Consider the following 229221-nt stretch of genomic DNA (forward strand, 5'->3'; position numbering starts at 1 on the left):
GCCCCCGTGACGTATTTCCGCGTCATCTGCCGCCGAGGCGTGCTCCCATTGGCTGTCGGCGAGGCGACGGGGGCGGGGCCGAGTGGGCGTGTGTGGAAGGCGCCGCGGCCCCGCGGGAGGGGCGAGGCCTCCCTGCTCCCCGCCCCTCCTCCGCCCTCCGCTCCCTCCCTGGGACGGCTGCGCCGAGCGAGCGGCTGGCGGCGCGGCGCCGGCGACGGCTGTACTTTCCGGGCTGCGGCTGTGCGGGGCGAGCCTGAGGGACCGGTGGACTGGGGGGCGGACGGAGGGAAGCCGGGCTGCGGGCTGCGAGCTGCGCCGGCGGGGGGAGCCCGTGGGTCCCCGCGCGCCGACCGAGCCCCCCCGCGAGTGGGGCGGGGGTCCCCCGGGACCGCCGGCGGCTCCTCGGCCCTGACGCCCCCCCCCCCCCCCCCCCCCGCGAAGGCAGCCCCGGGCCCTCGGCCCCTGCTCGGCCCTGCGCGGCGGGCGTGGGGCGGCGCGGACGGAGGAAGCGAGACACGGGCCGCTCTCCGCTCGGAGCCGGACGCGCCTTCCCGCGTCCAAAATGCCCAAGAAGAAGCCGACGCCCATCCAGCTGAACCCGGCCCCCGACGGCTCGGCGGTGAACGGGACCAGCTCGGCGGAGTAAGTGCGGCGCGGGCGGCGGGGCCGAGGCGGGGGTGCGCGGCGCGCGGGGCTCCGCTCGGGCTCGTCACGCACGAGTCGGGCCGGCAGGGGCGAGGGACTCCCGGCCGCCGAGGTGTCGGTGACTAAGCACGGATCGTGCTCCGGACTCAGACCAGTCGGCGGACCCAGCGAGTCCCCATGTAACCGCCCCCCGACCCTTGCAGTCATCCTTGGCCACTGGCCATTCACTTTCTTCCCGCCCAGGATGAAACCGGGTTCACCTCCCCCCCACCCCCGACCCCCGCCCCCCGCCCTCCCCGGCTGTTTTCTCCAGCTCGTCTCGGGGAGCCCGGCCTGTGAAGCGGAGAAGGGAGGCAAGCGTCCTGCAAAGAATGGAGGCCGGCCCGAAGTACGGAGTGTGGAGTTGGGACCAGCAAACAGCGTCCGCACCTTTGTGCTGGACACCTGTGGGCCAGGAGCGCCCCTGTTGCGGCCACCGGCGGGCTGGCTGGGGCTGGCGGGGGCGTGTGTGCACCTGGAGTCCCTCGGCCCTTCCCTTGCCGACGTCGGGGCGGGGGGGGGGCTCCAGGTCCTTGGCCTTCTTCCTGGAAAACTGTGTTGTCTCTAAGGGAGCCGCTTTCCCCTTTCTCCGTTGGACTCTTCATTCATTAACAAATCGCTCCTCACCAGCGACTCTCCTGGCTCTCCGTACTTGTATCAGGAGCCTTTAAACTCCTGACCTAATACACTGAACACCCCATAGCTGTGAAAACCACACGCGCAGGGTGCTCCATCTCTGCAGCTTCCAGTGTTGCTCGCAAACCAGCACTTTCTCTCATTAAACGGGCGACGAGGCTGTTTCCTAGGGAGGGTGTTTCTGAGCTCCCAGAACTCGGTTAGCATCTGGAGTAAGGGACAAGACTGTGAGGGAGAGAGACCCGGCTACCTGGAGAAGTAACCAGGAAATTTTTTTTTTTTTGAGATTTTATTTATTTATTCGTGAGAGACAGAGACACAGAGAGAGGCAGAGACCCAGGCAGAGGGAGAAGCAGGCTCCATGCAGGGAGCCAGACGTGGGACTTGATCCCAGGACCCCAGGATCATGCCCTGGGCCAAAGGCAGGCGCTAAACCACTGAGCCACCCAGAGATCCCTGAAAGATTTGGTTCTTTTTTTTTTTTTAATTTTTATTTATTTACTTATGATAGTCACAGAGAGAGAGAGAGAGAGAGGCAGAGACACAGGCAGAGGGAGAAGCAGGCTCCATGCATCGGGAGCCTGATATGGGATTCGATCCCGGGTCTCCAGGATCGTGCCCTGGGCCAAAGGCAGGCGCCAAACCGCTGCGCCACCCAGGGATCCCAAGATTTGGTTCTTAATCTTTATCTGCACACTTGGAGATGTAGGGAAGCTAGCTGATGAAACAAATGGAGTAGGTCTGAACCTTCTGCTCTTTGGTGATTTCTATCATCTTCCTTTCTCTTTAGATTTTAATAGCCTGGGGACCTGCTGGCTTGGTGACTCTGTCCATCCCTCTAATGATCACAAAGCCAGTGGTGGACCTGTGATGTGAACTCAGCTAGGTACCTCAAACCTGCTCCCAGCAAACGCCCTTCAATACTATAGTGTTTGTTTTGCACGGTATTGACTTGTACAGGTCAGATTCTGCGCAGTTCAGACTTTGCAGAATTTTACCCGTTGGAAACAAACTGATCCCCCCAGCACAGGGCAGAACATGTTTTGACCACAGTGGCTTTTTGAATGTTGTGGCCTGACCGTCCTGGTCCTATTTGATTTGGAGTTAGGTACTGGGTGGAAGTACCTGTGGTCATTCTCTTGTTAATTGTGGCATTACAGCTGTATTCTTGCAAATGGGAGGAATCTTGTTAAAAAAAAAAATGAGGAAGAAAAGAATAAACTACTCTGGAGTTGGTGGCAGAAAAATTTGGTGGCACTGGGAGATTCTCCACAGTGCTTAAGAAGTTGGACTCTGGAGTCAGGCTAAGTTTGAAGCCTGGTTCTGTTACTTTGTGGTTTTGTGACCTGGGATGTCTCTCTCTAAGGCTTAGATTTAGTTTTCTCGTCCGCAAAAATGGAGCTAATGATAGAACCTATGTAGGGTAGTCTTGAAGGTTAATTGAGCTAATACGTAGTAAATCTCCATAAATGTTAGCTTCTGGTGCCTTTGTTACTGGATAAATGTTTAGAAAACTGAAGGAAAGTGGAAGGTAATTTCCATTCGTGGTGGTGGGTATGTCTGTGAAGTTGCCTTTGCTTCTGGATAAGCGACTCCCTGCAGTCCCTTCGTTTTTTGTGCCATCTGCATCTACCTCCATGACTCATTACTGTGTTACAATGGGAGGCATCTTTGTGTAGGCTGCTTGAGACAAACATGGACTGTTCCCCTACATTTCATGGCACTAAAGGGAGGAAAGCTGTACACATCTTCATCTTTCACCTTCGAGAGTATTTCTCAAGCAAGGCTGCTATTCTCTTGATTTCTGTGATTAGACAGGGTACAGTTGTGAACATTGCCTGTCATGTAAACTGAAGAAAAAAGAAAAACCTCCATTGACATTAAGGATCTCTTGGTACTAAATTGGCAAGGTTGCTTCTCTGTGGCTCCTTGGCACTCTGGCTTTTACCTCTTAACTTAGCACTTAATGCATTTGAACGGAGCTGGGTTACATGGGACCTGAAGTTTATACAAGTTGCAGGGGTCCTTGAAGAAGAAGAGTGCAAAAATACCTCTTTTGCAAATTTTCAAAAACCTATGAGCATACTTCAAGGGTGCTAAGTGTTAGCATGAAATAAATTGGAAAAGAGATCATATCATTCTCCTGTTTAAAATGTTTTCATGGTTCCATTGGATTTAGAATAAAATCCAAACTCCTATTGGGCTATAAGACCCAGAGATATGCCCACCGTGAACCTCCACCCCCATCTCTTTCACCACATTTCCTGCCACCCCTTTCTTCCACTATACCAGTCCTTTTTTACTTCCTCCTTGGAATGGTCTCTACTCCCTCCAGGCCCTTGCACATGCTGTTTCCTTTGCCTAGGATGAATCATCCCTTCCTTTTCCCAAGCTAGGAAGGAAGCAATCATTATCTTTACCTAAATACCATTTTCCCTGAGGTGTTCACAGACCACCTAATTTCTAAAGGAGGTTACTTTCCCATGTCATCTGATTTTCTTTTCTTTTCTTTTCTTTTCTTTTCTTTTCTTTTCTTTTCTTTTCTTTTCTTCTCTTCTCTTCTCTTCTCTTCTCTTTTCTTTTCTTTTCTTTCTTTTCTTTTCTTTCTTTCTTTTCTTTTCTTCTCTTTTCTTTCTTTTCTTTCTTTTTTAAGGCAGGGCACTTAAGAGTGCCTGCCTTTTTTTTTTTTTTTTTTTTTAAATAGGCCCCACGCCCAATGTGGAGCAAACATATGACCCTGTGATCAAGAGAGTCTCATGCTTCACTGACTGAGCCAGCTAGGTGCCTATCACCTGAATTTTTTTTTTTTTTTTTTTTAATGACACTCATTCACTGTCTATAGTTTCTTACTAGGATATTTTAAATCTCTCTCTTTTCTGTACACCATAAATTGTAAGGTCAGAGCTGCCTTTTTCTGATTCATTGTTTTGTAAGTAGTCTCTGGAATATAGTAGCTGGCACATAGTAAGTGCAAAAATATTTTAGTAAATCAGTGAGTGACTTTCTATTTGCATGATGTATTTAACAAACCTTTTTATACTTTTTCATTTTTTCTTTTCTTTTCCCCCTTTGCTGTCATTTCCTCCTCTCGATTTCCTTTTCTTTCACAGGCACCCACTTTAGGGTATTTAATACATGGTCTTCTAGTTCCACCCATTTGTTGGGTATGTGTACCTTTGGGAGGTGGATGGTGTTCTGTGTGTTTCTGTGCATAGAGTGCTGAATGCGATTGTGCCCTTATTCTGCCTTGAGAAAGGAGATCCTACCATTTGTGGCAACATGAATGAACCTGGAAGACAATTATACTAAATGAAATAAGCCAGACACAGAAGAAAGAAAATACTACATGATCTCACTTATATGTGGAATCTAAAACAGAGGGGGGATAATAGAAGCAGAGACTAGAGAAGTGATTACCATGGGTGGGGAGGTGGGGGTGTTGGTCAGAGGGTACAGACTTGCAGTTAGCATAAGTCTAGAGATCTAGTGTACAACATGGTGACTATAGTTAATGATATAGTTAATGTATTGAATACTGGACGTTTGCTAAGATTATAGATTTCAGGTGCTCTCATACACACAAAAAAGGTAACTATGTAAGGAAATAGATACCTTTGTTAATCAGCTTGACTGTAGTAATCATTTCCCTACCTGTGTATCAAATCATCATGTTGTGCACCCTAAATATATTCAAATTTTATAAAGATTGCTCTTGTGTTTTTTTTTTTTTAAGATTTTATTTATTTATTCATGAGAGACACACAGAGAGAGAGGCAGAGAGAGAGAGAGAGAGAGAGAGAGAGAGAGGGAGAAGCAGGCTCCATGCAGGGAGCCCAGCATGGGACTCCATCCGGGTCTCCAGGATCACACCCTGGGCTGAAGGCAGTGCTAAACTGCTGAGCCACCCGGGCTGCCTTAAAGATTGCTCTTGTGCTGTAAATATGCCCCAGTTGGGATAGGTTAGGTTATATGGAGGTAACAACCAACCAAAAAAAAAAAAAATCTCAGTTGTTTAACACACTTGGAGGTCAGTGGGAGTCTCTGTTCATTGGATTCCATTAGGGATCAAGGTTCATGGAGGCACCATCTCAAATATGCTCATGTTAGAAGGGTGTCTTGTGAACTGCATTCTGGCTCCTAAAATTTTTGGCCAGAAGCGACACAGGTCACTTTTGCTCCTATTTCATTTGCTGAAGTAAATCACATGGCCATGCTGACCTTCAAAGGAGTGGGAGCGTCTTGGAAGGAGAACTAGGAATATTTAAACAGAATAGTTCCTTTTATTTTTTTAAACTAAATACCATGTTTCCGACCTCTATTCCTGATGCTGCATTATGCTATTCGTTATTTCTCTTGGTTGCAGAGTGGTCATGTGCATGTACCACATTTTATTTATTATCCTATGTCAATTCCCCCAGAATGAGACAACTCTGTTTTCAACTCTTCTTTTGCTACATCAGACAGTGCAGTCATGACCATCTTTGTGCACAGCTCTTTTTGTACCCTTGTGAGAGTTCCCTGTGGGATGTACTCAACTGGGATTGCTTGGGGTACCTTGTGTTTCCTTCCATGATGAGGCACATACTTAATCTTTCTTTGTTTCTGTCTAATCTATAACCCGGCACTCCCTGTCACTCTCTGCCCCTTTATCGTGCCCAGTTTTTCCTCATAGCACTTGCCACTAACAGTGCACTGTGTGTAAGTGTCAATCTGCTGCCCCGCTAATATGTGAGCTCCACGAAGGTGGGGCTTTGGCTTTGTTCCTTGCTCAGTGACTAGAACAGTGTCTGCTCTTCAGTAGACACCTGCTGATGAAATGAAGCATTCCTGCCTTGAAAGAGTACTGTGAAGATTAAACAAGGTACCTCATACAGAAGTGCTTTGAAGGCCATAAGGTGCTGAATAAATGGGAGGGTGTGTTGCTTGGCCTTGGTGGCATCCACATATTATGGCTTTTGAACCGTGTCACTGTAACCCAAAAACACTCAGAATTACCTCATGATTGCATTTGGAGCATAGTTCCTAGCGTCAGCACTTCTGCTAGGTTTGTAAGGGACACCTGTCTCTTAGAATGTGAAGGCCCTTCAGGAAGGGGACAGAAAAGTTAAGACAGTTTGATGTGCTTTTTGAGGGTCTCTCACGGCCTTTCCAGGCTGTGCTCCATGATATCTAGGAGCCCCCCCCCCTTTTTTTTTTAAATTTTATTTATATGTTCACGAGAGAGAGAGGCAGGCAGGCAGACAGAGGCAGAGGGCGAAACAGGCTCCTTGCAGGAGCCAGATGTGGGACTTGATCCTCAGGATCATGACCTGAGCCAAAGGGAGACACTCAATCCAACTGAAGCCCATGTTCCTGGGGAAGAATGCCCCTGCTCTTGTTGCAGCAGGTACAGAAAAGGCAAAAAGATTCCTAAAGATGACTCTGTCCATAGCAAGGAGATGTGTGGGGCCCTTGTTTGAATATAAACGCTTAGAATATTATTCTTTCACTTACTTATGTGTCTTTGAAACAAAGGGAGAATACTTTAGTAGAGTAGCTGCTACTGGTGCTGCCTTACCCATCTTGTTTGATGTTTCTCTCTCCTGGTTCATCTGTTGTGGTTTGCACTGACCCCTTTACTGTCCTCCTTTCACCCCAGCATGCTGCTTCCTACCTCTCTCTGGGCTTGCCCACGTGGTTTCTTTTGTCTGGAACGCCCTCCTCTGCTTTCCTATGTTATTGTATTTTTGTTTTGTATTTGCCATCACACTTTAGCTTCTGTGAGGGCAGGGACCATGACTGTCTTGTATACTGATCTTTACCTTGCATCTGGCAGTGTCTGGAATGAGTGAATGCTACCCATCTTTCAAGACCTAGCATAAATCTCATCTCCCATTTACATAATCTTGAGATTTTATAGCGTTTTCTGAGTAACTTCATGCTATTCTAGGACTTGGCTTCCAGACTTAGTTTTATTACTTCTTAATTGTTGATCTTGGCCGTGTAATTTGACTTCACCGAGCCTTGGTTTTCCTTATTAGTAAAGTAAGGATGATAATGTAACAAACCTGTGAGGGAAGCTGGGCAGATGAGCATCATCTGAAATAATCTATCAAAGCACTTGATAATTACCGGAATGTTATTCAAAGGGGAAGTGTTGTTAATCCACTTTTATTTCTTCCTTCTCAGAAAGCTATTATCTTTTGCTCTTAATACCAAATTAAAAGTGTTGATAAATCATGTTAATTTGGACATTTTATATGCTGCCTGTCTTTTAAAATCTAAGCCAGATCTGTGTCTAGAATCAAGCCTTGAGACCTAACTTCCTGTTTACAACAAATGCAGGGACAGAGGAACAAGTTAAATGACACCAGGAGGAAATCATTAGACAAATCCAGGATGTGGAACATTCTCTATAACAACTGACCCAGTCTCTTTAGAAAGTCAGTATCATGGGCAAAAGGGTGCTAGTGGTATGGTTCTAGAATAACGGACTAAGGAGACATGCCAACCAAATGTAATCCATAAACCTCAGGTGGATACTGAATCAAAAATGAAATAGTGATCAAATGTATTCTTGGGACAGTTTGGGAAATTTGAATAGAGAATTGCTAAGTTTTTAGATGTAATGTATCATGATTATGTAGGGGAATGTTATTCATAGATGATATATGAGACTCACTTTGAAATGGTTCAAGAAAAAAATCCACATACATAGTAGATAAAGCAAGTGTGGCAAAGTGTTCACAGTTGCTTAGTTGGTTAGTTTATGAGTTTCACTGTTTTATTCTTTCCATTTTTCTGTATGGAAAAATTCATAATAAAAAAATATATATTTTAAAGATTTTATTCATGGGACAAAGAAAGAGGGGTAGAGACATAGGCATAAGGAGAAGGAGAAGCAGGCTCCCTATGGGGGAGCCCAATGCAGGACTTGATGCCAGGATCCCAGGATCATGACCTGAACCCAAGGCAGACACCCAACCATTGAGGTGCCCCCATAATAAATATTTTAGAAGTACCCAAAGAACAAAATTCATCCTGAGTCTTATGCTCTTTTTAATGTTAACTCACATTTTCTAATTCCTCTTTTGTACTTGTGGTCTATATTGTGTAATGAACATCACATTAAATGCAGTATCATTTTATTTTTTTATTTTTATTTTGTTAAAAATTTTTATTTATTTATTCATGAGAGATGCACAGAGAAAGGCAGAGACATAGGCAGAGGGGGAAGCAAGTTCTCTGCAAAGAGCCTGATGTGGGACTTAATCCAGGACCCCAGGATCACAACCTGAGCTAAAGGCAGACACTCAACCACTCAGCCACCCAGGCGTCCTGCTTATATGTCTTTTTTTCCCTTAACTTGTTTTGGGGCCATACCTTTTTGGACCCCTGGGTCTATGACACTGTTGATACAGTTAATCATTATTGGTAGATTGGACAAAACCAAAAAAAAGTTTTTTTCTTTTTTTTTTTTTAAAGATTTATTTATTTATTTTAGAGGGTAGGATGGGGCAGAAGGAGTTTTAAGCACATTTCACGATGAGCACGGATACTGTCATGGGGCTGGATCCCGTGCCCCTGTGATCAAGACCCTGCTGAAACCAAGAGCTGTCAGATATCTGATTGTACCACCCAGACACCCCCAAAATCATGTTTAAACAAAGAGACTGAGTCACCTGGGTGACTCGGTTCAGTATTGGACTCTTGATTTTGGCTCAGGTCATGATCTCAGGGTCGTGGGATTGGGCCCCATGTGGGCAGAGCAAGGAGTCTGCTCGAGATTCTTGCCCCCTCCGTCTCCTGTTCCCTCTCCTCCTTCCCGCCCTCAAATAAATAAATAAAATCTTAACAAAACAAATCAAAGACACTGATAACAGCAAAAAAACCTTCTTGGTAGCTTTCCTGTGTATGAATTGTTAGTATTTGCACCACCTCCCCAGGAAGCACAGGTCAAGCAATGGTGAATGTTTTTGACATGCTGAGAAAACAAACCAAGAGAACCCACAGGATGGGGCAGAAAATGAGGTTGAGCCTGAGAAGAAAGTTTAAGGTCCCAATTTTGTTACTGTTTTCTTCTAGAAGCTGCCAATTTTCAAAAATGCTCTTACTGTCTTAATGCTGCTTGATTGTGTTTTTACTTCATGTCCTGTGTCCTGGTTCTGTTGCCCGAAAGCCCATGAGAGCTGTTTGGAGGCCCCTGTACCTGTTTGCTAAGTTAACTCCTCCCAGGATGAATGGTGTTTTGTTTTAAAGCAGCAGGTGTTCTCTGGGTCTTGGTTCTGGGCAGACTGTGAAAGAGCTGATCCTGCATCGGATTTCTCAGTGTATTCCCCAGGGGGGTCCTGCTTTGATGTCACCAAGGGAGTCAGATTAAGAAGAGGTTACATGGGGGTTAAGAAAAAGCGGAGAGGGGTAATGTGACCTCTTTTCCCCACCACACCCCTTCCTCGAATATTTGCCTGCTTAAGCACAACTCTTTAAAAAACTTGAATGTGTTAAACATCTAAAGAAGGAAACTACAGACATTCGAATTTCTAGTGTAACTTTTTGGACATTCCATTATTTACATGTGATCAGTTGGTGAGCACCCCCTCTTCCCTCCAACCCTTGCCTCCCCAATTTTGACACTTGGACATAATCCTCATGCTTGTCATTTATTTTGGCTGAAGAGTAGAATTGGACATGGCCTGGCTTTGTAAATGATACTTTGTTGATTATTTAGGTGGTATCCAGATTTTTGTTTTTTGAAGATTTTATTTGTGAGAGAGAACCCAGGGGCTTGTGGGGAGGGGGACGGGAAGGGCAGAGGGGAAGAGACTTAAGCAGACTTTCCATTGAGTGTGGAGCCTGCCACTCCATCTCATAACCCTGAGACTCGGAGATCACCCTGAGTGAAAACCAAGAGTCGGATACTTAACCAACTGTACCACCCAGGTGCCCCCAGATTTTTATTATGTACGGATAGTCTTGCAAATGTTTTGAATTAATTTGTTTTGTTCTGCTTTTAGATTAATTCATACACCAAATCAGAGGCAGTGAACCATGTTACCGCTGTTGTTACGTATTAACAGCATATGTTCCAAAAAAAGATGGAACCAATTATATTTCAACTGTTTCCTCAAGCTGCAGAAGGTTTTTTATTTTTAAGTGTAGTTTTTTTTTTTTAATAGTTTAATGGGTGAAAAGGGCTCCTTTGAAGGTCAATCTGCTTTACTTTAGGTGTTAGCCAGGCTGTATTTTTAAAATGAAGTTATTTTCTGTATTTTACCAATTCTGTTTAAACTAATATTTATTGAATGCTTAATGTAATTTGCTATGCTAGAAGCTGTAGGCAGTTGAATAAGATTGTCTTTGGATTTTGCGCCCAGGGATTTTGAAATCTTATAGGACAGGGAGAGGTTGCAGGGCCACAAGAAGAAGGAGACAGATGGCTGCAGGGTAAGAAAAGTGCCCTGATGTACAAAGAAAGTACTGTCGGAGCTCATTGAGAAGAGGAAGGCACGTCCAGGGGGGGAGATTAGGAGAGCCATCACGGAAGAGATGACATTTGAGCTGGGTCTTGAAGGATGGCTAGGATTTCCATGGGAATGGGGGGGGCGGGGGGGGGCAGGGGGGCAGGGCATGGCAGGAAGAGAGCACAGGATGAGCCACTTCACATAAGTGGGAAAGCCTGGGATGCCTGGAGGAGCCAACAAATAGTTGAGGGCTCTGGGTGCATAGGTGCAGGTTGTAGAAGATGAAGCCGGAGAGGTAGGTGGACTGGTTTTGTGGTACCTACTAGACATTTTGAAAAGTCACATGCAAACTTTTCTTCTCTGCTGATTTTTTAATAGATACGTCTAAATAGTTTTTATGTGCTTTGTATTTTTATTTGTTCATTCACATCTTTTGTTAATTTGTACATGATTACTTATGGGTTGTTGAGGTCAGTGTGCTTTGTATTTTAAGATTTTATCAATTATGTGGCTACTGCATTGTCCTGTCGGTGTTTTCCTTTCATGTTGTGTTAAGAAAAAAAAATCTTTATTTTTTTGTCTTTAAAAGCATGTCTTTTGTATGGGACAGTCTACTTCTCTTTAGTATTTAGACCTATCTCTTCACAACTTCGCAGGAGTATGTGGCTTCTTTTTCTTACAGTCTTTTCTCTCTTATATGGTTAATTCTGTCCCATCTGGAATTTATTAATGTGTTTAGTGTGAGAAACATGTCTAATTGTTCTTCACAATGAGTTCTAGTATCTTATAGGGGTTTATTAAATATAATTTATCTACCTATCTGTTGTATTTTCAGGTTTGCTTTTATTTGGTCTTTATTGTATTTTGATGTATTTCTAAAATTTCCTTTTAACTTATGTAGTTTTGATGATTTTTATTTGGTAGGGTTAGTGAAAACTTATTTAAAGATAGATTTTTTAAAGATTTTATTTTTTAGTGATCTCCACACCTGATGTGGGGCTTGAAGTTACAACCCTGAGATCAAGGGTGGCACACTCTACCAACTGAGCAGGCCAGGTGCCCCTAATGAAAACTTTAATAACTTCCGTGGTGTACCTTTCCATTTATTAATGTCTCCTCTCGCTCCTATAATAGTGTTATAGTTTCTTCTGAATAATTCTTCTGTGTCCTTAGTTAATATTTCTAAGACTTAACATTTTGGTGCCATTGTTTTGGTTTTTGTTTTGATGCCGTTGTGATTGAACATTTTTTAATTTGTATTTTCCATTCTGACCATGGTTTGGTTTGTATGAATTGTTTATATCCTACAGCTTTGTTAAATTCACTCATTATATCTAGTAAATATTTGGTAGAATTATATGCATTTTAGGTTTTGTATTGTCATCTTCAAACATAACTTATTTTTTCCTCTGAACACCTTTATATTTTTATAGCCATCTTACGGTTACTCTCAATAGCAGTTCTTGTGTCCCATAGGAACACTGTTAAGTATAATGATGCTTCCCAAGGACCTTCTAGGCAAGGAACATTTCTGCTTTTTCCAAAGAGCCTTGAAAATAAGAAGCAGCTGCCTAGCTTTATAGAAGCAGAGCCTGTTTGGGCTGAATGGGACCTTACAGATCCTTTAGCCCCCTGCCTGCATTTGTGAGATTAAACCAGACCCAGAGAGAAGGAACTTGCTGGGAGCTCACACAGCTGGAATGGAGGAGGTGGTTTTCAGACTTCAGTTTCTTTATGGTGTATATATTACATGTTTTCATTTGGGATACTTGGTTGGAAAACTTTCCAAGTTTACCCAACACCAAATTTTGAGAACTTTATCCAGTTATCCTAACAATTTTTAAAAAACTAATCTGAATTTGTTCAAGAAATAATCTGAATTTTTTCATGTAATAATCTGAAGGTCTTGTGGAGGCACTCCTCTCTATCACCATTCTCTTAGGTGTTTGAGTGAAAAGGGAATAAGGAAATGAGGGGAGGAAAGGGTATTTTAGTCTAGGATCCTTAGTAGGAGGGTCTATTTTTAAGCTTCATAATGTCAGTTTTAAAAGCAGTGGTTTTCAAAATAACCACAGACAAAAGTCCCCTTGAAATGAATGCCTTTCTGGAATTGACCTATTTTGAGTTTAACTGTTACCAAGAACGGTTCAGAATCTCGAATGCTCTTACGTGCATCTACTTTTCAGACTAAGTAGAACAGTAAGTTGAGTGAGTGATCTACATGGGTTCCAGATTCAGGTTAAATCTAGGAATATGGGAAGTTGTAAGAAGACATAACTAGCCAATCATATTGTCCTTACAGACTTGTCTGTATCCAGGATAATTATAGTCCCTTCTTTATTGAGTTGTAGGTTACATTTCCAGATTAGTTTTAAAAAATTAAGAGTTTCACCACATTTGAGAGTCCAGAGCTAAAGTTATTTGCCCAATTTGATTTCATACCATCATTCAGTAAACGGTCGGGGGAGGCCTCAGAGGTTAACAAAAATTCCAAGCCAACTGTAAACCTTTTGTCTGATGGTTTACTGGAATCTAGATTGAAATCCTACCAAAATGCCAGTCTATATTTTCAGCTTCTTCCCCCACTCCCAGCCCCCAATAGGAAGAAGACAGAGGCTTACCATTCCAATAATTATTAATATAAAATTTATCCTGCTTCTTTTAGGCATTCATCTATGTCCACTATAAACCTTGGTCATTGGCACCATGGCAAGGTTCCATTCACCAGAGGACAGGCCAGTGGAACGCTTGGACCAGGCTTTTAACACGTATTATTTAGGTAGAGACTGGGGGGCCTAGTTGGCTCAGTCAGTAGAGCATGCAACTCTTGATCTCAAGATTGTAGGTTTGAGGGCAGCCCAGATGGCTCAGCGGTTTAGCACCGTCTTCAGCCCAGGGTGTGATCCTGGAGACCCAGGATCGAGTCCCATGTCGGGCTCCCTGCATGGAGCCTGCTTCTCCCTCTGCCTGAGTCTGTCTCTGTTTCTCATGAATAAATAAATAAAATCTTAAAAAAAAAAGATTGTAGGTTTGAGCCTCATGTTGGGTGTAGAGCTTACTTAAAAATAAAATCTTTAAAAAAATTTAGATAGGGACTACAACATTTTTATTATTTTATTGGAACACTCCTAAAACATAGTCTCTTTTGCCTTGTTTTATTTTGGTAATGAAACTAAACTAATGCTGGGTTAGCTGTAAATGTAGCTTGTTGCATTTCTATTTCTGAGTATTCTGAATCACTGAGCAATTACAAAATGAAAGGTTATCCTAAAGCATTTCCAAATAAAGAAGCCATAAAATATTAGGGGAAGTTGGAGGGTGGGGGGAGTCGTAGGGAGAGTTAAGAAGGGAAAGACCAGAGCCACCAACAGGTGTTCTGGTTGCATTGAACAAAGTGTCAGCTTGGTATGCAGTCACGGGTAAGAGTTTTGTGAATTCCTGAATGCTGGTGTGAGGGTACGCAGGGTAAGCGGAAGTCAGCAGTTCCGGAGGTGCAGAGGACTTGACTCACTGGCTCATCCACAGCTGAGGACCTGAATCAATTCCTGAGCAAGTTGTATTCTTGAAAGACAAGGGCTGCATCTGTAGGAGCACAGCAGTTAATCTGTGGGGTAATAAGTCCTTCCTACATCAGGAAGGAAGAGTAGGATGAAGTCCAGAGACATGAAACTTGCATCCCTGAAGGACATCATTAATTGGAAAAATAACTTGACATTTATTGAGAGCCTGTCTATTCTCTTTACATGCATTATCTTTAATTTGCACAAAAATTCTGCCAGAAAGATTCTAATATTCTGTTGTACAAATAAGGAAAATGAAGTTCAGGGGAGTGAGGTAATTTGCAGAAGATCACATAGCTAGAAAGTGGTGGGACTAAGTTTAGAATCTAGGACTAGCCTACTCTAACCTCCACGTTTTTCCCACATGGCTGTCCAAAGATTATGTAAAATGATAGAGGTCTTGAAAAAAAATTTTTTAAGTAAGCTCTGTGCCCAGTGTGCGGCTTGAACTCATGACCCTGAGATCAAGAGTTGCACACTCTACAGACTGAACCAGCCAGGCGCCCCCTAGAGGTCTTTATAGAGTTGTACTCTCCAGAACTGGAGCCACTAGCCATTTGTAGCCAATCAAATGTATTTGTATGTACTTCAATGTATTAAAATTCAATGAAGTTTAAAAATCAGTACCTAAATTACACAAGCCACACTTCAAGGGACTAAGGCTGCATGTGACTAGTGGCTACTCTGTTAGCACAGATTAGAACATTCTGATCATTGCAGAAAATTACTGGCTAGACGTCATCCAACTTTACCCCTTTATTAATTTATTTTTGCCCCTTGTGAAGGAAAAAATGAGGGACGAAGGAAAGTAACGTGTTCAGTATTGAGTCTGGTTAATCTGGGCCTTTGGACTGATCAGCTCATGACTTTCCCATGGCTGACACTTTCCTTTGAAAACAACAGAAAGGTGTGCAAGAGGAGTGACTGTCCTACTCTCCCAGCCTTGCCTGGCCTGCAAACTAGATTTTTTTCTCCCAGAGTGCAGCCCTGTGTTTTCCTAAGTTCAAAGGGCATGTCCGGATTAGTTGCCTCTAGGAAAATGAGAGTTGTTTGTCGGAAAGGAATTCCATGTTTAATGTATGAAACAGCACTTTGATTCCCTCTAGTTCGTGCTCTGCCTTCCTACCCAGCCCTTTGTAACTGAACTTGCAGCTGCTAGCCATTTGTCTTCCAATCAAGGCCAACTTCAAAACAGTTCAGATGACAGAGGTATGTATACTTTGAATAGAAGCAGCTGCTTGTTGTTTGTTGTTGATTTGGATGGCTTTTGTGTGAGGGTCAAATAGATTTAGATTTTGACTAAAACTACAATAATAGGTTTTGAACTCGGTGTTAAGAAGATTCAAATGTATTAACATTCATTTAACTGATAGTTATTACATACCTAATATAGACCAGGCACTGAGCTGAGAAATGGATGAAATGGACTTTTGCTGAAGATGGAAAAAGATGCCAGTGTTCTGGGCGAAGTCTAATGCAGTTTAAATTCATTTATTGTCAGCATTTGCCATCCGTGTATTTACCTATTTGGTCCTGATATGTAATGGAAGCTCCAGTTTGGATCATTTTTTTTAAGTAAAGTGAGGAATCATGTGCAAGTGTCCTTAGTAGATTAAAGACATTTACATTATACATGCTAGGATCTAAATAACAGTCTAAAGTGTATGTGTGTATTTGGGGGATGGGCACGTAGGAGCAAAAGGGAGGCATTGTACAGGGGTAATATTTTTAGGAAGCCTTAAATGTGATATTTGATTTCAGTATAACACACTCTCTGGTTTAGAAAATTGTCTTTTAGGGATTCCTGGGTGGCTTAGTGGTTGACCACCTACCTGCCTTTGGCTCAAGTTGTGATCCCTGGTCCAGGATCGAGTCTCACATCCGGCTCCCTGCAGGGAGCCAACTTCTCCCTCTGCCTGTGTCTCTGCCTCCCTCTCTGTGTCTCTCATGAATAAATAAATAAATCTAAATTAAAAAAAAATTGTTTTTTAGAAACAAATTGAAGTTTCAGGTTTTTTTCTCCCTAAAGAAATGTTGATGTCACATGCATGAGTATGGTCAGAGATTAAAAACAGAAGTTGAAGTGATGGCAAGGTATCCAGGAAAGTGCCTGTCTTTTCTGAGACTACAAAAGGCAGAGGTGGAGAGGACATTAGAAATGTCTTAGAAGGGGTCCCAAGGAGCCTGATGTCTGGTCTTACTCTAATTCCCTGAGGTGGTGCGGCTGTGGCAGCAGTGGTGGTGGTATTGGGGGGAGGGTGTGGGCAGAGCACCCATCTGACTCCTTATATAGTTTGACAGAGTAGAGTCTCATTTCTAGAAGGTTGGGAATGGGCTTAGGAGAGTTTTGAAGTCCCCAGGTTCAAACATGAGATGGTCTGAGGAAGACCTACTTACTGTTCCCCTCTTGGAGTTTTGGATGCTGGCAGTGCAGCAAAGAGCGCAGCTTCCTGCTCAGGTTTTAAGTAATTGTTTCTGTCTCTCCAGGTGTTCCATTTGAATCCAGAAATTACCCCCTCTTCCAGAGGGCTCCAAAAGTCTGAGGCTTGAGAATTGTCAGGCTGAAAGGCTTTTGAATAACAGCCTTGTGTTAGAGGGAGAGTGAGATCTCAGCTCCTTCTCTGGGAGAGCTGTTAACTTGCCACGTGACCACCCTGTGTCTGCTTCTCTGCAAGGTGGGCTGATGGGAATGCCTTCCTACCTTTCAGGCTTTATATAATGAGTCCACATAATCCTATAGGTCACCACTGTGCACACTTTCAATCTCACAGTAGATATCAAGTAAATGAAGTTTTATTACCAAAAGGAATCTTGGAGGTCTCCCTTGGCAGTCCTCTTCTTTTGTCAGATAAAGAATTCAGGACTGCAAAGAAGGGCTAAAGAGAGTTGGCCACGTCACACAGTAGGTTCTACTGTGAGTGTGACTGTTGAGTAAGCATGGCCTGGGGACCGTGTGACACAGGGAAAAGGCTTTGGAGCTGGCGGACATCGGTTTGAGTTCTGGCTTGGCCTCTTCGTCTCTTGAGTGATCTTGTGCAAGTTCTTTCACATCCTCGAGTCTGTTTACACATCTGTAAGATGGGCATCGTGACACCTACCCAGCAGAAAGGATTCAGACATTCCATGTGTGTAGACTGGTTCTTATGATTAACAGGACGAGTGAGAAGGGCCAGGACTCGATTTCCTGCCAGGGTGCCTTATTCTCTATCATGTGAGGAGAGACAGTTCTCCCCTCCCAAGGTACCTCCAGTGATGGGACTCTTCAGCTGTTCTTGATCCAGACAGAATAGAGACAGTGCTGGGCACACTTGCAGTTTTGGGGGAGGAAGTGAAAGAATTACTTTCAGTGAAACGGGAGGCTGCAAAAGGTGCTCAGCGAACAGCTGCCACACAGTACATCTCAGTACAGACTCCTCGTAGCTTCTCCAGGACCACCATCTGCCTGACAAGAAGCTCTGCTTTCTTCTCCAAGAGTTTAAAGAAGTTCTCCTGTGGGGTGTGTGTGTAGGAATAGGAAGGGGTAGACGCTGATGTAAAGCGAAGGTAACACTCTTGTGCTAAGCCAGATGTTGGGGAGGTATGCTCTAGGTGGCTCTTGGGGTCTACTTTTTCATGGTTCATCCACATGTCTTTCCCAGTGGGTCCTGGCCTCTGCTCAGACTGTCTTCTGGAGATTCCCTTCTCCACCTTTCAGTCCATGTTGCAATCCTAATCTTGTGTCAGAGCTCAATTTGTAGGTTTTTTTTCTAAAGACTTATTTTAGGGAGAGAGCACTAGTTGGGGGAGGGGCTGAGGGAGAGAATCTCCATGTATACTTCCCGTTGAGCTCATTGCAGGGCTAGGTCCCACAACCCACAAGATTGAGCCAAAACCAAGATGCTTAACTGACTGAGCCACCCAGACGCGCCTGTAGGTTAGCTTTTGTGTAAATCTGTCACAGGTCTGTCCACCCCACTCCAGTGGTCACTTTTCCACCTTCCAGGGCACTCTGTACGTGTTCCATCACACTGCAGTTGTTTCTGGAACTCCTGTCCTGTTGGACTGATATTGGGGAAGCCTGGAACTATGTCTTGTTCCCAGTTCATGGCGTGTTCCCTGCCATCTGGTTTGGTGAAGTTTTGCTGAACGACTTAAGTCGTGACGTGACAGTAAAGAGGGCAGAAGGCACTCCTTTCCAAAGGTCAACGCTCTGTTAATCCCTGCAAAGTTTGACTTATTTTGATTATTTTCAGTTTAGTATTTTGGCACAAGAAGGTCACAGGTGGTAATCTTAGCTTTTATTCTGTGAGGCTTTGTATACTCTTCATTTTTTTTTTTTTTTTAAAGTTATCTCTGTGTCCAACATGGGGTTTGAACTCACAACCCCAAGATCAAGTGTCCCATGCTATAGTGACTGAGCCAGCCAGGTGCCCTTACTCCTCATCATTTTTACATCTCTTTTTTCCTCATTCAACCACATGAGACGTGTGGGGATATGTGTTATCTTTACTCAACAGATAGGAAGCCGATTCTGGTTAAGGGTCTTGTCCTTGTCATGCTGGCAGCTAAGAGTGCTTATAGTCCTCTATACTGCCTTTTCAGCCAACAGCCCCTTCCTTGCCCAGAGGGGAAACATTTGGGAAGCATATACTGGTGGTGACATCTTCCCTATTCTGTGGTGTTCTGCAACTCCCTGCCTGGTGCAGAGGAAGGCTCAGGGAATGTTTGGGGCCAATGCATCAGCGAGCCTCTTTTGCATGCTGAGCTGAACACTTATCCCCAGCAAATGTTGGGCTTCTTGATGGATATGTGACATTGGTGGCTGAATATACATGGCACCTGTGGCTTTTCACACTCTCCCCCCACGCCTCTCCAGGGACTGGGATAGGACAGATGGTCATGGACACAGGATTCTCAGCTCTGCATCCTCTCTGCAAATCACATTTGGAGAAAAGTTAAGTTTGTGCAATAATACAATTTCAGTAACACAGTTTTGTACTGCCGGTGAGTTGTTTAACACTCTGGATAAATCACACTTCAGCAGAACTCATTTGGGAACAGAGTTTAATTTCACTGTAGGTGGCTGTGATTCCCACCCACCAGCCCCCCCCCCCCCCCAATAAATCTAGACTGATAAGGTGAATGCAGCACTAAGCCAGGCTATTTCTGGACCCAGGGTAACATTACATTGTATTAATCATCCTTTTCACCACCAACACCTTTCATTCTTTCTCCCCTGAGGATTGCTACTTGTCTGTCCTTAAATGTTAGAGATGGAAAAGATCTTTATAGTTCATCCTCCTGGATGTATGATGAAGAGATGGAGGCCCAGAGAGGCCAGGTGGCTTATGGCTAGTGAGCAACAGCCTCAATGGAGATCCAGGACCCCTGACTTTTCTCTCGTGCAGGGCTCTTGTTTTTCTGCCCTGCCCACCCTTTGATTCTGTTTTATGGCCAGAGGAGAGAGTCTTTATGTTCAGTTAGAATGAATAAAGGTGACCAGTTCTCTCTTAAATGCCCCCAGCACAGAGTGAATTCATTTCCTGTTAACCCTCACAGCCTCTCTTGACCTGTCTTTGCTAAGGGTTGTTAAAGTCTTGACAGATTTCTATACAGGTTAACTGCATCCTAGGGGTGGCCCTGTATTGGTTTGATTGATAGGATTTAACTTTTAGGAAAAAAAAAAAAGAAAAGTAGGGATAATAAGAGTATGTGGAGAGAAAAAAATACTATTAAATTCTCTCTTAACAGTATGTCTTTGGGTTCTAAAAATCACTATATTTTGATGTTTTAAAAATGGCGGATAAGATATAGCACAAGAACTGCTGAAGACTGTTAAAACTTACAAAAGGTCCAATCCTGGATCATGAAAAAGTACTTCTCATTTGTCATAGAAGCTTCGTTGTTCTACCTTCTCCTGCTGATGGAGTTAGGGCATCCTGGGAGCTCAGCAACTGGTGTGCCATTCACTGTGCTGTGGTCCTCCCGTGTCATGGATGAGCATACTCTTTGTCTAAGTGGTAACTTTGGGAAGGACACAGGCCTGGCCAGCCAGGGGGTCCCAGTCGACCTGTACAGGGGTGATATATGTGGCAGGAAGCCAATTGTAGCACAGCAGAAGATAATTTTCCTCTGTACAGGATCTCACATGTAGTAGGTATTAGTGTTTATTGATTTCGGGATTTAAAGAAATACATATATTCCTTATCTTTCTTGACTACAAAGATCTCAAGTCTCTTAAAGGGGAAAAGAGTTTAATTATGCCCTGCTTCTCTTCTAATACTATGACCAGCTTTCCCACAGTTATAAACTCTATTCTGACACTTAGTGGGTGCTCTTGCTTTCTGTTGTAGGAGTAATCCCTAGAAGCAGATAGCTGAGGTTGGAGTCCTTCATCCCTAAATAATGATGTCAATTGGACTTTTTAAGGTCTGTCATCCCTAGCTTTCTCATTAGTAAATATGGGAGTGGTAATAATACCTGATTTGTAGGGTTGTTTTGAGGGTTAAGTGTAAAGTCTTTAGCATAACACCTAAACCATAATAAGCATTCAATAAAATGTTACCCATGACTTTATACATTTCCTTTTTTTTTTTTTTTTTTTTTATTTATTTATGATAGTCACAGAGAGAGAGAGAGAGGCAGAGACACAGGCAGAGGGAGAAGCAGGCTCCATGCACTGGGAGCCTGATGTGGGATTCGATCCCGGGTCTCCAGGATCACGCCCTGGGCCAAAGGCAGGCGCCAAACCGCTGCGCCACCCAGGGATCCCGACTTTATACATTTCCTTTGGGATTTTTCTGTCACGTTTATTGCCAACGTTTGGGAGTCTACCCTCTCGTTTAAGGTTGAAGTCCAGTATTATCTTGTCCATGAAACTTTGCCTGGTCTCCATTAGAAAACTTCCAGTGGGGCTGTCCATGAACTATGTGTGAGACAAACCACTTTGGGGGTGTTGTATGTGGATGTGTGATCTTTGTATATATCTGTTGCTTCATCATCTATGCTGTGAGCTTCTGGAGCCTCTTAATTTTGTCTGGATGCCCCATCTCTAGCCTAGGTCTGATGTGTAGTAAGTGGTCTATAAATATGTAATGAATGAATGTTGGTGTTAGCTTACAGAGCCCATGTGGGACAGGAGATTTGCTTCATTGGGTTTTCCCTGATACCAAATACAGTGTGCATTAAGTTTCTGGATAGCTTTCCTTGAATCATTCTCTTTAAAAAAAAAAAAAAAAAAAAAAAAGATAGGGATGCCTGGGTGGCTCAGTGGTTGAGTGCCCGCCTTCAGCCCAGGGCATGATCCTGGAGACCCTAGGTCCAGTTCCACATGGGGCTCCCTGCACGAAGCCTGCTTCTCTCTCTGCCTGTGCCTCTGCCTCTGCCTCTCTCTCTCTGTGTCTCTCATGAATAAATAAAAAAGATCTTTAGAAAAAAAAAAAAGATATTGGTGTAGAGCACACACATGCACTAGTGGGGGGAAGGGCAAGAGGGAGAGGAAGAGAGAGAATCCTCAAGCCAACTCTGCTGAGCATGGAGCCGATGCAGGGCTGTATCCCAGGACCCTGAGATCATGATTTGAGCTGAAATCAAGAGTTGGCAGATTAACTGAGCCACCCAGGGGCCCCAGTCATTTCTTCTTTTTGTCTTTTTTTTTGGCTGATTAAGCAAACCTGGACTAGTTGGAGCCCCCAGGTGGGACCAAGGGATGTGGCTCCTGCAGGACTGTGTTGTAGGTCAGATGCTTACTTCAGTGCGTAGCATGAAGAAGTCAGGAGTATTATCTGATCGTGTGGATTCTAGTTACTAGACTGTAAATGACTGTGGTGGGTGAGGCTGTCATAAATATAGTAGTGGTTTGGGGGGCCTGAAGGAGTTAAACCTCCTCTCAGAATAGCCGGAGCAGCTCCTGGGAAGTAGCTTCCGAGGCAGGATGTGGCAAACCAGTGTGTAAAATGAGTGCGTTCTCCTTTGGAAGAAAAGGAAGTGGGTGGGGAGTAGTGAAGAGGAAGAACTTGGTGGACAAATCTTTTTATCTGTTGCTGTAAGAACAAGTTTCTCTTTTGAATGCCAGTCAGAGCCTGCAGAATTTTAACGCTAAGCGACCAAGGTCCAGAGAATGCTTAATGATGCTGGTTTTGCAGTTTTCTTGTTTTTTTTCCTCCACCAGTACCTCTAATTTAATATGCAAAATATGCAATGGAGTGTTGTCTTAGTAGGTTTTGTTTACTGATTGTGATCATTGGTTATTATTTAATGCTGTTTGAGGATTCACAGTTAATGTGAAGTGTCATCACAACCACAGTCACCTAACTAAGAATCATTTATTTATTTGGCATTCATTTAAAAACATTTTTTTCCTCTACACCCAACATGGGGCTCAAACCCCCAACCCCGAGATCAAAGGTCACATGCTACAACCCACCGACTGAGCCAGTCAGGTGCTGCTAATCAAGAGTAATTTAGAAGAAAGTTTTTTGTTTTAGAAAAGTCTCTGATGTGTTTGCTTCTTTATCTGTTTTGGAACACATTCTCACCCACTGTCTGTGCAGGTGCTCATAATAGCCCCTTGTGATGCGGGACAAGAGTCTGCTTCCGTTTTAGGTTCAGGGTTAGATGGCCTGTTAACCGGCAGAGGAGGGCTCTAGACATCTTGACTTCAGGTTCAGTGCTATTTCCAGAATTTTGGTACCTTTTGCTAAAAGCATGTTTTATACCCTTGAAGGCAAATTATTGACAGTGCGATTGTGTGAGTAAAAATAGGTGTGAACTGAATTTGGTGAGCTTCAGGCATCACTGGAAAAGCAGCCACCACTTCTATGTGGATTGTATAGATGGCAGTAATGTGGATGAGTGTTAGATTTAGGAATTGGATCCAGGACTGTGGATTGGTGTGTGAGAAATACTGTCAGAGGATTTTTTGAGTCAGTCTTTGGACTAGGTAATAAGATTTTAGTTATCGGAAGAGAAGTCCCCTATGGGCTTCCTAAGATTTGGAAAGCTGAGCTCAGCAGCTTTCAGACTTCAGATTTCTACAGTCTCTGTCTCAAGGAAGCTAGTATGTCTCCTGAGATGTGCAGATCTTGACTCCATTTCTGTGAAGGTTCCAAACTAGAATTTTTACACTTATCTATGTATGTTTTAGACAAGCACATTATGGGTGATTTGACTCCCAAACCACATACTTAAATTGCATCCTGGTCAAATTGTGATGTTTTGCATGTATTTTAGATTTTTAAATATAAAAGTGCTCTTATGGCATTTTAAATTTTTTTAATTAAAGATATTAAAAAAAGGAACCTTATGGCATTTTTAGAAGCTAAGATGTCAGGCTGATCTTTGCCAAACCCTGAATATTCTGAGGCATTCTAGGCTGGTGTGCTGGGACTTTTTTTTTTTTTTTTAAAGATTAAATTTTTTTTTCTTGAGGTTCTAATTGATGTATATAAGGGTGCTGATTTGATACATTTATGTATTGTCATATGATCGCCACCATAACTTTAGCTAACATCTCTATCATGTCCCATAACTATCTCTTTTTTGTGGTAAGAGTATTTAAGATCCAATCCCGTAGCAGCTTTACTGTATATGATACAGTATTGTTGACTGTAATTACTGTGCTGTGCATCAGGCCTCCAGGACCTATTCATCTTCTACTGCAAGTTTGTACCCTTTGACTGACATCTCCCCAGTATCCCTTCCTTTTCTTTCTTTCTTTTTAAAAAGATTTTATTTATTCATTCATGAGAGACATAGAAAGAGAAGTAGAGACACAGGCAGAGGGAGAAGCAGGCTCCCTGCAGGGAGCCTGATGCAGAACTCCATCCCAGGATTCTGGGATCACGCCCTAAGCTGAAGGTAGACGCTCAACCACTGAGCCACCCAGGCGTCCCTCCCTTTAACTCAAACCTAATTCTTTAGCAGGATGTACTATGCCCTTCCTTGTCTAGCCCCAACCTACCCTCCAGATTTATCTGTAAGTTCTCCTGGATGGATGCACCTACTCTCTGGCCACTTGGAATGGCTTCTAACAGCACCTTTTTTTTTTTTTTTTCATGCTGATGCCCAAGCCTGGAGTTGGACATTACAGTTTCTGACCTTCTCTTCCCCTTCCTTATCTTAGATGAAATTGGGAGTCTTACCTCTGTTCTGATAGCCCCCACTGCGCACCTCACTTTCAGCATTATGATCTACTTTACCTTGTAGACATTTCTGTACTTGCTAAAAGCATGCTGTGTTTGGCTTGCACTGTGAAACCTGTTTCTTTCATCTCTACATCTTTATCTCTCTGTCTCTCTCTGTCTCTGTCTGTCTGTCTCTCTCACACACACACACACACACACACACACACACACACACACAGAGTGCCTGATGAGGGCAGGGACCTAGTCTGCTTCATTTGTACCTTCCAAGCCTCTAACGCAGATAGATAGTGCGTGGCGCACAGTGGGTGCTCCATGATAAATCTGCATTGCAATTTCACAGCTGTGGGCGTAAATGGGTAGAAACCAGATGTCGACTTAAACTTCCCCATCCTCTGCCCTCCTCTAGATTGGAGCAGCCCTACAGGTTTACATTCTATGATCACTTGTTTCTGTAGAACCCACGTTTCCCTTTCTGTGTTTTTTTTTTTTTTTTTCTCTTCTTTTTGCTTTGTGTTGAATCAGCTAGGAAGTTGGCCCTTTTTTCCTGGTTTCCACCAAACAACAATAAGAATGCAATACACACAAAGCTATTTTTGTGCACAGCAGATTGGACTGAAGGTCTGGGGTAAGGGGGATGTATTACATTATAGCAATAAAGACAACTTAGAATCTAGTGGTGTAACTATATTTGGTCTTAAATGACCTTTGCCCCCTTGCCATGATACCTCCTTTCTTCCTGTGCCACTTATAACCACTCCAAACAGTCTTCTCCCATCTTATTCTGTAGCCTAAATCATTTCTCTGGTTCCTCCCCCAACATGCTGTTCAGGCCTGCTTCTGCCTAAGCCACGGATGAGGATCAGGCCCTTATAAACTATGGGCGAACCTTCTGGTCCTCTGGTAGCCTCTGCTGTGAGGGGGTTTGGTAGCGCGCGCGCACGCGCACACACACACACACGCTTCTTTCAGAAGACAGAAGCCAACACGGTCACTTTTTGTTTTAATTGAGTTTTGTTCTCTCTGGTCTTATTGTTACTTCTGCCAGGTAGGTTTTGACCCTACCAGGCCAACTGCTATTAATTTGAGGGCCTAACTCATAGTTTTCGACAAGGCGAGCACTTATATAGACTTCTAGTCCTGGTCCTGAGATCAGGGTTCTGTGAGCATTGCCACACAGTGATGTAGGGAGGGGTTTTCCCCAGAGATGATGGGTGCTCAGAGACGAGGTTTGCTGACCCCTCTTGTGGGTACTTTGATTAAGGAGAAGGGCCAAGCTGTCATAAACATGTTTGTGTATTTAAGGAAGGAACAGGTCTGGAGAATTGGTGATTTCTCTCTGTGGACTAGAATTGGAGACACATTTTGAATCTGTTTCTTCCAACTGGATCTTCCTGTCTTAGCTGTGCCTCTGAGCATGACTGTCCTCATGGTTCTGGGTTATGAGGTTTAAGATGATGTTCACATTGGGTCCTATACCTTTTTCTTTAATTGAAAAGCAGCTTGCACTGCTGATTCACAGAGTGACATGGGCCATTACTACATACATAGGCAGTTTCTCCTTTCCTTTCCCTTTTCCTTTTCCTTTCCTTTTTCCTTTCCTTTTTTTTTTTTCAAGGAGGCTCCATGCCTAACATGAGGTTTGAACTCATGACCCTGAGATCAGGAGTCATACGCTCTACTGGCTGAGCCAGCCAGGCACCCCTACATAGGCAGTTTCTGAAAGGTCTTTCTATATGTCAGCTTCTCAAGAGCAGGGAATGGGTATGGTCAAATATATTATCTTTCTAAGGCCACAATCAACCAGCTTGTCTGTTCAGGAACACACTCATTTTGTGGCCACCACCAGACCCAGGTCTCCCTTTGTCTCTGATGTCGACCACATATTTATTGGATGTTCCACTTGGATTGTCCATGGTGTTTTCTCCCTCTCAATACTCCCTACTGCCTCCTCACCACCCTGCCTCCCTCAGTAGTCCCCTGGCCCTCTTATGGCCACCTGAATCTTTACTGCTGCTACCAGTGTGCTTCACTTGTGCAGGATCCTTTCTTTTCCCTTCCCATCCCATTCAAAATGTCTCAGTCTAGGATGTTCCTCTGAAAGGAATTCCTCTGTACATAGATTTAATTTGTTGCCTTTCCAGGAACCTTTTAGTAGAGTAGAGCACAGTTCTTTGCCTCAAAGGAATAGTAGCTAACAGGTAAATACCTGTGTTATGGCTCATTGAGTGGGGGATTTGTTTGAAGGACATGAGCTCTTCAGCTCATGGTGTGAAGGAAAGATAACTTTTAGAGTTCCAGCCCTACCTAGTCTTTACTGCTCCTGGCCTCCATTCCCATTTCTGTAAAATAGGAACAACATACATAATTTTTAAAATTGCAAGGATGAAGTGAGTTAATGGGAATAATATGGCTAGCATTTAAGAATCTCAAGTCTTTTTTTTTTTAAGATTTTATTTTATTTATTTATTCATGAGAGAGACACAGAGAGAGGCAGAGACATAGGTAGAGGGAGAAGCAGGCTCCCTGTTGGGAGCCTGATGCGGTACTCGATCCCAGGACCCCAGGATCACAACCTGAGCCAAAGGCAGCCGCTCAATCACTGAGCCACCCAGGTGTCCAAGAGTCTGGAGTCTTAATTGTATCTAAATTTCATTATCAGACAAGCATTATGTTCCTCTTTTTGTTCTCATCAAGGAAGGGCATTATTCCTTTTTGTCCTTCATCTTCTGATCTTTTTTATCCCCCCTCTGCCTCCAAATTTCGTCACAATTTTTTTTGATACTTTTCTGAAAGACTGATTCTTTAGTAATTAATTCATATATGGCTAATATGAAACAAATTTTGTCCACTGGAGTGGAAGACACCATAGTTAGTTCTTTAAAGCAACAATATGACACTCCCTCTCCAATTTAGGATGTTGTTCAATATTTAAGAAGAGTCTGTGTGAATGGGTGGTCCTGTCATTCCAGAGGTTCCTCTGTGTGGGCGTGTGCGTGTATTTTTCAGTGTGACTCTTCTGCAGAAACATGCCATGGGAAGGCAGTTTGTATCATTTCAGAAGTCTGATTCCAGAGGTTAAGTATTTTTGGTTTTTGTTTGCTTTTTTTTTTCTTTATTTTTTTTTAATTTTTATTTATTTATTTATTTATTTATTTATTTATTTATTTATTTATTTATTTATGATAGTCACACAGAGAGAGAGAGAGAGACAGAGACAGAGACACAGGCAGAGGGAGAAGCAGGCTCCATGCACCGGGAGCCCTACGTGGGATTCGATCCCGGGTCTCCAGGATCGCGCCCTGGGCCAAAGGCAGGCGCCAAACCACTGCGCCACCCAGGGATCCCTTTTTTTTTTTTAAATTAGGCTCCACACCCAATGTGGGGCTTGAACTCATGACTGTGAGATCAAGAGTTGCACACTCTACTGACTGAACCTGCCAGGTGCCCCTGTTTATCTTCTTAAAATTAAACCTGTTTTCTTGACTTTGAAAAACATTTGTTGATTTGCCTGGAAGCTACTTGATTTAAAGTGAAATTAAAGAGAAACACTTGTCTTGACTCTTGTTTTCTTTTTTCTTGTAAGTTATATTCTTCTGACACGTTTTGTTTATCACAGCCTTAATCCCCATTTTCTACAGGGGAGACCATGCTACAATGCCCTTTTTCCTTTTTGCTGTCTAAATTTTAGGTATCGTTGTAGACCAAATCAGGTCTCCTATGCCTGTAAAACTTAGACTGATTATGCCAGCATCTTCTGAACTACAAAGCTGTCCATGTCTCAGGCCTCTTGAGAAAATAGGGGAAACTGCAAGACAGTCTTTGCCCCACAGTCTTTTTGGATGTGGTGGTGAAACCAATGAAAGGCAATGAGAGTAGTTTTTTTTTTTTTTTTTTTAAGTAGGCTCCATGCTGGGCTCGAATCAGAACCATGAAGTCAAGAGTTAGAGTTGGATGCTCAACCGATTGAGCCACTCCAGTACCCCAAGCAGTATTTAACTACATTGTACATTTTTGTGAGATTATTACATGAAAACATGAAGATGCAGGAATTTCATCAGTAGAATGGGGCTGACTGGTGATCGCATCATGGTGTTGTTAAAGGGACACCTACCTTTTGCAGAATGCCTGATGCACACAATACTCAGTAAGTCAGTAGGGAGTACTACCAAATTGTTACCCCTACTAACCAACAATTACTAACCAATATTACCCTTACTAGTACTGTTAAATACTTGTTTAACACTTTAGAGGATTTCTACATTTTTTACATCTCTACAACAACTATTTTTCATTTTTATTTTTTTTTAAGTAAGCTCTTCACCCATTGTGGGGCTTAAGCTCATGACCCCAAGATCAAGAGTAGCATGCTCTACCGACTGAGCCAGCTGGGCACCCCATCCACAACAGCCTTTTATTTCTCATCACATCATTGGTTTAAAGTGCCCTTGGCTGTCTGTATTCCTCTCACTGCTTCACGAAGGGCCTTCTGGTGCCCAAATGCATGCATGCTCACAGAAGGCTATGTAGCCTCAAAGGAAAAGGCAGGGCAACCCTCTCAGGTCCCCTCCCTCCTTGGGAGCTTTGTAGTATCACTTCACTATTGCTCAATAGACATTGCTTTGCTTCCCACCAAAAACAAAAACAAAAAACAATCAAAGGAAAAGGCAGTGAGGGTGGGAAAACAGTCAGTGGGGTGTACGTGTGGATAAGAAGTAATGAATGACCAGGGCCTCAAACATGTACAGCAGACGAAGCCGGGCATTGTGTTCACAGAGATGTGTGGCCCTGGGACTTAGCTGCAAAGTTCTGTCCTTAGAAAACTGCAGGATGAATCCGGTAGTAGGATTAGAGAATTTTAGCATTGCAAAGGACTTTAAAGACCACCTAGTTTAGCTTTCCTATTTTACCTATGAGGATAATCAAGGGGAAGTAACGGGACAAGTCTTCTGACTTCCAAAGCCTTCACGCTTCTTAAGCAAGGAGTATATGGCAGCCACGTGGATTTTTTTTTTTTCTTTCTAGTTTTATGTCCCATTGTGAAAGACCAGCTCTGTGCTGACCCAGAAGCAGCAGATTTCCTGCATATGTCACTGGCCCTGGAAGTGGGTCTGGGGAATGCTTTCAAGAATGACTGTGAGACTTTGCTCACCTATGTCTATCAGCAAGCAGAAGAGAGTGGGCGGCCAAGATGCAATTTACATTAGCAAACAGCATCAAGGAAAGGGAAAAAATACTTGAGCTAAATTCAGTGAAGCACATCATGATACCAGGCAAGGGAATGGCTGTACTGAAGCATGTCTTCCCACAGCCGCTTGAGAGTCTAAACCCAAAGCTGGGTTCAACACCAACACAAAGCAGAGGTCTATTGCTGGAGGAGGAGTAGGAAACTTTCTCCTGCTCCAGAACTGCCACAGATACACATTTGTTTTGGTTGCCATGGAAAGGAAGGAAGTCCATGTTCACAGGGCCTGTTTAAGACTGAGGCTGGACCAGGATAGGAGAGAACTTCCCTATCGCTACCATGGGCACTGTGGCTTGCTTCCCATGCTTTCAGGTCCTGGTTGTTACTTCTTGTTGACACATATGCCCCACTGACCCTTCTCCCTCCCTCACTGCTTTTTCCTTTGAGACTATATTGACTGTTTTATCTTCCCAGGCCTTCTGTGAGCATGCATGCATTTGGGCACCAGAAGGCCCTTCATGAAGCAGTGAGAAGAATACAGACAGCTAAGGGCACTTTAGGCCAGTGTTGTGATGAGAAATAAAAGGTGGTCATTGAGATGATGTGAGAGCGTTATGTAAAAGTAATTGCCATCAACCCCCAGAGCAGGGGCAAAGGCATGGAGAAGGATCCCACTCTGTGGCCAGGCCACATGGGACACTTCAAACCTGAAGGAGAAGTAGGAACACTGAGAAAAAAAATATCTCTGCAGCTCTGGCTCCACTCTTTGCATAAGATAAAACCCATTGCTGGAGAAATTTGCAGCCTGAGGTACATGGAAATTATCAGGGTTCACCAGAAAACCCAAACCTAGCTCAACTCCCAACTAATACTAACAGCATGACAGCATAATGTGCCTATCTCTAAGCATGAAGATAATGTACCTCCGTCTTTATTCTTCTATTACAGTGTGCACCAGTTAGTGTACAAAAAGCACAACATCGAGAGAAGAAACAACCTACAAGAGATAAGGCCATCAATAGAACTAGACTCAGAGACGACTCAGATGATGGAATTAATGGACAGAGGCTTTAAAATAACCTATGATTATGGACAACATGCATGAACAGATGAATTTCAGAAGAGATAGAAACTAAAAATAGATTCAAGTGAAAGTGCTAGAAAATTTTGAAAACATGATCTCAGAGGTCAACAAGTCTGTCAGCAGACTGTAGGGAACTGAGGAAAGAATCAGTTACCCTGAAGATAGGTTAATAGAAATTATCTAAACTGGGGGGTGGTGGGTGGTATCCAAACTGAGACAGGAGAAAAGGAATAAAAAGAAATCAGATCACAGCATCCAAGTTATAGGTATATATAGAGAGGAAGAGATAGAGAGAGAGAGAGGAGAGAGAGAAGACACCCTACTAGAACTTTTTAAGTAATTGGCCTATGTGGTTATGGAAGCCTGGGAAATCCACAGTCTTAAGGGTAGCCCAGATTGCTGGAGACCTATGCAAGATTTGCAGTTGAAATCCGAAGGCAGGCTTCCTTCTTTGGGGAGGTCAGTCTTTGTGCTATTAAGGCCTTATACTGACTGGATGAGTCCCACTCCCATTATGGGGAGTAATCTCCTTTATTCAAATTCACCAATTTGAATGTTATTCTTATCACACCCCTTCCACAAACCTCACTTCCATGGAAACATTTTAAATAAAGTTTGACCAAATAACTTAGCATTGTGGCCCTGCCAAGCTGACACATAAAATTAACCATCATATGTCCCCTTCTAGTTACTGCCCCCACCCTAAAGCGTGTTCACTTTTCTACCTTATAACTGCAAAGATTAGTTTTACCTTTTTTTGAATTTGACATAGATGCAGAAGAACATATACTTTGTTGTTCCATCTGGCTTCTTATATAATCCTAGAATTTTATTGCCTAGTTAGTTGAGCAGCCCTTCCCAGAGTGGCCTGTGGGGCTGAGGGGTAAAGGTATAGAGCCCCTTCTCCACTTTGTTGTTTGGGGCTGGCCTAAACTGCACTCCCTTACACCGATGGGCTAACTTAGGATGGAGTCTGGAATTGGTTAGCTCTGTCTTCCTCTTTCAGGCCCATTCTTTCCTCTCCTCTTTGTTGTTTTGTTTTGTTTTTATTTTTTTAAAAGATTTTATTTGAGAGAGAGGGAGACACAGCGCACATATGCATGAGCAGGGGAGGGATAGAGGGAGAGGGAGAAGGAGACACCAGTAAGCTCGACGCAGGGCTCGATCCCAGGACCCCAAGATCATGACCTGAGTAGAAGGCAGACATTTAACTGAGCCATCCAGGTGCCGCCCTCTCTTATACTCTTTGTTACCCCCACACTCTGTGCCCTGTCCATGGTTTGACTCTGTAGAGAATCGTAAAGCCAATCTTCCCTCTTCTCATATTTTCCTTCTTTTGAAGATCTTCAGCTTTTCAACCCAAGCACACATTCTGTCTTACTCTGTACTTCCTCAGCTGGTTGTCACATTGACAGGCTTGGGTCTCAGAGACACTTAGACAACTCTCCCCTCCCTTCTCTCCTCCTCCCCATGTACTTTTTTCTTTTGGTAAAAATGGGTGTGGAAACTGAATACCAGAGAGGGTGGGAGCTTGCCTAGGATCTGACAGATGGGACTGGTATGGGGTGAGGATTGAGGGATTGCAATAAGTCCCATGCTCTTATTTGCCCTTAGTTTGGGTCCTTTACCTTCCCTCTTCCTTCTCTGCCCCAGTAGCCTTCCAACTGCCAAATGCCACAGGGGAGAGAGAACTTCCCAACTCCCTATACTCTCTGAGGATACCCGCCTGCCTGCACTGGAACCTTTTCTTTCCTCCAGCACAGTTACTGAATGTCATCCTGTACTCTTCCCTCTTTGTTCCTTCCTGGCAGGAAGGCTAGAGCAAGGCTTAGGTTGGTGACAGACCCCTGGCTGGTGTTTACATTACTGTGTCCCATTTCTGTTTGGTGTGTGGCTGTTTGAAGACTCCATTCCTTTGTCTAGACGTCACCTCCCTTCTCCTTAAATCATTCCTTTAGGTCAGCTTCCCATTTCAGGGTCCATCAGGGCTGGAGATGGCAGTGTACGGCCTTGAAGAGAGCTCTGTTCTAGGATTTAGGAAACCTTCTGCCAGTGAGCTTTGTGACTTTGTACTCTCTGGACTTCTGTGACCTTACCTGTAAAGTGAATTGGATCAGGTGGTTTTTAAGGTCCCTCCCATGCCACGTTTTATACTGCTTCCTGACTTAAACCACCGAGCCACAAATGCAAGATTCCAGCTGTCGTACTGCAGTTAGGCTTAGTGGATGGGTGGGATGAAGGAGAGGGAAGGAGATGTTCTTGCCCATAGGATCATCCTTTCTCCACCCACTACATTGTGCCTTCTTGGTGTGTTCAGAATACAAATGACAACCCTTGTTTTTCTCCACATTCCTTGCTCTTCTCTACATTCCTGTTTCAAACCTATAATCTTGTATCTCGATGAACTTGTGTTTACTGTAAGACAGCCACGGTGCAGAATTCATGTTGCCATGGGTTATTTTCTTTCTGCTGTGGTGCATGAGGGTGATGGGAGTCAGACTTTATAGCTGGTCCCTGGAGAGGGCTGTGTGTGTATGTCAGATATTTATTGTTCTGGGCTCTGGTGTCCTTTCTCGATCCATAGTCCTGATTTTGCTGATTTCAGTTAAAGCCAAAGACTGGGCAGGACACAGATTCTGGTTCTCTGAAATTTGGAGACTTGTGGTGTGGTTGAAGGAAGACAGGCCCCTCTCTTCCTCTTTCCTTTGTTGGAAGCATTTCAGCATGGGGTGGGGCAGGAATGAGCCTTGTTTTTTTTTTTTTTTAAGATTTTATTTATTTATTCATGAGAGACACAGAGAGAGAAGCAGAGGGAGAAGTAGGCTCCCTGCAAAGAGCCAATGCGGGACTCAATCCTGGGAATCTAGGCTCAAACCCTAAGCCAAAGGCAGATGCTCAACCGCTGAGCCACCCAGGCATCCCACGAATGAGCCTTGTTGAACTTGATTGACTCCCTGTCCCAGAGGAAGCAGTACTAAACACTGCTATGTTTATTGATTGATTTATTTTTATTTTGTTATTTATTTTAAGGATTTTATTTATTTATTCATGAGAGATACAGAGAGAGAGGCAGAGAGAGAGAAGCAGGCTCCACACAGGGAGCCTGACATGGGACTCAATCCCGGGTCTCCAGGATCACGCCCTGGGCCGAAGGCAAGAGCTAAACTGCTGAGCCATCTAGGGATTCCCGATTGATTTCTTTTTAATGAGTACTGAAAGCCATTTAGATGCTGGGATTTTCCTTTCACCTTCAGATAAAATCCTTTGTCTTTCATTCACTGAAGTAATTCTTAAGAAACTTTTCAAGGGTTTTAGGAATTGTTGAAGGAAAGACAGTAGCTTCTGGATGCCACTGTTGCTGCCTTGGCAGCTCCTCACCCACACTTGCCCTAACACTAGTGTGGAAGTGTATCCAAATTCCGTTGTTCCTTCCTATTAGTTTTCTGTTTTGGTCCTCCCCTGGTAGAGGAAGCACGGACTTGTGACTCTCTTTGACAGAAGAGAAAACACAGATGTGTCAAAGTTAATGAGTAGTCAGTCTGTGGCCGCCCAGCTAGTTGTTGACTATTTAAGGTAAGAAACTGGGATTCCCGATGACAAATGACTTGTTAGCATGGCAGTGCTGTTCCACCTGGAGTCATCAGGGAAGTCATGCCACCATAGCTTACAGTCTTTGCTGTGTCCTGTGGCACAGCCTTCTGAAAGCATACACCAGAAGCAAGTCAAGTCCCTTAGCCGGTGCTGTGTGCGGTGAGACTGGTGAGCATAGAAGGTCGAGGAGGGAGGAAGCCTAGATTTAGTTTTTCTTTCTGAAGGTAGGAGAATTACTTATCTTACAGAGAGTCAAGGAAAATGAGCAGAGTTAGAATTTCCTCTTTTTCTTTGCTAGATGGATGAGGTTTCTTGTGGCCAGCATTACTTGCAAGGCAGTGTTCAGCTTGATGTGCAGGGCAGGCAGGATTGCATCTGGCACAGAGGGCTCTATGTAGGTACACCATCTGTGTGTATGATGGAGCCCTGGTATGGAAAATGCCCCACACTGGGATCTTATGCATGTCTGCAAGTTGATTCTCGTGAAAGTATTGAACTTTTTGAAGAGATAGTAGAGATTAGAGATTCTCTCTGCCATGGTTTCAGTCTTTGCTCTGTTGCTTACTAGCTCTGTGACCTTGGACAAGTCACTTCACCTGTTTGTGCTTGAGTTTGCTCTCTGCTGTGGATTAAATGCATTAGCAAGTATGAAACGGCGCAGCCCAGGTGGCTCAGCGGTTCAGTGCCTGCCTTCGGCCCAGGGTGTGTTTCTGGAGACCCGGGATGAGTCCCACGTCGAGCTCCCTGCATGCAGCCTACTTCTCCCTCTGCCTGTGTCTCTGCCTCTCTCTGTGTGTGTCTCTCATGAATAAATAGATAAAATCCCTTTAAAAAAAAAAAAAAACAGCAAGTACGAAACAGTACACAGTGTTGTGAGGAGAGTGATTTCCTTCCATTCAGTCCTCCCCTCTCCCTCATACCTGCTCAGTGTGAGTGCAGGTTTGACCCAAGCCTTTGGGGGGTGTGTTTCTAGTTGGACGGCTGAGGCCTACAGGGCAGCTGTAACTTCATTGAAGTTTTAGCTGTGGAGTCTGCATTTGACAGGTGTCTCCAAACTTTGTCATTGATGAGTTCTTTGTGGAGTGACCTGAGAGTCAGGAAACCTGAAGGTGTGTGTTGTGGCCTCCCAGCCATGCTCATTCTGGGTCCCTACCTCTGAGAGACTGGGGCAGCTGTGAGACTTAGTTGAGCCTTTCAGCAGAATGAGAATATTACCAGCTGTCTTAGTCTGGGCTGCATAATGAAATGTCATAGACTGGTTGGCTTAAACAACAGAAATTTATTTTCCCGTGGTCCTGAGACTTGAAGACCAAGATGACAGTGCTGTCATGGTTGGGTTCTGGTGAGGCCTCTCTTCCTGGTCTGCAGACAGCTACCTTCTTTTGGTGTCCTCACATGGTTGCCTTTGGTGTGTGTCCAGAGGCAGCGGAGGCCACCTTTCTTCTTATGGCCTTCAGTCCTATCTGATTAGGACTCATATGACCTTAGTTAACCTTAATTACCTCCTCAAAGTTCTGTCTCTGAACATAGTTACATTTGGGGTCAGGGCTTCAACATATGAATTTTAGGGAGACATATTCGGTCCATAGCACCAACCTTCCTTCCCTGAGAGCTACCCAGTGAGGTCACTTGGTAAAAATAGCCTGGTGTCCTCTGTGGCCCCTGTACTGTTATTTGTAAGGTATGTTGGGTCTTTCCATAGACTGGGGAGGCAGTAGGTCTGGATCTCCTTGCCTTCTTGAGAGTTGGAATAGAGGGTAAATGAAAAGTGGAAGGTGATGCTTACTTCAAGCTCAGTAATGGGGTGTATGTTAAGGGGTGGGCACCAGCCTTCTGATGTGTAATGATGCCCTGTCTTGTCACCCATGTTGTTTGTTTAGACTAGGACTAAAATCACATGAAACACAGTGGAAGCTCTCTTTACCATTGTCCCCTTAACGAACTCCCAGGAATAACGAATGCTTTTCTGTTATGCGTTCTTTGTAAAACCTCAGTGCTGCCCACAAGCGTGCTAAATGCACAGCTTGCAGGCTGCTCTCTGCCCTGCCCACTCGCCTCAGCACCCACTGGCTGAATTATGTGCTTACCAAGAACTAGTTTGTTCCCAAAGTCATTTGTACAGATGTGACTGGTATTGTAATTAAGTCATGTACTTAAATATCAGGTAAACTGGTAAAATAAGCCTGCAAATGCAGTGGGTCACCCCCCCCACACACACACACACTTTGAACACTAATTAGAAGCCATGGAAAGATTCAATAAGTCCAGCTCACTAAAACATTACTGTCAAATTAGATGGGTGTTAAGATTGGGGGAAAACCTAAAACTCTTACAATTTTATTTTGATATTATTCTTTTGACTCCACTTTAATGAATTGGACATTGGAAATGATGGACAACAGATCATGTTCTGGTTCACGTAAGGAAGATGATGTGGGGCTCTTACCAATGGATCTTTACTCAAAGTGAGGTCTTCCCCTACCTACATTAGAAGGTGGATGAATGCACATTTATATATGTGATACAAAAGTAAAAATTTTAGGTATATATATTTTAGGATTCCTTGCTTTATTTTGATGAACCTATCCCCTGACCTGTTTACAGGTCAGAGGAGAGTGTCTGCTGTTGCCATTCAGCTTAGAGCCTGTTTTGATGGTTTGGCTTGATTTCAGTTAGTGGTTTTAGGGCATAGATTTGATTTTGTGTATGATGTTAACTTAATAAATCCAATACCAGTGGGGCTTTGGGAACTGGGATTTTAAGGCAAATGAAAGTGGCTTGTTCTGGATTTTAGCAGATTCTTTGGTTCCTTCTGTAGACTTTCAGAATAGTGAAGAGACCTAATTTCCTCATTTGACAAATAAGGAAACCGAGGCTTCGAGAGAAGGGTGTCAGAGGGGAGGGGTGTCTGGTGGTGTATTGAAGGGAGCAGAGGCAGGCCCACTGCACATGGAACTGTCCCCCAGAACCCCTGCATCCATTCTCCTATCCGGCCTGGGAGCTGGAACTCTCCACCATACAAGTGCTCCTCTAGGGGGGACCTCTCTGATGCCAGTTCTGACTCGTGCTCCCCCCTTTGGGACAGGACCAACCTGGAGGCCTTGCAGAAGAAGCTGGAGGAGCTGGAGCTTGATGAGCAGCAGCGGAAGCGCCTTGAGGCCTTTCTCACCCAGAAGCAGAAGGTCGGGGAACTGAAGGATGACGACTTCGAGAAGATCAGTGAGCTGGGTGCTGGCAACGGTGGCGTGGTGTTCAAGGTCTCCCACAAGCCGTCCGGCCTAGTCATGGCCAGAAAGGTGAGGCCACTCAAAAAAAAAAAGAAAAAAAAAAAGAAAAAAAAAAAGAAAAAAGAAAAAAAAAAGGGCTGAATGGGATTTGACTTGGTGAATAGGTAATTGGATTATCTCTTGGAAGATCTGGGGCCAGTGGAAGGAAGACTGACTTTTCATTCAGTACCTTTTTGTGCTATTGGAATTTTGAGCTCCTGTTATCTATCAGATTATAGGATAAACATACTGATGATGTGTTAGTGTATTTATCCCCACCCCCAGACTGGAAAATAACGGCAAGTGACCTTCCTTAGCTTTGTGCGTGCTCTAGAAAGAATGCAGGGGTGCCTATTTGCCATTATCCCGTGCAGGAGAAGCTGCTTTTATTTAGCTAGCTCCAGCAATGCACCGACTTATCAGGTTGTTTGCCCGAGGTCCAACCCTGTGGATGCTTCCTCTGCAGCTCCCTGCAGTGTAACATCTCAGCCCCCCGCTGTGGTCAGCAGTGTTGGAGCTGGACTTCCTGTGGAGCCATGGTCCTCCTCTTTCTGAAAACGGCCCCTGCTCTGGCAAGGCTGGGCTCTTCCATGTTTTCCAGCATACCATGTTTAATCCTGACTGCACATGTTTGCTTGGGCCACTCCTTCCATCCTCTTGAATAGTGCCCGTCCTTATGGCTCGCCTCCTGTCTGGCTCTCACTAGCAGCTTCAGCCCACACCAATAACCATGGCTTCCAGGTTCTCTGGCACTCCTTGTCTGTGACCCTTTCTAGCAGCTTTCTATTATTCAGTAACCATTTCATATGCCTGATGTGTCTGCCGCCTGTCTCTCTGGATGAAACCAGGGACAACATGAGGGGGACATAAGGTGGCACCTGAGGCCCTGGCTGACTCTTAACCACCTCGGGCTCCAGAGGTCAAGGGGAAATCTGGGCAGCCTAGGTCACATACTCAGTTCCTCATACCCTTCTACTCCCATAGCCCTCAGGTATCAGCCAGGTTCTCAAGGCTACTTTTCCCTCCTCTCTCAGCTTCACTGCTCCTTTTGGAGGAAACTCTCCATTCAGCTTTGTTCTCAGGAGGTGTGAGGCCCCCCCCCCCCCCCCCCCCCAGTCTTGGCTCCTAGGAGCAGAGGCATAGCCACTCTCCCCTCGTTACAGCTCCTTCAGAACCCATACTTGCCTTGGTTAGTTGGTACTGAGTGCTTTGGGCAAAAACTTGGTAGTTAAAACTTACCTGTTTTCTCTCTTCCTACCTTTAAGAGCGTAAGCATTTAAGAAAGCTTCTTTCCATCCATCCATATATTTTTAAAGCCTCTCTTCCTCCCACCTCTCTTTCCCCAGCTAATTCACCTGGAGATCAAACCTGCAATCCGGAACCAGATCATAAGGGAGCTACAGGTTCTACATGAGTGCAACTCCCCGTACATCGTGGGCTTCTATGGTGCATTCTACAGCGATGGCGAGATCAGTATCTGCATGGAGCACATGGTATGTGGCAACCTGTCAGCCTCTGCAGGAATGGCCTGGGAGTTGGATGATTCTGGTCTCATCTTTGGTTGGGGAAGCAACCAGCTGCCCACACTGTCCTCTCCCCAGCCCAGCTCCAGATCCACATCACTGTCTTGGGCCTCTGGGAAGACTGTCTATAGAACCTGGAATAACCAAAAGATAATAGGCCTCTTTCCTTGGTCCCCTCCTCTCTTCAAAGAGAGGTGGCAGCAACCATAGATCCCTGCAGGGTGTGCTGAGAGCCCATCTCTCAACTTTCTTGACCCCAAGGGTTTGATAAGAGTGAAATCTGGTTAATACAGTTTAAATCCATTTATTATGTGCACTGTTGTATGCTAGGTACCTGGTTCTGGAGATGATGGAGATGAGACATCCCTGTCCTCAGAGTCTATAATCTGATTTAGGGATAGTCTCTGCTTTGGGTGTGCAAAGATGTAATGCCACCTGATGCACATCAGAGAGGGCAAGTAAGGGGGCATTAATGGGCTAATTGTGTGGATGTGAGCCACCAGTCTTTGTACCACTAGCTGCCTGGAGCCCCTTCCTCCTCTTCCCAGTACCTGACAGTAATAGTAACCACGTCCACAACAATAATAATGCTTGCAGTACTAACACTGATTAATTTCTTGGGTGTATATCATATCATGTTCTGCCCAATGCAGATTAATATTCTATTGCATTTTCTCAACTACCTCATTGGATGGGTAGATAATCTGCATTTCACAAATGAGAAGGCCGAGGCTCAGAGAAATGACTTGCCCAAGGTCATGCAGCTACTAAGTGGAATTGGTAGGATTTACACGAAGACTGTCAGACCACAGTGCACGTCCTTTCTTGAATCCACTGGATAGTGACTGGGGCTCTGTTTCCATCCTTGGTGCAGAATTTCAGAGAGGCTGGCTTCGTGATCGTATTTTTTTTCCTGTCCCCATTAGGCAGCAGGGGACTTTTGAATCCGAGATGTTTATTCATATCTCCCTTCTCTACAAAAATCCAAGTAGACACTGTTTTGTTTGCCACTGTGTCTCCAAAGCCCAAAATAGCCCTGGCACACAGCAGGTGCTCAATAATGATTTGTTTACAGATTGTCTCTTTCTCATAAGTACCTGGGGCAAGTCTCTTTCTCTTTCTGATTCTGTTTCCTTGTTTGTAAGATGGCCATGACTAGACCTCCCTCATTGTAGATTAATCCTAGAGGATTAATGAAAATAACAGAGTAAGTCTCGGCGCACTGACTCCAGGCCTGTCTTCTGTGAATGGTAGTGCTTGCTTTGTTTCCACTAGAGTTGACAGCTCAGATACAAGGGCTGACATGACTGAGTTTGTGCCCTTACGGTGGCTGGGCTTTCTTCTTGGCCGGGTAGAGTGTCCTGCCTCAGCTCTACTTCCTTTCTGACCCTGGACCTGCCCTGATCTCTAGGGAGAGAGCCTCGGTGCCTGGTCTTAATGAACTCCGGGAGAACCTACCCCACGCAACCCCCCACATCAGGAGGTTTGTCCCTTGCTGGTGCCCCATGATTTTGAACTTCTCTCCATGTTAACATGGAAGTGAGGAAGTGCCGTACACACTGTTGCAGGCATCTGCTGGCTTGTGTGGTGTCAAATGGAATGTAGAATCTGAAATGTCTTCTGTGCTCCTGAAGGTTATTGAGAAAGCTCTTGTTCTTCTTGCTTAAATGGGAATGAAGCAGACTCTGGGAAGCACATGAACATTTCTGGTTTGGTCCTCACCCAGGCTCGGGGTGCTGATATGTTCCCCTTGGGTCTTCACCTCCCTTTGGTGGTGTGCAGTGCAGGGGGAGGGGGCTGCTTCTTACGCTTTGGGTTTCTTGGGCTCTTTGTACTATTGATGGTTGGTTTTTTAGCTCTAGCCCAGAGTTTTGGATGAAGATGAGTAACTGGTGGTAGAGGTCCTTGCAAAGTAGAAGGGAAAGAGGCTGGAGGTAATGATAAACCAGTGACAGGAAAGGCCAGAATAGTCTTTTTCCTCTTAGGTGTTGCAAATAATTGAAGGTGGGTGGTGGCATGGCTAGACATAATAGTAACTAGCTTTCCCATTTTCCACCTCTTGGTGAGTCATTTCCATGGTATAGAAGTTGACCACCCTCCCCAAGGTGGTGGATGGAGGGAGCAGGGCCTTGGGCTTTGTAACAAGTCTGAGTTACAGAACCAGTAAGTATCAGAACTCAGTTCTTTTTTTTTTTTTTTTTTTTTTTTTTTTTTTTTTTTTTTTTTTTTTTTAATTTTTTATTTATTTATGATAGGCACACAGTGAGAGAGAGAGAGAGGCAGAGACATAGGCAGAGGGAGAAGCAGGCTCCATGCACCGGAAGCCCGACGTGGGATTCGATCCCGGGTCTCCAGGATCGCGCCCTGGGCCAAAGGCAGGCGCCAAACCGCTGCGCCACCCAGGGATCCCCAGAACTCAGTTCTAACTAATGTCTCTAACCAGGTCTGCTTTCTTTAAATGTCATGCTCTCTTAGACTTTTCACATCCATGCAGAGATATGTTTGGACCAGATCTTCTCTAGGGGCCCCTCCCCCTGCTAAAACCCTGTGTCTTTGTGGTTTTTGGCACTTTTAACCAGTCAGGGTTTACATTAGTTAGCATGGGTTCACCTTCACAGACACTTATTTGTAGTGCTTGTTATGTGAAGGGTTCCACGTTAGCTGCTGGGGGATGGGGAGACACTGAGAGTGGCCTCTTTGTTCCTCAGAGGTGTTCACAGCTGGATGGCTGTGTCCTAGGGCCTTCTTAGATGAGGAGTGTCAGTTTGGTCAGAAGGGCTTTTGAGCATCACCTCTGTGTCATCCCCTGCCTGCTGGCTTCTGATCCATCAGAGACTCTTTCTGAATTACCTCCAAGTTCTTTGTCACTCAGCATTCTCCCCTTTGTGAGAGGAACCAGGATGCTATTTGTAGGATGTGCATGGTTGAACTCCAGGGTGCTTGCTTCAGAGGTTAGGGTTAGGCCCCAAACATTGATAGTCAGTGGTCTTTTCGTTTATTTAGAACTTGCTGGAAGCTATTTTGTTAGCCGTGTGTTGCCTCTTGCCATGTGGAGTTCAGTCTTTTTATTTGTCTTAAATGGACCTGAAGTGAGGCTTGCTCATTCTGGAATCCTTTATTTCCTTTGGATTCATAGAAACCATGTATAACCTTTGTGCCTCTTGCTCTGTCCTACCCACCCCACCTTTCCCTTCAGGAGGACGAGGTGACTCAGGACAGGACAAGGGTTGGTTTCCCATTCTCTCTGCCCATTTCTAGTATCTGCAGGTCAGTTTTCCTCCTGTGGATTTGGCTCTGTGGGCAGGGTAGGGTCCTCCCACTTTAGTCTCTGAAGGAGAAGAAACCTCTGGAGTTAGCCTGGGGATCCTGAGCCTAGAAAACTGGCTTTCAGAAGCTGGGAGGGTCAAAACCTATTGAGGACCAAGCACAGTGTCTGGTACCTGTTGGGTGATAGATATTGAGTGGCTGACTGAAGGAGGCCAAGATGCAGAGGGTGTGGTCAGGCCTGGGGCTCAGTAGGAGAGAGTTAGGCCTTGGAGTCAGCAATAGGATCTTGTGTTCCTAGGTATCCACAGGCCCTGAGAAGAGCTGGAATAGTCTGTTAGTACTAGTGGGAGGCTCAGAGCTACCAGAGGCAGGACCCTGTAGTGAAGCTGTTGTGGCCTAGAGTCCAAGTGGCTACGCTCCACAGTAGTTTTCTGCTGTAGCCCTAGACCCTCTCACCCCTTCTTGGTCTCTGAGTAGGCCTTTCCTGCAGGATTGCTCCTGTCCTGGCCTCCTCTGACAAGAAAACCCTCTGATTGCTGGTGGCCACTTCTCTTTTATGGAATTTCTGTTTTGTCTCAGCTTCCACATTTCAGAAGTGTTGTCATGTAGAGCTTTGTTCCTCAGCCACATCCCAACTTCATAGATTCTTTGGTTTTGCCTATGTCACAAGCTCTGTGTGTTCTTTGTCACTAACATTTCCCCCCAATACTTTACTAAGACAATTTCAAACACACAGCAAGGTGTGAAGGGATTGTGTAACATACCCTATAAACCTACCACCCAGATTCTGCAGTTATTGTTTTGCGATATGTGCTTTACCATGTATCACCCATTTATCCCTTGCTCACATCATTTCTTAGATGCATTTTAAAGGAATTTGTGTCACTGACATCCATTGGGCCCCATCTTCTAAAGGACTCAGCCAGGGGCTGACTTTTGCTAGAGATAAGCTGTGCTTGCTCTGCCCAGTCTGAATTTTTGAGACCCAAGGGGTAAACGGATGCCCCCTGATCAGAATAGGAATGCTCCTGCCTTGGGGGAAGTAGATTCCTGCTCAGGTGGTAGCTGAGCAACCAGAGAACTGAGGATTCAGAGTGGATGGTTCTCATGCAGGAGTAAAAGCTTTTGAGCTCTCTCTGTCTCTCTCTCTCTCTCTTTTTTTATAAGGTATTTGTCTCTTTTATAGAAAACCTTCACAAAAGCACCATTGACTTAATAATTGGCTTCTAAAAATAAGCACAATTTTAGCAGCTTTAGTCAAGAAAGGCAAGTCCTTGGCAACAGTGAAGTAGAATTAAAAGGTTGTAAGGTGAGTTGTAGGCAGCTCTGGGTAATTCTGACTGTGGTTCATGCTTCATAAATCTTGCTAATAATCCCATTGTTCACACTGTAACTCTGCTTATAGCTTGGAAGGAGGTGAAAGGAAAGAGAGCCAAGGTTTCTTCCCTTTTTTAATAGGAATATTTACCACAACCTCCAGGGAAAGAGTGAGCCAGACTGCATTCTGTCCTAAGCTGTGGAACCTGAGAACCAAGGGGTTAACATTTCAACCTCATTTTCACAGAGTTGCTTTGTTACCTAGTTTTAACTGCATAGTCCTCCCTGATAATTAGGCAAAGCAGATCAAACAAAGGATCTGAAACCACATCCAACTGGAAGCAAAAGAGAAATGGCTTGGAAACTTTCTGCACTGGAGTCCCTCTTCCCATTGGTAAAGGAAATTGAGAGGTGCTATCATGTTTCTGGAAGCCTGCTAACTTGGGTGTGGCTACCTGGACTCTGATGCCCTGATTTGGCCACCAGGGTCCTGCAGCATTGTGAAGGCCTCCAGGCTCACGGAGTGACTCAAACCTCAGCCTGGATCACAGCTTGGGTAGGGCTCCTCCAAGGACTCTGGGAAAATAAATGGGTCTATAGGGGATTTCTGTTTGGTTCTAGATGAATTATTCTACTCTCATGTCTGTGGGAATTCTGGCACATGGGAAATTTTAGATTGAATTTCAGAATCTTCCATCATGCACTGTGGATTCTGATTAGAAGACACACTATGTTCTGGGGTACTAGTGTACATTTGAGAATTCACACACAACCTGTACTACTTTGTTTTCCCTCAGCATCTGTGATCCAGAGTTGACTGTGACAGAAAGTGATTGGTTCAAGTGCTCCTTTTAATAAGCATAGGATTTTTAAGTGAATAATCTATTTTTAGCATTGTTTTAGGAGACATTTATTGAGGGATCTGTATCCTGAACGAATCTTATTTTCTCATCTCCTTTAGAAAGAAAGCAGTAGGGATCCCTGGGTGGCGCAGCGGTTTGGTGCCTGCCTTTGGCCCAGGGCGCGATCCTGGAGACCCGGGATCGAGTCCCACGTCGGGCTCTCGGTGCATGGGGCCTGCTTCTCCCTCTGCCTGTGTCTCTGCCTCTCTCTCTCTCTGTGACTATCATAAATAAATAAAAATTAAAAAAAAAAAAGAAAGAAAGAAAGAAAGCAGTATTATATATCTTAGAGTGCCTTTCACAGACTGGACACTTAGTAAGTACTATTAATTGATTTGTAGGTTTAATTCCCCACTCTCATAAAGGAGTTCAATAATTTAAAAAGGTAAAAATATTTATCATGTGGAAAACTTACAAACAATAGAAAAGCACAAAGAAACTACCATGCAACAGAAACCTCTCATCTTACAGCCTAGACTAGAAATAACTGTTGGTAACATTTTGGATGTTCTGGTTTTGTGTGTGAACACAAACATATTTTTATGTCTACCAAAGTGGGACTATGTTCTGTCATTTTGTTTATCATGCTGTGCCTTGTTCTGTGACCTTATGCTCCCTATGTCATTGAGGCTGGGTGGTTTTGGAGGCAGGGGGCTTACAGAGATGTCTCTCTGCTTGGCCACATCTTGCCACCTCAGACAGACAGTGTCCATGTCCCTCCTGCTGCCAGCTTTTCCCTTAGCCACTTTGTCCAGGAATCACTTCCTCCTCCTCTGAGTACCTGTAGTGATCTCTGTTCTCCTTATTCAGCTATTTCCTACCTTGTTTCAGAGGAGGATTTAAGGTGCCTGGCCTCACTGAATATTCTGTCTCCCTGAGCAGAGTGTTTTTGTTTTTGTTTTTTTAAGATTTTATTTATTTATTCATGAGAGACACAGAGAGGCAGACTCCCTGCAGGGAGCCCGATGTGGGACTTGATCTTAGGACCAAAGGCAGAGGCTCAACCACTGAGCCATCCAGGTGCCCTTTTTTCTGTATTTATAGTTTTTTCTATCCCTAGTTTCTCACACATTGTTATGCCTTTCATAGGGGTGATTAATAAATGATGGATAACATTGGTAAGTGCTCAGCATAGATGAGATAAGCAGTCTGATTCTCTCTCTCTCTCTCTTAAAATAAATAAGTAAATCTTTGAACAAAGAAACAGGGCACTTGAGTGGCATAGTCGGTTGAGCATCGACTCTTGATTTCAGCCCAGGTTGTGATCTGAGGGTCATGAGATGAAGCCCTGAGTCAGGATCTGCACTCAGCAGGGAGTCTGCTTAGGTTTCTCTCTCTATCTCCCTCTGCCTCTACCTCTTGTCCCACTTGCCCCCCTCACAAGTGTTTGCGTGCTCTCTCTCTTTCTCAAAATCAGTAAATCTAAAAATCAGTCTGAGTTTGCAGGAATTGTCTCTACTTCTGCGGGCGATTTTAAATTATGGCTGATAATTGGCAGCACTTGAAGCCATAGGGGTATGAACCTGGCCTGCTTCACTACATCAGGGTTCCCTGAGTGAAGCTTTTCTCCAAGATCTTAGGTTGCAGTGTAGAATCCATGAATGGGAAGGCCCTGGCATGTGAGCCCGAGAGACTGACTTCACACCCCATGTGTGTCATGTCTCTCATTCTCCCTTTCTACTGCCTCAGCCCAGGGTTGGCCTGTATCACCTCCTGCTGATCAGCTCCTTCACACTCTCCCTGCCCTTTCCTTCAGCTGCTGTGGTTTTCACTGAAAGCAGGCAGCCTGGATTCCTTGCCTTCTGTCTCCATCACAAAGGCAAGTCTTGATTCTTTGGTGGGGCACTGTGACTGGGCCGCAGGTGGTGGTTCTTGGCCTGACCCATCTCTGCATTTCTTCATGCACCCATGGTGAAGTAAAACACACGTCATCCCAGGAGGACTAAACAGTTTGATGCTTTTCTGCTTTTGATCTAATTGAAATACTTGTTCTTTCTTACTCTTTACCCCTGCCCTCCCGCCACCCCATGGTTCCCCCATTCCAGGTACAGAAATCATTCTTTGAATAAGACTGTAACTCAAATTCCATCTTTTTTTTTTTTTTTTAAGATTTTATTTATTGATGGGGGGAAGGGGCAAAGGAAGAGAATCTCAGGCAGACATCTTGTAAGTGTGGAGAGCAATGTGGGGCTTGATCTTATGACCTATGGGATCATGTGACCTGAGCCAAAAACAGGAATTGGACCCTTAACAGACTGAGCCACCCAGGTACCCCTCAAATGCCATTTTCTTCTCCTCCTCCTCCGTCTCCTCCTCCGTCTCCTCCTCCGTCTCCTTCTCCTCCTCCTTCTTCTTCTTCTAGATTTTATTTATTTATTCCAGAGAGGCAGAGACACACACAGGCAGAGGGAGAAGCAGGCTCCATGCAGGGAACCTGACGGGGGACTCGATCCTGGGTCTCCAGGATCATGCCCTGGGCTGAAGGCAGTGCTAAACCGCTGAGCCACCCAGGCTGCCCTCTTTTTTTTTTTTTCCTTAAAATTTTTAAAATTTAAATTCAATTTAATTAACATATAGCATATTACTAATTTCAGAGGTAAAGTTTAGATTCGTCAATTGCATATCACACCCAGTGCTCACTCCATCACTCAGGAACCCCATACTCACACCCCCAACCCCTCCAGCAGCCCTCTGTTTGTTCCCTGTAGTTAAGAGTCTCTCATGGTTTGTCTCCCTGTTTCGGTCTTGGTTTATTTTTCCTTCCCTTCTATGTTTATTTTTCCTTCCCTTCTATGTTTCTTAAATTTCACATGAATGAAATAATATTTTTGTTTTTCTCTGACTTATTTCACTTAGTATAATACCCTCTAGTTTTATCCACATCATTGCAAATGGCAAGATTTCATTATTTTTGATGGCTAAGTAATATTCCATTGTGTATATATAACATACACACCACATCTTCTTTATCCATTCATCTGTCAGTGGACATCTGGGCTCTTTCCATGTTTTGGCTATCGTGGACATTACTGCTATAAACATTGGGTGTAGGTGCCCCTTCCAATCACTTTGTTTGTGTCCTTTAGATAAATACCTTAGAGTACACTGACGGGTTCATAGGGTAACTCTATTTTTTTTTTTAACTTTTTGAGGAACCTCTGTACTGTTTTCCAGAGTGGCTACTCCAGTTTACATTCCCACCAGCAGTGTAAGGGGGTTCCCCTTTCTTCACATCCTCACCAACATCTGTTGTTTCCTGAATTGTTAATTTTAGCCAACAAATAGCATTTTCTAAAGTGAAGTCAGTATTACTTCTCTCTTCTGCGTGTGTAACAATTAAGAATTTATTCTGTTTTGTTATATTAGGAATTATATATTTACCCTACTTGTTTGTACTTTTTTTTTTTTTAGGGATTTTATTTATTTGAAAGAGAGTGAGAGCACAGGTTGGGGAGGGCAGAGGGAGAGGGAGAAACAGACTCTCTTTTGAGCAGGGAGTCCAACTCAAGGCCCAATCCCAGGACCCCAGGATCATGACCTGAGCCAAAGGCAGATGCTTATCCAATTGAGCCATCCAGGTGCCCCTGTACATTTATTGAGGATGGAAACTAGGTCTTTTTTTATATCTCTGTCCTCCATAGAAACTAACACAGTTCATGACACTTGGTAGGATTTGTGGAACAAATTATTGCTTTCTGTGACATTTTTCTTTTGATTTTACTATGATTTTTTTTTTTCGAATAATACCAAATACAAGTTGTGACTTATATGCTGGTGATAAAATGGCTAACATTTATCGAGCACTTAGTATGGGCTAGAGTTCTTCTGAGTGCTTTATATGTATTAGCTTATTTAATACTTATAATAGCCTATGATTATTATAGTAGCCTTAAAATATCACCATTTTACAAGTTGTAAGTAACATGGTCCCAGTTCCCTTGATAGTAAGCAGCAGAGTTGGTGCTATGCAAGTTTAGACAGTTTGCCTCTAGAACCTCTGGTCCTAACCATATACTGTTCTGTCAGTTCAGTGCAAACCTTTGCTTTTAACATTTTAAGTAATCTCTGCACCCAACGTGAGGCTCAAACACACAGCTCTGAGACCAAGAGTCACATTCCACCGGCTGAGCCAGCCAGAAGCCCCAACAGGCTTCTTTTGATCCCTGAATTGATAGTTCACTTAATGATTATCTGTACGATTTGAGTTTTTGGTTATTTGATCCCTTGCACAGTGTTTTGCATTTCTATCTTTTGAGGTCTGGAACAAATCAAAGGGTTCCCTTCCAGAGAGATTTGCCACATGGGGGATTCACTCCTCTGCTGAAGTTTAACACTTGAAAGAATAGTTTGAGATGCTGTCACTAAGTGGGATGGTATTATTTTTCTTAGGATGGGGGTTCCTTGGATCAAGTCCTGAAGAAAGCTGGAAGAATTCCTGAACAAATTCTAGGAAAAGTTAGCATCGCTGTGAGTATATTGTACAATTTTTCTTCCAAGTCTTCTCATTGAGAAGTTAATGAGTTGGCAGGATATGGACAAGGGAGGAAGATAGTAAGTCAATCAAGGGAAAGTTTGTAAGAAAAATAGGGTTTTCTCACTGGAATTTTCCCTGTCTATATTCTAGATATAATATTGTTTCTTTCTCTCTTGTCAGAACTAGGAAAGTGACTTTCTCTATATTAAAATCTGCATCTGCAGAAATAGGACAGGGTGTCCAAAGGAATTCCCATTTGTGGCATGAGAAAGCCTCTTTTTATATCACAGCTTTAGGAAAAAGCCCAAATTCAAGCACAGGGGTTTTTGAAGTTGTCTAAACTTGCAATAATCAATGCTGCTTAAAAATAACTATATGCCATGTGAAAAGATGGTTTCTTGATAATACAAGTTAAAAATAAGGGAAAAAGGCAAATTTGTGATGTTAGATGAAATATTTTCTAGATCATTTTAAAATACAGAGGCTGACTAACCACCACCACTTCAAGTTTCTCATTTTTTGACATTGTCTTTCCTCTAGGTAATAAAAGGTCTGACATACCTGAGAGAGAAGCACAAGATTATGCACAGAGGTGAGAAGTTTCTTGCTAGTTATATTGTGAATTGTAGCTGAAATCGAAAAATTGTTGTATCTTCTTTTGTGTTCTGTTTTGGTGTAAAAACCATTGAATAGTATTTTTAATTTTTATAACAAGTCTTTGACTAGTTAGTTGTTTAGCTTTGAAGTAAGCTTTATGTCCCACATGGGGCTTGAACTCATGATCCTGAGATGAAGAGTTGCATATTCTACTGACTGAACCAGCCAGGCTCTCCAAGTCTCTCACTATTTATTTAGTTTGATGGCTAGAGCAAGTCCCACTCTTGTTTTGGCCTGGCTTACACTTGTTATCTAAAGCTTTGACAGGCAGTCACCCAGTAAGCCCAAGTGGGAACTTAGTTACCTATCCACCAGTGTCACCATCTGCCTACTGGACTAGATAGTACATAGGCCCAAGGCCATGACTGACTGAATGTGAGTTTGAGTATAAAAGAAACTGATTTCTTTTAATAAAAGTACCTATACACTTACCATATGACCACTCTTAGATATTTACCCAAGATAAATGAAAAAATATGTCCATACAGACTCCTATACAGATATCTAAAGCATACATAGTAGAAAAAACCAAAGTGTTCTTCAACTGGCAAAGAGGTAAGCAAATTACGGTTTATCCATATAATAGAATATTATTCATCAACGAAAAGAAAAAGGCTACTGATGCTGAACCTCAAAAAACATTTATACTGGATGAGAACATCATGATACAAAACAGTACAAACTAGGGGTGCCTGGGTGGCTCAGTTGGTTAAGCATCTGACTTCAGCTCAGTTCATGATTCTCAGAGAATCTCAGGGTTGATTCTCTGGGATCAAGCCTCGCATTGAGCCTCCACATAGAGCTCTGTGCTCACAGCAAGGAGTCTGCTTGTCCCTCTGCCCCTCTCCCCACTCTTGCTCTCTCCCTTGTCTTGCTCTCAAATAAATAAAATCTTAAAAAGGTACAAACTGTTTCTATTTATATAAAATTATAGAGAAAGCAACAACAGATCCGTAGTGATAGAAAGTACATCAGTGGTTGCCTGAGGGTCTGAGGAGAAATTAACAGCAGCATGCAAGGGTACTTTGGGGGTGGTGGAAATGTTGTATCTTAATCGTGGTGGTAGATGCATGCATGAATTTATCAAACATCAAACCTTCTGCTAAAGTCTCTATATGTTATGGTATATAAATTACACCTCAGTAAAGTTTATTAGAAAAAAAAAAAAAAGGTAAGCCAGAAGACAGAAAAGAGGGAAACACAGTGCTGTGGACTATGTCTCTTCAGCTGTGGGGTGCTAATGGTGACAAGTGTAAGGAGGGAGAGCTGAGGAGGAGTGAGGAGGGCTGATGGAATCGGCTGGCCAGCTACTGTAGATTAGGTGATAAATTCTAAAATTGGAATTGGTTTTTCAAACACTATAAAATGTGCATAACATAAAATTTATCATTTTTAACCATTTTTTGGCATATGTTTCTGGCAGTAAATACATTCATGTTGTTATGCAACTACCACCGCTATCAGTGTTGCTGAGGTGTCAGTTTTGCTTTAATTGATCTGTAGATTGAAAGCCATCCTCTTGAACATCCCAGTAACCTTTATTGTAGAATTCATAAATTATATACAAAATGTATGTGGAAATGCAAAGGACCTAGAACTGCCAAAACGGCTTTGAAGAAGAAGAACAAAATTGGGGCACTTAGACTACCTGATTTCCAGATTTATTATAAAGCTGTGATAGTCAGTAGTGTTGTGTTGGTGTGAAGCTAAACATAACAGATCGAATAAAATGGAAGGATTCAGAAATAGACATGTATATATGTAGTCAGTTGAGTTTTGACAAAGACTCTGAGGTAGTTCGATAAAGGAACAATAATCTTGCCAGTAAATGTTGCTGGAACAGTTGTATATTCTTATGTACAAAAATGAACCCTCACACTTATCTCACATCATAAAGAAAAATGAACTCTCAGTGGATCATAGGTCTAACTGTATGAATTAAAACTATAAAACATCTGAAAGAAAACATAGACTATCTTAATGACCTCTGTTTTAGCAAAGTGTTTTTAAATGGGACACAAAAGGCATGGAGAAGTATAAAGGAAAAATCAATAAATTGAACTTTATCTAAATTAAAAACATTGCTTTTCAAAAGATACAGAAACAAAGAGGCAAGCCGCAGACTAAGAAAATATTGGCAAAACCTGTATCTGTCTAGTGGCATTGTCTAAATTATATAAAGACCTCTTAAAATTTAATAATAAAAAGATAAACAACCCAATTAGAGAAATGGGTAAAGCTTTGAACAGATGTCATACTAATGAAGATAACATGGATAGCATATAAGCACATGAAAAGATACTGAACAACATTTGTCATTATGGAGATGTAAATTTAGTTCGCAGTGAGATACCCCTTCACACCTACTGGAATGTCTAGAGACTACCCATGTGTTATTGAGGATACAGACCAACTGGAACTCTCAGACACTGTAGGCAGAAATGTGAAATGGTACAAGCATGCTGGAAAACAGCTCCTCTGTTTCTAAAATGTTAAGTATGTGCCTACTCTATGTTCAGTCATTTCACTCAGGATTTTCTTCAAAGAAATGAAAGCGTATGTCCATTCAGGCCCTGTACATGACTGGTCAGGGTAGTTTTATTTGTAATAACCCAAAACTAAAAATAACCCAAACATCTATCAGTAGTTGAATGGTTAAACAAATTGTGGTACATCCATACACTAGGATATTATTCAGCAATAAAAAGAATAAACCATTGATACATGAAAAATGTAACAGACAAAAAAAGAGCATATATCATGTGATTCCATTTATATAATTCTAGAAATTACAAACTGATCTGTAGTGATGAAATACAAACGAGTGGCTGCTTGGGGAATGAGGGAAGGAGGAGGGCAGGATTACAGAAGGGCACAAGGAGACTTTTGGGTATGATAATTTTGATTGTGGTGATGATAACATACATATGTTCATCAAATGATACACTTCAAGTATTTGGGGTTTATTATTTAAAAATCACATAACCAATAGGGGTGCCTCGGTCGGTAGCTCAGTTGGTTGAATGTCCGATTTTTGGTTTCAGCTCAGGTCATGATCTCTGGGTCATGAGTGGGATCAAGCCCCATCTCAAGCTCTGCACTCAGCAGGTAGTCTGCTTGAGGTTCCCTCTCTCTCCCTCTGCCCCTCGGGCTTGTTTTCTCTCTTTCTCTCCAATAAATAAATAAATCTTTAAAAAAAGAGAGAGAAAATGATATACTAATAAAACTGTAAAAAACAAAACAAACAAACAAACAAAAAAAACAAACCAAAAAGCAAACACCCTCCTCAAAAAGTGAAGTTGTCAAAAACAGTGATAAAGCAAGTTTCTTAAAAGCAACCAGGGAAAGGGACAAGCACTTTGAAAGAGAGTTTTGTAGTGTTTTTTAAAATTAAACCATACAACAAATCCCTTAGCCCCTTGTCTCTCTATTGACTTAAGAGAAATGAATACATTTGTCCACATAGAGACTTGTGCACAAATGTTCATAGCATCTTTATTCACAATAGCCCCAAACTAGGACCAACAAAATATTGGTCACTAGATTAGTGAATAAACAAATCTTGATAGATTTAAACAACAGAATGAAGCTCAACAATAAAAATGAGTGAACTATTGATACAATTTGGATGAATCTCAAAAACATGCAGAGTAAAAGAAACTCTACACAAAAGAACACATAGGGTAGGATTCCATGTATATGAATATCTAGGACAGATGTAATTAATCCACAGTAACATAGTAATAAAGTAGATTAGTGGTTGCCTGAGGGTGTCAGGGGGCTGGAGTGGGGATCTCCCTCAAAGGGATATGAGGGAACTTTCTGGAGTAATCAAAATATTAAATCCTGATTTTGGTGGTGGGTTTACCATTGTATGCTTTATTCAAAAACGCATCAAACTACACACTTAAAATGCAAAATCGTAGAAAGCTTTCTACTTTATAACTACACTAGCTACTATTTTGTCCTTTTTCTAGTGACAAGAAAAGTGTCAATAAGGAGGTACGGTATGACTGGTGTGGGGGAGCAGTTTTCTAGTAGTATATAGACCTTGATTTTTTTTTTTTTTTTTTAAAGACCTCTGAGTTCCTGGATAGAATATTTTATTGTACTTATTTCTAGGAAATAGGAATAGCTGAAAGAGGGGGGAGAGATGAACATTTCTTGAGCAAGGGGCTACGTTCGAGGGCTGCAAAGGACATAATTCTCACTCAGCAGAATCCATGAGGGACCGACCAGTCAGTGTTGTAGAAGGATTTGGTGGAGGAAAGCCAGTGTATCATCTATAAAATAGAATCCTCTTGCCTACTTCAAGGTTGCTGTGAGGATTGAGGACATTACATAAGGAAAGCAATTAGCAAAATGGTTTGCGTAAAGAGGGGCCTAACAAAGGTGAATTGCCTTCCTTCTGCCTTTATGTACGAAGAAATTGAGACCCAGTGAGGATGAATTTCTTTTATCAGCTGTACCTTTGTGTGCTGCTCCCTTTTGCTCTTATTACTGCCTTTCCTGGGAATGTTTACTTCCCAACCCTACCGCGTCCCTCATACTCCTACCTTTTCTAGGCTAAGTCTGCTCATCTTTTTAAGGTATAGCCCCAAGGCTTGGGAATCTGCCAGTTAAAGTTCAAATCTTAACTCTCTTACATACAGGGAATATAAACTCTTGAGTTATTTATTCATCCGTTAAATGAGGAGAGTTCATGCCAAAGGGCAGCAATTGCAAATTATATGCATATTTGGTATATTTGTGAGGATTTAAAGGGCTGCTTCCCATAAATCATTAATAAATAATGTTACTGTTTGGCTTAGTTATGTTGTTACTATAGTAATAATGTTACTGTTTAGTTCAGACGTCTCTTCCAAGAAGTGTTCCCATGAACCAGTCCCCTCCCAGAGCAAATTAAGTGCTTTGCGTCTGTATTCCTTTGGCACAGTGTCCATCCCTTTCTTACTGTAATAAATAATGAGTATTTATTGAGGGCCTGTTATGTACCAAGTACTGTATTATGTGCTTTAGCTACTTTTCTCATTTATTGGTCACAGCAACCTTGTGATAGGTTTGTTTTGCCTATTTTACAGATATCGAAACCCTAGCTGAGAGTTTGTTTTTCTTTCACCAGTTTGTGAGTTTCTTCAAGTCAGGGGACACATCACATTCATCTCTGTATCCCGACTCTAGTATAACAGAGAATAGCTTGCCCCTCAAAGAGTTGTTAAATGGGTGGATGTGTGATTAACAGGTGTCAGAACACACAGGAATCAACAGTGTCTCCTGCCTCTAACACAGTCATTGATCTAGGCCTGAGTTTTTCTCTCCCCACTGTACCGTGCTCTGGGTTTTTGATGGAGAGCTCTAACTTTATTTCTGTTCCAAAGAGAGGAAACTTGCAGCTCATTCCTGGAATAACCAACTTGCTTTTTCCTTCTGCCTGATGCTGCCCCCACTTTCTCAGGAATTTCTTTTCTGGCTCTGCAGTTACTGCTCTTTGGCAAGAAGAGCTGCTTTGTGAGCCAGATGGGTCTCTGGACAGTTATCTTTGGTGGAGAGTTCATTCTTTGCCCAGCCAAGAAGGGGAAGTCACTAGGACTTCTCCTCCAATGAGCAGTGTCTGCAGCAGGCAGCTTGGCCTAACTGCTCCACTTTTCAGACTCCTGCTGTCATGCATCTTCTCCAGAAGCCCTGAAAGAATTCACTGTGAGGCCTGGGCTGTGGAATGGTATTCTTGCACAACGCGATTCCTGAGCAAGAAGAACAATGAGTGGATGATTCCCAGAAACCTGGGTTAGGGTGATGATGGGATAGTGAGACTCCTTGCTGCCAGTAAGTTTTTCCTCTGGTCTAAATATATTCTTTCCTGATGAAATTTAAACTCTGTTTCTTCTCATTATGTCCTTGAGGTGAAATGGGGAAACCTGCGGGGGCTTTTTCTTGGCTGTACATTTTTCTTTTCTTTATTCCTACTTGCTGATAATTTTCTGGTTGAAAGCTTAGTGGTTATTTCAATGAGTTTTCACTGTGGAATGAATAAATCAGCCCAACCCTTAGTAGTTTAAAAACAGCAGTGTCGTGGGGTACCTGGGGGCTCAATCTGTTGAGCATCCAACTCTTGGTTTCAGTTCAGGTTATGATTTCATGGGTTGTAGGTTCAAGCCCCACATCAGGCCCCTGTGCTCAGAGTGGAATCCGCTTGAGATTCTCTCTCTCTCTGCCCCTCCACCTGCTCTCTCTCTCTCAAGTAAATATCTTATTAAGTAAAAATTAGAGAAAAAACCCCCGACAATAAACCAGCAGTGATTTACTCTCTGTAATTTTGTGGGCTGGTTGGACCTCTTTCCTCATGTTTTCACTCATCCTCTGAGACACAAACTCCCTGGCTTCTTCCCATGATGGTCTTGGGGTTTCAGTCATAAGAGAGGAGTAACCCTACTACTAAAGCACCATTTAAACCTCTGTTTCCATCAGGTTAATGTCCTGTTGGCTTTAAAAAAAAAAAAGTCATGTGATCCAGTCAGGACTAAAAATGTAGCGGGATAGGTTCTGTCTCTTTGGGAGCAGCTAGAAAATATTTCAGCCAGTTTTTGCACTCTGTCCTGGTGACAAAAGTTCAGGGTTTGAATTCTGACTGTGCTACTGAATGTGTAACCTTGGGCAAGTTATTTAACTTCTCCAAGCCTCAGGAGGAATAGTCTACCTCCAGGGCTGTGAGGATTGAGACAATGCCTACAAGCGCTTAAAATAGTGCTTGACCAACATCATGGACAATCTGTGTTACTGTTGCTTAACAGATCAATCAGTAGGTTTTTGTGATTGCCAGATGCTGGTTTAAGTATCTCAAAATGCCTAAGTGTTTTGAGATCCTGGAAAAGTTGAGAGAATTTTTTTAAAAGCTAGACTCCCACACTTGAGTAGGGCAGGAACCAGGGCCCCTCTGGTTGGGAGGTTGGGTTGTGTAAGCAGAAGAGCAGTTGTCCTCGTTCCTCAGCTAGCTACCCCTGGGGTGCTGCTGCTGGGGCAGTGAGGCCTTCTTAGCCTCATGGTGGGTGTGGGAATAATGTTGGTGATATAACACTAGGCACACCTGAACTCACAAATGACTTTCTGTAAGAGGAAGAGCCATAATGGTAGTTGGGGGGAGACCATTTCCAGGTGCCATTTAAGTACTGTTTTTTCCACCTACGTAATAGTCTCTTGAAAGTTTTCACTTATTTTTAGTCGACCAGGTAAGTTGAAGGACCGTTGGCCCTAGTGAGATACCCTGCTTTGGGCATACATATGGCTAGCTTTCATATATCTCTGATGTGTCTGTCCATGCTGGGTGCGAACCAGGTTCTCAGCCTCATTCCTGAAGGGATCTGTCTTTGCGGCTGTAGAGCAGGACTTTATGGGCCTGACTAGTACGGCTCATATTCCCACTGTCTGAGGTGATGGCCTGCTGTTCTGGACTTTGTTTGCAGGGAACCCATCTGCTGTGATCCTGTAGCGGGGAACAAGGGTGCAAGAGCACCTGGCTCCGGGGGTACCACATATATTAGGTTTGACCACTGGCCATGGACAATCCAAAGGCAGAGAGAAGACTGGTGGTGAAACAAGAAAGGAATTTGTTTCAGTGAAGCCAACACTGAGAAGGTAGCAGACTAGTGTCCCCAGAGGGCTGAAAACACTTGGAGATTTTGTTTTTTTTTTTTTTTCACTTGGAGGTTTTTAAGGAAAATGTGGGTCGATGGGGTACGTGCACGTGAACAGTCAAGGTCAGGTGGATCATTGTTTTGGGGGCCATCATGTGGGGGTCTTGTGGGGGTCTTGCTGGCCTCAGGGCAGTCCCTGTTGCCCGAAGGGATAGTTCCCATCACAGGATGCTTTGCCTTCCAGGTCTTTTGCCTGAGTTGGAAGATAAGCTGGAAAGAAGAACTTAATCAATTGGAAAGAACAGATGGAGGTCAAGGAGTAGTTGAAGTCCTCTGCGAGTCTGTCCTGCTTTTGTGTAGACATTATATTCTATTCCCCGAGTGTTCAAAGGGCAAAGCAGACTGTGTGGCTTAGCCTGGTGTATGTAGTTTGTGGGCCGCTGATCAGAGAGTCGGTATTAGTTTTGTCTGGAATCTCTGGGTAACGTTTTTTGGTATAATCATGGGTATGTACGTGCACATGTTCCTCCATGTTGATTTGCCCTTCTCCTCACTGTTGGCTTCCATGATGCAAAGAAAGTAGTATTTGTATAATATTCATAGAATACCTCTAAGTACAAGGTACTAAGTGAATCACTCCAGAGAGCATAAAGATGGCTCAGAAATGCATTGTGTCCTCCAGGAACTTGGAGTCTAACAGGGGAAAAACGTCTTGAAATACAGGGTGGTGGAACACAGCCAGTGTTATTTTTTATGCATGAATCGCTGCTATCCTGTCAACTTTCAAATAGAATTTGATGTGATATAATTAGGATTCTTTGGTTGTGTCAGAAATCCAATGCAAGATTACTTAATCAAAAGAATGGATTAGTGTGGGTCACCTGTTAGAAGGCAGGGATGAATATAGGGTTGAAAAGACAGCCTCAGGACCCTGTTACCTCTCAGCATTACTCGTGGTGTGGGCCTCCTTTACAGTCTGAGGCTTTTCATTGGGGGCAGCAGGGACCTCAGTCCTTAGTGTTCTGTTCCAGAGAAAGAGCTCTGCCCACTGTCCTGTAGGCCTGAATCACTGATTGGCTGTGCTGCTAGTGCCTGCCCGCTTTTGGGCCAGTCACTTGTTCCAGGGACTAGCGTGGTCTGGTTGTCCACCTGGGATTATAACCTACTCTGTGGCAGGATAGATGGGGCTTGTTGGTTGACACCCTAGCAGAAACACTTGTTGGGAGGAGCCTACCCCAAATGAAAAGAGGGGCTTTATTACCAGAAGGTGGAAAGGAGGAACAGAGGCTGAAAGCTAGCAAATTAGGAAGAAAAATTATATTTTGCTACTAATATGATCAAGCACTGGGTCAGGAAGACAAAAAGCTGTTAACAGATCGAAACAATAATTAAACATTTAAGCAGGGGTGGGCAGACTGGCGGCCCACAGGCCACATAGGTCTACTGTCTATTTTTGTAGGGCCTGCAAGCCAAGAATTGTTTTTTAGAATTTTGTGATATATGATAATTGTTTTAAATTCAAACTTCAGTGTCCATAATGAAGTTTTGTTGGAACATAGCATGCATATTTGTTTTTCATGACTGTTTTTGTGCTATAATGGCAAAGGTAAGTGGTTGCGTGTGAAAGAGACCATATGACCCTCAAAACCTAAAAATATTTGCTCTGTGGTCCTTTACAGAGAAAGCTTCCTGATTACTGGGTTTTAAGGAGAAGAAGAATTTCCCCCAACTAAGGAAACCTTAGAATTTAAGTGCAAGAGGAAGCCCTGGGGTTTTCAGCTTTGAGTTCTTGGTGAAAACCTGATGGATGGCGTAGGTAGGAGAGAGGGTTTTTCACTGATCCTGAAGCTCTGATGGGAATTAACCACAAAGGTTTCAAAGTGGTCCTTGCACTCCCTGTGGCAGGAGCTCCTAGGTCTGGTGTCTCTAAAGCAGACTCAGGTGGTTAGGCTCTGAGTTCCAGGGTGGGAGGTGGGGGTCCTAAGGATGCAGCTCTGCTTCACGCCACTTACAGTGGTGATTTGCATTGCCAGCCTGTCATTCTTCTTAGCCCATTCTGCTAATCAAGGTCTTACTTTGATCAAGACTCTGAAGAAACATTATGTAAGTTAAATTGGTAGAGCGTTTATACAGCTTAGCCCATAAATTGTTTCTGCCGTGGAATTGCTGGCTGATGATCAATAAATGCCAAGAATAGTTTTAAGCTATGCCTCAGCTCATTTTTCTTTTCCTTCTGTCAGCTGGGGTAGTGTGTAGCCTGCCTGATGCTTACGTGCCGTGTTGGATTAGTAGCCTGGGCCCACAGTGCCCTGGCACCACCAGCCTAGACTTCTGAGGGGATGCCCGGCCATGGCTCTCTTCAGAGCTCGAGTAGGTTGTGCAGGGCCGTCCTGCTAGGTGGGCACCCTGGGGAAGCTTCTTATTGCCCAGGGAGCTGTTGGGCCAGAATAATTGTTGAGGCTTCTGCTGAGACTCTGATTGTTTTTGGATCATGGCCCCGGGGACAGTTGGGGGTGTCTGGAGCACGTTGTGGGTGTGCTAGCAACAGCCTCTGAAGGAAACGTGCCCTCCGCCAGGGTCGCGGTTAGAACCCTGACATCTTCGTCTTGCTGTGGGCACCGACAGGCAAGATTGGAAGTGGCCCAAGTGTGTTTTTGTTTTGTTGTTTTACAAGCCGCGTGTAGCAGGCTCACATGTGATAAGTTTCTGAGTGGCTTCTTCTGTGGCCTTTGCCAGGCCCTGTCCTACCAGCCTGGCCTTTTCTGGTGTCCTGCCAGGCTTCCCTGAGCAGAAAGTCACAGTGGCCCCTGAGGCTGCACATGGGCCTCTGTCCTGACCACGGTCCTGCCTGGGTGGAAGGGGGTGTCCTTGTGCCACCATCTGTAGGCTGCCCAGAGCGTCCAGGGGGTGGCTGGGCTGCACTCCTGCTTCCTCTACATGCTAGTCTTATTCACCGGTCATGTGGTGACAGCCTTGGGGGCAGGGGCAGTGAATTTACAGGAAAACTGATTCCTTTGAACCCTGTCTAGACTGCTCCACCTTACAGATGGAGAGAAACAGAGAGTGGCTGGCTAATCAGTAGCTAGAATCCAGTGTGCTGGTCTCTTGGTGAGAAATGTGAGTCACGTTCTCTCTAGAATTACCTCAGCTGCTAGACCCACAGAGATGGATCAGGGCTCCAGATGAGTGTCTCTTCGCTCTTTAAGCGAGGCAGATGGGCCTTTGGAGGAGGGAGAGTGCTTCCTCAGTCCCTTTAGGGAAGCACTGTGGAGGGGGTGTAACTGGCCCTGAGCTGGAATCCCAGGTAGAGGGGAGCACATGAATCGTGGCAACAGAGGCAGAGAACGCAGATCAGTCCTCACAGGGAACAGCAAGCTGTTTGGGTTGTCTAGGTTCCTGATGGTGTGTGGTGGGAGTCGATAACGAACGCTTAAGGGACTCGAGGGGGTCTTCACTGCTCTGCTCATGGGCTGGATATCATCATAGGCAGAGGGGAACAGAGGAGGGCTCCTACGCAGGGAAGTAAGGTGAGTGATTCTTGGAAGAAGAGGGCCCCGGCTGCTGTGGCTAAGAGGAGCTCGAGGGGGAGAGAGGACAGTTAGGAGGCTGTTGTCATGGTCCAGTAAGAGATGATGTGGGTGGGTCTGAGTCAGGATAGTGGCTTGGTGGGCAGCTGGGGGGAGCGGTTGTTGGGGAGCAGGTGAAGAGAGGTGGTCAGGGTTTATTCTGGAAGCCTGAGGAGAGCAAAGGGCAGGTGCCTGTGCATTCAGATAGGGAGGAGAAGGCAGTTAGAAGACTTGCTCCCTGGCCCTTCTCAAGGCAGCTGTGGTGCAAAGGAGTGTGAGGCCCAAGCTTGTGTCTCGAGGCTCTAGCTGGTCCCTTGACGAAAGGCCTGGTGGCCCAGGCTGAGAGTAATCCTGGGAGATCTGTGTCCTGTTCTCTCTCACATCACAAAGCCTCACTTCTAAGGGAAACCTTGAGGCTGTGATGTCCACCCAGAGCTCTTGTTCGGTGAGAGGGAGGAGTGTGTCTCCCAAAGAAGAGTGTGTAGTTGGGGAGGGCTCTGCTCAGGAGGCTCCACAAGGACTGTCTCATCCATCTGGCTCACGTTTGTCTGTAAATTGGCACACACACTCTGCTAAGTGCCTTTTTTAGGGGTCTGTCCCAACCTAAGCCAGAAATGACGATGAGTGGCCTCTTGACATCCTGGAATTTCCAGGCTTCTCTGGTGCATGATGTGAACTTGTGACCCAGGTACATATGGTCATGCCTTACTTTGATGGAGCTTGGGCCGTCATAAATACAGTGATGCTACTAGAAATTCCCTCTCCTTGGCATTTAAAAATGAGATCTCCAGCTTTCTCTATCTTTCCTTTTTCCAATCTTTTACGCCCATCTTCTGCTGCTGGGGAAAATTACCCTTCAGCAGGTCAAACACATTTTTTTAAGCTAATTCCCCTCTCTTGAATTGTGGATGAGAAGTATCCACATTAGCCAGCATTGTTTTCCTGCCTTCAGGTGGGTGATTGGCTTCGTGATAGATGTGCTGTCCTCTGAATTAGCCCACAGCCAGCAAAGGGAAATGTGTGCTTGTGGCCGGTTTCTTTAGTGGAAAAGCTTTTCTGTGTGATCTTTGGCAAGGGACATCTGTCTCCTTAAGCCTTTATTTCTGTCTGTGTCTGTAAAATGGGGCTGCTCTGCCAAATATTATTAGGGAGTCATTGAAGATGAGAGACCAGGAATCCGGGACCCATAAGCTTTTCCTGTGATTGCCCCTTCTTTTCCTTTCACTGTCTCCACTACCACCATCCCTGCCCCCGCCTCTCTTTTTTGAGTGTAACCCATGATGTACTTTTTGTTGTGGCTTTTGTTGCATCCTCCTTTAAAAATTGACCATTTCTTGCAATGGCATATACTCATGGAAACCAAAATCTGAAAAAGAAAAATGGATTCTGAGCGCTGGCAATACTGTCTCGTTTAATTGCTGACATTTCATGTGCCTTATGGGTCAGGAGATTAACACCAAATTTGCAGAACGGGGCACACAGAGGTAGAAAATGAAAGCATTTCAAAACTGATGAGTCTTGGGAGGGAAGAAAAAAAATTAAATGGCACTCAGTGGCCTAGGTTGTAAGAAGTGCAGAGGTGAAAGTACCTGCTTGTTAGGACCAGGCTCCAGAAGTTCCGTGGTTGAACTCGGTTGTTAAAGTGGGAGGAGGTGGGAAGCAGCCTCTGGTTCCCTGTCTGCAAGTTTCTGAAGGTGGAACAGGGCGCCTATGCTGAGAAGGAAGCTCTCATCTCCCGGAGCAGAGAAGTCTTTTCTCTCATGAGTCTTAAATGATTTATCTGTCCTGTTCCCAGAAAAAGCCTGTTACATCTATAATGTGAGTGACCTTCTTCCCCTACCACAACTTAAAAAAAAAAATTGAGATATGATTGACATAACATTGTGTTGGTTTCGGGTATAAGGCATGCTGGTTTGATGGATGGATCACCACAGTAAGTATAGTTAATACCAGCATGCGATTGCATTTTTTTTTCTTATGATGAAAACTGTTAAGAACTTGCAGGAGCTTCTGGCTGCCTCAGTCAGTAGACAATGTGAGCCTTGATCTTGGGGTTGTGAGTTCAAGCCCCATGTTGGATGGAGGGATTTCTTAAAAAAAAAAAAAAAAAAAAGGCTTCCCCGGGTGGCTCAGGGGTTTAGCGCCACCTTCAGCCCAGGGCCTGATTCTGGAGGCCCGGGATTGAGTCCCACGTTGGGCTCCCTGTGAGGAGCCTGCTTCGCCCTCTGCCTGTGTCTCTCATGAATAAATAAATAAAATCTTAAAAAAAAAAAAAAAAAAAAAAAAAAAAGTACTCTCTTAGCAACTTACAAATGAACAATCCAGTATTGTTAACTATAGTCACTGTGTTGTTCGTTGCACCCCAGGAATATTTGTCTTACAACTGGAAGTTTGTACCATCTGACCACTGTCACCCGCAACTAAATAATGGCTTTTCTGAAACTTTGGAGTACAGCTCACCGTTTGCTCGGTCATCTAGAGCCCAGTTACCTCGGCTCTGGATAATCAAGAGTCTGAGTGCTACTGTAGCCTCTGCCATTAGCTCCCTGTGTAATCTTGACAGCCCTCTCCCTGACTCTGGGCCTCACTGTTTCTCATCTGTACACCAAGGGGTAGGGGGCTTGCTTCTCACCATTGTTGCGAGGATTAAAGAAGACTGTATTTAAAAGGCCTGGCATAGGAGGTCTTCGATGAACCAGAGCTGTTGTGGCGTCTTCCCAGGCCGGCTGGGCTTGCCTGTGCCATCCCCCCACCCCACCCCCTGGCAGCTGCATCCGTTCTCCTTCCCTGGGAGAAGGCATCGAGAGGAGAAAGCGGTGCTCTTGAGGAGGCTGGATGGGAGAGGAGGTTACAGTTCAGGGCTAATTGAAGGGTTTGGGATTTTCTCTGAATGTTAATTAGGTTGCTATTTAATTAGCTCCCTGAGGTCATGGGTAAGGTAACTGGAGGTGGCTCTGTGGAGAACATTATTTGACATACCAGGGTTGGCCACTTTTCCCTTCTGTTTCTTCACTTTTAGAGAAGGGTTATTAGGGACCTTCCAGGGTTGCTAAAAAGGGATCATTTGAGGCCTAAAGTCATCATTTAAAAATCTCATTTGCCTTCATTTCTGTAACCTTTAACTCACTTATCCAAAGTCATCTCACTTTTGGATTTAGCCTTTGTCACAGATGAGCCGGGGTCTGGCTTCCAGGCATCACTCAACTTGCTTCTTTCTCTGGGGCCCTCATTTCTTTTTTCTTCCTCCTATTTCTCTTGCGTTCCCCATCCCCTCTGCGGCTCCCCTGCCCTCTCTTTCTTCATGCCCTCTCTTCCATCGTGTGCACCCCCACCTCCATAGCAAATGCAACTTCCTATAATATTCTTCTCTGCCAAATGAAACGAGGTTACTCGATCATACCCTTTGGGGGGCTGACACTCGCTGCATCTGCCTGATGGGAGCTGCCCACTAGTCAGGCTGGCGTTGAGCCTGGCCGGGTGGAAGAATTCAGAGTATCAGTCCACAGTGCCCTCAGGCCCTCTCCCTTCGCCCTCACCATCGTACACATGTGTACGACGTTCTTGTTACTTTTCGTGTCCCGTCTCTCCTTGTGGATGGCCTTGAAGAACCGTGTCCTTTTATTCATAGCTCAGTTGTGTTTATAAAATAAGCACATGACCCACTGAATTATTTAATCCAAACCCTTTGTTTTACAGGGGTAGAAAATGCTCAGAAATTAAGTAAAAATTACGTGCTCTTGGGGGAAGGATCAGAAGGCTTTGCACAGTGGTTCTTTTCTGGGGCAGAAAATAGGAAAGAAGAAAATACTTTGTCCACTTTTTTCATAAAACCTCCTTGTTTGTTTCTGAGGAAGGAGGACTTACTCGTCCTCATTGTTGCAGGGCCTGAGCAGGATTGGGGCAACAAACCATGGCTCCTCAGAGGTTTCCCGGGGAAGCTTGTCAGCCTGGGGGCCTCATGGATTCTGGGCGCTCCCTTCAGAATGCAGCCCAGCCCGCCAGGTCCTGTGGCTCCTCTCAGTCTCGACCTCTTGATATTGGAGGGTGAGAAAGGGAACCCACGGCCTGGGGAAGGCTTTGGGAAGTAGAGGGGTCCTGGGCCTGTGATGTGAACAGTGGTTTGGGTTGCTGCTAGGACATTGTGGGAGGAAGCCCGATGAAACCTTGGAGGGCTCCAGGAACAGGGCAGGCTCCCAAATGAGGAAGGGGACCCTTGAATACTTGGACTTGGACCTGGAGGTGAGGGTGGGCTGGAAGGGTGCGTGTTTCACATGTGGGGGAGGGGGGAGGCATGGTTAGAGGGGCAGGCCTGAGCTGGGGCCCCACACAGCAGGAAGCTGGAGAGGGAGGGAGGGCTTTGGGCTCTGTGGCTAATGTGGAAAGGCAGGCCGAGAGGTGGGGACTTTCCCACTGCAGGAGCACCGATTTCTGTGCAGGACTGAGTGAGGAGGAGGATGTGGGGACAGGATGGAGGAACAAGGGCAGTGATGGTGGAGAGCAAAGGTGGGACGCTGCCAGTTGGAGGAAGCAGTCTCTCTGGACTTGTAGGACATGGACCTTTTATGCCCCCAGAGAAGAGCCTGATTTGGCTGGGGCTGCCAGAAGGAAGCGTGTCCCAGCCTCGTGGCTCAGCCACATGCTCTGTAGTTGAGGGCTTTGGAGGCCCAGGTCTGCAGGCAGCCTCTTGTCCGCCCTCCAGGTCACCAGGAGGGAGCATCCAGGTCACCAGGAGGGAGTGTGTGCAGTGGGAGTGGCTCCCAGGGTGTGGTCCAGGCAGGGAAATCTCAGGGTTTCCCTCTGCTCCTCTGACCCCATCCCCCATGGTTTCTGCAGCCTCCCAGGCAGTGTTGTTCCCTGGCAGTGGGGGAAGCGGGAACTGACAGTCAGCGATGGAGGAGAGTGGTGTTACATAAGTTTGGAGAAAAGGAGGCTTGCTTGCCATGTGAATAGAAATCAGATCCACGCAGTGACAGAGGCTGTGTAGCCACTCCTGAGCAGCAGCTGCAGCCTGGAGAGAAGCATCTGAACCAGCAGAAGAAGGAAAACCTGGGTGGGGGTGGGGGTGGAAGGGTGGGGGAGGCTCTCTGGGGGGGGAGGGAGGAAGCAGGTGTCTGGTGTGTGAACTGCTCCTCATGGAGGGTGGCCTGTGAAAGAATCCTTTTGTCTCTGTAACATTGTGTGCCATGTAAATGCCGACCCCGCATTAGGTTGGTCTTGGTCACCATTGGGTAAGGTCACAGGAGCTGTGATTGTTACCATCGCCTCACCCGCAGGCAGGCTGGTGCTGGAGAAGCAGAGGGCCTGGCTCAAGGCTGCCGGTGGAGCAGATGGCAGGGCGGGATTTGAATACAGGTGTCTTTAGCCAGGGCTGTTCTTTTGCTCGAAAACAGAGCCTAACCTGCCTTGGGCTCCTTTGGGAGGTGAGGAGGCACAGGGGTGAAGGGCCGTCCAGGTTGGAGTGCCTCCTGTGTGCTCTCCCTGCGGCGCCTCCTGTGAGCACCATCTCCCTGCCACTTGGCGTCACCTGCCACACACTGGACACTCTCCTCTGGGGTGAGGCGTGTGTCCTCCGTTGGAGAAGCGCCACGGTACTGTGCGGGTGAAGACCGTGGCTCCTCAGCTGGAAGTGTGTGTTGGGGCCTGCCCTCATTCTAGGTGTGGAGAAGAAACAGAAGACAGGTTCAGTCCCTGACATCCCGAAGGGATTCTGCGGGAGGCTGCATGACTCTATCTAGGTCGTTGCTAAGGGTCCTCCTCCCTGCTCAGAGGCACCCTCCCCCTCATGGTGTGTGGTCTTACCTGGTTTTCATGGCCCTTGAGACCACCTGACGCTGCCCATTTGTTTGTTGGTTTTTGTCTGTACGCACGCTAAAATGTAAGCTCCCTGACAGTAGGCACTCCCATCGGTTTGCTTGCCCTTGTCTTCTTGGTATCTGCACGGGCCCTGACGCATCCAGGTGCTCCATGAACAGGAAGTGGATGAGGGGAGCAGAGGTGGGTCATGTGGCCGCAGGGTGGGAGGGAACCAGATTCCTGCTAAGGTTACTTCTGATGCCTGCATTCTGGAAGACTTTATGGAGCAGACACAGGGAGGGTGACAGGGCCTTTGGAAAGGTCTCATGTCCTGTGACATGATGAGGGCTGGGTCTTGGGAAGACTGCACCAGTGGCTCTGAGTGCTTGTGTATGCACACCGTGAGTTCAGAGCCTTCCTTTCAGGAGGGCTTAGGAGCCCCTGCTGTGAGCGAGTTCCAGGCCTGTCTCTGGGAGCGCGTGAGGCACAGAGATGGAGATGCTGGAGCTGGCCGCGCATCTTGGGAATGAGGGGCGGAGGAGGGACGGGCAGGAGAAGGACTTTATTGGGATACAAGAGACTGGGTTTTTTTGTTTTCACTTTATCCTTGGAAAGATGCTTCTGTAGACTTGTTAGAATCTGTTCAAGGATAAATACAGGCATATATCATTTTATTGTGCTTTGCAGATACTGCATTTTTTTGAGATTGATGGTTTGTGTCAGTCCTGCATCGAGTGAGTCTACACTACACCATTTTTCCAGCAGCGTTTTTGCTCACTTCACGTCTCTGGGTCACATTTTGTTAATTCTTGAATTTTTCAAACTTTTCATTATTATGTTTGTTATGGTGATCTGTGATCAGTGGTTATGACTTGCCAAAACTCAGGTAATTGTTAACAGTTTTTAGCAGTAAAGTATTTTTGAATTCAGGTATGTACATCATTTTCTTAAACATAATGCTGCTGTATACTTCATAGACTATGGTCTAGTTTAAGCATAACTTAAAAAAAAAAGATTTATTTATTTATTTGCTTGAGAGAGTGAGTGAGCATGATCGAGGTGGGGGAAGCAAAGGGAGAGGGAGAAGCACATTCCCCACTGAGCAGGGAGCCTGACCTAGGACTTAATCCCATGACCCTGAGATCATGATTTCTGGGGGGAAGTCGGCTGTTTAATCTACTGTGAGCCGCCCAGGTGCCCCAACATAACTTTTATATGCACCAGGAAACGCAAGAAAACTCACTTGACTCTCTTTACTCTCTTTATATATATTCACTTTATATAATGCAGTGGTCTGGACCTTCAAGGGGTGTCTGTAAATGCATTCATCTGAGAGTACTGAAGAGAAAAATAATGAAATGGGAATAGTGGTTCAGATAGCTTTGGATTATGGGGATTTGGTTTTTTCCCTCGAATTCTCCAGATATTCTCTAGAGTATCCCTATTACTTCTATCAAAGATTGCCTGTCCAGTTTATGCTTTGCCCTCGGCTATGGCCTGCTTACTGGGGGGGTCTCATTGCTGAGGTCTGCCCACACAACCCTGGCTTGGGGACTTTTACCAAGTTCCAGCCTCGTTTCCCCACCTATAAATGAGAACACTTGACCCTGCTCTGCCCACTTTACAGAGCAGAGTTTGAATCAGGGGAGATGGTGGAAGTTCACCTCCCTCTGCAAAGGGAAGGGCCGGTGAGCTAGTAGTGATGGGGCAGCCAGGTGGGAAGAGGGGAGGGTCCGAGTGCATGGAAGGCTTTGGGGCCGGTTCTGGCGGCACTGCCTTGACTGACCCTGGTAGGGCAGCGGGGGGCTCCCCTGGGCTCATAGCTGCTGCGGCTGTGGAGACTGTTTGGGAGATGACCTCCGAGACGTCAGTCCTAAGGCAGCTGCCAGCCTCTGCCACGCATATTTGTAAAACCCCCATGCTCTGTGCGTGGTGTGAAGATCAAGAATAGGCATTCCTATCTGGTCTCCCCTGAGCCTTTGGTGTGTGGCCTCAGCTAGCATACAAGTCTTACTGTCTGTGCTGTTCTTCTGCCATATGATCCAACCATAGCTGTTCTGTCTTGCCAGTGAGGGTGACTGAAGCAACCAAGTCTGAAATCTTATTTATAACTGACTCCTTCCTGTGGGTCATGTGTTCAGGTCTGGATTCTCAAAGAGTGGAAATCCACTGACTTTCTGGCCTGCTTGTATAACAGGTTGCCATTTCCTCTCCTCACAGTCTTTTCTTGAACCCTGAACAAGACGGACTAAGGGATTGTGGTGTCCCGTGTTGGCAAGCCAAGAGCTGGCTGTGGGATGGCACTACATCCTGGGACTCGTGGTCAAGGCTGTTCTGTCTGGAGAGTGCTGACCCTTCTCGCCCCCAATCCACTTGTGTCAACTCCCTCCTTTTTCTGTGTTCTCTCCCCTGCAGATGTCAAGCCTTCCAACATCCTCGTGAACTCCCGTGGGGAGATCAAGCTCTGTGACTTTGGGGTCAGCGGGCAGCTCATTGACTCCATGGCCAACTCCTTCGTGGGCACAAGGTCCTACATGTCGGTATGAGCAGCGAGTTCCATTTCTCAGGCGTCTTGCCTGGTCAGGCATAGGAGCCAAGTGGGTGGTTTCCCCTGTGGGGCCAGAACGTGTCCTGGGTGATGGAGGTTGGGGAAAAAGAAATGGGGGAGGAGGCATCATGGTCCCTTCCTGAGGAGGCGGCAGCATCAGCATGTCCTCTTCCCACCATGCCATGAGCTCCCAGGAGTCAGGGATAGGACCATGGGCGTCTCTGGTCCCTAGGGTCTGGCTTGGGGCCTGGCATGTGATAGGTGCCCAGGCAGTGCTTGGTGAGTAGGCTAATGTTTGGTTGACTGACTGGGTGAGTAAATGGCTAGCGTGCTCCAGAGGATTTGGGAAGGGGGAGATGTCTCTGGGTGAGTGCTGGGGTAGAGGGGCACGAGGGTGAGTGGGGATCTCCATGGCAGGGACTGCAGCACGGATTAACCCGGGGGTGGTGGGGAGGCCCAGAGGCTGGGGCATCCCTGCACAGAGAGCGTTTCCCGAGCTGTCTTCCACATCCTTGAGGGATCGCATCTGGTCTATGTGGTTGTCCTGTGAAGTAGAGATTATCGCTCCCACTTTGGAGATGAAATCCAAATGCAGAGCCTGGATTGAAAGCCGGGTCTTCTTGCCGATTCGTCCCCTTTGCTCAGCACACCCTCACTTGCCTCTTGGATCCCACTCAGAGACAGCTGCTTCCGGCCTCTGTGTGTGGAAGTTCATGCCCACATCCTCATTCCTTCTTGCCCACCCCTTGCCCCTACCTTGACTCCAGCCACTGTCAGCGTGGCTCGCCCAGTGCCTACCCACACTTCCACCCCCTCCACTCCAGTGACACACGGTCTATAAGAAACATGAAACCTGTGGGCCCTTCAGCTTCTTCCCTGAGTATCTAAGAACTGAGTAGCTCACACTCTGGGCTGCTCACCTGCCAACTGCAAAGTTCAAAATCAATCAACAGGCCCTGGGACTTATTGATCCAGGGTTAGTGGTTTGGGTTTTGTGGTTATGTGATCAGTTCCAGAATAGTCTGATGTTTGAGTTAGTGAAAAATCCTATGGGAGATATTAATGATGTCTTAAAAATAGTACAATGGTCAGAATAAGGAGGGGTTTTTTTTGTGGTAGAGTTCTTAAAGTACATGTACTATTTCAATTAATGCTGTATAGCACTATATACTTTTTTTCCTGGATTCTTCTACAGTAACAACCCGTATTTGTGTAGTGTTTTGCAGCATCTAACATACATTTCCATTTGCTTTGACCTTCTGAGTAACCCCCGTAAGGAGAGCAGATATTTTGTGACGTCTGTATCGTCGTCCCCACCATCTTTATCGGCTCCACTTTATGGAGGAGGGGACTCAGGCTCAGGGTCATGTAGTTTACAGAAGTCACAGAGTTGGGACTTGAACTCAGGTCTCCTGACCCCAGATCCCATACCTTTTCTACTGTTCCATGTTGTCTGAGGACAGTCAATGAGTCCGTGGCGGAGCTGGTCTTAGAGTTCAACTTTCCCGACTCAAGGCCAGTGCTCTACCCACTGCACATTTCACTCATGACTCACATTCCAGAAGCCGCATGTTGCAGACCCAGGGGACAAGATGAGCCTCACAGGCCCGGCTTTAGACCAGCTATCCTGCACGTGCAAGACAGTGACGAGGCTGGGCAGAGCTGGAGCCACAGGGGAAGCGGCGGCCAGGGGCCAACCAGGCCTGTGCCTGTTAGTGGAGGGCCGTGAGGAGGCGTGGGTCAGAGCCACGGGAGCCAGCTCTAGGATTCAGTGAACACAGTAGTTGAGGGCAGGTCAGAAACCAAATTAAAGCAGTTAGTAGAGGTCCTAAAGAAGGAAAACTGCATCAGCAGATCCAGGGCCAGAGTCCGGACGGAACAGGGCAGCCCACTCCCTGCAGTGTGAACAAGCCTCAAAGGGGCAGGGAGTGCTGAGGCCTCCCTTGGAGCCTCTGGGGGACTCGCCTCTCCCTCTCCTGAGTGGGCCCGAGTTAGCTCACAAGTGATCATAATTGTGTGTCTTTCCTGCAGCCAGAAAGACTCCAGGGGACTCATTACTCCGTGCAGTCGGACATCTGGAGCATGGGGCTCTCTCTGGTGGAGATGGCAGTTGGGAGGTATCCCATCCCTCCTCCGGATGCCAAGGAGCTGGAGCTGATGTTTGGGTGCCAAGTGGAGGGAGACGTGGCTGAGACCCCACCCAGACCAAGGACCCCGGGAAGACCCCTTAGCTGTGAGTGGCCTGGTGTGGCCCCAGCTTGGACTGCAGTAGGGTGGGGGCAGGGTCCCTTATCCCTGTGGGTTACTTGAGGGCTGACTGAACATTCTCCCAAGACGGATTGCCTGTCTCCGGATGCCAGGGTGGGGGGCTCCAGGTGGGTGTTAAATGACTGTTACTCCCAACATCTTCTCACCCTTTGCGGAGTGCCTGCTATGTTCCTGGCATGGCATTTAGGACTTTTGTGCACTCTTGGATTTTTTAAAACCATGACTTTTTTTTTTTTTAGGTAGATATATATATATTTTAAATGGTTTTATTTATTCATGAGAGACACAGAGAGAGAGAGAGGCAGAGACACAGGCAGAGGGAGAAGCAGGCTTCCCGCAGGGAGCCGGATGTGGGACTCGACCCCAGGGCTCTAGGATCACACCCTGGGCCAAAGGCAGGCGCTAAACTGCTGAACCACCCAGGGATCCCTAGGTAGATATTTTTGAGATAAAATTCAGACAACATAAAATGCACATTTTAAAGTGTACATTTCAGTGGCTTTTAGTATATTTTTCCATGTTGTGTAGCCATCACCACTATAATTCCAGAACGTGTTCATCACCCTAAAAGAAACCTCACGTCCATAAGCACTCATTCCCAACTCCCTGCACCTCCAGCCCCTGGCGACCCCCCAACCTCCCTGTCTCCGTGGACTTGCCGAGGATTACCTAATTTTATTTTATTTTTATTTATTTATTTATTTTTGGATTACCTAATTTTAATAGCGATTGTGTGTGAGTAGTATTATAGTCCCCATGTTAGATACTTTTGAGAAAACTGAGGCACGCGGTGCCTGACTTGTCAGGACTGTATTCTCTAAGTGTCCAAGTCTGAGTTCTAGGTCCTGAGCACAGGGCAGCACCACCTGCCTCTCCGATCACGCATAGTGGGAATAGACCTGGTACTGGGACTGTCCTGGCTCAGCCACCGTCTTCTGATGTACTTCCTGCTGGGACGCTCCTGTATGGCCAGGAGGACCTGCCGTCTGCCCCGGGAAGGCCCTCACGGGAGGGCGATATGAAGGGAGAAACGGGGGGCAAGGAGAGCTGGTGCTGGTGGGTCACTGGAGGGGGCTGCGGCTGGGCCCCCGAGGCTGACCTCGGACTCTGGAGGACAGAAGGAAGAAACCCAAGTTCAGGGAGAATTAAGACAGTCCTTGAGTTCTTGGTTATTACCTCATTTACTCCTTGGGAAGAAGGGCAGACATGATGATTATCCGTGTCCACTTTATCAAAGTCTGTGGATTTGCCTGAGGTGGCCGTCCTTGGAGGGAATAGGGCCCAGACTCTGGCTGCTGACTAGCTCTGTGGCCTTGCTGGTTCCTTCTGTGGCCAGCCTTATCTGTGGCTCTGGTGTCGCTGCTTATCATCCACCACCCTATTCTGGTCCCGAGGACCCACGGTCCAGTCCCTAGTCTCACGTTGGCAGACAACTTCCTGTTTTTCTAAGTGTTTTCTTTTTTCTTGCTATAAAATCTGCAGCTTATGGAATGGACAGCCGACCGCCCATGGCAATTTTTGAGCTGTTGGATTACATAGTCAACGAGGTAAGTACCGTATGGCTTCCTTGACCGTGGTATTTGCTTCTATTAAGAGAAACAGTTAATTTGACTGGAATATCTGTGAGTTGTTTGCACAGTGGGGCTTCTTGGGTTCCTGTGGATTCTTATAGGGTGTCATGCTCTTGGAACTGAGTGGCTGGTTTAGAGGCTGCAGGTGTCCCTTTGGCAGGGAACATCTTTGGGTAGCTCTTTCTCTAGCTTTCTTAGAGCCCAGAGCCTCCAGCGTGCCCATTACATTCTTACTGCTTCATTCACCAGGCGTTTCTTGTGCACTTACATGGGTTGCATGTGCATTGTGGGGTGGTGGCAGGGATGCGGTGGGGGTCCACAGATGGAAAAACAGAAGTCTCTAGTCTTGAAGATCATTAGATTCACACAGGAAGCAAGGCAAAAATACATACCTACCTGTAGGATAGGGTTTTCTCTTGTGCCATTAAAAACCAGTGGTTGTAAAAAAAAAAAAAAAAAAAAAAGAGTGTAGAAATAGTATGGAAAATATTCACTAGAGATTGTATGAAAAACATTACAAAGTAGTACGTCTGCTGTGATCAATTCTTTAAAAAATCTCTATGGGAAAAAATCCGTGTACGCATGTAGGTTCATATAAAGTCTAGAAAAAGTAGTATGAAACGGTGGTTCTCTCTGGGTGATGGGAGTCTTTTGGCTTATTGCTGCTGGCTGACTTTAATGCAGAGAACACACATTATTTGTTCTATATGTAACTCATATACTGGTATGTTTAAATGAAGAGGACCAAGGAAGGAAGAGACCAACCAGCATTCATGAAATCCCGGTTAGAGGGGGTGGGAAGTGGTGGTGCAGAGGGTGGTGCAGGGCAGGAGGAGCAAGGTTGCTGGACAGGATCTTAGGTGGCGGGGCCAGCACGCCCAGCCTCAGGGCAGCAGGGGTAGCGGGTGAGAAGGGATTCAGCTGTCAGAGGTTGGGGAGGCAGCTGAGTACATGCTAAAAGGCATGGTCCTATGTTCTTTTTCAAGAGACTAGTGGAGTAACTTTTTATACTTTGTTACTGCTAAAACCAGACCGCAAAAGGCTCAGAGGGATCTGTTTTGTTCTTTATAAACTCAACGGGGAAAATCCTGCCTCACTCCAGCAGTTAGTAAATCACTAACCATGGAAGCTAATTTACCTTTCCTGTCATTTTATGCCCAGCACCACGGGACATGAAACAAGTTGGGATGTGACCATGGCTGCTTAAGGACTCCGGGCAGGCAGAGGGCCTTGCCCTTGTAGGGGTCAGGGAGGCCGCCCTCTACTGCTGGGACCTGAGTGGGGCGCTGCCGGGTGGGAACCAGGTTAAGGGTTGATTAAGCAGCAGCAGCCAGGCTCCTAGTGTGCTCCACTGCCTCTTGCACCCACTCCGCCCCCCGGCCTCATTACCCTTTCATGCAGGTGAGGATGCTCAGGCTCAAGATGAAGAGTAGCTCCACTTCTTCCTGCCCAGTGTTCATCCTTCTTTACCACCCACACCTCCTGGGTGCTGGGCTGCACGGCGGCCGGTGTGGGTGCTAACAGCTCCCGTCCTACTCCGACTGGCCTGGCCTCTGGAAGCCAAGCTGTCAGTCTCTCCCTTGAGCATTCCCTTTATCCGTCTCAGCACCAGCAGTGGTCTGCGGGGAGGGCCTGAGAGCTAGGTTTTAGTCCCTGACCTCCGATCAGGTTCATTCACCTGCTGTTCTGGTAAGGCCTTGGGGCAAGAGAGCAAGGCAGGGCTTTTTTTTTTTTTTTTTTTTAAGATTTTATTTATTTATTCACGAGAGACAGAGAGAGAAAGAGAGAGGCAGAGACACAGGCAGAGGGAGAAGCAGGCTCCATGCAGGGAGCCCGACGTGGGACTTGATCCCGGGTCTCCAGGATCAGGCCCTGGGCTGAAGGCGGCGCTAAACCACTGAGCCACCTGGGCTGCCCAAGGCAGGGCTTTTTATAGTGTCAGGGTCTGATTTTCAGTCTCAGACCACCTGTTGATCTGGGCGACACATTAAATAGTGACACCCCAGGCAGCATCTGGGAGTCCACTCATTAGGAAGCTACACAGAGACCCAGCACCGGTCGGTCACAAGAGGGTGGAGCACAGAAGCCAGGTGATCCAGGGCCCCGTCCTGTGTAACCTGCACAACTTCCACTGTGTATCCTGGGACGAGAGCTGTTGCCAGCGTCCTTGCACTAATACCTGCCAACAGCCACATGCCTTGGAGGGTGCGGGTGCAGGGAACAGTCTTCTAGACCCAGCCTTCTGTCAGCCTAGTGTTTTATTAACCTTTGTCTACCTCTTTGAGGCTCAGAAAAGGGATGTAGCTCTTATTACTATTTAGGCAGCCTTCTAGGCCGTACACAGGTGCTGTCCAGCCTAGGCCATGCCTGGGCACTCGTACAGCCCCTCCAACCACTGCTGCTTCTAACTGCTGGGTGTTTCCGTGCCACACTCTGTGGTTTACAGTTGGGAGTGTCAGCAGGCAGGCATCGCAGAGGTCAGGAGGCTCTTGTTTCATAGGATAAACTAAGGTTCACAGAGAAACAGTGACTTGTTTAGTCACCAGACAAGCGGGTGGTAGAACAGGAAGTCCGCCCTGGTTCTCACTGGTGGGCGGTTCCACCGAGCTGACCCCACAGGCAGCCACTGGCCGTCAGCCGCTGCCTTCCTGTGGCTGGAAAAGGGCAGCAGTGTCCAGGGGCCTGGGGGGTCTGGGGGGAATACGGTTGAGGGGGGACGCCAGGCCTTTACTTCTTGGTATATATTTGCAGCCCCCTCCAAAACTGCCCAGTGGAGTATTCAGTCTGGAATTTCAAGATTTTGTGAATAAATGGTAAGTCTGCCCCTTGCTCTCTGGAAGAGTATGCTGGTTTTGTCAGCCTCCCCACCCAGGCCTGGGGAGCAGAGCTCTGCTCTTTTCCCTGCACTTCCAGAGTGCTAGGACCTCGGGGACTGGTCTAACTACACCAGGGAGTAGAAGCTGCTGCTCTGGGCACCTGCTCTGTAGGGATTGGCCATACTGCCTTTTGAGCTTAGTTTAATTCACCAAGCACTTATTCACCTGCCGGCATGCCACTGTGCTAGAACAGGAAGGCCAAAGGCTCAGGCACTCCTTAGAACCTACAGGGTGTGCGGAGGGTAGCATAAAGCCTAAGCAATTGGAGTTGGAACCAGTGCCAGGTAAGGTCTCTCACATTATCTTTTTCTTTCAGCTTAATAAAAAACCCAGCAGAGAGAGCAGATCTGAAGCAACTCATGGTAAGTCCACTTATTTCCCATTTTTACTTGGCCCATTTATTACTTTGTTGTGTCATCTGCCCAGGACTCCCGTGCCCATTCCCTGCACCACCTTGACCAACCCTGGGGCTGCAGGATCCCAGACATCAGCCTCCGCCCCTCAGTGTAAAGGACAGGCTGAGGGAAGGAAGCCCATCTGTTCCTTCGTTTCTCCTAGCCGCCACCCAGAGGCCCCGAGGGTAGAGCTGCCACCCGCAGGTCACAGTGGAAGAGCGTACGTTCTTTTGGCAGGAGCTGGTCATTTTCATGGCCCCCTACAGCTACCCCAGGACAGGCTCCAGGAGCTCCTCCTGAGCGAAGCTCTAGACCCAGGACTCTTGAACTTTCCTTTTGGTTTTTTGACACTTAACTGTTTCCCTCACACAGGTTCATGCCTTCATCAAGAGATCTGACGGTGAAGAAGTGGATTTTGCAGGTTGGCTCTGCTCCACCATTGGCCTTAACCAGCCCAGCACGCCGACCCACGCAGCTGGCGTTTAAGTATTTGGGAAGCAGCAAAGAGCGAGTCCCCTGCCCAGTGGTGTGCCATGTTGCTTTCAGGCCTCCTTCCCATGCCTGTCTCTGTTCAGACGTGCATTTCACCTATGACAAAGGATGAAGAACACAGCATGTGCCAAAATTCTATTTGTGTCATTTTTAATATCGTCTTTATTCTTACTGTTCTCTCCCTAAGTGGATTGGCTTTGTGCTTGGGGCTACTCTTGTGTATGTCGATCCAAACACGCGCAACGTTGAATTACTTTGGTGACACTTTGGTGACCGTGGGTAGTCATTCTTACTCAAAATTGCACTGCTCTTCCCTCACCGTGACTGGCTAGCTGCCTGTATTTGTGGGATTCTTTGACACTTGGTGGTACTGCATTCTTGCCAGGCATACCTCCTGTTTGAGTAGGAAGGAGCCTTGTAAGATCCTTCACAGGCAGTGCATGTGAAGCATGCTTTGCTGCTATGAAAAAGAACATCAGAAAGTATATATCATGTTATTTTATATTTTTGCTTTTGGTGTAGAGTGAAGCAATTTCTATCAAAATCTAGCCAGAGCCCTTCACTGCCATGATAGCTGGGGCTTTACCAGTCTGTCTACTGTGATGATTTGTAGACTTCTGGTTTTATTTCTATATTTATTTTTAAATATATTATGTGGGATATTTAGTGGTTTATGTCTCTTTAAGTTTGAATTAGCGTTTCTAAAATGGTGGTTACTTTGAATGTTACAAATGGATCAAGGCATTAAAATGTATGAGATTTATCTTTCCCCAGAAACAAGTACTGATGCTATTGTAAAACAAGTGTGTATAGTGCCTAAAAATTGTAATGAAAATCCTTTTAACCATTTCAATCCAAATGTTTAACAAATCTAATCTCTTATTCTAATAAATATACTATCAAGTTAAAAGGATGAAAAAATGTCTACTTTCATGATAGAATTTTCATCAGTGTCTCCGGCACACAGGAAATCAAATAATTTAGCCAAGCCTTATCGTGAGGGCAAAGGTAGAGACCGGAAGGAGGCTGGAAGGCCACACTGAGGACAAACTCGGTGCTCTGGACTAACAAATCTTCTCCTGATTCCAAGTCTGGGACTTTGTCCAACTATTCTCACCACTTGTGTGTGAATCTTCCAGCCACCTTTCCTGTGTACCCTGAATAGATCCATGTCTTCCTGCCATTTCTACACGGGTAAACGTAGGAGGCAAGGGGGGCTGGGGCATCACTGGTGTGCTCCCAGGAGCACGGAGCACAATGCTCTTGGCCAGCCATGCCTGGCTGGTGCGGGAGCCTCCGCTCGGGATGCCCAGTCCCGTGTTGCTTTGCTCCCCTGAACAATGATTTCCCACTTTCACCAGTGACTTCATTCTGCTTCCCCGGAGAGGAAGAGACCTGGCACTGGCCTGGTCCTGCCTCTGAGGTAGCAGTGAAGTCACAGAAAACAAAGCCATATCCCGGATGTCCACTGATGCTTTTCCTGTGACCAAGTCACTTTTGGAACTCGAGGTCCCTGAGATGCCGTGTGGTCAGCACCTCTTCCCACATTTACTTGGACAGCGCAGGCTGTAGAAAACCAAAATAAACACCTCTTTAAAAACCAAAAGGCCTATTTTGTTCTCAACTAAAAACAGAACTTGGGTAGCTCTCCTGAGTAGGTAGCTCCACTCTGGGTCTACCAGAGCTTGGAGCACAGCCACAGGGTTTTAAATACAGCTTAGTGTCCATGTATCGTTCGTTGCCTCAGCCAGTCCATTTTTTCTTGCTGTGAGGCCAACATCTGTTCTAACAGTCTTATGTGTTTCCACAGCCATTCAGACCAAGGTTTAAGCCTCACACCCTGTGTCTTTTGCTAACGGAGAAGATACAAACAGAGAATGTCTCATGAAAATGTGCAAACTGTATCCTGGGAAGGCGTAACCTGGGGTCTAATACCTGGATCTGAAGGCTTTCATGTTCAGTGTCTTTTGACGGGTGTTTTAAATTCTCTATTTACATCAAGAAGTGTTACATTTCCAGAGTCAAAAAGGTTTCTTCCTACTACTGGTGTAGATCGATCTTGTTTTCAAGAATGACGTTCCCTGCCTCAGCCTTGCAGTTTTGAGTTCCCTTTGTCAAAATCCCTTCCTTAGACTTCCTCTTGCTGAGACACCAACAATAGCTGGATTTTTAAATGATGCCTTGTCAGCGCCCCACAGCCACCTGTGAAAGTGCTGGCAAAGGGAGGAATACTGTCGTTTTACACACAGGCAACCAGAGCTGCAAAGAGTTAAGGGGGCAAGTGACCAGTTAGTGGTAGAACTAGAATTCAGAGCCAACCTTTCTAGCTCTCAAAAACCCATGCTCCTATTTTAAATAAAACCCCCAAGTATACAAGCCTGAGTGCTTTTCGTGGCAAAACAATTTTTTTCACTTTTTCAAGAAACACACTCATTTAAACTTCTGGCTACTTCCTGTAAAATAACTTTAATGAAATGTTAATATACTTATGTTCTTTCCTGGAATAGCTACAGAAGTAGTTCTTGAGTAGGTTCTTTGTGTTTTTTTTTTTTTTTGACTCTTCCGTTGCTTGGGCAGGGCAAATTACTTTCATAAAATTAAGCAATAACTTAAGTGTATATTCACTCGAAAAGGGACAGTATGCAGAAGTGAATCTCAACTCTAAATACCAAGTTTTAGGGATCCCTGGGTGGCGCAGCGGTTTGGCGCCTGCCTTTGGCCCAGGGCGTGATCCCGGAGACCCGGGATCGAATCCCACATCGGGCTCCCGGTGCATGGAGCCTGCTTCTCCCTCTGCCTGTGTCTCTGCCTCCCTCTCTCTCTCTCTGTAACTATCATAAATAAATTAAAAAAAAAATTAAAAAAAAAAAAAAAAAAACAAGTTTTAACAACTTCATTTGTCATTACAAAACCCCAATCTCCTAAGCATAGTGATTTAATGGCACATTTCTTCTCTAAGGCCAGAAATGAGTTTTAAGCCATCCTGATGTATTTTTTGCCCCAGAGAAGGAACTAATCCTTTCCTGTTACTATCTGGAAACTGGGAAGCTGCACCACGGCTCTTTATCTGTGATTTACCACAGCGATGTCTCAACCTCCGTGTGATGGCAGCCACGCAGAGCCGTCTCTAGTATGGTATTCCTATCGGCTGCACTGAGAGGGGGCAGCAGCTTGTGTTCTCAAGTGGCCCTCTCTGCTCCTTGCTTGTCATCATTCTCTCTGTGGCCTTGCTCTGCTCATAGTGGTTCAACAGCATGCAGACGGCCTTTAATTAGTTTTCTTAAAAGAGGCATTGTTGACTAGGAAAGGCTGCTTGTATTTAAACTCTGCCCTTTGTGCAAATGCCAGACTTTCTCAATAGCATTTTAGAGGAAGTTTTCGGTTTTGAGCACAATTACTGAATCTGACCAGAATAGTCACCGCACCATCCATATTGCTCAATGCTAAGACACTGTGTCTTTGCTTTTCCATAAGTCACTGGTTGTTATTAAAGTGTTCTGCAACTTAAGTTCTCGATGGAACCATTTTCATAGCTACACATCCTAAAATTCTTGCTTTCTTTTAAAACAGGCCAGAGGGCCTGCGGAAAGAAAGTTTTGGAGACAAAGTTCCTGAGTTGTAGAAACCCTACCCTGCTTCAGGAATCTGATTCTTCTTCCTCTTCCTCCTCCTCCTCCTCTTCGAGCACATGGCTCCTTGTGCTCAACTCCAGTGCAGTTTGGTTGATTGATGCTTCATTGTCTACATGCACCAGCATCTGCTTTTGGCAAAGACATTATCCATTAGGAGTAAAGACATTGGCATCAAACCAGCAAATTCTTAAATATGTCTTGAAATCAAATCTCAATTGCATATTCATCCCCAATATTTATCACCAGGGGCTAAGGCCACTTCCTATTTCTCCAATTTCTAACCTGACCCTCCTACCCATCTCATTGCCAAAATGGGAGGAGAGCGAATGCCCTAGATTTGATAGACTGCTACCTCATCTATAAACACGGTTCATGCATAAGAATTATGCTAGTCTAGATATGCTTTCAAATGGTTTCTTAAACACATTTGAGAAAAAAAATGCTCAAATACGGTAGATTTAGAGTATTGTACTATTTTACTTGAGGGCTTGGTAAGAGGAGGAGATGTTGAGGACTGGAACTCACTGTTTAGCACTATGCTTTGTAGTTGAAGCTACACTGTTCTCAAATCCCAGGCTTACTTATTCATGAAGCAGTGGAAATTTTGACAGATACTTGCAAAACTCTCCAACTCTCCCTGGGTTCACTGGATTAACTAGAGATCAGAGGACTAGGCATCTCAGCAGTACCGGACTAATAAATCAAAATGTGACCAGCTGGTAGAAGGATGGGTTGTTCCCAGTCTAGAACAGCAATATGTAATAGCCAGTTTATTTAGAACATTCTAGCAATTCTCTGACTCCTTTGGGCTCAATAATGTAATTGACAAAATGTTTTTGGCCTCCAAGCAGCATGAGAGCAGAATGCACTTTACATTCTCTCCCTGGCCCCACACTTGATTAAACTTACATCATGTGACTGTTCAGGTGCAGGTTGAGAAGACAGCGTCTCATCTCCTCTCCTTGAACTAATCATTGACTGGAGGGCTAGTTCTTCAACCTAGAAAACAAGAATTGAGAATACTTACTATTTGTTTTCTTTCTTTCTTTTTTTTTTTTTTAAGATTTTATTTATTCATGAGAGACAGAGAGGCAGAGACACACACAGGCAGAGGGAGAAGCAGGCTCCATGCAGGGAGCCCGAGGTGGGATTTGATTCTGGGTCTCCAGGACCACAGCCTGACCCACCCAGGTGTCCCAATTTGCTTACTATTTCACTGGGCTACTGACATGGGTAAAATCTGCTGAACATGCTGTCAAAGGCTGGCACGACGACAAGTAAAACCAGTGTAACCTCTGTGCAGCTCTAAGAGGGAAGGGTGGGGCCCTTGACCTTTCCCCACATTTTAAGGAAAGGAGCCCAAGAACACCTCCAGCCCCTTTCCCCTGGATGTACAGGTGTTTCAGCTGAGCCAAGACTTTCATTCCCTTGGATACAGCAGATCTGGGTAGCAAAGCCAAGTGTGACCTTAAAGAAGCCAAGTGTCTTCTGATTCCACAGAAGGCGAACTCCTTAGACTGCAGATTTGTAGCCGGTAATGAGAACGTGAGGGCGGGAAGAATGGGCAGGGCAAGTGTTTCCTGGAGCATAAAGGCTCCTGGGCTTTAGAGGCTGCCCTCCTCATCACATACGGTGCACAGCCACTCGGCACCTGAACAGGTACCACCAACAGAGGAACGGACGTGCAGGCCATTAAAGGACACTTTGAGAGGTCACAGCTATACAAGGCTCTCGGCTTACAAGACGCCTTCATAACCTGCATCTCGTTTGGACTTCAATGACCGGGGTCTGAGCAGCCCTTATGGGCACCGCCGCGCTGGGGCACCCACGCTCGTCCAGGCCGTGGAGTCTGACAGCTGCCCCCGAAGGAAAGCCACCGGGAACTCGGCGACCGCCCCCGCTCCGGGGCTCGCCGGCGTCCTTCGCACGGACCTGCGAGCGCCGGCAAGCGAGGAGACGGCGGCTAGCACGCGCTGCCGGAGCTCGGGGCGGCGCCCGGGGGCGGGGCGGCCCAGGCCGGCCGACGGAGGTCGCGCGGGCCACCCGCAGGTGCGGCTGTCGGGGTGCCACGCGGATCGCGGGGCCTCAGCTCAGCCCCGCGGGCTCCACCGCGCTCCCTAGGGACGTCTCCACCACCGACGCCTACGGCTCGCGGGGCGGTCACCTTGAGCCGGTTCAGCTGGTCGTGCAGGGCCGCCTTCAGCCGCAGCAGCGTCTCCTCCTCCTTGCGCAGCTCCTGAAGCCGGCTCAGCATGGCGCCGCCTCCCGCCCGCCGTCGGCCCGGCGCTCGGTAGTGACGTCACGCCCCGCGCCCCCGGAAGCCAAGCCGCGGGCGGGGCGGGGCCGGAGTCACACGCGCCAAGGCGCTTCCGGCCGGCGCCCGTGGTCTCGCTCGCGGCTTAGCCCAGCGCCATCCCGGGGTTGGAACCGGAGGAACCGGAGTCAAGGAACCGTCAGGAATCCCTAAAGCACAGGGCGTGGGGCCGTAAGGAACTTGGGAGGTTAGAACGGCCAAGTGCCGAGTTTCAAATGCCTCTTTGGCACAGTGCTACCTGCGCTGCACTTCCGGTGTCGCATCCCGTGCGGAGAGCGCCCGAGGGCAGAGCGAAACCCCGAGCATCTAGCACAGGCGTATGTGCCCTGTTCCGTTTTTGCAGCAGGGATTCCCGGTCCCATCGAAGTGGTTCCCAGGAGCAAAGTAGAGCCCTGGTTTAGGGCTCTAATTAGGAAGGTAAAGCCCTGCTAACATTCAGTTGGGACCTGGTGCCTTCAAGTATTAAAGGACTCAAATCTCTACTCCAAACCAGCTTCATCCCCCCTGGATGTACCAAAGGAAACAAACCAGATGCAAAGCATGTTGCCGGGACAAGATAGGTCAGGGTAGGTCCCCTAAGGTGAGGACATGCTGACGGAACCGGGTAGGAAAAAAACCCATCTTTTTGGATTGGCTTTTCCGTGCTCTATGTGGCCAACATATGCATCATATCCATTCCCTTACTAAAACTGCAAAAACCCCACTAGCTGAAACATGCTGGACACTTCCAGGTCATAGGCCAAAATACCAAGGGTGGCATTTCCTCTAAGAAGTGTCCTCTTAGACACTTCCCACAGCAGGTTTTAACAGGAATCTTCCTGAAGGAACCATGAATTTTTTGCAGTGCCTCAAAATACATTCTGCCCTCTGTGGTCCTAAAAAGAAAACAAAGTCCCCTTACCTTTCTCTTCTTGAAGGTGTGGTTTTTGAGGGAGGAGTGCTAAATCTTTTTTTTAAAAACTAGAGCTTAGCAGTGAGCACATGGAGAGGGTCAGGGGAGAACCCCAAGCTGACTCTCCCACTTAACTCAGACGCCAGAAGGGCTCAATGCCACGATCCATAGGATCCAACTGAACCCAAAACTAAGAGTTTGTGTTCAACCCATTGAACCACCCAGGCCCTGGAGGAGTGCTAAATCTTGGCAGCTTGTGCATATTTGAGATGAGTCTTTTAACCATCTGCTTCTCAAAACATTTTCAATTTGGCTTTTATATTTGGATTTATGCAACATTCTTCCCATTCAAATGCATGGATTTACTATAAAGGCAAGGCCCGGTTTTATACCAGACTATCTATAATGAAATGGAACCAAAGAGGCTGGAATTATGTGGAACAACAAAAAACCCACAAAATTCTACCCATGATTCACAAACACACCCAACAAGTTATGTTTCTCACTGTCTTTGATCAGGTCTTTATTTAAAATTAGCTGTCCAAAATGATTTGAGTTTTATGGAATAAACAAATATAAGTTTTTAGGCAGCGGGCTTCTTCTCTTCCGTGGTAGGTTTCTTTTCTGCAGGTTTCTTGTCAGCTGCTGGTTTCTTGGTAGCTGCAGCCTTTTTTCCTACCACAGGTTTCTTCGGCTTTTTCACACCAACAGTTTTCTTTCCTTTCTTTCCTACCGTGGGCTTCTTGCCTGGAACTCCCTTCTCCTCCGATTTGGCTTCTAAAGCTGCTGCCGCCTTATCCATCCGGAGTTTGTGCTGCAACAAATTAAAAAAAAAAAAAAAAAAAGACCTTAAGAATTTTATCTTAAGAAAAAAAAAAAAGTTAACGTTTCAGCAAAAACCTATCACTTACATTCTTGGCCTGGCGAAGAATGGTGTTCCGGCGCATGGTCTTTGCATACGGGTTTAGCTTCAACATGATTCTTAGGTTCTTCAGTGGATTCTTCTTCAGGACTCTACGATGAATCTTCTTGCTGTAAAAAGGCAGAAATTTTATTTTACTCACATTATCCACGTTTTTGAAATAACCAATACAGTACGAAGCTGGAGCATAATAAAGTATCACAACTTTACCGTGGTGCTCGGAGGGCTCTTTGGATCTCTGGGCTTTTCAAGATTCTGCTGAGGTCTGTATTAAGCATCTTATGCATGGGAAGGCTGAAAAGAAAAACATGCTGACAATAAGATGCTCAATTCCTACTTCTCACTATCCACTGAAACTCTCCAAGTGTTCCATCAGAATTTCCACTACACTATCACTGTTCAGAACATCTCACCATTTCACAGTACTCAATCTATGTAAGAGGAAATGGCAACACAACATTATCCATCACCCATAAACCAATTCTGAATATAAATATCCACAGCGTGAACATCTGTGTTCGATATATGAACATGAAGAACACTCACTTGTAGTTACTCTTGAGGGAGGCAGCCTTACGCCAAGTGCCATACAGATCGTCTAACTTGCGGAAAGCACTTTCAGTCCAAATGCAGAAACGTCCCACATGCCCACCAGGAGCAAGTTTCAGAATGTTCAGCTTGCTTACATTAAGTAAAGTAATTCCTTTAGAAGGGAAAAGAGAATTAGGGAGCCTGTATTTTAAATACAAGAAACATTACGCTTATGACTTATGTGCTACCTAAGGTACCTGAGAAATTACGTTACTAATTAGGTAGTTCCCACCATCAATGTGCTCATTCAGCCGAGAATCAGAAGTTCCACAAAATCATGTGTTTCAGAAACACGGACCATGAAGTGGAATTTCATCACATTAAAAGCTGAGTAAGCGGGATCCCTGGGTGGCTCAGCGGTTTGGTGCCTGCCTTTGGCCCAGGGCACGATCCTGGAGACCCAGGATCGAATCCCACATCGGGCTCCTGGTGCATGGAGCCTGCTTCTCCCTCTCCCTCTGCCTATATCTCTGCCTCTCTCTCTCTCTGTGTGACTATCATAAAAAAAAAAAAAAAAAAAAAAAGCCGAGTAAGCTTGCAGAGTACAGGCAATCAAAACATGTATCAACAGTACAATTACCAGGGATGTTTCTGAAGGCCTTGATGATACCGTTGTCTTCATTGTAGATGATGCAGGGTCCCCTGCGCTGGATACGACGACGGTTTCTCATTTTGCCTTTGCCAGCTCTCATTCGCTGAGAGGCATAGACCTAAAGAGAGAGAATATTTATGATGAAAAGGAGCCATAACAATTGTCCAACATTAACACACAAAGCCATTTTAACAGTCATGATTCAAACCCAAGGTGAAAGGTTTTAGAGTCCCTGTTCTCATATCCACTGAAGTCACACTGCCCTCCAGTCATCTTTTGACATTAAAATCTGACAACAAATTTATGTTAAGGACCATGAAAATGGAAATCGGTTCATTAAGCCTACCTTCTTGATATCATTCCAGGCTTTAAGTTTCTTAAGAAGCAAAACTGCCTCCTTGGTCTTCTTGTAGCCTTCAACTTTATCTTCAACCACCAAAGGAAGTTCAGGAACTTCCTCAATACGATGACCTGACGATGCCAATTAACAAATATCAACACATACCTCATTACCCCGAACCTTTTGAAAAATCTACAAACATTTCATATAATCCACAAAAGCAAAATAGCATATGATGTGCCAAATCAGATTTCCACAAATATCATGTGTTTCAGAAACACGGACCAATTTAAGTGGAATCTCATCATTTTGACAGTTTACAAAATAAGCAACATGAAGTCTAAGTGGCAAATTTTCTAATACATAAAAGCACCACATTTCACTTAGCTCCCCAGTTACACTGTATTTATCGATTAGAACTATTACTTAATAGAGAGAAATTTAGTCAGGGACTCTGGGATGAATAGAATCCATACAGGTTACTGTTAACGTGAATGAAATGGGTTGGGTGGAAGAAAAAAAGGCTATCCTTGTATTATTTCTGTAATAATAGAATATACAAACCTTTAGACATGACCAGTGCTGGTAAGGCTGAGGCAGCCAGGGCAGAGCAGATGGCGTATCGCTTTTGTGTTGTGTTCACTCTGCGGTGCCAACGGCGCCAGGTTTTGGTTGGTGCAAACATGCGGCCTCCACGACACATCTATTTTCGCAGTTAAGAATCACATTTCTCAAAATTTTAGGAATTAAAAAAGGTTAGGTCTTGCTCAGTAAGAATTTTCGTCACCCTTCTGAACCAGCTTACTGACAGCAGGCAACTGTCGCTGAGAACAGAGTAAGACGCAAATTACGACATCATTGCAAGCAGAAGTTCCTAATGCCAAGCTCCGAACTGCCTAGAACAATGTTTAACCTGGACACTTAGTATGTTGGAAATATTTTCATCACTACTAACACGAATAAACTTGGTCCAGTCTCGTAAATGCCTTAAGAGCTGACCAATCTATACAATAAAACAAAGGATACATTTCCAAAAGCACCCTGGCCAGAACGGTGAGTCCCACCGCCTCGAACTCGGGGAATTCGAGCCACGGCTCTGCCAGTACCCCAAGATTCAGCACTGGTTTGATGACCTGAGGTTGGGAAGAAACACAAGTTTTAGCTACTCAACCATACCCATTTGGGACTATCACGCATAGCAGCCAACAGCCTCAGAACATCCAGGAAAATCATGTAGTTCAGAAACACGGACCAATGGAGTGGAATTTCATCACTGCTGTTAAGTGGGTCTTCAAAATATCAACCCTTGAAAAACCCGTACCTGCTAATTCACTGACAGCATATGGCTGTCTGTTGTTTTTGCGCAAGTTGGTGTGAACAAAGTTCACGATATCGGGTCGAATGGGAGCCTTAAACACAGCGGGCAAGGTAACATTTTTGCCGGATGATTCCCCCTTTTCGGAGTACACAGATATCAACGGACGAGCACACGCCTGCAAAAAGTAAAAGATAATTTATATGGACAATGCCAGAGGCACTCATCTCGCATATCAACAGTATCCTTAAAAACTGCATTACAGAACAGATTGGTTTGGAACGGAAGACAACACTTAGAACTAAAACAAAGGTTGTGACCAACACATCAAGTCTATTAAGTTCAATAAATTCTAAAACTTAAAGGACATTTAGCTTCTCAAACTCTACCGCATAATTTGTTAAAAATTTCAAACCACAGCTTACAAAAGAAAACGATCAAATGCATACTGTAAGGTTTGAAAAGGCTATTTAAGGCCGCCACCTAAACTCTTACCCAGTGTCCCCAGATCTGGGCGACCACAACAAACCCTACCTCAGATTTCTGCCCCTGGCCCCCTTCAACCTGAACACACCTCAAATTACCGGTCATATTACTTTCTGCTGAACCTTCTCCAAAGACTTACCACCTGAGGGTAAAACTCAAGTTCCAAGAATGGCCTACACCACCTGCTGGACCCTTCATCTCCCTCTCCTTTCTGACCATCAGGGTCCTTACACTCAGGCCACTCCCCTTCTGCCTCAGACACACTGGTCTCCATCCTGAAGCTGCTCAACATGCTTCTCAACGCTCCTTCAAGCCATGTTCTCGGAGGTTTCTCTGATCACTTTAAAGCTCAACTACTGCCTCCTCTTCCAGCCACCGGGGTCCACAGCACTTACCATCATCTGGCATTTTGGTGTTATTTGTTCAAACTACCATCCAAGCATCACAAGGATGGATTGTTTTGTTTTGTTTTTTTTTTTCACCGAACTCCACAGAGCACAAGACACTACCTAATACGCATGCAAACACTATTTGTGAAAAAAGCAGCGCGCGGGACAGTAGTCCTATTATGGGCTAAGAATTCAAAGGACACAAAAAAGGACAACTTTTAAAATAAGAGGACCGGAATGATTTCCAGAGAGGATTAAGATAAACACAAAACGATAAAAAAAATTGGAAAAAAAAAAAAAAGATAAACACAAACGAAAATTAAAAAAAAAAGTGGATATGCAAGTCCCTCACAAAAATAACTGAAGATGAAAATAACTATTCAACAGGACGTGAAACTAAAAGGCCCCCAAATGGATCTTCACGGATTCAGTCTTAGGCCCCGTGAGTTTCCAAATTTTCAGGAGAACCGACGCCTTCTACGATCCAGGGAAAACTGGAATCCCGAAAGTTCCTCTGCACCTCAGAAGCCGGGACGCCCACGTTGCCTCTAAGATGGCTGCCTAAGAGCCGCGCTCCCCAGCTCCGAGCTACAGACAGATGCCTTTGGCCCTCATCTTCTTTTCCTCGCCTCCTCTCCTGAAGATTCTATGCCCTGATCCCCGAATCCATTCCTGCCGGGTCCCGAGAAAGGGGGGGGGAAGCCCACCAGAAAGAACTTCCACTCACCATCGCGGGGAGAGGAGAGGGCCACGCTCCTCTCAACCCGGCGGCTCCTACAGGAAAAGGAAGTGCCTAGCACTTCCGCCGCCTATGTAACCATCAACGCTTCCGCCAACCCGCCCGCCTCAGAACCACGCCACAGGCACAACATATCGCCCTACCACCCTATAAAAAAATAACAAATAGCGTGTTATTTCTTCGTTTACATCAATTTACGGTATCCACTGACTTTCAAAGCCAACAACAGCGCTTAGAAACAGGGGACTCCTTTTCGCGGAATAATCCATAAGGAGGCGTGGAAACTCTCGCGAGACTAAGTGTCCCCCCCCCCCCCCCCTTCCCGCTTTCCGTCTCCTCTGCCCCTTCAACCCCTGCAATTTATTTTAACTTTTTCTTGCGGGAATGGAAAGCTGCCGGGACAGGAAAAAAAAAAAAGTGTGCTCTACAATAAAATATTAACTTTGTGGGGGGGGCGGGAAACGTAGTCCCGGCGAGGGGGTCACGACCCCGGACGTCAGCGTCCGGCGCGCAGTTCGGTTTGGCGGCTCAGGATTTGCAGTGCGAGCCGGCTGCGATGTGGCCGCGGGTGAACCGAGCTGCTGAGGAGTTTTACTGTCGTCTCCTGCAGTGAGTTGTAGCGGGAGCTGTGGCCTGGGGTGCGAGGGCGGTGCTTTGCTTTGCCCCGGGCGTAGGTCTCGGTGCTGCCCTGTGGATCGGCGTCCCGTCGGGCCCCGGGGGCGGCTCTCCTGGGGCCTGCGGTCGGGGAACGGCCGGGCGTCGGCTCCAGGGTGCGCTTGGCTCCGTAGGAGGAAGCGACTGCACGTTGTCGATCGCGCTGCAGGGTGACGAGTTTCTCGGGAGGCGCTTTATGGCGGTCATGCGTGGACCTCAGCCTCTCAGGGTATGGAGAACTAGACGTCGGCGTCCCTCATCTGTTTAAAGCCTTTCCGGTGTGAGACGTGATGATGTCCGTTCAGGACAGTTACTCGTGCTGCAGGTGTAGTAAGAGTGTGTTGGTGTCGTTGAGGATTTTATTGATTTACTCACGAGAGACACAGAGAGAGAGAGAGAGGGGCAGAGGGAGAAGCAGGCTCCCCGCTGAATTCGATCTCAGGACCCCGGGATCAAGCCCTTGGGCTGAAGGCAGATGCTCAACCTCTGAGCCCACCCGGACATCCGGGTTTTCTTTTTTTCTTTTTTCTTTTTTTAAGTACTTTTATTTCGCTGTGCTCTGAGATTTGATTCTTAAAGTGCTCATACAAAAGGGGATTCCATCTAGTTCTGCATCCAACTTTAAAATCTAATCCAGTAGCTGTCAAAAAAAAAAAAAAAATCTAATCCAGGGACGCCTGGGTGGGTGGCTCAGCGGTTGAGCGTCTGACTTTGGCTGAAGGGGGTGATCCCTGAGTCCCAGGATCGAGTCCCACGTCGGGCTCCCTGCGTGGAGCCTGCTTCTCCCTCTGCCTGTGTCTCCGCCTCTCTCTCTCTCTGTCTCTCTCATGAATAAGTAAATAAAATCTTAAAAAAAAATAAAATCTAATCCAGCAGTTCTCAAATTTGAGCTTGCATCATCAATCACCTGGAGGGTTGTCAAAACAGATTTCTTGGCCCCACCTCCAGGGTTTCTGATTTAGTGAATAAGTCTTCGCTGGGGTGGAGGGGTGTCAAAGAATTCCAGCTATTTCCAGGTGAAACCTGCTGGTGGCCTGACACGCGCTTTGAGAACCACTGATGTAATGAAACCGTTTATTTTCTAAATGCCATAATTTTTCATTATTTACTGCTTTTTTCCTGTCTACGAAGGTAGTAATGCTTGCCAAGTTTTTGAACATTAAAAACAGACACTAGGTTGTTATTTTTTTTAATAATGTTTTGGATGGCTTTCAATATGACACCCTGTAGATCTGTCTCATTGTTTTTTTTTTTTGAAGATTTTATTTATTTATTCATGAGAGACACACACACACACACACACACACACACACACACACACAGAGAGAGAGAGGCAGAGACACAGGCAGGAAGAAGCAGGCTCCATGCAGGAGCTTGATATGGAACTCAATCCAGGGACCCTCCGGATCACGCCCTGGGCCAGAGGCAGGTGCTCAACCGCTGAGCCACCCACAGATCCCTGCCTCATTGTTTTAAACTGATGTGTAATATTTCATTCTATACCTGTCCAATGTTTTTTTTAACGAGTTGCCCAGTGATACAGTTTTATTTAGACACTTTATAGTTCCCAGTTGTTTCACAGAGGTTAGTCTTTTTCTCTACTTGTAAGCTACAAGTCTCCTTTGCTTGTCTTGAGTTCTTCACAATGCCTGTGCATCCAGTTGCTTACTGGAAATTTCTGCAAGACCTCAAATTCAATATCTGCAAAACCAAATTCATCTTTTCCCAGCAACCTGACACTCTACTCCTGAATTTCCTGGCACACCTGGTGTGCGTGTTTTCCCTGTATCTCTACTGCTTTTGTTCACTTATTCACAGTTAATTTCCTGGTCTCCAATAAATAAAATCTTTAAAAAAAAAAAAAAAAGAATAAATCCATATTACCCAAAATAGCAAAAGTGAATCATTCACAGACCTAGTTCTCCTCCTTTTATTTCAGTAAGTCAGAGTAGATCAAATAGTAAATGGTACCCTGAAACAATTCCATTGGGCTTCTTTTAGGCTTCTAAAGATTTTGTCTCTTTCAGAGTGTAGATCAAACTGATGTACATTTGATATGTTTAATGGTTTTTAGTTTATCTGTTTTGGGATGACTGTTTTAGAACTTCCTTGAATGAAATTATTAGTAAATGATAATCCGAGAATTTTGTGCTTACATTTTTACGTTTTTAGTGACAGTTCATAAAAATAGAGGGAGGGTGGATGTTTGAATTTAGCCATAGAAATCTGGGTCTAGTCAGGTGGCTCAGTGGTTTAGTGCCGCCTTCAGCCCAGGTCGTGATCCTGGAGACCCAGGATCGAGTCCCACGTCAGGCTCCCTGCATGGAGCCTGCTTCTCCCTCTGCCTGTGTTGTGTCTCTGCGTGTCTCTCTCTCTCTCTGTGTCTCTCATGAATAAATAAATAAAGTCTTAAAAAAAATTTTGGGGCTAGGAATCTTAAATAACTTTTCTGTGGTTACCCACTGATTCAGTAGGCAGATCAGAATCCAGTGATTTTTGCTTCCCATAGATTATGTGGTAAATTGCATTTTAATCGTAGCTGATGGTGTGTTTTAGAAGATAAGAGAGTAGAGATGGGTAACCTGATTTCCTGTTGGCCTCTGTAAAGCTGTTGTGCCCAGTTGTGGGCAGCAGTCTATTAATTTCTACCTCATCTCTTTTTTTCTCATATTCTTTTTCTACCTTTTTTTTTCCCTCTTCCCAACCATGCCTTATGGCTGCCATGAGTACTTTTGCACTTTGCTTTTCTCACTGGTGTCCTGCAGAGATAGAGATGACTAACTTCTGACTTTAAATATCAGAATATTGTAGCTCTGTTTTTCACATTTAGTTCTGCATTTCAGGGAATTTGATGAAGAAAAGAAAGGAATCCATAATGATCCATTTATCTATGAGGTATGAACAATTTATTTTGTTTTTAGACACAACTCAGTAATCCTAACATTCTGCTTTTTTAAACGTTGGGTTCATTGAAGTTAGAGTAAATCCTACCCTTTTAGAGTGCAGTTCTTTGAGTTTTTACAAATGCGTTCGGTCATATAGCTACCCTGTAATCAAGATGTAGAACATTTCTGTCACTTCCAAAGGTCTCATGTCCCTTTATAATCAGTCTTTTGTCCCTGGCCTTTTCCAGAATGTCATATAAATAAAATCACACAGTATGTAGTCTTTTAAATCTGACTTCTATCAAGGAATACAATGCATTTGAGATTCGTCTGCATTTTGTGTGTGTCAGTAGTTCGTTCCTTTTTATAGTTGAATCGTATCTCATTGTATGTGTGTGTGTGACAGTTATCCACTAACCAGCTGATGGACACTTGGGTGGTTTCCAGTTTTGGATAGTTATGAGTAAAACTGCTATAAATATTCATGGATTTATTAAGCAGCTAATATATGCCAAGTATTCCATAAATAAAGTCCCTATAAGGTTTAATCTATAAAATAGTGAACTAAAATTAATTATATGCTAAAAGACAAACTGGAGAGAATGTTCTATAAAATAAAAGTTAAAATAATACATAATTAGTTCATAATACATGAAAAGTTCTTAAAAATCCATAAGAAAAGTGACAGCTGTAATAGAAGAGTAAACAAAGGAACAAGTAAGCCCAGAAAGAAAGTAGAATTATTTCTTACAGTTTGAATTTTCACTAACCGGACTCAGGAATTAAGCATATCTAGGTAAATGTATTAATTCCTCCCCATTGGAATGTTTGCTTGATACTATATTAGTTTACTAGGGCTGCTGTAACTACAAACTGGTTTGCTTAAAACATCAAAAATTTATTCTGTTGCAGTTCTGGAGACGAGGACTCTGAAATGAGGGTGTCAAGAGGGCTGCTCTCCTACTGAAAACTCTAGGAAAGGATCTTTCATTGGTTCTCCTAGTTTCTGGTGGTTTCCAACTATTCTTGGGGTTTCTTGACTTGTAGATACATCACTCTAATTTCTGCCACTGTCAATACATAGAATCCCTTTGTGTCTATGTCTCTAAATCTTTCCCTCCTTATGTCAGTCATTGGGTTTAAAGCCCTCCAATCCAAGTCAATCCTCAACTTGATTACATTTGCCAAGACCCTTTTTCAAAGATCACATTCAGAGGAACTAGGGGTTAGAACTTCATTGTATCTTTTGGAGGGATATATTCAATCCACAACAGACTTGAAACTCAAGAACCTAGTAGATGAGAATGACAGCATCCTTTGCCCCCTGAACTTGGTATCTAAATACTTCAGGATCCAAACTGAGAAACGAAACGGGTTCAAGTAATGAGAGTTATTTGTCAATAATAAGCCTATGAAAGACTGAAGTCACCTTCATTAGTAATCAAATAAATGAAAAAAAAAAAAAAAAACAACAGTAACAAGCATGACACTTTTTGCTGTGAGATGGTAAAAATAAACTGAAAATACTCTGCGTTGCCTAAGTGAAGGCAATGCATATATGTGGGGGTGGCATATTCACAAGGCAATTTGACATTATCAGCATGATTGTAGGTATTCATCTTAAGGTAACTCAAGGACATCTATTATTAGTTGTTTATAATAGCAAATAACTTAAAATTATCCAAATGTTGAACAAAATGGGATTAGTTATATGATGGCAGAGCCAAAGAACACCTAATGGATGGAAAGAAGTGTGTGATACAGATGTGGTATTTTTCTTAAGCAAAATCCTATCTAGATATCTAAATACTGGATACATTTCTACTTAAGTAGATTTATTTACGTGTCTGGTAAAAGATCTGATAAAATATATGCTAACCAGGCTAATAATAGTAGTGATTATCTTGACTAGTAGAATTATATGTGAATTTTTAAAAAATGACTTAGCTATCTATTTTCAGACTTTTCTATAATAAACATGTTTGCAATTGGAATGAAAAAATGTACAGTTCCTAGAAATGCCTAAAAGTTCTAACTTGCATAGTACAATCAGGAGAAAAGATAATTTATAAAGTGCTAATTATATAGTACATTAGAGTAAATACAGTATGAGTCAAGAAAGAGGATGTGCATGTGATTCTAATCAAGAGAAAGGCATGGTGGAGTGCACTTTAGGTAACCCTTGAAGCATGTGTAGAGGTGAATAGAGCTAGGTTTGTCTAAACCTGAAAAAACAACATGGCAAAGAATAAATGAAATCTCATCTTTAGAGCATTATGTCTTGTTCAAATTCTCTTTTTCCATCACTTGCGTAAAACTAGTCTTTATGTGTTTAAATATTTGTACCTATGTATGTGTGTATATATAACATTGCCTGACGTTCTCTATTTTTAATAGGCTGATGTTCAAGTGCAGTTGATCAGCAAAGGCCAACCTAACCCTTTGAAAAATATCTTAGATGAAAATGACGTTGTATTCATCGTGGAGAAATTGGTAGGTAGTGCTTGAGCTTTGCTCTCGTTTAATATTTTTGTTGTTGTTTTAAGATTTTATTTTTAATCTCTACCCTCAATGTGGGGCTCGAACTTATAACCCTAAGTTCAAGAGTTGTATGGTCCACCAACTGAGCCAGCTAAGCACCCTTTGTTTAATTCCAGGTAGCCAAATTCAGTTTATTGGGAATGATCTCAAATGTGCACATTTATTTTTATCAGCATATTAGTGAAAGTGGATTCTAAGTCTTTTAGAAATACAGTAATGTCCAATAGAAATATAATGAAAACTATAGGTAAATTAAAATTTTATAGTAACCATTATATAAAAAGGGAAATTATACAGTAAAATTGACTTTTTTTTTCTTTTGTTGTCCACTTCTTTGAATTTTAGCACATGTATAGATTCTGGTAATCACCACATGGTCAGGGCACCAAACAGGTCCATCACCTCAAACAACTCCCTCATGCTATCTCCCTTTAAAATCTCTTCTCCCTGGTAACTGCTGATCTCTTCTCCCTTCGTGTAGTGAGAATGCTGTGAATGGCATTGTACAGTCTAACCTTTTGAGTCTGGCTTCTTTCACTCCATATAATGCCTTTGAGATTCATCCAAGTTGTATGTGTATCAGTGGTTCATTTCTTGTAATTGCTGAGTAGATTCTGTGGTATGGATGTACCATAGTTTATTTATCTAGTCACCCTTTCAGTGACATTTGGGTTCTTTTCCATCTCCAGTGATCATGAATAGAGTTGCTGTGATCATTTTTGTACAGATTTTTGCATGAGCATGTTTTTTCGTTACGGTAAATACTGAGGAGTAGGATTGTCTGAAATTAGGTTTAATAATGCTTATTATTTAGTCTGATGTATGTGATAATACCATTTCAATGTGTAGTTAACATAAAAATCATTAATGAGATATTTCAAGGTTTTTTTTTTTCATACTGCATCTTCAAAATCTAGTGTGTATTTTACAGTTTCATCTCCATTTGATCTGGCCCAGTTTCCAGTACTCAATAGCTGCATGTGGCCAGTGGCTATTGTATTGAACAGCACAGCAAAAGTAGCTATGATTCATGAAGTTCTACTCTAGTTTTTGTTAAAAGTAACAGAAAACTTCTTTTTTTTTTTTTCTTATTTTTTGAAGATTTTATCTGTTTATTCACGAGAGAGGCAGAGACATAGGCAGAGAGAGAAGCAGGCTCCATGCAGGGAGCCCGATGCGGGACTCGATCCCGGGACTCCAGGATCATGCCCTGGGCCAAAGGCAGGCACTTAACTACTGAGCCACCCAGGCATCCCATAACAGAAAACTTATCTTTTGCATCACTTTATAATTCCAGCCTGAAACCTTTATGTGTATGTGTGTGTTTTTAAATATTTATTTATTTGAGAGGAAGAGAGTACAGAGGGAGAGGGAGAAGCAGGCTCCCCGCTGAGCAGGGAGCCTGATGCGGGACTCAATCCCAGGACCTTGGGATCATGACCCGAGCCGAAGGCAGACACTCAACTGACCAAGCCACTCAGGCACCTCTCTTTGTGTTTTAATTATGGTGTTTTGGCATAGAAATTACAGTGATTTTTATTTATTCATGGGAGACACAGAGAGAGGCAGAGACATAGGCAGAGGGAGAAGCAGGCTCCTCACAGGGATCCTGATGTGGGACTTGATCCCTAAACTGAGCCAAAGGCAGATGTGCAACCACTGAGCCACCTAGAGGTCGTGGAGGTACTTTTAGAAGGAACTCTTCTGTTTGCTTGAAGACCTTCATGCTGTCTGGTGGATGAACAAGGAGCTTTTCATTTTAATGCATTAAAAAGCTACTTTGTCTTTTATGTTAACTAGAGTGTTATTACGGCTTATCTCTAGTGGACAGATGCTTAGGGAATAATTATAGGTGAATTACGTGGTTGAATTTAGACTTTTGTTATGGGGAGAAGGGAAAATGTATGTAGAGCAAAAGCTGAAAAGATTGAGATGTTCAGATGAAGATGAGTCACATTGGAAAAGATAAGGATAAGCCAAGGGGGAATGTGGTAATGTGGATTAGGTTTCTGGTGAGGATGCAGCTTACAATTGTGAGAAGGTCTCTGGTACTCACTGGGGCCCTGGCATTTTTGAACAAGGAGCAGAGGGGGCTGTATTTGGAAAGCTAGGCCTAGAAGGAAATGAGATCTGTGATCTGGCAAAAGAAATTCAAAGTTGAGACTTTCTGGTCCTGGACGCCACCCAGTAAGCATCATTAAAGTCTCCCCTCCCACCGCTGTCATGTCTAAGTCAGTCTCCCAAAGAGCCTGAGCAGCTGCAGAAGCTCTTCATTGGAGGTTTGAGCTTTGAAACAACTGATGAAAGTCTGAGGAGCCATTTTGAGCAATTGGGGAACCCTTACAGGCTGTGTGGTAATGAGAGATCCAAACACCAAGCGCTCCAGAGGCTTTGGGTTTGTCACGTATGCCACTGTGGAGGAGGTGGATGCAGCCATGAATGCAAGGCCACACAAGGTGGATGGAAGAGTTGTGGAACCAAAGAGGGCTGTCTCAAGAGAAGATTCTCAAACACTTGATGCCCACTTAACTGTGAAAAAGATTTTTGTAGGTGGCATTAAAGAAAACACTGAAGATCATCTAAGAGATTATTTTGAAAGTATGGGAAAATTGAAGTGATTGAGATCATGACTGACCGAGGCAGTGGCAAAAAGAGAGGTTTTACTTTTGTGACATTTGATGACCATGACTCTGTAGACAAGGTTGCAAGATTATCATTCAAAAATACCATACTGTGAATGGCCACAACTGTGAAGTAAGGAAAGCCCTATCGAAGCAAGAGATGGCTAGTGCTTCGTCCAGCCAGAGTCTGAAGTGGTTCTGGAAACTTTGGTGGTGGTCGTGGAGGGAACTCAGTGGTCGAGGTGGCTTCAGTGGCAGTCGAGGTGGTGGTGGATATGGTGGCAGTGGGGATGGCTATAGTGGATTTGGTAATGATGGAAGCAACTTTGGAGGGTGGCGGAAGCTATAACGATTTTGGCAGTTACAACAATCAATCTTCAAATTTTGGACCTATAAAAGGAGGAAATTTTGGAGGCAAAAGCTCTGGCCCCTGTGGTGGTGGAGGCCAGTACCTCGCCAAACTACAAAACCAAGGTGGCTATGGTGGTTCCAGCAGCAGCAGCAGCTGTGGCAGTGGCAGAAGGTTTTAATTACCTCTAGGAAACAAAGATTAGCAGGAGGAGAGCCAGAGAAGTGACAGGGAAGCTACAGGTTACAACAGATTTGTGAACTCAGCCAAGCACACTGGTGGCAGGGCCTAGGTGCTACAAAGAAGACATGTTTTAGATAATACTCATGTGTATGGGCAAAAAACTTGAGGACTGTATTTGTGACTAATTGTATAACAGGTTATTTTAGTTTCTGTTCTGTGGAAGGTGTAAAGCATTCCAACAAAGGGTTTTAATGTAATGGTGTGTTTTTTTTGTTTTGTTTTTTGTTTTTTGTTTTTTTGCACCCATGCTGTTAATTGCTAAATGTAATAGTCTGATCATGATGCTGAATAAATGTGTCTTTAAAAAAAAAACAACAACAAATTCAAAGTTGAGGAAATATCTGGGTCTGATACCTATTAAACAAGCAGAGTATTTATTGCCCAAAGAGCTTGATGAATATGATCCTGAGTTTTGAAGTCAGACTGCTTAGATTCAAATGTGGTTGCCAGTCACTGGCTGTAATTCTAGGTGAGTTATTTAGCCGTTTGCTACCTCAATTTTCCCATCTATAAAACAGAGTTAATGAGACACTTGGGTGGCTCAGTCGATAAAGGGTTTGACTCTTGGTTTTGGCTTGGATCATGATCTTGAGGTCATTAGATGGAGCCCAGTTCGGCTCCATGCGCAGCATGAATCTGCTTGAGATTCTCTCTCTCCCTCTGCCCCTCCCCCAAATGAATAAATATATCTTTTTAAAAAGAGTTAATGATAGTATCTATTTCCAGGTTTGTTTGTTTTTTAATACTTTATTTGTTTATTCATGACAGACTCAGAGAGAGAGGCAGAGACATAGGCAGAGGGAGAAGCAGGCTCCATGCAGGGAGCCTGATGTGGGACTTGATCCCAGGTCTCCCGGATTACAGCCCGGGCTCAAGGCGGCGCTAAACCGCTGGGCCACCCGGGCTGCCCTATTTCAAGGTTTTTATAAAAAGTAACAGAACATTAAGGACGGCATGTGATGTAATGAGCAAGGGGTGTTATATAAGACTGATGAATCACTGAGCTCTACCTCTGAAACCAATAATACATTTTATGTTAATTAATTGAATTTAAATAAAATTTAAAAAAAGAAAAGTAATAGAAAACTTAGAACAGTAGCTGTTACGTAGTAATACTTAGGAAATGTTTACTCTTGGGGTTATTATTATTGGCAGGGCTAAACTGTGTAACTACTTAAACATGTAGATATTAAAAACACAGATTTCAGAACCCTGTGACAACTGAGAGCTGCTAGTCCTAAGAGGAGTAGGTTTAAGGAGTAAGGGAGGTGGCCCTTTGAGTTTTGGGAGTGAAAATCAGGAGTGTCCCATGGGTTTCTTGGTGTTTTGTCTTTGGTTCATCATTTTATACATGTTGGAGCACTTCCTTTTCTAATGGCATCAGATACTTCCTTTATCAGTAGCAACTTAGATCCGTATCTTTTAATAGGACAGTGGAAATGCTTCTGATGGCAGGATTTGTTGGTACCAAACTGGTTTGTAGCTGTGATTCTTGACATAACCTACATATTTGTGCTTAAGGATTTGGAAGCCAGGATTTGTTATGGCCTAGCAGAGTGAAAAATTGACTTGTGAGTATTCTTTTTACCTGACTATATAATTAAAAATTATTTTTTAAGCCTTTAGAGAAGGAAGAAACAAGTCATGTCGAAGAACCACAATGTGAAGAAACTGCTATTTCTGATCTCTCTACTGGGGAGAATGTTGGACCACTTGCTTTACCAGTGGGGAGAGCAAGGTAAATTTTTCTTTGGGTCGGGATAGGAGTAGGGCTGGAGGCTAAATGGAAGCTCCATTTAAATAAAAATGTTTTTACAGGGCACCTGGGTGGCTCTGGTTGAACATCTGCCTTTGGCTCAGGTTGTGATCCTGGGGTCCTAGGATTGAGTCTTGCATTGGGCTCCCCACAGGGGGCCTGCTTCTCCCTCTGCCTCTGCCTCTCTCTGTGTGTCTCTCATAGGTAAACAAATAAAATCTTAAAATTTAAAAAAAAAAAAAAAGTTTTTGCAAATGTTTCCTAGTTTTACAAACACTGGGGGAAAAAAAGATGTGTTCAGTCCAGGTCCTTTCTTCCCTTCTTCCCCCTCTCCTTAGCCATGTATACCCAATTTTTCCAGGGGTAGGTGTCCCAAGCATGACTAGGAAGACTGCTGTGGTCTCTTCCTCCATTCCCCATACTGTGTGTTCTTACTTCTTAATTGTTCTCTTTGTATTCTGTTCCCTTCCAGTCTTTCATCCTCACTGCTGCCAGAGATCTTTATAAATCACTGAAAGCCTGATTGTATTGCTTCCTTGCTTAAAATCCTTGGGTGGTTCTTGTTGCCTCATGATAAAATCCAAATTTCTCATGAGTAACACATAGGACCCTTACATCGTGCAGTCCAGAGGTCCTCCAGCAGGGTTGCCATACCCAGTGGGCATCTGGAAATGTGCAGGGGTACTTTTTGGTGGTTACAGTGACTGAGAAGCAGTTAGCCTGGGCAGTGGATATAAACGTCCTGTGGTGCACCAGGCTCTCCTGCACACAGAGGAATTACTCTGCTCAAATGCTAGTAGTGCCCCTGTTAGAAACCCTGCTGCCCTGTCTGCCTGGCTGGCTTCACTTTCCGCCTCCCTACCGTGTAGCTACGTGCACTTCTTCCTCTGCCTGACTCACCTCCAGAACCAGTGCTTTTGCTGACAAGGAGTTCTGGAGGATAAAGTCCTCTAAACAATAACATTAGACAGTAAGGACTGTAATAATAATATTCACAGACTGACTACATGGTGGTTTTTGTTGGTTTTGCTAGGTAGAAACTTTTAACATTTATGTGGTTAATCAGTCTTTTATGACTTCTCGATTTTAAGTCCTGTTGGCCTTTTTTCTTTTCTCCCCCACAACTTAAACATTATTTATTGGTGGTGTTTTCTCCAGCTAGTGTTTGTTTGGATTTGTCCATATGCTTATCATTGCCTTGCTTTGCATTTCAGACCTTCCTTTTGGGATTATTGTATTTCCTTTCTGAAGTACAATCCCTTAGAAATCCCTTTGTTGAACATCTGTTGATCATAAATTTTTATCTCTTTGAAAAATTTCAAGCTACATTTTTGGGTAACTTTTAATTTTGATACACTTGCAAATTTATAGAAAAGCTGAAAAATAGCACAGGAACTTCTGTATACCCTTAACCCAGATTCAGCAGTTATTTACATTTTGCCTCATCTGCTTTGTCCTTCTCTCTCACTCCTCCTCCTAGCCCTCTCCCACTCTGCCACCTGTGTAACGTACTCCTATCACCCACACACCCTTTTTTTTTTTTAAATATTTTATTTATTTATTTTTTCATGAGAAACAGAGAGGCAGAGACACAGGCAAGAGGGAGAAGCAGGCTCCATGTAGGGAGCCCGATGTGGGATTCGATCCCGGGTCTCCAGGATCATGCCCTGGGCCAAAGGCTATGCTAAACCGCTGAGCCACCAGGGCTGCCCCACACACTTTGTTGTAATGAAACATTGAGAGAATGTTGGAGATACTGTGGTCCTTTACCTCTAAATACTTCACTATGTATTTTCTGAGAGCAAGTATATTCTCTTATGTAACCATACAACAGTGATCAAAATCTGGAAATTTAACAGTTCCAGTACTATTATCTCATTTACAGACTATTCAGTTTTCCTTAAATATTCCAATAATTAATGACTTGAAGCATCTTTTCATGTGCTTATTGACTCCTTTTTTTTGCCCCAGCTTTATTATGGTATAATCAACATATCCTATCTAGTTCTTTTGCTTCATCTTGCAGCCTACTTTTGCTTCTATTGAACCTCTTCACCCACACTGTTGGACTCCCTGCTTGTAGTAACTACATTCTCATCACTTATTGGTGCACACATCTTCGTCTGCATAATGTGCCCTTCTACTTCTTCACTGGGTGAAATATTTATGTATTTTGCTACTTAATTTCCAGAGTTTTGTTTCTGGGATACTAGGGTATTGGAATTTATAATAGAAACATATTTGGTTTTTGTTCACTGTTCCTGGCACAGAGTTCCTAAAACCCTTAGAATTTCCTACGTGAAGAGAAAGGAAGGTATCTTCTCAGATGTTAATGAGGTGGCTTTTGGGGGGCACCAGCTCAGTCAGCTGAACAGCCAGCTCTTATTTTTAGGTCAGGTCCTAATCTCGGGTTCTGGGATCCAGCCCCATGGCAGGCTCTACGTCAGCGTGGAGTCTGCTTGAGGAGTCTTTCTGCCTCTCTCCCTCCCTCCCTACCCCTGCTCATGTGTGTACTTTCTCACTAAAATAAATAAATCTTAAAAAAAAAAAAAATGAGGTGGCTTTGGGAAAGCCTCTAGGTAACCAAATGGACTTGGAGGCTAAGGGGGGTTGCCAGAGTACCAAGCCTGTGATTAGAAGGTTAGAACATTTAGCCCCACCTCTACCTCGAGGGAGGAGAGAAGGGCTGGAGGGTGAGTTTAGTCCCCAGTGGCTGGTGATTAATCATTTCATGCCTATGTGACTAAGATTTCATAAAATCCAAAACAAGAGTGTTTGGAGAGCCTCTGGGTTGGTGAACAGGTGGAGATTTGGGGAGAGTGGCTCACTAAGAGAGGGCATGGGTACTCCACACCCTTTCCCCATACCTTGCCCTATGCATCTCTTCCATTTCGCTCTTCCTGAGTTATATCCTTTTGTAATAAATCAGTAATCTAGTACGTAAAGTGTTTTTCTGAGTTCTGTGAATTGTTCTAGTAAATTAATCAAACCTAAGGAGGAGGTTGTTGGAACCTCAGATCTATAGCTGGTCAGTCAGAAGTACAGGTGACAACCTGGACTTAGATTTGGCATTAGGGACACCTGGGTGGCTCAGTGGTTGAGCATCTGCCTTCGGCTCAAGGCGTGACTCTGCAGTCCCAGGATTGAGTCCTGCATCGGGCTCCTGCATGGAGCCTGCTTCTCCTTCTGCCTATGTCTCTGTCTCTCTCTCTGCGTCTCTCATGAATAAATAAATAAAATAAAAAAAAAGATAAAGGTGGGTGATGGGGAGGGGGTTTGTAGGACTTCCTTAACCTATGGAATCTGATGCTGTCTCTGGGTATATAGTGTCAGAATGGAGTTGAATTGTAGATACCCAACTGGTGTCAGAAAATTACTTGGTATGAGGAAAAACCCCACACATTAGAGTTGGGTGCAGAATCTTTGTTGGTGACCAGAAGTAGGATCAGTGTTAGAATATTAGATACCTTTCATGGTATCTTTGGAAAAGAAAACTTGATTGATGGATGGTTTCTACTTACAATTTTTTCTTCTACTCTTGTTTTCAAGGCAGTTAATTGGACTTTACACCATGGCTCACAATCCTAATATGACCCACTTGAAGATTCATCATCCAGTTACTGCCCTTCCTCCCTTGTGGGTAAGGTGTGACAGTTCAGATCCTGAAGGGACCTGTTGGCTGGGAGCTGAACTTGTCACCACAAACAGCATTGCAGGAATTGTTTTATATACAGTCAGTTGTAAAGGTGAGAGCTCACTTCTCACTCCTCTTACTTTTATGGGGGTATGGCTGTTTATTTGTATTGTTACTATGTTATGGTTTTCACTGAAAACTGATATTGTTAAGAGGGAAGTGCACACAGTGGAACTTGTTAGCCACCAGGAATCTATTCGGATATGTAACTTGTGGCATATAGGAGATATTCCAGGTGCAGATCTCCAGAAATCTGAACAGGAGTTTATAGCTTTGTTAGTTTTATTTGGGGTTCATTTGGTTTATATGTGTGTATTTTTGGAAATTTTCATTGGAGGATAAAAAAAAAGGAATATAATGACAATAGAATTCCAATGTCATAGTAGATGTTTAATTATATTTAGTAGCATTCTTACCGAACCCTGAAACCAGATTTGTGTGTCCAATGTGCAATAAACCAAATCTGAGTCACTGGGTTTGAAGCGGAGAAAATTTTATTATCAGAAAGGCAGCCCATTGAGAGGGCAGGGGATTATTCCCAAAACTGCCTTCTTGATGAGGCTAAAGCAAATTTTTTCATAATCAGAGGGGTTGAGATTACATACATATTGATGAAAAGGGTGAGGGAAGCTTGTGACCATTCATGAGAAAAGACGGAGCATGCTCACTAAGTAAGCATAGGTAATGTCTATCCCATGGTTAATACTTGGAACAAGGCCTGTTTTAGTCTCTGACACCAGGAGTTTATCTGAGGACAAGGAGAAGGAGCTATGGACATGCTCCACAAGTACGTGTAAACTGGATGGGGTCTTGGCTCATTATCTCAGGTAAAGGATGCAGAGCCTTGCTTGTTCATAGGCTAGAGCCATAACAGTTGATGTCGAGTCCAGGCTTCGGCAGAGACAGCTAGTGGATTTGTTATTAGGGTCTGTAAAGACACAATAGCTGAATAGAGAGAAACAGGCCTTTGAAAAACCAGCTTTAAATTTTTTGCTAAGTTTCAGCATTATTAACGCTATAGGGCATGGTTTTAGTATTGACCTTTGTTTCATTTTTCCTTCCTTTATCAACATGTCATCTGGATTTAAAATTTAGGTTCAGCAATTACTAGTGTAAAGTTGTAGTACCCTCAGAATTTGAGGGATTGTCATTTTCTAGTTCTAACAGTATAATTTTGAGTTGTACCTTTCAATAATTTTTTCTTTTATGTCTTATAGCTGATAAAACTTACTCTGTAAATCTGGAAGACCTGAAAAGTTCACATAAGAAAAGACATCACTTGTCTATTGTAGGTATTTCTGTCTTCTACTTACATTAGTTTCTTCAGACTGTTACGGACCTGCCTCCCTAGTTTAGTGATTTTTTTCACTCATATGACTAGATGCTTTTTGGCTTTTTTGTAGTAAAGTGTTTGTGATTATTTTCATATCAGCTAATGACTAAACATAGATACTGCCTTGCCTTTTACCCAGTCTTTGGGATGGAAAAGAATTGTCTTACTTTTCCATTGGGGATAAAAGTGTGGCACTTTTTGTTCCGTGGGGAAAAGAACCAAAGTAGTTTTGAAAAAGGGCACCTCTGGCCCTGTGAAAGTGTTGCTAATGGTGGCCGGATGTGCTCTTTTCAGGTAACAACCAGGGGCTTTGCCCAGTATGAGCTCTTTAAGTCCACAGCCTTGGATGACACACTTGCTGCATCACAAACTACAATTACTTTGGATATTTCCTGGAGTCCTGTGGATGAGATTCTTCAAAGCCCTCCGCTGTCTTCAACTGCAACTCTGGTAGGAGCGAACTCATTTTGTGTTGAGTTAATTCGGTGTGGATTTACTTTTAACTTGCTTATTGCTGGTGCTGCATGCTTCCAGCCCCAGCCCTGCTAGACAGCTCTGAGAGGCCCAGCTTACCCCTGAAGTCTCACCAGGGCAGCCAGTGGAGGTTTGGCCAGGTAACCTGATACTGTCAGTTGCCCAAAGTGGCAATTATGTAACTTAAGAATTTTCTAGTGACTAATAAATTCTCTTGAGTTGAGACCCTAGTGAAATTATCGAAGTGACTTATCTCTGCTCTTCTTAAAAGATTGCAGATATTGGCAACACATCAAGAACCATTATACTATTAAGGTTTTTCACATTTTTACATTTCTAGGAATCTATCTTAAGTTCATTGGAATTGCTAGCAAAAATATATGTACACAGATGTTACATACAGTGGTCATAACTGTGTTTCTAAAATATTTAAAACAGACCTGAATGTTCAATAGGGAAATACTTAATGTAGATTAAGTATTTAATATTTAATACTTAATGTATCCCTCTCCTTCTGCCTGCTGCTCCCCTTTCTTGTGCTTGCCCCCTCCTTCCCTCTCTCTCTTTATCTGTAAATGTAATGTAGATTTCCCTGGTGAAATGTTATATATTCTTTAAATATCATAATTTAAAGTGTTTTTAATGATAAAAAACGCTTATTATGCAAACAAAAAGAAAATATAAAAAATTATATATATATAATAGGATCTCATTTATGTTTTTGAAAACTGTATACAGAAGCCTAGACAGTGTTAATAGTGGTTCCCTCAGGCTGGTGGAGTTATGGATACTTACTTTCTTAATGCTTTTCTTTTCCTGCAATAGGAATTTATTTACAATGACATTTCCTTTTTTTCTCTTTTATCCCCCCTACCCCATTTTTTAAGGTTTTAGGAGGTTCCTAAAACTTTGACCTCTGGCTAAGACAGCATACTGTTGGTTTAGTTAGAAGGAGTCTCTTGAACACATTTATTAGGGGGTGGTTATTTTTGGTATATGGTGATGCTGAGCTTTTCATTGGGTCTTAAGATGTATTTATTTACATCTTAAGTTCTCCTACTTGCCTTTTGGAAATTCAGTGGGAAAGGGCAGGAGAGGGTATGAGGAGAGCAGTTCTACATATAGGTACAATCATGGTAGAGAGAGAGGTTGGAGGCATGAGTTTAGATTACTGTATTGAGATGGACAGGATCTGTGATGTCTCTGGGTATGAGGTTCTTTTTGGGGGCGGGGGAGTATGAGGTTCTAAATGCAGTATTACCAGGGCACCTGGGTGGCTCAGTCATTAAGCATCTGCCTTTGGTTCAGGTCATGATCCCAGGGTCCTGGGATTGAATCTCTCATCGGGCTCCCTGCTCTTTGGGGAGCTGGCTTATCCCTCTCCTTCTGCCTGCTGCTCCCCTTTCTTGTGCTTGCCCCCTCCTTCCCTCTCTCTCTTTATCTGTAAATAAATAAAATCTTTTAAAAAAAGCAATATTACCCTACTTATTTTAGTTCATTAGGGCTTTATGAAATATATTTTTTAATGTGTGGGCAATTTAAAATACAAGTAACTGTGACTGTTATGCAGAGAAGATGGAATTAGCAGTAAAAACTGACTTTGGGAACTTTTTAGAACCTTAAAGTGGAGTCGGGAGAGCCCAGAGGTCCTTTGAATCATCTTCAGAGAGAACTGAAATTTCTCCTTGTGAGTATCCTTCTGGAATTTGTAACTTGCATTAAATTCTATATTTTCATAAAAATGTTTGCTGACATCATTGATGTTTAGTTTTGTGTTCAAATTTGTTCCAACTGTCATGTATTCAGTAGATACTCTTGGCAATTTGGTCAGTATAATTTTACAGTTGTCCTTATAATCACAGGGAGCTTTAGTTAAGAGCTACACTTCTTCCACCTTTTTACCGGAATATTTGGTTTCTAGTCATATTTCATTTCTATTCTTTTTAGGTGGGTCAGCTGCCAATTTATTCCATAGTCATGTATAATCTGCTTCTTAATAACTGGGATATTGATTCACGCTAAAGATTAGTGAGCATGTGTTTCAAGACTTTTATGTTTCAGTGAGTTTTACTCTATTCTACAAATTGAATCTCAAGGGGGTGCCTCATTTTAATGCAGTAGAAATTCTAAATGTCTTAGCCTGGCATAGAGAGCCATTTATATCCAGTCACTGCCCTATTTGCTTTTTTTTTTAAAACAGCTTTATTGAGATATAAATTATATCCCATAAAATTCACTTATTTCAAGTGCACAATTCAGTAGTTTTTAATATACTTGCAGAGTTGTACAGCCGTGGCCATACCTAATTTTAGTCCATTTTCATCATCCCAGAAAGGAACCCTGTACCCATTGGCAGTCACCTCCCACCCTCACCAGCAACTGGCAGCCACTGATTAATGTTACTTTTTGTAGTACTTTGCTCCTTTTCATTGGTGAACAGCATTCCATTGTATAGCTATCCCACATTGTGTTGATCCACTCATCAGCTGGTGACGTTTCTGTTGTTTCTACTTTTTGACTATTATGAATAATTTTGCTGTGAACAGTCTTGTAAAAGTTTTGTGGGACATAGGTTTTCACATCTTTTGAATGGATTTGCTGGGTCAGTGTGATAACTCTGTGTTTAAGCTTTTGAGGAGCTGCCGAACACAATACCAAACATTTCTAATACTTTTACCTCCTATTATTATTTCTCTGTTCGTATAAAACTTGGTATTTTTTTCTCACCTTTCTTTCTGGAAAGCTCTTCTTTTGGGACCCTTCCTTTGGGATTCCATCTTACTTCTATCCTCAAGTCTCTGCTCTTCTCTCTCCACACCTTGGCAGAGAGCTTGTCATTCAGTAATTTGACTAATGCCTTTATGAGGGAACTCCAGACTCTTGTCTTCTAGCTGATGCCATTTCCCTTCCTTTTCACTTCCACCAGATTATTTCCCGATTGAGTAGACTGTTGTTGCCTCAAACTCAGTATTTCCAAACTGAAACTTGAGATCTCCTCCAGACTAGATCCCCTCAGAACCCACCCACCCCCCGGCCCATTTCTGTATGTGGTTCCACCATTCCTTCAATTTCCCAGGGTAGGAACCTTCTATTTTAGTTTAGTAAGAACTATTTCTACCACCACCACTAACTACCACAACTAGAAGCTGCCATCATGTGCTAAGTGTGTGGTGCTAGATGGCACAGTTATTTTGCTGAAGACATCAGCAATTACAGAGTGGAAGACCTGATTCACATGAATGTCTGTCATTCAAATGCATGCCTGTCTGTCTGACTTGAAAGTCCTTATGTTGTTATAATGTCCCCTATAAATTCACAGAATCTTGGATGTGCACGTGGCCATAATCTCTCCCAAATTCAGTTCCCTGTATAGGGATTAAGATTTTTTTCTTTTATTTTTTCCACATCTCCCTCTCTTATTCCCTCTCTCTCTAATAAACTTCTTTTCCCCCTTTTCTGATTGTCTGCCTATCTTAGTTAAAGTCCTTATCACCTGCTTCCTGGACCACTCTAATGGTCATTTGTTTCTCAACAGGGACATAATGAGCATTTTAAGCAGAACCATTCTTCTTGCTTTGGGACCTTGTACACATTGCAGAACGCTTCGCATCCTTGGTCCTACCAAACTAAATGCTCAACGTGCCCTTGTGCCCCCAATCATTGTGACACCAAAAACTATCTGCACATTTTTCCAAAGACTCCTTGGAGGTGGAAAATGATGATCACCTCTGTTAAAAAAAACATTGTACTTCCTCTTTTCCTTAGAATCCATCCTAGATATTTCTTTCTTTCTTTCTTTCTTTCTTTCTTTCTTTCTTTCTTTCTTTCTTTCTTTCTTTCTTTCTTTCTTTCTTTCTCTTTCTCTCTTTCTTTCTTTCTTTCTTTCTTTTCTTCATCCTAGGTATTTCTGATATGAATTCTTAACTAATTGATCATGTCATTTTCCTGCCAGACAATCGACAATGCTTGTTGTCTTTCATTTGAAATAAAAAAATCTTTATAAGTTTTAAGATCTGTATTTCCGTCTAGCCCCTGTTCCTTCTAATCTCATTTCCCACTGTTCTTTAGGTATTTCTTCCACCATGGCTGGACCTTGCCCCAACCCTCTTCATCTTATTCCATGCCCCTTCCCTGCTCTGCTGCTCATGGTGCCCACATTTGAATTCAGCTGATGTTTCACCTTGTTCCCCTGGCTGTTCCAATCTCCCTTTCCTTTAGTGGAGATATTGTATGTATAAGCCTATACATTTATATTATTTGTATATAAACTTCCATTTAGTTTCACATTTTTGTTCCCTGATTTTTGCACCTGGTTTGTCAGTCATTTTTATCCAAAATTACAAGCATCTTCAAAGCAGTCTCATTAGTCTGTAATCCTCAGTAGCACTTATGCACATGGCATCATCGTTAGAACACCATATTTGGTATCAGACTGCTAGGTGGATGTCTTTGCGCTGTCAGTAACGTGTGACCTTGTGCAAGTTACTTCACCTTTCTTGGCCTTAGTGGAAGGGGGATGATGGTAGTATCTGCCTGATAGGGGTTTTGTGAGGATTAAATACCATACTACATATAAAACACTTAGAACTGTTCTTGTCATGTGGTTAAACATTCAAGAAATGTTATAATGACTAATATAACATACATTCTTACTGATTAAATTATTTTTTTTTCTAAAAAAAAATTGTATTTCTTTTTCTTTTTCTTTTTTTAAATCTCTCTTAGGTTTTGGCTGATGGTTTGAGGACTGGTGTATCTGAATGGCCTGAGCCTCTAGAAGTAAAATCTGCTGTTGAACTTGTGCAAGAATTTCTGAATGGTCTTTGTTTTCCTAACTCATGCTCTGTATACTGTTTTTTTGTTTTTTTTTTCCCTTTGTTGAGAATTTATACCTTCTAAATTTAAAAATAAGTTATCTTTTTAGGCTTGGTAAAGTCTAAAAGTTGGGAAGTTTATAAAGCTGTGAGGTCTGTCATGATCAGAAGAACAGATTACTAACAGTGCAGGTCTAAGTACTTTTAAGAATTAATATTGAATTTAAATTTTACATACCACAGCTGTATTTGAGATAATAGGAAAAGAGGGATGGAACAGAAACTTTGAGCACCTACCATGTGCCCAACATTGTGTGTCATGGGCTCTCACTGTATCTCCGTTATCTCCACACCCCTGCTTGGAGATGTCTATCATAACTTCCATTAGAGAGCTAATAATTTGTTAAAATCCCTGGTTGTACTTCTACTGTCCTTATTTACCTTTTGAAAACAGGACTGGGATGGAAATTATTTATTTATTATTATTATTAATTAATTAATTTATTTTTATTGGAGTTCAATTTGCCAACATATAGCATAACATCCAGTGCTCATCCCATCAAGTGCCCCCCTCAGTGCCCATCACCCAGTCACCCCCACCCTGCCCAGGAAATAATTTAGAAAGCAGAAAAATAGGATGTAGAGTTAATAAGCTTTTACTACTTTCTAGACTTAAATAAGCTGGATGAATTTGGTGATTCTACAAAGAAAGACACAGAGGTAAGCAATTCTTATCAGAACTGTGCCCTGAAATAGCTTTAAAATTTGGTTTTACGGCTATTGTTCATGTCATACCATTTCAGCTGGATCTGGTACAGCCAAGGTAGCATTTTGAAGGTAGTTTTTTGTTGGTCTTTTATGTCAACACTGGTGATTATTTTCCTTAAGAACTAACAAATGCTTTTGAAGAGAACTAATACATATGTATTATTAATTGATCAACTGCAGAGAAGCAGAAATGACTATGTCCATATGCTATAAGATGGTCGTATTATATTAGTATACTATAAAATGGTATGATAGTATGCCTTTCCTGGTATCATTAAACTAAATAGGTTGTCATTTGATAAAATAGGAAAATGGAGACAAATGTCATTTAATTAAGTATTTTTGCACTGAAGGAAAGTTCAATGCTTGCTTTGAGGCATCACACTTTTACAACAATTTTAAGGGTCCAGTTCATTTTGTGTCTCCTCATCAGTGAGCGAGATTGTAAAAAATTTGTTCCCATCTGTGGATCCCCATATTCTTGGAGCAGCATTTGAAAGCTCACTGGCTTTGAACTCTTTCTTTTCTTTTTTAATAAACTGAGTATTCTGTGATGCTCTTTTTTCAGATAGTAAAGCATGACAGTGCTGCAGTTGACCGCTCCATTGAGTGTCTCTTCACCGTACGGGGGGATCTCGACTTTGCTGAGCAGCTGTGGTTCAAAATGAGTGGTAGTAGGTATCTGTCATGATTGTGAAATAAATGTTTCCTGTCATTGGTTAGGTTTACTTTGAAAATAATATAGGACTAAGTGTACTACTAGTCTTGTGTGGAGGGCTGGTTCGTAGCTTCTCAAATTCATTTCTAGTGAGGTATTAGCACATTCTACTCAAGAACTGTACTAAGGCAAGATAATTCCTAGAGTCTGTTCTTTTCTCTTGCCTTGAATGTAAGACATAGGTGGTTTTTATGTTAATATTTATATGAACCAAAACCTACACCTTAGTGGAATTATAACTATTAGGAAGAGGAAAAGATAGTCCTTAATATTGTACTGTATTATTTTGTGACAGTGAGTTTACTCTCTTACTGTAGAGGATGTGTTAAATTTTTTCTTTTTGGCTTGAATTTCTTTCCCCTTCTCCCCACCCAGAAGTACAGGTACTGTCTTCTACTTATTTGTGTATGCTTAATTTTGATGATATATCTGATCTGCAGAAATACCATGAATGTAATGTTGGACTAACTTGTTTTCCAAGGTGTGGTTTCATACCAAGACTTGGTGAAGTGTTTCACACTGATCATCCAGAGTCTGCAACGTGGTGATATACAGCCATGGGTAGGTTTAGTAGTGTTAGAACACTTTTTAATTGGCATGGCTCTGAAGGTTAAGGCATAGGCCTGGGAACAGATTGCCTAAGTTTGAATCCAGCCCTGCTGCTTTCCTAGCTGTGTAAACGATTCTTTATGTCTCTTTGCTCCAGCTTCCTCATCTATACAGTAGGGGTAGGAAAAGTACCTACCTCATAGTGGTGTTTAGTGATAAATAATAAATAATAGTTAATTTAATTCATGTAAAGCTCCTAGCTCATAATTAAGTGTTCAGTATTTGTGAACTAGTATTGTCACCATTGTTGCTCTGAATGATTATTCTCATATACTACTGATGAGAGTACAAATTGGGATAATCTCTGGAAAGCAATTTTGAGTAATGTATTGAGGTCCTCAAACGTATGAATCATTATTTTTTTGAATCATTATTTTTTTCTTAGGATCTACCCTAAGCTTATACACAGGAATACGTATTAAGATTTTCTATATTAGAATAGTCCCCACAGCCTCATTTATAGTAGCAAAAAATTATAAATGGCCTAAATTTCCCCTGTTCATGGGTTAATGATACGGCCACATAATGGCATATGTAATCGTTGCTGAAAATGATGCTGATGGATTATGTGGAGAAATGCTTACAATCTGCAGTAAAAAGAAAGGACTATACACTATTGCATGAAGAAAGTAAATTTTGGAGAGAAAAACCTGGAAATAAATATCCCAAAATGTTACAGCAGTTGCCTCTAGTGCTAAGGTTACAAGTGATTTTTTTCAACTGCATCCTACATTTTTATACTTTATGGATATTTCATAATGAACTTGTGCTTTTACAGTCAAGAAAAAGGTAAGTAAAAAACTAGAAACTAAAAAATTCTTCATTTCATGGGAATTCTTTGAAGTATGGTAGCTGCCAATTCACGACTCCAAAACTTAGAAACCTTCATGGGTCTGCACAAAGATCCAGTGCAAACGAAGGCATGTCAGTGTTGCTCCTCACTGGGCAGTAGCGACTATAGGCATTTTAACCTCAGCCGCAGGGGATTTTCTCATGCAACTTTCTGTGTTTGTGAGATGTTTGCGAGTATATCCCTGCCATGTGCAATGAGTGCAGACAACCCAGAAATTGTTTTTATTAAAACAAGGGAAATGCAGAAGGTTATGATGGAGACTAGAGATAATAGACATTAGTCTATTGGACATATTAGTCTAATAGACATAGAAAATGCCCAATATTTAGGTATCTTTAGAATGAAGTGCTTAACATTTGGTACATGTGTTAGATCTATAAGTTCACAGTTCTTGATTTGCAGATCTAGTTAGATATAGTAGATCTAGTTAGATATTGTAGCCAAGGAACTTCTGACACATGTGGAAACCACTGAGGAAGGGAGTTGGCCCACAGTAGCAGATGTTCTGTGCAGAGGAAGATACTCAGTATCTGAGTATACTCAGTTGGGAAAGATGCCCAGTAGCCCTTAATCAGCTAGGAGAAAAGAGGTCCTGGTTACAAAGCTTCAGAGGATCAACTCTGTCTTCTTTTTTGGTGGAATTGTATCTGGGGAATGATAAATTGAAACTCTTCATAGTTGCCTTGGCCTAAAGCAAATGCTATAGGAATGACACTTCAGGAACTGCCATGTTTGTAACTTAGACATAAGTTCAAACTTTTTATTTTTATTTTTATTCAAATAATTGTTGGTATTAGGAGACTAAATATGCAAGCTTATAATTTTTAGTTCATAGCCAATATAGTTTGCTTCTGTTTTGTTTATTGGATTTGTTTATATTTTCATTTATGGCTTTATAATTTTCTTTTAAATTTCTAGCTCCACAGTGGAAGTAACAGTTTATTAAGTAAGCTTATTCATCAGTCTTATCATGGAACCATGGACACAGTTACTCTCAGTGGGACTATTCCAGTTAAGATGCTTTTGGAAATTGGTCTGGACAAACTAAAGAAAGATTTTATCAGTTTCTTCATAGGTGAGTTCCTTTCTCAGCTCAAAAAATTAAAAAGCACTTCACAGTCGTCAGCCATAGATATTCACAGGCTTTTTCTTCCTACTTGGCCCTACTCATTTATAGCGCTGACTTTGCCTACAAATCACTGTGAGACCAGCGCTTCTGTACTCTGGCACTCAATTTCCTTCTTGATAAAGCTATTTGATTAAATATGACTCTAGTTTTTGTTTGCTTGTGTTTTGAGTTCAAACATTTTGAGATCTACGAGGTTAGTGTAGTAAATAAAAAAACTTCTTTGTGGGATACTCTCTTACCACCCAACACTTGGTTGTTTTTATTAGAGGCAAGCTGTGATCATTTTAGAATAGTATTAATATGTATTTGTGGTGTAACATGCCAGAAAACTTGGCCATTTCTGAGTAACTATTTAGCTTGAGCATCTTTTTTGTATATGAACTCTGAAAAATTTTACTTAGGTTCCTTAACAAGTAATTGACAATACCTAATAAAGCTTATTTGCATTTATGTGTTTTTTCTTACTAGGTCAGGAACTTGCATCTTTAAATCATTTGGTGAGTTGGTTTTTTTATTCTAAAGTTAGTGGGTTTTTGTTTTTTTTTTTTTCTTAATTCATCCTACCTGCAGATACTAAATACTTATTCCATGCTAGCCTCTCTCCTAGGATCTAGGGAACAGATAGATAAGTAGACAAACCAATAAGTAACCAGATAAAGTACTTTTTATTTTCATGAATCCCCCCCCCCCCAGTCATTTCATTTGCCTATTTTTATTTTAATATGATTTGACTCCAAACTTTTGACACAATAGTCCTTATACTTGGAGGCTCCTTGAAAGCTTATTGAATTGCTAATTCCTGGGCCTCAGAGACTCCATAGACCTGCAGCTCAAGATTATGTGTTTTAAAACAAATCATCTCCTACTTCAAACGATTCTGATGCTTTTCCCTTACTGTATTTGTTTTCTGTTACTGCATAACAAATTACAGTAGTCCCCACCTATCCGTGGGGAATACCATGGGCAATACTATGGGCAATACTGAATCCTATATATACTGTGTCTTTTCCTATACACACTTACCTATCCTAAAGTTCGGGCACAGAGATTAACAGCAATAACTAAAAATAGAACAATTATAATATACTGTAATAAAAGTTATGTGGATGTGGTCTCTATCATTCTTACAATATCTTACTGTACTCACCCTTATTGTGATGTTGGAACATGATAAAATGCTGATGAGATTGAGGGAGGTAAGTGATGCAGGCACTGTGACCTAGTATTAGGCTACTATTGACCTTTCAGAAGGACTGAAACCATGGAAAGTGGAACCTTGGATAAGATGGGGGGCGCTTCTGTACCGCAAACTTAGAAGCTTAAATGAACACAGATTTATTACATCCCAGTTTCCCTGGGTTGGGCATTGGGCACATTTTAGCTGGGTCCTCTGCTTTAGGGTTTCACAAGGCTAAATCAAGGTGTCAGCTTGACTAGGGAAAGATAGTCTAAGTTCCCTCATTCGTTGTTGGCAGAATTCATTTCCTTGTAGCCTGATAACCAATGTGCCCATTTTCTTGCTAGCTATTGGTCCAGAGCCAGTCTCAGGTCTTAGGGTTTGCTTGTGGGTCCTTGCCATGTGGCATTCTCTCCAACGTGGCAGGTAGTTTGTTTCTTCAGAGCCAACAGGAGAGCATCTCTAATACTTCACTTTCTTTTAAAAGGCTCACCTGATTAGGTAGGTTGTAGTGATAACCAGGTGATAATCTCCCTTTTGATTAATTCAAAGCCGTCAGTTAGTAACCTTATCATGGAAGTAACAGCCCATCATATTTACAAGTTCTGACCTCAGTGAAGGGGAAGGGATCATACGGGATGTGTAGTTTAGGCAGTGGGAATTTGGGGGCCATCACAGAATCCCACCTACCATATTTACCATGGAGGATTTCCTTAGGATGTGTTCTCAGAAATAGTATTAGGTCTGAGCATTTTTTGATGCTTGACATACATTGCCAAGTTTTATTTTTTTAAAGGGTTGTACCAATCTACCAATAATTGATGTGAATGGAAGCTTATCAATACACTTGATTGATTTCTTTGTACTTGTTAACTTATTTTTAGAGGTTGACACTTCTGTCAACCTGGCAAGGGTATTGAAGTTAAGAGTTATCTTGTGGATTTGCCAGTCATTCCATCTGGAGAGCTTGGTGCGTGGTATTAGTTATCCACTCAGGCCTCCTTGGTAAGGCAGTTCTCGGATTTGTTTTGACCAGAGAATGTAATGGTTTGCTGAGAACATTCTCAGTGACAACTTTGCTCATGATTTAGTCTGAAGAATAGCATTGAAGAGTGATAAACTCTATCTGGCTGCCTCAATTTTTTTTTTCCTATTAATCAGGCCTAGTTGAGGTTTAGCAAGCATAGCAATCTTTCTGAAGATGGTTCTTGTTCTTTAACTCCCTCTTTTGCTTGTACTGTTTTTCATTCCAGGAATATTTCATTACTCCATCAGTAGATATACAAGAACAGGTGTATCGTGTTCAAAAACTCCACCATATTCTAGAAATATTAGTCAGTTGCATGCTTTTCATTAAACCCCAACACGAGCTCCTCTTTGCTTTAACACAGTAAGTATTGCTCTCTTGTTCCCTTCACATAAACATGTTTTCTCTTGTGAAACAGCTGGAGCCAAAATATGTGCAGTTTTTATTACCAGTTAGACTAGAATCGGTACAGCCTGTCTTCACAGTAGCAGAATGCTTCTCAGTCCCTGTTGGAGGAAGGGAAAGACTTTGGATTCAGAAGGACTCTGGTTCAACCCTTGGTTCTAGAACTTTCCGACTTCCTGAGGAAGTTTCTTTTCGCTTCCTCTTGTTTTCTCATCTAGAAACAGGAACTAGTAACCTCATGTGTTTGTTGTCCGGGTTAATGATGTTCATGTGAATGAAGTACCTGACACCTAGTAGGTAGGTGTCATGACTCTTCTCCTTTCTTTCCTTATACACCGGGGCCAAACTAATGATTGCTAGATCTCCATGTAGTACTTGCATGGAACCAAATATTATTAGACTTCTATTTTAGAGATTCTGCTGGTAACTTTGCCTAGAAACAGTTTGCAATGATCCTCTTAAGTGGGTTGCTGGTGTCTTACGTGTATTTGAAGCCTTAAATTGGAAATGAGTGAATTTACAATCTGGTGGAAGGGCTGACTTTTTTCCCTGTAGAAGGAAATGTACTGTGGCCTTTCCTGAAATCAGAATTTATCTCAGCTGTAAAGGGAAAAATTAGAAATTGTTGACAGAATCTAAAAGATTTATTTTCATTAAAGATGAATACTGTAAATGAGTTAACTCTTTAATTCCCCAGAGTCTGAAAACCATGGAGGCTAAATCTTTGTCTCTCTTTTGCTTCTTTTTGGTTTTCTTTTACTGATACCTCTTTTTCCCCACTCATTCCTTTACTTTGGCTCAACTTAATTATATTTTATGAGAAATATGTCTTCTATTGATTTTTAAAAATTGGGGGAAAAAAAGTTAAATGAGATTTCCTTTCAAAGTCAAAAACAACCTAACTTTTGTGTGGGAGGGGGCATTGTTTTTTGTTCATTTACTTTCGTGTCCCTGAAATTATTCTTTTGTTGTTTTGGTTGGTGGTACTGAATGGAATGTTTGGCTTATGAGCTTTAGATTATCAGAAAGCCTTTATCTCCAAGAGACTTTTTTCCTAAAAGAGGTCCTTTTTTTGTTGTTGGTTTTTGTTTTAGATCCTGCATAAAATATTACAGACAAAATCCTCTTGATGAGCAACACGTTTTTCAGCTGCCAGTTAGACCAGCTGCTGTAAAAAATTTGTATCAAAGGTCAGCAATTTAATAATTATGTCTTAAGTCTGGCTATAATTCCTGGGCAATTTCTGTGTCCTTTCCCTGGGGATTTCATGACCAAGAGTTGTTCCACCTCTGAAACCTTAATCATCTCTATCCCACTCTTTGACTATCATCTGATAGTTCACCCTCTTTCTTCTCCCAGACCTTTCTTTTGTCTTTTCTCTTTCTGCCAGTGGGCCTCTAGTCTTTCATTTTTTCTCAATCTAATTCTTTCACAGTATAGGGCAGAAAATATAGCCAGAAGGGAAATGACAGATTGGAAAGGAAGTGATTAGGGTAATAATGACAAAGTCAAGGCTATGGCTGTGGGAGCGAGAGAAGCCTTGGGATTGGGGAGGTATGGGACTGTGAGGCTTAGGGCACAGATTGGCCATCCACATGGACTTTGATATTGCCTTAAATGATGGTCTCCCCAACTCTCCCCTCTGTATGCAGTGTACTTGAAATTTCTCTCCTACTGAAGCTATTGTGTTTATACCCTCCCTCAGTTTGGTTCCCTTCTGGCCAAACCCTGTCATTCCTTGAAACTGCTCTGGCAGAGGTCTCCAGTGACTTCGTAATTGCCAAATCCATGGAACAACTTTCTAGTAAAAGAGTGTGTTTTAGCCCCTTGTGTAATTAGCTGGCCCACCAATTCATTCTCCTTACAAGTAAGTACTCACAAGGCTGTTAGGCATTTAACATTATTCCTTTCTGGGACCTATCCCCTTGCTTCATTTCTGTGACATAGCTTGTATCTTAATTTTAATTCCATCTCTCTTGTCCACCTCCAAGATTGCCTGCTTCTCGTATGAGTTTTCACCAGAACTCCACTGTTGCCTCTTTTTCTTCTTACTTTCTTTCCTGGCTGATTGTATTCATACTCAAGGCCTTGCTTCCTCTGGGCCAATGATGATCACAACTCGCATCTCTAGCTTCTCTGGAGCTTTGGGCTGTGTTTCTGAATGCCTGTTAGATGTGAGTCCCCGACTCACAGAACTGCTAGGTAGTTCTGACTCAAAACCCAAAATTTAGGATTGTGTCCTGTCCGTCTCTTCTTCCTCTATGCCTCTCACATAGGACTTCACTAATGAGTATAGAAGGAAGGAAATAACTGGGACTTTTTTCTTCCTTTGATGTTTTCCCTTCCTTAGTGAGAAGCCACAGAAATGGAAAGTGGAAATAAGTGGTGGTCAGAAGAAGGTGAAAACAGTTTGGCAACTGAGTGACAGCGCACCTGTAGACCATCTGAGTTTCCACAAACCTGGTAAAGATGGTTTGTCATCTAGTTAAATTATTCCAATAGAAGAGAAACTGAATCTTTACTGGTATATTGTGATAGCTCTCATACTCTGTTTTAAATAATTTTCCTGAACTCTAAGTGTAAAACATATTCTGGGGGAAAAAAATCCCTGGAAGAGTACTTTTTCTCATTATCCTGGATAGAGGAACCTTTTATCAAAAGAGGTCAAGCAATGGAATACAGGGAGTCAAAATAGATTTTAAGGTTGAAATGCCAGCTCATTCTTTTGTGTACTACTCTCAGTGATGATATTTCTATCTAATGTCTGCTCTGAGGGGCTTGAAGAAGGTTGATATTCCTAATATTCTATCAAAGATGGTACATTTCAGTCAGAGAATGTGTGTGAGCCCCTGGTGTAATAAGGTGGCTCCAAGTATTTCTCCTTCAGCAAGCACCTGTAAAACTGTCATTGTCATGTGTGAGGACTGTAGTGTGCTGTCCTCTCTTTGTATAGATCTTAAATGGCTGCATTTCAGATAATGGGAGGACTATCCAAAATCAAATCTGACAGTTTTAAGACAGAATCTGAAAAGATTTCAAAAGCCTATAGTCCACCACTGCTGGTTGTTGAACTATAGAACTAGACAAATAGTTCTCTTGAAGAGATGATACCTTGCAAAATTATTTCCAGAGAATGTTCTCTCCTCGAAATATTTTTTGATTCAAGCGTAATGAAAACTTCTCTCAACCACAATGGAAACTTCTCTGTTCATATGGCTGAATGATAAAAGTCCTAAAGAAACTGAATAATTAAAAAAAAAAAAAAAGCTGAATAATTTTCCTGAGAACCATCAGTGAAGATCATGCTGTCTTTTCTAAGTGTGATATGAAACATGGAAGGTATAGAGCTTGAAAGTCAACCATATAAAGTTAGAAAAATGTCTGCATGACAAAAAATACCAGGCACGAAACAAAAGATAAACTAGGAAAATTAATTTTACAGCTCACGTTCAGAAAAGGGGCTACATTGCCTGGTATATAAAGAAGTTTCAAATGAGTAAGAAAAATACGTTAAGAACGCAATAGAAAAATGGGCAAGTAACACGAAAATTTTACCAAAAAGGAAATTCAGATGTCATCTTCAGAATAAAAGGTGCTCAGCCCCACCTATGGTAAGAGAAATGCAAACTTACATTCCAGAGATATTCTCTTTCAACTGTCAGATTAGCAAAGATCAAAAAGTTTGGTGTCACAGTACTGGCAAGAATGTGAACACGTAGCCTCACACATTGCTGGTCGACGTGTTAGGATGTATAGCTTCTGTGGAGAGCAATACCCACCAAAATTTTAAAATACGTTTTGTAGGCCCGTAGTTTTATTAGTAGGGATTTATTCCATGCATAAAACCCAACATGTACAAAAAGACTTATGAACAAATGTGATATTGTTTACAGTAGCAAAAGCCTGGAAAAAATATGGAGAGTGAGGCATAAGAAAAGATCTGGAAGGATACAATGAAATTTTAACCTGGAGGTATGGCATGCAGTGGGGGGAGGGCTTGTTCTCAGCTTTGAGTGAACATTAAAATCATTTAGGGAGCTTTTAAAGTCTTAATACCAAGACCAAGCAAATCAGAGTCTCTGGAGCTAGCGCCTAGACATCTGTGATTTTTGAGGTTCTCCAGGTGATTCCACTGTGCAACTAGTTTGAGAACCACTAATTTAAGCATTTTGTTTTCTCTGCATAAGTTGTTTCAGGTTTGTTTGTTTTTAAAAAGACCTATATTTTATGATTTAAAAACGTTTTAAAGCTATGAGCATATGTGATACATTTTTGGAAAATGCCATTTTTAAAGTAAGTTTTATTATAACATAAAGATCAAACCTGTTCTTTGAGGAAATTCATGCAAGATTAAACACCTTTTTTTCAATGCTGCTGAATAAGTGAAATAGATTAAATGTACCATCTAAACTCTTTGATGCAGATTACTTCAAAAAAGAGTGAGTTGAAAAAAAAAAAAAAAAGAGTGAGTTGCTTTGAATGTTTAGAGTTAAAACAATTTATTGATGCATTGTTTCAATGACTTGTGAAAATAGGGAATTCTTTTTTTTTAATAGGAATTCTTATGAAATTGTATATTTATGTGCTTGGAAAAGTGCTCATACTGCATTTTAGCTAGAACTTTATAACCTCTTCCACCCATTTTACGTTCTTGATGTGTTTATCTAGAAATTATTCAGTCACTTCCAGCCCAAAGTAAGACCAACTAGTGAAGGAGGCCCTCGTTTGTAAGCCTCATGGGCTATTCAAACAAAGGCCTGACTGTAAATATTAAAGCCCAGTCATGATTTATTTTTGCCAAAGATTATATGCATTTCAGAGGTTTAACTTTCTGCTTCATTGGACTGAGCACTTAGGTCAACAACTAGCTTTTCAAGATATCTAATGTGTTACTGTTGAGTAAAACATTGAGATTAAAAGCAGGAACCCTTGAGAAGAAATGTCAGGAAAGAGAATAATGATTTCGAGCGAATGAGGGAGAACAACAGTGTCTGAGGAAGTGGTACTTGCCCAGCAGGCACTTCACAAATGATTGTTGGTAATGGTGAGAATGTGGAAACCAAAATATTAACCCACAAGACTGGAAACATAATCTCATTTAAATGTTAATTGTACTATCTTTTTTTTTAATACAACAGTCTTCAGGAGAGGAAAAAATGCATATGTGTCTGGCCGTAAGACTAGAAATCTCAAGTAGAAATTGTTTTCTGAAACATGTTAAGATTGGAAAAAGAGTTTAACTATTGTGGATGAGGCATAAAGATAAAGCAGTAGACTTCCAAAATAAGAATATAGTATTTCTAAAAATCTGCTTTTTATTTTCTTTAATCAACGTTTTCGGTGCATCAGAGGGTTTATTATTTAAAGGAATTGTCCCTGGTGGCTTTTCTTATAAATTCAAAGTAGAAGACATCTTATTTAGATTATCCCTGGATTATTATGAAATTCAGCAATATATAGTAGTATTTAGTAGACCAGCAGGCTGGTTAGCAATTATGATCTCTGTCTGGTTACAGATGTTTCTGAATTAACATTGAATGGTAGCCTAGAAGAAAGGATCTTCTTCACTAACCTGGTTACCTGCAGCCAGGTGCATTTCAAGTGAAGTGTGCTGATGGAGTCCTTTGTAAGGTAGTATGTTCACTTTGTATTCCCTCCAAATACTTTGTAATGTATTATGTATGTTTCAGTTTTTTCTACAACAGAAATGTTGATTTAATACATTTGGAATATGAATTATTTTTCAGTAATCAGGCAAGAGGTTTACCAGATGTTATAGAGTAATGCAAGTCTTTAATTTCCTTTCTACCTTCTGTAGTCCACTTAATAGGTCAGATTAGTCCTAAAACCAGAAAAGCAAAAACATTTCATTAAAATGTCTTTGCATTTTAAATCTGTATATATGGTAGAGAGTTTGATTTCAAAAATATTGACGGGAGAGAAAAATCCTAAATGAGTGTCAATTTGACATTGAAAGCAAAGAAAGTTCTGTTAAAAACTATTTTACCGGGGCAGCCCCCGTGGCACAGCGGTTTAGTGCCACCTGCAGCCTGGGGTGTGATCCTGGAGACCAGGGATCGAGTCCCATGTCAGGTTCCCTGCATGGAGCCTGCTTTTCCCTCTGTGTCTCTGCCTCTCTCTCTCAGTGTGTCTCTATGAATAAATAAATAAAAATTAAACAAAACAAAACAAAACTATTTTACTGGGCAGCCTGGGTGGCTCAGCGGTTTAGTGCCGCCTTCAGTCCAGGTCGTGATCCTGGAGACCCGGGATAAAGTCCCATGTCGGGCTTCCTGCATGAAGCCTGCTTTTCCCTCTCTCTGCCTGTGTCTCTGCCTCTCTTTCTTTGTGTGTGTCTCTCATGAATGAATAAATAAAATCTTAAAAAAAAAAAAAAAACTATTTTACCCCAGCACCCCAATATTTTATAGCAACATTATCAACAAGAGCCAAACTATGGAAAGAGCCCAAATGTCCATCAACTGATGAGTGAATAAAGAAGATATGGTATCTGTACACAGTGGAATATTACTCAGCCATCAAAAAGAATGAAGTTTTGCCATTTGCAATTATGTGGATGGAGCTAGAGTATATTATGCTAAGTGAAATAAGGCAGAGAAAGACAAATACCATGTGATTTCACTCCTATGTGGAATTTGAGAAACAAAACGAACATATGGGAGAGGGGAAAAGAGAGAAGCAAACTGTAAGAGACTCTTAATGTTAGAGAACAAACAGGGTTGATGGGAGATGGGCGGGGCTGGGTTAGATGGTTGGTGGGTATTAAAGAGGGCACTTATGTTGAGCACAGGGTGTTGTTATATGTACGTGATGAATCACTGAATTGTACTGAAACCAATATTGTAACCAATATTGTACTGTATGTTAATTAACTAGAATTTAAATAAAAATTAAAGAACAAAACAATTTTACACTAGCCTAATTATAGCACTAAGCCCCAGATGTAAATTACTTTTTTAAAATGTTTGAGATGGTATTAACCAAGAGAATTAATATAATAGCATTATCTACTGTTTTGGTGTTTTAGAAACAATAGAATCAGGTAATAAATAAAATGCTTCATATCATTCTTTTTTTAAAAAAATATTTATTAATGAGAGGCGCAGAGAGAGAGAGAGAGAGGGAGAGACACAGGCAGAGGGAGAAGCAGGCTCCATGCAGGAAGCCCGATGTGGGACTGGATCCTGAGTCTCCAGGATCACACCCTGGGCTGAAAGCAGCATTAAACTCATTAAACTACTGATTCACCACGGCTGTCCACTTCATATCATTCTTTTTTTTTTTTTTTTAATTTTTATTTATTTATGATAGCCACAGAGAGAGAGAGAGAGGGAGAGACACAGGCAGAGGGAGAAGCAGGCTCCATGCACCAGGAGCCCGACGTGGGATTCGATCCCGGGTCTCCAGGATCGCGCCCTGGGCCAAAGGCAGGCGCCAAACCGCTGCGCCACCCAGGGATCCCCACTTCATATCATTCTTATGCCATGTTTTGTCCCCAGATAAATAGATGTTACTTAATTTTAGCATTTTAGTGTAATTGGAGAATAAAATAGACCTTTATTTTAAAAACTCTGAATATCGGATGTGAGGGCGATCTGGCTGCGACATCTGTCACCCCATTGATCGCCAGGGTTGATTCGGCTGATCTGGCTGGCTAGGCGGGTGTCCCCTTCCTCCCTCACCGCTCCATGTGCGTCCCTCCCGAAGCTGCGCGCTCGGTCGAAGAGGACGACCATCCCCGATAGAGGAGGACCGTTCTTCGGTCAAGGGTATACGAGTAGCTGCGCTCCCCTGCTAGAACCTCCAAACAGGCTCTCAAAAACTCTGAATATCTAGCTACAGAGAAAATATTAAATACGTATTTCTTTGAAGTATTTCATAGAAGTTGAGTTTAGTGCAAGAAAGTTTATCTCAGAAAAGGATATGTGCTCACTTACTTGGTACCCACCCAATGCATTTCCCTAGTTGCCTGATAGATTGAGAACCTGAAAGGCCTGTTATGTGTAGACGTTTGACTGTAACCATTGTTTATAGGACAGTGCTAAGCTGACAGTTATTTCCACATTATAGTGATGTTTCTGGATAGATTTTTATTTTTATTTATTTGCTTAAAGATTTATTTATGCATTTGAGAGAGAGAGAGAGTGCACGAGTAGGGGAAGGAGCATAGAGAGAAGGAGACAAGCAGACTCCACGCTGAGTGGGGAGCCTGTCTCAGGGCTTGATCCCAGGACCCTGAGATCATGACCCAAGCCGAAATCAAGAGTGTGATGCCTGACTGACTGAGCCACCCAAGTGCCCCTGGATAAATTTTTAGAAGGAGAAAAAAATGAAGCATCAAAACAGTTTGTGCATCATGATTCCTTTTTTGCAAAGTAAAAACAGATGCATAATAGCAAAATATTAACATTGACTTTGACAGGTGATTTTTATTTCATTTATGCTTATTTTTATTTTCTAGTTTTTAAATCCCAGCACAAGACCCAAAAATATATATATATATATTTTTAATCACAGAGCCTGAAAACAGAAATGTATATAAACCTTCAAAGCAGAGAAAGGAGGAAGATCCTGAAGATCCTTGATGAAAGATTAATCTATAAAACCTGTAACCCCGTCTCAGCTCTGGCTCCGTAGGAGGAGCATCAGGAGAACTGCAGAGATGAGTACACAGAGGGTGCAGACTGTAGGTACCACGATCTCTGTCACCATCTGCATGTGACTTAGCAGAGGCTCTGAAATGGCAGAGAAAACATCACAAATGACAGTGTCATCATTTCAACGAATAATAGCTTCATCCTGAAAGATGCAACTGTATTGGGAAAAACTTGGAAAATGCATCATCAAGCTTTGTAGTTATTTTCACTTGCTCCAAAAGAGAACATGGTGAATAAATGTTACAAAAAAATTATGTGAGGGTTTTATAAAATATTTCACAAAATATTTCACAAAATATAAGATAAATAATTCCTACATTTGGTTCTTCCATAGGTATTGGAATAAAATCTAAGTGTTATACTTACTATAAATTAATGTGAGAAAATTAACAGACATGTTCCACAGTTTCTGTTTTCACTGGGCGGGGGGCGGTGGGGGGGCATTGTGAAAGAAAAATCCTTGAGAAACATCTCCAACCTTTCAAAGATGTTATTGTGTATCTTAAGAGGTATAGAAGTTTCCATATTGAAAGTTCATGGGACAATTCTTGCATAGCTAAGTAATCTTGAAGAGTTGAACAATAAGCATGTTCCATGTACTTGATTATAGTAGTGGACATTTATGTAATTCCTGCTTTTAGGTCTTGTGCCTGGCACCTTGGCTACCATGATAAATAAGGCCTGAGGCCCTGCTCCTACAGAATTCAGTAAATCTATATCGTGTGTCTAGGTGATAAAATACAAGTTTATTTTGGTTTAAAGGAATATGCATCCTTAATTAATATCATCTGGTTATTTAGATGGGAGCAGGGCACAGTAGTAATGTATTGGCCTATATAAAAAGAGCTGAATTAGAAAAAGAAAAAATAACTGGTAGGATTTGTTTCATCTAGCACTTTCCATCTCTCATACCACATTAAAGATGGGTTTGTTAAAACAGGAAGTATATTTCTCTGATTCCCCTTAGAGAAAGAATTGAAGGAAACAAAATGTGCTGGCATTCATTGATGTGTAGATGCATCTTTGTTATACATCTCAGAGCTTTTTAGATCCTATTGCACAAGAAACCATGCCTTCCATGAGGTCAGGGACCTTATTTTATTGCTATATACCCCAGGGCTTACAACAACCCCTGCTAATAGTGAGTGCTTAATAATTACTTGCTGAATGAGTGAGTATAATATCTGGCGTATCCTTCGCCTTTTCTTTATTGGAATATGCTTACATTTTCTCCTCCTTCCACAAAGCCCACCATAACAAAAATAGGTTTATAAATTGACAGATGACTCACAAAGAATAAAACGAGGGTGAATAAAATATTTCTTTTGTGGTAGATTTTTAAAATATTATTTGAAATGCTTATAAAACAAATTTAACATTGTTTCAAAGTGAAGGAAAAAATCATTTTTTTAATTGTATGCTTTGGAATGATTGACTTCAGATAGATCCACATTTTGAGGTTTTGGTAACATCATTATATGTGTAATCATGTGCCTTAACTGTTGAAGGGAAAAATTAAAATATACTTACCTGCAGCAAGCATCTGGTTGTTGATAGAACAAGTTTCCAAGGCTTTGAGATACCAACTTTCCACCTAATAAAAACCGACTAGATAAGTAATGTCATATAGACTAATTTTTTGCTATTTGAAATCATTTTTGAAATAATGTGGGATTAAAAGAATTTAAATCTGCCTGGAGTTTAAATTAGTTAATATTTATTGTATTGCCTATGTGCATCATTGTGAGGGATTAAAGAAAAAAAAAAAACCTACAAAACCAGTCTTTATTTTTGAGGACCTTACAATCTAGCACTTTCCTAGAAATGCCAAACTGGTGAATGCTTATGAGTCACTGTTTGTTTATCGTGGCACTTGGCTCATCCTAAAAGAATGTTGGTAAACAAGTGAGATTTAGGGACACCTAGGTGGCTCAGCAGTTGGGCATCTGCCCTTGGCTCAGGGATCAAGTCCCACATCAGCCTCCCTGCCAGGAGGCTACTTCTCCCTCTGTGTCTCTCATGAATAAATAAATCTTAAAAAAAAAAGTAAGATTTATTTTTAGAAATTATCTTTATTGAGACATTCTAAAGTATGATTTTTATTCCCTGCCATCAATAGCAACATAGAGAGCTGATAGAAAAATTTACAGGTGATTGAAAACGTTTGGTATGTTTTAAAGGATTACTAATATTAGGTTTGATTATTTTTAATCTCATTTTGGAACTAGTGGGAAAAGAAGTGAAAATTATGGTCATTATACATTTAATTTACTTAACTGTTTTCATATAAGTTGAAGAGTAAGTAGGCAGTATTTGCTTGCATTAAGATGTAACATTTATTTTTTAAAGATTTTATTTATTTATTCATCAGAGACAGACACAGGGACCAAAGGCAGGCGCTAAACTGCTGTGCCACCCAGGGATCCCCAAATGTAACATTTAGAATAACATTTAACTAGAAGTCTCTACTGGCTACCATAACCTAAAACAAATAGGACTTGTGTATAACTCTAGTTTATCCTTCATGCTCTGCAAGTTAGGATTGAATTTTAAGTTAGGACTGGCTTTTAAGGCATATTTGTCTCATTCTAAGCAAATGAGCAAAGAGGTGGCACAAGTTAGGAGATAGTCAAAGGCCCATGTTCCCACAAAGCCCTGTCCTCCACAGAGGAGAGAGGAGAGACACTCACCACACTGTACACCCCCAGTTGCTTAGCTCTTCTAAAATCTGGAGCAAGTGAGGGGCTCATGGCAGGCTCAAGTCAGGAGAACACATGACTCCTGATCTTGGGGTCATGAGTTCAAGCCCCATCTTAGGTGTAGAGATTTTTTTTAAAAATCTAGAACAAATAACATCAATAATTAGTCCTACCTCTCTTGGATTGGGAAATCCATTGGCAGTGATAATCTTCTCGTAATATTGAACTGATGCCTTTGGGTAGCGCGGCTTATTTCGGTTGTTAAATTCAACATAGTAGAATCCGTATCTATCAGAGTATCCTTTCTCCCATTCAAACTTATCCAACAAAGACCAGGAAGTATACCCTTTTATATTAGCACCATCTTTTATAGCTGCAAAGACATGTTCCATTTTTAATAAATTTCATTTACTTGGAAAAAATAACATTGTGAAGGTAATTTTAAATGTGTTCATTTATGAGATTCAGAAACAAGCTTCAGTCAATGAAGGCTACTAACCAAAATACGTGAAGACAATCTTGGTTAGTATCTCACCTTTTAGCATTTCATTTATGTAGCCCTTAAGGTACTGAATTCTCCACTCATCACATAATTGCGTACAGTGTAATTTTTGAGACGCGCCGTTTTCTGTCACATAGATGGGAGGATTGCCATATTGAGTCTGAAAGTGAGTCATAGTAAGGAATAGCTTAAAAACTCCAACCTACAGGTGGGTTTCTGAATCTGAGGCACATAGAGTAACAGCATACTCAAGCCCGCCATATTCTAATCAAATGTATTTAGCATTAGTAGGTGCCAGTTCACACATTTATTTGGAGGTGAATGTAGACAGGAGCAAATTCATATGAAAGACTTTTTCTCAGTTAATCCACATCATTGTAGAGAAAATGTACTTCATTCAGGTCTTGTTCTTTCCCACATAGTTCAAGTGAGAAGGGCGGCCAAATAACTAACGTGGGATGAGACTAGCTACAGCTCTACGTTCAGGTAGTTTCTCATTTAGGCATTAGTCTGTAAAGTCTTTAGTAGCCTTTGATGTATAGAGGTAACGGAGTTTCACTTCCAGATGTACTCCCCTGACTAACTGAAATTAAAATAAAAACTTAAAAAAATGTAGGTACCTGAGCCTAAGCTATAAGACATGAATTCAAAAGTGTTCAGTAGGGGACCGCGAGTGGCTCAGTTGATTGGGCATCCAACTCTTGATTCCAGCTGAGGTATTGATCTCTGGGTCCTGAGATCGAACCTCATGTAGGCTCAGCAGGGAGTCTGCTTGTCCCTCTCCTGCCCCACCAACCCCACACATGCATGCACGCACTCTCTCTTTCTCAAATCTTTAAAGAAAAAAATGTTCATTGAATAGCTTAATGTGATAATCACCTGAGCAAAGTGGAGGAGCCTCCTAAATCCCCACGGCACAGAATATAGCCATTTAGACCCCAGATCAGGCCAGTTTGGGTCAACCAGTTCTACTAAATCACGATCATTCTGATAGCTGGGCCCCTGGCGGGAGGGGTAGTTCCTTTCGGTGATGTACCGAGTAGTAAAATGACCTAATCCCAAGAAATCAGATGTGCCTTTAATGTAGCTCTTTTCTTGGAGTGAGAACACTGGTAACCTTGACATATCCAGGCCTTGCTCCACACTCTTTTTCCCTATTGAGAGAGAGAAATAGGATTTAACAAAGTTTTATTTTCTCACAATCCGTTTGCTGTTGTGTACCATGATAATACTAGCATATTGACCTAAAAACTGTTATCCAGATTCTGGGTTTTGGGATTCATTTGTATGGAAAATGTAACCTTAGACTTTTAAGCTGGAATTTTGACATTTGAATGCTATCCAAAATTTTAAAATTTTATATTGCTTAGAAGTTATATTTTCATAGATTACTCAATAAATGACAACTTTGTAGCTGTATTGAAAAAAGGGTTTGGATTCCTATATTATTTCTTATGCAAAAATTGGTAATTTTGGTTTTCTCTGGGAAGAGAAGTGGAAGGTCATTGGTGTGGTGGGGGGACATATGGTCCCCTTCATGCTCTGTTGTAGTGTAAGCTGGTACAACCTCTGTGTTGGGAAATTTTGTCCTACTAATGTTTAAGGTTTTTAAAGGGTATGTCCTTTCACTAACCAATATCTGTTTATGCTGCATTTTACTCGCACATGTAAAAGGATGTGTGTACGAGGATCTTCATTGTAGATTGAGTAGCAAAAGATTGGAAACCACCTAAATGTCTATAAGGAGAGTGCTTGGATAAATGATTGGATATCCATCCATACAACACTGTGCAGTCATTAGAATGAATGATGCAGCACTTTATATACCAACATGGAAAGAATGCCAAGATACATGTTTAAATGAAAGACAGTGTTGCATTTAGCAAGTACACACACGGAGCAGCAGTGTTTTTGCTCACATGTACAATCCATCAGGAAGTATGCTTCCTTTTGGGAAAGATGAGAGCAGTGGGAAGAGGGAGGGAGGTAAGCTTGACTTTTCACTTTGTACTCTCTTAAAATTTAAAAAATTTGAACCATGCATAAAATCTTTGTATATATGCAAAATAAAAGCTTTTAAATGAGTGAAGTAGCATTTGTATAAGTTGTTTTAAAATATAACCATAAACATGTTTCTAAAGAGGCTGTTGGTTTAGATGAACTGAGTGAAAAGCTGGTATTATTAACTACCTTTCAGATACTAGCATGTTATTTTCAGTGACATTCAGTAACTTGAAGAAAACCACAAAACATTGACCCTGGACTGTCTAATAGAGTGGCTACTGACTACATGTGGCCATTAGATTGTGCATCTTTAATGCAGTCACACGGAAGGGCTGAATTTTTAATCTTAAAATTTAAATAGGCATAATGACTACAGGCTATCTGGACGGCACAGATAGAGGACACTTCCATCATCACTGGAAGTTCTTTGAGACTGCACAGGTCGAGAATTACTCTTGTTCATGTATTGTGCTTATGAGATGCTTTCACTAAAGAAAATATTAACTGCTCAGAGGATCCTTCTTTCCACATTGTAGCAGGAAAAATTCAGCCCAATTTTCACTTCAGTTACCACAGAGTTGTAGTTGATCAGGTCTGGAATTATTGGCCTGAAGCCCAAGAACTCTTCTGTGACAATTTGGCTTTTCTTAGTGCCATCTTGTGGCTCCTGCCTCTGGGAGTCCTGGGAGTGAATGCAACAGGTGAATGATGGGGTGTGCTTGCAGAGCAGAGCAGGGGAAGGCTTTTTCCCTGTGCATCTTGAGGACCTCATTCTCAGGATTTTGAATATACCTGTATAGACGTGTCACAGAACTGGTTATTCCAAGAGATTTTTAGAGATTATTTGTCTAGTCCTTCACTTTCAGATAATAAGAATGATGCCCAAAGGGGTAAAACATCTCGCCTAGAGTCACTGGTTAGTGGCAGAGCTAGAATTAAATCAACTGCTCCTATTTCAGGTAAGTCTGATAAATGGTGCTTTAGAAAGGGAATTTTTTGAAACGTTGACAGTTCTTTCTTGGTCAAACATCCAAAGAAGTCTTGCTGTGTGAGATTGTAACCTATTTCAATGCCACCCCTGTCTCTATAGGGGTATGCAGACTGATACCTCTTAAGTAAACAGAGCTAATACTTTTAGACTCCTGTGGCCAGATGCTACTGGCTGCCCGCCCATCATGCCTGTCTTCTTTCTTGCCCTCTTCCTCATCCTTTTCCAAGGGGCTGTATCCTTTACGAGTGTCCTGACTCCCCACCTCAGAGACCCTAGTCCTCATGGTGTAGGGCATTCTGGAGTATCTGACAGTTCTGTCCCTTGAGGACTTCCCTTGAAGAGAAGTCAATTGTGGGAGGAGACTGTCTTCTGGGAAGATTTTCCTTGTTCTTAGATATGGCTATGACGGAGCTATTTCCATTTTTCTGCCTCTGGGAGTTGATGTGCAAAGATATGATGCCTGGAGCTGCTGCAGCCATCATGTGACCATAGGGAGTGGTTGATGGGCTGGCTAAAGGAGCCGGAGCGGAAGATGGAATGAGCCTGGGTCCTCAAAGACATCCCTGAAGGCTGGATTAACTGGCCCTGGATCACCCTTTTCTGGTCTTCTCTGACGTGAAAACCAGAGCTTGGAAAACATTTCTCAGGCGGCAGAACCAACGATAGGACTGGCACTGCCCAGGACTTCGTCTTCAACTTCTCCCTCCGACTTCACTTAAAGTGAAATGGAGCGGGGTGGGGAGAGCGAGACAGGAGAGCAGAACATAGAAGGGAACGGCCCAGAGAATTGCTGTTTTCCCCTGGCTTCTGAAGGCCTCAACCTCCCCCTCTGGGGATTTGTGTGGGTGTCCTTCCTCCCCTCTCCCCAGTTCAAATAGGCAGTTCTCAGTTCCTTGGGGGCTGGGCTACCCCTTGAGGGCCCCACCCGAGCCCCTCGTGTCCTTCCGTCCCCCGGCCTCTCCGTCACTTGCGCTCAGTACTATTGCTGTGGTGCCTGGACCTAAAGACGGGACTTGGCTCACCGATCCGCTCCTTCATGACCTGGGGGTAGTCTCCGGCGTAGATGGGGTTGGCGAACCAGCCGAGGCAGAACTGTAGGTATCTCTCGGCGGCTTCTATGTCCTTGGGGCTACTGATGTCCACGGGCTCTCCCCAGTCGCAGTTTAGTGAGATCCCCACCAGACCTTAAGAGAAAGGACAGGCGGGTGGCAGGTGCGAGCAGCATCCCCCCGGGGCTGGGACCCTCGCCCGCGGCTGGTGGGGCTCACCTCGCTGCTTGGCGCGCCACGTGCTGTTGTAGGAGTGCCAGGCCTGGGCGTGGGCCTGAAAACGGAGGGGCGGTGCGTCAGAGGGGGACATCGGCCGGCACCTTTCTCGCCTGCCTTTCTGTCCCTCTGTCCCGACTAGAGATCCAGTCTGAGTCCCATCTTTCCCCCCGAGTCCAACCTTGATGATCCCAAACCCTTGTTTCCTTTCCTCTGACCTCCAGAGGCACCTGTTTTCTTTGTTCTGTAGGGAAACTCGGTCTCCTTCTGGCACAAGCACAAAACCAAGCCCTTTGTGTTATTTCTCGTTCCTACGATTTTTGCTCAAGTTTCTTGTTTTGTTCCTGCTTGTCTTCTGCAGTAACTAAGCGGTTCCTTTTACCCTAAGTGCTCAGGAAGTTTGGAAAATACCACGCAGCTGGAACAGTCTTGGGAAAGGAATTCAAAATGCGCCGACCTGCCTTCTCTCCATATTCTTTATCAGGCACTCACTGATGCCTTCGGAGACCCTTTTAAACATTCACGGTTGATGGGCCGCCTGGTGGCTCAGCCGGTTGGGTATCCGACTCTTGATTTCGGCTCAGGTTATGATCTCAGGGTCGTGGGGTGGAGCCCCCCATAGGGCTCCCCACTCAGTGGGAGTCCGTTTGAGATTCCCTCCCTCTGCCCCTCCCCCTGCGCTCTAGCTCTCTCTCAAATGCATTAATAAATCTTAAAAAATACTCGCAAAAATAAAAAATAATAAATACTCGCAGTTTAAGAACTCATAAGCCAAATGTAGAAAGAGAAAGTCCTCACTGGACTGTTTAGGCCAAAGGTGACAAACTTTCACATGCGTGTGCTCCATCCCCCTTGACTGAATCGTAAGCTCTAGAGAGCAGCCACTGTATTGTCCCACTGGCAGTGTCCAGCACTGGATGACTGGCCACTCCCTCCATAGATCCGTATGGAACGCAAGTGACCAGTGCGAAGGTGTGATAGAATTTGCTAGAACCACAAAGGACCGAGCTCAGGCTCAGACCCCCGGGGCCGGCTGAACTGACAGTGGGGCTTGTCCCTCCACCTTGAACCCAGCCGTCCCTCCCAGAAGGACCCACCTCACCTTAATGATGTGGTGTGCTGCCCTGTACAGGCCCGTGCCGTGGAGTTGCAAGCCTGGAGCATGGTGGCCCGTCTCGAAGCCTTTTTCTGCCATTGTCTACAGGGACGGCAAGCGGGGACCACAGGGCCGGTGAGAAGGGGGTAGGAGCCCTCTGGTCTGGGAAGGGGGGCTTTCCTACCTGGAGAAGGGCCCTGCTTACCCGAGGATCACTGAAAGTGATCCAGTGCTTCACCCGGTCCCCAAAGGCCTCAAAGCACAGATCGGCGTAATCACCGAAGTAGTTGACCATGCTCCCATTCTGCCATCCGCCGTACTTGACCTGGAGCAGCTGCACACACACAGTGGAGAAAGAAGCAGGCGCCCCAAGGGTCTGTGTCTAGAAAAGACCTCTGGAGTCGATAGGCCAGGGACGTGGGAGCAACAGGGTGATGACAGTACAGAGGCTACTGAGAGCAACAGAGCAAGGAAGGGGGTCTTGGGCATTACAGCCAGCGGATGGTGGCCGGTAAGGAACCATGAGGCAACGTCAGTGCGGACGTTCCTTGTGCAAACGAGAGGGGAACACAGAAAGTCTGAGACTCTCACGCTTAAAAGGAATGTTTAGGAAAATTGGCCAAGGTAGAGAGGTCTGATATTGGGAGAAAGAACCTGGAATGAACATTCAGAAGCAATAAGACATGATGCGGGACACGGAAGCTCTGATTAGGATTTTGAGGGCCGGACAGATGTCGGAAACCTCAGCAGCTCTGTTAGGAGGGTGGGTTCTGCTTTCTCCAGTGGGCAGCTGTCTTCCAACCAAGGCCATCTGCTTATGAAGAGGTCAAGCATTCCCCTGAGATCGCCTACTGAGCTCTCCCTGGTGGGGTTTGAGGGGGGATGCTAAAGGGCCAGGTTAGTGAGAGCAGTTAACCAGGGAAGAAGCTGGAAGGTGGTTTCCAGTTTGTCTCCTTAAAGTCTACTGTACCCCCGCAGCCCCATTTAGAGGCCTCTCGCAGCTCACCTTCCCACAGGATGATCCCAGGCCCCTTAGCTCAGCAGTCAAGGTCAAGTCAAGTCAGGCCTGGCCCCAAGCCACACTCCCACCTCTGCCCCTCCCCGTCCTGCCTGCTCCCCAGACCCTTAACTCAGTCACTCGCCACCCCCCTCTCTCTGCTCCTTGCCGTGCTGCGCTGCATCCCTTCCACTTCATGACCAACCCTTCAAAGCACTCATGGGACCCCATCCCCTTCCCAACACCTCCCTGAGGCCACATTTCCGTTCTCTGACCTCCTGCGGCCTGTGTCAGAGTCATGTACGCGGCTCCTCTGCCAGTAGGCCGTGATCTCCGTGGGGCCTTGCCGGGTGAAGGAACCATTGCTTGAGTAGTGATGTCCATGGGGAGGTTGAGACTCAGCAGGGATTGCTCAGGGGGCTGTGCTCATAGGATGCCGGCTCAAACAAACTCGTTAGTGATGCCGTGTCATCACGTCTCATGCAAAAGAGGTTTTTTTTTTTTTTTTTTTTTTTTTTTTTTAGTTTGGTTTGTTGTTTTTAGGCCAAATGTTTGGGGAAAACCTCAAAATCCGCACTTGCCACCTATTACAAACATGAGTTAAACCAGCACGATGTCCCTCCATGGGTGAGTCACATTTCTTGGCTCCCTCGCAGCTCCTGGTCCAGACCCCAGGCTTTGCCCCACCTTGGCAACCCCCACCCTCCAGTCAGGCTCTCCCCGCTGAGCTGAGCCCCCCAGGGCCTTCGTCGGGGTTGCACCTGCCTTACCTGCGGGAGATCCCAGTGGTGCAAGGTCACAATGGGGGTGATATTGCTCTTCAGGAGGGCGTCGATGAAGTCGCTGTAGAATTTGATTCCCCTCTTGTTCACCTTGTCAGCTGAAGGTGAGGTTAAAAGGGGCCTTGGCCTTCTGCAGGACAGTGCTCCTGGGCCCTGTGGAGCCCCCCAGCCTGCCTGATCCCAGGTCTGAAGCATGGCACGGGGACCCAGCTGCCTACAGAACCCGGGGGGGTGCTACCAGAGAAGCCATGTTTCGGGGCTGCTCTCCCTCCCCAGCACTTTCCGAGGTCCCCGCAAAGCCAATATGGCCAAAGGGAACCCCACTTGGGCTTGGAAGGCGGTGCCCTGTCTCACCTCGGACACCCGTGGGAAGGAGCCGAGGCCAGGACAGGGAAAATCGGTAGTGGCTCACACGCAGCTCCCTCAGCAGGATGATGTCCTCCTGTGCAGACAGGGGTGAGAGGCAGGGCAGGGTCACCTAGGGCTCTGGGGTGGGAGGTAGGGTCACGCTGGGGGCCCGGGCCAATGCTCACTCCTGTCCGTAGCTCCTCATCTATACAACAGCTGTGAAAGCACCTGCCCCTCTCTCCCCTGCCAGGAGTCACCTAAATGCAGGATATGGGGGTGCTTGAGATGTCCATCAGGGTGTTCCTAATAAGCTTGGGTGATGAATCCCCCAAGAAGTCAGCCCAGAGAGGAAAAGTGGGTCCCAAGCAGAGGGACTTCCTCCATAGGGGCCAATTCACAAGCAGAGGCCAAGGGTTCGGGCCACCAAGGCGCGTAGACCCTGCGATCATGGCATCAGCAGCTCAGTGGCCCATCACTTGGACCAAGGCCCTGCTTTCCTTTCCTCCCCCTCTTGCACACACACCCCCAGCCCACCAATCCCTGGCCCACCACAGCCCGACCCCGTCACCTGCAGTGGGAGAGCGGGTGCTGAGCGAGCACCAGATTGACGTTGTCCCCGGGCTCCCCTAATACATCACGGCACTTCCTCTGGGTGCATACTCACCCCCCGCCCCACATACACACCCATCACTCACCTGCACCTTATAGTAACCATCACAAGCCACATCTGCTGTCTCATCCCCAAGCACCTTCCCCTTCCCGCTGTGAGTGAAGGCATCCCAGATGCTGGGCCCTTTGCCATCCTGGTCCCACGCTCCCTCTGTCTGGAAGGCAGAACTGCCCACGCCCCAGGAGAAGCCTGCAAGGAGACACCCCAAGCTGAGCCTCGGGCCCCCTCCATATCCCCCCCCCAGCACCTGGACTGTGGGCCGTGCCCCCTGAGCCGCAGGGCTGACCCCTCCCCAGCAGCCTGCCCCTGTCCCCCTAGCAATGGGAGCATGTGGGGCAGGGCGGGGGAGGACAACCACATGTGGAACATTCGTTTGCACAGTTTCGGCCCTGATTAATACTTACTGTCTGCGTAGTAAGTTTTAAAAGATCTGTGAGGGTGGGCAGCCCGGGTGGCTCAGCGGTTTAGCGCCGCCTTCAGCCCAGGGCCTGATCCTGGAGACCCGGGATCGAGTCCCATGTTGGGCTCCCTGCATGGAGCCTGTTTCTCCCCCGTCTGTGTCTCTGTACCCACCTCTGTCTCTGTATCTCATGAATAAATAAATAAAATCTATAAATAAATAATCTGTGAGGGACTTCTCCTATTTTAGAACAACTCTATGGAGTTCTTCTTCTCATCCTACCTGTCAGAAGACTAAAACATCAAGCTCTTGGGCCAGCTGGCCAAGGCGGGCAAACTGACACACAGACGGACAGACCAACAGAGGAGTGGACATACCAAGTGGGAAGGTTCCATAGTAGAAGGAGGCCTCTTCTGGGGATCCCTTCCTGGCGGCCCCCAGCCTGGACACCAGCAGTAGCACCCACCAAAGTGTGACAACCTGCACTGGCTTCATGGCACCCGGCCCTCCCCCATTCCTGAAAAAGCACACCTGACAGGTGTAGGCCCACGCAGCCAGGGCTGGGGGGCCAGATCCCAGCTTGGGGGCGAAGGCCAGGAGGGGAGGGGGAGACGGGGAACTTTATCTAGAGAAGCCTTGGCTCTGCTGGGGCAGCTGGCCCATTGCTCTGCTGGGAGCCACCAGCAGAGGCTGAGCACCAGGTACGATTAAGGAGGAGATGAACGCTCTGGGGTCTGACGTGCAGGGCTCCAAACCACCCCCTCTCCCTGTCCGATGGGGATACCCAGCCCATACCCTGTGAGAGGCCCTGACTGCGTGGGGAAACCATTTCTGATTTAGGGAAGCTCCAGGTGACGGGGGAGGCAAGACAACCCACAGATGCCCTGAAGCGCCCCCGCCTGTATGCTGTGGCACTTGCAGGGGGACAGACTTGTCCCCAAGCTGGGGATCACGAGCAGGGTTGCCATCCCAGGGCCTGCAGTCCTGAGGGTCAGGACGATGCCCTCCCACTGGGATCCCCTCCCTCTCGGGTGCAGCCGAGCCAGATTACCTGGGGTCGTTGTCCCGTGTCCCAGACACCCCCAGGCTAGCAGTGGCAGCCAGAGCACTCTCAGACTGACCCCAGGGCCGTTGCTGCCCCTGAGAGCAGAGCCCACAGCACAGCGAAGGCTCTGGTTGGGGGTGTGGCCGGTGGCCCAACCTCCCCCTACAAAGAGGTTCAATAGCCCCATTCAGTGGGGAGGGCAGGAATGCTGAGCTGGCCAGTGGGGCCTGAGTCAGCAGCAGGGGCAGCCTGGCCCTGGGCCCTGGGCATCCAGTCAGCCCCCTCGCAGGGCAGAGGGGCAGGGACCCAGGCCCCCGGGCCCCTTCGGGGCCTGATGTGCCCATTCCACACACCTTAGCCTGGGAAGCCGGAGGTGGGGGTGGCAGGGTGGAAATCAATATTTGCAGGCAAGCCTCCGTGTCCGAGTCTCCCCGCTGCTGGGGAAAACTCCTGGCAGAAGGCGAAGTTGGTCCTTCCACCTTGCCTCTCCGTTCGGACCCTTCATTCCTTACCCCACTCTCTCCCTCGCTCACTCAAGCAGGATTGCCTGTTAGAAGAGCCCCCTGGAGGTTCAGCCCCTGTGGCTTCCCATCCTGGCTGGCCAGCTCTCCCCCACCCCTCCCGTTCCCCCGCAGCCCCACTCACCTCCAGCTCCCCTGCCTTCCGCTGAGCCCCACGGGGGTTCTCTCAACCGGGTCCCTTAGCTCTGGGTGGTTGATTCATGTCTTTCTGCCATAGTGGAATGGGACTGGGCCGTGCCCTCTAGTGCCCTCCCCTACCCCCAGGTCTGGTGGGGGAGGAAGGTGAGGGTGGAGGGAGGGGACGGGAGGTGCTTCTAAACACTGTTCAAGGGGGATCAGGGCTCTCATGGAAGGATGGGCAGGATACTGCAGAGGCTCAGGGAGGTGGGGCTGGCTTCCCAGGGGAGGGGACGTTGGACAGGACGCTTGAAGGCTGCAGAGGTGTTGGCTAGGTGGCAGGGAGCAGGGAAGGCGTGGGAACCAACAAGGGGAAGAGCAAAGGCCCTGAGGTGTGTTTGGGGAACCAGGAGCTTGGTGTCTTCCGTCCTCCTGCATCTGTTGTGCAGAGTGCAGCCAGGCAGGGCGGCGTCCTCGGGGTGAGCAGGCCGCTGGACAGCCACCCGAGCGCCCATCCCTCTGTGGGTGGACTGCTGTGGTGTCCGAGGCCAGTGCTGTGCTGTTTGCACCAGGGCTGGTGCCTGCCTCACCGGGCTCAGGGCGCTGGGGACTCTGCTCTCTGGGCTGAGGCAGGCAGGATGCATAAAACTTTAAGAGCTGATGTCATCTCTGAAAAATGCCCCCTTCCTGCAGAGCCGGGGGCCGGTGTTTGTGTTGGAGGGGATGGTCAGCCTGGCACGGCCAGGGCTGCTTGGGGGTTGTCTGGCTCTACTGTCCAAATCCTGTTCTCCTTCCACCCGCGTCATGCCTGGCTCTGGCTGGAAGGGCCTGGGTCTCCCAGCTGGGGTGGGAGGGGACTTTTTACCTGGGGACTTTTTACCACCTCCTCCCCTTCCAGTCCAGGGGCTGCTTGGGTCCAGCCTGAGGCCTGCAGCAACCAGGGCAGGACCCTTCCTTTGGGTCTGACATCCTGGGGGCCAGGCCTGACTGGAAAACAGGTGTGTTGGGGGCAGGTGGGTTTGGGGCCCCTGTAGCTCCCCTTTTTCTCTCCCTGCAAGGGGCTGCAGAGGTGGGCCCCTCTGCCAACAGCCCTTGCAGGACCCAGTGCACAGCCCAAACTCTGTGACTTTTAGGAAGGGACTTGGTAAAGCCAGAAGGTCTGGGCAGCACCGGGGGGTGCCAGGCATTGGGGTCTGGATGTGAGAGAGGCCCAGCTCAGTCTGCTCTGGCTCAGGATCCTTCATTGCTAAGCAAGGGGCTGGAGTGGGAAAGACACTGCAGATTCAGGCAGACAGACTCCTGCCCCCATGTAGCCAAGAAGTAGCGTGGGGTCCAGTGACAGGGACTTTCTCTCTCTGGGACTGAAGCTCCCTATCTATAAAATGAGAGTAGGTCTCTCAGGGTCCCCTGGCTGGCACTGTGGGACCCAGCAATTCTCTTCCCTGGCCCTAGGAGCTAGCTTTTCTCTCTCCGGAGGGTCTGTAGGTTCCATCTACCACCAGCTCCAGCCCTGCAACCCAACTCAGCCCTATTCAGCCCTGACTGAAGGGGACAAGCCCCAGAAGACAAGGTTCAGTCCTGGCGTGCTGTGTGACATTTGGTCACCCATTGCCCCTCTCTGGGCCTTTGTTTCCTCCTCTGTGAAAGCTAAAGAGGCTGGCTACTAGCTGTCAGGTCTTCCTTAGCTCTGAGGTTCTATTAAAGAGGTGATAGGCTGTTTTGAGGTTGTCTTGGCTTTGTAGGAGGCAGGGAAGGTGGTCAGGGCAGTGCCGACGATGCTGCGATGGAGGTGAGGGGTTTGCAGGGATGACGGTGGGGCTGTTTCATGGGAGCACATCTGTGTGTGTGTGTGTGTGTGTGTGTGTGTCCAGGGAGTGTCAGGGGAAAGAGCCCATCTCAGGGTGTAGACCTGTTCAGGGGAGCAGGAACACAGGGCCAGCAGTGGGATGCTTGGTTTATGAGGAGCAGTCTGAGACCAAGTCAGATTTTCTTCTGAGGATGGAGCAGAGACCAGTTGTCTGTCTGTCCCCCCTCAGGGAGATGGGGTGGGGAGGGGGGGTGGCAGGGATGGGATGAGTGCTTGTAGAGCAGAAGTGGGCAGTGGTTAGGATGGAAGAGTCTGGAGTCAAATATAACTTTGCTTCCCAGCTCAGCATCTGCCAGTTGAGAGTTACATACAAGTCCCCGGACTTCTCTGAGCTGTTTTTCCCGTATGCATGGGGATGAGGATAGTACAGGATGGGCTTCCTGGCGCCATTTAAACATTAAAGGACATGATATGAGAAAATGCTCCGCATCACTTGCCATCAGGGAAATACAAATCAAAACCACAATGAGATCCCACCTCACACCAGTGAGAATGGGGAAAATTAACAAGGCAGGAAACCACAAATGTTGGAGAGGATGCAGAGAAAAGGGAACCCTCTTACACTGTTGGTGGGAATGTGAACTGGTGCAGCCACTCTGGAAAACTGTGTGGAGGTTCCTCAAAGAGTTAAAAATAGACCTGCCTTACGACCCAGCAATTGCACTGTTGGGGATTTACCCCAGAGATACAGATGCAATGAAACACTGGGACACCTGCACCCCGATGTTTCTAGCAGCAATGGCCACAATAGCCAAACAGTGGAAGGAGCCTCGGTGTCATCGAAAGATGAGTGGATAAAGATGTGGTCTATGTATACAATGGAATATTCCTCAGCCATTGGAAATGACAAATACCCACCATTTGCTTCGACATAGATGGACCTGGAGGGTATGATGCTGAGTGAAGTAAGTCAATCGGAGAAGGACAAACATTATATGGTCTCATTCATTTGGGGAATATAAAAAATACTGAAAAGGAATAAAGGTAAAGGAGAGAAAATGAGTGAAAATATCAGAGGGTGACAAAACATGAGAGGCTCCTAACTCTGGGAGATGAACAAGGGGTAGTGGAAGGGGAGGAGGGCGGGAGGTTGGGGTGACTGGGTGACGGGCACTGAGGGGGGCACTTGGCGGGATGAGCCCTGGGTGTTATGCTATATGTTGGCAAATTGAACTCCAATAAAAAATAATAATAATAAAAAAAAGGACGTGATAGATGTAAATGCTTACTGCAGCACCCCGCAGAGAGAAGGGCCCCAGTAAAGGATCCCTGTCAGCAATGCCATCATCGTGTTCTCAAGGCTGAACCCCACTTATGGGGGTGTTCTGGATAAGGTCCAGCGCCCCAGGGGGTAGATGCTCCCTGATGGTCTGACGAGGGGTTTCCATGATCTGAGGGCTTTGTTTGTTTGGGAGATCCCAAAATCCTGCCATGCTGCGGGCTCTGCAGGAGCCAGGCCCCTGTGTCCCTGCTGTCCCGAGCCCTGCACTGTAGAAGCCCCGTCCTCACCCACGGCTGGGGTGCCCAGGGGTCAGCGGATCTGGGGGGCTCCCGCTAGCTCTGAACAAAATGTAAGAAGGGCCTTTTACCTTTCCTGGCATGGATGGTAACTTCCGTAGTCTGCCTCACTTCTCAGAGTGCCCAACATTTTATTATAAAAATGTTCGGGGACGCCTGGGTGGCTCAGTGGTTGAGCGTCTGCCTTCGGCTCAGGTCACGATCCCGGGTCCTGGGATCAAGTCCCGCATCAGGCTCCCGGCGAGGAGTCTGCTTCTCCCTCTGCCTGTGTCTCTGCTTCTCTCTGTGTGTCTCTCATGAATAAATTAATAAAATCTCTAAAAAAATAAAAATGTTCAAACACACAGGGAAGTTGCAAGAATTGCACATTTCACACCATACGCTCCCTGAATGTGTGCTGAGACCATATTTTACTCTACTTGCTTTATTGCACGTCACTGCCTATCCCCCCACCCCCGCAGCCAGCCAGCCATTCATCTTCCATGCATTTCCCAGCAAGGTGCGGGTGCTGGTTCACCGCACCCCAAAACTCTTGGTAGGCATATCGCTAACTGTATCCGTTTAGGCCTCATTTCTCTTCCAGGTAAAATCTGCTTCCAGTGAAATGCACGCATCCTACACGCACTATTCTGTGGCTTTTGACAAAAGCAGTCACGAATCACCAAACCACCAGGTAGGCGGAGAACGTGCGTGTGTTCTTTTCCAACTCGGAGTCACACTGCATCTTTCTGAGGACGTTTGGAGGGAAATTCCTGCAGGTCTGAAGAGCAGGAATCCGTGTCCTGTTTCCCGCTGAGCTCTGACCGCTTGGAAATGCTCAGAGACATCTGCGGCGCCTCCGGCCTGTGCCCAGGATTTGACTTATGCATTTCGATGTCATCTCACTCTCCCTTCCCCCGATCGCCCTGCCTGTTATGTTTAAATCCTTGCAACTCTGCAAGCTGGTTCTCAAAGCCTTTTTCTGGAACAAGACAGAAGGAATGCTGCATAATCCTATTGGAATCTTCGGGAGATTTCAATGGTTTGTGGCGTCCAAATATGTGAAATTGAGGCTGTTCCAATACGTCTGGAATGAATTGACACCCTGTCCACAGAGCATGGACCTGTGTGTATAGTGTGCATGTGTGTGTGCACACACACACACACCAATAGCCCACTCAGCCGTGGCCTTGCTGCCCAGGACCCTTGCAGAGGGGAAGCTGGGGAGGGGATGGCTTTGGATGTGTGGACGCCAGCACCTGCGAGCCAGCACCGATGAGATGATGGCGACTGTTCTGGAATCCGGCTGTCCCGGGGGCCAGCGCTTCCCCACCGGGGAGCTCTTTGGTCTGAGCTTATCCGCTGGCGGCTTCCCAGCTCCTGTCTCGCATTTTCTCCCTCCTCGCCACTGGTGGGGAGCCCTGGGCCAGCTGCTGAAGACCCCAGCCAAGCAGGTTCTTGGAGGGTGGAGAGGATGAGGAATGGAGCAGCATGGGGGGATTGGGGGATGGGGGGCAGGGACTCCAGCAAAAATGGGAAAAAAACCTCCATCACTCTTCCTTCCTCAGAACCTTGTCTGGGTCTGCCCAGGGTCTGCCCTCCAGGGCCTCCATCGAGGACCTCGCCCCATGTTTACGTGGGAGGCTGTTTGATTAGAGTCTCTTTAGACAAGATGCCAATCTCGGGGGCTTTTATTCACGATTGAATAGTATATAAGGCATGAATGAATGAGGATGTTTTGGGGTTTGTTTTTTGCCTTCCTCCCCACACAGACAGTGTGAGAACAAGCTCAAGGGGTCATCCTGGGCAGAGAGTAGGCCTGGGGTGGAGGCCGGTTGGAGGAGGGACCTCAGGGCTGCATTTGGGGCACCTCATCCAGGAGGAAGCACCAGCTTGGAGTGGGGAGCCTGGGTCCTTCTACAGGGAGGGTTTCAAGGAATGATGCTGGCAACTCCCTCCTAAGGAGGAAGTACCCATGAGGCCTGATGATGATCTCAGAAAATTTCTGAAACAGTAGCCAGGGATCCAACATTTTAAAGACAGTGAAAGAGTGCCTGGGTGGCTCAGTGGTTGAGCGTCTGCCTTTGGCTCAGGTCATGATCCCAGGATCCTGGGATCGAGTCCCACATCAGGCTCCTGCTTCTCCCTCTGCCTATGTCTCTGCCTGTCTCTCTGTGTCTCTCATGAATAAATAAATAATTTAAAAAAAAGACAGTGAAAGATTCTAAAGCATATACATATGTATGTATAAAATATATATATATATAAAACTTTTAAGTTAAAAAAATTACACAGCAAATCCACACCTATATTCACATTACAAAGCAATGGTGACCATCCCCGAAGTAAATGGAAGAAAAATGGTAAGGTGCCTTCTCCTAGTCACCTTCTCCCACCGTCCCCCTGCAGATGGCCATTTCTGACAACCCGTCGAATCGCTCCCTGCATTTCCTGTTTTCATAAAAATTAGGTGCATATACATATAGGTAGCTTTGATTGTTTATAGCAGCAGACATAGATAGGTAGTATTGTTTGACAGCTTGCTTTTTTCTTTTTATAGTATATATTGGTGATCTTTCTGGATCAATGCACGCAGCGCCACCTCATTTGTTTTAATGCTTTCACAGTGTTCCACTGGATGGATGTTCCATAGTTGATCTAACCAGTCCCATGTGGATGGACACAGTTTTTTTTTTTTTAATGATGCTTTGCTCTCACAAAGAGCGCTGCAGTGAATATGCCTATACATGTGATTACATCCCTACGTGTGCACATCTATTCCTAAAAGTGGAATCGCTGAGGTAGTTGTGATTTTGACGTATGTTGCCAAATCGTCCTTCATTAGAGGTAAACCTCATTCTTTTTAACCAAAGTGTATTCAGTGTCAACATTTAACCAGTGTAACTAGAAAGAGATGGGAAAGGAACCATGGCTTAGTACATGGGAGCCAACATGGCCTGTGGCTGGCGCCTGGGGAAGGTCTTGGCCCCTGTGGGGAGCTCAGTGGCAAGAGGGAAGTATATTTGCTCCAGCTAATCCCTGAAGAAACCATCACTGGTCCAGGGCTTTACAGTTTGCAGAGTGTATTTCTGTGTATAATCAATCTCGTTTAACCCTATTGAATGAGGAAGGGCAATATCACCTACTTTCACCCCATTCTGTGGATGAGTAAACTGAGGATTGAAAGAGTCACACTTGGGATCCCTGGGTGGCGCAGTGGTTTAGCGCCTGCCTTTGGCCCAGGGCGTGATCTTGGAGACCCAGGATCGAGTCCCACGTCGGGCTCCCGGTGCATGGGGCCTGCTTCTCCCTCTGCCTATGTCTCTGCCTCTCTCTCTCTCTCTCTCTCTCTCTCTCTGTGTGACTATCATAAATAAATAAAAAAATTAAAAAAAAAAAAAAGAAAGAGTCACACTCCAGTGACCAGCATGCTCAGGCTCTGAGACTCTGACTTTCAGGAATCTTTCCACTGTGTCATATGCTTTCTCCTTCCTCTCCGGGTCACTTCCTGTGTCTCTCCACTCCTTGCCACCCCCTCTACATCAAATAGTCTCCAGATAATGCTGCTTTCAGGATGACCCCCCACCTCTACCCCAAGCCAACTCCTCAGGCCCCAGCAAACCCAGGAATATGTAATGAGATTAGAGGTGGTTAGGATTTGCCTGAAACACACCCCTGAGGCTGTCCGCATGTGAGAATTGATAGATTCTTCTTGCAGGGACAGGCTCGAGGACAGGGGGGTAGGAACTGGACTCCTTCTACCCAGCCCCTTCGATCCCAGGGCTAGATAATTAGTTACCTAAGTTTGAAGAATAAATAATGCGGGGTGGAAAAGATGCAGAAATTAACACTTGTGTGGAAAAGCAAAAGACCTAATTCATAAAGGTACTTTATCATGCAGACCCCATTTGGTTTTTTGGTGTGTGCATTTGACCCCCGAACAACGTGGGGGTTGGGGCATTGACCCCTGAACAGTCGAATATCCATGCACAACTTTTGACTCACCAAAAACTTAACTAATAGCCTACTGTTGACTGAAAGCCTGACCAATAACATAGTCAATTAACCCATATCTTTTATATTACATGTATTATGTACTGTATTCTTACAATACAGTAAGCTGGAGAAAAAAGTATTATTGGGGAAATCATAAGGAAGAGAATCTTTCCAATAATAAATCTTTTATTTATTAAAAATAAATATATTTACAGTGCCGTTCTGTGTTTACTGATACCGTAAATTTACGCCATCTATTTACAAGATGAATAATCTGTCCGTACCTACGTCAACATTGTCTTACATGATACAAACAGTATAGATAGATGTTCTATGTGCTGATAACACTTGGCATCAAAAATGTGAAGATAGTGTCTGATCTGTGTTCATGTGCGTAAGTTTTATACATTTTAACTTTATAATAAATTTGTATTTCATGGTAGACTCGTATCCGCATGCGTTCATGGCATATCTAACTTTTTAAATTTTTTGACATTTCTAGGCTATGTGGTGTGTCTGAATTTTTTCAAATTGCCACAAACCTCCAAACATTTTCCAACATAATTTAATTGAAGAAAAGTTGTGTATAAGTGACCCACGCAGTTCAAACCCGTGTTGTTCAAGGGTCAACTGTAAATGTGTTCTTTAACATATTTCTTCCTATCCTTTTTCCCTATTGTATTCTCAGATATGATCGCCTTGTGTATCCAGTTTTGAATCCTGTTGTCTTCATTTCACTTACGATCATAAACATGTCACATATGCTTTATGCTCGGTGGCTTCTAGGATGGCCTTGATGGGGTGGTCTCGATGGGGTTTGGGACATGCTACCCCAAAATATAGCACCTTGGCATATTGAATAGTTTAAGCTGAAGGAGTCTGAGAAGACAGCAGAACCAGGAAGGTCATTCTGACCTTCCCTCTGCCCTTCTCCCCAGAAGCAAGTCAAAAATCATCTTGAAAGGGGCACCTGGGTGGCTCAGTGGGTGAGCATCTGTCTGAATAAAAACAAAAGAGAAAGAAAGAGAACCCTCTTGAGAGAGGTGCTCCGCCCCATACGGGAAGAAAGGACCACCACTATCTCCAGAGATAGAAACAGCCCGAAGAATTTGAACAGACAGGCCTTGCTAAGCTTCCCCCAGCTTATTGGGGGGAAGCTCACTCCCACTCTCTGACCTATCATATTTTTACACGACTGCCCACTCTGTATCAAACCCTCATCAAGACCTTTCTGGTCTTCATTTCCTTAGAAAAGCTCCCATGTCATGTGAAACCTATATTAAGTGCATTTGTATGCTCTTCTCATGTTCATCTGTCCTAATCAGATTAATTTTCAGACCCAGCTCAAGGACCCTGAAGGTGGAGGAAAGTTTTTCCCTTCCTGACAGTCCCTATCACCTGGCTGGGCTAGACCTGGGGACTCAGTTCTTTTTTTTTTTTTTTTAATTTAAAGATTTTATTTATTTGTTCATGAGAGACACAGACATAGGCAGAGGGAGAAGCAGGTTCCCTGCAGGAAGCCTGGTATGGGACTCGAACCCAGGACCCCGGGATCACAACCTGAGCCGAAGGTAGACGCTCAACCACTGAGCCACCTAGACATCCCTAAGGACTCAGTTCTAATGAATAGAATACAGCAGAAATGGGGGGGGGAGGGGGTGTCACTTCCAAGGTCAAGTTAGAGAGAGCTGTGTGTCTTTCAGGGTACTCACTCGCTCTGAGGGAGGCCAGCTGCTACGTGTGGGCTGTCCTATGGAGAGGCCCTCAAATTGAGGAACAGTTGTCTTAAGAACCAACGAGGACCCAAGCCTGCCAACAGCCGCATGAGTGAACTTGGGGCTGGATCCTCTCCCAGTCAAGCTTTGAGGTGGTGGCAGCCTCTTGACAGACCCTGACCCAGAGGCTCCCAGCCAAGCTGTGCCTGGATTCTTGAGCCACAGAAACTCTGAGACAGTAGAACGCCTGCTAAACCACCAAGTCTAAAGATAATTTACAGGGAGCTCATCCACACTCTCTGGTCTACATTTTCCTATTGCTGGATGTCTGGGCTGTGTTTCACCTCTCATCAATACAAAATTCACTTCAGTGAGTATCTTCCTGTCCAATGAGATTTTTCTGAATGTAGGATGATTTCTAGAGGGGTGGCTCCTTCAGGGAGATGATGGAGGTCAAGATTAAGACATGTATAATTTTTCATCAACATCCGCAAACTATCCTCCAAGGAAGGGGTGACCAAGTGGGGTCTTGAGGAGTGTCCCCATTTCCACGCAGCCTTGGCCAACACCTTTCTTCGTCTTCCTGATGATCAATGTTTCCAGCAGCAATCAGGTGATGGTACCTTCCCTGCCTACCTACCAGGGTTATTGCCCAACCTGAAATCAAAATCATCTCAATCCAAAGTCCCCTGGAGGCTGCACGGTGCTCTGTAAAGTTGAGAGAGGATACGGTTTTTGCTTAGAATTGCCGGACTGCTCAGAGCTCCACTTATCCCAGCCTCCTTTATTTTATAGGAGAGGAAGCATGGCCTCAGAGATGACCACGGGTGTGCTTGGGGTCACGGCTAATTCGTGGCAGGGCAAGGACAAGATAACCCAGGTCCTTTGCCTCCCTGCCTAAAGCTCCTCCTTCCAACACAGCTTCTGCCTCTCAGATTGCCTGAACCAGACATGTAGGCAAAACTGTAGGTCTCTCCTGCAGCCCCTGAGGACCCAGAAAATCCCCACATTTCAAGAAAGGCTAGTTCCAAATCCTTCCTCCCTCTGCTGACCTGGCTAGCCAACAAACCACTCTCATTTTCTTTCCCTGAGGCCAGTGAACTACCCCATTTGGCTCTGCTCGGCTTCTCCTGCACTTCAAGGCCGACTGGCCCCTTGGCTCCGGCCTCCTCTTCTCTCCAGGCCCCTCTCTTAGGCCATGATCCCCAGCCTGGTTGTTTCCATCCCTCTGTCACTGTGGCCAAGAAAACAGGAAGTGTCTGAGTCACCCGTTGTCCCCTGGGCTCTGGCTGTCTGGGCCCGAGTTCTGGAGTCAGGGAAGGACAAGGAGGGAAGGGGTTGGCTCCACAGAAGCCAACAGTCTTGTGGAGCCCATTTTTCCAGCACTGTGAGGGACCCCAAATAGCCAGTGGGCTAGGAACCTCCCCAGTTCTTCTTGGGATAAAAGCAAGAGCACCTCCTCAAGATTCGGAATTCTAGAGTTGGCTCTGCTGTGGCCCCTTGGGCTTGTCCGGTGGTTCTGAAGCTTGGTTATTTATTAAAATCACCTGGAGTGCTCTACCCCCAGAGATCCAGGTTTAATTTTTAAAAGCTCCCTAGGTGATTCCAAAGTGTGGCCAGGGCTTGGGTGGAGGTGGGGTATCTCGAGGGTTCCCTTGGTCTTGAGAACTCAAGTCAAGATGACAGTGGCAGGACGTTGATGAGTGTGCTAAAGAGCAGGTGCAAGCTGGTCACCTGCCCCCTGTGGTCATGCTCCGAAGCGCCTAGCACCTGCGCAGAGGAAATGCAAGGGGCAAGTGGCAGGTGTCCCTCCAGACCCAGCCCCTCAATAAGGTCCAGTGGGGGGAAGAGCGGGAATGCAATGGCTCAAAACACAAGGCAGAAGGATAAAGGTGTTCCAAGAGCGGAAGATAAAAGCAGACAATGAGATGTCTTCTCGCTGGAGGAGTGAGGAAGACTTCCTGTAGGCGAGGACATCTACACCAGTGGGCTCCTGTCAGATCCTGGAACTCCAGACTGAGGGAAACACGGAATAAAGACAGAAAGGTAGGAAGGAAAGTGCATTCGAGGCTTCCCATGGCCACCTGGCAGCAAGAGTGAGATGGAAGGGACAGGACAGGCAGGAGGCCAGTCACCTGGGCAGAGGCCAGCCTTCCCTTCCAGCCCTTTCCTCTTGGGAGCACAAGTATATACCGTGTGATTCCACCTGCTTTCAATAGCGATGGTTTCAGCTGGTCCTTGGTTATGTTGTCTTGTTACCTGTGTGCCTGGTTTCTTTTATTTTTAAATATTAAAAATTATTTATTTATAGATTTAAGGTTTTTTTTTTTCTTAAAGATTTATTTATTTGAGAGAGAGAGAGCAAGAGCAGGGGAGAGGGAGAGAGAGAAAGAGAATCTCCAGCAGACTCCTTACTGAGTGCAAAGCCCAACTTGGGGCTTGATCTCACCACCCATGGGACCATGACCTGAGCCGAAACCAAGAGTCAGATGCCACCCAGGTGCCCCATTATGTTTCTTTAAGTTTTTGTGCCTGCTTATCTTTGACTGTAGGTTGAACATTTGTTGGAAACATCACCTTTGGAAATGACTTGACACCAGAAGGAATGTCATCTTCCCTCACTTAGGGTTTCTGTTAGCTCCTGCCAGGCATCCAGAGTACTGGCAATCTTGGATCCCAGTCCTGAGTGGGGCCCACTTCCCAGTTCTCTGACCTGCTCTCCGTTCCTTGACCCGCTTCCGCTTCTCAGAGGCTCTGCCCGGGTTCCCCACAGCCTGCCCTCGGGCCGCTGACTCCACTGTGGCAGAAGTGCCTCCCCATCTTGGGCTTCCTGGCCAGGCAATCTCTTGATATCTCCCTGGCTCTTTGATGATTTTAAGATTATTTAAACTATTGTGGCCAGTTTTTCTAAGTCGCCATGCAGTAGCAAGGTTGGTCCAGACATCTAAATCTGCCTTTACTGAAAATAAAGGTCCTTTTCTAATTTGATTCTACTATGATAGGGTTCCTACTTAATTTTTTAATTAAGTAATCGTAATTTTTTAATTAAGTAATTTTTTAATTAAGTAATTGTACTGCTTGCTCTTTCAAATTGAAAAGATTGATAGTCCTCTAAATATACTTACTTGCTTTTTCCAACAATATAAAAATGTTCAAAACAATAATACCAATATGAGTTAAAAACCAGCAGTGACAGGCATCCACCCTGCATCCACCTGATGCGATTTGTCAGGGTCTATGCAGTTCTCTGGGACCTCACTCCAGTCTTTCCTCAGGCTGCTGGGGCTGCCCTAGGACCACATACTTCCTATCTAGGCTATTTCTTCCAGGGGGAAATAAGACTGGGGGTATCATTCTAGACTTTAAAATTCAGTTTGTGGGGGATCCCTGGGTGGCTCAGCGGTTTAGCACCTGCCTTTGGCCCACAGCGTGATCCTGGAGACCCAGGATCGAGTCCCACGTTGGGCTCCTTGCATGGAGCCTGCTTCTCCCTCTGCCTGTGTCTCTGCCTCTCTCTCTGTGTGTCTCTCATGAATAAATAAATAAAATCCTTAAAATAAATAAATAAAATTCAGTTTGCAAGTCTTATTCTATTTATGAGCATCAAATTTTAACAATCTCCTTTAAGACATCTTTGATTTTTTTTTTTTTATGATAGTCACAGAGAGAGAGAGAGAGAGAGAGGCAGAGACATAGGCAGAGGGAGAAGCAGGCTCCATGCACTGGGAGCCCGACGTGGGATTCGATCCCGGGTCTCCAGGATCACGCCCTGGGCCAAAGGCAGGCGCCAAACCGCTGCGCCACCCAGGGATCCCCCCATCTTTGAATAATGTTTGGTCCAATTTATAACCTTAGTTAATCAAATATCTTAGAATATTTTATTTTAGATTTTTCTCTTTTTTTTTTTAGGTAGACTCCACGCCCAGTGTGGGGCTTGAACTGACCACCATCCAATTTATAACCTTTAATTAGTCAAATATCTTAGAATATTTTATTTTAGATTTATCTCTCTCTTTTTTTATTTAGGTAGACTCCACGCCCAATGTGGGGCTTGATCTCACCACCATCAAGTTGCATGCTCTAGCAACTGAGCCATCCAGGTACCCCTTAAAATATTTTAACCTTTATTTTAAACACAGACTTTCAATTTTAGTACTCCAATATCTGAGTGAACCAACAAGTTTTTTTCCTCCCGAATATTAGATAATTTTTATAAAAGTATATGTTAAAATTATAAAAAGTTTCAATTAAATAATAATGAAAATTAAAGTATGGTGAATTTATTTTTATATTATTTTTTAAATATGGTGAATTTAAAGTTCTCTTACATGTTCTAATATGATGCATAAACTTGGTAAGATTTCAATTTAAGATGCTTAGCTTATTTAGTTATACACTTTCAATTAATAGTTATAAGGCTGTTGCTCTAAAAGACCAAATCACCTTATGTATTACAAGGTGATTAGAGTAACAAATGCACACTGATTCCCTCAACACAAAAATATCAATGTCTTGGTCCAGTAGCCCACATCCTTGGAGCTAAATGTTATACACGCTTCCCAGATCTGCTGCAGTTTCCTACCAGGCAGACAGCCTGATTGGATTTTTTGCACTTGACCCTTAAACTAGGTGTGATAGGCAGGATAAGATCCTCCCTCCCCGAGATATCCACATCCTTATCCCCAGCATCTGTGGATAGGTTACCTTTCGTGCAGAAGGGACTCTGCAGGTGTGATTAAGTTAAGGATTTTGAGATGGAGAGATTATCCTGCATTATCCAGGTGGGCCCGATGTAATCACAAGCGTCTTTATAAGGGAAGGGGAGGGAGAAGAATCAGAGAGAGAGAAGTGATAACCAAAGCAGACCTCGGAGTGATGTCATTGCCTGGAGCCAAGAAATGAGAGTGCCTTCTAGAAGGTGAAAAAAGGTGAGGGAACAGATTCTCCCCTGAATGCAGCCCTGCTAACACCTGATTTCAGCCTCAGGAAACCCATTTGGGACTTCTGACGTCTAGAGCTAGAAGATAATAAGTCTGTGTTATTTTAAACCACTAAGTGTGATAATTTGTTACAGCAGCAATAAGGAACTAATACAGTATGTAAATATAATTGTTCACTTAACTCTAAGATTTCTGAATTCAATATGGTCCTAAGGTATGTAAATATTCCATTCTATTGAATTTTAAGGACTTTTGAAGGGTCGCAACAATCCAATTACGTTGTAAACATAAACGGAAGCTCAAGTTTGTCTACACAATTGCATCTGCCCAGCACACTCCGCTGAAGGTGTGAAGCTCTGTTCCTCACCCCCCCTCATTCCCGGTGGCTCCGTAAGCACCTGTTGAATGTGATTTTTTTGGGTTTGTTCCTAATCAGACAGGGTTCACATTCTAAAGTGGACAGTCCTAGATTCTTGGAATGTGGTTTCTGCAGCTCCTGGGGCTTCTTGATGCTATTCAGACACCTGGGGATGGTTGTAGGAGTCACCTCTATCAGCGACTATATGAGACAGGTCCCCAGAACACCTGTAGTGACAGCCGCAGAGAGTAATCATGATATGGTATGGTTAAGTGCTGGGACGGCCAGTTGTGCAGAATTACTTTTCCATCATAGAGGAGGGAGGGTGGGAGGGGATGGTCAGGGCGACCCGGGGCACGTGGGCCGAGGAGGGACAGCTCACAGACTGGAATTGCACTGGGCCAGGCTGGGAAACGTAATGAACAGCTGCCATGCCTGGGGCCCTTTGACGGGGAAGTGAGGAGACCTGTGAGCTGGGGCTGGTGGGGATCCCTCTGGAGCCTAGCCTCTCCATCAGCTTGGGTTCAGGCAGGCTGGGTTTCAGTCTCCGCCCTGTCTAGTGCCCCAGTTTCTTAATTGAACAGTATTATTTGTGCTAGAACCTTCCTCTCCATAAGGAGGTAGCAAGCCACTGGAAAGGCCTACCTACATTTAGGAAGGTAAGTCCAGCTGCCGGTGCAGCTACTGGGGATCTAAGCCCACTCGTCTTCGAGGAAATCCCTTGCCTGCCCACTGCGCCTCAAGGCCCAGACCCAGGCCTTCACTTGCGCTGGTGATAAAACTGGCAACCGACCCAGTGAGCGGCGGGTGAGACTCCGGACTAAACAGAATGGACCAGAATCTGGGGGTGTGGCCATTCTGGGAATCCGATCACCAGGGGACCCTGGAGCCTCACTTGGAGTTGAGAACTGCTGGGTCTAGTCTCAGGACTCGAGTCTGGGTCCACATACACTGCTCCTGACCCAGCCCTTCTCATAGGCAGGCTTACGCCTTGGCCTGGTGCTGGTTACAGTGACATTCTCCAGGTCTGCCTTCCACGGCATATTTGGGCTTTGTGCAGGACACCCAGTCAAATTCTAATTCCAGGAGTTCCTGGGTGGCTTGGTTTGGCTGGGGTCATGATCCCAGGGTCCTGGGATTGAGCCCCATGTGGGACCCCCCTGCTCAGCTGGGAGCCTGCTTCTCCCTCTCTCTCTGCCTGCAGCTCCCTCTGCCTGTGCTCTCTCTCTCTGTCAAATAAATAAATACAATGTTTAAAAAATATATATTTTAATTTCAGATGAGCAACTTAGACTTTTTTTAGTATAAGTGTGTTCCCAGGTTTGCATGGGATATACTTCCACTAAGATATTACTTGTCATTTATCTGAAATCTAAATGAACCAGGCATCCTGTATTTTACGTGATAACCCTATTACGCAGCCTGAGGCGTCTTCCTACTTGTTCAGACACGCTCATGTCCCCGGTGGACACACTGATGCTGTGAGCTCTGTTAGTTGGGCCTGTGTCTCTGCCTCTGTCCCGGAGATTTCCCACCTGGCCCAGCATCACTGGCTGAAGTATCCAGGGAAGCCTGGCAAGAGGTGGCTGTCTTGAAGCATGAGTGGGAATGAAGCCTGGAAGGTGTCCCCTTGGTTGAGAGACACCTGCATCTAGGCTCAGACTCCCTTTAGGCCCCCATGGAAAGGGGAGAGGGTAACTCTACCCCTGCCCTCCCCTGCCACCTCCCCACGCCTCTGCCCAGGTCCCCAGGATGGTGGGAAGGCTCAGAATTTGTGATGGTGAATCTGGAGGGAGCTCTGGAAACAGATATGGCAAGATCAGGATCCCTCCAGATGGCTCTGTTTTACATTGAATCATCTAATCCAGGGTTCCTTTGGGCCTGTTTCCTGGGGAGAGGGGTTGATGGCCTGCAGAGGGCACCCTCCCCCCATAGGTCCCAGAGCCCACCTGCCCCATGGAGCTGGTGGTGGTGGTGAGTGATGAGATGAGTTGGGAGACAGGTCAGGCCCAGGAGAAGAGCACACACTCAGGCCAGAGGTTCTTAATCTGTCAGACCCACTACCTTCTAATATAAAATATTGTGGATGCCCCTTTTACCATCCTGAAATGAAATTCACAGATATTGCAACCAATCCGGAGACCTAAAAACCAAATGTACTGCTTTAATTGTAATAGGAAGAAGACATAAACAGGAAGCAATGAGATTAAAATAAAATGTATTTCAGTCTGTAAATGTTTTTTTTTTTTTTAAGATTTTATTTATTTATTCATAGAGACAGAGAGAGGCAGAGACACAGGCAGAGGGAGAAGCAGGCATCATACAGAGAGCCTGACGTGGGGACTCGATCCAGGGTCTCCAGGATCACGCCCTGGGCTGCAGGCGGCGCTAAACCGCTGCACCACTGGGGCTGCCCTGTAAATGTTTTTATTTTGAAAGATTTTATTTATTTATTCATGAGAGACACACAGAGGCAGAGACACAGGCAGAGGGAGAAACAGGCTCCCTGCGGGGAGCCCGACGCAGGACTCGATCCCAGGACCCCGGGATCACGACCTGAGCCCAAGGCAGATGCTCAACCACTGAGCCACCCAGGGGCCCCTCAGTCTGTAAATGCTTAAGCATGGCTACAGTAGGAAGGCCTTGCAATGTTTAATCACCTCTGGGTTTTGGCGGCAAACAGAGGCACTGAATGTGACAGGTAAAATGCAGGTGCATCCAGGGCAGTTGTCAGGTGGGTCAAATACCTGCCAAGATTTTCTGAAAAATGAATATTTCTTTCTTTATTTTCTTTTCTTTCTTCTTTCTTCTTCTTTTTAAAGAAGTGCATCTAGTAATTTTTAAGTAACCTCTACACCAACTTGGGGCTTGAACTCATGACCCTGAGGTCAAGAGCTGCATGCTCTTCCGACCAAGCCAGCCAGGTGCCCCTGAAAAAGAAATGTTTATTTTAAAAAATTTTTATTTATTCATAAGAGACACAAAGAGAGAAGCAGAGACATAGGCAGAGGGAGAAGCAGGCCCCCTGCAAGGAGCCTGATGCGGGACTCGATCCCAGACCCTGGGATCAGGACCTGAGCCAAAGGCAGACGCTCAACCGCTGAGCCACCCAGGCGTCCCAAAAGAAATATTTCTGGATGAAATTCCAAACTAAACAGAGTACACATCTTCCCTGGGTTTACTTAGTAGTTGTACTCCTGAAAAATTTGGTGTATGCTTTTAAAGCCATACAACAAAATACTTTGTGCTGATATGTAAAACAGAGTTCAGCTCTAGACTTGGAGATTTATAAACAGGTTTTTCACCAGTATGAGTTTTGGGATGGTTCTTTGTTGCAGAACCATCCCCCTGCCCACTAGTGGTGCCCCCTCATTGCTGCAATGACCAACAGGCCCCCACAATTCTATAAAACGTGTCCTAGGGGCAGCGTATGCTCTGTAAAGGTCAGCATGGGGTGGCCACATGGGGAACCCAAAACTCCCAGCTTTCAGCTGGGCCCCCTGCACTCAGCCTGGGCTCACTCCACCCCCAATTTACAGATACTCGGAACTCAGCCAGGTCCTGGGGTCTGTGCCAAACATGGTGGCCTGCAGGTTGTTGGGGGCTGGAGGAGGGAGGCAAAGGACACAGGACTGACGCCGCCTCTATGCTCCCTCCTTTCCAGGGACTCTGGAGAGGTGGGGGAGGCAACAGCTGCGTGTCTAATTGCGGTGGACAGGGTGATGAGGCTCCCAGATTCCTCTTCCAGGACAGATCCCAAGTCCTCCTCAATAACTCCTGTACCTTAAATTCTACCTTCGAGTCTTCTTGGAGAAGCCAACCTGTGACATGTGGCAATGGCAGTGTTGGGGTATGGTGTGACCCAGGTCCTGGGAAGGGGAGCACCAGAAAGGGTGGAACCTTCCTGCTTCGAGCTTTCAGGAGGCCCTCCAGAGACAAGGACTCAATGGAGTAGGTATAGATAGATGAGATTTAGTAGGAGGGACTGGCTCATGTGCTTGTGGAGGCTGAGAAGTCCTACCAACTGCCGTCGGCAAGCTGGAGGCCCAGGGAAGCCGGTGGTAGAGTTCTAGTCCAAAGGCAGAGGCCCGAGAACCCGGGGACCCCATGGTGCAAGTCCCAGTCTGAGTCTGGAGGCCCAAGAACCAGAAGGGATGATGTCTGAGGATGGGAGCAGATGGATGTCCCAGCTCAAGGAGAGAGCAAATTGACCTTTCCCCTCCCTTTTTGTTCTATTCAGACCCTCGGACTGGAGGATGCCCACGCATACTGGTGAGGGTAATCCTCTTCACTCTGTCTACAGATTCAAATACCAATCTCTTCTGGAAACACCCTCATAGTCACACCCTGAAATAATGTTTTACCAGTTACCTGAACATCCCCTACCCCCATCAAGTTGATACATAAAGTTAACTACCTCAGCCCTCCTAGAGGAGGTGGGCTTTGGGTCATCCTGAAAGACAGTTAGGACTTTAAGAATCTGAGATCGGGAGGATGAGAAGTGCAATCAATGGATCACTGTTACCATCATCGCTGATGATGTGCCCTTGCGGAAGGTACTTTATACATTTCACATGAGGAAGGAGTCCTGTGCGGAGGGAATGGGGAGGTATGAGGCTTCTCTGAGCCCTGACAGGCTCCAATGGAAGAGAAGGCTGGATTGAGTGGGAACATAGGCTTTATTTGGAAGGCAATGGGGAGCTTTAGAGCGGGGAGAGTTGCTGCAGGACAGGCATTTTTAGAAAAGTCTCCGTAGTACAAATGCATGTTGCATTAGAAAAGTTTGAGGCTATCGCTGATGTCTGAGATCCCATGAGTCCCATCCAGAGCAGCAGCCACAGGGATGCACACAGGAGATGACTGGGTGAGGGGTGGGGGGAAGGGAAGGATGGCCCCAAGCCCAGAGCTGGGCATGTGGAAGATGGTCACTGGGCAGGTGTGGATGGCTGCAGGGGACTATAGTTTTTCTCAGTCAGGGGGCGGAGGTGAGCTTTCCCCTGTGCAGGGTCTGCCTGGGGACCCATTGGATGCAAGGAGCCCAGTCTCTGTCATGTTGGCCCAAGGGGAGGGCCAGGAGAACAAGGGCTGGAATATCAAGGTAACACTAGCTAAACACATAAGGGTGACATAAAACACCCTTACCCCCAACACACGCACACTCATTTCAGTGCCTTAACTCAACACACAGTGTTCACTCTCATACACCCTAATGCATGTGTTCCTGGTTGGCAAGTGGCTCTTCTCCGTGGTGACCAAGGCTTCTCTAGCTTGTGGCTCTATGAGTTCTAGGGTCCTCAGTGTTCCCTGTACTCAGTGGAGGGGTAGGGAAAGAGAGGGGCATGCCCACTTCTTGATGGCCTTGACTAAGAAGTGACACATCACTTAATGCCCACATTCCATTGGTGAGAACCAATCATAGGGCCATGTTAGATGCAAGGGCGGCTGGGAAATGTAGTCCGTGGTTGGCAGCCACTTCCTGGTGACACTTGCAACTGAGGAGGGGCACATCAGTGTTGGATCTACAGGTAGCCACCTGCCTGGCAGTGGGCCTGGTAGTAGGAAATGCCCCCAGTCTCCAGCAGGCTTCCAGGAACAGGTGTCCATAGTGAGTGTTGAGGGCACTTCATGTACCTTGTGGGTGGCATCTGCACGTAATAGACTGGGGGTGGCAGTGCGCACCGAATGTGACCGTCGTATGCTCCGTATGGATGCGGTAAATGTGGGCTCTGTGTGTGTTGTGCACAAGGGCAGTGTTAGTTTTCTCTTGCTGTGTAACAAATGATCACAATTTAGCAGCTTGAAGCAACATCCATTGATTAGCTCACAGTTCTGTAAGTCAGAATTCCAGGTGGGGATGGTTTGGGGTCTTTTGCTTAGAGTCGCAAAAGGCCAAAATCAAGCTGTGTCTGGGCTGGGCTCTCCTCCGGAGGCTCCAGGGAAGGTGTGCTCCTAGGCTCACTCAGGTTGTTGGGAGAATTCAGTTCCTTGCGGTTGTAGGACTGACGGCCCGTTTCCTGGCTGGTTGTCAGCTGGGGGGTTGCTCTCAGCTCTGAAAGCCCCTCCACTTTCAAAGCCAGCAACCATGTGTCAGATCTTTCTGGTGCTTCGGAGCTCTCTGACGCCCCCTTCTGCCACCAGCTGAAGAAAACTTTCTTTTAAAGAACTTGTGTGATTAGATTATCTCCCTTTTGCCATGTACTGTGATTACAGGATGGATATCTCATATCCATAAGGACCACCCACACTCAGGGGGGAGGGAGGGGGCCCGACAAGGTCAAGGGTCAGTGGGATCATTCCTAGAAATCTGCCTCCCACAAGGGCTGGGGCCAAACGCCTTCGATCCCAGTTTCCTCCTCTGCAAAGTGCAGATAATTGTATTGCATGAAGATATGGTGAGAATTAGATGTATTAATCTTGTAAGAGCAAACATTTGCCAAGCTCCTTCTCTGCGCTGGGGGCAGCTCTGGGCATTAGAGGTACAGCTGCAAACATGACCGGTGAAGGTGACGTGCGTAAAGGGCCAGCAACACAACTGCCGCGTGGCCTGTGCCAGGGCAGCAGTCACAGAGTCGCTGGCTTTAGGCTGCCGTTTCAGGCCTTCCCGCCGAGGCCATGTCTCTCCCTGGGTCTCCATGTCCCCGCCATCTCTCTCCCTCTGCACCCTGGCACAACCTCTTGCGCCCTCCCTGCGCCCAGGAGCAGATCTCTCGCAGTTTTTGGGAGGACAAGCTGCCTTCCCTGAGCTCAGGCTTGCACAGCGGTGGCAGAGGCAGCGTCTCCATCCATCAGCTCCATCCAAGGATTCAGAGAGTTCTTCTGCAGGTGTCTCCTGGGACGTTTACAGTGATCGAGACAGATGCCTACTGACCGCCCACTGCGTGCTGTGCTTCCTCCAGGCCGCCCTCCCAGACTGCCCCCAGCAGGGCACACTCCCTCTCGGGCGGCCGCAGTCCAACCAGCCCCTTCCCTGAAGCACGGTGCCCCCCATCCCGCTCCGCTGGGGCTCCACATCTTACCTGCGTTCCTGGTCTTCGTCTGGAGGGCTGCCTGGAAGAGTTGCTGGAGGAGCAACTGATGGAAGTCCTGTAAATGTCAGCCGTGGCCCCTGTACCCTCAACCCTAGAGAAAATAGAGGCCAAAATAGAGGCTTTTGCTTTCAAGTTGTGGCTCTAAAGGCCTAATCTCTCCCCTTCCTCTCCCTGCAAGTCCCACTTAAAGGGCCCCTTCCTGCACATCGGCCTCCCCCCACCACCCCGATCCCCTTCTTGCCTGAATTTTCTGTCTCAGTCCTATTTCACTGCCTGCTGTCACCCCAACCCAAAGACCCTCACCATTTCCCCAGTCCTAAAAAAATCCTTCCTCCGCCCCTCCTCACAGATGTCCGAGGAATGAATGGTTGATGGTGGCTGATGAGCTGAGCAGGATGAGGGTGGGTTTGAACCCTGGTTTTTCCTCAGGGGTTTGGTGGGGAGGCTGTGTAGTTCCCTGTGGTGGGGGTCCCCGGAGTGAGCCGGTGCCAGCTACGCTGTGGTGGAGGGCTGGGCCGGGGGAGCCTCGGGGACTCCTGGCATGGGCATCAGAATACAGAGAAGGCTCCTAGACAGGAAGGAGTCAGACTCAGGGACACGGCTCACGACAAAGCTGGACTCTCAGAGGGTTGTCTCTGGGAAAGGAGACTTCTTGGTTTGATTCTGACCTAGAGGGGCCATGGAGGAAGACAATTTTTTAGAAAAGGGTGGAAAACTCACGTTTATTAACTATTCTTTCCTGTGAGAGCATGAGCTATGGCTTTGGGAGCCTTAAAATATAGGAGAAATTGGCAGGGGATCCTACAGGTGGCCTTGGCAGGTGGAGACCACAGCCTGGGAAACATGGATGGGTTGGTTCTACACAGATCTGAGCTCCGAATGACATGATGTCACCGGCAGGGGCCTCCTCCCTCTCCTCCCAAGAGCAGGGGCTGTGACTAGCCCTTAGTGGATGCTCACGGTTACAGATAAAGGGGAGGTAGGTACATAGGGACTGCACGTGTGTGCTCATCACCTTTCTGGGGACTGTCCACCAGTCTTCCTTGGGATCGTGGAGATCTGGCCCAGTAGAATGGATCGCCGAGGATGTGCGGGTTCCCTGTGACAGCCCAGAGCAGGAGGCTGCTGACCTCAGGGAGGAGGAATGCAGGCTGTCTGAAAGCATGGTGATGATGGACAGAGGGGAAAAGGCTGCATTCTTTCCTAGCAGAGAGCTGCCAGGCGTGAGCACACGGGTGTGTATGTGTGTGTGTGCACGTGCGTGCGTGTGTGTAGCAGGAAGCCAGGAGAATGACATTTCAATGGCTGAGCTCCAAGTCGGCGCCCAAGAAAATTTAAAATTAAAAGACACTCTGGTCTTGCTTCCTGCTGTGTTCCCGAGGCCCTCCCAGGTGACTGGCTGGCCAGCTGGCCGGAGCTCAGGGACTGACGCCAGGTGGGCAGTGTCGTTGGTGTGCTCGGCCAGGGCTCCCGTGTGGAGTGTCCCTGCCAGGTGCCCTGCTCTTCGTCCAGAGGCCTCCTGAGGTTCCTTCCGGTGTGTGGCTCTGCCTTCCTCAGTGCCCAGCGTCCACCCTGAGGTCTAAACTGTTTGCCATGCCCCAGCTGGGGAAGGGTAGACGGGAGCAGTAGGTGTGCTATTCTTTTTCAAGGTCAGATGGAAGCCAGGCCTATCGCCAGTGCTCACACCCAGGAAGCCCGAGCACAGTCACATGGCCCCACCTGGCTACAAGGCAGGCCAGCAAAGGTGACCGGCCAAGAGGCAGGGGTTCTGTTATTAAAAAAAGAAAGCAAGAATGGATATCGGACAATGGTTAGCATTTTGTCCAGAGAGCCAGAGATATGGGGAGTGGATTGGAGGCTTGTGTGTGGAGGCAGGGAGGCCAGGTAGGAGGCTACTGCAGTAATCCAAGTAAGAAGTTATGGTGGCTTAGACAGGAGGTGAGCTGGGTGAGACAAATGGGAAGATTCAAGAAATATTCGGGGAAAAAAATATTTGGGAGGTAGAACCAACAGGATTTGGTATTAGTTAAATATTGAGGGTGAAGTAGAGTAGAAGGGATCAGGGATGATTTCCGCATATCTGGCATGAAAATTGGGCACATTCATTCTGCAAACATTTGTGGACTCGATCCCCCATGGCAGGTACCATGCCTGGAGAAGTGGGGCACCATCTCTGTCCTTGTGGGGGGCATTGGAGGAGAAAGAGTAACCCCCCAGGAAATGGTGGCAGGGGGAGCTGTCAGATGCTTGGAAGCCAGTTAGGATGGACAGTGGGTGGGCAGGATTTCAGAGGAAGCAGAATTTACCTTCAGACATGGAACTATTTGGTAGGGGTGAGGCCTCCTAGAGGAGGAGGCGGGCATTCCAGGTGAGTAAGCAGGAGGACCCAAGACTTGGAGGTGGCCCAAATTATCAGGAAAAACTTTCTAGTGACGGTAGTGGTCACCATGGTGCGGAACAAGCCCTTTGGAACCAGATGGACCTGAATTCAAATCCTTTCTCTGTGCTTATGTGTTGAGGTGGAATTATATATAGGATCAATCTCTGTTGTAGATTATTTGGCATTATCTATAGAAGCTACCATCACATATATCCCTCAACCCAGCAATCTACTTCCAGGAATTTATCCTACAGATAATACCCAAGCATGCGGGAAGCAACACGTTCACAAGGCTATTTATTGCAGCATTATTTTTGTTATGACAGTAAGACTAGAAATAACCCAAATGTCCATCAGTATAGGATTGAGTAAATAAATGATATATTTATGCAGTGAAAAAGAATGAAGTTCCTCTCTAAGTACTAATAGGAAAGATCTCTAAGATATGTTGTAAGTGATAGAAGCAAAGCACAGATCAGTGTGTAGAGTTTACTACCATTTCGGTAAAGAAAGAAGATGGGAAGGGAAGGATATCTATCTAAATATATCTGTATATTGTTTTATTATTTTATTTTATTTATTATTTTTTTTAAGGATTTTATTTATTTATGAGAGAGAGAGAAAGAGAGGCAGAGACACAGGCAGAGACAGGCAGAGGGAGAAGCAGGCTCCATGCAGGGAGCCTGACATGGGACTCAATCCGGGGTCTCCAGGATCACGCCCTGGGCCGAAGGTGGTGCTAAACCGCTGAGCCCCCCTAGGCTGTCCCTGTGTATTGTTTTAAATATCTGCTTGTACATGCATGGAATATCTGTGGAAGGGACATACAAGGCCAGTAGCTTCCAGGACCGAGAACTAAATGACTGGGAGGTGTGGTTGGCAGGCAAGACTTTCTACTGCACTCTTTGGTACATTTGGATTTTAGATTATGTGGATGTATTTTTTTGAGAGAGAGTGCAATTGATGGAGGAGGGGATGGGGGAGCGGGACAGGCTATTCCCTGACTGAGCAGGGAGCCCAATGCGGAGCTCGCTCCCAGGACCCTGGGATCATGACTTGAACCAAAGGCAGGTGCTTAACAGGCTGAGCCATCCAGGCGCCCCCCCTCCCCCGATTATGGGAATATATTATATATATATCCCAGCCCTGCTATTCAGTCGCTGTGTGACTTTAGGCAAGTCACTTGGCTTCTCTGAGTCTTAGTTTTCTCTTCTGTAAACCATCACGAGCACCATCGGCCTGGTGAGGGTCATTGGGTTTCCCAGCAGAAGGGCAGTGGCACACACGTCCCTCCTGCTAGGTCTTCCTTCTTTCTTCACCATCCTGCTGCTAAGCCTTGTCTGGCTCACCCACTGGCAGCTGTGAGCTGCCCACCCCAGACTAAGCTGTGTTTGGGAATCAGGGTGGGGTACGTTCGACAGTTCTTCCCTTGATTCCCCGACCAGCCAAGATGGGGGGCTCGGGAGAAGGAGCAGTTTGGAGGAGCCAGATCTTGAAGCCAGTTGTGATCAAGCTGAGTGTGGCATGTGTGATAGAGCTTAACATCTGGGCTGGTGCTAGGGATTTGAGGGTCTTCAAATTCTTCCCTGGAAAAGGAATAATAATTATGATAATAATAACTACTGGGGATCCCTGGGTGGCTCAGGGGTTTGGAGCTTGCCTTCCGGCCAGGGCGTGATCCTGGAGACCTGGGATCAAGTTCCACACCGGGCTCCCTGCATGGAGCCTGCTTCTCCCCCTGCCTGTGTCTCTGTCTCTCATGAATAAATAAATAAAATCTTTAAAAAAATAATAATTACTAATGTTTATTGGGCATGTACATGTACTATCTCACTTAAATCTCTCAGCAACGCTTCAGGCTGGTTATCTTCCCCAGAGTTACTCAGGAAATGCAGGGATGGATTCTAACCCGGGTCTGATCAGTACTGGGACCCAGATCTGCAGCAGGCCGTCAGGAGCAATAACTTTGGGCTTGGCAGATGCTTTCTGTAAAGGGCCAGATAGTAAATACTGTAGGCTTTGCAGGCCGCTCGGCATCTGTTATAGCTGCTCAACCCATGTTGTATTGTGAAAGCAGCCCTAAACAAGCTGCAAACAAATGCACAGGGCTGTGTCCCAGTAAAACTTGATTTGGGGCCGCTGAAATCTAGATGTGATGGAATTTTCATGTGTCATGACATTTTATTCCTCTTTTGAACCCCCCCCCCCCCCATTTAAAAATGTAAAACCATGCTTAGCTCAAAACCTTTACAAGCATAGGTGGTACAGGCCTCAAGCTGTGGTTTGCTGACCCTCCGCCCGCTCCACCTCTCTGAATGATCTAATTTTTTTTAAAAGATTTTATTTATTTATTCATGATAGTCACACACACAGAGAGAGAGAGAGAGAGGCAGAGACATAGGCAGAGGGAGAAGCAGGCTCCATGCAGGGAGCCTGACATGGGACTCGATCCTGGGCCAAAGGCAGGTGCTAAACTGCTGCGCCACCCAGGGATCCCTCTGAATGATCTGATAACTGGAAAAGTCACCCCGGCACTAAGTCTTCCTCAAGATGGGATTTTGTGCCCAGACACCAGCGGCCATAAGGCTAATACCTGCCCCTCACTGTCTGGCTGCTTGTCTCCAGAATAGAGGGGGAAGGGGCAGGGCTTGGGCCCTTCCCTGTTAAGTCCTGGCCCCTTGAAGACCTGGTTCATTTTTATTTTTATTTATTTTTTAAATATTTCTTTGTTTTTTTTAAATATTTATTTATTTACTTTAGAAAGAGAGAGCATGCATACGTGCACGAGAGGGGGGCAGGTGGAGGAGCAGAGGGAGAGGGTGAGAATCTCAAGTAGAGTCCATGTTGAGCATGCAGCCAGATGCGGGGCTAGATCCCGGAACCCCAAGATCATGACCTGACCCGAAATCAGGAGTCCGATGCTTAACCAACTGAGTCACCCAGGTGCCCTGACCTGGTTCATTTTTAAATGAGAACCAGGCCTCTAAAGGGTCTGACTTTTCCAAATCTGGCCAGAAACTGGGGTCTCTCTTGAGGCAGGAAATGGGGGGCAAAGTTTGGCTCCCCTTTTATGCCCTGTTCTCAACCAGTGCCACACCTGCCTCTGCACCGGTCCTACCAGAGCCAGCTTGGGTGGTGGTGGGGGGGGTGCAGAGGAAGAGGGGACACCTGGCCAGGGCTGCGGGGGGAGGCTGTCCTGTCATTTGGGGCCTACCTGCCTCCGGGAGGCAATGGGGCCGGGAGATTTTCTTTGAAAACCTGCCTCAGGAGCAGGAGTGCCCTGACTACTCCCTTCAGGGGAGCTTCTTTCCCTGATAGCTACTCCTTTCTCCTCTCTGTTCTCTCTTTCTGGCTGGTCTCTCTTCCCAGCCCTCTTTTCTTCCTCTCCCCTTTGATCTCCGTATGTTTCCTTCTCCCCCGGCCCCTCCCAGCAAGGCCTGAGTGCTGCTGCGGGGCCTGTGCTCAGACAGCTCCTTCCTGCTGGAAGCCCTGTGTCCCGTCCCCCACCCTGGATGGACCCCCCTTTCAGAGACAGACCACCTGCTCCTCTTCCAGTGTGGCTGGGACCGTATCTTCCTGGGGAGTGGCCGGCCTTCTAAGAATCACGGGCCTGGATTCCGTGCTCCCCAGTGCCCAGTGGGCACCTCCAGACCCCCCTCCCACCCCCGGCCTGGTGGCCCTGGCCCTTCATGGTCTGTCCCAGGCTTTGTGCCCTTCCCCAACAGCCTTTATAGCCTAGTAGGGGAGAGATTATCCTAACATATCCTAACCCAGTGCCAGCCAACAGAAACACGATTCGAGCCACAAGTGTAATTTTAATTGTTTTAGTAGCTACATTAAACAAGTAAAAAGGGGATCCCTGGGTGGCTCAGCGGTTTAGCGCCTGCCTTTGGCCCAGGGGGCGATCCTGGAGTCCTGGGATTGAGTCCCACGTCGGGCTCCCCCTCTGCCTGTGTCTCTGCCTCTCAATCTCTCTCTCTGTGTCTATCATAAACAAACAAACAAACAAATAAATAAATAAATAAATAAATAAATAAATAAGTCTTAAAAAATTAAAAAGGAAAAAAGAATGGCTGGAGGCAGCCACCTCCTGTTATGGGCATCGGGGGATGTTGGTGTGTCTGAGCTGGGTCTCTCCTCATCTCCTTTTAACACCTCTGTCCATCTTCTCCTCCCTTTGCCCCAGAGCTAATGAGCTGAGGGCCCCCACTGAAAAAGCCTGTATCCACCTATTTCTCCCTTGAATGCCCAGGCTCCAAATGGTTCCAGAGGAGCATCCTGGGAGAGGTGGCCAGCAGATGCCAGATTCTGGCCACCTAGAAGCCCGATGGCACCTGCAGGTGGTCCCTCCCCCACCTGGGCCCTGGGACCCGGCAAGCAGCCCAGCCCACCTGACTGTGGCCTCAAACACTAGCCCCTTCCACTCAGAGTCGCTCACAAAACGTGAGTACGTGAAGGGGACTCGGACTGGGGGAGGGGGAGGAGGACTGTCTGGGGCGCGGGGCTGATGGCCAGGGTCTCCAGGCCTGTGTGGTATAAAGGGAAATTCATTCCTGGCAGGTGTGCGCTGGGCCTAGGTCTGGCCAGGGCCAGCAGAGCTTTCAGCAGGATTTAATCAGGGCTGAGGTGGGCCCCTCCCTCCGAGAGCTGCAGTCGTGCTCTTGCAGAGGTCACCGTTTCACGCGGGAACCCTACGTGGGGAGCGGAAATCCAGCCCGAGCCAACTGACCGTAGAGCCAGCTCGCCTGGGTGAGCAGCTGGTGCAGCCCGCCCAGGCTACAGATGGGCACACTGACGCCCCAGGGAGAATGAAGAGATGAACACTGATTCAGGGTCAGCCCATGCAGATTAGCTCACGGACTTGGAGCTTATTATCCCTGTTTTACAAGTAGAAAAATCAAGGTTGAGACACTTTATGAGCTTGGCCGAGGCTCATGGCAGGTAAGGGGCCGAGTGGGCTTTCCCGCCCCAGGACAGTGACGCAGCTGTGCCTTTTGACGGGGATCCTCTCGCCTTCAGCTTCTCTGTCCTTCCTTCGGGGCTTTGTCTGATCGGGTTTAGGGACAAGGGAGGGGGATTTCAGGCGGTGAACTGGGCAGCATAACAGGTGCATCCTGGACCAACAAATTAGGTGAGCAAGGAGTGTCTTTTTCTAGCATTCTCTTTACTGTCTATATCGAGCTCTCCTTGGGGACTGGGGGAAGCAGAAAGGGTCATGGTGCAGATGTCACTCCAGGCATCTGCACATCTCCAGGTGTGGGTTCTTCTCCTTTTCCACAGGGGGTGGTTTCAACTTGGTGGGCAGCTTGCTCCTCACGTCAGTGTGCTGTTGGGGGCCCGAGAATCCTTCTGTGGTTCTGAGGACTTGCTGGGACCCAGAAATCTCTGAGACTTACTTGTAGAACTTTCTATAGATATGTAGATCTAGATGCTCTTCCAGAAATGCCCCCTTCTAAGTAAGGTTCTCCTTCATGCCTGGGCCCTCAGAGCTTCTTGGGATATCTCAGATTTCATCAGTGGGTTCCATCATCTCTCTTCCCTGCAGCCCCCGGGCTTGGTGGGCAGTGAGGGATGCCGGGAGGCTGTCCTCTGCACCGACTGAGCACCAGCATGGGCTGCTCTGCTGCTGTGGGCAAGACGGCATGTTGTGAGGGTCGCTGAGGGTCGAGGTGGCCTTCTACTCTCTGGGGGAGCATGTCCCATCATCAGTCCACTGTGAGTCCCCAAGGGCCATGGGGGTTGATGTGGCCCAACTGGGTTCTGGGAGCCCTCTGGGCCTCTGGTTTCTCTGATCGAGCCTAGGGACAAGGGGCAGACTGGCTTCCATGAAGAAGAGGGGGTCATCTTGGTTTGCCTAGAATTAGGAGCTGGTTCTCAGGATATAGGAGTTTCAGTTCTGAAACTAAGTCCTGGGTAAACTGAGATGAGCTGACACACTCTTTTACCCTCCCCCGCCTCCCTCCTGCAGCCTGGTATGGCTGGACTAGGGAGGGGAGGAGGGATCAAAGGGGCCTTCATTTCTGTATTTTGTGCTTAGGATGATATTCCAGGCAGACGTAGGGGACAAGGCTCCTTGGTGAGTCCAGCCCCAGCACACCCCCTCCCCGCACCGTTCCCAGTCCCAGTAAAGGGGTAGGTCTGTTTCTGGCGCTCCCTGTTCTCAGGCTGGGCTGCTGCCAAGCCTGGCCTCCTGTTGATGGCAGTCCTAGGGACTTATGGATCTAGAGGGCCAGGAGGCAGCATCCTGGGCCCATCCTGCCTCCCCCTGTGATCTTAGGCAGGTCCCTCCACTTCCCTCTCACCCCAGTCTCCCTAGCTGTGAAATGGGGGTTGGATTTAGAAGGTCTGCGGAAACCACTCAAGTGTTGTTTTGAGCCCACACAGATGAGAACCCTGACTCTGCTCCCTGGAAAGTCTAGCAAGAGGCCAGTAGCTGGAGCTGTTAGGCTTTGGGAAGGGCAGGCCAAGGACAAAGCTCTGTGGGGCTGGACAAAGGAGATGAATTAGTCCTGCCTCAAGAGGGCGGTGGTTGGAGCCAGGGCCCCCTGGAACTTGGACTCATCCTTCCTCTCTGCTGGGAGCAAACTGAAGTAGAGCAAATTGCCCAAAGGAACAGGGGGTGACCAAGCAGGCGTTAGATACCTGGTCTCCTGTCATTATGGGCTTTATGGGCACTATAACCCTCTTGACTGCTCTGCAGGACAGGGAGTAGCATTATGACCATTTGATAGCTAAGAAAACCAGGCAGAGGGAGGTAATGCCATCAGGTGGTCACTTCGCTGAAGACTGGAGGGGGAGAGTGAGTTCCTATTCCCAGGAGGCTGAGTGATGCTGAAGGTTTTGTTCTGAAATTTAGAGCAGAGCTTGCGGTGTAACACCCAGCTGTGACAATGCTGATTTAACTATGATATTTTATTTTATTTTTTATTCTTATTATTTCTTAAAGGATTTTATTTATTAATTCATGAGAGATAAACAGAGGCAGAGGGAGAAGCGGGCTCCCTGCAGGGAGCCTGATGAGGGACTCGATCCTAGGACCCTGGGACCACGACCTGAGCCAAAGGCAGATGCTCAACCACTGAGCCACCCAGGGGCCCCTAACAATGGTATTTTAAATGACAACTTTTTGCATCAGATCTTGGCATTCAATTAAACTCTGGTGAGGTTCGTATCCCACTTCCTGGAACACTTGGCTGGGCTGCCCGCAGGGGGCACTCACGCCCCATCCAGGCGGCAGGTCTGGCCACAGATACCTCCCCCCCCCCCCCACCACACTGTGCAGGTCCCCTAAGTAGAGATTCTCTGGAGGGGCAGGAGGTATCTGCGGAAGCAGGGCACCAAACTTTCACCTCCAGGGCGTGGCTCCTCCCCCCATTAGCAGAGCCCCCCCCCCCCCACCCAGGGTGGTATGATGATGGGCTTCAGGGAATCTGTGTGCAAAATCTGTGAGGGGGACACATAGGGTATTTCTAGGGAGAGAGTCCAAGGTTTTCATCACGTATCACAAAAAAGGCATCTGATAGACCTTCACGGTTAGGAACTCTGCTCTGGGTACCAGAATCCCAGGACACGGCTGCTTCCTTCCCAGCCATGGGTGGTCACTTGGGCATCATCCCTGCAGGGCAGGCAGTGTTAAGCACCCTGAGAAAAAGGCAATAGAGCCCCCTCCACTGTCTTCCCCCAAAGTGAGAGGCTTGCAGAAAATGCCCTACCCATCCTGCCCCAGCTTGAGTCGTGTCTGTGGGCAGAAGGAAGCCCAGGCCCCCTGCTGCTTCCTTGCCTCATGGGTTCACCTTCTGGGCCTCAGTTTCCTCACTTGTAAAAGAGAGAAATGAATACTTGCTTTGTAGGATCAAAGCTACTTCTCATGGGAGGGGGTCCGTTAGCCCTGCAGAGCTGGGTACCAGGGAAATTCTGGGCCGTTCTTGGCTGGTGCTCTTGTTCCAGAGTCCAGGCCCTCTGCCTGCAGAACCAGGACATGAGTAGAGAATTTTTTGGCCAGCCAGGCCTTCCCGGCTGCAGCAGGACAGCATTTGTCCCCCTGTACCAGGCAGGTGACGTAATAAGCTAGAATGTAAGCTCCACGAGGGTAGGAGTTTGTCTGTTCTGTTCTCTGCTGGGTCCTCAGGACCTACAACATTATCCCACACCTAGGAGGTGCTCAGTAAGTCTTTGTTGAAGAGCAGATGGGGCCATGGGGGTGGGGAGAGCCAGACAGAGCCAGGAAAGCATGAGGGAGGAGCTGTGACATTTTTATATTCAAAGGTCCAGGTTCAGCTCTGTTACAAACTTTTGGGGTGACCGTGGGCACCTGTTTTCCCACCTATAAAATGAGGAGATTGTCCCAGGGGGTCTCCAGGCTCCATCCAGGCCCTGTGCATTGGTGAGGTGGTTTGTAAACCATCGAATACTAACCCCACCACTGCCCTCCTTTCTCCGTCTTCTCTTTCCGAGTTACTTCTGGGGCTATAGCCTGATATAAAAACCTATCTGGGAATATAATTAGATACATTTTACTGTTTAATTTAAACAAGGGATTTCATCAGCAATAGAGAATGTATTTTATAATACCAGTGACCAATGACTATTGAAATGAGATCTCCATCTGTCCTTCTGAGAAAGTTCTAGCATGTCACCCACTCCCCACCCCCCACCAGCACTGTCTCTAGCAACCACTAAAATAGTAGTAAATACAACCCAACTGCAGTACAAATTATTTAGAACAAAAGTAGGATGTGCTTTGGGTGAACATTGCAGAATTAGATGAGATTTTTTTAAAAAATGAAAACTATCTTCCCTCTAATAGGAACGGTTTAGTGTATCATGCTAGACGTTTCCATGCACATATGAACACGCACCCATTTGTATGATTTCTTGTACAAATAAAATCATAATCTACATATCGTTCTGCAACGTATAAATACCCTTCATGTCAGAACATGAGAGTCTATCCTGTTGTTAGCATGACCGCATTAGTGGACATTTGGGTTATTTCCAGTTTTCCATTATTGCAAAAAGTGTTGATATGACACTTTGTGCCTAATCTTTGTGCACTTATATGAATTTATCTGCAAGGCAAATTTCTAGAAGAGGAATTACTGAGTCTAAGAATATATAAATTTAAAATATTCATAGAGGATAGCCTGCCTGGCTCAGCCAGTGAAACGTGCAACTCTTGATATTGGGGTTGTGAGTTCGAGCCCCACATTGGGTGTGGAGATTACTTAAAAATAAAATCTTTGGGGCACCTGCGTGGCTCAGTGGTTGAGCAGCTGCCTTTGGCTCAGGTCATGATCCTGAGGTCCTGGGATCAAGTCCCACATGAGGGTCCCTGCAGGGAGGCTGCTTCTCCCTCTGCCTATGTCTCTGCCTCTCTGTGTGTCTCTCTCAGGAATAAATAGATAAAATCTTAAAAAGTAAAATAAAATATTTTTTAAAAAGAAATAAAACATTCATAGATGTCACTAAACTGTCAAAATCAAATTTTTGTCTATTTATATGTTCGCAGTGTGCAGTTGCTAATTCACCACCATGATCAGGCTATCTTGTCAATCTTTACTTGATAGGTGAGGGTTGTATCTTAGTGTATTTATTTATTTATTTATTTATTTATTTATTTATTTATTTAATCTTAGTGTTTTAATTTGCATTTCTTCAACTGGAAGTGGAGTAGAGCATGCTGGTTATATTTATGGGCCTTTATACTTTTTTTTTCTTTATACTTTTTCTGATATCCATTGTCCCACTTTTAAGTTGTCTCTTATTGATTATAAAAGTGCTTTACATATGAAGGACATTGTTAAATTAATCTTTGGCTTGTTCTAATTACTGGCAAACATTTTTTTCTTAATTTGTTTGTGTTTTATGGATTTATGTCTTATTTCCAAAATCTACATAGTAACAGTTATCAGAATTCTCTTTATGGAGTCCTGGTTTCTTGCTGAGTTGTGTTTTTAATACTACAACCCCAGTGACTGGGATGGTCCTCAATCCATACATTAAGACTCAAGGGAGGAAGTGTTTTACCATTTGCAGCTGAAAAGTGAGTGGGTGCAGAGGGTCTGCAGATAACTTGGGCAGCCAAGAGACCACATGGTGTGATAGAGAAAAATCTAGACTTCCTTCCCAGATCACTTCCTGGTTTAACGTTTGATGAGTCTGTTCACACATAGTGTGCCCTCAGGTTGCTGGGAATTATTTTGGAATTATTTCTTGTCCTCCTTAAAGGTGGAGGTAGAGGGGCACCTGGGTGGCTCAGTCAATTAAGCGTCTGCTCGGGTCATGATCCCGGGGTCCTGGGATCGAGCCCTGTGTTGGGCTCCCTGCTCAGCAAGGACTCTGTTTCTCCCTTTCCCTCCCCGCACTCACTTGCTCTCTCTCCCTGTCTTTCAAATAAATAAACAGACTATTTTTTTTTTTTTTAAGGTGGAGGTAAGGGACGCCTGGGTGCCTCAGAGGTTGAGCAACTGCCTTCGGCTCAGGGCATGATCCTGGGATCCGGGATCAAGTCCCACATCAGGCTCCCTGCATGGAGCCTGCTTCTCCCTCTGCCTGTGTCTCTGCTTCTCTCTGTGTGTCTCTCATGAATAAATAAATAAAATCATTTAAAAAAAAAAAGGTGGAGGTAAAATGAGGTGAAGGGTCAGGTCCTTTACGACTCTGATCTGACTCCACAGCAGAATTTCCCAACATTCACCACGCCTCCGGAGCACGTAGGGAGCAGTGGAGAATATCAACATCTGGGGCGCCTCCCCCCCATCTAGGACAATTAGATTGGAGCCCTGGGAGGTGGGGTCTCAATAGCTTTTAATGCTTCCAGCTGACTGATGCTCCTTGTATCTGGGGCGAGCCTGAGACTGGGCATTTCCAGCCAGCTCCAGGAGATGCTGATGCTGCAGGTTCAGGACCACACTGACAGGAGGAGGTTGGCAGCACCTGCATCCCTGGGCACCTCTTTAGAAATGCAGTTGCAATTGATCCCCCAGTCTGGCTTCCACTGCTTCTGTGCGCTTGGGTAAACACACTTATCTTCGAATGCTGGGCTTCGGAGCTTACACTATTATATTTGCTTTCTGATAATTCATCAAGCTGTATACTTATGATCTTGCCAGGGAAAGAGGGACAGGTTATCCGGGACCCCCCCCCCAAAAAAAAAGGATGAGGAGTCCTGATGCAACTGCACTTTGCCTTAGAGGCCGTGGACATAGGGGCAGAATTTGGGAGTCAAGAGGATGATGGTGGTACATGCTTCTGCTTTCTTTTAGAATTAATTAATTTATTTATTTATTCATGAGAGATAGAGAGAGAGGCAGAGACACAGGCAGAGGAAGAAGCAGGCTCCATGCAGGGAGCCTGACGTGGGACTCGATCCGGGGTCTCCAGAATCACGCCTGGACTGAAGGCAGGCGCTAAACCGCTGAGCCACCTGGCCTGCCCTTCTGCTCTCTTTCTAACACAGAAGAAAGAGGGGGAAGTGCAGGGGTCCAGCTCAGCTACCAAGGAGTCCCCTGGGCCATGGATGTTTGAAGTGGATCTTGGGTGAGCCTCAGTTTCCTCAGCCGTACAGTGAGGCTGGTGATGCCTCCTTCTCCAAGCTATTCTGTTTTGGGTCAAACACCCTCAAGCACAGCAGCTAACCTGGCACAGATGATTGTATAATCCAATCTAGCCCCCGGTGAGGGCTTCCCAGGAAACAGGTTACAGCCAGCTCTCGGTCCTGGGGCCACACATAGTGCTTAGTGAGGCAGGCAGACCTGGTTTGCCCCCCGTGAGTGCCCGTGCACCTCAGTTTGCTTGTCGGTTCCAGGCAGATAGTCCAACCACTTTGGCAGGTTGTCGTAAGGATTAAAGGGGGCCACGTGTGTGAAGTGTGGAGGCCAGCGCCAGGCCCGGAGCCAGCAGCTCTGTGTACCCTGGGGGGGTTCCTGGCCTCTGAGAACAGAGTCCCCTTTGACTCTGCTGGCCACCGCGGTCATTCCAGCACAATCGCTGAGCGCTGGAGAGCAAACATCTCTGCCCCACCTTTTCCTTGGCTGCAGCCCCTCCGGCCAGCCAGGTTTGGGTTGGCGGGCAGGGCGAGTGGCTCGGCTTTGATGGGACTTGTGCTGAGGCCGGGAGACGGAGCTGGGGCTCCCACCGGCCACGGTGGCTCGGGCCCAGCTCCTACGCTTAACCCCCAGAGCCCGGCAGGGCCCTGCTGGAGGGAGGTGACTTGGCACCCGGAGTTCCTCAACCACCCCTAAGACATGGGCATGGTTGTGATTCCCATTGTATAGTTGGGGAAACTGGGAGAATTGGTCCCCAGCTCTGGGGATCACCAGGGAACATGGGAAGGCGGAAACGCCTCCTGATGTGCTGTGAGTCCCAAAGTCCAATGCATCACCTCCACGAGACCCCCATTTAAATGAGGACAGCAGACCCCAGAAGGGCGGACATGTGCCCACACAGGCTTCCCGGGCATCTGATCTATGCCTGTCTCGGCGCCATGAATCAGACACAGGCCTGGGTTCAAATCCCAGCTCTTTTTCTTGCCAGCAGTAGGGGCAGCTCCTCTGCACCTCAGTTTACTCATCTGTCAAATGGGATGTTAAAGGGAAAGTTAGAGTACTGTGTGCTAAAGTGATTTTTTAAATGGCACTGGTTTATGCAAGTGAGGCATTATTCATCCTCCCGAGCTAAAATCTAGGTCTCTGGGGCTGAAGCAGAAAAAGCACTGGAGAGAGCACGGGAGGGACTGTGGCATCTCACACAGGAGCAGGCATGGGCTGGGCGGGGGGCAGACTGCTAGTCAGCAGGCGTGAAGGGCAGAAGACTTGTCTCTCTGCGTGTCTTGCCTTTCTTGCTCATTTTTCAGAGGAGGACAGAGTAGCCCAGAGCAGGGGTTTCGCCCCAAGATTAGAGAAGCAGGAACGTGTCCCAGGTCTGGGCAGGAGTGCCCAGTGTAGACTACTGTGCAACCCCAGGAAACCGCTTTAACCTCTCTGGGCCTCAGTTTCTCCCCCTGTTGGTCACACCGAGAGACCTGCCAGAAGTGCCTTGCTTCTGATGCAGGAAAACCTATCATGGAATGACCCAAGGGGGCATCGAAGGGGTCCCCCCCAGAACCAGGCTCAGGCTGGATCAAACTAATGTGGAAGGTGGAAGGGATCAGGTTGGGGAGCCCCTCGCAGCAGGGTCCCAGAAACCTGTAAGGGATGACATGGCCTTGGGGAGGAGAGTGGCTTTGTGTTTGCTGTGGCCTCTGCTGTGGGTAAGGTGGTCCTGGGTCCTCAGGAGGTGGGGAGGGAGGCGAGGATGCCTGGGGAGCTGCAGGCCTTCCGATACCGGGGTGGGACCTGATGTGAGGAGAGCAGCCTGCTGGGGTGGGGGGGCAGGCCTGGGGGCACGAGGGGAGGAGGAAGAGGGGGAGGCAGGGGACCGTTGCCAGCCAGGAAATGTCTGCTGGCTGGCATCAGGCGTTCTTGAGCTAGCGCGCTTCCTGTAAGCAGTGCACACAGACCCAGTGACCTCACCCCTCAGACATTCGGGGACAGCCCCCCATTCCAAACAGGCCGTCCCGTGGTCCCCTGGGACCGCAAACGGGCGGTAGTGCGGGCCTCTCAGCATTTAAACAACACCCATTCATTCAGCAATGTTTACTGAGCACCCACTTTGCGCGGGCACCATGCCAGGCAGCAGCTCACAAGAGACACTCTGGAGCGTGGTGACTAACGGGCTTGCCGCCTTCTAGCCAGTCCCTGGCACCTGGAGCCAATCTCCTTGTGTGCTCTTTCGGTTGGGACAGTTGAGGTCAGCACTGCTGGGAAGAGTCCCTAGAGTGGGTTAGCCTCGGAGAGGTGGGATGGGGGATGGCCTGCGAACGTGGATTTGGCCCCACTCATGCCAACCTGCTGCAACCTGCTGCACTGGGGGTCTGCATCCCCCGAGAGTCAATAGGGTGTCATCACCCTCACTTACAGAGACACACTTGAAGCCTCTTGCCTCAGCCAGAGGGCAGGCATTTGGGAATCCATTTTCTACCCACTCAATTCTTCATTCATAGCAATCCTACGAATGAGACCCTGTGAGCTCCATTTGATAGATGAGAGAACTGAGCCTCAGCGAGGCTAAGTGACTTGCCCAAAGCCACTAGACTAGGAGGTCGTTTCAAACTGAGGCCAGGGGCTCCGTTATGCTCGTCTAAGGTCTTCATGGTGAGGAAAGACCCAGGTCTGAGTCCTGGCCCAGGCTCGCATGGACTGTGTGGCCTGGAGCAAGGTCGCTCACCTGAGCCTGTCTCCACCTGCCTGGACATTGTTTCCTGGGAGCTATGTTCCTTCTTGGAGCAAGCTGGGCTGTGCTCAGGGGGTGCCGCCTCCCAGAACTCTCTGGCCACATGGGACCTGGAGAAGGCCTGAGCCCATTTCTCTGTCTCAGACCAGACCAGACCATCGGCAAGATTTGATAGAGTGTATGCCCTTTGCTAGGCGTACTGGGCAGGGCCAGTTGGGGAGGAAGAGGAGAGGAAGGTACGGCTGAAGGGCAGGGCACAGCACCGCGTCACCCTTCAGGTACCAGAGGATGTTGGGGGTGAGGGAGGACCGTCCTATGTGAAATAATGAGACCAGTGTGGGTCACCATGATGACCACGTCTTTGTTCACACGTTGCTTCATGAAGATACCACGTCTTAACTCATTTCATCCCAAAGAGAGCTTTGTGAGTTGCTGATATTGACTCTGTTCTGCAGATGAGCAGATGAGGAAAATGGCCCTTGGACAGATTGTGCTACTGAGTGTGTGGGATTTAAGTCTCTGACTCCTCCGTGGAGGCTTCCAGAACCAAGCAGTGGAGGGGGCAGATTCAGATCAGAGAAAAGTGGAAGGCTTTACTTTTTACAGCTGTGTGGAGCTCCCGCAAGGGCTTTGAGGCAGGTGAAATAGAAGCTATTGGAATAAAACACCCTTCAGATGTTTGCCTCTCTCCGGTGTGCCCTCCATCGACCCTAAAACCCTGTGGCTGCAGTTCCCACAGCCTCGCCTGGGCCGACAGGCTGCCTTTTCCATGGAACCACACCAACCTTAGGCTGTGGGGACAGTGCTGGGGACCTGCTAAGGGTCCTGGCTGCCGTCACAAAGCTTCAAGTTTGCCCTCTGTTAAGTGGGGATATTGCTAAATGGGGTGACGAGAAGATTGTACTGGCAGCTGGGAAGCATCGGCAGCAAGCTTTTCCAGTTGACTTCCATTCCTCCCTCCCTCTGAGGAGATGCAGCTTGGAGATGGTATCAGATAAAGGGGAGGCAGCTCAACTCTGTGTAAAGAATTGGGGCACTGGCTACAGACAGCTGAGCTCAAAACCCAACTTTCTCTCATACCAGCCTTGATCAAATATGTCACTTCTCTGGGACCTGCACTTTTCTCATTTATAAAATAATGTCCACCAGCAGAACGGACTCCTTTCGCATGGCTGCAGGTGTTACTCAGCAGAGGGGAGGTTCATACTCACTATAGAGACGGTCATGTTCCACCCAGAGGACTGCCACAAGGTTGGTGACATCTCAGAGCCACGGGGCATCACGGTGAAGATGGGGAGAGAGTCTCTAGCACCTCCTCAGATCAAATCACTTGCATTATTAGTTGCTCGGATAGAAAACCTGGCTCAGATATTCCCAAAGGGAAACCAGGCTGCTCCAAGAAGGAACTTAGCTCCCAGGAGACAGATGCTTAGGCAGGACGGAGACAGAGGCCCGGAAAGGAGAGTAAGCCAGACTCTGGGCTCCTTCTTGTTTCCCTACTCTAGTTTAATCCAGGCCAATGCAGCAGAAACTTTCTGAGCTTTTACTATGAGCGGGTACCTTGCTAGGTACTTTGTAGGATCGGGGAAATGGTGGATCAGACATTAACACTGTCCTTAAGAAGCTTACAGTTGAGTGAGAAAAATTAATGATACTATGAATGGGATCTCTCCATGCAGCCCTGCCTCACAGGCACCTAGCACAGCACTTGGTACCCAGTAGGTGCTCAGTCTACCTTGACTGAATGTAAGCTATGAACTGCAATCGGCGGCAGACCCGGGGTGGGTCTTTTATGCAGGGCTTTGACGGCTGCTTAAGAGTCCTCTGCTCCTGCATTTGTCCATTGGTTCTTCCTCAAGACCGATGAAGATCACAACCCCAGCTTCTCCTCACTCCTGCCACCAGCCCTCCTCTGAACTCTGAGGAGTCTCCGGATGTGAGGAGGAAGTGGCCAGGCTACGGAAGGCAGGCTCATTTCCAGTGCGGGGCCCTGCCCGCCAGCCCCGGGTCCTGTTTACAGAGCAAGGCGGACAGGCCGGCGGGACTTGGCGGCAAACGCGCTTCTGCCTCTGAGAACAGAAGAGGCTGGCAAAGCCTGGCCAGGCCAGGCGCGGGGAGGCCTGTGCCAAGGGGAAAGTCGAATGTAAAGAGTGTTTCCTCCTGGCCAGGCGGCCCCAGACTTTTGTCTCCAGTCTGTGGGCAGTTCCTCTAATGATTCATAATCAGCGGGAACTTAAAAATAAACCCCACCTCAGCCTCGCACCACAGCCTGGCTGGGCCCTGGGGAGCCTGGCAAACGGGGAGGTTGAGGAGAGGCCCTGAGGAGGCCTGGGGCACCTGGGTGCTGCTGGCTGCCGGGCAGAGGCATTGCCGGGCTGTGGCCAGCAGTCATGTTTTCCACCAGAGGACTTGGAAATTAGGCCACTGGTCGGTCTGGAGCAAGGGAACTCCGCAAGGCCTGGGTTTTCATCTGCCCCCCCCTGGAGTACGGTGGACGAAGCTAGGTAGAATTTTGAAACAGCTGGGCCTTAAGACATATTTTGGATATAATTTCGAATTTATGGAAAAGTTGCAAAAAAAAAAAAAATAGAACAGAGAACCCCTGTGTAACCTGTGACCGGATTCATCAATTGCTTATATTCTATCCCCTTTGCCTTCTACACTCTATCTCTCATATTTTTTTTTTTTCCCCAGAATCATCTAAAAGTAGGCTTCCAGCATCACCCGTCTCTGGCCCCTGGGCCTTCAGTATGTTTGTTTCCTGAAACAGTCAGTGCTTGAATTCCTGACCGACCACTTACTAAGTGTATTCCAGGGCGAGCTGTTCAAGTCCCGCATCCCCCTCTGTGAAGCGGTGCTACGAGGGCCCCTCACTGTGGAGAGGACGAGAAGTAACTGGAAACATCTGCTGGGATAATAATAATAAGCAGAGCTCATTATCATGTGCAAAGCAACTTGCACACATTACATCATTCACCCTGCACAACGTCCCTCCTTTCCCAAAGAAGAAACAGCCTCAGAGACGGTGTGTAATTTGTCACACAGCAAGCTAGGCTTTGCTGTCCACAGTGAGCACTGAATTCTGGGCCTGTCCTCTTCTCTTTGTATGTATTTTGCTATTTATTGCAACCAACGGCTGGGTTTTCTAGGGATCTCTGGGGCACAGGGATCTCTGGGTTAGGATGTGAGATGCTTCTGCAGCAACCCAGCGTTCCAGATCCCTGGAGGCCAGGTAGGAAGGAGCCCTTCCCTGTGGCAGGGCTGGAGTGGAAGCTGTTTCACCAACCAAATGGGCTTCCTCTGAGTTCCTCTGGCCGCCTCGTGATCTGCGCTTATAATTCTTGCAGATTGTCTCCAGAACCTGGGAAATCCCACCAGAAGACCCTGAGCCTCCCGGGTCTCTCTGGAGGTCCTGCAGTGATGAGGCCTGGCCACCAGATGGCCCTACACGGGTCACTGCGCTCTCAAGGAAGAGACCTGTCCTCTGTCCAGTGTCTGTCTTAGAGTGGCCGCTGTCATTCGAGTATGTTCATACTGCCATCCCATTTAGCCTTGGTTGCAGCCAAGGAAACTGAGACCTCAAGGGGCAGAGACCCGCCGTGGTCACTTGGCTCACACTTAGTGCTTCCAAGGAGTTTGTTACCTTGGTTGGGCAAGGCCACAGGACTGTGACAGTTGCTGGATTTCTCTGGACCTCACTTTCTACATGTATAGGAAAGTACGAGCCACTTCTTCCTAGCTTTCTTCAAGGGGTCTGGACGTCAGGTCAAATGCCAAGGCTTGGTTTCCCCATCTGTGAGATTGGTATAGTGGTAGAGGTTGTTATGAGTCTCGGGCGGTATGAACAGCCATCCACATCTGAGGTGCTCTGAGGCTTCAAGCCTGCACACCTGAGTCCAGCCACCTACAGGTGAGCTCTCGGCCTGCCTTCAGCTCCCAGGGCAACCTCATTGTTGAACTGCAGTACAGGACACCCCGGGACTCGCTTCACCCATACCTTCCATTCCTCAGCTCGAGGAGAGTCCAGAGAGGACCATGATTTGCCCAAGGTCTCCTAGTCCCACCTGACCACACCACAACACCCATCCACTAACCCTGGGGACAGCTGTTGTTAACTCTTCTCTTTGCCCAGAGATCCAGTAAAGAAGCCCATGTGGGGAAGGGCTGGTCCAGCTGGGGCAGGAATGGGTACATAGGCGCCACCAGGCCCTGGAGGCCATGCTGCAAAAGGGCTCTCAGTTCAGAGCCCAAGGAACATTCCTTCTCCTGAGGGACAACCAGCCCTCCCTCATCCCAAGGTCTTCCATGGAAAAACCCCTCGGGGCTCACCTGCCCAGACCCTGGGGGTGGGGGTGGGGAATATTTTTAAAGTTTAAACACTCTCCAAGAGCATGCTACATTTCTATTCATACAGTGTATCTATGATTTTATTTATGAAATAAGGCTTCTGTTCTCTGTTCATTAGCAGGCTCATGTAAACCCTTTCCCTAGCTCAGGATGTGGGGCCCGGGGAGAAAACTAATAAAAATATAAAAATATGGAATTCCAGATGCAGCACCGGGCAGGACCAGGTTTCCTGCCTGGCGGGGAAGGGGGGCACATATTACCCCATATTAGTAACTGTCCAGAATCCCAGGCTGATAACATGCATATTTCGGGAAGCACATGCTAATAACTTAAACTCATTCATACTTAACTGCAACTGGCTGATGGAGTGGCTTTTCCTTGAGTAAGTTTGAATGGCGAAGAAGAGAGAGCAGGGGCTCCAAGAGCCCGAGTGGGATGGGGAGGAACAGGGCAGACGGTTGGGGGTTGCCCAGAGAGTGGAAGCACAGGGCCCCACAGATTGCCCATATGCCCACCTGCCAGAAGGAAATGGGAGATTTGTTTTCAGGAGAGGCCTGCCTGGGTTGCAGGGAGCACAGATAACTCAGTTTCCATGAGTCAGAGTTTGTAATGGGGGGAGGGGGGCGCAGGGAGAGAAAGAAGCATACCTGTGACCTAGAATTTCCCCAGCAGGAGGGGTTGGCCAAGCGGCCCAGCCTTATCCATCTCTCTGCAGAGCCTCCCAACTAGTCTGGGAAGCAGGAACTGGGAAGTCATCTCCATGTGTCTCCGGGAGGCTGAGGCCCAGAGAAAGAGAGGGCCTTGCCCACAAGTGGTCAACTGAGTGCCTGGAAAAAACCCAAGGTGTCCTCCTCCATTACCTTTTACTCACATACTGCCTGAATCTGGAGTTGGGCCAGGCCAATTTCTGGCTCTGTGACCCTGGACAGGTTAATGAACCTCTCCAAGCTCAGTTTTCATTATCTGTAAAATGGGAGTGATCTCTCCTATCTCTTGGGGTTGATGACAGGATCTGATATTGCAGAGAAGAGCCTGGCGCACCGCGGGCCTGAAAATTAGTGGTAGCTATATCACAGAGGACTTAAACTTTGGGCACGGTTCTTCAGGCAGCTTAATGCAAAAAAAAAAAAAAAAACAAAACAAACCAAACCAACCCTTGGCAATCCTTTATGAAGTTACCACGAATAGTTAAATCCTCATTGTGGGGTTAAGTGGAGGAGGAAGAGGAAGGTTTTAGGGCTGCCCAGGAGCCAAGAGGGTGAGGGAGGCATTGTGGCAGGCACACTGTACACCGTGGAAGGGGCGCTTTGGAGGCCTGGCAGGTACAGGAGGGTCAGTGCCAGGATGGGCAGGGCCTTGAATGCCAGGTGGAGAAGTCAGGGCCGGCTTGCTCTTGTCTGGAGATGTTTGACTTTGGCAATGGGGTGTCTAAGGGAGGTTCCCTGTGTGTGTGTGTGTGTGTGTGTGTGTGTGTGTGTGTGTATTTCCATCCACTCCCAAAGTTGTTTCTCCAGCGCCGCCCGGCCGGAGAGCCACCCGTTTATGGCTCCTGGCTGCCCCTGGGCGGCCTCTCCCAGCCCTCCTCCTCCCTGGCTGTCTGGCAGCCAACTGAATTTTATGTGGGGAATTTGAGGAATTCGAAAAGCCAGAATGCAAATGTCACTGGTGGAGATTTCCTTGTCAGCCTCCAAGGTGGTGGTGGTGTGTGTGTGTGTGTGTGTGGGGGGGGGTTGGGGAAGCCCCCCTGCCTGTGCGGCAGCGTTAGGCCAGGGTGGAGCCCCGGGGTCGGGGACCCCGGCCAGGTGCTCGCAGCCAGGTGGCCCGAGGCGCGCACGGACAGCTGCGGGCTGCGGCAGGGCGGGCTGGGGCGCCCAGGGCGCGCGTCCCTAACGGTGCTTAGAGCCGCGCTGTCCGCGGGGAGGCTGCTGTCTGGGGAGCCCAGCGCCGGGGTGGGGGTAGGTGGGGGTGCGGGTGGGGAGGGGAGGGGAGGGCCCGCGAGGGGGCGGCGCTGCGGGGCGGGAGCCGGAGCCGGAGCCGGGAGCCGCGCCCGCCCGGGGCGTCTCTATCTCCCGAGGCCGCGGCGTCTCCGAGTCTCGGCGGCCCGAGCGCAGGGCCTTATCTGCTCTCCCCGGCCGGGCCCCTTCCCGCCGGGCCGCTCCCGCCTTATCGGCCGCCCCCGCGAGGCGCTGGGGCCCCGGGCGCCGGGGCTGCTGCAGGGACCTCCGCCCGCACCCCTGCCCTCCCCTGCCCTCCCTGCCGGGCCCCTCCGCACGAGCTCCCCCCACCCCACCCCTGCACGTGCCCCCTCCCCGACACGCCTCTCTCTCCCCGAGCTGCCCCCTCCAGGGGTTGGGGCCCAGGAGCACCGCATCAGAAAAGGGTATTCGTCCCATCTGGCCTTTCCTGAAAAAGATAAGCCTAATTATGCTTAATCCCATTGCAGTCACGTTTTAAATAAAGGCTTTCAAAAAAGAGACCACGCTATGCAAAAGCAAAGCGGAAAAACAAAAGCGCCCAACTTCTAACCCCACTCTCAGGAGGGCTGTCCTGGGACACCAGAGTCCTTATCTAACAGATCTTTCTAAAAGGCTTTTCTACTCAGGGCTCAACGTGTTAAATGCAGCAGCACCCCCCCCCCCCCAACCAAGCTCAGTTTCCCCACCTGAATATTTGACACTGTAGAACATGAAGCTCGCCTCATGGTGCAGGGAATGTGGGTGCAGACCTTTGTAATAACAACTTGGCAGTATAGATGGAAAGCCATAAAAGTATTCATACCCTTTGACTCAGTAATCTCTTTCTGGGAATGTATCCCAAGGAAACAGTTCAGCAGCAGCAAAAGAAAAAAAAAAAAACAAAACAAAAAGCAATGGGTTCATCAATGTGTTATTTGTAAAGCTAGGAGGCATATCTTTCTAAGTGCAAAATAGGAACATACAAGTCGCTTGGAACTGGGTTTGAACCCCCCCCTCCCCATGGTCACCCAAAACCTTCAGTGAATGTCTTAACCTCACTGAATTTGCCTTTTCCTATCTCGAAAGTAGAGAATCCCACCCGTCAGAGGACTTTTCTAAGAATTCCAGGAGACAACCTGTGACACATCTAGTACAGGGTTTGGGTAGAGGAAGAAAATTTAAAAAAATGTTTATTTTACTTTCTACATCCTTACAGAAACGAAAGTTGGGGATACTTCAAGCCACATTTGTAAATACTAAGGAACACGTATCTGCTGGTTAAGGTCTTGGGATTTTTGAGTCCTTCACTGTTGGATTAGATCAGAATCCTAGCTTCACCACCTATTTCCTAGCTGTGTGATCTTGGCAAGAGAATAAAAGACTCAATAGAAGGTACCTCGTAACTGCCGTGAATTACATGAGGTAATATGCACAACGTGTGTACGTCTGTGCCTGGCATGTAATAAGCGCTTGATATTTGGTCGCTATTATTGTTATTAAATAGTATTTGAAACTGGAAATAATTTCAGCACCCCAAATACTACAAGCTAAATAAGCCAGTGACTCTTCCAGTGGAATATGATGCGATATTTAAAAAGAGTAAGATAGGGATCCCTGGGTGGCTCAGCAGTTTAGCATCTGCCCTGGGCCCAGGGTGCGATCCTGGAGACCTGGGATCCAGACCCGCATGGGGCTCTCCGCAGGGAGCCTGCTTCTCCCTCTGCCTGTGTCTCTCAGGAATGAATGGATAAAATCTTTAAAAAAAAATAAAAATAAATTAAAAAAGTAAAAAGAGTAAGATAATTAATATAAACTAATGAGGAAAGATGTACAGGATAAATGCAAAAAAGAACATTGCATCTGTCTGGATAAATATGAAAAAATCAGAAGTAAAAATAGAAGATGAATGCTTTAGGAAAAATCTGGTATAATGCTGGGGGTAGAAAGAATCTTCTCAAGAAGCCAGAGACTCATGAGCATGAAGGAAAAGGCAGATTAGACCAAATAAGAGGTTTAGAGGTCTCCGTGGCAAGAGACTCCATGGCAAGGCTTCATGTCTTTTATCCCTCTTGATCCTTCATGTGGAATTCCTATAAATTAATTGGAAAAAGTCAAGCAATAGAAAAATGTACAGCATCACTTCACAGATGAGAAAATGCAAACATAAGAAACATACACAACCTTCCCACTTGCTGGGGAAATGCAAATAAAAATATGAACTAAATAGCATTTTTCACCAAGCACTGTTGAAGTAGAAAAGGGCATGCCCTTTGCCCCACCAATCCCACTCTCAGAACTTTATCCATAACAAAAAATATTTTTTACTATAGTGTTCTTTACAGTGAAAGTCTCAGTGTCTGCCTCTGGGGCATAAGTAGATAGATTTGGTTACATCCAAACTGGGGAATTGCCGTGCACTGCTAAGAATGAGCTTGTTGAAGAAACAAGTGTTGGTGAGGATGTGGAGAAAAAGGAACGCTCGTGCACCGTTGGTGGGAATGCAAACTGGTGCGGTTATTGTGGAATAGATTATGGAGGTTCCTCAAACAATTAAAAAAAGAATTATCATATGATCCGGTAATGGCTTTGGGTATTTACCCAAAGAATACGAAAAACACTAATTCGAAAAGATATATTCACCCCTATGTTTATTGCAGCATAATTTACAATAGGCAGAATGTGGAAGCAGCCCAAGCGTCCATCAACCGATGAATGGATCAAGAAGATGTGGTATATAGATACAGCGGAATATTACTCAGCCATCCAAAAGAATGAAATCTTGCCATTCGCAACAACATGGATAGATGTAGAGTATAATGCTAAGTAAAATAAGTTCGCCAGAGAAAGACAAATACCACATAATTTCATCCATATGCGGAATCTAAGAAAAAAAACAAATGAACAAAGAAAAAAGAGACAAACACAGAAACAGACTTAACTCTAGGGAACGCTGGATGGGTACCAAGGAGAGGGCAGTGGGCGGAGGGATGAAATAGGTGATGGGGATTCAGTGTACACTTGCCATGATGAGCGCTGAGTAATGTATAGAATTGGTGAATTACTATATTATCACCTGAAAATAACATAACACTGTGAACTATACCAGAATTAAAAAAAAAAAAAAAAAAAGGAATGTGTTTGCTCTTTTTATATGCAGTGACTTATGGGATTGTCTGTGATAATGATAGGCAAAACAAGGCAATTGTGCAATAATGTGTAGACTATGATCCCATTTTGTGCTAAAAAATAAAGCTTGTGTGTGTGTGTGTGTGTGTGTGTGTGTGTGTGTTAAGAGCAAGCTTCCAAACCTTCAACCAGGGTAGATATTTGGTTATGTTTGAGCCTAAGGAAAAGTGGGTGCATATATGGAAAGAAAGCAGTAAGCGGTTTTGCCCATTCTTTTTTTCCCCCAGTTTTATTGAGATATAATTGACATATTGTATGTTTCAACATATACGTATACATGTACATATATGTTATGTACAACGTAATGAATTGAGATATATTTTGTGATCACTATAGTTAGTTTAGCGAACAGTTGTCACTCCACATAGTTACAAATTCTCTTTCTTGTGAGAACTTTTAAGATCTACTCTCTTAGCAACTTTGAAGTGTACAGTACTGCCTGCTATAGTCACCAGGCTGTACCTTACATCCCCAGAATTTATCTTGTAACTAGAAGTTTCTACCTTTTGACCCCCTTCACTCTTCACCCCCAACCGGCCCCCTTCCTCTGGTAACTGCCAGTCTGTTTGCTCATTTTTCTTTTTTATTTTTTTTTTAAGATTTTATTTATTTATTCATGAGAAACAACAGAGAGAGGCAGAGACATAAGCAGAGGGAGAAGCAGGCTCCCTGCAGGAACCCGATGGGGGACTTGATCCCAGGACCCTGGGATCACGCCCTAAGCTGGAGGCAGACGCTCAGCTACTGAGCCACCCAGGCGTTCCTGTTTGCTCATTTTTTTACAGTTTACCATTTCCATTTCATTTGTAGGAATTCTGCATATGAGGTATATGAGCCCTTCTTTCCTTGCACATGAGTCTGAGGAAAGATTCCTACCAGCCTGTTTAGAGAGAGAGAGAACGGAAGGGCAAGCAGAGGGAGAGAATCCCCAAGCAGACTCCCCAGAGTCTGGGCTCTTGGCTGAGCCCAGAGCCAAGGTGGGGCTCAATCCCACAACCCTGAGATTATGAGCTGAGCCAGAATTAAGAGTCTGACACTTAACTGACTGAGCCACTCAGGTGCCCCCATCTTAACCATTTGTAAGTGTCCAATATAGTAGTGTTAACTATATATATTTTGTCTCTAGAACTTTTTCATCTTGCCTAACTGAAACTCTATACCTGTTGAACAACTCCCAATGTTCCCCTCCCTTCTGCCTCTGGAAACCACATTCTACTTTCTCTTTCTGAGTTTGATAACTTTAGATACTTCATATAAAAGTAGACTCATGCAGGATTTGTCCTTTTTTTTTTTTTAAGATTTTATTTATTTGAGAGAGAGAACACACCAACAGGGAAGGGGCAGAGGGAGAAGCAGACTCCTCACTGAGCAGGGAGCTCAATGTGGGGCTCAATCCCAGGATCCTGGGAGAAGGACCTGGACTGAAGGCAGACGCTAAGCCAACTAAGCCACCCAGGAGCCCCTAGGATTTGTCTTTTTTCAACTGATTTATTTCACTTAGCATAATGTCTTCGAGGTTTATCCAGGTTGTAATGTAAGACAAGATTTCCTTCTTTTCTTAAGGCTGAATAACATTCCATTGTATGTATATATGACATTTTGTTTTGTCCTTTTTATTTTTTTTTAAAAGACTTTATTTATCTACTCATGAGAGACAAAGAGAGAGGCAGAGAAACAGGCAGAGGGAGAAGGAGGCTCCATGCAGAGAGCCTGATGTGGGACTCAATCCCAGGACTCTAGGATCGAAGGCAGACACCCAACCGCTGAGCCACCCAGGGATCCCTTGTTTTGTCCTTCTATAGACCTATAGGTTGCTTCTTCTTGGCTCTTGCGAACAATGCAGTAATAAGCATGAATATGCAAATATCTCATTGAGATACTATTTTCAATTCTTTTGGACATATACTAATATGAACTAAATGTTTGTCTCTTCCCAAATTCATATGTTGAAACCCTAATCCTACAAGGATGGCATCTGGAGATGGGACCTTTGGGTGGTGATTAGGCCATGACAGTGGAGCCCTCATGAATTAGTGGAATTAATATGTCAGTAGAATTAGCTTTCTGCTCTTTGCTATGGGAGGATCCAAGAAATTAGCAGTCGGCAGCCCAGAAGAGGGCCCTCAACAGAACTTGACCATGCTGGCGCCCTGATCTTGAACCCCCAGGCTCCAGAACCATGAGAAATAAATTTCTGTTGTGCGTAAGCCACACAACCTATGGTATTTTGTTATAGCAGCCCAAATGGACTAAGACACGTAGCAAGAAGTGGAGTTGCTGAATCACCTGGTAATTCTATTTTTACATTTTTTGAGGAATTGCTATACTGGTTTCCATAGTGGCTGCATCGCTTTATACACCAATTGTGCACAAAAGTTCCAATTTCTCCACATCCTCGCCAATACTTGTTATTTTCTGGTTTGTGTGTTTTGTTTTGCATAGTGACCATCCTAACACGTGTGAGGCAATTTTTCATTGTGATTTTGATTTGCATTTCTCTGATGCTTAGTGATGTTGAGCATCTTTTCATGTGCTTGCTGGTCATTTGTATGGGCTTTTTTTTTTTTTTTTTTTTTTTGAGAAATGTCTTTTCAAGTCTTTGCCCATTTTTACACTGGGTTACTTGGTTTATTTATTTTTTTTCCTATTGAGCTACAAGAGTAGTTTATATATTCTAGATTTTAACCCCTTATCACACATAGGGTTTGCAAATATTTTCTTCCATTCTATAAGTTGCCTTTTTTGCTCTATTGATCATTTCTACTTTGTTTTTTGTGCTTCGTGAAGGTTTTTAGTTTGGTGTAGTCCCGTGTCTATTTTTGTATTTCTTGCCTGTGCTTTTTTTTTATTTTAAGATTTTATTTATTTATTTATTTATTTATGAAAGACAGAGAGAGAGACGCAGAGACATAGGCAGAGGGAGAAGCAGGCTCCACGCACGGAGCCTGATGTGGGATTCGATCCTGGTTCTCCAGGATCACGTCCTGGGCTGAAGGCAGACACTCAACTGCTGAACCACCCAGGTGTCCCTTGCCTGTGTTCTTTTGTGCCATATTCAAGAAATCCTTGCCAAATCCAATGTTGTAAAGCTTCTCCCCTGTATTTTCCACTAGTAGTTCTGTAGTGTCAAGTCTTACACTTAGGTCTTTAATCCACTTTGAGTTTATTTTTGTATAAGGTGTGAGATAAGGATCTGACTTAATTTTTTTTGCACGTGGACGCCCAGTTCGCCCAGCCCGTTTGTTGAAGAGACCATCCTTCCGCATTACGTAGCTCTCTGGAATCCTTGGGGAAGATCATTCGACCATACACAGGAGGGTTTGTTTCTGGGCTCTCTGGTTCCATTGGTCTAGATGTCTGTTTTTATGCCAGTACCATATTGTTTTGAGTATCATTGCTTTGCAAGATGTCTCAAGATGAGGAAGTGTGAGGCTTCTAATTTTGTTCTTTCTTGCCCGGATTTTAATGTGGCAGATTTCCATCAAGTACATTTGAAATTCTTATCCCTGAGAAGACCAAGAAGGTCCAGTGAAAGGACATGGAATGGATGTTGGTGCCGGCTGTTAGCACATGACAGTGGGGGCCCACCCAACCCTCCACCATTGCCTCTGTTGGTTTGCTCAGCCTGCAACAGTCCCACATTGGCTGGCCCCTGGGGGTTGTTACTTTCTCTTTTTCTTCTTTCATATCCTTCTTTCTTCCTCCCACCCCTCCTTCCGTCCTTCCTCCCATCCTTCCTACTCTCCTTCCTCTTCTCTTCCCTTCCCCTTCTAGCCCAACTGAGTGGGGTGACTTGCCTAAAGTAACCTAGGAGTGATGCAAATCCCCATCCAGACCTTTGTCTCTCTCTCCTCCCGGGAAGAGAGGAAGGGAAGTAGGGAAGTAGGATCGTTCAGGCTCCAGGCCAAACACTTCACTCGAAAGCTAGGGGTTTTTTTGGTTTTGTTTTGTTTGGTTTTGCCTCCACTTCCTTATCTATGGGTCTACAGATGAGGAAACTGATGCTTAGCTACTAGTACATTGTCTGAGGTTCCACCAAATGCAGAGTACCAGGGAAATGTCTCATGTGGATCCTCTAAATGTCACCTCCCAACAGCACTATGAGGACAGTGAGTGATCGTTCCCACATGTTCCAGGTGAGGAATAGCCAGCTCCGAGCCCTACGTCACACAGTTGGCTGATAAAGGATGTGGACCCCAAACCCAGGCCATCAGGCTGTCCAGCTTGTGCTCCTCATCACCATGCACTGCCCCAGGCCCTGGTCAGCCCCTTCCTCACCAAACCACCAGATAGAAGCCACTCAGGCAGGTCTCCCAAAGGCCATTTTATATGACTAATTTGGTCAAATTTTGAGAGTGTTATTTGTCATCCTTCTACAAATGATGGATGGGGTCCATAGCTTCCAAGGTGCAGAGCATCCTGTGATCTCAGACACACCGGGGCGGGCGTGAGTCACGGGGGCAGGGAAGCCTTGATGAGCATCGGATTTTGCCACATTGTGGGGAAGGGCATTCTAGTTAGATGGGAAGACATAAACATGACATGACATCAGCCAACACTTACCTAGGCGATTGCTCTGCATCTCGACTATTCCAGGAGCTTTACGTCTATTCATTCGTGGAGCCCACAAACAATCCTGTGGGGTAGGCACTTTTATTATTCTCCCTTATATAAGAGGAAAGAGGCTTGGAGAGGCTCAGGACACACAGCTGACATGAGGAGGGGTTGAGCCAGGGTAGAGGTCCCAGGACTGCATGTCAAAGGGAGGCTGTGTGGTTAGGAAAGGCTTTTTTAAAACAAAAGGTTGAGGAGGTGGAGAGCCTCCATTGAAGGTACTGCTACCCAGAGCTCTTAGGCCTATAGAAGCCAGATTGTTAACCCTCTGTAGGCCCCCTGGAAAATGGGGCGATGGTGAGCTGTCCCCACATTTTCCTCCCCAAGCGCTCCCCTTCTGCCAACAGTAGAGAGAATTCTCAACTTTGCAGCAAAGCTCTGGGGAATGAGGGGCTGTTCCCAGGAAGGCCCCCAACTCCAGCAGCGCAGGGTTAAAGCAAGTCTCTCCTCAGGACCCCCAGCCCCGTGTCCCTGGAAGTCCTGCCCACTGCAAGGCTGTGGGAGCCCGAGGGCTTCTCCCTGCCCAGCTCTGCAGGAGCCCATGCAGGTCCCCTGGGAGACCCAGGAACAGTGGTGCCACCGCAGTAACCTGGGTAAAGACCCTTGAGTCCTGGCTGCCCCCTTGTCCCCCCTCGCTGTGTGACCCTGGGCAAATTGTCTTAACATCCTGGAGCTTGCATTCACTTTGTGGGTTGCTGTGAAGATTAGAGGAGTCTCTGTCTTTGGGGTGCTCAGAATGCTTCCTGGCACCGAGCAACTGCTACATGAGTGGTGCTTCTATATTCATAATACAGCAAATACTTAGGGAGCCACTAAGTGCCAGGCACTCAGCTGGGTGCTGGGAGACTGGGATGGATGGGATAGAGCCCTCTGGGCCCTCACAGGGCTCAGTGTCTGCTGGGGGACCAGCCATGCTGGGTTTCCTGGGCCTGAGGGCTTTCCCGCAGTGTAGGTCAATCAGCACCCAAGCTGGGAGCTTTGGTGGCGAACTGGAACAACTTGGTCACCTGACTGTCCAGTAGGGGCACAGATGATTTTTCTTTTTAAAGATTTTAAAAATTTATTTATTCATGAGAGACACACAAAGAGAGAGAGAGGCAGAGACACAGGCAGAGGGAGAAGCAGGCTCCCTGCAGGGAGCCCGACGTGGGACTAGATCCCGGGTCTCCTGGATCACACCCTGGGCCAAAGGCAGGTGCTGAACTGCTCAGCCACCCAAGGATCCCTGAGGCACAGATGATTAAACAGGCCATCCCAGGTGGGCAGGGTAAAGCAGTCTGGGGGGTCGTGGAGGCAACAAGCAGGGGAGGACCGAAGCCTGGGGAGCAAGGGAGGGCTTCCAGAAGGAGAGTGTTTAACCTGAGAATGAAGAGGAATGAGCAAAAGGAAAGGAGGATGTGGGGGGAGGGGAGGGGAGGGCCCTGTGCCGGGCAGAGGAATGGCAAGTGTGCAGAGCCGGGGGCAGAGGGAATGTGGCACATGTGGACCCAGAAACACGGGCACACACACCCAGGACACCCTCCAGCACCCAAGTGCTGGGGAGGGCTGCAGAGGGCAGCGCGGCAGGCCTACCCCCTGTATACCCGCGCATCTCGTAGCAGTGGCTGCCTCTGGGGAGAGTCTGGGAGGAGAGGAACCATACCGAGCTTAAGACCTGAGAAAATATTATCCCTACACCAAAAGATAAAATAATCTAAACCAACAATTGTGCACGCCTGTGCTCATCTGCGCCCAGCTCATTGTAGCCAGCGGCCTGGAGGCGGTGGCCGCAAGACCCCCTAGCAAAGGCCTTCCCAGCCCAGGGAGGGGGGCCTTGCCGGCCCAGGAAGGGGAAGAGGCCACAGCCACTCTGTCTGCCGCCTGGGCCTCCCCCCAGGACCTCCGCAGACAGAACTAAACAGGCCGGCTTATCAGCTGTCGCCACTGTGTCCCACCCAGCTGAGTTGGGCTCGCTGCTGGGAAAGTGGCCCCCAGCCTCTTGCCAGGGACAGCACTGGCCCAGGGTGGGGAACCAGCGGGGGTGTTTTCCCAGGGGTCAGTCTGGGGTGGGGGGTGGGGTGTCTGGTGAGCGTGTAGAGCCAGGCCTGGAGCCTGGGAGTTGGTCTGCTACAGATTTGCTGTGGGGTTTTAGAGAACTAATTGGGGATGTTATTTTAAAATTATACAAGGGATCCCATAATGTACTCGCCTTATAAAATAATCGGGCCATTCTTCAGTCTGTGGATGATAGGCTCCCCGTCTCTGGAAACAGACCTGTGGGGTGCTGGGTCCAGGCTGTACTCTGGAACAGACTCACCCTCATTGAGTATTTACAGCTGCTGGGGTGGCAGACAGGGAGCCCCAGCAGCCTGAAAGGTGTCCTAACCCCAGGGCAGGGGAGCAGCAGAGCTGTCTCTGAGACACCTTCCCACTCAGCAGCTCCTCGCTGAGAGGTGGGGGACACTGATGTCAGAGGGGAACATGACCAGATAAGCATCATCTTGCCTCTCTGGGCCTCAGGGGTCTCAACTCAGCAATGGGTCAGACATTCTGGCCCTGCTTTCAGGGTAGGCATGAGGGTGGGCCAGGGATGAAGGGGCAGGGAGTTCCTCCTATGTTCATCTCTCTTCTCTGTATCCCAGGGGTCCCAGCTGGGGGCGATGGGGGTGTTGCCCCCAACCACTGCCTTTGTCACACAAGATCTGTCAACCCCCACGGGGTCCAGTCCCTAAACACAGCACTCCTGACCTCCCCTGGCTGCCCCCTGGCTTCTTGCCCAGGGAGACCAGACTGTGGTCTGCCCGGCCAGCCTGGCTGGGCCAAATCCAGGTGTCTGGGGGTGAGGAGCAGAGCTGAGAGGGGGGAGGAGGGAGAGAAGAAGGAGGGGCCATCAAAGGGGTAGTTTCGACAGACCAGTGGGCACCGGAAGTAGGAGGCGGGGAGCTAGAGTCAGGGCAGAGGGGAGGGCCAGGGCTGGGCTCCCATACCTGACTCACCCCCTCTCCCCCAACTTGTCCCAGGGGGACTGGGGGGGGTACACCATCAACCGGGACTCAGGCTAAAATCTGGGTGTGCTGCTGGCCCCTTGTTCCCTGAAGACAACCGCTCACCAAGTCCTAGGACTCCTGCCTCCTCAGTATCTCCCCAGCCTGGGCCTGCTCACCCTGCTCTGGTGCTCAGGCCTCCTCTCCTCCTGGTAGGACCTTGTCCGTGGCCTCCCTGGCCTCCGGCCTTGCCCCTGTCCACCAACCCCTACACATACACTCTCTCTCACACACACTCAGTCCACTCCTCTCCAGAATTCCCCAAGTTCCAGCTCCAAAATGCAAATCTGACCCCTTTATGATCCCTTTTAAAACCCTTTAATGGCTCTCTAGTGCCTAGAGGGGTGGTCTAAATGTTTTAGGACAGCTTGGAGGCACCCCTGTCCACCCCACCCCATCTGCTTTGTCAGCCTCACCCCCTCCCAGCCCTGTCCAGCCCCAGCCCCAGGTGATACTCTCTGGCCCCACACCTTTATCCCTCTGTTCCCTCCCTTGGGACCTCCTCCCTTCCCCATACTCCCTTGTCTACTTCCCAGGGGCGGGAGGCTCCTCTGCGGCTCTGACACAGAAGTGTACATCACCAGGGAGCATGGAGGGCTCCGATGGAAGAGAACATGTCTGTCTCCACCACGGGGCTGGGTGTTCCTTGACAGCAGGGCCGGGTCTTTCATCTCCTATTCCCAGTGCCCAGCTCCTGCTTGCCCAAGATTGGGGGCAGGAGCTCAGTAAATGTTTGTTGAATAGGTGGACAGGGGTGAGGATGGAGGATGGACAGAGCTAGTTGCAGGACAGGGGAGGACAGGGGAGTTGGGAGCGTGAGGGCCCCCTGTTTAGGGAGCTCCCAGTGGTCTGGGTCTGGGGGCTCTTATTCTGGTAGAGAAGACAGGAATATGTTCCCAAAGCGGCCTTGCCCCGCCCTCCTGCACCCCTGGAGCATCCTCAAGGTGGGCCCAGCCAGGACCTTCTCTAACAGGGAGGGCACTCCTGGCCTATATGGCCTGTCCCTGGGTGGCATCATGTTGAAGCTGTTCCCAAATGCTCCCACGGGGGACCCTCCCTGGCTCATACCTCCTCACTCCTGCACAGCCTGCGGCAGGAAATCCGCTCCCTGGGGCCACCAACCTCCCCGCCCCCCGCCCCTCCCCCCACCCCCCCCACCCCCCGCCACAACACCCCCCCCCCCCCCAGGCTCTCGGCTCAGCCCTGGCTTCCTCTGCTCCTTGGCTCCCAGCCCGGGCTCTGACCACCAACCCACTGCAAACGACTGGCTATTCTCTGGGAGGCCCCTGCATCTTCTCAGCCTTTGTGCTGTAGGGTCTGCTGGAGGTTTCTCCCCACTCCTCCTCCTCCTGCAAAACTTTGCCCCCACCCAGGCCCCCCAAATGCAAACTCTGTATGGCCACTTCCCAGATTCCTCTGCTGACCACAGCCCTTGGCTTCCTCTGTTTGGTATTAGGGTTATTTTTTGTTTTTTTTGGTCTTATGTCTCCATGAGCCTGGAAGGAGCTCCTTGACCCCAGTCTTGGTGTTTGACCTTTCTCTGGTCTTCTGTAGACTGGGGACATAGCCCCGCTCTGCCCAGGTGGTAACCCCATCAGAACTGCAGAGACCTGTCATCCCCTCCCAGGCGGTTAGCTCTGAGTCTGAATGTGACCCATTCCCTCCTGGCTGCAAGGCCTTGGACAACCAACTTAGACTCTGAGTCTTGATTTCCCCTTTTGAGGGTATGGTGGAAACCACCTGCGGGAGTGCCTTAGATCCAGAACTTCCTCTGGACAAGTCCCTCTCATGGGGTGAGCAGCCTTCAGGGCCAAAAGGATGTGCACACCCAGAGCCTACACAACGGCTTTCCTCCCAACAACACTCTGGCCCTGGGGACTGGACCTCCCTCCAATGGACTTGCACCCTCTTGAGGGCAGACATGGATGCCAGTGTGCGCACCCTAGGCTGTGCGTGTGTCTGGAGGTGGCGTGGAGCTTGGGGTAGAAAGAGAAGGGGGAAGGCTGGGGTGGGTGCCACCAGTTCCAGGGAGGGACTCCGAGCTATCAGGAAATCTAAGCGTGAACTCGTCCTTCCCAGTGATTCTGAAGGTAACTTGGCTACTGAGTCAAGGCAGGAGGATGGGACATTTAACTGATTGTTGATTTGACTTACAACTTTTAGGGATCCCTGGGTGGTACAGCGGTTTGGTGCCTGCATTTGGCCCAGGGCGCGATCCTGGAGACCCGGGATCGAATCCCACATCGGGCTCCCGGTGCATCGGGCTCCCGGAGAAGCCTGCTTCTCCCTCTGCCTGTGTCTCTGCCTCTCTCTCTCTCTGTGTGTGACTATCATAAATAAATAAAAATTAAAAAAAACCAAACAAACAACTTTTAAATATTTAGGCTTAGAGTGAGTGGGCCTGGGGCCCTGGGACCGTTCGGGGCACCTGCCCAGCTGGAGGGAATTGTGAGGGTTAAACCAAATGGCTCCTGTCTGCTGCTGGGAGCAGAGCAAACACAGGTAATGCTAATTACTGTCACTGAGGACAGGGAAGGCTGGGAACAGAGTCGGGGCCGCCTTCGGAGGAGTCTGGAGCCCGAGGAGGAGAAGAGCTGCCCCTGTCTTTAGGATTACTCTTCAGCTGCTGGCAGCATGGACTCCTCCTCTCTTCTTTCTCTGTGGGCTCTTAGCTCCCCAGGTCATCAGGGAGGGCCTCCTGGAGGAGGTGACATTTGCACTGGCCCAGGAGAGAATTCACCATGTCACAGTGAGGGTGTTCGTGTTAAGAAAGAAAACTTTCACACCCTGGAGTAAGATTCAAAACCAGTACTTCCATTAATTTTAGAACTTTGCAAACGTAGTGTTATTATTATTATTATTATTATTTTTTACTATACAGCTATATGTAGGTAAGTTATCGTCAAAATAGCAGCGTAAAGAGATGAGCAAAAAAACAAACAAAAAACCACCTAAAACCCCCAAAACAAAAAATAACACTGGCCATCCCTCTCTGCTGGAGCAAAGCCACCATGAATATTTTATGGGGTTTCCGTAGAGCCAAAGGACTGAGCCTATACTTCTCTGATGAAGCTTTCTGCACTGTGATGGCAACATTCAATTCTAGCAAACCGTCTCCCTCGGCCTGTCCCCTCCCTGTCCACCAGGATCCACCCTGCCCCAGGCTGCTCAGTCCTCCCTGGCCAGCCTCCCCCTTTTGCCTGAATCGCCTGGCTGAGTCTGGCGCCCAAAACTTTGCTGAGGAAGTGAGTCAAGGCAGGCAAAGGATCCGGCCGCGTGATCATCTGAGGTGACCCCATTTTATTTGAGGGGGACTGCTTGCCCAAGAATACGCAGCAGCTTGGTGGCCCTGCTGGGACAAGAGCTCCAATCTTCCGACTGCCTTTCTGGTGCCTTTCTCTGTCACCACCATTTGGAACCGAGCCCTGCTTGCCCTCTGTGGGCCTGATTCCTCCCCGGCCATCAAGCCTGCCTTCTCTGGGGAGTCCCCCCTGACTGCTGCACCGGACGCCTTCTCTCCGTCCCGCAGCTTGCTGATAATGACTCGCAGACGGAGCACTTTCTGTGTGCGAGGTGCAATTCTAAAAACCACAGAATAACCCTATTATCCCTATTTTACAGAAAAGGAGCCTGAGACGTTGAGACGTGAAGTGAGTTGCCCAAGGTAGGTGGCAGTGATGGCTCCAGTCCCAGCCGCTGGCTCGAGAGCCCCTGTTCTTGGCTCTTATTCAGCCTCTGCTCTTCCTCTTCCTGGGAGCCTAAGTCTTGACCGCCACGTCCTTCTGGGCAGCTGGGTGCAGCAGAAAGGGCCCTGACTGGACATAGAGTCTGAGTCAACTGGCTTCAAGTTCCAGCTCTGGGGCCACTGCCCAGCTGTGGGAGCCTGGGGAGTTCCACTCCTCCTCTGAAGACCACCATTGCCATGGTCCGTCCTGCCCCTGTCACAGGCCCGTGTGAGCAGCCGTGGGCGGGACAAGGCCAGAGTGATGGAAGAGTCTGTTTCCCAAATGTGAGGCACCCCCGAACTCCCAGCAGTGCTCTACATGCAGCTTTGCACAGCAAAGGGACTCAGTGCAGAGAGAGGGGTGGGGTGGGGGGTTCTGGAGGGGAAAGAGGGCCTGTCTTTCCCTCAGAGTGGGGTGGAGGACAGGGCCTGTCCTGGGAGTCAGGAGAGCTGGGCCCTCGGGAGTATGTGGCCTTGGCCTCCCTTCTCTCCGGCTTCCAGGTGGGGAAGGGTCTGCGTCCTGGCTAGGCTCCTAGGCTCCCGGCTACTGTGCTCTAGGTTCTAAGCCCGGCCTTTCAAGTGGCTGGAGGAGGAGGCTGGCCTTGACCGCTGGGGCTTGGGCCCTGCCCCTCCACCCCCACGGAGGGCTTTCTTGTGCGGTTTGGGAAGGATAAAGAAAACCTTTTGTCAATAGGGCGGAAATTACACGGTGGGTGTTCCTGGCAGGTACACCGAAGCGTGATGCAGGCCCCAGGTCTGGTGTGGGCACCACCGAGCCACAGAAGCGCGCTTCTGATTGCAGTGTGCGTGTGGCGGCCCGGCCCAAGCGTCTTACAGGATCCTAGTGCAAGGAGCGCTAACCAGCTCCTCCCACGGGGGTGGCTGGGGGCACACTGGGAGGGCAGCCCGGGAAGAGGGCGAGAGAAGCAAGGTGGTGATGCGACGTGGGGAGACAGGGAGAGGAGGGCACCGCCTCAGGGACAGCCCTGCTGTGGGAGGCAGGTGAACCTGGGCAGGTCACTTAGCCTTGTAGCGTCTCAGTCTCGCTTCAGAATGAAGATGTGGGATCCCTGGGTGGCTCAGTGGTTAAGCGCTTGCCTTCGGCCCAGGGCGTGATCCTGGAGTCCCGGGATCGAGTCCTGCATCAGGCTCCTGCGTGGAGCCTGCTTCTCCCTCTGCCTGTGTCTCTGCCTCTCTCTCTTTCTCTCTGCCTGGGTCTCTCATGAATAAATAAAGAAAATCTTAAAAAAAAAAAAATCAAAACAAAAAAACAGAATGAAGACGATGGCCTCTTTCTTGCAAGGATAGTGTGAAGACCAGAGATGACGTGTGTAAAAGTGTTTGACATCGAGCCTTTACACCGGCGGCGGAAGGAGGGAAAGCCATTGTGCCTCGGGGTAAGAATCAAAGCTTGGACTTCTGCGAACTTCCCAATTTTGAAAATTATCTTTCTCGCTGTGAAGTAGGATAGGATCATCGTCAAAATGTCAGTATGGTCCCCGATTTACCGCGGTCGGACTTGGGATTTTTCAACTCTGAGAGTGGTTGGTACACATTCAAGATCGAGTCATGAATTTGGATCTTTTCCTGGACAAGAGATGTGTGGTGGGAGCGTTTCTGGGGACCCCAGGCCGGGGCAGTGGCTCCCAGGCAGCCAAACCAGCCACGCCGTCACGGGGGTAAACGACCCATACGCTTACAACCACTCTACACTCAGACATCCGTTCTAGATTTTTCCCTTTCAGTAACAGGAGTCAACAAATTACATGAGATATTCAACCCTTTCTTATAAACGAGGCTTTGTGTTAGAGGATTTGCCCAACTGTAGACTAACGTGTTTTGAGCACGTTTCAGGCAGGTGAGGCTGAGCTATGGTAGGTTATGGGTATTGAATGCATTTTTGATTTACCATACCTATATATTTTTAAAGATTTGCTTTATTTATTCATGAGAAACACAGAGAGAAAGGCAGACACAAGCAGAGAGAAAAGCAGGCTCCATGCAGGGAGCCCGACGTGGGACTCGATCCCGCGACCCCAGGATCACGCCCTGGGCCGAAGGCAGGTGCCAAACCGTTAAGCCACCCAGGGATTCCCCAACTTACCATATGTATTATTGTTTTAACTTACCACATTTTTAACTCATGATGAGTTTATCAGGATGTCACCTCATCATAAATTGAGGAAGATCTGTATAGAGATAAGGAAAATAGCCATTGGTAATCTCTTTACCAATTATTATTATTGTATTTATCATTAATTATTAAGTGTTAATGGTTTAGGGCATAGGAGGGGGGCTGATGGCCTCATATTCTCAGAGTGCCTCAAATTATTCTGCTTAGGCTGAATGGATGAGCTACTGCCCTCTTCCGAAGGAGGGCAGGCTGGGGGGGCGGCTGGCCCTTGATTTGGTGATGCAGGGAGCTGGCTCTGCCGGGGGAGGACACCCAGCCTCAGGCTGTGGCAAGCCTGCCCAGCCCACTTCCTGACAACATTTCAGGGACATGAGAGGGAAAAGAACAAAAGAATTAAGGGTTTGGAAACCCACAGGCCTGGGTTGCAACCTAGCTTTGGTCCTAAGGTGCTTTATTTAACATTTTTATTATTTTGGGGGCACCTGGATGGCTCAGTGGTTGAGCGTCTGCCTTTGGCTCAGGTCGTGATCCCAGGGTCCTGGGCTCGAATCCCACATCGGGCTCCTGACAGGGAGCCTGCTTCTCCCTCTGCCTGTGTCTTTGCCTCTCTCTGTGTCTCTCATAAATAAATAAACAAAATCTTAAATTTTAAAAATTATTTTAATAGAAATGATGCAAGTGATTGTAAAAAATATATTTTTAAGTATAGGAAACGTAAGGACAAAACTACAAACCCTAGCACCCAGAGGTAGCCGTGGTTAACTCAGGGAACATCCTTTCATTCAGGTCTCTGTGCAGGGAGACGTGTGTGTTTATGCGACTTACATAAACCAGGTCAAGTGATGGGAGCTGTGTGAGCAATGTGTCACTTGCCTAATTCAGCCTCACAAGGCCACCTGTGGAAGGGTCAAGTAGAGATGAATGGCCATCGCTGCAGCAGGGACCATGGTGGGGGTCAGCAGGGGGATGCTGCTCACATGTCCCTCATCCCCCCCAACCCCCCCCATTGTATCCCGGTCAATGTGTGCAAGGAGAGAAGGAAAGCTGACAGCTGAGACAGAGATTGAAGAGCTTGCATGTCCTGGACTGTTCTGGGAGCCAGTGTAACTCAGCGGTTAAAGAGAGTCAATGCTGGTGCCAGGCTACGTGGGTTCAAACCCTGGTTCTGCTTTAAAAAAAAAAAAAAATTAAAAAAAAAATCCTGGTACTGCCACTTGCTAGTTACCTCACCTTGGGCATCTTACTTGATCTCCCTGTGACTCAGTTTCCTCTTTTGCAAACCAGAGCATAATAATAGAACCTCCTTGCCAGGCTTGCCTGAAGTTTAAATGAGTTAATTCAAATAAAGCACCTACTGATCCTCGCATAAGGTGAGTAGTTCATAAGTGTTGGTTGTTGTTAATGACACTATTATTATTCGGTGGCCACATTGCTCTGTCTGTGGAGCCAGAGGGAGAAGCAGGCTCCCTGCGGGGAGCCCGATGTGGGACTTGATCCCAGGACCCCAGGATCATGACCTGAGCTGAAGGCAGGTGCTCAACCACTGAGCCTAGGTGCCTCTGCCCTCTTTGGCTCTTGTTCACCAAAAAGCATGCACCTTTGGGTGCGTGAGTGATGACACTGGTACCATCTGTCAAGGGCTAGGCCCAGCTAGGCCCATGTGAGCCCACTGTTATCCTTGGCTACCACTGGCTTTCCATCTCCTAGGCCAGAAGCAGAGCCAGAGAAACTTGTTCTCATGGCGGTTGTTTTATAAAAACAGGCCATTTGGAGTCCTCTCGGCTGCCCTGCCATTGTACATAGAGGAAACCTGAGGCCCAGAGAAGTAAATACCATCGCCCACTGGTAAGCAGTAAGCTGTGGCTCTAAGCACAGACCACGAGCTCTTTTCCAGACCCGGGGCAGTGAGGTGCCCGACCCCGGCCTCCGTGTCCACGGGGTAGCCTCACTGCTGCTAGGTCTCCGGAGGCTCTGTTAGGAGTTCTGTGCTCACTTCATGCTTGCTCTTCAAGGACTGTAGGAATGCATCCTCCGCCCTCTTGTTATACAGAGGAGGAAACTGAGGCCCAGAGAACCGGCTGGCGGCTCTGGGTCACCAGTGAGCCAGGACAGGGGGGCCAGAGCCCAAGCCTCCTGGTACCTGGGCCGATGCTGTGCCCCCTCCGCCCCCCTCTTGCCTACCAGTCAGTGCCCTTGCCGAGCACCTCCAAGAAGGAGCCAGGAGCCAGAGGGGAGAGTGTCGGACAAAGAAGAGGGCAAGGGAGGATGACACTCAGGGCCAGGCCTGGGGCACAGGACAGAGAATAGGATGGGGCTCGGGCCTACACCATATTCACCGAGGGAATCCCTCCATTGGTCCATCTGCCTTAGGGTGGAGGGGTGGGGAGGTAAAGGCCAAGCAGGTTCTTGGGCAGTTGGGAAAACTGAGGCAGTGAACTTTAGAGCAAGATAGTGGTTCGTTTGGGTCCAGAAGAGTCTATACCAAAGCCTTCTGCTCTCAACTTCTGGCTTCCGAAGTTCTGATGCAGGCACCCCAAATCCCTGAGGGTATCCCCACATCAGAAGGATCTAGTTGTGGGAGAAGGCCACTCAGCCTCTCACTTGCAGGCCCCCTTTCCTCTGCACGAGGTCCAAAGGGAGTCACTGGCCTCGCTCATCCCTCGAGGACTGAGATCACAGATGTGATTTTTCTTTAAAAATTATAGAGTGGGGCAGCCCGGGTGGCTCAGCAATTTAGCGCCCGCCTTCAGCCCAGGGCATGATCCTGGAGACCCGGGCTCGAGTCCCACGTCGGGCTCCCTGCTTGGAGCCTGCTTCTCCCTCTGCCTGTGTCTCTGCCTCTCTCTCTGTGTCTCTCATGAATACATAAATAAAATCTTAAAAAATAAAAAAAAAACTATAGAGTGAAGAGCACATGTGGGGTTCGTGAAGAGAATCCAGAAAAGCTAGAGGGCTAGGGTTGGGAGTGGGTTACAATCACCCCAGGAGAGAGGTTATTATGGGAGGTGTCCAAACTCCGTCGGTGTGTCTAACATCACTCTATTTTTCGTATTTGTCTTTTGATTGCTCTCAAAACAGACTTTACCATGAGTGTAAGGAAACAGAAGTAGAAAAAAGGAAGGAAGGGAGGGAAGAAGGAAGGACAGACCCTCATGGTGTCCACTCCCAGGGAAACCACTGTTCATATGTGGTGGAGCTCCTTTTTCTTTCGATGCTTGTGCATTAGAAAATCTTTACGTATGTGTATGTTGAAGACTGTAGCATACTATTCTGTGTGTTATTAAAGTTTCCTCCTTTTTTCACTCACCAGTATTTTGATAACACTCTGCCTTGCCAACAAATGTTTATCTGCAGCACCCTTTTGTCCCTCCCAGCTGTGGGGAATTTGCGGCTAGGTTACTGTGGTCTGGGGAGCCGGCCGCAACAGGTCCAAGTGGTTTCAGTGACAGACCTTGCAACATCTCGAGGTTCCTGCCTCCAGGCCTTTGCCCCAAGTGGTGAGGCTGGGTGTGGAGCAGGAGGCCGGGGAGGCCTTCCAGAGGTGAGGTCTGTCCCCTGACAACACTGGCTGGGACCGTGGTGCCAGGACCTAGGCACAGAACTGCCTGCACCCATGCCCTCCTTTGCCTGCTCTCGGGGTCTCTTGCAGAGCTGGGATGGTTCCCCCAAATAGACTTCACTACCTCACTGGGTTATAAAGTGCTGCCCCCGCCCCCACCCCCAGCCAGAGCCACCCCAGTGTGGGCAGAGCAGCGGCAGAGCATGCATAGAGGCGAATGTGGCCTAGAGCTTGCTTGCTTCACTCCCTGCTCTGCTGGGTCCCCAAGAGGCGACTTTGTTCCACGGCAGAGAGGCCAGACACTGTTCTTTTGTACCCGTGGAAGGCCTTGATGCGGCAAGGAAGAGGGGTAGCTTGCCTGGGACCCAAGGGTCATCTATCTTACGTGTCCTCCAGCAAGTGGAAACACTGAGACCCGTGGGCTCCCAGCATGTGATGAGCAGCCTAGGGCTTGTCTGCGGTGCCTCATCGGATGAGAGATCCCAGTCCTTGGAGCCGGGCTTCTCCTGCCACTGCCACGTGAGACAGTGGGCGAGCCACTTACCTTCTCTGTGCCCGTTTCCCCTTTCCTGAAGTAGTTACAAGAACTGTCACATATATCATAGGATTGCTGTCAGGTTTAAGCAGGTTGGCACAGGCACAGGGTCTCGAACGAGGCCCCCACACGGCAGGCGCTCGTTAACGCCAGCTGTTTTCTATCTGGCGCTCAGAGGACACGTAAGCCTGCCTGTGTCCCCTCCCTGCCCTCGCCAATGTCTTCAGTCCCAAAGTTTTCAGAGCTGGGAGAGCACAGACAGGAGGATGTCACCTTTTAAGGGAGGGGCTCAAGATTGTCCTCTTTATACTGTCTTCACTCGGATTCCAGGAGCCTGGATTTTATGGATATTTGTCTTTTTAAAAATTATTTATTTATTCATGAGAAACACAGAGAGAGAGGCAGAAACACAGGTGGAGGGAGAAGCAGGCTCCCTGCAGGGAACCCGACATGGGACTGGATCTCAGGACCCCGGGATCACGACCTGATGCTCAACAGCTGAGCCACCCGGGTGTCCCGGATATTGGTCTCTGCTGTATCACCTGGGATAATCACTTACCCTTTCTTAAAAAACAGGAATCGGACTTCTAGATGGTTCTAGCTCCTTCCAAGGCCGAAGCGGAAGATTCTGGGTTGGAGCCTGGAACGGGGCAGCTTGGCAAGAGGTGGACTTGGTGGGTGTTATGGGCTGACTTGCGACCCTCCAGGATTTATCTTCCAGTAGCTGAGAATGGGACTGTATTTGGAGAGAGGGTCTTTAAAGAGGTAATTAGGCTAAGATGAGGTCATTAGGGGGCCCTGATCCAATGTGACTGATGTCCTTATAAGAGGAGGAGATCAGGACAGACTCACATGGGGGGAAGACTGGGTGAAGTCTGGAAGGGAAGGATGGTCACCTGCCAGCCGAGGAAGAGGCCAGAGAAAGAACCGGCCCTGCTGACCCCACGGTCCTGGACTTCCAGCCTCCAGGGTTGTGAGAACATCTGTTCTTGAAGTCACTAAGTCTGTGGTTCTTTGTTATGGCAGCCTAGCAAACTAACAGGTGAAGGGCTGTCTGACCCCACAAGGACTGACTTTGATTGACCAGGCTGCTAGAACGTGTTGGGGACAAAGAGCCTGTGTAGCCAGATGCTTCCAGAAGAGGACAGAGTCCTTCATCATTGGGCCGATGGACCCTGGGTCTCTAGGGTGATAAAAACTGGCCCTGCAGCGTACCTGGCCCTGACCATCCCTGGCTCCCCTAGTCATCCCTACACTTCGAGGTAGGTAATCTTAGTCATGCTGCTCAAAGGTGGAAGCAGAGGCTCAGAAAGTGCCCTGGCCAGGGATCCCAGCCCGCCTTGGTCTGCCCGGCCCTCGCCTGTGCTCTTTGCCCTCATACCCTGGCGTCCTCCCAGAAGGCCTCCTGTAGTGCCCATGCCTGCGTAGGGGCCAGTGCCCCGGCACCCCAGCATCCTGGGGACGAGGGAGAGGGGGAAGGCCCGAGGCTCTGGGCAGGAGTGCCCTCCCCCAGCTTCCTTCGGCTCTTTTTCTGTTGTTTCTTTGCTCAGCCGGGCCCTGTTATCTTCCGCTGAGTCTGACGCCTAGTTCTTCCTGTTTAAAATTCAGACTCTGGACCTTTCCTTTGGGGGCGGTTATGTGTTTGTTTTGTGTTTTGGATCCCCCCCACCACCACCTGCCTTCGCCGTAGCCCCTGCCTCTGGCGCTCAGGTCCCCAGGCTCAGCACTAACCGTGTTCAGTACCTTAGTACCCAGTGAGCCGGGGCCCTCCACCCGGGGCCCTCCACCCCGTGCCCTGCCTGGGGGCACTTTGGCGGTAGGAGAGTGGGGAGGCGTCTGTTGCTCTTTCCCTGGTGTAATATCCAGGCTCCAGTAGCCCTGCCCTGCTGCCTCCTTGTCACCCCCAGCCCCTCCTCTACCCCAGCCCAGGCTGAGGGTCTCCAGGGTCCCGGGAGCACTCTGCTTTGAGCCCAGAACATGCCAGGAAGGAGATTCAGTCATAGAGCGAGAAAAAATGGTTTGGACGTGGGTCACTCTGGGGAGCTCTGTTCTTGAGAACCTAGCATGGGCTGCCTGCATGGGCGGGGGGGGGGGGGGCCCTGAACCCAGAGCCAGGAGACTGGGGCTCCCATCTTGACTTTCCACCCCATACTGCGTGAGCCTGGGCACATCGCACCCCTCTCTTGGCCTCTGCTCTGTCACAGGAGGGTGGCTGAGGAGTGGAGCCAGCTGGCTCCTGAGTGCCTTCCAGCCCGACGAGCTGTCACCTAAAATGACCCAAGGTCTTTCATGAGATGCTGGTGGGGACTCCAGGTGGGGTGACTGTGTGAAGACACAGGGGACAGAGCAGACAGGGGGTAAGTTGTGCATGGCCTCGAGGATCAGACCCAGCATTGCCTGTCCGGGCTGCTTCCCTTCTTTCTGGCCCCACAACAAACACCGGGAAGGCCTCAGGCTTGAAGTGAGACTTTGGGAAGGTTCTTTTTTTTTTGTTTTTTAAAGATTTTATTTATTTATTCATGAATGAGAGAGAGGCAGAGAGACACAGGCAGAGGGAGAAGCAGGCTCCATGCAGGGAGCCTGATGCAGGACTTGGTCCCAGGACCCCAAGATCATGCCCTGAGCCCAAGGCAGATGCTCAACCACTGAGCCACCCAGGTATCCCTGGGAAGATTTTTAAGCCTCAGTGTTCTCCTCCATCATATGGAGATGATGTCATCTTAGGGTTGCTGATAGCGTCTTGCACACGAGAGGTGCCGAGTGTCCGGTGGTCCTGGTCATCGTTATCACCTGGTGGGGGGATGCATGTGAGAGCTGCTGACTTCCTGGAGGGCAGGCATCGGGTCTGAGCCATCTGTGGGTACCCCTGGCCCGGGGAGCGCCTCCGTGGGACGTAGTGTCAGGCACCTCTCGAACCCCACCTTGTCTCTTGGCTCGCCTTGGTACCGCAGGCCTCACTGAGGTGGCTCTAGCTGTGCACAGGTGTCAAGGGCTGGCCCCTTGGCTCGCTGCCCCACTGATGCTTGCTTTCTGTCCCGGGGTGATCAGAACCAGCAGGTCGGGTACCCTCTCAAGCTGTGGAGGCCTGTGCTGGGCCCACCCCACACCACTCCTCCCACGGGCCTGACAGGACAGAGTCGCAGCTGCCCACAGTGATGACTGGCTCACTCACACCCTTAGACTGGCTCTCCATCTACCCCCCCGTCCCCCCCTTCCCGTGAGGGAGAGGGGCTCATCCCAGTTCCTCATCCTGACTTTGGGGGCATCTGAAGTGGAAGTTTTGCAGGGATCGGGGTCGGTGTGTGAGCTGCGGCCCCCTTCTGGAAACCTCAGGCTGAGCCCGTGGGGAGCCCGGAGCTGCCGGAGGGAGCCCCGCTGCCCAGACCCCCCTGCTCCTCTCCCCGGCCCAGTGAGCCCAGGAGGCACTGCCCTGTGTGGACGGAGCAGCTGCATGTGAGCAGCAGAGCTGGGCACCGAACCCCCGACCTGCAGAGTCCCAGTCCACCCAGGTGTCCTCTGTTCTACAAGGCCCTTGAGGAAGGGCCTGAGCCTAACCAGGCTTCGCTCCAACTCTCCTTCTGTCTGTAGGCTTTATTTTTATTTTTTTTTAAGATTTTATTTATTTATTCATGAGAGACACACAGAGAGGCAGAGACACAGGCAGAGGGAGAAGCAGGCTCCCCGCAGGGTCATGCCCTGGGCTGAAGGAAGGCGCCCAACCACTGAGCCGCCCAGGCGTCCCTGTCTGTAGGTTTTAGATATTTTTCTTTTTCTGGTTACTGATATAAAAAAAAGTCTAGCGGCTCGTCCGCATCCCTCGGCCCCCCCCTCGGAAGGACCCATAGCTGAGGGACAGGGGCCCTGGAGGCCCCGCTCAAGGGGAAAGCTGACCCCCGAGAGGCCTGCAGACAGGCCCAGCCGGCAGGAGCTATGTTCTCCGAGGTTCTCTGGCTCCTCAGACAACAGAACCAGGCTTCGCAGGCTCCTTGAGGTCCGGGGTGGGGGGCGCCTGGCGCTCGGGGCCAGAGAACCGGCTCCCAGCCCGGCCCTGCCACCCCGCCTGGGAGGCTTTGGCCCCTTCCGAGGCTCCCAGAGTCCCCTGTGGAGGAGGACAGTCCCCTTTGGAGGAGGCTCCGGGGAGGCGGGAGGGCCGGAGTGCTGGGGCCCGTCCCGCTGGCCCCGTCCCAGTCCCCACCCCAGCCGGCTCGGGCGCGGGACAGGCAGGCACGGTGACCGCGGGGGCCGGCTCCCAGCCTCCTGCCGCCAGCTCCGTCCGCCGGCACGTCCTGCCCTGCCCGGGCTCCAGGGTGGCTGAGGGCCTGGAGCCGATGGAATCAGCGTGCCCTTCCCTCTTTTGTCTGCCGCCGCTTCCTTCCCTTCGCAGCATGCTTTCTTGTTTCTGGTTTATCAGGCCCTGGGGAAAGCGGGGGCCAGCCAGGCTCGCAGCCGAGCACCCCTGGGAGGCCGCCAGGCGGGAGCAGCCGTCGCATCCCTGGGGCCAGAGGCTCAGCATCCCCGCCCTCCACCGGAGGCAGCTCCAGTCTGGGGGCCAGGCCCTCCCCAGTGTGTGTGGGGGCGCCCAGAGATGCCCCCTTTCAGAGGCTTAAAGCCTGGGGGCTGCTTAGGATACCCCAAGGCCTTCTCTCACTTTAGGAGAAAAGGAACCGCCCACCTTGTGCCCGACTCTGGGAGGTGGGGGGAAGCTCTGTGACCTTGCATTTGGGCCCCAAAGCAGGAATTGCCTGGAAGGGTCTGACTCTCAGCTTGCAGCTCCTGCCCTATCAGCACACAGATGCTCCTTGCCTCTCTTAGGATACCTGGCGGGGCAAGGGACCTGCATTCTGGAAGTCCCACTTGTGCACCCGATAGCCCCATCAGTCACTAGCTGGGCGAATTTACACCAGTGCCTCAGTTTCCAATTTGTACGGTGGGGACATTGGTGCCTGCCTCACAGGCTGGGTAGAAGGCTAGAGGAGATAATGTGCAGGATTGCTCACCCTGGAGCAGGCATTCTCACGGGGGCAATGTTGCTCCCCCCTCCCCAGGAGGCAGAAATGGGTTCTGAGAGGAGATAGGAGAAGATCTAGAAGATTCTCAGTCACAGATACACATACGGTGCTCAGACAGGTAGACAGTATAGCTGGGCCATTAGGATGTTGTAGTGGGAGTGACTAGGAAAAACTGTCCCTAAAAAGGCTCTTTGCTGGTGGGGGTGGGGGTTAGGAAGCAGGTTGAAAATCACTGCCCTTGAGCTAGATCTCAGTTCACCCCTCCTCACAGCGTTTTCCTCTCACCTCTGGCTGGCCCCGTCCAGGATGGGCTTTTGAGTAAGATTAGGAACCAGGTTATGCTCATCTTTTCAAAAGCTCATGAGAATGGGGAGTGGGATCCTCCAAGTTTTGACACTGAAAAACTCATTTGTTCATCCACCCATTTGAGATTTGCCCAACGTCCCGAAGCTACCCCTCCGAGGAGGGTACAAGGTGGGCAATGACAGCTCTGGTCCCAGCCTCAATAAATAGCTGAGACACATGGTAGGTAAAGGTGATAAGTCCGTCTTGGAGATAAGACCCAAGCCCTGTGGGCAGCCTTGGTGTGCTGGCAAGCTTGTCCAGCTCAGAGAAGAGGGGACATTTGGGATGGGCTTTGATGGATGGGTAGGAGTTTCTCAGGTGGAGCTAGGGGCCCTTCTCATGGGAGTCAAGGACACACAGTTCCTTTGGGGGTATGGGGTGGGCACCACTTTGGCACAGGGGAGAGAGAACTCAGTCCCATGGGGTCTCTTCTTTGGCTTTAGTTCCTATGCCCAACTTGGTCTGCCCTCAGAAAGTTCTTTGTCACATCTACCCTAACACTGTCCTGCAGAAGCTCAAGCGTACTTTTTTTTCCCTGCCCTCTGTGCTACCTAAAGGTAGAAACTAGCTCCAGAGATGAGCAAAAGCTCCAAGTTCCTGGGTACTTATACTCGGAAAGGTAACTAACCAAAGAAAGGTGAGTCATAAACACCGACCCTCCCAACACACACACACACACACACACACACACACACACACACACACACGACTCCCTGTAGGTACCTTGGGAGGAGACAGGTTTTCCTTGAAACACCTGTCTTCAGTTGCTCCTGACCCTCAAGCCTTTAGCCAGCTAAGCCTGGTGACTCACACCACCTGTAGGTCCCTCCTGCCCCAAGGCAATGCCAGCTGCACTTGGGTTCTGCTTGGGCCTCCCTCTTCTCATCTGTCACATGAGGGAGGGGGACAAGTTGATCTGTTTGGCTTTTCTAGTACTCACTCTGTGATTTCAATGATCAGTCACCAATCACAGCTTGTGTTCGTGCTATAGCCTCTGCCAGGGATAGGCTACCTCTCTCTCTCTCTTTTTTTTTTTGTCTGACCTGCTTCTACCCATGCTTCAAGGCCTGCTGCAAAGGCCGCTGCTCCTGGGAAGTCTTCCCTGATTTCGCAAACCAGAAGCAGCTCATGCTTTATTGTGGATCTCACCTTGCAGTGCTTTAGCTTGACAACACCTCTGGGAATTATGTCATTGCCAGCCCAGGAAAAACCTGAAAGCTGGGGCTGTTTTGCTCTGATTCCCCAGCGCTAGTGTGATGCCTGACGTGGAGGCAATGCTCTGTGAGTTTACTGAATGAACGAACCAGTGAATGAGTGAGTGAGTGAGTCAATGAGTGGATGAATCTCCAGGCACCTCCTTCCCCCGGCCCCTAAGGGTCAGTGGCCTGGAAAGCCTCCTCACCGCCTATGTCTCAGCATTTTGGGGTCATTGGCCGATAGTTGGTATTTCATGTGGCTCGGCTGGGAAGGCTGGGTGAAGTGCATGCACCCGTTTGTTTGCCTTGGCTGGCCTGCCATGGGGCATAATGCCGCCTTAGTCTAGGGAGGCTCCCAGGGGCCAGGGGGAAGTGGGATGGGAAAGGCTTGCAATGGTCTCGAGACTGCACCCAGCTGCCCAGGTCACCAGTCGCCTGGATCAGCCTCCTGGCCATCTGGCATATCTCCAGGAGCAGGGCACAGAGATGGTTCAGCTGATCCTGGGGGCCACCAGACTGAAATGATTCCCGAGAGCACCTGCTTCAACTCTGGGCCAAGAATACAGTCAGGGAAACTGAGCCTAGAACCTATCATCAAATGTACTAGAATCAGAGAAATTGAGTAGGGTGGGAACTCAAAGTTTTCTCGGGCCAATTCTATGAGTTTTTCTCTACATTTGTCTTGACAAATGGGGGGGTGGGGGTGGCATCTGGAAGGCCACACAGCAAGTGAGCATCACCGTGACTGCCTTTGGTCTTCTGGCTGCTGCATGTCAGACATGAGGCTAAGTGCTCCACTTCTAGAACAGCACCCATTTATAAATGAGGAGACTGTGGCTCAGAGAAGGTAAGCAACCTGCTGAAGGTCACAGAGTTGCTAAGCGACAAGCAGTACCGAACCCGGGTCTAAGCACACGCTTGGGCTTGCACTCCAGGCCACTTGGCAGTAATGCCTCTTTGTCAGTTGGGGTGGACTGGACTGTGAATGAATTATATCACTTGGTTTTGTTTATCTGCACTTTCTCATTTTTCTTCAGTGACTATGGAATACTTGTATAATAAAATCAGCTAAATGAAAACAGCAGTCGTGTATGAGTTTGTGTGTATAAGTGTGTGTTTCAGTGATTTTAAACTAGGAAACAGAGGATCTATGCAGCTCTAAGTGTCCCTTGGCATCTCTGTACTCCCTCCTCCGAGCTGGCGGTATTGTTCTTTAAACAGCAGCACCCCCCACAAATTAATTGGGAAGCAGAGGAGAGGCCCCGCAATCTGCCCTCCCCACAGCTTAACCAACTGCAAAGTAACTGGTGCCTTTTGAAAACACAGCCCCTACTTAATTCAGAATGTTTCCATGCCCAGACGCCAAGGCAACAGGGAGACCACTGGCCTGGGAGTCTGGGAGCCTGAGGTCTGGCCCGGAGTCCTGCTCTATAGGCCTGCCCCACGCTAGGCCTCAGTTCCTCCATCTGTCGATGAGAGGCTGTAGCAGGTGAGCACTTCCTGGCCTCGCGGTCCTGTTTGTGGAGCGTCCTGTCAACTGCAGAACCAAGGCAGAGATGATAGATCAGAGATGATCCGAAGGTACCTCGGATTAGAGCCCAGGTCTCTAGGGCAGCCAGAATTTCAAGTAACTCTACCCCCCAAGCTGTCAGCAGAGCACTCCCTCTGGGTAACAGCCCTCTAGGTAATCCCTCCAATGTGTGTTGGGGAACAGAGTTCTCTGGGGTCCTGCTCTGTGTACAGAGTATTGAAATGTAAATAAATACTCTCCTATAATACAGCCCTAGGCCACCACTAGCTTATCAGGTTTGGGTGCTATAGCTTGGGGCTTGATGTCTAAGGGGGAATCTAACAAAGGAAGTGGCTGTTCCACATGTATATCCTTTTTTGGAGAGTTTGCAAATGATCAAGGAAGATGGGAAGACAGTGGTTATCAAAAAAGGAGTAGGGGTCTAAGGAGGTTTTCAGGATGGGAGATGGGCAGTGTCTTTCTGAGCCCCCCCCCCCACGGTACCTCCACGTAACCCCATCCAGCTGGCATGAAAGGTTCTGAGTTGGTGGGGATGTCCCCATTTTTTAAAAAGATTTTATTTATTAATGAAAGACACACACAGAGAGATTCAGAGACACAGGCAGAGGGAGAAACAGACTCCCCATGGGGAGCCTGATGCGGGACTCAATCCCAGGACCCTGGGATCACACCCTGAGCCAAAGGCAGATGCTCAACCACTGAGCCACCCAGGTGTCCCAGGATGTCCCCATTTTCACACAGCCCCCACCCCTGCAGTCGTCTTGCTGGTCCAGCCTAGGGCCATGCTACTTACTGTCTGTCCCTGACAACCTGCCTTTCTGTGGCCATGACTCCATGGGGCCGGGTCCCTTTGGCCAGACCTCTTCCCCATGGTAGTCCTGACTTCCCCATCCATCACCAACACCATCAGAGAAATACAGGGAGCAAGCAGAGCCAGGAGCCAGGGGAGGCTTCCTGGAGCAGGGTGTCTCTGAGCAGAGTCTGCAAATAACCAAGCAGAAGAAATAACTGGTGCAAAATTGTGTCTAGAGAATGGCAGGGTGAGGTGGGAGGGGCTGGCAGGAGATGACAGCATATGTTTGGACCTTGGAGGCCATGGATATTGTGCCAAGGAACCTGGGCTTGTTATGAGGCAGATGGGGAACCAGAGAACCAGCATGGAGAGGGGAGCTGGGGACAGATCTGTGCTTTAGAAGAGCAGTTTCTATGGGGAGGGAGAGGAGAAGATGAGTTTGAGATACAAGGGGTAATGGGAGTGGGGGGGGTTAGATGTGGGTGAGAGAGAGAGAGAGAGACTGAGAGGGGTCAAGGAAGACTCAGAGTTTCTGGCTGGGGAAAGGCAGAGAAGCCTAAGCGTCCTTTGGGGCAGGATGCTTTGACAAAGGCGTCCAGAACAGGGAGCAATGGTATTTGAGAGTCATTTGTGTCAAGAAGGTAGTCGAATCTGTAAGCCCCGGTGAGAGAGGGGGAGGGGGGGTGAGCGTGCAGCCAGTGTGTCCCGACGTTAGCAGTGGGGTGGAAGGTCAGGGTCCTCTTCAGGAGCCTGAGCAGAAGCAGTTAGAAGGGGAGAGGGGGGCAGGGGGGTAGAGGGCATGGGCCCTAGAATGCCATGGACAGGGGCAGTTCAGGGAGGGGGCAGCCACTGGGCCCAAGGCACAGAGGGTCACGTGGACGTGGCCACAGGGGGATGTCACCAACTGAACCTGTCAAAAGCTGTTCAGTGGAGGGGTGATGTGAGGCAGAAGCCAGACGGACCAGCCAAGGCCAAGCCCCTGGCATCTGTTTTGTGGGCTCCTGCCGCAGCCTCCTGTCCGGTCTCCCTGCTGTCCTCACCCTCGAGTCCACTCACCACACAGTGGCCAGAGGACCCTTAAAAATGTCCCCAGTTCCCAATGCTCTCCGCCTTCCCACCACCACCTTTCCGTGGACCACCTTGACCATCTTGAAGCCCTCTGCCTCTGCCTCCTCTCCATTCACGTTTTGGGGCTCTGCTCTGAACAGGGGCTAGCTTCAAGCCTCTCCACTCGGCAGGGCTGTCCCCCGCGGCTTCAGCACACAGGAGGCCAAGGGATCCCCCTTCCCCAGGGACTACCCAGCAGTCAGATCTCTGGGCAAACTGTCTTCCTGCTAAAGGAAGCACCCCTGGGGCACCCCTGCCTTCAGCCCAGGGCATGATCCTGGAGACCTGGGATCGAGTCCCACGTTGGGCTCCCTGCATGGAGCCTGCTTCCCCCTCTGCCTCTCTCTCTCTCTCTCTCTCATGAATAAATAAAAATCTTAAAAAAAAAAATAAAGGAAGCACCCCCAAGCCCCTCTCTATGCTCCAAAGTGTGGCAGTTTCTGCTGTCCTCACACCGTACCCCTCGTGAAATACTCCTCACGGCTGTAATTAAGTTTTTCTTTTTTTTTTTTTTTTGTAGTTAAGTTTTGAACTGTGTTCCTCCCGAGGCTTTCCCTTCAGCATGCGAGCTACCGTGAGGCGCAGGGGCCGGTCTGCTGCGTCCTCCACACGCTGCAACAGCAGACCGGGTGCCGGTGCCGGCCTGCAGTCTGGGCCTGGGTACAGTTGAATGAATCGGTATTAATGAATGAAAACACGGATACAAAAGGATGAAAGGAAAACACGGATACAAAAGGATGAAAGGAAGTATGTTGAGCAACTGCAAGGCTGCTGAGAAGTTTGAGTGAGGATTGTAGGAGGGAGTGAGACTCCTGCAAGGGGCAGGGGTGGGGGGCTTGGCCCGCAGTGCCGGTCTCTCTCTCTCTCTCTCTCTCTCTCTCTCTGGTTTTTCCATTTTAAGAGTAATAATGATCCTAATTGTTGGGCAGACAGTGTGTGGTCAGTAAGTGCTGGTAACCAGACCCGCATGGTCCCCTGGGGATGGGGGGGGACCGGTGGGCCCCGAGGAGCCCATCCCTGGGCCCCACCCCACTGGCACCGCTTGCTGGAACCCAGCACCCCACCCTCTGCTCCATGGCGAGCTCGGGGATGGGGAGGGGACCCCGCAGGCTGGCCCGCGGCCTGGGAGGCGGGAGCCCCAGCCCCGCTGGAGCTCGAGGGCGGCTGCTGTCCTCCCGGGCCTGGGAGGGGCCGCCGAGGGCCGCCGCCTTATCGTGCCCTGTCTCCGCGCTGTCTCCGCGCCGGCCTCCAGCCCCGCCGGCCTCTCCCCCTCCCGCCCGGCTCCACGCTGGCGGGCTGCTCCCCGCGGGATCCCCGGGGCGTCGCTGGGGTTGGGGGGGCCTGGGAGAGTGGGCGAGGGGCGGGCAGCTGGCCTTGGGTCCCGAGGGCCCTCACCACCCCCTTGGCAGCCGCCCTGGGACGGGCTGGCCAGCTTGGAGCCCGGAAGGCCTTTTTGGGAGATTGCCCCATCCTCATTTTATAGCGGAGACACTGGGGTGGGACGCCACCGCCCAAGCCACCCCCTCACCCCCCATCGAGATGGTCCTCATCCTGGGGCTGGAGAGGCTCTCCTTTCCCAGTGCCTGGGGGCCGTGGCGGAGGGGAGGGCCGGGCTGAGCCCCGGGATGGGATGGCCGGTGGGGGCCCAGGCCCTGACACAGCCCAAAGGGCTGGACTCCTTTAGCAGTGGCCATGGAGACAGATGGCTGAGTCCTCTCTGTCCGGTGTCACACGGGCCACCTTGCCTCTGGTTGCTCCCTCTGTGTAGAAGGCCCTGTTCTTCTCAGCTTATAGGACTCTTCCCCTCTGAGATGCCACCCAAATACCACCTTCACCCCTGAGTCATGGGGGGGCTAGAAGCTGATGCATGCTAAAAGTCCCCTCCCTGCTGCAGGCAGTCTGAAGGGACCCAGGACTTTGCAGGTGAAGACACCCGGCCCTGGGGCTGGGGGCACGGAGAAGGGTGTGGGTGGGAGGTGGGATGGGAGGTGGGCGCTGCAGGGGAGACCTGAGCATGAGTCTGAGTCCAGATTTCACGCAGCCACTGAACGGGCCCGCTTGCCCCCTGCCTGTGCCCTGTGTCGCCTAGGCGGGCCGCCAAGGTGAGGGGCAGTGAGGGGTTTCGGTGGGAAGGGGAAGGCCTGGCGGAGGAGAGAAGCCAGGTAACACCCAGGTGCGGATGTGCAAGCGGGTCTGGAGCTGACTAGGTAAGCCAGGGAGGGACTGAGAAGGCCCTTATATCCCAAGGCAAGGACCGAAGAGCAGGTTTCATATCACATGACCGTTACCTCACCACATTATTAAGTTGATAAATAACAATAATGGGTGTTATGCCCATCTTCCAGACGAGCCGACTGTGGCTCAGGCAAAGGACTTGGCCAAGGCGACTAGAGGTGGAGCCAAGAGCATGCTGTGCACAATCCGGGGGCTGCTGCCTGCCTGTCACAGCCTCCAGGGAAAGCAATCCCGGCGACGTCTTTGGTGTCATTTGCTGCACTTTGCTCCCACCCTGTTTTCCTGGATGAAGACACCCAGGTCGGTCCCAAGAGGAGCCAGGCTTGGCCCAATTTTCCTTCTTCCCAATTGGACGTCCCCAGTACCCCTGGGAGCACCAGGCCAGGAGCTGGATAACGACACAGATTTTCATCCCCCCCCTCCAGCCCCCCCCCCCATTTAGGGAGTTCCAGCAGGGCCTGGGAATCTGTATTTTTGGCAAGCGGTTTTTGGTGGTTCTGGGTCTGCCGCTTGCCCTTAGGCACTGGGGACCCATAAACTTTCCTTCGAGCCTCTCCCTGAGCCTCCTCTCGGCCGGATGCCTCCTTCCTCCCTCAGCTCGCCCCCCAAGGGCACACATTCTCCCCATTCCCCTCCTCTCTTGCGCACCCCAGGCCCTTCCTCTTTAGGCTCCCCTCACTCAGAAAAGTGAAAACACATGGTTTCCTAGGCAACCGCATCCCTCCTCCCAGCTTGCCCGGAGACCTCCCAGCGTCTCTCAACCGTTCAGAAGAATATTTCAAATACCAGCCTCACCAGGCGGGGCCTGACAAAGGCTGAGTTCCCCTCAAAGCCTCTCTGAGGGGCAGGAGCCCTGCTCCCCTGGAACCTGGGGACCTGGGGTCTCAGGGGCAAGTTCCAGGCCCATTGCCTTGGTTACCACCTGGGCCCACTCCACTCACTAGCTCTCAGCAGAAAGCAGACATCCTTTGAACAGGGAGGCCGGAGCCTAGAGAGGGAAGGGACTCAGGACCCAGGTCACCCGTCAAAACCGTGGCCTGAGTTAGGGACTGGAGGGAAGAGGAAGTAGGATTGGTGCTACCTGCCTGGCACAGTGCTGGATGCTCCAGAGACATGAACATGTTACCCCTCCCCACAACCCTGTGAGGTCGGTTTCATTCCCATTTTATAGTTGAGAAAACTGAGGCTCGGAGAGATGAAATCCCTTCCCTGGTCACCCAGAGAGTGAATGTCAGAGCCACATTTCAGGAAGCCTGATCTGTCTTCCCAATAAGGCCACCGTCTTTGCACTTAGACTCTGCTGTTCTCAAGGCTGGGCGGCGGTCAGGGGAATTATGGGGCTCTGTGAATTCCTTCCTGATTATTATTTTTACATTTCCTCATTAGAAGATTTGGCTGAAGTTCTTTGGGGGCTGGGCTCCAGATGAGCTCCTCTCTTGCGCCTTTGCTCAGCCCTGACCCCCTGGTCAATATTTCTCATCCCAAGATGCCTTTAATCGCATGGCTAAGGATAGAGAAGTAGCGTCTGGGCAATTCACGGCCTCTCTCTGGGCCTCAGTTTCCCTGCTGGTATTGTGAGGGTGTTGGAATTGAAAACTATGAAGATCCGTCCTAGCTCAGATATCCTTGGGTTCTCACATCGAGTGTATGTGCGTGTGATGGTGCATACGATTGAAGGCAATTAAGCGTGTGTGTGATTAGGTGTGTGCTTGTATGTGGGGGCTGGTGAGTCGGGGTGTAATTGCATGTGTGAGAGTACATGTGTGTGGACTACGTGTAGGTGATTGTATGTGTGTGAGTGATTGTGTGTGTGATTGTATATGTGTGTAGGGGACAGAGACTGTGAATGTATCTGTGTATGTTTGGGGTGAATGTGAGCATGTGTGCAATTGTGTGTGTGCATGTGTATGTGGGTTGTGTTATGGGGGTCTGCGTGCAGTTTGGGCTGCGAGCATGTTATTGTGAGAGATTATATATGTGTGTGTGGACGTGTGTATACGTGGTTATATATGGGCAATCTGGAGTGACTGGTGTCTGTGTGTCACTGCGTGTGAGACGGCCATGTGGCCCTTCTGAGCCTGGCTGATCAGGGCCTGGAGGGGGCAGGCCAGGCACAGGAGGGGACCCCAGCTGCCCATGATGCCAGCAGGGCAGCAGAGCATATCCCCTTGGTAATCAGCTCCAGACGTGGCTGCGTCGCCTCCCTCTGACAGGAGGACGCTGGAAACACGCTCTGGCCCCAGCCAGGTCTCTTTGGGGGAAAAAGTTAAAGGGGGAGGAAATATTCCCAAAAGGCAGATCTTTATTGAAGCATTTCGTGACACGCACACCAACTAATTGATTTCCTTATTAGTAGCAGATTTTTCTCCCGGCCTTTTCTCCTGCCTGAACTTATAAAAATGAAGGGTGGAGAGCCAGCTCGGTGTAGACCCAGGGCCAAGTTTCTCCGGGATCCTCCCAGGGCCAGGGAGTCAGCAAAGGCAGGATGTTTGTTCGCTTTTCCAGGTCTGATTATAGGTAGAGAGGACCTGAGCACCTGTGGGATCAGGCTTCAAAAACCTGGGGAAGCCCCCTTACCGTCCTTCAGTTTTTTCTGCTGTCCCTTCTGCCTGAAATCCCACCCGTCCATTTACTGGGCTTCCTTTGGGTAAAAATGTAAATGTGCGCAGGCAGGAGCCCAGGCACCCTTGGGTCATTTCTGTGTAGCTCGTGCTGGGGGACTCTCGGAGCCTCTGTTTTCTCATCTGTACAACGGGAGGCTCCTGTTACTGAGGATGCAGGGCACTTGAGAAAACTAGATGTGACTCCCAGAGCCCTTTGTAAATGTCCGTCGTTCCCATTACGATGACAGTGAGCAGCACAATTCAAGGGCTGGGCAGTCACAAGGTGGGGGCAGACCTTCCATTTAACAGAGTAAGAGGTGTTGTGCCGCAGCCAGATTCAAGTGGGGTCTCTCAGGAGATCCTTCACCCTCTGGCCAGAAAACCAAGGCTACCCCTCTATACACCCAGACCTGTGGTGGGGGTGGCTCAAGTTTAAGGGTTAGTGAAAAGAGAGGGAAAGACACTTCACCCAGATGGTTCCGACCGATGCTTCAGGCAGCAATCGATAACCCCATTTGTTGGAAGGAGGAAACTGAGGCACAAGGCAGTTTACGGACATCCCAAAGAGCACGTAACTATGAGAGGAGAGGCAGGGATGTGAACCCAGGCCTGAGTGGTTCTGAACGTACGTGATGCTTTTTATTCATTAAAAATAAATGCAGCCCCTTTCGTGGAGGTAGAGATGGAAAAGACATCCTGCGCTCTTCCACCCAGAGTATCTCAGGGACAGACAGATAAGGGAACAGGTATTGGAGATCCTGGTGTGACAAGTGCTGTGATGGGGGCAAGCATGGCCACTGGAAAGGTTACCAATATTACATAGTAGGATCAGGGAGGGCTTCCTGGAAGCGGTGGCACCTGAATAGGCAAAGGGGCCTGATCCTGCAGGGCTGACCTTCAGCTCGTGCACAGGCATGTCTGTACCAGTGGTTAAAATACTGACACACTCACATATGTGCTGTCAATTGCCAAGGTCGGTGTCCCCTCCCGGCTCTGGCTCAGGTTACGGGCCCCTGCCGCAGGCCCCTGGACCTCTCCATACCCAGAACCTCTAAGGACACACCCGGGACCCCGCTAGAATAGTGAGTGACCCTTCTGACTGGGGGCCCCAGGGCCCGGCTGGTGTCCCTTTTCTTTTTTTTTTTTTTTTTTAAGATTTATTTATTTATGATAGACATAGAGAGAGAGAGAGGCAGAGAAACAGGAGGAGGGAGAAGCAGGCTCCATGCCGGGAGCCCGACATGGGACTCGATCCCGGGACTCCAGAACCAGGCCCTGGGCCAAAGGCAGGTGCTAAACTGCTGAGCCACCCAGGGATCCCCTGGTGTCCCTTTCCTGATCGTGTTCTCTCTCCCTGGTGCTGGAGGGGGCAAAGGGGCAGTGGCTGCAAGTGGATGTCTAGGCTGGGCAGACAGGCCTGCCGTTTGACATGTCCCCTCCGTTCCACGTGGACTTCCTCGGAATGACTGGGGGCCTCTGCGCAGTTCCTGTTCCCAGCGGCTCACAGTCGCCAGGCCCAGGGAGACAAAATGTCCCTGAATGTGGGGGGGCAGGGAGGGAACAATATGGGGCGGGTGGGGGAGGCCACAGGAAGCAGGGCAGGGACAGCCGGGGAGGGGGAGCTGGCCGCGGGGCTGGGGGTGACTCAGGAACTGGTGACTTGATAAGGTAAGATGATTCCAAAGGATCGCGGCCAGCGGCCAGGGGCTGGGAAACGGCTGACGGCCGGGATTTCTGGCATCTGCTCAGACGCTGGCTCTCCAGTCCTCCCGTGTCTCCGCACAGCAGAGGACCTGCAACCCCGGCCACGGTCTAGTGACAGTGGGGGGTGGGGGGGCTACAACCCCGGCTTCCCGGGGGCAGCAGCCGGGGCTGGGGGAGGTGGGCCGGTGAGCCTCCCCAGGTGGCGCAGGAATGGCAGCGGACCAGATCGCGGATGGCTGGGCTCCGGAGCTGGGGTGCCAGCCCAGGCCTCCCGACGGCGCTCACCCCCAGGAACCGGGGGCGCCCCTACCTGCGCGCATTGCCTCCCCCTGGGTCTTCCCGTCCTTGCCCACAAAGCCAGAGCCCCCCGGCACACCCTGAAAAGATCCCCAGCCAATAGGGCCACTTGGCCATCAGAACTCGGAGCTTAAGAAAATGTCTGAAACTGGGGAAAAGCACACGTCTTGGCCCCCAAACAATGAGAACAGTGCGTTTGAAATGAATAAACATGGTAAAAATCATATTCATTTCAGGATCTGTGGGCTGAATGTGCCTCCCGCCCCCTGAGTGGGGTGGGAGCTGCAGAGTAAGACTGCCCAGGGTTGGGGCGCCTGGGTGGCCCAGTGGTTGAGCATCTGCCTTTGGCTCAGGGCGTGATCCCGGGGTCCTGGGATCGAGTCCTGCGTCAGGCTTCCTGCATGGAGCCTATGGAGCCTATTTCTCCCTCTGCCTGTGTCTCTGCCTCTCTCTCTGTGTCTCTCATGAATAAATAAAAAAAAAATAAAAAAAAAAAGAGTGCCCAGGGTTGAGAAAAGCTAGCAACGGCCCTGCTGACACAGGTCTTCCCGCCTGCCTGTGAGCACCCCCAGAGGCCTGCTGTGGCTAGAGGTGCTGGTGGCTATGGCCCTCTGGACAGCCTGTCTCCTTGTTCAGCCTCCCTATCGTTACTAGCAAAATGGGACCACTATTGCTAGCTCACTCCTGGGTGACAGGAGGGTTAAATTCAATCCTGCGCGCAGAGCGCCTGGCTCCATAGTTGGGGCTCCACTATTGTTTTTGACTCCTCAGGCCCAGCCCAATTTCAGGAAGTCTTTTTTGGCTGGAAACTTCTTAGGATGAAAGAATGTTGGAGAGAGAAGGCTGTTAGAGATAAGGCATAGCCAGCCTCTCACGTGGGAGGGCGACTTCAAGAACTCTAAGGCTGGAGTCTTCAGCCCGGCTCCCGCCCTCCCTCTGGACCTAAACTCTGCCCTTGCAGCTTCTCCTTTGAGCCTTCCAGCCTCAGACTTTGATTAGGTTACAGTGCTAAGTGCTCGTCCTCCCCACACAGGGTTCTAGGAGCAGAGTCCAGGTCAGATTGATCTCTGTGTTTCTTTCTCTAATGTTTAAAAACAGCTCCGTTGAGATGTGGTTGACATACAAGAAATTGCACGTACTTACAGTGTACAGCGTGATAAGTTTTGACATATGTTTACACTCATGAAACCATCACCATAATCAAGAAAATGAACATGTCCATCACTGCCAAAAGTTTCCTCATGCCACTTTGTAAATCCAAGATGAAACATGGTGAGGAAAAAGAATTAGGGAAAAATCAAGAGAACGTTAATGAACTGTGTGGGGCTTCAAGAGGCCAAGTAGACGTGTGATTGGAATCCTTGAAGGAAGAAGATAGTTAGAAGTTAACAACAGAAAGATCTCTGGAGGAATGACCAAATATTTGGAAATTAAGTAACACACTTTGAAATAAACAGTGGGTAAAATAGGAAATCAAGTGTGAATTAAGAAGTATTTTGAATATTAAAAAAAAAGTATTTTGAACTGAATGTAAATGACGGCACAATATCTCCAAATTTCTGCAAAGCATCTAAAGCAGTATATGGAGAAAAGTTATACTACTAAAATGCCTATATTAAAAAGAAGATGCCCACAGGGGTGCCTGGGTGGCTTGGTTGGTTGAGCATCCAACTCTTGATTTCGGCTGAGGTGGTGATCTTGGGGGTCCTGGGATTGAGCCCTGTGTGGGGCTCTGCGCTCGACAGGGAGTCTGCTTTGGATTCCTCTTTCTCTGCCTCTCCCTCCCTCAAATAAATGAATAAATAAATCTTAAAAAAATACTCTTTTTTTTTAAGATTTTATTTATTTATTCATGAGAGACACACACACAGAGAGAGAGAGAGGCAGAGACATAGGCAGAGGGAGGAGCAGGCTCCATGCAGGGAGCCTGACATGGGACCTGATCCTGGGACCCCAGGATCATGCCCTGGGCCAAAGGCAGGCACTAAACCACTGAGCCACCTAGGCGTCCCTTAAAAAATGCCCACAATCTATTACTTCAGTGTGTACCTTAAAGAAGTAGATGAACAAACGAAACCCAAAGTAAGTAGAAGAAGGAGAATAATAAAGATCAGAACAAAAGTCAATCAAATAAAAAAATAATAACAGAAAAACAATAGGTTACAAATTACTAACATTGGGAATTAGCGCCACTACAGAGTCTACAGATATTAAAAGGATCAGGGAATGTTGTGTACAAAAGGTGACTTGACAACTTAGATGAGATGAACAAAATCCTTCAAAGACACGAACTTCCAAAACTCAAGGAGTATGTAACTCAAATAGCCCAATATCTATTAAAGACATTGTAGTGAAAAAACCCTCCTGTGATGAAAACTCTAGGCTCCAGATGACTTCACTGAAGAGGTCTACTAGACATTTAAGGAAGAAATACATGAAGTCTTCCAGAAAACTGAAGCAGAGGGCATTCTTCTTAACCCATCCTATTAGGCTGGCATTACTCTCATAGCAAACCAATGACATTACAAGAATAGATCAATATCCTTCGTAAACATGGATGTTAAAGTTTTTAAAAAAGATTTTACTTATTTATTTGACAGAGAGAGAGTGAGAGAGCACAAGCAGGCAGAGTGGCAGGCAGAGAGAGTGGGAGAAGCAGGCTCCCCACTGAGCAGAGACACACGCCCACCCACCAACTCGGGACTTGATCCCAGGGCCCTGGGATCATGACCTGAGCTGAAGGCAGATGCTTAACTGACTGAGCCACTCAGGCGCCCCTAGATGTTAAAGTTAATAGCAAAATTTTAGCAAATTGAATTGAGTAATAAATGAAAAAGATAATATATCAAGTGGAGTTTATCACAGGAATCCAAGGTTGGTATACTATTAAAAAATCAATATAATTCACCATATCGATACCCTAAAAGTGAAAAACCATATGATAATTTCAGTAAGTGCAGAAAAGGTTTTTGGCAAAATCTGACATTCATTCCTAATGAAAACTCTCGACAAATTAGGACTAGAAGGGAGCTTCTCAATATGCTTAAGGACATCTGCAGAAAATCCATATGTAACATCTTAATGATAAAAGACTGAATGCTAAAAAAAAAAAAAAAAAAAAAAGACTGAATGCTTTCCCTCCTAAGATCGGGGATAGGACAAGGCTGTCCACGCTCACTATTTCTATTCAACATTGTACTAGAGTGTGTAGCTAGTGTAGTTAGGCAAGAAAAAGGAAAACATCCAGCCAGTCCAGTTGGCTGCAGCTGGACCACAGACTTTTCTGGGCCTCTCGGGAGAATGGCAATATGTGTGTGTGGCCATGCAGTGTGGTGTTGGTGCATGTGGCACCTTGCTTCTCTGAAATGTCCCTCAGTGTTGGGGAATGGAAAAATGTACCTCTGAGACTTGGCTGACAGGGCCTATGCAACCCCTCCAGTTTCTCTTAGGTCTCAGGCTTTTTCTTAAAATTTCAGATGGTTTTTGTACTTTACTTCATAATATTTGTGCTATTTTAATAAAGAAGGAGTATTTTAGGTAGCTAAAGCCCAACCAGATATTACGGTGGAGGCAAGGAGGGTCATGATTATCTGAATTCCAGGACCCCGGTCCCCTGGGTGGTGGAAATACCTTATTGTGAAATGCAAGGTTGCAGGAGAATGAGCAGATGATTCAGAGCATGTGCACATGTGCTACCTGCAAGACACTGGGCACGTGACCTCACTTCCCCAAGCCTCCTTTCCTGCCCTTTATGATGGGGATAAGAATCTCTTTGTGGCCTGCAGCTCAGGATTGGTGAGATATTGATACCAGGTGAAAATGCTCTGAGGGGCCTCTTTCTTCTTGCCAAGTGGCCCACTGCGAGTCCCCGGCTGGCCCCCACGTGTTCTTCCTTGCAGGTGGTGAGAGGTGGCCCAGCGCTGGAGGCCTAGAGGGCACTGGGGCCCGAGCTGTCCCACTGTCAGGTCTTTGGAGATGCTTCGGTGATCTCATGGATATTTAGGGACTGAGAGTTTCAAGAAACAATCTGAGAAACACCTGTGTGGTAGGCAGAAGGAACCAAGCGCTCCCTCCCCGGCCCCTCCCCAGAATGCCCACGTCCTAATCCCCAGAACCTGTGAATTGTTAGCTTACATGGAGATGGGGAATTCGGGCTGTACGTGAAGTTAAGGTTACTATCAGCTGATCTTAAGATGGGAAGATTACTTTCAATGATCTGGATGGGCTCAGTGTGACCACAAGAGTCCTGAAACATGGAAGAGAGAGGCAGGAGGGGAGAGGTCTGAGGAAGGAAGCAGAGAGCCGTGGTCTAAGAAGGACGTGATCTGCTGTTGATGGCTTTGAAGGTGGAAGAGGCCCTAAACCAGGCAGTGCGGGAGGCTGCTGGGAGCTAGAAGAGGCAAGGAACTGAATCTTCCCCTAGCAGGCCCAGAAGGAGGAACACAGCCTTGCCGACATGTTGAGTTTAGAGACCCATAGCAGACTTCTTCTTTTATTTATTTATTTATTTATTTATTTATTTATTTATTTATTTATTCATTCATGAGAGACGCACAGAGGCAGAGACACAGGCAGAGGGAGAAGCAGGCTCCCTGCCAGAAGCCTGATGCAGGACTCGATCTCAGGACCCTTGGATCATAACCTGAGTCAAAGGCAGACACTCAATCACTGAGCCACCCAGATGTCCCCATGGCTTCTGAGCTCCAGAACTGAAGGTGAGATGCCTGTGTTGGAGCTTTGTGGCCATTTGTGACAACAGCAACAGGAAACTATTCCAGAAGCTACTGCCCTGCCAGCTCTCTGCCTGTACTGGAAACCCCAGTGGATTCAGGGGCACGGCCTCCATCTGTGGGACTTCAGGTGCACCGATGCTCCAAGAGTGGTCCTGAGGCCCTTCAGGCCTGTGTGTGGTCAGGAAGAGGTGCTGACCAGCCCGTGAGGAGGCCGGAGTTCCAGCAAAGCCCCAACTCACCCAGAGCCCCAGGGGAGAGGAGCCCTGCCAGCAGCCTGGGGGGAAGAGAGGGCCCTGACTGAAAGGCCCGAATCCAAATCCTGGACTTGCCCTTTGTTAGGCCTATGACTGTGGGCAAAGTACTTCACTTCTCTCTGCCTCAGTTTCCTTACCTGTGAAATGGGGACAGCACTACACATGTCACAGGATCATTAGAAAGGGTAAGTGAGTTCATGTAGAAAGCTTGGAACAATGCCTGACACATAATGCTCAAAAAATGTGTTAGTATTATTTGTATCAAGATGACATAGTTGCTGTCTTGGGGGGTGGGATGGAGACCGTGAAGCAGGAGGAGGCATCCTTTCTCTTAGGGTTGGGGGCTCAGGAAAGGAGAGAGATCCACTGAAGCTTGAGCTGAGCTTCCCCATCACGCATGCACATCCCTGTCCCTTTAGTCATTCAACGAACCTTTATGGAGTCCCTACTATGTGCCAGGCGTGGCACTGGGAGCTAGGCATGCGTCTATGAACAAGAGAAAGTCCTGGGGAGGGGGGTGGTGAGGGGATGAGGTGACTGGGTGATGGGCACAAAGGAGGGCATGTGATGGAATGAGCACTGGGTGCTCTATGCAACTGATGAATCACTAAATTCTACTCTGAACCCATCACACAGTATATGTTAACTACATTGAATTTAAATAAAGAATTTAAAAAAAGAGAAAGTCCTGCCTGCACAGAGCTCACAATGTGATGAGCAACTTTGATAATAGAGACCAACAAGGAAACACAGATCAAGGTGCACAAATGCTCTGATGGAACCACAGGACGTAGGAGGGGCAAGCTGTGTAGGGGGGCACTTTCTATGGGGCAGTGAAGGGAGCCACAAGCCATTCAGATGGGGTCAGAGTGAATCCCAGAGTTTTAAATTCCAGTTCTGCCACTGCTGTGAGGCCTTGAACAATCCCTTCTCTTCTCTGTGCCTCAGTTTACTCATCTGCATGATTGGGATAATCGTATCTATCTGTAGGGTTGTGGAGAGGAGTAAATGAGTTAATATCAGTGAAGTGTTTAGACAGTGCCTGGCACATTATTAGTAAGTGCTAGAAGTGTCTGCTGCTTTGACTTTCTTGCAGAGGGAACAGCAAGAGGTGGAGAAGCACTTAGAATGTTGTAGGAGGAACAAGGTCAAGAGTAAACAAGGTGGGCAGCCCCGGTCGCTCAGAGGTTTAGCGCCGCCTTCAGCCCAGGACATGATCCTGGAGACCCGGGATTGAGTCCCACGTAGGGCTCCCTGCATGGAGCCTGCTTCTCCCTCTGCCTGTGTCTCTGTCTCTCTCTGTGTCTCTCATGAATAAATAAATAAAATCTTAAAAAAAAAAAAGAGTAAACAAGGGGAGTGTGGTGAGGAGTGAAGTTAGGAAGGCGGGGGTATGGGTAGCTACCCCTCCATGGCCAGACATCCTCCAGGGTCAGCCTGGCCCCCTGATGGCTCAAAAGCTTGCCATGGCTCCCAAATGCCTATCCATGAAATTCCCACCTCCCGGCGTGGTTTTCAAGGATCTCTACATCTCAGCTGCGTCTCTCTCTCCTTCTAACCTGATGTGCCTGCTTCCCACCCCACCATCTGCTCAGTTCAGTTGGAGCCTCTTCTTCCAGAAGTGCTTGGTGTCTGCTCAGCCAGGCTCTTCCTTTCATAGGGGGGCCTGGAGCCCAGAGAGGGATGTGACTAAGCCTGGGCCACACAGCAGACTAGGGGCCACGTTGGGAGCCCAGGTTTTCATGATGGGACCAGTTTCTGGTTTCCTAGGTGGGTCATTTTAACAGACGTCATGTGTCTCATAGTGTGACTTGAGTTGAGGAAAGTGTGGAGAGGCAGGGAATGAGGAAGGTGGAATCCACTAATAGAAATTACTTCTCCCGCAAATACTTTTGTGTCCGGGCCCATTTAGTGCTCAGCGTACTGTTCCTGAGAAACAGAAGCCGTTCGTGAGGCCGGGACACGGCGGGAGCAGATAGGCTCCATCTGCCTTTGCTTGTGTCCATCCACCGCTCCCCTGGGAGAGCCGAGATCACTCTGTGCTCCTGGCTGTCGTTCAGGCTCCAGGGTTCTGCTAGGGAGCAATGGCAAAGCCTGCCACAGCAGCCTGGGGAGGAGTAAGCTTTAGAAAGGGCAGGCCCAGCAGGAAAGATGCCATTCACCACTTGAAAATCTGTATTAGTCTATTAGGGCTGCCATAACAAATACCAGACTGCAGTCATACATATATATAAAGATTTTATTGATTTATTCATAAGAGACAGGCAGAGACAAAGGCAGAGGGAGAAGCAGGCTCCCTGCGGGGAACCCCATGTGGGACTCGATTCCAGGAGCCCAGGATCATGACCTGAGCCACCCAAGTGCCCCCAGACTGGGGTCTTAATAGAAATTAGCCTTCTCACACTTTTGGAGGCTGAAAGTCCAAGGTCAAGGTGCCCCTGGGTAGGTTTCCTCTGTGGTTTATTTTATGCATTTATGTATATATTTATTTAAAGATTTTATTTATTTATTCATGAGAGACACGGGAGAGAGAGAGAGAGAGGTAGAGGGAGAAACAGGCAGAGGGAGAAGCAGGCTCCATGCAGGAAGCCCAATGCAGGACTTGATCCCGGGACCCCAGGATCACACCCTGGTCCAAAGGCAGGGGCTAAACTGCTGAGCCACCCAGGGATCCCCCTCTTCTGTGTTTTAGAGATAGCCTCTTCATTGCTTCTCACATGCTTTTTTCTCTGTGGGCACACATCCCCTGTGTCTTTTTGTGTGTCCAAATTTCCCCTTTTATCAGGATACCAATCAGATGGGATTAGGGACCACAGTGACAGCCTTATTTTAAGTGAATCACTTATTTAAAAGCCCTCTCTTCAAATAGAGTGACATTCTGAGGTACCACAGGGGTTGGGTTTCCACATACAAATTTTGTGTGTGTGCGGCGGTGGGGGGCAGGGGCACAACGTAGCCCGTAACAAAACCAAACACCGGGCACTGAGGGGGGCACTTGACGGAATGAGCACTGGGTGTTATTCTGTATGTTGGTAAATTGAACACCAATAAAAAATAAATTTAT

The 229221-nt window shown here is 46.9% G+C and overlaps 5 protein-coding genes, 2 long non-coding RNA genes and 5 other non-coding genes across 28 annotated transcripts; 4 read left to right on the forward strand and 8 right to left on the reverse strand.

Moving 5' to 3' along the window:
• The first annotated feature begins 434 nt into the window (after window positions 1–434).
• MAP2K1 (mitogen-activated protein kinase kinase 1) lies at window positions 435–77765 on the forward strand. Its single transcript, XM_072809241.1, has 11 exons — window positions 435–642; window positions 37387–37597; window positions 38914–39060; window positions 48966–49043; window positions 49591–49642; window positions 69110–69234; window positions 71274–71475; window positions 72993–73057; window positions 75833–75894; window positions 76274–76319; window positions 76725–77765. The coding sequence occupies exons 1-11, from the start codon at window positions 563–565 to the stop codon at window positions 76836–76838; spliced, it is 1182 nt and encodes a 393-aa protein (XP_072665342.1). The 5' UTR covers window positions 435–562; the 3' UTR covers window positions 76839–77765.
• LOC140623149 (uncharacterized) lies at window positions 20115–31526 on the forward strand. Its single transcript, XR_012022808.1, has 3 exons — window positions 20115–22962; window positions 28346–28588; window positions 30575–31526. It is a non-coding gene; the product is annotated as an uncharacterized lncRNA (long non-coding RNA).
• On the reverse strand, window positions 26069–26141 carry TRNAR-CCU (transfer RNA arginine (anticodon CCU)). The gene has a single exon. It is a non-coding gene; the product is annotated as a tRNA-Arg (tRNA).
• On the reverse strand, window positions 74804–82794 carry SNAPC5 (small nuclear RNA activating complex polypeptide 5). Of its 4 annotated transcripts, none has more exons than XM_072809244.1 (4): window positions 82641–82794; window positions 81386–81475; window positions 80476–80601; window positions 74804–76940 (listed from the first exon to the last, which is right to left on the reverse strand). In XM_072809244.1, the coding sequence occupies exons 1-3, from the start codon at window positions 82728–82730 to the stop codon at window positions 80482–80484; spliced, it is 300 nt and encodes a 99-aa protein (XP_072665345.1). In that variant the 5' UTR covers window positions 82731–82794; the 3' UTR covers window positions 74804–76940; window positions 80476–80481. The 4 variants fall into 4 exon arrangements, with proteins under 4 accessions (XP_072665345.1, XP_072665346.1, XP_072665343.1 ...); XM_072809245.1 differs by having other exon boundaries at window positions 74804–79103; XM_072809242.1 differs by having other exon boundaries at window positions 80476–80604.
• A 1386-nt stretch (window positions 82795–84180) lies between these two features.
• RPL4 (ribosomal protein L4) lies at window positions 84181–89195 on the reverse strand. Its single transcript, XM_072809239.1, has 10 exons — window positions 89045–89195; window positions 87449–87620; window positions 87154–87260; window positions 86692–86830; window positions 86134–86258; window positions 85776–85905; window positions 85151–85307; window positions 84815–84898; window positions 84594–84714; window positions 84181–84496 (listed from the first exon to the last, which is right to left on the reverse strand). The coding sequence occupies exons 1-10, from the start codon at window positions 89045–89047 to the stop codon at window positions 84266–84268; spliced, it is 1269 nt and encodes a 422-aa protein (XP_072665340.1). The 5' UTR covers window positions 89048–89195; the 3' UTR covers window positions 84181–84265.
• On the reverse strand, window positions 85450–85519 carry LOC140623413 (small nucleolar RNA SNORD18). The gene has a single exon (XR_012023029.1). It is a non-coding gene; the product is annotated as a small nucleolar RNA SNORD18 (small nucleolar RNA).
• Window positions 86369–86440, reverse strand: LOC140623414 (small nucleolar RNA SNORD18). Its single transcript, XR_012023030.1, has one exon. It is a non-coding gene; the product is annotated as a small nucleolar RNA SNORD18 (small nucleolar RNA).
• On the reverse strand, window positions 86892–86990 carry LOC140623416 (small nucleolar RNA SNORD16). The gene has a single exon (XR_012023032.1). It is a non-coding gene; the product is annotated as a small nucleolar RNA SNORD16 (small nucleolar RNA).
• LOC140623415 (small nucleolar RNA SNORD18) lies at window positions 87335–87406 on the reverse strand. The gene has a single exon (XR_012023031.1). It is a non-coding gene; the product is annotated as a small nucleolar RNA SNORD18 (small nucleolar RNA).
• Window positions 89196–89510: 315 nt separating the features above from the next.
• Window positions 89511–130413, forward strand: ZWILCH (zwilch kinetochore protein). Of its 14 annotated transcripts, none has more exons than XR_012022805.1 (21): window positions 89512–89665; window positions 92554–92605; window positions 94993–95088; window positions 99969–100087; window positions 102132–102260; window positions 103655–103851; window positions 105017–105087; window positions 105427–105582; window positions 107222–107293; window positions 110332–110425; window positions 111091–111140; window positions 111757–111862; window positions 112388–112467; window positions 114287–114443; window positions 114966–114994; window positions 116928–117064; window positions 118201–118296; window positions 119457–119569; window positions 120549–120717; window positions 122623–122737; window positions 123520–124927. XR_012022805.1 is itself a non-coding variant. In XM_072809229.1 (20 exons), exons 1-19 carry the CDS (start codon window positions 89613–89615, stop codon window positions 122709–122711), a joined length of 1896 nt encoding a protein of 631 aa, XP_072665330.1. In that variant the 5' UTR covers window positions 89512–89612; the 3' UTR covers window positions 122712–122737; window positions 125589–130413. The 14 variants fall into 14 exon arrangements, 11 of the variants coding, with proteins under 11 accessions (XP_072665333.1, XP_072665330.1, XP_072665328.1 ...); XR_012022806.1 differs by having other exon boundaries at window positions 123538–124927; XR_012022807.1 differs by lacking the exon at window positions 118201–118296 and having other exon boundaries at window positions 89511–89665.
• On the reverse strand, window positions 125576–138046 carry LCTL (lactase like). Its single transcript, XM_072809246.1, has 13 exons — window positions 137916–138046; window positions 137164–137327; window positions 136475–136562; window positions 136109–136218; window positions 134547–134675; window positions 134348–134443; window positions 133249–133303; window positions 133003–133164; window positions 129865–130139; window positions 129019–129145; window positions 128657–128856; window positions 127315–127378; window positions 125576–125862 (listed from the first exon to the last, which is right to left on the reverse strand). Exons 1-13 carry the CDS (start codon window positions 138031–138033, stop codon window positions 125747–125749), a joined length of 1704 nt encoding a protein of 567 aa, XP_072665347.1. The 5' UTR covers window positions 138034–138046; the 3' UTR covers window positions 125576–125746.
• On the forward strand, window positions 131854–137761 carry LOC140623150 (uncharacterized). Its single transcript, XR_012022809.1, has 2 exons — window positions 131854–131948; window positions 134378–137761. It is a non-coding gene; the product is annotated as an uncharacterized lncRNA (long non-coding RNA).
• Window positions 138047–229221: the final 91175 nt, after the last annotated feature.

The sequence above is a fragment of the Canis lupus genome, chromosome 32 (assembly GCF_048164855.1).
Source record: "Canis lupus baileyi chromosome 32, mCanLup2.hap1, whole genome shotgun sequence".
NCBI lineage: Eukaryota > Metazoa > Chordata > Mammalia > Carnivora > Canidae > Canis > Canis lupus.

Bases quoted from the DNA above. Each gene is read 5' to 3' on its own strand.
- MAP2K1 (XM_072809241.1), top strand. From the start codon at position 563: ATGCCCAAGAAGAAGCCGACGCCCATCCAGCTGAACCCGGCCCCCGAC. The intron at 643-37,386 runs GTAAGTGCGGCG...CCTTTGGGACAG, and splicing joins AACGGGACCAGCTCGGCGGA to GACCAACCTGGAGGCCTTGC. The intron at 39,061-48,965 runs GTATGTGGCAAC...TATTTTTCTTAG, and splicing joins GTATCTGCATGGAGCACATG to GATGGGGGTTCCTTGGATCA.
- LCTL (XM_072809246.1), bottom strand. From the start codon at position 138,033: ATGAAGCCAGTGCAGGTTGTCACACTTTGGTGGGTGCTACTGCTGGTG. The intron at 137,328-137,915 runs GTATGTCCACTC...GTCTCCTTGCAG, and splicing joins CTATGGAACCTTCCCACTTG to GCTTCTCCTGGGGCGTGGGC. The intron at 136,563-137,163 runs GTGAGTGATGGG...CTGTCTGCACAG, and splicing joins ATGGTTACTATAAGGTGCAG to GAGGACATCATCCTGCTGAG.
- ZWILCH (XM_072809229.1), top strand. From the start codon at position 89,613: ATGTGGCCGCGGGTGAACCGAGCTGCTGAGGAGTTTTACTGTCGTCTC. The intron at 95,089-99,968 runs GTAGGTAGTGCT...TTATTTTTTAAG, and splicing joins TATTCATCGTGGAGAAATTG to CCTTTAGAGAAGGAAGAAAC. The intron at 118,297-119,456 runs GTCAGCAATTTA...TCCCTTCCTTAG, and splicing joins GTAAAAAATTTGTATCAAAG to TGAGAAGCCACAGAAATGGA.
- SNAPC5 (XM_072809242.1), bottom strand. From the start codon at position 82,730: ATGCTGAGCCGGCTTCAGGAGCTGCGCAAGGAGGAGGAGACGCTGCTG. The intron at 81,476-82,640 runs GTGACCGCCCCG...CTTGTTTTCTAG, and splicing joins ACCAGCTGAACCGGCTCAAG to GTTGAAGAACTAGCCCTCCA. The intron at 80,605-81,385 runs GTAAGTTTAATC...CTTTGCCAAAAG, and splicing joins CACCTGAACAGTCACATGAT to CAGATGCTGGTGCATGTAGA.
- RPL4 (XM_072809239.1), bottom strand. The intron at 86,831-87,153 runs GTATCCTTTGTT...CTGCGAAAATAG, and splicing joins GCCAGGGTGCTTTTGGAAAT to ATGTGTCGTGGAGGCCGCAT. The intron at 85,906-86,133 runs GTAGGCTTAATG...CTCTCTCTTTAG, and splicing joins CCTGGAATGATATCAAGAAG to GTCTATGCCTCTCAGCGAAT.